Source organism: Nomascus leucogenys, chromosome 10, assembly GCF_006542625.1.
Source record: "Nomascus leucogenys isolate Asia chromosome 10, Asia_NLE_v1, whole genome shotgun sequence".
Taxonomy (NCBI): domain Eukaryota; kingdom Metazoa; phylum Chordata; class Mammalia; order Primates; family Hylobatidae; genus Nomascus; species Nomascus leucogenys.
Window position 1 is genome coordinate 69,138,359 of NC_044390.1, and position 288,358 is coordinate 69,426,716.

General features: G+C 36.6%; 4 protein-coding genes across 5 annotated transcripts; 1 reads left to right on the plus strand and 3 right to left on the minus strand.

The window, feature by feature from the left end:
- Positions 1-27,478: 27,478 nt before the first annotated feature.
- On the minus strand, positions 27,479-77,215 carry WASHC3 (WASH complex subunit 3). Of its 2 annotated transcripts, none has more exons than XM_012509828.2 (7): positions 77,003-77,215; positions 76,348-76,446; positions 60,473-60,538; positions 58,530-58,637; positions 54,276-54,383; positions 40,539-40,603; positions 27,479-27,730 (listed from the first exon to the last, which is right to left on the minus strand). In XM_012509828.2, exons 1-7 carry the CDS (start codon positions 77,051-77,053, stop codon positions 27,646-27,648), a joined length of 582 nt encoding a protein of 193 aa, XP_012365282.1. In that variant the 5' UTR covers positions 77,054-77,215; the 3' UTR covers positions 27,479-27,645. The 2 variants fall into 2 exon arrangements, with proteins under 2 accessions (XP_012365282.1, XP_003269974.1); XM_003269926.4 differs by having other exon boundaries at positions 54,276-54,386.
- A 12,016-nt stretch (positions 77,216-89,231) lies between these two features.
- NUP37 (nucleoporin 37) lies at positions 89,232-135,028 on the minus strand. The gene is made up of 10 exons (XM_030821278.1): positions 134,947-135,028; positions 133,238-133,453; positions 126,984-127,108; positions 115,642-115,714; positions 113,417-113,511; positions 100,771-100,861; positions 92,381-92,562; positions 91,858-91,908; positions 90,049-90,142; positions 89,232-89,510 (listed from the first exon to the last, which is right to left on the minus strand). Exons 2-10 carry the CDS (start codon positions 133,391-133,393, stop codon positions 89,397-89,399), a joined length of 981 nt encoding a protein of 326 aa, XP_030677138.1. The 5' UTR covers positions 133,394-133,453; positions 134,947-135,028; the 3' UTR covers positions 89,232-89,396.
- Positions 135,029-135,073: 45 nt separating this feature from the next.
- On the plus strand, positions 135,074-213,441 carry PARPBP (PARP1 binding protein). The gene is made up of 11 exons (XM_003269927.4): positions 135,074-135,174; positions 138,788-138,943; positions 161,337-161,570; positions 167,029-167,136; positions 177,573-177,743; positions 178,866-179,020; positions 188,642-188,825; positions 191,744-191,922; positions 195,725-195,803; positions 211,229-211,364; positions 211,874-213,441. The coding sequence occupies exons 2-11, from the start codon at positions 138,791-138,793 to the stop codon at positions 212,212-212,214; spliced, it is 1,740 nt and encodes a 579-aa protein (XP_003269975.1). The 5' UTR covers positions 135,074-135,174; positions 138,788-138,790; the 3' UTR covers positions 212,215-213,441.
- On the minus strand, positions 212,875-213,691 carry PMCH (pro-melanin concentrating hormone). The gene is made up of 2 exons (XM_030821279.1): positions 213,443-213,691; positions 212,875-213,092 (listed from the first exon to the last, which is right to left on the minus strand). The coding sequence occupies exons 1-2, from the start codon at positions 213,689-213,691 to the stop codon at positions 212,886-212,888; spliced, it is 456 nt and encodes a 151-aa protein (XP_030677139.1). The 3' UTR covers positions 212,875-212,885.
- Positions 213,692-288,358: the final 74,667 nt, after the last annotated feature.

A 288,358-nucleotide genomic window follows, 5' to 3' on the forward strand; every position in this document is an offset into this window, starting at 1 on the left:
TGTTTAAAGTGTATGAGGAAAGCATGAGCATGACAAGAAGAGAAATGGAAGCTATGAAAAAAGACCCAAGTCAAACCTCTAGAGTTGAAAAGTGCACTGAATGTAGCTGAAATTAACAGCAGATCAGACATCACAAGAAGAAAAGAGCAACGGACTAGAAGTTCATAATAGAAACTACCTAAAATGAAGGCTGGGTGTGGTGGCTCATGCCTGTAATCCCGGTACTTTGGGAGGCTGAGGCAGGCAGATCATCTGAGGTCAGGAGTTCAAGACTAGCCTGGCCAACATGGTGAAACCCTGTCTCTACTAAAAATACAAAAATTAGCCAGATGTGGTGGTGCATGCCTATAATCCCTGGCAGGCTGAGGCAAGAGAATCGCTTGACCCTGGGAGGCAGAGGAAACAGCAAGCCAAGATCACAGCCACTGCACTCCAGCCTGGGGGACAGAGCGAGACTCTGTCTCAAAAAAAAAAAAGAGACTATCTAAAGAAAAAAAAAAAAGAAACTACCTAAAATGAAACACAGAGACTAAAACATTGGGGAAAAGCCTGTGCAACATTGACAAACCCTGTCGGTACAAAAAATAAAAATGTTGGCTGGGCATGGTGGTGTATACCTGTAGTCCCAGCTACTTGGGAGGCTGATGTGGGAGGACTGCTTAAGCCCTGGAGCTGAGGCTCCGGTGAGCTATGATCATGCCACTATACTCCAGCCTGGGTGACACAGTGAGATCCTATCTTAAAAACAAACAAAGAAACAAAACCAACCAAACAATAAAACAGTTGGGGAAAAAAATGAATGGAACATCAGTGAGCAAGCTATGGGCAACATCAGACAGCGTAACAAGTATAATTGGAGTCCCAAAGGGTGAGGAGAGGAAGATGGGGACAGAAAAAAATATTTAGAGAAACAATGGCTGAAATTTTCCACATTTGATAAATTTGAAGCATGGCTTAAAAGATCCAGGGCCTTTTTCTCATCATAAACCACTACTTCTGTTGTCCTTTCACCTCGAATGCTCTCGCTCTGTTTCTTCACCTTCTCCACCTAACACACTTTAAGAGTCATCCTCTAAAAGAACATTCCTAGACCCATCCAAATGATTTAGTCTTTTCCTGAACACCGGACCTTTTTGACCAGATGCAATGAATACTTGTTTCAATGAATACTTGAATTCTTGTTTGCAACAAATACCTGTTTCTATAGTTGACTTTTTAATTTGTATGCATTTTTAAATTTGCCATATTTGTATCTTTCCTCCACTCAAGATTTGGATTCTGTCTCCTTCTCACTTCAGAAGATACTTTCTCCCTCAATTCTCTTCTTTTCCTGTTCAGATCTCTACGAGCTTTTGAAATATAAAAGGTTTAATGGCCAAAAAGCCTACCATGACCCTTCTACCCCACTTGACTTCTGGCTGTTTTATCTTTTCCCCTTCACACCAAGCCACTGAAAAGATTTCTCTTTTTTTGCATACTCCATTTATACCACAACACGCTACCATATGGCTTCCATCTTCATCATTCCCCCCAAATTTTTCTCATCAAGGTTACCAGTGACCTATTTGCTACCAAATCCAGTGTATTCTTTTAGCTTAATCTTTGTGTTTTTTCTCCTCTTTTTTAATTTTTGTCGGTACAAAGTAGGTGTACATATTTATAGATTACATGAGATATTTTGATACAGGCATGTAATGCATAATAATCACATCAGCGTGAATGGGGTCTCCATCCCCTCAAGCATTTATCCTCTGTGTTACAAACCATCCAAGTATACTTTTAGTTAGTTTAAAATGTACAATTAAATTACTTCAGACTTACCCTGTGGTGCTATCAAATACTAGGTCTTATTCTTTCTAACTATTTTTGGTACCCTTTAACCATCCCCACTCCCGTCCCCTGACCTCTACTACCCTTCCCATCCTTTGGTAATCATCATTCTACTCTCTACCTCCATGAGTTCAATTATTTTAATTTTTAGCTTCTACAAATAAGTGAGAACAGGTGAAGTTTGTCTTTTTTTGCTTGGCTTGTTTCACTTAACATAGTGACCGCCAGTTCCACCCATATTGTTGCAAATGACAGGATCTTATTCTTTTTTTCAATGAGAGTGCAAGTACCCCATTTTCTTTGTCCATTCACCTATTAATTGACACTGAGGTTGCTTCCAAATCTTGGCTATTGCGAATAGTGCTGCAACGAACATGAGAGTGCAGATATTTCTTTGATATACTGATTTCCTTTCTTTTGGGTATATATTATGCATAGCAATGGGATTCCTGGATCACATGATACCTCTATTTTTCTTTTTTCAGGAGCTTCCAAACTGTTCTCCATAGTGGTTGTACTAATTTACATTCCCACCAACAGTGTATGAGGGTTTCTTTTTCTCCACATCCTCACCAGCATTTATTATTGCCTGCCTTTGGACAAAAGCCAATTTAATTGGGGTGAGATGATATCTCATTATAGTTTTGATTTGCATTTCTCTGATCATCAATGATGTTGAGCACTTTTCCACATACCTGTTTGCCATTTGTTTGTCTTCTTCTGAGAAATATCTACTCAGGTCGTTTGTCCATTTGAAAATCAGATTATTAGATGTTTTTCCTCTGGAGTTGTTTGAGCTCCTTATATATTCTGGCTATTAATCCATTTTCAGATGGGTAGTTTGCAAATACTTTTTCCCATTCTTTCCATTCTGTGAGTTGTCTCTTCACTTTGTTGATTGTTTCCTTTGCTGTGCAAAAGCTTTTTTGTTTGTTTGTTTTATTTTTTGAGACAGGGTCTCACTCTGTCGCCCAGCCTGGGGTGCAAAAGCTTTTTAACTTGATGTTATCACATTTGTCCATTTTTACTTTGGTTGCCTATGCTCGTAGGGTATTATTCAAGAAATCTTTGCCCATTCCAATGTCCTGGAGTTTCCCCAATGTTTTCTTATAGTAGTTTCATAGTTTCAGATATCAGATTCTGAGTCTTTAATGTACTTATATTTGACTTTTGTATGTGGTAAGAAATAAGGGTTTAGTTTCATTTTTTTTTTTTGGCATATATATCCAGTTTCCCATGTATTGAAAAGGTTATCCTTCCCTAATGTGTGTTCTTGGCACTTTTGTCAAAAATAAATTCACTGTAGATTTATGGATTTATTTCTGGGTTCTCTATTGTGTTCCATTATTTTTGTGTTTCTTTTTATGCCAGTACCATGCCATTTCGGTTACTATAGGTAGCTCTGTAGTGTAATTTAAAATCAGGTAATGGTGATTCCTCCAGTTTTGTTCTTTTTGCTTGGAATAGCTTTGGATATTCTGAGTCTTTTGTGTTTCCATGTAAATTTTAGGATTGTTATTTCTATTTTTGTAGAATGTCATTGGTATTTTGACAGGAATTGATTGCATTAAATCTGTAGATTGGTTTGGGTAATACAGACATTTTAACAATACTAATTTCTTCTAATCCATGAATGTGGAGTATTGTTCTATTTTTTGTGTCTTCTTCAATTTCTTGCATCAATTATAGTTTTCATTGTAAAGGTTTTTCACTTCTTTGGCTAAGTTAATACCCCGGTATTTTATTTTATTTTATTTTAGCTATTGCAAATGGGATTACAATGCTTTTTCAGATTGTTCATTGTTGGAATATAGAAATGCTACTCTTTTTTGTATGTTGATTTGTATCCTGAAACTTCACTGTATTTGTTTATCAGTTCTAATAGAGATTTGGTGGAGTCTTTAGGTTTTTCTAAATATAAGATCATATTATCTGCAAACATTAATAATTTCACTTCTTTCTTTCAAATTTGTATGCCCTTTATTTCTATTCTTTCTTTTGTCTAATAGCTTCTGCTAGGACTTCTAGTACTAAGTTGAATAACTGGTAAAAGTGGGCATCCTTGTCTTGTTCCAGATCTTAGAGGAAAGGTTTTCAGGTTTACCCCATTCAGTATGATACTAGCTGTGGGTTTGTTGCTTATGTCTTTTATCATGTTGAGATATGTTCTTTCTATTTCTTTGAGAGTTTTTATCATGAAGAGATGTTGAATTTTATCAAATGCCTTTTCAGCATCAATTGAAATGATCGTATGGTTTTTGTTCTTTATTCTGTTGCTTGATGTATCTTATCAACATCTTTGTATCCCTGGGATATATTACACTTGGTCATGATTACTGATATTTTTAATATATTGTTGAATTTGATTTGCTAGTATTTGTTGAGGGTTTTGCATTAATATTCATCAGTGATATTGGCCTATATTTTTCTTTTTTTTTGATATGTCTTTGTCTGATTTTGGTATCAGAGTGATACTGGCCTCATAGAAGGAGTTTGGAAGTATTGCCTCCTCTATTTTTCAGATTAGTTTTAAGTAGGATTGGTATCCTTTCTTCACATGTTTGGCAGATAGCAGTGAAACCATCAAGTCTTGAGCTTTTCTTTGCTGGGAGACTTTTTATTATGGCTTTGATCTCATTACTTGTTATTGGTATGTTCAGGTTTTGGATTTCTTCATGGTTCAATCTTGGTAGGTTGCATGTATCTAGGAATTTATCCATTTCTTCTAGGTGTTCTAATTTATTGACATATAGTTGCTCATAATAGCCACTAATGATCCTTTGAATTTCTGTGGTATCAGTTGTAATGTCTCCTTTTTCATCTCTGATTTTATTTGTTTGAGTCTTCTTTCTTTTTTTCTTAGTTTGGCTAAAGTCTTGTCAATTTTGTTTATCTTTTAAAAAAACCCAACTTTCATTGATCTTTTGTATTGTTTTCTTCACTTCAAATACATTTATTTCTGTTCTTATCTTTATTATTTCTTTTCTTCTACTAATTTTGGGTTTGGTTTGCTTTTGTCTAGTTTAATTATGTTTAAGATGCATCATTAAGTTGTTTATTTAAAGTTTTTCTTCTTTTTTGATGTAAGCACTTATAGCTATAAAATTCCCACTTAGTACTGCTTTCACTGTGTCCTATAGGTTTTGTTCTACTGTATTTCCATTATCATTTGTTTAAAGAAGTTTTTGATTTCCTTTTTAATTTCTTCATTGATTCATTGGGCATTCAGGATTATATTGTTTAATTTCCATGTGTATAGTTTCCAAAATTCCTCTTGATGTTGATTTCTAGTTTTATTCCATTGTGGTCAGAGAAAATGCTTGATATTATTTCAATTTTATGAATGTTTTAAGACTTGTTTTGTGGTAACATATGGCCTGTCCTTAAGACCGATTCATGGACTGAAGAAAGGAATGTATATTCTGCAGCAGTTGGATGGAATGTTCTGTAAATATCTATGAGATCCACTTGGTTTATGGTACAGATGAAGTCTGATGTTTCTTTGTTGATTTTCTGTCTCAAAGATCTGTCCAGTGCTAAAAGTGGGATGTTGAAATCTCCGGCTATTATTGTATTGGGATTTGTCTCTTTCTTTAGCTCTAGTAATATTTGCTTTATATATCTGGGTGCTCCAGTATTGGGTGCATATATATTTAAAATTGTTATATCTTCCTACCGAATTGACCCCTTTATCATTATACAGTGACCTTTTTTTGTCCGTTCTTATAGTTTTTGTCTTGAAATCTATTTTGTCTGATATAAGTGTAGTGACTCTGGCTCTTTTTTGGTTTGCATTGGCATGGGATATCTTTTTCCATCACTTAATTGTCAGTCTCTATGTGTCTTTACAGGTGAAGTATGTTTTCTATAGGCAACAGATCACTGGGTTTTGTTTTTTTAATCCATTCAGCCACTCTATGTCTTTTGATTGGAGAGTTAGTCCATTTACATTCAATGTGATTATTGATAATTAGGGACTTACTCTTGCCATTTTGTGATTTGTTTTTGAGTTCTTTTGTGGTCTTGTCTTTTTTCCTGTCTTCCTTTTAGTAAAGTGATTTTCTCTGGTGGTATTATTTAATTTCTTGCTGTTTACTTTTTTGTGTATCTGTTCTATGTTTTTTGACTTGAGATTACCATGAGGCTTGCAAATACTATCTTATAACTCATCACTTTAAGCTGATAACATTGTATGTTATTTGCTTCTTTTCTCTTGCTGCTTTTAGGAGCCTTTCCTTATCCTCGACCTATGGGAGTTTGATTATTAAATGCCTTGAGGTAGTCTTATTTGGTTTAAATCTGATTGGTGTTGATAAAAGAAAAATTTCAGCCGAGTTAAATTTAAAGGAGTTTAATTGAGCAATAAACGATTCACGAATCGGGTAGCCTTCCCAGCCAGAGTTGGCTTGGAGATTCCAGAACAGCCACATGTTGGATGAAAAAGGAAAGTGATGTACAGAAAATGTAAGTGAGGCAGAGAAACAGCTGGATTGGTTACAGCTTGGCTTTTGCCTTATTTGAACACAGTTCAAACAGTTGGTTACATTTGATTGGCCAAAACTCAGTGATTGGCACAAGTGTAGGCTACTGTCTGGTTACACCTCCACTTATAGTTCGTGATGTACAGAAAAACCTTCAGGTCCAACTTAAAAAATGTTGGACCTAATTCTGTAACCTTCTTGTACTTGGATATTAATATCTTTCTCAAGGTTTGTGAAGATCTCTGATATTACCTCTTTGAATAAACTTTCTACCCCTATCTCTTTCTCTACCTCCTCTTTAGAGCCAATAACTCTTAGATTTGCCCTTCTGAGGCTACTTTCTAATCTTGTAGGCATGCTTCATTCTTTTTTCTTTTGTCTTGACTGTGTATTTTCAAATAGCCTGTCTTGAAGCTCACTAATCCTTTCTTCTGTTTGATCAATTCTACTATTAAAAGACTCTGATGCATTCTTCAGTATGTCAATTGCATTTTTCAACTGCAGAATTTCTGCTTGATTCTTTTAAATTATTTCAATCTCTTTATTAAATTTATCTGATAGAATTCTGAATTCCTTCTCTGTGTTATCTTGGATTTGTTTGAGTTTCCTCAAAACAGCTATTTGAATTATCTGTCTGAAAGGTCACATATCTCTGTTTCTCCAGGATTGGTTCCTGGTGGCTTGTTTAGTTCACTTGGTAAGGTCATGTTTCCCTCGGTGGTCTTGATGCTTGTAGATGTTTGTCTGTGTCTGGGCATTAAAGAGTTAGGTATTGGCCGGGCGCGGTGGCTCACGCCTGTAATCTCAGCACTTTGGGAGGCCGAGGTGGGAAGATCACGAGGTCAGGAAATTGAGACCATCCTGGCTAACACGGTGAAACCCCATCTCCACTAAAAACACAAAAAAATTAGCTAGGCATGGTGGCGGGCACCTGTAGTCCCAGCTACTCGGGAGCCTGAGGCAGGAGAATGGCATGAACCTGGGAGGCGGAGCTCGCAGTGAGCCGAGATCGCGCCACTGCACTCCAGCCTGGGTGACAGAGCGAGACTCCATCTCAAAAAAAAAAAAAAAAAAAAAAACAAAACATTAGGTATTTATTATAGTCTTCACAGTCTGGGCTTGTACCCATCCTTCTTGGGTACAGCTATTTTCAAGTATTCGAAAGGACTTGGGAATGTTTTTTATCTAAGCCTTATCTGCATTAGGGGACACCCCCAGCCGAGTAATGCTGTGGTTCTTGCAGACTCGTGAAGGGACCATTAGTGGTCTTGGATAAGATCTGGAAGAATTATCTGGATTACCAGACAGATATTCTTGTTCTCTTCTTTTACTTTCTCCCAAACAGAGTCTCTCTTTCTTTCTCTCTCTCTCTCTCTGTTCTAAGGTTCCTGGAGCTGGGTGTAGGGCAACAAAAGCACTCCTGTGGGCACCACCACTGGCATTGTGCTTGGTCAGGCCTGAAGCCAGCACATCACTGAGACTTGCCCAAGGCCTGCTGTAACCACTACCTGGCTACTACCTTTGTTGGCTCAAGGCCCTGGGGCTCTACAGTCAGCAGGTGGTGAAGCCAGACAGGTTTGTGTCCTTCCCTTCAGGGTAGCAAGCTCCCCCGGGCCCTGGGCAGGTCCAGAGGTACTGTCTGCAAGCCGGGGACTGGAGTCAAAAACCTTAGAAGTGTACCTGGTGTTCTATTGTCCTGCAGCTGAACTGGCACTCAAACAACAAGACACAGTCCTTCCCTTTTTCCCCTCCCATTTCTACAGGCAGAGGAGCCTCACTCCATGACCACCACCACCATAGGCCCACAGGATATACTGCCAGGCTACCACTGATGTTCCCTTAAGACCCAAGCGTTCTTCAGTCAGCTTGTGTAAAGTGCAGCCTGGCCTGGAACTCACCCTTCAGAACAGTGAGCTCCCTCTGGCCCACAGCAGGTCCAGAAATGCCATCCAAGAGCCAAGTCTTAGAAGTGGGGACCTCAAAAACCTGCTTGGTGCTCTACCCCTAAATGGCTGAGCTGATATTTAAGGGTAAAACAAATCTCCTTTACTTTTCTCTCCACTTTTCTCAAGCAGAAGGAGTCTATCCCCATAACCACAACAGATGGGAACGTACTGAGTCTCACCTGAAGCCATCAGTCTTAGAGTCTCACCCAAGGCTCATGGTTCACTACTTGGGTATCTCTGCTGGTTATTCCTGGCAGGTCCATCCTTTCTCCTCTTCCCACTTTATATCTTACGTTTTCCTTCATGATTTCATCCATGTCCATGGTTTTATCTGTCCATCTTAGGCTGATACTTCCAAATATATAGGCCAGGTTGAGATTTTTCTCCTAAGTTCCAGAATTGCTATATCTCCTGGACAGCTTCACTGGGATATCTGCAAGTGCTCCAAAGTAAACAAGTCTCAAATGCAATTATTCTTTCCCTTAAATTTGTTCACCTCAGAGCTCTTTAATCTAGTAAATGGGACCTACTCACCATAGCCTTAAGTCTTGGCATTATCCTTGATTTCTCTCTCCTTCAAACCCCACATACCATTGGCCACCAAATCTTGTTTATTTGCTTTTAAGCATTTCTCAAATGGGTCTCCTTTCTACCTCTACAGCCAGTGACTTACTTCAGACCTTATCATTTCTTTTGGACTTATTAGTCTTATCTCCCTGCTTCTGACCTTGGTTTCTTTCAATTAGTCCCATAGAGCAAAAAAAAAAAAAAAAAATGACCTTTCTGAAATATTAGGTCGGTGCAAAAGTAATTGTGATTTTTTGTGTGTGCCATTTTTAAGGCAAAAAACACAATTACTTTTGTACCACCAACCTAATACAATCTAATTATTATTGTTTCCACACAATTAAAAAAAATAATTCTCTGTAGGCTTCCAGATAAAACTTATGTTCGCCACCATGGCCCATAGTACCCTAACCTGCCACCTTCATCTCTTACCACATACTGAATTACTCAGTTCCCTAGATGCCCTATGCTATCTCATAGATCCCAGTATTTCCACATGCTGTTCCTTCTGCTGGGTCTTGCTCCCTGCTACTAATACTTCTTCATGGCATTCTTTAAGACTCAGGTCAGGCACTTCCACATCTGAAGTTTCCCTGACATTCCCCTTTTCTAAGCTGAGATTGGGCGCCCCTCCTGGTATATGTAGAAAATAGTCCATATATATTATCTGTGAAGCATTGACTTTGATTTTTAAAAAGTATCTGTTCATGGTTTTCCCATCACTAGATTGTGAGTCCCTCCCTGCCCTCTCTACTGTCTATCCTTTGCCCTGGCTTAGTTTTTCTTCAAGTACTTATCACCATCTGGCATACTAGGTTTGTCTCTATGCCTCGAAAAGAATATGAGATACATGAAGGTGGAGATGTTTTACCAGTTATGTTCACTGCAATATCCTTGATATCTAGACTAGAACAGTGTCTGGCACGTAGTAAGCACTCAGCAGTCATTTGTGATGTAAACAAATAAATCTTCGCCCTGAGCACTTACAGCAGTATCTAACACATAATGTGGGTTGTTACACTCTACTGCAACCTTGTTTACTCATCTGTCCCCACTACAAGACTGTAACTCCTCAAGGTGACTGTTATTTTGTTTATCTCAGTATCTCCAGTGCTTAGCGTATTTTTTTGGCATATACTATACTGAATAAATAAATCTCTTCAATACTGCAAATTCATCAGGGCAGGTGTAAGGTCCCACAACACCTAGAATACTGCCTTCCACATAAAAGATATTTGACGAATGTGTGTTTATTGCAAGCTGAGCATAAGCCACAAGCAAAATGCTTTATAAAAATGAAGCATAATACCAGAGTGTGTGAATAACATTATACATACTCAAAATCATTTTTTGAAACTCAACCTTGGGGGTCTTATCATTTCAAGTTAAGAATTATATGTTTACACTGTTAAAAAATAAAATTTATGAGAGGAGTGTAATAAATTGGGATTATTTCATAAATTGTTTATCTGAACAATGCAAAGATTTACTAATTTATTAGAGGTAACAAAATGGTGATATTTCATTTCGATTATTTTTTCTAAGCTGGAATGTTTCTAAAAAGACAAATTTTCGCTCACTGACTATTTGATTACCCCAAAGAACAATTTGTATAGCAAATGTAAGATTAATTCTTTTTTTGTTTGTTTCAAAGTAATGAGTTAGTTCACTTGCATTCTTCAAAGAAAAATAGTATATTTTTATTTTTAACTTTTTGTACCTTTGCGATCTAATGGATTTAAACATATTTAAAGTGTTTTCAAGTCATTGCAGTTATTATCTTTATTGATCCTCAATTATCTTATTTGGCCAGTGGAAATCTATGCAAGCCAGTTCTTGGATAGTTTTTTTTTTTTTTTTGAGACAGGGTCTCCCTCTGTCGCCAAGGCTGGAGTGCATGGTGCAATCTTGGCTCACTGCAACCTCTGCCTCCTGAGTTCAAATGATTCTCATCTTCAGCCTCCCAAGTAGCCTTCCAAGTATTCTCTTGCTTCAGCCTCCCAAGTAGCTGGGATTACAGGCATGCACCACCATGTCTGGCTAATTTTTATATTTTTTTGAGATGGAGTTTCACTCTTGTTGCCCAGGCTGGAGTGCAATGGCACGATCTCGGCTCACCGTAATCTCCACCTCCTGGGTTCAAGCAATTCTCCTGCCTCAGCCTCCCAAGTAGCTGGGATTACAGGCATGTGCCACCATGCCTGGCTTATTTTGTATTTTTAGTAGAGACAGGATTTCTCCATGTTGGTCAGGCTGTTCTCAAACTCCTCACCTCAGGTGATCCACACGCCTCGGCTTCCCAAAGTGCTGGGATTACAGGCATGAGCCACTGCGCCTGACCAATTTTTGTATTTTTAGTAGAGACAGGGTTTCACCATGTTGGCCTGACTGGTCTCGAACTCCTGACCTCAACTGATCCATCCACCTCAGCCTCCCAAAGTGCTAGGATTACATGCATGAGCCACAACACCCAGCCAAGCCTGTCTTCTAATAGCTTTCACGCTTGCTGATATGACAACATCTTGTCCAGGTTCATATTGTGTATTTTCTACCCTGGGCTTAGAATCAACTATTTTTCCCAGGAGACTTGATTCCTCTTATGAGAAACGGTAAAAAGTCAAAAGTCATAACCTAAGGATGCTCACTGATATTAAATTGATCATGATTTTTAGGTCTTTCAGCACAAAGGGCAACAGTTCTTTCTTTTTTAAACTTTTAAAAAGTTTATATGGAGACAGTCTCGCCATGTTGTCCAGGCTTGTCTTAAACTCCTGGCAGGGCACAAGTGATACTACGTTTTGGCTTCATAAAGTATTGGGATTACAGGCGTGAGCCACCATACCCGGCCAGGGCAACAGTTCTTCGTGTCATGTTTCTCCAGTTATTTTGGTGGCCTGCAGCTCATTCTCTATTGGATTCCTAAGAAAAATCTTATGGGAAAAATATTCTGTAGTTAGGTTCTTGCATGCTCTTATAAGTATTTTATTGTGGTAAAATATACATAAAATAAAAGTTAACATCTTAATTTCTTTTTGTTGTTGTTGTGGTTGTTTTGTTTTGGTTTTGGTCTTTTTTTTTTTTTTTTTTTTGAGATAAGCCTGTTGCCCAGGCTGGTCTCAAACTCCTGAGCTCAAGCAGTCCTCCTGCTTCAGCCTCCCAAGTAGCTAGGATCACAGGTGCACACCACCATACCTAGATCATTAATCATTATTAAGTCTGCTTTTCAGTGGCATTAGCTACATTCACATTGTTGTGCAACCATTGCCACCATCCATCTCTAGAACTTTTTCATCTTCTTTAACTGAAATGCTGTACCCATTAAACTCTAAGCCCTACTCTTCTCTTTCCTCAGTCCCTGGCAGCCACCATTCTACTTTCTGTCTGCATGAATTTGGCTACTCTAGGTACCCAGACAAGTCGAGTAATAAAACATTTGTCTTTGACTGGGTGTGGTGGCTCATGTCTGTAATCCTAGCACTTTGGGAGGCTGAGGCAGGTGGATCACTTGAGGTCAAGAGTTCAAGATCAGCCTAACCAACATAGTGAAACCCCATCTCTACTAAAAACACAAAAAATTAGTCAGGCATGGTGGTGCACACCTGCGATCCCAGCTACTCGGGAGGCTGAGGCATGAGAATCACTTGAACCCGGGAGGTGGAGGTTGCAGTAAGCTGAGATCGTGCCACTGCACTTCAGCCTAGGCAATAGAGCAAGACTCTGTGTCAAAAAAAAAAAAATTGTCCTCTTTGTGTCTGGCTGACTCTATTTTTCATAATGTCTTAGGGTTCACTCATGTTGTAGCATATACCAGAAAGCCTTCCTTTTGAAGACTGAACAATATTCCAATGTGTGTATATACCAAATTTTGTTTATCCACTCATCCATCAATGGGCATTTAGGATGGTTCCAATTAGAGCTATTGTGAATATTGCTGCTATGAACATGGGTAGACAAATATTTGTTTAGGCCTTTGCTTTCACTCCTTTTGGGTATATACCCAGAAGTGAAATTGCTGAATCATATAGTAACTCTACATTTATTTTTTTGAGGCACTGATCTACTGCTTTCCACAGTGGCAGCACAATTTTACATTCCCACCTACAATGCACAAAGGTTCTAATTTATCTGCATCCTTGCCAACTTTTGCTGTCTTTTGTTTTATTTTTTGATAATAGTCATCCTAATGGGTGGGTGGTGGTATCTCATTGTGGTTTTGATTTGCATTTTCATAATGGTTAATGATATTGAGCATCCTTTCATGTGCTTCTTGGCCATTTGTATACATATATACATCTTTGATTTTTTTTTTTGAGAAATGACTATCCAAGTGCTTTGTCCGTTTTTAAATTGGGTTGTTTGTTTGTTTTTGCTGAGTTGGAGTGTTGTTTGTATGTTTATATTTGAAGTTCAATTTGGTTGGATATGAAATATTTAGCTCATATTTTTTTCCTTGGGGTATCTTAAATATGTTACTCCATTATCTTTCAGCATAAACTATTACTACCAAAGAGTTTGATGATGATCTAATGTTACTTCGATTAGAAATGACTTGGTCTTTTTGCCTGGATGCCTGTAAGATTTTTTTTTTCTTACTGTCTAATAGGTTTAGTAAAATATGTCTTGATGTTAGCTGTTCTGAGTCTACTTTCCCAGATACATAGTGTGCCTTCTCAATATGTAATCATTTTTGTTTTAGAAAAGTTTTCTTGAATTGTACTTTTTAACATTGTGTTACATTGTATGGCTTTCTTTTTCTTTTTCATGAACTCCTATAACATGTATGTAGAATCTTCTTTGATATATGCATATATAATAAATATATATCTAAAGTTTGTATATATATAAACTTTATCTCAAATTCTCCACATTCTTGCCAAGAGTTGGTATGTTCAGTCATTTAAATTTTAGCCATTCCAATAGGTGTACATTAACATCTCAGTATAGTTTTAATCTGCATTTTCTTAATGACTAATGATGTTGAGCATCTTTTCATATGTTTGTTTGTCATCTGTATATCTTCTTTGGTAAAGTATCCGTTGAAATCTTTTGTCCTTTTGTTTGAGACAGAGTCTTGCTCTATCACCCAGGCCATAGTGCAGTGGCACAAGCTTGGCTGAATGCGGCCCAAACCTCCTGGGCTCAAGTGATCTTCCCACTTCAGCCTCCTGAGTAGCTAGGACCACAGGCGCAGGCCACCATGCCCAGCTAATTTTTGTATTTTTTGTAGATACGGGGTCCCACTATGTTGCCCAAGCTGGTCTCAAACTCCTGGGCTCAAGTGATCCACTCACATTGGCCTCCCAAAGTGCTGGGATTACAGGTGTAACCCACCACACCTGGCCCTTTGCTCATTTTTTAAATGGTGTCTTCCAAAGAGAAGTTTTTCATTTTTGTGTTCTAATTTACCAACTTGGTTCATAATGATCATGTTTCTGGTCAAGATCAAGATATAAAAATATATCTAAACTTACCTATTAGTTCTAGTAGATTTTTAATAGATTACAATAGATTTTAGATATAGATGACAATGTCATCTATGAGTAAAGATAGTTTTATTTCCTCCTCACTATCTGTATGCTGTTTATTTCTCTTCTTGCTTATTTTACTGGCTAGAATCTCCAATATAGTGTCGAATAGAAGTAGTAGGAGCAGACATTATTGTCTTGTTCCTGATCTTAGGGGAAAAACATTTGACCTTTCACTATTAAGTATGATGTTAAGTCTATGATTTTTGTAGACACTCTTTATCAGGTTGAGAAAGTTCATTTCTGTTTTCAGTTTGTTGCGAATTAAAAAAAAATCAGCAGTGGATGTTGGATTTTTTCAGATGCATTTTCTGTGCCTATTGAGACTGCCATATGGTCTTTCTTTTTTGTTAGTTTGTTAATATAACAAATTACATTGATTGATTTTCAAGTGCCAATCCATTCTTGCATTGCTGGGATAAACCCCACTTGGACTTTTTTTTTTTTTTTTTTTTTGGGACGGAGTCTTGCTCTGTCGCCCAGGCTGGAGTGCAGTGGTGCGATCTCGTCTCACGGCAAGCTCTGCCTCCCGGCTTCACGCCATTCTCCTGCCTCAGCCTCCCGAGTAGCTGGGACTACAGGCGCCCGCCACCACGCCCGGCTAATTTTTTGTATTTTTAATAGAGACGGGGTTTCACCGTGTTCGCCAGGATGGTCTCAATCTCCTGACCTTGTGATCCGCCCGCCTTGGCCTCCCAAAGTGCTGGGATTACAGGTGTGAGCCACTGCGCCTGGCCGACATGATGTATTATTTTTTAAAAATTATAGATTCTCTTTTTAGTACAGTTGTAAATTTACAGAATAATTAAGCAGATAGTATATGTGGTTTCATAAATCCACCTCAGGCTATTCCTCCCTAGTTTCTCCTACTATTAAAATCTTGCTTTCATGATACATTTGTTATAAATAATAAACAACTGATACATTATTATGAATTAGTCTGTAGTTTACATTAAGAGTCATTCTTTGTGTTTTACAGTTTACTGGTTTCGACAACTGTATAATGGGGTGTGTCCATAAGTATAATTTCATACAGGATAGTTTCACTTTCCTAAGAGTCTTCTATGCTTCACCTTTTCTTTTTTTTTTTTTTTTTTTTTTTTTGAGACGGAGTCTTTCTCTGTCAACCAGGCTGGAGTGCAGTGGCGCGATCTCGGCTCACTGCAAGCTCCGCCTCCCGGGTTCAGGCCATTCTCCTGCCTCAGCCTCTCCGAGTAGCTGGGACTATAGGCGCCCGCCACCACGCCCGGCTAATTTTTTGTATTTTTAGTAGAGACGGGGTTTCACCGTGGTCTCGATCTCCTGGACTCGTGATCCGCCCACCTCGGCCTCCCAAAGTGCTGGGATTACAAGCGTGAGCCACCGCGCCCGGCCTATGCTTCACCTTTTCATTCCCCTTTTCCCTCCTTTCACATCCACTGATCTTTTACTGCCTCTATAGTTTTGTCTTTTCCAAAATGTCATATAGTTGGAATCACAAAATATGTGACTTTTTCAGACTGGCTTCTTTCAGTTAGCAATATTCATTTAAGGTTTTTCTGTGTCTACTGCTTGATAACTCATTTCTTCTTATTGCTGAATAATATTCCATTGTGTAAATCTATCAGAGTTTGTTTATCCATTTACCTATTAAAAGACATCTTGGACTGGGTGCAGTGGCTCATGCCTGTAATCCCAGCACTTTGGGAGGCCAAGGCGGGCGGATCACCTGAGCTCAGGAGTTCGAGACCACCCTGGGCAACATAGTGAAACCCTGTCTCTACTAAAATACAAAAAATTAGCCGGGCATGGTGGTGCGTGCCTGTAGTCCCAGCTACTCAGGAAGTTGAGGCACAAGAATTGCTTGAGCCCAGGAAGTAGAGGTTACAGTGAGCGGAGATCACACCACTGCACTCCAGCTTGGGCTACAGAGTGAGAATCCATCTCAAAATAAATCAATAAATAAAAAATAAAAAATAAAATAAAATGAAAGACATTTTTGTTGCCCCTAGCTTTGGCAAAACTATAAGCGAATAAAGTTTATAAAACTTATAAATAATGCTGCTGTAAACATTCATGTGCAGGTTCTTATGAAGACATAAGTTTTGGTCAAATATCTAGAATTGTGATTGCAACATGGCAAAATTATGCTTAGCTTTGTAAAAAAACTGCCAAAATATTTTTCCAAGTAGTTGTACTATTTTTCATTTCTACCACAATGATTGAGGGTTCCTGTTTCTCTGCATACTCATCAGCATTTGGTGTTGTCAGTGTTTTGGATTTTAACCTTTCTAGTAGCTATGTAATGGTATCTCACTGTTGTTTTACTTTATAATTCCCTAATGCTATATGACAATGAGCCTCTTTTCATATGTTTGTTGATATCTATATATTTTCTAGAATATTGGTAATTTAAAACATTACTAAAATGTTTTAAAGAATATTTACCCCACTTTCATGAGGAATATTAGTTAGTAATTTTCTTTTCTTGTAATGTCTTTGTCTGCTTTCATATGTTGGCCTCATAAAATGTCTTAGGAAGTAGTTTCCTTTTTTCAGTTTTCTGCAAGAGGTTATGTAGAAGTGGCTTTATTTATTTCTTAAATGTTTGGTAGGATTCACTCCTGAAACCATGTGCGTTTCTAGTTTTCTTTATGGGAATGTTTTAAACTCTGCATTCCATTTCTTTTGTAGACATAAGGCTGTTCAAATTATTTAATCTTGAGTGATTTCTGATAGTTTGTGTTCTTCAAGAAATTTTGTCATAGATTTTAGCCATGGAGTTTTTTTTTTATTTTTCTATCTAGGTATTCTGTGCTTATTCTGGCCATTTTAAGCATCCTCACTACACACATACACACAAAAGAAGGGTGATGATGGATGTGTTAATTAATTTGACTGTAGTAATCAGTACACAATGTATACTCATACCAAATCATCACACTGTTCACCTTGAATATACACAATTTTGTCAATGAAATATTTTAAAATACAAAATAAAAATTATTCTTCCAGCTTCTCAGAATTTTCTAAGGTTTTATTTCTAAAACTAGAATGACAGTATAGCAAAGTATAAACCAATATAATTAAGAGGTCTCTAAGAAAATGTAGAAGTAGCTTTACTTGATTGCCACAGGGTCACATCCTTTAATGCAGGTGAAAAATTGAGAGATCAATATTAAAATGTACTTAAGAGACACATAAAAAGCATTTCACAACTTCACTTTGCAGATTACAATGTGAAATTTTAATAAGATTACCAAAATTTTAAGTATTTGGTCTTGTATAGATAACTAAAATTATTAATATTTATTATAAGACTATGACTGGTATATTAAATATTTTTGTTTATATAACAAAACTCTTTTCTTTCTCTCATTTCTTGGGGGAATCATTCAACTTCTCTGGGCCTCAATTTATTCATTGGTAAAAATGGGTCAATTAGATTATATTTTTGCTAAGACTTCTTCTAGACCTCAACTTTAAAAAAAAAGTTTCCAATGTTAACTGTAAAACAAAGTGTTTACCTCTAAAGTGTTTTAAAATAATTATATCAATTGGAACATAAGCATATACAGATGCCTAGCAAATAATTTATAGATACTGTAAAATCAGTTTTTTCCACATTTATTTACTTGTAAGCTGCTAATCTAAAGTAATACTGTTTTGGGAAGAGAGGAAATGGAGTCACAAATGAAATCTTTATACTTCATGTTGCAAAGGAAGAGAGATGTCTCTTGTTTAAGTAATCTGCCCAAAATCCAAGTCAGAGTGAGACTTGCTTTGGTGTCAGTCCTCTCATTTATTAATCTTACCAACAAAAAAGGTAAAAGTGAGCGTTTTTGAAAAGACACCTTGGCACTGTTGCAGCAGCTATTAAAGTAGAGGATTAAATTGTGTGAATCTAAGCTCCTCATAAGCCCTGGAAATCAAGCTTGTTTTTGTGAGGAACTTGATCAGAAACAAGAGTTTTACTGAACATTATGCTGTCTGGACAGTCTTCAAGAGCACATGGACACAATTTATTCTTTAACAGGAGCCATGTTCTGGTTCAGATATAAAAGTTTCACAGAAAAACACTGTGGGGTATGTGTAAAAGGAAACATTTAAAAATTGTATTATGATTACAGCAGACTATAAAGATACAGATTTAGTCATTGTTTATCTTTTGCTCATTCTTGGAAGATTTTTAAAATTAAAATTTTTTAATAAAAAGTTCTGGAAATCTTGAATGTGGCTTACTATCCAACTTGTCTTTATATCCAACAAGAAAAGTGTGCATTTTAAATAAAGGTAATCTCAGGCCCATTTGGTGTTTTGGAAGCAGAACTGTCTGTAGCTGATACTTCTGGTGGTATTCTGAAATATATCCCCAGGCCCACCTTGGATTTCAGCCACAGCTGTAGTGGAGAGTTCCACTCAATTTTAGACTCACTTTTTGGTGACAGCAACCAACCTTAAATGATTGCCTCATTTCTCTACTTTCTGATCTTGTATCCTTTCCAAGGTCGTGGGAGCACCCTAGGCGTATGTAAACCAATAATAAAATTCCAAGGTCCCCCAGCCACCTGAATGGACACCTCCTCTCAGTCAAGGGCATTCCAACATTATCCTGAAAAACTAGTTTAGGGGATGATGGGAAGGGGAAGCCAGACATGCCCTTCTCCCTTTTGGAATTACTGATAGATCAGACTCTTTAAGTCTGATAAGAAACATTTACAATCTAGTCTCTCTGAAGTCTGCTACCTGGAGGCTTCATCTGCATGATAAAACTTCACAACCCCTTATTATAACCCAGACATTCCTTTCTGTTGATTCCAGGTCTTTAGATAATAACTCTTTCAACCAATTGCCAATCAGAAAAGCTTTGAATGCACCTGTAACTTGAAAGCACCTGCTTCCAGTTGTCCTGCCTTTCCAGCCTGCACCAATGTACATCTTACATTGGTTGATGTCTTCTGTCTCCGTAAAATGTATAAAACCAAGTTGTGGCCCAACTGCGATGGGTACATAGTCTCAGGATCTCCTGAAGTCTGTGTCACAGGCCACTGGTCACTTGTATTTGGTTCATAATAAATCTTTTCAAATATTTTATAGATTTTGACTCTTGATACCTGTGTGTGGGTAATCCCATGAGTATAGAGGAGTAATGCCCCCCACCAGTGGGTCCAGGTTAGTGGACAAATGCTCCAGGCACCAGGCCTTCCAGTGGACAATTCTAAAAGCACTACTCATTTCTAAGGAGCTGCTCATCCTGGAATCAAATCCCACATGCCCATAATGGCAATCACAGTAATATACATCTTATTAGGTTGTCTTCTCTCTCATTCTTCCTGCTCTCTCACTCTTGCTTCCTGGGATTACCAAACAAATTCCTTGCACCCAAGTGTTTGTCCCAGGTTCTGCTTTAAGAGAAATGTAAAACTTTGATAGGAAGCATGACCCTTGAGGGCAAATCTTAGGATGGGATTATGGAACTGGATCACTTACCTTTTTTGCTGGGATAAGTGAGATGGTGATAACCCCTGGTGTGCATCCTAATTCCTGTGAATCTTACCTGCGGTAGATTGGCGTGAGAAGAAGTGGGTTATCTGGTAGCTCTGTCACTACAATGGTGTGGAGACAAAGGATTGTGGAATTGGCTCACATTTGTCAACTGCCTTGGAAGCCTTGAAAAACAACTGGCAGGCCCAGATCAGCCAATTATCAACTTAGGGCACTCTGTGAAAGCCAAAAGTCCTCCTTGGCAGTGTTTAAAAAGGCTATTATCCCTTCAGCTATAGGGAAGCTGTGCTGGAAGTCAGATACACAATGTAACTGTAAGGATGGCAGAGTGGCAAAGAGATAAAAGATGCCGCCTCAACAAGTCTCCTTTGCTAAAGTCAGGGCCCTCATGTCACAGGAATGGGACTCTGAGACCTGGGATGAGACAATTTGAGTGCATGTGCTTGAGGACATTGAGTCCCTGATTTCCTCTGAACCCTCCATGCCAACCAAAGGAGCTATTTCTCCCACCCTAGAGAAGAGCAACCTCCCCTTACCTGGAGACCATGTGAAGTGTTTGTCTGAGGTGGATGGCTTGTAAAATGACTCCTGTCTCTTCAAGATCTAATTCTGCCTTCCCCGACTGCTTTTAGATTAACTAATCTCAGAATTCAGCTGAGAAGAAAAATACAGTCCTTGAACTGGGAAGAAATAGCTTATTTACTGAAAGAATTTTAGGTACTGGCTAATAAGTACTGGCAGTAAGTTGGAGAATATGAGTGAAGATAAGTCTTGTATGGGCTGGAACAGAGAGGCAGAATATAAGGCTGGATAGAGGAGAGTTTACTGACACAGGAGCACTCTCTTATGACTCAAGATATAGTATCTCATCTTTATGACACATAAGCTGGTCTTAACAGGCTGTTGGGGTGGCTTCTTGAGACTTGGTCATGATGGCCTACACTAAATGAGGCAGGAATGCTGGAAATGCCTTATCAAAGTGAAGAAAAGGTCAGAGGCAGAGAGAGGTGGGTATGTTGAATGCATTTATTTAATGACAAGAGAACAAATGTACCATTTTCCCAGGAAGGGCCCAGAGAATACTCTCTTGACTAAGATAATAAAGGATGTTACTGAGGGTGACATCAACATTGTTGATAAAATCATCAGAAGCTGTACCCTACAGGCCAGGATTCACAGTAGGATATGATGCCGTAGAACTGGGCTCTTTAGTACTAATTGAGATGATAGGATTCCTTAATGGCAGGAGGCAGGTAGTGGCATTCAACCACCAGCAGCAAAGTGACAGCAAGCCTGAAGTAAATGCTACCTATGTCACCAGGAGTATATATGGTAAACATTCACCCAATCTTTCTTCAAAGGACTTTAAACCACTTAGCAAAGTGAAACAAGTGGAGTACCCAATCCTCTCAAAGGTTATTGTATACAGGGCTCAGTTAACTTGACATCAAGTGATCTAAAATGTCCTCATTGTCCCTCAAATAGAGTGGAGGCTATGGATACCAGGTAATAGATGGAGTTTGGGCTCCAGTCCGTTTCACAGTATTTTCAATTGCTCCAGTGGGGTCCCTCTGATTGTTTCCCCGGTCTCTAGTGCATACCTGGGATATTCTTAAAAGCTTCTCGTTAGCTTCCTGACCTATGGGAAAAAAAATCCATTGTGGTAGGGAGGATCAAGTGAAAAATCCCTAAAATTGTACCTTCCTTATCCCAGCCAAGATAGCAAACCAGAAACAATATTGCATTCTGAGTGGAATTTTTGAGATTAGCACCACTTCGAAAGACTTACAGGATGGAGAGGTAGCATCCTCTGCATTTACCAGTATGGCATCTGCCATGGTGGAAGACAAGGGAATATGATCAGCTTAATAAAGTGATAGTGCCAATCACGTCTACCATGTCAAGTATGGTACCTTTCCTGGAACATATCAACACAGCCTCTGCATGATATGTGGCTATTGTTCTGACAAGCATTTTTTCAATCACTAGGAATATCAAAAGTGTTTATATGGAAATGATAGCAATACGTATTAACTTGATTGCTCCAGAACTATGTTAGCTCTCCTGCTCTCTCTCACAGTGTAGTCCTTTTTTTATTTATTATTATTTATTTATTTATTTATTTATTTATTTATTTTTTGAGACAGAGTCCTTGTTGCCCAGGCTGGAGTGCAGTGGTGCCATCTCGGCTCACTGCAACCTCCACCTCCCAGGTTCATGTGATTCTCCTGCCTCAGCCTCCTGAGTAGCTGGGACTACAGGCACGCACAACCATACCTGGCTAATTTTTGTATTTATAGTAGAGACAGGTTTTCACCATGTTGGCCAGGGTGGTCTCGAACTCCTAACCTCAAGTGATCCACTTGCCTTGGCCTCCCAAAGTGCTGGGATTACAGGTGTGAGTCACCGTGCCTGGCCCATGGCGTAGTCTTCAGGGATTTTGTTCATTCTCACATTACACAGAACCTTGTGTCGATCCTCTATATTGATAACATCAGCTGCATGTATCTGGTAAACAGAAAGCAGAAAGAACTCTTGGTGTTCTATAAGATGCACACAAGCCAGAGGATGGAAGATTCAGATCCCTACAGCTTTTAGAGGTCCAACAGTCTGGAAGGTGCTGGGACATCCCTTCCAAAGTAAAGGACAGATTAGTGAACTTTCAACCTTTACCAGTAAGAAAGAGACATAGCATGTTGGGGACTTCTGCTTTTGAAAGCATCATACACTTTCTCAGGAATACAGCTCTGAATTGGAAGACTACACTCTTTATGTGGGGCCCAGAACAAGAGAGGGCTCTGCTGCAGGATCAGGCTATGATATAAGCTGCCCTCCTCCCTGAATTATATGGCTCAGATTACCCATTGATGATAGAGATGTCTATGGTAGATATGAAGATTGTGTGGCATGTCTAGTCAGCCCTAATAGAAGATTAATAGCACAGACCCTTTGCTTCTGGAGCAAAGGTCTTGCCTTCTTGTTGTTTGAAAAGCAACACCTAGCATGTGCCCAGTAGAAGCTGAGAATCTGACTATATATCAACTGATTAACTGAGCTGCCCATCATAAGCTGGGTTTTATCAGATACACCAAATCATAAAGTCACGTAGTCACAGTAGCAATCCATTATTCAATGGAATTATACATTTGGGATGAAGCCTATAAAAGTCAATAAGGCACATGTAAGTTACATGGACAAGTGACCTATCATTTATTTCCCATATCATTTACATCTCCTACACTAATGCCTTTTCTTCAACCTACTTGTATGATCTCATGCAGAATCTTCAATGGTCAACTGTAGCAGTTATTTATTGCTACAATTATGTGGTAACAACCAAGAACAATAAAAAAACTGTAAGATAATCAACAGTGAGCATTTATTATTCACATCCACAGCCAGCTGAGAATTGGCTAGGTAGGTCTTCTGATCTTGGCTGGCCTTGCTCATGTCTTGGGTTGGCTGATATATGAATGGAACAACTCATCTCTGCTCCATGCATCTTTCATCCTCATTAGACTATCCAAGTCAAGTTCTTATGTCAATAACAGAGCCACAGGAGAAGGCAAGACCAACCAAGTATTTGTCAAGCCTCTGCTTGGATCACATTTGTTAATATTCCATTGGCTAAGTTCAGAATCTAAAGTTAAGGCCAAATGTTCTACTCAGAGGGGGAGGGCAATGCAAACATGGCAAAAGGCATGCAATAGGGAGAAAGTGAATAATTGAAGCTACTTTTGCAATATTATCTCACTAGCTGACAGGAAACAGTGGACCTTGTTGATGCATGGACAAGCTTGATATATTGGTGTAGGCAAAAATGGCTGGCTGCCACACTGCTGCCTCTGACAGAGGTGGCTCTAACAATTAGTGGTGGGGAAAATAATCTTCCTGATGGACACAGCTTCAAACAGTACACTTTGTCATGATGTTGCTGAAGAAGCACATGGCCTGAGTTAAATACTACAGACTTTTGATCTTGGTGACTGGCTTGGCTGGTCAGGGATAAGGAGGGAGCAATATTGGAAGATTAGAGAAAGTGAGATTTAAGGATGAAGAATGTGGACAAAACCATGGGAATGTGCCCAAAGTGTGGAGATTTTTGTAGGATGAAATGCCAGAAAAAGACTCACCTGAGGAGGCAAAAATTAGGTGGACAAGACGATTTCTCCAGTAGATGTCAGCCAGCCTTGTCCTTGATTGCCCCAGGTTACACAATGAGCCCACAAATGGAGTAATCGTGGCAGCAGAGATGCCGGCTATGCTTGGGCCCAACAGCTTGGGCTTCCACACTAATGCTCATCTAGTGATGGGCTAGATAAGCTAGGATTCAGCTACTGCTGAATACCCTATTTGTCGGCAGCAGAGACCAATGATTTGGTACTATTCCTTGAAGAGGTTAACCAGTCATTTGGGAGCAATTTATTTGCATTAAATTCCTTCCATTCTGGAAGAGGAGTAATTCTTTCTTATTGTAATTAGTTACTACTCTTAATAGGGGCTTTCCTTTCCTTCCAGCGGCACCTCTGCCAGCATTACTCTCTGATAGCCTACAGGATGTCTATTACCAACATGGTATCTTGCATTACACTGCCTCAGATCTTGGGATTATTTTGTAGTAAATGAGTAACAATAGGTGCATGAATTGTTGGATCCACTGGTCTTACCGCACACAGCACTATCCAGAAGAAACCAATCAAATAGAACAATGAAATGGTCTATTATAGGCTCATTGTAGGCACCAGCTCAGAGATGACATTCTACAAGGTAGAAGTGCTAATCTCTAGGATGTGGTAAATGCACTACAAAAATGGCTAGCATATGATGCCATGTCCTCAACTGCCAGGATTCACAGATCCAGCAACCAAGAGAAAAGAAATAGGAATGGTCCTTCTCCACCATTCTCAGTGACATTCTTTTGTAATTGTGCTTCCCATCCCTGCTGCCTCAGAATTTGCTGCAAGTCCCAGGTCCCAGATGGGGTAGGGGGAAGGAACTAGCACACTTCCATGGGGGAACACAGTAAGGATTTCACTAAGCTGAATCTACTGCTGCCAGTCGGTCCCTTGGGACTGCTCATGTCTGTGGGACAAAAATAGGAAGTAATATGTTAACATGAGGAGCTAGGGTTGTGATTAAAAAATGAAACAGGAAGAATGTGTCTAGAATGCAGGTGGTTCACTGGGGCATGTCGTGGTGCTTCAGTGCCTGGTATAAAACAGCAAACAGATGATTGTGATAACCATAGCCTAAACAGGGCAAAGCAATCAAAGCCCTAGAAAACTTACCGGATGAAGGTCTGGGTCACTATGCATGACAACCAGCCTAGACCAGTGGAATTTCTGATATAGAGCAGGAGAAATGTAAAACAGGTGGTGGAAGAAGATGATAAGTACTATTTTGGCCTCGCGTTCAGTTGTAGTGACATTGCGGCTTGTCTCACTAATCTTCCTGTGTAGATTTTAGAAAGACTGTGGCTGGCCATCATGTGTTATCCCACAGACAAAAGACAAAGGAGACTTAACATGTGACTCAAACAGTTCTGAATTGACTGCATTTGGGTAGACCGCAGCAAATATCTCTTTTGCACATTCCCTCGTCCACTTCCGGTATCAGTCACAGCTACATGGACAGTTCTAGGTGAGTAAGCTTGGACTTGTCCTTTCTGTTGGTGCAATCCCACTGCAGGCCGAAGCCATGTATCTTTCTGCTTCCTGTTCTAAGTCTTTCTTCAACACTGGGGTGCTGCTTTCCCACACAGAAGCACAGCCCAGAAGTGCAGGGATAATTAATGCCCCTGGAGGCAACTCAACTAACGGGGGATGGAAACTGGTTAATAAATGTTCCCAGTTCTATTAGGTGGAAAATTTTGGGAGGCATTCTGAAAGCTTCTCAGAAGGTCTTGGAGCACTCAAACCCCAACTGGCAATCTTGATAACACACTTTGTAAATTTTTTATTATTTTGGAGAGAGTCTCACTCTATCACCCAGGCTGGAGTGCAGTGGTGCCATCTGGGCTCACTGCAACCTCCACCTCCCGGGTTCAAGTGATTCTCCTGCCTCAGCCTCCCAGTAGCTGGGAGTACAGGTGCATGCCACCACACCCGGCTAAATTTTGTATTTTTAGTAGACACAGGGTTTCACCATGTTGGCCAGGCTGGTCTCAAACTCCTGACCTCAAGTGATCCGCCTACCTCAGCATCCCAAAGTGCTGGGATTACAGGCGTGAGCTACTGCACCCGGCCGATAATAAACTTTTAAGTGTTTTTCTCCCTTTTCCTCTCCCTGTTTTTTTACTTCTGTTTTCTGGGATCACCTTGTGAATGACCTATATACACCCAAGTCCTTTTCTCAGGCTCTACTTGAAGGTGAACTAAACTAAAATGGGCACCATTAGTTAAATGCATTTATATTTTTTTAACATAAGTACTTTAGGAATTTTCTAGACTGTGTGTAAATAACTATGAATAATAATTACTTATTTGCAAGGTGAGGTGAGAACATTTTAATCCTGCACACATTTTTTTTTGTTTAGCTAATACAGGAGTTGATGGCAATGATGGTTACTCATTCTGAACCACACTGAAACGACCTTCAATTCAATTTCCATCTGCTAATAAATATAGTCAAGCACTGCATAATGTTTTGGTCAACATCCCCTAAGATTATAAAACCATATTTGACTGCACCTTTTCTACATTTAGATACACAAATACCATTGTGTTACAACTGCCTACAGTATTCAGTACAGTGACATGCTGTGCGGGTTTGTAGCCTAGAAGCAATAGGTTTGTGTAAGTACACTTGTTACGAAATCCACAATGTTTGCACAACAAAACCGCCTAATGACGCATTTCCAGAACGCATCCCTGTTGTTAATCGATGCATGACTGCATAAGAATATCTGACTTAAAAAACATATGAACTAATGGCCAAGTGGTGAAAGGCTGCATATGCTAAAAAATACTACCAAAAAGTTACATACCCATAGGTAAGTTTTAAGTTGTCACAGAAAATTCCAACCCAGTATTACTTTCTACCAGAAATGTCTTTAACAACTCATGATATGAATCCATATCATGGATTCATGCTAAAATATTCACAAAAATTGAATAATTCACTTAGCCAAATTCACTGTTTTTTTTGCATTGGGTCTACTATTGATCACTAAACTCATACTGACTTCATTTAAAATTGCACATTGCATCTCTTTTTATTTTTAAGCCAGAGTTTCACTCTTGTCGCCATGGCTAGAGTGCAATGACGCAATCTCGGCTCACTGAAAGCTTTACCTTCTGGGTTCAAGTGATTCTCCTGCCTCAGCCTCCCGAGTAGCTGGGATTACAGGCACCCGCCACCACACCCAGCTAATTTTTGTCACCACGCCCAGCTACTTTTTATATTTTTAGTAGAGATGGGGTTTCACCATGTTGGCCAGGCTGGTCTTGAACTCCTGACCTCAGGTGATCCACTTGCCTCGGCCTCCCAAAGTGCTGGGATTACAGACATGAACCACCGTGCCTGACTGTAATTGCTCACTGCATCTCTAAAATATTCTATCTTAGTATTTGTAGCACTAATTGTACTTTATTTAGGTTATCCTATTTTTCATTTTGAGGCCCTTTATTTTAGCAACAAGATACACTGGCAGGTTAAAACTGCTTTATTATTATTATTTTTAACATAGAAGAAGCTTGGTAGTGGACATGTGGCCATTTGATGTTTTTATGACTAAGAGAGTTCAGGCTCAATCTCTTACAGAATGTAAACGTACCCCTATGCATGCATATGTAATTCTTATCAAAATTAAGCTTAGTCACTAAAAGAAGATTCGCTATCTGAACTTTCTTCTACAGTTTTTTCACTTTCACCATCAGGCACTGGAGCATCTGGCCTCCTAAAAGAAAAGAAAAAAAATTTTAAAGGTCTTTTCCAGTTGAAAAGAGCACTTACAAACTCTTAAATTTGGTTCATCTTAGAATATTGCTGCTGATAAATCTGCCAAGTCCATGTCCTCAGTCTCCCGCTCTACACCACAGCGTGCTTCTCTCGGGCTTCTTCGGCACCATGGGGATTCAATGCTATGCCTGTAGAGGCCGCGACAGTATGTTCTCTTGCCAGTCCTTACATAGTGCGCTACTTCAGCACTTTCTGCTTCTCATTACCATGGAGACCCAATTATAGACAGAGATGTGATCTGTAGAGGCTGGCATGACCAGTGCTAAATCCCTGAAGCTTCCAAGTGTACATGAGGTACAGAGAAAGGAAAGCTAGAAATGAAAAGAAAAGGAAATGTTTCATGTTCAGGAAAGCTGCAGGGAGAAACTTAGAAATGGAAGAGAGTTCAAAAATGGCTATTAAAAAAATAGGTAATGTGGAAATTTTGTAGCGAAGGAGAGTGCCTAGTCAAAGAAGGTTCTTAATGTTTGTTAAACATTTTCACTTACATGTTTTATCTTTACAGAATGAAAATAGAAAGTATGAGTTGGCAAAAATACTGTTTCAAAGATCCCCTAGGCATTATAAGGAGACATGAGAATGGTTAGATTCCAACTTTGCATGGATGTGCTCTAATAAACCAAAATGAAATTTTAATGATGTTATTAAAACAGTCAACTAGTTAAGCCTCAATAGTTTTGTGCCAGTAAGTCATCTAATCAGTGTAGTGGCACTATCACTTAGCCTCTATTCACTCTTACCAAGAAAGTAAATTAAGCAAGAAAAGTATTTTTTGGGGGGAAACCAAGAGGAAAAGGAGTAACAATATAACTGCTATATCTTTTTTTTTGAGATGGAGTCTCGCTCTGTCACCAGGCTGAAGTGCAGTGGTGTGATCTCGGCTCACTGCAACCTCTGTCTCCCAGGTTCAAGCCATTCTCTTGCCTTAGCCTCTTGAGTAGAGATGTGTGCCACCACGCCTAGCTAATTTTTGTATTTTCAGTAGAGACGGGGTTTCACCATGTTGGCCAGGATGGTCTTGATCTCCTGACCCTGTGATCCACCCGCTCTGGCCTCCCAAATGCTGGGATTATAGATGCGAGCCCTGTGCCTGGCCTATAACTGCTATATCTTAATAATTAAAAACTACCAGACTGATTTCTCCCTCAGGAACATTGCAAAAAAAAAAAAAAACATTTAGGACACTTAAAACTCATATTCACCACAAACAGAAATTACTATTACTAAAATAAGAAAATGCACAGTCTAACAGTTACTTTAGGTATTAAAATTATGGCTTATATTTTTAAATATATTTGGCATACTACAAAAGAGAAAATAATGCTGGAATTGCTCTCTAGTTGTCAAATATAAACCCATTTGCTCTGCTGAACAATTTTAGATTATATCTACAAGGAAGCGTTATGTACTCAATACAGTGAAACTTTAAAGCTGGGTACAGCAGTTCCAGGATTTGACTGATGCTCCATCTGCCTAAAATACTAACATGGGACCATCATCTTCCTCCCTTTTCATTAGAAGCAACAACTCTAGAATTAGTGGGTATGAATACTAGGCACATTTTACCCAGTAAATTTCTCTTTGCTATATATTTGATTTCTTACTGTCTACACTTTGTTAAGCAGGAAAACATTACAAGTGGGAATTATTTTAATACCACATCAAAATTGTATTAGTATCTATGACAACTTAAACAAATACAACAATGTACATAACTTCCTAAAATAAATGCTACTTTAGAAAAGGGTAGGCCAGGGATGTTGGTTCATGCCTGTAATCCCAGCACTTTGGGAGGCCGAAGAGGGCGGATTTCTTGAGCCCAGCAGGTCAAGACCAGCCTGGGCAACAGGGTAAAACCCCATCCTTTGCAAAAAAACAGAGAAATTAGCCAGTAGTGGCCTATTGTGCCAGCTACTTTGGAGGCTGAAGTGTATCACTTGAGCCTGGGGGCAGAGGCTGCAGTAAGCTGTGACCATGCCTGGGCACTCCAGTCTAGGCAACAGAGTGAAACCCTGTCTCAAACAAACAAACAAACAAACAAACAAACAAACAAACAAACAAAAAAACGGAAAAGGGTAAAAGCAGCTTAGGACTAGAAGAAACTGAAACTATAAAATTCATTAATTTATGTGTGTAACCATTTATTGATACATGTATACATGCGATGCTATATTACATAGTAACTAAGAATACAGGCTCTGGGTACAGACTGTGCTAAAATCCCATCCTTGTTTCTTACTTGTTGGCCAACTTTGGGGAAGCTATTTAACTACTTTGTGTCTGACTGATGGGATTTTGTGATGATTAAATTAAGAAATGTAAAGTGTGTTCGATAATATCTGGCACATAGTATCAAATAAATATTATCTGCTGTTATGATGATTATTTATTTTCATCATCATGCATCTACTATTTGCTAGAAAATGTGTTAGGTACTGGAGATACAGAGATGAATAACAAGTAGTTCCTTCCCTGAAGCAGCTAAAATTTTTGTGAGGGAGACAGAAATGCAAACAAATTGTTACAGAATGTGATACAGCCATGTGCCACATAATGATGTTTCAGTCAATGATGAACTGCATATGATGGTGGTCCCATTAGATTATAATGGAGCTGAGAAACCTCTATTGCCTAGTATTTACTATACTGTACTTTCTGTTATTTTATTTTATTTGACAAGGAGTCTCACTCTGTTGCCCAGACTGGAGAGTAGTGGTGTGATCTCGGCTCACTGAAACCTCTGCCTTCTGGGTTCAAGAGATTCTCCTGCCTCAGTCTCCTGAGTAGCTGAGACTACAGGCATGCGCCACCACACCTGGCAAATTTTTTTACTTTTGGTAGAGAGCAGGTTTCACCATGTTGGCCAGGGTGGTCTTGAACTCCTGACCTCAAGTGATCCATCTGCCTCAGCCTCCCAAAGTGCTGGGATTACAGGCGTGAGCCACAGCACCCAGCCTCTGTTGTCATTTCATTTTATTTCATATTTTTTTAGACAGAGTCTTGCTCTGTCAACCAGGCTAGGGTGCAGTGGTGCAATCTTGGCTCACTGCAATCTCCGCCTCCAGGGTTCAAGCCATCCTCCTGCCTCAGCCTCCTGAGTATCTGGGATTATAGGCATGCACCACCATGCCCAGGTAATGTTTGTATTTTTAGTAGTGATGGGGTTTCTCCATGTTGGCCAGGCTGGTCTCAAACTCCTGACCTCAGGTGATGCACCTGCCTCAGCCTCCTCAAGTGCTGGGGTTACAGGCGTGAGCCACTGCGCCCGGCCTCTGTTGTTATTTTAGAGTGTACTCCTTCTACTTACTTTTCGAAAAAAAAGTTAACATTAAACAGCCTCAGGGAGGTCCTTCAGGAGATATTCCAGAAGGCATTGTTACAATAGAAAATAGCAGATTCATGCCTGTTATTGCCCCTGAAGACCTTTTAGTCAGACAGGATATGGAGGAGAACAGTCATATTGATGATCCTGACATGTGTAGGCCTTGTGTGTGTTTTAGTTTTTGTCAAAAAAGTTTAAGAAGTCAAAATAAAAAGTTTATAGAATAAAGATATAAAGAAAGAAAATATTTTTGTATAGCTGTACAATATATGACTTGTCTTTTAAGCTAAGTAGTATTACAAAATAGTTAAAAAGGTAAAAAGTTGATAAAGTTATAGTAAGCTAAGGTTAATTTATTATTGAAAAAATTTTTTAAAATAAATTTAGTGTAGTCTAAGTGTACAGTGTTTATGAAACTTACAGTGGTGTATAATAACATCCTAGGCCTTCATATTCACTCCCTATTCACTCACTAGGTGACCAGAGCAACTCCAGTCCTGAAAGCTCCATTCATGGTAACTGCCCTATGCAGGTACCATTTTTTACTTTTTATACAGCATTTTTACTGTACCTTTTCTATGTTTAGATATGCTTAGATACACAAATACCTGTCATTGTGTTACAATTGCCTACAGTATTTGGTACAGTAATATGCCGTACAGGTTTATAGCCTAAGTGTGTAGTACGCTATACCATTTAGGCTTGTGTAAGTACACTCTATGATGTTTGCACAATGACAAAATCACCTACAATGCATTTCTTGTAACATATCCCTGTCCTTAAGCGATGCACGGCTGTATATATACAAATGAAGTTGAACTGTTTGTGTGAAAAGAAAAAACAATCTGCTTAAGTTGGTCAGAGAAGACTCCAAAGAGTTGGAAACACTTGTGAAGAGTTTTGTGATTCGAGTAAGACTTTGCCAGAAACAGAGAAGGTGGAAATAAGAGAGAATGACAGCATTCTGGGTAAAGAATAAAATGGGATAGTATAGCAGGCTGCATTCAGAAACTGTAAGTCATTTGGTAGTTACAGTGTAAGGTACACTGGGGTGCAACAGTAGATGAGATTAGAACCTCTAGCAGGAGCAATAGGTGGAAACTCTCTTTAACCTTCCGAGGAACTGCCAAACTTTTCCACAGCAGCTGTACCATTTTACATTTGTACCTGCAATGTATGAGGGTTCCAATTTCTCCACACCCTCAGCAACACTTGTTATTGTCTGTCTTCATTTTTTTTCTTTTTAAAATTTTTCTTATTGTAAAATACAGATAACATAAAATTTAACATTGTAACCATTTTTAAGTATATGGTAGTGTTTAGTACATTCACATTGTTGTACAACCATCATCACCATCCATCTCCTGAACTCTCTTCATCTTGCAAAACTGGAATCTCTGTACTCATTTAATAATATTCCCTTCTCCCTCCAGCGGCTGACAACCACTATTCTTTCTGTCTCTATGAATTTGACTACTCTAGATGCCTCATACAAGTGGAATCATACAATATTTGTCCTTCTGTGATAGGCTTATTTCACTTAGTATAATGTCCTAAAACTCCATCTATGTTGTAGCATACGTCAGAATTTCCTTCCTTTTTAAGGCTGAATAATATTCCACTGTATGTATATACCATAATTGTTCCTATTCATCCACTGATGGATACTTCCATTGCTTCCATCTTTTGGCTATTGTGAAAAATGCTGCTATGAACATGCGTGTACAAATATCTCTTTGAGACTCTGCTTTCAATTCTTTTGGGTACATGCCCAAAAGTGGAAGTGCTGAATAATTCTATTTTTAATTTTTTTAAGGGATCACAATACTCTTTTCTATAGCAGCTGCATCATTTTATATTCCCACCAACAATGCACAGGGGCTCCAATTTCTTCATACTTATTGTCTTTGTTTATTTATTGAAGACAAGGTCTTATTCTGTTGCCCAGGCTGGAGTGCAGTGGCACGGTCAGAGATCACTATAGCCTCAGCCTCCTGGGCTCAAGTGATCCTCCTGCCTTAGCCTCCCAAGTACTTGGGACTGCAGATACACACCATCACACCTGGCTAATTTAATTTTTTGTAAAGATGAGGTCTCACTTTGTTGCCCAATCTGGTTTAGAACTCCTGGCTTCAAGTGATCCTCCACCCTTGGCCTCCCAAAGTGTTGAGATTACAGGCATAAGCCACTGCACCTGGCTCCTCATTCATTTTATTATTTATTTATTTATTTAGAGATGAAGTCTCACTTATTTATTTATTTATTTAGAGAGGCTGGAGTGCAGTGGCACCATCTTGGCACACTCCAACCTCCACCTCCCAGGTTCAAGCAATTCTCCCTGCCTTAGCCTCCTGAGTAGCTGGTATTACAGGTGAGTGCCACCACACCCAGCTAATTTTTGTATTTTTTAGTAGAGACAGGGTTTCGCCATGTTGGCCAGGTTGGTCTCGAATTCCTGACCTCAGGTGATCCGCTCGCCTCAGCCTCCCAAAGTGCTGGGATTACAGGCATGAGCCATCGCGCCTGGCCCCCTAATTCATGTTAAAATAAATTTTATGCTACTTGAAATTGGAATTGCCAGGAGAACAAAAGAAAAAGTACATACTAGTTCTCTTTGGGTACAAAAAAGAAAAGCAAGCCACAAGAATCAAATGAAGTAATTTATAGGAAAGCATTTTATAAGTTGTAAAGCCTTATAAATATTACTAGTAATAATAAAACTCACAGCAATACCATCGTTTCCAGGCTGGATATTTGTATTTTCAAGGGGAACAGAAATTTGGCTCTGCATATTATGATCATAAATGTTCTTAATTCACCCTACAAATTGTTTTTCATGGAAAGAAATTTTAAGACATATTTGAAAAAGTTGCTACCTTAAACTACTAAATTTTAGCTTCTCCCAATTCAAAGAAAACACACTTTACTACTAAAATTTGGAAATTAGGACTTTATAATAGTCTCTTGTTATTTTAAATATATAAGTGAATTTCCAAAAAAGATTGTATCAACAAAATACAGAAAAATATATATCATGAATATCATGTATATTTTTAAAAAATTTCAATCTTTGGTGGTTACAATAAAAACACTAGCTTGGTGGCTACATTTTAATAAGCATATTTATATTTGTGACACCAAAATTATCAGTAAAATTCTTAACAAAAGCAAATTTTTTAAAAGTTTAAGTTTAAGCTAATTACTAAGTCTAAACCATCTTAAAAATATATATCTTTTCAAAGAAGTTACTAGGTTGACCTCAACTAAAAATAGCCAAAATATAGAAGGTGCAGCAGGAAGGACGAAGTATATACAAATCTGCCCTTTTTTGCATACCAGATGCTGTGCACATTCTAATTTTGACACCTATTCTTCTCCCATTGATGTGAATCAATGAAGGTTGTCAACTAGAATCCTTGCTGTCCTCATCTTTTCCCTATCCACTTCCTTGTTTCAGTCACACAATCTAGGCCTGGCCAATCACAGGAATCTATTCCCTTGGAGAGAGAGAGAGAGATAGATTCGAGGAAGGGCACACAATTCAAGCAGGGCTAGTCAGAATGTTTCCTTAGAAATGAACTAGAGGTTATGGAGAGGGAACTCTCTCTCTGTTCAACTGGAAAAACTAGCAATATTAAAGCCTTGCTGGGAGCTATGTTCCCAGGCTTCAGAGAGGAAACCCATCAGCACTAGGAGAGACACGGTTTATTACACCAAGGAAGTAAAGGTAGAATGAGGTGGGGAGATGAGAATGCCAGTCAGCCAGCCCTGATGACACTGAGTCCCTAGATCCTGTCCTTACCTAGATTTTTCAGCTATGAGAGTCCATAACTTCCCTTCCTATATAAGCTAGTTTGAGTTGGTTTCTGCCACCCTAAATATGAAGAGAGTCCTAAAATACCATTATTGTTGGTTTAATTTGTTTTCATTAAAGGAAGGTTTATATTTGTGTTTAAAACTAGCTACTTTAAGGACACAAAAACCAAACATTCTTTGGGAAAACATGTATGATAAAGAGTTTAAAAACATTTTTCATTTTCTAGACACTTAAAGACACCGAATTTAAAGCAGATTAAGTACCAAAAACGTTGTCAGTAAAAATATTGCTGAGTAGGAGATGATGAGGTAGTTATTATTCAAATCACTAATGGAAACTACACACACATAAAGTTATAACGTCACATGGTACTGTTGTCAATTAATGGTCTGTCAGAGCTATGCGATGGCAATAGGTGGTCTTAAGAAAAGAGAACCAGGCGTGGTGGCTCACATCTGTAATCCCAGCACTTTGGGAGGCCGAGGTGGGTGGATCACCTGAGGTCAGGAGTTCCCGACCAGTCTGGCCAACATGGTGAAACCCTGTCTCTACTAAAAATACAAAAATTAGCCAGGCATGGTGGTATGTGCCCGTAATCCCAGCTACTTGGGAGGCTGAGGCAGAAGAATCACTTGAACCCAGGAGGCAGAGGTTGCAGTGAGGTGAGATTGCACCACTGCACTCCAGCCTGGGCGACAAGAGCAAAATTCCATCTCAAGAAAAAACACACACACACACACACACACACAAAAAAAAACAAATAAACAACAAACCAAAACACCAAGGTTCTTGAACTGAGACTGTATTGACTTAATAAGGACCTCTGGGTAATTAAAAATGTAACAATTTTGATTTTGAATTATAGCAGCTAGTGAGATCAATTTGGTCTTTTCTCTTTTGAATTCTCATCAAGACAGATATATCCTGTTCTTTGTCTTAGTAGGTAGACTCCTGCAACCAGGAAAACAATTTAATGCCTAATATCATGAAGAAGAAGAAAAGCAGCTGTTCTAGGTAGGATGGACTTTTGCTATTGATCTTGGGATCCTTTATTTCCCAGCAGCAACTCTGTCACTTGCTTGCTAGCCACTCACAGACCACAACTTCTTTTTAACATCTCCTCTTTGATATATCTATTATCTCTCTCATTCTTATGATCAAGTTCTCTAAAAGCAGACCAATTACAATTTTTTTGATATGGTTTTTATTTGTCCTATACTTTCTAGCTAGTGTCTGCCAGCTAATGAATGAGGACTGGTAATTACATTAAATGGAGAACCTAGCTCAGCAAAAACTAACAAAATGGAAACAGTAAAAACCCTATTTTTGGATGTCCAGCTGTGCAACTGAGGTCTAATCTATCCTCAACCGGCCAAAACTCAATCTTTAATCCACTATGTTGTTGTATAGCAGGAGGTAAAGATCCTCCTGGCAGATAAGGAATGATCTTAGAGGGCAGGAAAATCTGCTGGGCATGCCATGTAAAAAAAAGTTTTCTTGCTTTCCAGTATCCTTTTGTTTAACAATAATAAATCCCCTCTTGTCTCAGTGATAAGTAGGCTAAGGTGGCTACTTTTATTTCTGGCAACTATAAGAGTGGTCATTCCACCGTCTGGGAGGATGGTATAAATGCCTTTTGGATAGATATATCCAGGAGAAATGCCAACTGAGCTGGTTCTGTTCAAAGTCTGCACAGTAACTTGAACTCAATTATATGCTTTCTTTAGCCAAATCAATAAGCTGCACACTGCACCCTCCCACTAAGGTTAGGAGTGTGTTCAATTGAATTTCAATTTCAGAAATCTGTTCTTTATAGCAAAGTTAACAATATAGGTTCTCAGTTTGAGAAAACAGAATATAATTTAAGAAGATAACTACTGTGTATATGTTAAATATGTCTGTTGAGAACATAATAGTATATAGGCAACTATAGGATTATAAACAAGTTATGATCCAAAAGCCTGATAAATCCATTGCCTAGAATTTGCTACATATTCCTCCATTAAAACATTCACAAATCACAACTAATATTTATTAAACATTTACTGCTTATCCAGAGCTGTGCTGAGTGCTTACAACATTATCTATCTTAGTCTGAACAACTCTGTAAGGGAGTGAACTCTTCTATTTCTCATTTTACTGATGAGGAAACTGAGGCACAGAGAGGTTAGGTAATCAAACCAGGGTTATACAACCAGAAAGTGGCAAGTAATACAAGTAAGTAGACCATCTGAATACAAGTAAGTAGACCATCTCTAAAGTCGGCCTGATCCTGAGCCTTAACCATCATGAATTTCATGGCTTGCTGATGGGCAAGTCCAGAAGCTAGTCTGTTTATCCTAGAATTGTAAAAGTAGCAATTACTAGGTAACAACAGTAATGTTAGTTCAGGGACATAAATGTAAGAGTACAGACCAGGATGGGGTGAAACTTTTTTCTAAGCAAGAAAATCTAGGCAATGATTGAAAGAATATTTAAGGCACGATTTACCCATTCTATATTTCTGAATATATTAACCTTTGGCCAAAGACCAATTAAAATTTTCCATTTTCCCCTTAACTCTTTTGAGTATTTTGGTGACAAATACTCTTTCACATATCTTTTTATCTCAGTGGTATTGAAATTAATTTTTAGAAGCTAAACAGGACTAATTCTTGGTTATATATAAATGATTGTTATTTTCAAAAACTTGAATTTTTAAAAACAATCACTTAGAAGAATCAAATCCAATATTTATTTAGTAATTATCAGGCATTTTCTACAGTTTTATAGAATTCCTAAAATTCTGTAATAGTCATTTTTCTAGGAAAATTGCCAGGATCTCTTCTCCCTTATGTAAATATTTGTGATTTAAAATTATGTACTCTTAACTTCCAATTTTATACACATAAGCCAATCAAATATCAATGTATTTCTGATCAGTATTTATTTCTATATTAACCTCAGTTTTGCCCTTTGCTCAGTGCAGATAGAGGTAGGCCATTTCTTCCAATAGTTATATGAGTTTGTCTAACTACCTAAAGCTAATAAAAAATAAAGTGTATGTTTATACTTTAAAAGAAAAAAGAACACAGAACAATCTTTACTGAAAGTTCTTGGCTGAGGCTTAAAATGTACCTAAGATTCTAAATAAAAGTGTACTCTTCCCTTGGATGGCACATTTTCTTCTCTTTCATCATCTCATACTTTTCTCCTGAAGTGAGGCTCCGTAACTTTTATGTAAACATGATTCCAAAAGCATCATAATTCCTCTGTTAACACGGTAGTTGATTGCACTTATCATATCTAGCTAAATGCAGTTGAAACTGGGTTGCTAGTAGTGGTGATAGGTTATAGTGAGTCACCCCCACTCCAACCAGTGCCCCTGGTGACCAATGGCATGTGCATATGAGGTAATGGGTCAGAATTCAGGCTCCAGGCTGTGGTTGAGGAGCAGCTTTTCTGTAAGACAATGTTAATTGTTACTGGAATTCTACCCTTAAACTTGGCACTACCTCACAACTGAATGTTTCTCAACATTTATAGACAACGAAATACCCTCAAACTGGCCAAGCGAGACACAAGGAAATGTTGAAGGGCCTGGGATCTTCCCCCGTGGTAGTTACCTATGGACTGTATCAGGTGGTGATACCTGATGGAGTCTTAAAGAATAATAGGTTAGCCAGGCCAGTAAGATGGGGGAAGGGAGTTCCAGAGAGAAAGGAAAACATTTAAAGACACCAAAAGGGAATAGGAAAATGTTACATTCAGGGAACTGCAAGTAGTTTGCTATGGCTACATGAAATAGGCATATGTCAAAGAATCACAAGAGAGGAAGCTAGTGAGAGAATCTGAGTCTTGATGATAAAAGCATGTCTATGCAATACTAAGGTGTTAGACTACACCTTGAAGGCAGTGGAGGGTCACAGGAAGATGTGAAGCAAGAATGAAGTATGAAGAGATCCACTCAGGCTTTAGTGGATGGCTTGAAAGAGAACAGGAAAACCAATCAGTAGCTACTATAGTAATTCAGATGACAAATGATGAGGGCACGAACTAAACAGCAATGGATGTGGAGGCATACGGTGAGATGTGAGAGATATTAAAAATGACAACATCATAGTGATTGACACTGTAGTGGGTAAGGAAGAAGACAGAATCAAGGATGATTATCAAGTTGCTAGTGCAGGTAGTTGGTTAAAGTAAAGGATTATGAAGTACGTTTAGGCTGGACAGGGGATGAAATGAAGCCAGTAGCAGGTAAAAGGCTTGGATATCCAGCATATGCTGATGCTTATAGGGTGCTAGTTTTCCATTTATTATATTTTCTCTAGAAAAAGATAATCATTTTAAAGGTAATTTTAGCTCTCTGTTATTATAGGAGGTCTAACTGTGTATTTCCAGAAGCAAAAGGAGGTCACAGTTAATGTTAAATATATTTACAACCTATATATTGCAATGAATACCAAAATGGATTGAACCTATATGTCTGATTCACATTAAAATATATATCACAATCCATCTGGCTTTTAAAGTGTGTGTCAGGAACAATTTCCAGAACAAATGCTAAATATCTCAGAGATGCTTCAGTTCAAGCTGCCAAGCTATGCCGTTGTACTTGAACTGTTTGCTACTTGGATGTATGCCAAATGTAGATATATGTTTGAAATTTGTTCTTGCAGATTTTAAAAGAATTCATAAATTTCACATTTTGGCAGATAGATAAAATATGAGAAAAAGACTACTTCATAATGTTTTACCTCCAAAGTGTACACCTTTTTTGGAGGACTGAGAGCCAAGAAAAATTCCAAAGTATACTGCTAGTACAGTAATGAATGCTTAGAGGGCATAGCGAAATACATTGGGGTGAACTACAGCCCCAAATTGGAAAGATTCTTTACAAGTACCTAGATACTTGCAAAACAGGATTCTTCTGAAGAATGCATTACAATGTATTTTATCCAAGATGAACTATACAGCCAGATTTGCTTGGATGAAATAAACTGTTGTCAAATTTCTGAGCCATAATTTTTTTATCATTTCTCAAAAATATAAAATTCACACAATAAGGGATTAAATACTTTAAGGTTAAAAAAAACTCACATAAATTAGTATCTAGTTTCTTAATAACCATTAACATAGACCCACAGCAACTTTAGCCTATTTATTTCTCAATCTGGCTTAACCTAGATTATAGCAGACTAAATTTCCTACAAACTAAGATCTTAAATGAAATCATCTACCCCCGGTACATAATAATCACACCCCCCACCAAAAAAGCACAAACCAACAAATAAACAAAAAAACAACCAAGCCAAGAAAGAGGTAGCACAAAAAGGAAAAAAAAAAAAAAGCAGAAAAACAATTCTCATTAAATTCCAGCTTCTTTGGATATCTAGAATAATTACTAATCTATTGAAACTGTTCCTAAAATGTGTAAAGGCTAGTTTTAGTAGAATATGATATTTTTCTGTTTGGTAACATAACAGAGACCCTATTTACAAAGATGATATCCTCAACCATAAAACACTGTAGGAATAAAAATATAGAGAATTTGAAATATTTTTATTATAACTGACAAATTCAATGTCCTGGCAATAATGTCATTATATTAGAAGAATTACTTACTCAAGAAGATCTGGGTCTAGTCCTTCTGATATCATTTTGTTTCTTATTGCCATCACTGGTACACCCTAAGCAAAGGATATAAGATAATTTCATCATTAAAAATGCCTCCTTTATATGTCTACACATACCATCTAAAACAAGACATTCAGATGCCTCATTATTTAAAAGTTCTTATTCTACTTTAAAATTAGCATGTGCCTAGCACTTGAATAATCTAGTAAAGTATCCATTTTACATTGACCTAACAGAATTAGTCTTATCTAATACCACATAAGCCCAAATTACATCATTTGAGCTTATTCATTACTAATTCTGCTGTATAGACAACAGAGATCATATTCTCACTCTTCTTATATCACCAAAAGAAAGAAAATATTACTCAAATGACTAAAATACCAGCTGAAGCCATACAACGAATAGTTAACAATATGAATAGGTATCTTTTCAAAGATTTCAGAGAGTTCTATTCTTAAGTATAGCTATATTAATGTTCTTTTAATAAGCAAAGAGTCCAATTCCATTTGAACACTTTAGACATAAAAATCAAAACTAATTCCAGAAGCTCCCTGGGACTATATTACACATCTTCCCAACACTGGTACAAACACTAACTAATGACAATTTTAGAAGCGTATACGTTGCAAAAATAGTAAAAACACGTGAATCTCAGTTCAGGTTAAGAATATGAAAACACTAAGAAAAGAATATGACAGAAATAAAGACACATTTACCTGAAAAGGAAAGAGACTTGATGTATAACTAAACATTTATTCCAAGTTCACTTGGTAAAGCTCTAAGGGGAGAAGATGTGATCAAATCTCTGTCAACTCCCCTCTCTTCACACCATCCCCAAGGATAAGAAACACTAAACTTATGTGTTCAATTTAAGGGCCTTGATTCTATCTCCTTAAAGGAGGCAGGGTCATGGCATGGGACCCTCCCTCTCACCCCGTGTGGCATAAGAAGGAAAGTACACCCAGATACATTCAGGAAAAAGCTCAATCACCTCTCTATTGCTGTTGCACACACTTCCTTTATCATTAGCCAGTTGTGATGTTCATTTTTTTACTTTTATTTTTAATTGACAAATAATTGCACTTGTTTATGTGTATAATGTGCTGTTTTGAAACATATACACATTGAGGAATAATCAAATTAGGCTATTTAGCATATCTGTCACCTCAAATATTTATTATTTGTGGTAAGAACTTTTAAAATCCTCTCCCATAGCTATTTTGAAATATACATCTTGAAGATGGGATAGGAGTTTGTCTAAAATGAAAAGTACAAATACTTAGAAATATACACAAATCTTTATATAACCTATCATATGTACACTTGTCTCAAACTTTTAAGTATATGCTTGTCCCGATATACTCCTCCCCCTCCAAAATGCTGATTTTATATTTCCCAGTAAAATCTGAGAGTTTAAGTCCAGGCATGCATATGTACAAACGTGACAGCTAAATTTATTATAAATTTAATATGAAAAGTCTTCAAAGTTAAGGACACTATATATAACAGAGTATCTTGTATCTCACAGATCTTGCCAAATTAAGTTAAATCATTAAATTTAATCCTCATTTTTTTAATCAGAAAATTTTATGTCAAAAAATTTAATTTTTATTTACTTCAAAAAAACTGTCCAGAAAAGATAGCTATAGAAAGAGTTATAATCACTTATTTTGGCTATGGAGGAGAAAATACCCACATCCCCTTTCACAGCCTCCTAGGTTAAATAAGGTTAGGAAAGCAAAGGCTTTCTTTTGAGTTTACAGGTTACTTAGAAGACTCTCATGAGAGGTAGCAAAGGCAAGGTGGTCATTTGCAGGCCCATTTATATACTTATCTTGGTAACTGTTGTGTTTTATCTTATAAATTAGTAAAATTTAGCTTATTAAGACTCAGGTAAAAATGAATACTTAAATGCATTCTAAATAATACATGAATCAATATAAATAGCACCATCTTTGAATTCTCTTCAAAACCATACCTCTGAAAGCAATATTGTTCCATGAGGCAATTTTAAAGATATTCTGAAAAGTGCATTATAATAGGTTTGGAAGTCAAAGAAGGTAGAAGATAAGTTTAATGACCAAAAAGAGAAAAACAAAAAGAAAAAAGCCCACTTGCTAGGGGCATCCGATGTGAACAGACTCAAGTTTGGAATAAAGAAAGCAAGAAATTAAAACTAACACCACTTTTGAAATATATATCTAAAACTAAGCCTTGAATGAAATATATTTAAAAACAAAACGGACTTAATAACACAATTAATTTTAATAGTAGGGGAGAAAGCTGATTACTTGAATGACACAGCTGGGAATTTAACTTGATAATTAAATGCCATTCAATTATTTAGGATAACGGGGTAAGTTAGGAGTTTGAAACATTCCACGAAAAAATATAAGCACCAGGAAAAAAGAGAAGAAGAGCAGAGTTAATGTCATAGTTCTTTAAAAAGACCTCTTGGCTTCTACTAACTATGGTTTGATGGTATAAGGTCTTTCTACAAACTCAAATAAATAAATGTGATTTATTTATTATACTTTAGCATAATCCACAGGACATCATTGGAAAGGTTACACAAATAAGTTACAAAGCTAAGAAAAGAGAAGGAGAATGAGGTTGAAAAAGAAAATTCCTAAAATACAGCAAAGAAAGTGTATATTGGGTGGAGGTGAGGGGAAGCAATGCGTGGGAAGGGAGGAATGGGGAACAAGGAAGTTGGTAGAATTAGATAAGCCCTCTATTTGAACATCAGCTTCATGGAATTGATTATAGTGTAAGAATAATAGAAACCTAAACCTGTAAGCTCCAAATTTGAACCTTAGTTTCTGGGGCCTGCTTACAGCAGAACAGCACAGATACACATACAATTTGGTATTTTTAGTCATTTCTGTATATGCATATGGGTAAAGAAAAATACATACAATTGCTAATATCTTAATTGATTCTGAGACTTACTATCACTACCTTAATACAAATCTCATAAAGCTTGATAAAAAAGAAAAATTTGGCCTGTGTTCCAAAGAATGCATTCCAAAGGGATTTGCTGTTGTTTCCAGTGATGTTGCTTAGAAAATTCGTTGTTTTGCTATATTCTTCCTTAGAAGTCAAATAACAGAGTCTGGTTTGTTAAACACCAAAAAGAAGTGTCCAATTTCTGATCGCCAACAGACAAAGCTACTGGTGGTCTAAGGAGGACAAGAAAGACCTCAAAACTGAAGTCTACTGAACTGTGGGATTTTTTTTGGCAAGTGAAAATGACAGTGTGTCCAACATAAGTAATGAAGAAGAGAGAAGGCAGCCATAAGTCTGATGTTCCAAAAAATCACGTCTGTATTTGCGTCACTGGAGAAAGTGTGTAAAGAAGCCACACTAATGAAATTATGATGGCAGCACTAATAGTTAAATACTAGTTTCTTATATCACAAAAAACTGTTCGGAGGTTTATAGGCCTGCCAATATTTACATTTATTTCTTATTGTGTTAAAGAAAGTCAAACTACAAAATCCTTTTATAAACCATGTTGAAATTTTCCTAAAGTTTTAGATTAGAAGGGAAAAAAAAACTTTGTTCTCAATTTAAGAGAGATAAATGACTTTCCTTGTTTAAAAATAACTAAAAATGCTCCCTATATTTTAGAGTTTTATCTCTTAGTTTAAGAGTGTGAATTGTAACAATTCAGTTACGAAAGATGAAAAACATGAAGTTTTCTTCCCTACCTAAGGCAACAATAAAAAATAGATCTATTGAATACGTTGGTGGAAAAAACTTTTTCTTTGCAGACAGCGGGAACTAGTAGAATTTGAAAAAATGCTACGGGTTGTTAAAAGGCAGCTAGTCCCCCAATCAGGCTCCTTTTACTTAAAATTTAACTTAATAAAATGGACTCAATGATATCTTTGCCTTCTGAATTTCAATAGTCCTATTAAAAAAACATTTCACTGAGGCTGGGCGCAGTGGCTCATGCCTGTAATCCCAGCACTTTGGGAGGCTGAGGTGGGCAGATCACCTGAGGTCGGGAGTTCGAGACCAGCCTGACCAACATGGAGAAACCGTCTCTACTAAAAATACAAAATTAGCCAGGCGTGGTGGCACATGCCTGTAATCTCAGCTACTCGGGAGGCTGAGGCAGGAGAATCACTTGAACCCAGGAGGCAGAGGTTGCGGTGAGCCAAGATTGCTCCATTGCACTCCAGCCTGGGCAACAAGAGTGAAACTCCATCTCAAAAAAAAAAAAAAATTACTGTATTTTATGAAATAAATCAGTAGGATGTACATTTAGGATGAAATTTTCAGATTAAATATTATATATAATGGATTATTGTTCATTGAACAAATCATAACACAAAAGAAAACAAATGCTCAATGACCATTTCTCTTCAAAGCTTTCAGTGAAGAAATATCAATTAATTTAAATAAATTTTTTAATCACTGTAAAATGAATATGGCTATCTAAAAAAAATGGAAACTTTATTTCTAATGACCTATACAGGTCTAGAAAATACTTGGTAAACAAACAACTAGTTCCTGGAAACAAATTATTCAAAAATGAACATTTTCACGGCAATTAAATGTCACTAAGGATGGCTATAATAAGAAATGTGATGTTAGTATTAAAATATTCTCAGCTATATGATTATGATAACAGTGGAATCAGTGAAGAATAAATAGATGAGAATTGAGGGAGGCATATATAGTATTACCAAGTAGGTACTGACATGACAACCATCTAACTATTTAGTATCTGCCTACTACATGGCCAGTACTTCCTTCAATCTTCTAACTTTATCACACATCAGAAAAAGCAAGAAATTTAAAACCTGAACTTCGCAGTATCATTGTTTACTGCCCTCTAACAAACATTTATAACAAGAAAATTTAAAAATATGCAAAAGGACAAATACATAATAAAAAGGCAGATTTAATGTCGCTTCAACATTAAATCTGTACACAGTATGACTGGTTCTAAGCTCCCTAACTTTCAAGGCAACATGGAGGGTTCAAAAGGCAGCTAAAATGATGGAAAAATCACAATCTGTAAAACTGGCATAATCATTCTTCACACATGATTTCTTTAGAGGCCAGTTCACTGACTTTAGCAGAGAGTAATTTTTGAAATTTCTTGCCAAAAGTATGACAAAAGTTATCTTTCTCTAGGTCCTCTGTATACTGGGGCCATGGCAAAGCATAGGTAATATGGCAGGGGCTTCCAGTTGGTGGCTGTCACAGTTTTCTGCTTAAGGGAAAACTCTATCCAAACCTTCTTGCATTTGATATAAGCTAGAAAGTAGAAGGAGGAGGACAAATGTCAGAGGTCACTTGAATTTCATTTATCCCAACTCAAAGTTACTACTCATATAGTCTACTATTTTGCTAAGCTTTGCTTCTTTCTTTTAGTTGTAGTCAGACTTGCCTAATTTATTTAGTTCATGGGAAGAATAAAATATTTTTACTTAAAATTTTCAAAGTTGGCTAAATTATACAATTAATTAAACAGACAAATGTTCATTTGTACCTTTTCTTTATATTCATAAGTGTGGCAAATCAAAGTCATTGGTCGTGGAGCTTTTATTTTTCAATGAACAGAATGAGGCTAAAACAACACAAAAGTTATTCCCCCATCCCAGAAACCTTCATGTACTCAATAAATATTGATCTTGATATTGATTAGTAAACCTTAGGTATTATAAAAGAAATGAAATACATATTAATATTATTATACCTATAGTTAAAAAACAATGAAAAAAGAAATCACATAGTTATTAAGCTAAATCTGTAACAGTGTTTTTCACAGCTATGATTACATATGAACCAGTAGCTCCTCCTTTTTGACTATACTTTGACTATACTGTTGATCACTGATGAGGAACCTACCTGGAGTTCTCTAAACCATGGAAAGCCACATTGTGGTCATATCCAAAAAATGTTTTAAAGACTTTAATTACTCTTACAATAACTGTATATTGTTTGTCATCTAAAGAACATGCTACTTCATGCTTGACTGGTTTCACAAGGTCCAAGGTGCATAACTTCTTGATGAACATCTTTAATAATCATTTAGAAGCTCCTCATCCTTAGGCAATGGAAGTCACATTTCCTCAGGCCAACATCCACCGCTGGCAATGGATGCATCAGAACCACCAGAACCAAAGAGATTATTCAATTCACATTTTAAGCCAGCCAAAGAAAATAGAGCTTTAAAAAAATCTAAGTGTCTAAGAGACTGTTTTGGCAAATATGGTTTCAAAAAATACAAGTCATTAGCTTCTTAATGTGGAAGTCGGACTTGCCCAATGCACAATTTATTACTGGCAAAGGATTCACCATGATCTGCCAGTAAAAAGGGGAGAATTGTTGGAAAAGTGATCTATGTACACAATTCCAGTTAAGTTATAAAAGCAATATGTAATTTAGTAGAGGCTTGTGCTGCACTATTATGACAACAAACATTAAATCAAAATCAATTATCTGCCACATTTGGAACACAACAGTATTATTCACTGAAAAATCTTGTATAAAACTTGCTTAAAAAGGAAAAAAAAGTCAGAAAATGCCAGCAGGTGTTCCAGGAACATTCATTAGTAATGAGATCCAAATTTGGGGATCAATTAATAGATCATAAATCTAAAAGGAACTTCAGATCTCATTTTATGTGTGAGGGAACTGAAGTCTTGAGAGGTGACATGACTTGATGTGATGGCAAAGCTAAGAAACTATACCATGTTGTATTCCAGAAGTACTGGGAAAAGATCTGGGTATATTCCTAGGCAACGAAATTTTCTCCCAGAGAAAGAACAACTTTTCTTTCATTGTTTTAATCTAATCATTGTTTTATCTTTCAGAGGGTAGTAATCCAGGAGTGACAGAAAAAGGTATGGAGACCAAAAAACAAGGTATTATTACTCTGTCAACTGGTACTTGTGATTAGTGAAGGAGTGTGTTGGTTTTTGTTCAAAGGAGTTTATAGTGATTAAATAGTTTTCATTATCTAGACTGTAAAATAGATTTACAGGTATGTGGCAAGTGAAGCAAGGCACATATAAAAGCAAGGCATTCCAGGAGATAGTTAGTACCGAGGAAGAGGGAGTTTTCATGGCAGTTTAGAGAGGAAGCCAAAGGGGTCTGTAGTTCATCCTGATATCCAGGAAGTCTTAAAATCAGGAAAAATCTGTTTTTGTAACCCGCAAGACTTTCATTCATATCTGAAGTGAATGATCACATCAGAAGTCTGCAAATTAAAGCTTTCTATGCTACAGAAGAAGCTGAAAGGGCTTGAAAAACACAATTCTGTCTTATTACAGAAGACAAAAATGGTTCTAAACAATAATTCAAATAGTAGGAGAAATGGTTAAAAGATTGTTGAGGAGCTATGTATCAAGATGATACTGAGTGAAAGTATATTACACTTTGGAAAAAGAAACTCAGTATAATTGGAATAGAGGTATTAAGACCCTTCTTATGGGGCAGTAACTCATATTTTTAAATGACAAGAATATAAAGGCAACTGAAAAGAGACAAATCCTATTATTTCCCTTTCACAAGGTGAAAGACCTTGAGGCACTGTTAATTCCCTTTTGAATATATAGAGATGGTTATTCTTAGGATCTCAGGATTATATATTGTTGGTATAAAGGATTAGATATTGTTGGTATAAATATAGTTATTTTTTTCAGAAAGGTTTTTTTTTTTTTTGAGACTATGCCATCTTCCTTTGTGTTAACATAAACAATTCCCTAAAAGCTGACATGTAGGCTTCTAAAACTGTTTCTATAAGCTGTAGTCATATGTACGATGGATGGTAAACTACTCAAGGTCATACTAATAGACAAATTAGAACTCATTTAAAGAATTATGTTGTTATCGGTCTTTCTCTGCATTAAGAACTAAAACAGAATTTTGAGTGGTGGGTAAGCAAATGTTAGTCACCCCTAAAGTTGAGCAAAATTGGGTATTTTAATATAAATCTAAAATCTTGTCGGGAAAGTGAAACACTTTTCAGTATGATAAGGTAGTCTGTAATGAAGTTACCCTCTAGAATTAGCTGGGGTTAGGCTCCTCCTTATAGCCAGTGGTCAAATTTGCTTTTCTATCTATATCCCTCTGAACCCTGTTTGTTCTCAGTTATACTCAAAGAATTGAACCACATTTTCAGAGTGAACAACTGATTAGAAGACAAACACAGAAAATAGGAACGCATATCACCATCCTGAGGTATAGAGATACAAAGCTATCTGTATTCTTTCTATGTCAATGACAGAAAACGAATGGTTCAATGGTACAAATTATAATAGGTCTCTAATGATTGTTCTTCACTCCACTTCTCTGAGGCATTTTCTAAAGCAAAGTGGTATTGTTATCTGCTCTCCCAGTTAAAAGTTATAGTTTGGTAATGGAATGGATATAGGAAACACAACTAGCTATGCAGATACTGCTGAAGAACAATATTTTAGGTGATAACTTATGACATTAGAATGACTGTACTCTTGGAAAAGTGCTAAGTGGTTTGGAAGAACCAAAAGATTATGTTCACGTAATACCCACAGGTATGTTCAAGAAGCTTTACACTGAAATCAAAAGATTAAAACATCCTCAATTAAAATTTTAAGACTAGACCTATGAATAACAAACAATATAATAGGGAAAAAACAGTGGAATAACTGCCAGGAAATCATTAGGAGGAAAATGTAAACAGCAAACAAATCCAATAGCCTAAAAAAAAGTGTGTGTGTGTGTGTGAGTATGTAAATAGAGCAAGTCTGAAATTTCAAAATAAGTAAATCTTGGGGACTGCTAACACTTAATGGGAAGAAACTTGTGTATAAGAACTGGCATTTCAAAGAAATGTCTTACAATGTTTCCCAGCAGAAAGAGGACAATAACCGTAAATCAAAATATATACACATATATGGAAATTCTTGAACATGAGATAAAGAAACCCCTAAGTGAGGCTAAAAGAAGGCAGAAATTTTATCAGATGGAGCATACTTTTTGGCTACCTAGCCGGATGGAAGATTTAGGTAAGGCTTTCTTAAAACACTGTAAACAAGCAGAAAGATACAGACACGATGGGGGATATTATCCATCTACAGGTACTAGCAGCTTAATTTTGCCTATATTAGAATATCTGATAAATTCCTAAGTTGCCCCACTGAAAATTTAATTCCTCAATAAAGGGAGCAATGAGGCAAACATGCAACTATCTGTGCCTAAGTTTGAACACAAAGGCCAAAATAAATGATAATGAAGAAGGGACAGGAATTCTGGTAGTGATCATGCCAAGGAAAGAAAATTCCTGGGCATTGTCAAATGTGTAGTCTACATCTGTTGTTGGAAATTTTGCCAGTCACTCATGATACGCTTAGAAAACAGAAGAAGAAGGAGTGAATTTATAGATGGTTCAATAATCATAATGCAAAAAATAATGATTGGCAGATTCATGTCAACCTTGAGGAAGACCTCTGCTGGGTCTATTCTTGTTTTAGTCCTGAAAAACATTTTAAATTGATAACTTGAAGAAATGAGAGCATATTTATACATATCCAGGTAGCACAAAGTGAGGAAGGAGAGATCATATGCAGGATTACATATAGAGTCCATTAACAAATATTGATTGAGCACCCTTATGGGTAAGGTGTTAAAATGAATACACGGATTAATCAAGACACTATTCTTCCTCTCACGGTTCCATTTTCAACTGGAGATATAAAAATATGTAGAGATAATCATAAAACAGAGTATTAAGTGACAAACTCCAGAAAGAATACCGGTAAAGTCATTGGATAGGTCAACAAAAGGAGCTATTACTTCTAGCTTTATGTGTGTTGGTGGGTTTAGAATCTGGAATGATTTAGTGGACACAATCATAGGAGCATGTTAGATAATAGAATTTGGACATGCAATAATAAAGAGAAAGAATCTAGATTCAGAGAAGGAAAAGCATGGAGCTTATATAGGGAATGGTTTGTGGTTTTGTCTGATTAAAGAATGGAATTCAGGGCTGGGCATGGTGGCTCACACCTGTAATCCCAGCACTTTGGGAGGCTGAGGCAGGTGGATCACCTGAGGTCAGGAGTTCAACACCAGCCTGGCCAACAGGGCGAAACCCCGTCTCTACTAAAAGTACACAAATTAGCTGGGCATGGTGGCAGGCACCACCTTAATCCCAGCTACTCAGGAGGCTGAGGCAGGAGAATCGCTTGAATCCAGGAGGCAGAGGTTGCAGTGAGCCGTGATCGTGCGCCTGTGCTCCAGCCTGGGTGACAAGAGAGAGACTCCGTCTCAAAAAAAAAAAAAAATGCAATTCAGGACAGGGAGCAATATGAAATAAAAGTTGGGTAATAAGGTTCTGGGATGCAGGTTGGCACAATAAACTAAAAACAATAAAATTAAATTTAACTTGGATGAACTTCTAGTTTTAGGATGGCAGTTTGATGTAGCTCCCCCCTTTCTTCTTGAAAATCACCCCTGAACAATTCGAAACAGAATATGACCTCCAACTTTCATGACTAAGAGGCATATATGAACCAATTACACAAAAATTAAGAGCAGATAGAAGAATGACTGATGACTTAGCAGAGCAAAAGAAGGTCAAGTCCATGTGCCTGAAGGAGGAGATGCCAGGAAGAAGCAGCACTTCCAGAGCACTGAAAATGCTTAGGAAATAGATATACCCTCACCAAAGGCAGAAAGGAGATAAAGGGCTAACAACAGAAAAATCTGTCTTAAATCAGAAACAGTTGAGGCAGAAGAAATTGAACCTCTAATCATACTCAGTGACATCAAGCAAAAAGGATGGGCTGGAGTTAAGTGCTAAGTACTGCTAGAAAAAAGTTACGGCTTTTAAAAAATAAAACAATTATTTATTTTCTTAAATGCTTTTAAATTTAAAAAATGTAAATGATATTAAGATATAGTTTAAAATATTTTTAAGCAGTTCTTAATCAGGAGTTTTTTTCCAAAATACATATGCTGTATGTACCAAGTACCAACTTTAGAGATTCTAATTTTGTAGGGTAGGGCCCAGGAACTTATATTTTGGAAGTTTCTCAAACCACTGAGTTAGTGTGAAAAAGGAGTCTATCACCTAAACCTATCAAAATGTGAAATAGTATAGACAAATTATAAGCATTTTCATTCATAGGACTATGTACAAGGTATTGTTGCAGGAATGAGGAATACTGCAGTACACGAAAAAATCCCCTGTCCTTGTGGAGTTTATAATTTTGTAGGGAAGAGAGAGAGTAAATACATAAAATATGTAGAATGCTGGAAGTTGATAAGAAGAAAAATACAGCAGAGAAGGGGTAAAGGGAATTGGGTAGGAGGACACTGCAATTTAAAATAGGGTGGCCAAGGAAGGCTGTACTTAGAAGGTAATATTTTTGAATACAGACTTGAAGGAAGTGAGGGAGCAAACCATGAAGATATCTGGGGAAAAGTGTTTCAGGCAGAGAGAATAGCTGAAGCAAAGGCCCTGAGACAGGAGGCTACCAATGTATTTATTCAAGGGACATAAAGGAGGCCAGTAGAGCTGGAGAAGAGTCAGTGAGGATATGAGATCATAAAGGTAACAGGGGAGCTAAACTGTATAGGATTTCTTGGGCCTGTGAAGGATCTTGGCTCTTATTCCTAGTGAGGTGATAAGACATATGAATAAAAAGTAAATATTTAAAGGGTCATTTATTTTGTTTTGTTTTCTTTTTTTGAGACAGAGTTTCATTCTTGTTGCCCAGGCTGGAGTACAATGCGTGAACCTCCACCTCCCGGGTTCAAGCTATTCTCCTGCCTCAGCCTCCCAAGAAGCTGGGAATACAGGCATGCGCCACCATGACCAGCTAATTTTGTATTTTTAGGAGAGACAAGGTTTCTCCATGTTGGTCAGGTTGGTCTCAAACTCCCGACCTCAGGTGATCCACCCACCTCGGCCTCCCAAAGTGCTGGGATTATAGGAGTGAGCCACCATGTCTGGCCTGGGTCATTTATTTTATATGTATATTTATGACTGAAAAGCAATTGAACTTGTTCACATAATTAATAACAAAAATAAAAATTGCAAGTGGTATCTGGAAACCTTAGTTGGATAAATAAATCTAGATAATACCTAATACAGTAGCTTAGCTTAAAGTAAGCGTTTGATAAATATTTGTGAAATAAACAGATGGTGGATTTATAATGAAAAAGAAAAAGATTTTTTGAAGTTCTTGTAAAATTGAAGACAATAGATCAAGAATTTAACAATTATCCTAAGATGCAGCCTTCATAAAGATTTCAGGTCATTTTTTTACAGAGTATCACCTAGTAGATTTTCCTGTTTCTTATTTTATATAGGTTTGGCAAGAAGGGGCTAACATAAAAAATCTTTCTGAGTCATTTAGAAGCGTCTCCCTTTTGTTTAAAAGAGTGAAACAGTTTTGTTGTTGTTTTTTAACAAGTCTATCTTTTAAGCTTAGGCTTTCCTGGGTTCTAGCTTTAAAAATGTGTTCATCATGATTCATACTTAAACTGGCTTTGTTTTATTCTTATTAAAAAAACTTCATCTATTTTCATCCCGAAGTCTGGTTTATTTTTTTCTAAATTGACCGCCAATATCCTGAGCTCTAGGCTTCAGAAAAAATGAACTGTGGAAGTAAAAAATCCACTTCTGATAGCTAGGAAAAGTGCAGCTTCCAAATGAGCCAATCTACTCTTTCTGGTTGTCAGAATTTGCTTTTAAATTACTAGGTGATAAACTATCCCATGGACAGCAAAACAAAACTGTCCTTTAGTATTAGTATTGTGCTTCTTTTGCTTGATAATAGAATTTCACAAAAGCATTATTATTATTATTGTTATTTTTTGAGACAGGGTCTTGCTCTGTCACCTACACTGAAGTACAGTGGCACAATCAGTGACGTGAGCCACTGCACCCTTGAACTCCTGGGCTCAAGCAATCCTCCCACCTCAGCCTCTTGAGTAGCTGGCACTACCAGGTGCACGCCATCATACAGAGTTAGTTTTTTTTTTTTTTTTTTTTTTTTTTTTTTAATGTAGAAGTAGGTGGTCTTGTTTTGTTGCCCAGGCTGGTCTCAAACTCCTGTCTTCAAGTCATCCTCCTACCTCAGCCTCCCAAAGTGCTAGGATTAGAGGTGTGTGTCACTGCACCAGGCTTTAACTGTTTGATTAACAGAAAAATGACGGACAACCACCTCCTTCAACTACTGAAATACTTTCTAAAGGAATAAAAAAATGTTAGCTTCTGCTATCACAGACAACTGCAGATATTTTTGGTACCATACCATGTTATGATTTCTCAGGAAAAATATGAATTCTGAAGTCATATAATATTAAAAGCATTACACATGGCCAAGAGATCATTGATAAACATAAAAATTTTTTTAAAAAATATTATTTGTGCTAATGGGGATTAAGCTAGAGTCAACTGATTTACCAAATGAATAGTCTACTTTCATTACTTTCTGTATCTAAGATTTGCATTGATAACTTTGTGTAATGCAAAAAAATGTACATAAATCTATACTAAACTATGTTAAAGTGTGGGATCAATTCTAAAGATTTGACTTCTTTTTTTTTTTAATCAGAGAATTAAAATAGAAAGGAAGTAAGAGAATAGAAAACTTGGTTACTTGGTTTAGCAGTTTTCTCAGATTGAAAAAAATAACAGTAAAACCTCCAGGGTTAAGAATTTCAAATGAGGCTGCTACAAAAAGAAGACAGACCAAATTAGCTTACCACTTGAACCATTTTGAGATATCTCGCATATCTTGGATCCTTGGCTACAGTTAAGATATTTTCTGCTGATACTTCACTTTCCTGTAGTCCAGAGTCTTGTGTACTGTTCTGCTGTAGAGAGTATTTTGTGTAAATCTTTAGACAATTTACAAAAGGGGTCCATCACATTACTTACAAGGAATGTTTCTTTCCATAATTCTAAGGCAGTAAATTGCAGAAAAAAATCATCTCCCCAAATTTAAATACCAGTAATTTAATTATGAGATATGTTTCCAAATATCTACAAATATTTAAATATCACTTCAGAGGAGGTTACATTTCAACACTATATTGGTTCCTTAAAATGCAAGTATATTCATGCATTAAAATAAAAATTCTGCTTTACTTGTCTTCAGAGTGCTGATACAAAGCATGAATTATATACAGGTGGTGATACTATTTTAACAAAACTTTTAAGAAAGCTAATAAAACTATCAACTGTTTACAAATTAATAAATTTATTGAGATAATGATGAATTGATTTCCTTGGTATCTAGAATCTACCTAATTGAGACCTTTATTTATTAAATCATTTTATTCTAAGTGGACATGGCTCTTCTAACTCTCAGAAAGCAATTTTTGGAGAAGTTGTAGAAGAGAAGCCAGTTTGTCAGACAAAATTATCTGGTTTTATACATTTCAGCTACTGATGGAACTATTAATGGTAACATTATCTACAGAGTGGTTAAAAGTCATAATGTCATACTAAATATGACTTACAATAAAGAATACTGGGCAATGGTCTTTTTAGATAAAAATGTTGTTGTTATATAGGCAGTCTTCACTTTGCATGGTACCATGTTACTGAAACTTGTGCATATGAGAACCATATCCTTGCTTAAATGCAAAACTAGATAGAACTGCCTGTATACAGTACTTGATTTTTCTACCAAACCAAACATTTAGGAAAAGCTTACTTTGGTGAATCTCTCTCATTATCTGTATATAAGCATTAAAAGAATTTCCTTAGAAGAAATCAATTTTATGTCTATTGTTCATTCTGAAATGTAGATAAATCAATATCTTTATATCTTCATAGTCTTTAGACTATGAATGTGAATTACATATTGAAGTTTTTCCTCAGATAATTCAAAGATAAATTAAATCTGTCAAAAAACTCCAAAGCAAATAAAACATCCAAAAATCCTTTAGGTTTCTTCTGTTATGTGATATTGCTAAGTTTTACCAAAGTGAGTATATATATATATATATATATACACATATTCATCTATAATATAAATACAAAAATTCCAAAACACTGTTAATTAAATAAAAAATTAAAACAATAACCAAGTATGTTTTTTAACAATTTATGGAAACTAAACTTATATAATAGCAAAATGGTGCAAATGAGAACTACATCCTGGCCAGATATCAACTCTCAGTTGTTCACTTTTGCCTAATGACCAAGACCTCAACAAGGTTTAATTATGAAAAGTATTACACCTTTGCTATTTGAATGACCCATTAAATCCTCTACATCATATCTCTCAACTGTCCTTCATTTATTCTCAAATCAATCTCACTCTGCACAATTGGATATTCTATTGTGAATAATGATGAAATCTGAACCATGAAATTAAAGTTGCAGAAAAATCAGTACACAAACCTTGGGTCTTTGACTCATGTATAGATTAGAGAGAGTGATAAATAGATGATTTTTTTAAAGAGTGCATTATTCTCCTTTATCTGATAATTGAGTTGACTATAATGTCAATGAAAACTCTGGATTAAGCAATACTTAAGCCCACTTCAAAATATTTTGTATAAAATATACCAATGAATAACAATGAAGAAATGAGAAGTTGATGTGAATATTAAGAACATGCTGAGCAGTTATTTTATTAAGCTAATCAACACACAATTTTATCACAGTATTTCAAACTTTGGAAGCCAACAGAACTTCATAAACCTTTTAAATAAATACATATACAATTTTTAAATAAAATTGCCAGAGATATACCAGGTTATTCTGAATTTGCAAAGCAAATTAAGAAATTCAGCTGTGATTACTGGTAATCAATTTTTGGGACATTAAATATGTGAGGACCAACACAACTGCATAAAAATTTTAAAGGGCATATTATAGATGGCATTCATAGATGGCATTCATAATATCACCTGGAAAAATTAATAATCAAAGTTAGACAGGTATACTTAAAAATCTTACAGAACTATATGACAGCTCTATCCACCACATAATAACTACTAGGTAGTGTGGAAATATTTTCTTAATATTCTTTATAGATGCTTTGTTTTAGAAAGAGTATAGTCATATTTAATTGAGAGAATGTAAAGCTAAACTCCTCTACAACATCTGGATATCCTCTTGCACATTTTATACATTTGAATGGCCATAATGAAATTTGCTATATTAAATAAATGGATGTTAAATTTTATAATATCTAATTAAGTAAATAATCATCTAATTTATTACCCAAATATATACTATATTCTAAATATATGGCTCTTTCTACAGGGCCTCATACCACACATCCTCAATATGTTTAATAAATTGAATACAGGTACTGAAAACAGTGTAGTGTAGTGTAGTACAGTGTAGTGAAGAAGGTAAGTGCTAGGGCTCTTGGCACCAGACTGTCTGGGTTAAAATTCTAGCTCTTACGTTACTTTTCGACCTTCAGCAAGTTGCTTAACCTCTATATACCTCATTTGACCCATCTATAAATTAAGATTGATAATATGGTGCTTATATTATAGGGCTGTTGTAAATATTAAATTATTTATGAAAGGCACTTAGAAACGTGCATGCCTTGGTACACAGAAAGCACTCTTGAAGTGTTAGCTGTTATCATCAGTGTCAACATCATCGTGTTCTAAAAAATATCCTGTGAAAAGTGCTTTCAGGTACAAAGGCAGAATTCCATTTATAAGTCTATTTGTTTTATTTGTTTATTATTATTACTTTGGTAGGCCACCATTTTGATGATTACTTTGTTTTAGATTTTAATACCTCGCTGAGATACACTAGAGATTGTTCTCAAACAACAAAGAATTTTTATTTTTTGAAATAAAAAGTAATAGAAAATTTAAATTCATACAGAAGCATCAGTAAATGTTAAGATCTAAGAGCCAAATGTAAAGTATAGCTTTTACTAGGATGCTGATTCAAACGAATCAACTTCAAAAACACACTTTTTAGACAACTGGTATTTCTAAGATCAGTAGCTCTCAAATTTTAAGAGCCTACAGATCACCTAGGGGTCTTGTTAAAATGTAGATTCTCATCAGCAGTTTTGGGGCGGAGCCTGAGATGCTTCATTCTAACCAGCTGCCAGGTGATGCCCATGTGGTTGGTCCATGGGGTGTACTTGAGTAACAACGGGTTAGACAATACCAGAGGATGTTTTATTTATTTATTTATTTATTTATTTTTTTTTTGAGGCAGGGTCTTACCTAGGCTGGGGTGCAGTAGTGTAATCTCGGTTCACTGCAACCTCTGCCTCGTGGGCTCAAGTGATCCTCTCACCTCAGCCTCCCGAGTAGCTGAGACCACAGGTGCGTGCAACCAAACCTGGCTAATTTTTGTATTTTTAGTGGAGATAGGGTTTTACCATGTTGCCCAGGCTGATCTCAAACTCCTGAGCTCAAGCAAGCCACCTGCCTCAGCCTCCCAAAGTGTTGGGATTACAGGCCTGAGTGACTGCACCTGGCCGATTATTGTTAATTACAGTGTATATGATAAAGGCATTTATTATATAAACAAATGCTACAAAACAAAATGTCAAAACTTTTCAGAGATGCTCAAAAATTTATGCAGGGGTGAGATGACAAGATGTCTGGAATTAATTTCAGCAAGTGACCAAAAAAATAGGTGAAGCAATTGTGACAACTGGTGAATCCAGGTCTATTTTTGTGTATGTTTAAAAATTTTACAATAAAACATTTTAAAAGTACATTTCTTCTAAGAACTTAGAAAAATTTCTAATTATTTTGAAGAAAATAATTATTTGAGGCTTTTTCCTAGTCCTATATAGATTTTCTTTTTTATAGGCAAAGAAAGTATTAAATTCAGGAAGCCCTTCAAAATAACACAGCTAATTTGTTTTTCCCAAACTTCATTTCCTATGTTAATAAGGTTTTAAAATTTTACTATTAGAAGTTTTACATGTTTATTTTTCTTCCTTCCAACCTGCTGCTTAAGACTATCAGTTTCAACCAAGAACATTTGCTCGTTTCTTAGAACTCACTTACCTGTGGTTGCTCTGAAGTGGCTTCAGGATGTGCTCCATTTGTGACACTGGTGACATTTAAAGGAGATACTTCAACTGTGACATCATCTAGGCCTGGGATAGATGACAACTGAGAAAAGAAAATTAGTATTGGAATATGAAGATAGTACTTGCATAAATAAACACTAAGTTTCTAGGTTTGTGTATTTTTAATAGCTGTCTTAAGTTTTAAGGCTATACAAATAGGTTCACAATATCTTTAATTTTCTATGTCATAAACTAAAAGTGAAAGACGGTCACAAATTCTTTTGAAGAACTTCTCAAAAATCTAATTTAGTTTATATAACCATTATTTTCAAAATATAGACAATCCTAGTGTAAGGACTGAGAGCCTGGTCTTTGAAGTCAGACTGTCAGGTTTAACTTTTACTACCACTCACAAGCTGTCTGATCTTGTGTAAATCTCCCTATGTCTCAATTATCTCACCTGTAAAGTGGAGATAAGAACATGTACTTAGAAAAGTTGTTGTAAAAATATTTCTATTGATAATACTTTGAAAAAAAGGGCTTTGTGCAAATTTTGAGTTTCAATTATCTAGGATATGACAAAACTCTTGTCTTTACACCTTAATGTGTGACACAGCTCATTCTTTTTTCTTCTTTGAACATTCACCACTGAATGTTATTAAAATATGTTTCTTGTATGCAAAAAAATGGGCATATTGTTGGTATTTCAACCTGAAATGGTTTAGCTTTCACTATGAAATAGTTAAGCATTTCAGGTTAGATCTGCGAGACCCATACAAACCTTCTTTTCTGAGTTCATCCTGATATCAATGACACGCATTTGTCAGATGTTTGGCTAACTTTGGGGATGACTCTATGGCCATGGAGATAACTAAGGTTAACTTGTCCATATGGTAATTTAATGTGCGACCTTGGACTCTAACTCCCTAAGAATTCCTTAAACATTAAAATAAGACACATATTCATAATAAAGAATAATAATTAAAAAAAAAACCCAATGGTAATAAGATCTCAAGCAGTAATACTCATTGAGAACTGTTGACTGATAACCATAGTTAGCACAGTGGCTATGGCCCAAATAGTTTCAAGTGGGTATGGCTGCTAGAGGAATATCTTGAACATGTTCAAGGCCGGGTTTCCAAACCAGAGAAATGTTCTAAGAGAAACACAGTTGCTGAAGTCCATAAAGAGACGTAGAAAGTACAAACTAGACATTCTGGTCATATTAAAAAGGGATATCATTTTTTTCTTCCTCATAAATATTTACAGAATATTTCTTAGTTTTATTTTGGTAAATGGACAAAGAAAATATTAATTTCAGGAAAGTGAGTCATGAAAATACACTAAGTGTCTCCATAACTTTATAAACAGAAAAAACACATGTAAAAAAATATTAAAAATGAAACCAAACTAAAGACATCACTGTTATCAAAATCTTTAAGCTTTCAATCTAAAACAGTCTTCTATTTTTCTTAGTTATTACTTGCAATTTCCGATATCAAAACTGGTATTCCTCATTAGCATTTAAGGTATCTGCAAATAGAAACAGCTGATATTGTCTCTAAAATTTGCTCTGAGACATCTAAAGATTTATATTATTATTGTATTATCAAATAATAACTAGTAAAATAAATTTGGAATTTTCTATCAAATGAAGTGAACTAGATAACGGCTCAATTTGTTAACATGTTACTTGCATTATGCGTTTGCCTAGCACAGTGAAAGAAATTGCAAACCATGTGTACATCTGAATTAATGGTTCATAATGAACACCATTTTCTTTGCAGCTGCAGTAAAATTAAAAACTCAACCAGTATCACTTCACAGATACAGAAGCTAAATGGAATCACTCCCACATGCAATGAAAATTAAGTATGATTAAGAAAGCTGGTATATGTACAACAAAGTTTATACTACAAATTATTGAGAAATACCAACCTTTGCATCTAAAATATTGAGAGTTGTTTCAATTTGTTGGATACGAAGTGAAAGGTCTGCCAGTTTCTGGAAAAGAAAAATTAGAGACATAAAAATAAAGACTTTAATTAAAATAAACTGTCAACAATAACTAAGGGCAGATATGAAAATATTAAAAACCATTAAATATTTGTCATATTCTAATATAGTACTGTCTTATTTACATGAGTAGGAATGAGAACTCTTCTATTACCTGTATTATAATGCTTCTCAGTTTTTTTTTTGTTTTTTTTTTAGGACGGAGTCTTGCTCTGTCACCAGGCTGGAGTGCAGTGGTGCGATTTCGGCTCCCTGCAACCCCTGCCCCCTCGGTTCAAGCGATTCTCCTGCCTCAGCCTCCCAAGTAGCTGGGACTACAGGCACGCGCCACCACGCCCAGCTAATTTTTGTATTTTTAGTAGAGATAGTGTTTCACCATGTTGGTCAGGATGGTCTTGATCTCTTGACCTCGTGATCTGCCCACCTTGGCCTCCCAAAGTGCTGTGATTATAGGCGTGAGCCACTGCACCCAGTCGCTTCTCAGTTATTTTATGAAATTACATTCACTTATAACAACGTGACATTTTCTGCAAACTCATTATCAGAGCAGTAAACAATTGTTGAGACCAGAATATAAACAAACCAGGACAGAGCCTTTTGTTTACTACTGTACCTTTAGCGCCCAGAATAGTACCCTGACACTTAATAGGAGCTTAATAATTATTTGTTGATGAATGAAGAAATTCTTTCATAGGAAATAAAAGAATAAAAATTATTCCAAGACATGCTGCAACAAGGTCTGCCTTTATAAATTACTTAAATGCATCAGCATATACAATTCGTCCCAGATTTAAACATCCGTAGTTTGAAAAATAAAGGGGAACAGAATTGGAAGATGAGTAATTCATTTGGGAAAGAGAAGAGAAAAAACTAGAGTATTAAAACAAAATCTACCATCAAAATGCAAGATAAACCAGAGAGAAGAGCTTATCATGCTTGTTACTCTGTATAATTGTCAATGTACCTCTGTGTAAATATACACCTACACAAAGAAAGGTAACATCATAAAATATGACTTGTAAGAACATTTACTTGAAACCTCCTAAACATTATATTCAGTCACATAATCCAAGAGCAGTTAGCCAGTTTACAAGTTGGCAGATGCACAGCATCCTGATTATATTCTGGGATATTATTAAGATCCTGACTATTAAGTAGAACTTTACCATCCTGTGAAATGGTCACTTTGTCCACAATTAGAGGGGGCAAAAAACTGAAAGTGGTCACAAAGCAGATAGTGCTTCTTTACAAATCACTTATTTTTAGTTTAGCATCTTGATATCCACAAAGATATAATCTACAAGTAAAGTATTAGGATCTAGTTTTCATGTTATCAAAGCTAAGTTTACCCTTGACTTCTAGAATTCATTGACATAAGGCTTTTAGGTAAACACCAATACAGGTTTATAACATGTATTATGAATGAATCCCTCTCCAAATTATAAGTGTATTCCTTAAAATCACAGAAATTTAATTTTGGCAAATCTAATCAGTCTCAATTCACTAGAGAAAAAATTCCACAGCAAATTAATATGTAAAGTGAATGATAATTTCCAACTTATTTAAAAATGGACGTATTGGTTTGATTGAAGGAAATACAAAAGGAGACAAAAAATTGAATTAAAACTTTTTCTGTTTTAATATACCTATGTATTTACTTTTAAGCAATCATCATCAATATTGTAAATATTTGAGTATTTACCTTGCTACAATACATATGGTACAGTGTATATGCAACATATCAATTGAAATCTTACACCAAATCTATAAAGTAGGATTATGCCAATTTTAAAGATGAGAAAATTGAGTCTCATACAAGTAAAATATCCCGAACTCAAACCCTCCAACTCCAGAGGCAATACACTTCATGAGATTTTTTGAGATAATTTTACATTGTTAAAACATAATGGTAAATTCTTGGGTATTGCATAGAACTTTTGTTATCCAAAGCTAACAAATGATCGATTCGTTTCTCACTAAGATGATTCTGTGCCAAAAGGGAAAGCCTTTTGCTCTTCTGATTCTGAGATGATCATTTACAAAGTGGTTCTGAACTACAGTACATGAACTAGGAAGAGAGAAAAAAATTCTACCTTTATGTTTATCTACTTCTAGCTTAAATTCGGCATTGTTTAAAAACATACTTAAAAAAAAAATCACCAAAGGCTGGGCACAATGGCTCATGCCTGTAATCCCAGCATTTTGGGAGGCCGAGGCAGGTGTATCATCTGAGGTCAGGAGTTCGAGACCAGCCTGGCCAACATGGTGAAACCCCAACTCTACTAAAAATACAAAAAAATTAGCCGGGTGTGGTGGTGTGCGTCTGCAGTCCCAGCTACTCAGGAGGCTGAGGCAGGAGAATCGCTTGAACCCGGAAAGCGGACGTTGCAGTAAGCTGAGATCACGCCACTGCACTCCAGCTTGGGTGATGAGTGAGACTCTGTCACAAAAGAAAAGAAAAAGAAAAAGAAAAAAAATCACAGTGGTTTTAGGATCTATGACTGTCACCAATAGAAATCATAGTTTTTTTTTTTATCACATCACAATTGCTGCAGATTTCTTTATACTTCAAAATTATGGTTATTAGATATACGAAAGGATTATATAATTTAATGCTTTAATAAAGAACCTACTAGTGTGTCATAGTTTAAAATTTTTTTAAGTATATAACTGGTTTCTTTTGTAATCCTATGCATTTTATTTTATCCACCTGAAAACATTAATTTGGTTTCACTAGACTGTCAAAGGGTCCATGGCATGATTAAGAAAGAACTACTTTTCAAAGATAATTCAGTATAATAAATGGTTTTGTATGTTCCAATGTAATTATTGCTATAACATACCTGAATATATACTTTTTAAAGAGCCATTGTCAGGTGAAAAGGTATACCTGGGTTCATTTATGGGCTGCTGAAGTTCATTTCTAAGATGTTTATGCTTGTGGCATTTTCCTTATACAATCCCCAGACCACTATAAAACAGGTTTTTCAATGCTGGCTATATTGACATTTGTGGATGAAATATTCTTTGCTGCAGGGGACTGTCCTGTGCACTACAAGATGGGTAGCAGAATCTCTGGTCTCTATCCACTAAATGCCAGTAGCACTCCCCAGTTATTACAATCAAAGACACCTCTAGACATAGCCATATGTCCCCTTGTTGAGAGCCACTGCTCTGAATTATGGATGACTATGGATATAACATAACTAACATAATCGGTGACAGCTGTTCTCACCTCTGAAAGTTTTAGCAAGAGGAAATGGAAAGGTAACAGTCTTTCCCATCCATTTAACCATCGTCTTTATGAAGACTGAAAACAAACTTGAAATGCTATGGTTTGGGATAACAGGGGAATTTATAAAGTCCCTGATATTTGTCAGATAAGCTGAAAGCTTGATTTACTACCCATCTATTTCCAAGGCAGTACATTTTACAAAGTTAAAAAAAAAGGACGAAAGAAGGAAATATGGAGTTACTAGTTGAATATGGAAACAAAATAAAATGCTGGTTTTTCATGGTTGTAAAGTATCTTGCTTATATATCCATTTCTCTAAAAGAGAAACAGTATTTTAAGATAATGGATCTCTTGGTATACCCCACTGTGTTGTATGTGCCCCAGAAGCCAGAAAAGGAAGCAATCAATGGTTTTATTAGGTTGTGTCTGATACTTAAGCCCAGCAGTGGTTAAAGATACAAGAGCAAATAAGGATTTAAGCAAAATATTATCTGATTAAAGGTTAAGTCCAATGGCAGGCTAAAAAAATGAATGTAGAAGATAAGCACTAAAGAAACTTTCAGGTTATGTGACAATTCTTAGCACTTTTGCTTGTACCTAAAGATTTTAGAAAAAAGAAAAATTTCAGAATATTAAAAAATTATTTAAAAATCCAATATCTTAGGCATGTAATAAGTCTGAGTTTGGCTGAGGGCGCTTGTAATCCTAGTACTTTGGGAGACCGAGGCAGGCAGATGAGCTCAGGAGATCAAGACCAGCCTGGGCAACGTAGGGAAACCCTGTCTCTACAAAAAATACAAAAAATTAGCCAGGTGTGGTGGCACGCACCTGTAGTTCCAGCTACTTGGGGCGCTGAGGCAGGAGGTCTAGGCTGCAGTGAGCTAAGATCACTCCACTCCACTCCAGCCTAGGTGACAAAGTGAGACCCTGTCTTACAAAAAAACAACAACAAAAGTTTGAATTAAAATAACATTCTGGCCAGGTGCAGTGGCTCACGCCTATAATTCTAGCACTTGGGAGGCCAAGGCCGAGGGATCACTTAAGCCCAAGAATTGGAGACCAGCCTAGATAATGTAGTGAGATGCCATCTCTAACACACACACACACACACACACACACAATTAGCCGGGTGTGGTGACAAATGCCTATAGTCCAAGCTTCTGGGGAGGCTGAGGTGGGAGGATCACTTGAGCCCAGGAAGTTGAGGTTGCCCTGAGCTGTGATCACGCCACTGCACTCCAGCCTCGGTGATAGGGCAAGACCCCGTCTCGGGGGGAAAAGAAAAAAAATTATAAAAAAACAAACAAACAAAAAACCAAAGTAACATATTTGACACTCCTGTATACAAAGTACCTTTGACTTTAAAATTCACTATAAGGTTAAATGCTCAGGTTTCACCTGCAATATGCATAGAGCTTATGTTGCTTCCCGCCAACCCCTCAAAATTTGCAGTCCCAATGGATGACCATAAGATTTTGCTGACTAAAGCAAGAATAAAAATGCTCACTGGGGATTTGTGACAGAAGAGGAGATGACCCTAAGTACCTCTGTAATGTGGGTCTGATTCTACTACTTTCTCTGTCATCTAATCTCTCTTCTACTCTGGTGCCAATCACTGGAAGAGTTACAAAAGTAGCCTAATATGCAGAAAGTTTTTGCAAAGTTGAATTCTTCACAGAATGCAGTTTTATACACTTCTCTTTAGTGAAGAACTCTAAAAACAGTGCCACTGATGAAGAAAGAAGCCTAGCAATTTGTTTCAAACTTAATTCTGGCTTGAGGGTTTATCTGTGACTGAAGTTGTTTAAGTTTGGGTTTGGTTCAAACCAGATCCTGTCGGGGGGTGGGAAAAGTTTTCTTTTTCCTTCCAGTTCACTCTCAGTTCAAAAACTAACAGTTGAGGTTCCTCTTTTTTTGAGAGAAACAGTCAGTTGGTTCTTGTTTGAGGCTTTAAATAAATAAGGACTAGAGGCCTATTAGGCACTATTAACAAAAACATTTCAAAACACCAAAGTGACTTTAACTTGGGAGAAAATGGCACCTTACATTTGAATACATATATCTTCGGAATTGACATAAAATATATTACATCAAATAGACATAGCATAGCAAAGAAGTGAATATGAGTCTAAAAATAGATTTTAATATAGCTATAAGAGGGTACTTGTACTGCACTCTCTCACTTGAAATTGACATAAGCATGCTTCTTAATCAGATAAAGCAGTGCAATGTAAGAAAGTAATGAGATATTGACTTTTCCAGTTAAAAAATCAGTGGGAATCCAGTTCTGCTACTTTCTATCTGTGTATGTGCAGCTAATGCAGCTACAACTACTAGGGGCATGCAAAGATATGTTGAATGAATGAATGACTAAGCAAATGATTTAAACTTCTCTACATCTTAGTTTCTGTATCTGTATGAGTGGGATAACTAAACCTCTCTCAAAGGGCTGACTGCGATAATTAAATACACATAAAGCACTTAGTATGATGCCCAGCACAGAGTAAGTACACAATAAATATTAGTTGTCATCTCATTGAGCAGTCTCCAGCTGACATGAATATCCAAATTGCTAAAATATATATTGTATAAAATCAGTTACAGTCAACCCTAGATTATCATACATAAAGGAGAAAAAGGTGGGACAACAGCAAGATGGGGGAATAGGACTTCCCAGCACTGATCCTCCCACAGAAACATCCATGTGAAAAACTATTGGCCGGGCGCAGTGGCTCACGCTTGTAATCCCAGCACTTTGGGAGGCCGAGGCGGGCGGATCACGAGGTCAGGAGATCAAAACCACGGTGAAACCCCGTCTCTACTAAAAATACAAAAAATTAGCCGGGCGTGGTGGTGGGCGCCTGTAGTCCCAGCTACTCGGAGAGGCTGAGACAGGAGAATGGCGTGAACCCGGGAGGCAGAGCTTGCAGTGAGCCGAGATTGCGCCACTGCACTCCAGCCTGGGCGACAGAGCGAGACTCCGTCTCAAAAAAAAGAAAAACTATTCACGCACGAAAATACATTCTCAAGAGCTAAGGAAACCAGGTGAGAAATTACAGCACTGAGTGTAGCACAAAAATAAGAAAAAATACATTGAAGAGGGTAAGAAGCACAGTTTTACAGAATTCATGTCACCCTTCCCCCAACTCCAGGCAGCACAGCATGGAGAGAGATACCCTCCAGATGGGTGAAGGAGAGGCAGGGAGCACAGGACTTTGCCTTGGACCACAACACCAGGCCCACCCCAGTAGAACTCAGTGCTGAGCAAGCCCCCTCAGCCCAGACTCCAGGCTGACACCTGCAGGCGAAGCCTTTAGGCCCATCCTGGCACTAGGCTGGATCACCCAGTCCTGAGTTCTAGGCTTGTCCCACTGGGACCCTAGGCTCCAGACCGGCTCAAGGCTCAGAACAGCCCCAGCACCAGGCAAGACTGCATAGATTGTCTCCAGGTCTGCTCTAGGGGCAGGCCAGCCCCAGTGGCCCTAGGTTCTAGACCACTCCCAGCACAAGGCTGGCCTCCATGGGCCCAAGGTTCAGGCCCACCCCAGCACCAGGTCAGCTCCTGCAGATATAGGTTCCAGGCCTGACCAGTGCCAAGTCAGTTCCTGTGGCCCCAGTCTGGCTCCTGCAGCCCATACCCTAGTGGAAGTAGGGTTTAGGCCCATCCCAGCAGGCCCTTCTGTTGGGCTGGCACCCATAGACACAGGCTCCAGGACCATCCCTGTGGACTCAAGTTCCAGGCTAGCCACTGTTGCCCTAGGACCCAGGCCAGGCCCATGTAGCCCAAGTTACCAGGCCAGCACCTATAATCCCAGGCTCCAGTCTGGCCCCTGTGACCCCAGGCTGCACACTTGCCGCAGCACCAAGCTGGCCCCAGACAAATCCCTGTGGTGAGTCAGGGTCTAGGTATGTTCCAGCAGACCCAGAGTCTGGGACCACCCCAGTAGATTGCATTGCCAGACTGGCCCCCATGGGCGGAGGCTTCAGGACCACTCCTGCAGACTCAGGCTCCAGGCTAGTCACAGCACAACCAGGACCCAGGCCCACCCCCACATACTCTGGCTCCAGGTCCATCCCGGGGGTTCCAAGCACCAGGCCTACCTTGGAACCTGGCCAGACACTGCAGACTCAGGCTCAAGGCTCACCCCAGTGCCAGACCAGCCCCTGCAGACTTAGGCTTCAAGTTGTAACCCTAAAGATCTAGGCCCACCCCTATAGAGCTAATCAGCAGGACCACCCCAGTGGATCAGGCTCCAGGAACAACCCTATGAACCCAGGCACCAGGCCAGCCTACCGAAGGACTCCAGCAGCAAGCCTGCCATGCACCACAACAGATGGCCTGTCTAGAACCTCTGCATGGGCTTACTGGTGAAGGGCTTTCCCAGACAAAGCCAGTCTGCAAAGACTGGAGTAAGTCCTTACTTCTTCAAACACACAAATACCAACACATGGCCACAAAGACCAAGGATAATCAGAGAAACACGTCACTACCAAACAAACAAAATAAATCACCAGTAACTGACCCTTCTTCACAACAAATCCAAAATTATTGTTTTAGGGAAACTCAGTGGGCTTCAGGAAAATTCAGAGAAACAATTCAATGAAATCAAGAAAATAATAAATGACCAAAATGAGAAATGTAACAGAAAGATTGGAATTATTTAAAAAAAAATCAAACAGAAATTTTAGAGCTGAAAAAAAATGTATACAGTCAAATTCAGAATATTCTAATACTGTCATGGTGATTACATCACTTATAGCTTTAGTATGAAAGTTAACAGACAAAACTATTAAAAATAATAATAGCTACAATAACTTGTTCAGGGATATGCAGTATAAAAAGATGTACATTGCAAAATCAGAAACAAAATGTGGAGAGGTGGAGTAAAAGTGCAGAGGTTTTTTTATGTTATCAATTATGTTATTATCAGTTTAAAATAGCCTGTTATAACATGTTTAATGTGAGCCTCATGGGAACAACAAAGCAAAAACCTAATAGTAAATACATAAAAGATAAAAAGTAAGGAATCAAAGTATATCACTAGAGACAATCATCTAATCACAAAAGAAGACAGCAAGAGTGGAAGAAAGGAACAAAAGATCTATAAAGCAACTAGAAAACAATGAACAGAATCGCAGCAGTAAATCCTTACCTATCAATAATTACCCTGAATGTAAATGGACTAAATTCTCTCATCAAGAGACACAGATTGACTGAATAGATACAAAAATAAGACCCAACTACATGCTGTGTACAAGAGACTCACTGCACCTTTAAAAAATGGACACACACAGATTGAAGTGAAAGAATGGAAAAGAGCTCAGCACAGTGGCTCACATTTGTAATCCCAGCACTTTGGGATGCCAAGGCGGGAGGATCCCCTGAACTCAGGAGTTTGAGACTAGCCTGGGCAACATGGTGAGATGCCGTCTCTACAAACACCATAGACGTATCAGCCAGGCAGAAAATCAGTAATGAAACACTGGCCCTAACAGACATATGTAGAAAATTCAATAAAACAGCAACAGAATACACATTCTTCTCAAGGGCACACAAAACATTCTCCAGGTTATATGATATGCCACAAAACAAGTTTTAATACATTTAAGGAGACTGAAATCATATCAAGTATCTTTTCTGACCATATTGGTTTGAAACTAGAAATCAATAATAGAAGGAATCTTGAAAAAAATCATAAATATCTGGAAATTAAATAACATGCTCCTAAACAACCAATAGGTCAAATAAATTAAAAGGGAAATTAAAAATATTTTGAGACAAATGAAAATGGACATACAACACATCAATACTTATGGGAGGTGGCAAAAGCAGTTTTAAGAGGAAAGGAAGCTTCAGCAATAAAGACCTGTAACAAAAAAGATGAAAGATCCAAAGTAAACATCCTAGTGTTACAACTCGAGGAATAGAAGAACAAATAAAACCCAAAGTTAGTAGAAGGAAAAAAATAATAATGATCGGAACAGAAAAAAATGAAAGAGACTAGAAAAACAATAGAAAAGATCAAGGAAACTAAGAGCTGGATTTTTGAAAAGATAAACAAAATCCACAAACTTTTAGCTAGATTAAGAAAAGGAGAAGATTCAAATGATATCAGAAATGAAAGAGAGGTTACAACCGATACCACGGAAATACAAAGAATTGCATTTTTCAGCTACAGAGTGCAACACAGCTCAGTGACCTTATAAATGCTAATGAACTTAAGGTCTGATGTGTGTTTGAAAGAATCAGCGAAGCTTTTCTTTTTTTCTTTTTTTTGTTTTGTTTTTTTGAGATGGAGTCTTGCTCTGTCACCCAGGCTGGAGTGCAATGGCGCAATCTTGGCTCACTGCAACCTCCACCTCCCAGGTTCAAGCGATTCTCCTGCCTCAGCCTCCCAAGTAGCTGGGAATACAGGTGTGCACCACCACGCCCAGTTAATTTTTGTATTTTTAGTAAAGATAGGGTTCCACCATGTTGGCCAGGCTGGTCTCGAACTCTTAGCTTCAGGTGATCTGCCCACCTGGGCCCAAAGTGCTGGGATTACAGGTGTGGGCCACCGTGCCCCACCCATCAAAGCTTTTCAAGTACATAAGAAGTATCTGAATATCCCAATTTTCTACAGGAATGAATGTTTAGATGCGAATTTTTTGTTTCTGTCCTGTGGTTGAGTTGGTGCCACAGAGAATTTCCATAAAATTCAATTTCATTATTTAAAATCGTTTTTTTTTAACTAGTTTTTCTATCAACCAGCCCCAGTCTGAAACTTGACACAGTGTTAACACAAAAGAGCAAGTACTTAATCTTCGTTCACATACTCTACCTACAAAGACATGACCTACAGTAGTTCTTCAAGCAGGTCAGTTTTAGGAGACATTAATTCTATCTAACTAGACTAGCTATTTCACAACTATGCAAGACAACTTTATAAACTTTGCTTTAACTTACAAAGGTCATTTAATAATCCCATTGTTTTGACGATTCTAAAGATTGTAAGTTTATTTTTACAGTCTACTCTTAAATATTACTGTTGAAGCATATATATGGCAATGGTGGACTTAATTCTAAGATATCTGAACATCTGTAGTAAAATATGAAGCTACCTTCATTTGGTTGATATGCTAAAGACATTTTAAAAAGTATCTTATTTTTTAAAAACTTGGTTTGTGTGTTTTGTATGCTCAGGAATTTTTCCACAGTACTGGAGATCATTGTAGTGATTAAATTTGGCCCTTTTGACAGAAAACAGAACAATGGATTCCTAGGGATAAAAAAGGGGTGACTGCAAAGGAGCATGATGGTATGATTATGGTATGACTATGCATTTGTCAAATCTCATACTTAACAGTAAATCCTACTGAATATAAGTTCACACTCCAATAAACATGACTTTACAATTAAAACAAAAGAAATATGAAAGTTCATAAGAGATTGCTATGACCAATTATATGCCAACAGATTGGATAACCTAGAATGGATAAGTTCCTAGACACATACAATCTATCAAGACTAAATCATAAAGAAATAGGTAATCTGAACAGACCAATAATAAGTAAAGAGATCGAATCAGTAGTTAAGTCTCCCACTAAACAAAACCCCCAGGACTTGATGGCTTCGCTACTGAATTCTACCAAACATTTAAAGAAGAACTAACACAAATCCTTCTCAAACTCTTCCAAAATACTGAAGAGGAGGGAAAACTTTCAAACTCGATTTAGGAGGCTAGCATTATCCTGATTCCAAAGCCAGACAAATACACTACAAGAAAAGAAAATCAAAGGTCAATATCCCCAACGAACATAGAAGCAAAAATCTTCTACAAAATACTGGCAAGCTGAATACAACAGCGCATTAAAAAGGTCATTCACCATGATCAAGTCAGATTTATCCCTGGGATGCAAGGATGGTTCAACATATGCAAATAAGTAAACGTGATACAACACAGTAACAGAATGAAAGACAAAAACCGTATGATCATCTCAATAGATAGAACAAAGGTATCTGACAAAATTCAACATCCTTTGATGATAAAAACTCTCGACAAATTAGGTATAGAAAGAATCAACCTCAACACAATGAAGGCCATTTATGACAAGCCCACAGCTAGCATCATATGCAGTGGTGAAAACTGAAAGTTTTTCCTCTAAGATGAGGGACAAGACAAGGATATTCACTCTTACCTCTTCTATTCAACATAGTACTAGAAGTCCTAGCTACAGCAATTAGGCAAGAGGGAAAAATAAAAGGCACTGAAACTGGAAAAAAGGAAATCAAATTGTTTCTGTTTGCAGATGGCATGCTCTTATATATTGAAAATCTTATAAAAAAATTCCACCAAAAAATTGTTAGAACAAACTACTTTGGTAAAGCTGCAGGATATAAAATCAACATACAAAAATCAGTAGCATTTCTATACACTAAAAGTAAACTATCTGAAAAAAAAAGAAAAAAAAATCTGATTTACAATAGCTACAAAAAAAATACATAGGGGTAAATTTAACCAGGGAGGTGAAAGATCTGTACACTGAAAACTATAACACATTGATGAAAAAAATTGAAGAAGACACAAATAAATGGAAAGATAACGTGTGTTCATGGATTGGAAACATGAATGTTGTTATAAGGTCTACACCACTCAAAGCAATCTACAGACTCAATGCAATCCCTATCAATTTTCCAATAATATTTTCACAGTAATAGAAAAAACAATCCTAAAATTCATACTGAACCACAAAAGACCCTGAACAGGCAATGCAATATTAAGCCAAAAAAACAAAGCCAGAGAGATCACACTCCCTGATGTGAAAATCTACTACAAAGCTACAGTAATCAAAACAGCCATAGACCAAGGAAACAGAATAAAGAGCCCAGAAATAAATCCATGCATTTAAAGTCAATTGATTTTTGAGAAAGATGTTAAGAACACAGAAAAGACAGTTACAGAAACATATTTTTCACAGATGTTAAGAACAACAGTCTCAATAAATCGTGTTGGGACAACTGGATATCCACATGCGGAATGAAATTAGACCCTCATCCTTTACCATATAAAAAAAAATTAACACGAAAAGGATTCAAGATTTAAATGTAAGACCTGAAACTGTAAAACTACTAGAAGAAAACATATGGGGAAAGTTCCACAACATTCGTCTGGGCAATGACTTTTTTGGATGTAAACTCCAAAGCACTGGTAACAAGACCAAAAATAAATAAATGGGATTACATCACACTAAGAAGTTTGTAGGATCTGGATTTTAAATTATTTTTTAAAAATTATTTTAAAAGACTATGAAGCTTTTGCACAGCCAATGAAACCATCAATAGAGTGAAGAGACAACCTATGGAATGGGAGACTATATTTGGAAACCATATATGTGATGAAGGGTTAATATCCAAAATATACAAATAACTCGATAGCAAAAAAAAAAATCACATTAAAAAATGGGCAATAGACTTTTTTTTGAGACACAGTCTCGCTCTGTTGCCCAAGCTGGACTGCAGCCCTGCAACCTCCGCCTCCCAGGTTCAAGTGAGCCTCCCGAGTAGCTGGGATTACAGGTGCCTGCCATCATGCCTGGCTAATTTTTGTATTTTTAGTAGAGACAGGGTTTCACCATGTTGGCCAGGCTAGTCTTGAACTCTTGATCTCAAGTAATCTGCCCGCCTTGGCATGCCAAAGTGCTGGAATTACAGGCATGAACTACTGCGCCACACAATAAACCTTAATAGATATTTCTGAAAAGAAGACATACATATGGCCAACAGGTATATGAAAAAATACTCAACATCACTAATTATTAGGGAAATGCAAATTAAAAGCACAATGAGGTATTACCTCATAACTGCTAGAAAGGCTATTATCAAAAACATAAAAGATCACAAGTGTTAATGAGGATGTGTAGAAAAGGGAACCTCTGTACACTGTTGGTGGGAATGTAAATTAGTACAGCTATTATAGAACATAGTACAGAGGTTCCACAAAAAATTAAAAATAGAACTACTATATGATCCAGCAATCCCACTTCTGGGTATATATCCAAAGGATGTAAAATTAGTACATTCAAGAGACATCTGTACTTGAAAGTTCACTGCAACATTATTCACAATAGCCAAGATACGGAATCAAAAGTGTCCATCAATGGATGAATGGATTAAAAAAAGTGGTATATATACACAATGGAATAATAGCCTTAAAAAAGAATGAAATCCTGTCATTTGTGACAACATGAACTTGGAAGACATTGTGTTAAGTGAAATAAGCCAGTCAAACAGAGACAGATACTGAATGATCTCACTTATATACGCAGGATAAAAAAGTACAACTCATAGAAATACTGAGTAGAATGGTGGTTAGCAGGGGCTTGGGGTTAAAAGGATTGGGGAGATGCGGTCAAAGGATACAAAATTTCAGTCAGGCAGGAGGAGTAAGTTCAAGAGATCTCCTATATGTCATGGTGACTGCTGTTAATAACAATATATTGTATTGAAAATTGCTAAGAGAAGCGATTTTAAGTGTGCTCACCACAAAAAAAAGTAAGTACGTGAGGCATTGCTTATGTTAAATAGCTTGGTTTGGCCATTCCACAATGCATTCATATATCAAAACATCATGTTGTACAGCATAAAAATACAATTTTTACCTGTCAATTTGAATAAAGAAGTAAGATTTCTGAAAAAGGAAAAAAGGCAATAGACTACCTTTAAACTTCATGAGGTTTTGATGAACAAACTTTTCCCTAGAGTTCAAAGAAGTACTAGAATACAGATACAGCCAGAACAGCTGCAGAGAAGTTGAGAGAGGAACAGGAGGAGGTTAAAGAGTGACTCATGAGGCTTTGATCATAATCTATCAATAAATGAGATGACTATTGTTTTCTTTGATCTAGTTGTCAGTAAACAGCTCTCATTCAAGAACCATTAGGCACTACAAAGGTGAAGGGCTATCCCTGCTTCAGGACAGCTCAAACAAGTTGCTTTCATAGGTGTGTTTACTCGTTGCTTTGTTCTTTATTTTTCAGCTTGATGATAAGGGCTATGGGGATAAGAGTATTTGCTCCCTTCTGCTAGTAATCCTGGGACAGTCCCTTTCCAGATACTTCTCCATCTTGCCCTGGTATAAAAATTGAAGGGTGAAAACGTTGGCTTACTGGTTTTTATTCAGTCAATTTTATATCCTAAATTATTTAGAGAGATAGCAGGACGAAATAAAACTGATTGGAAGCAAACACCTAGTTTCTGGCCATTAACATATAAAACTAAATTGAATTGAGCCCCTTACTCTACCAATTACTATATTTTACTTTGTCTTAGAAGGCAGAAGAAATGTTGATAATTAGACAAAACAATAACTGGAATTTCATACAAGTAAAAAATAGTTTTCCCATCTCCATGCAATTTTTATTAATAGTAACGCACTTAACAAAAACTCTAATTGCTAAGGCTATACCTTACATAAGACAGAATGTTCGACAGACTTACTTGTGAATTATCTAAGTCCCATAATTTACTTTTCTCTTTCCTTAAATGCAATTTCAACCCATGGTTCCCATTGTCTTCCCCATCCTCTTTTGGCTTTTTAAAAGACAGGGATTCCCTGGATCCTGGATCTAGTACCTAATCCTCTTTTTTAAAACAAAAACAAAAACAAAACACTGAGTTTCTCTATGTTGTCCAGTCTCGTCTCAAATTCCCAGGCACAAGTGATCCTTCTGCCTCTGCCTCTGCCTCTGCCTCCCAAGTAGCTGGGATTACATGTGCGCACTGCTGTGCCAGTTCTGGTACCTAATCCCTAGTTGGGTACTTAATCCTCACATCACAAGTCATTTGCAGAAAATATTTTTATTTCTATAATCATATTTGATGCCAAAGTTATGTTTCTAGGCTATCTCCTCTAGCCATCTTTTAGATCCAGAATGTAAAATAAATTTAAGCAATGTGGTTTTGGGATATGGGAACGAATAACAAATTGCAAAATAAAAAATATTTTCAACTGTGAAATTTTAGAAGCCGGGCACAGTGGCTCACGCCTGTAATCCCAGCACTTTGGGAGGCCAAGGCTGGTGGATCGCCCAAGGTCAGGAGTTCGAGACCAGCCTGACCAACATGGTGAAACCCCGTTTCTACTAAATATAAAAAATTAGCCAGGCATGGTGGCGCATGCCTGTAATCCCAGCTACTCAGGAGGCTGAGGCAGAAGAATCGCTTGAACCCGGGAGGCAGAGGTTGCAATGAGCCGAGATCGCGCCACTGCACTCTAGCTTGGGTGACAGAGACCCTGTCTCAAAAAAAAAAAAAAAAATTTAGATTTCCTATTGTTCCCTTTAATTGCAATAAGCCTGACTGAACTGTCTCACAAGGACCTCTAGAACACTAACTCAGTAGAGGAGGGGTGCAGGATTGATTGTAACAGAGTAAAAGAGAACTTAAGGTGTGTTAACACAATTGGGTGATGAGAGGTCATGGTACATGAATAAAGACTGTAATTCTTGTTTTACTCCATTTGTCAATCTCAGCAGTGAAAGGTGATTTCCAGGCGACTCTATAAACCAGTATCACCGGACCTACCTCCTCACAAACTGTAGAAAAGCGGTTGAGGAACTGTACAGTGTGCACCACAAATTGGTTTAGAAAAGCCACCGTTCTTTTCTGTTGAATAGCTGGCACCTGTGTTACGTAAAAACAAACATGGTTCATACAGGAGGAACGTACACAGTGCAAATCTTTTCATATTTGGACATAATCACGAGACACTTTGCTGTGTGATATGAATTTCTTGAAGGACTGGGAATAGTCATTAACTTGTTTTCCTAAACTGTGGGTGGGGTGTCCGAAGATGACAGAGGTGCATAAAAGTTTGAGAACAGGCTCTAGACTCATTGGTACGAATTTTGGCAGGCAAAAAGCAACACACATAAACACACACAAAATCTTGGGGGCTGAATAAGAGGTAGGGCTAGCTATCGCAACCGGCGTGTGTCGCCGGTGGCACAGAGACACGCGAGATGGGAAGCGAAAGTTGGGAGATGCACACCGTCTCCTTAATCAGCTCAGGAGGGACCCCATTTCAAGGTGGACTGTGGGGCTCTCCCTCCTAAGGCCGGCAGAAGGGCCCGGGGCCGTGACAGGGTGGGGACCCGGAAGGTGGGGGTCTCCCCGGAAAGCTGCGTCTTCCCCATCCTCCTCCCGGCTCGTCGGGAGTCTAGCACAGTCTTTTACAAACCTTGGTCAGGTCTATGCCTGACCCCATGAGAGGAAGCCCGTCCTCATCCATCTCCTCAGCGGGCGGGGGACCCCGAGTTCACCCACAAACCCCTCCCAGATGGGGCCCGCCCAACCCGGTAATCACGTCTCAACTTTCCCCCCAAGTCCCCGCCTCCCGGGCCCTTCGCGCCGGAAGAAAACGCCTCCACCCACTAATCACTCGGCGGCTTCCGGAGAGCCCGCCTCCTCGCTCGGCATTCTGGGATTGGTAGTTTCAGTCCAGATTGTGACGTCAATTTCGGGGTGGCGCGCGGTGGTGCAAGGATGCAGTTAGAGCAGTAAAATCTTAGAAAGGAGGCAAAAAAACAAAACAAAACAAAAAAACAAAGCCAGAAGTTGCGTCCTTTTGAGGGTATCCCTACTTAGTCCTGTCTGTTATATAATAACTCCGTCATTCCTTGAGCAACGATTTTTTTTTTTTTTAAATCCTAAGTGCCATATACTCTGCTAGGCTTTTACTGGGAAAACAAAGATTGAGTTTGATTGCTGCACTAGAGAGGTTTATGCCCTGAAGAATGAGAAGTAAGACCTACTTCCAAAGCATGTGTGCGTGTATACACACCAGTTCTCGCTGTTTCTCCAGGCTGGTCTCGAACTCCTGGCCTCAAGGGATCCTCCTGTCTCAGCCTCACAGAGTGCTGGGATTACAGGCGTGAGCCAACACGCCTGGTCTTCCAAAGGTTTTTAAAACATGAAATAAAATGTCAACTACTAGAGGTGAGGCACAAACCTACGGAAGTGACTGCCACTTACAGGCAGCATCAAAAAGATGAAGACCAAGACTGCAGTGGGCAGTTTTGTTTTAAAGATGGGGGTCTCGCTTTGTCACCCAGTCTGGCGTGCAGTGAGGATCATAGCTCACCGTAGCCTCAAACCCTTTGGCTCAAATGATCCTTGTGCCTTGGCCTCCCTAAGCACTGGGATTATAGGTGTGAGCCACTGGCACCTGGCCTGTTGGCTTGGTTGAAGCAAATAATCCCATAAATGGAGAATGGTAGGAAATGAGGTAAGAGTGTTACTGGTGGAGGGTGTCCAGGTTCTTGACGTTTTGAACAAAAAATTGGACAAAACGCACAAATCAAGGAAAGAATGAACCAACAAAAGCAAAGATTTATTGAAAACCAAAGTACGCTCCACAGTGTACTCGATACAGAATCTTCTCAGGTCCAAATACCCGCTAGAGATTTCCCATTGGACACTGGTGTTCTCCTCATGCAAATGAAGTGGTGGCCCACAATCAGTCTGATTGGTTGTGGAAAGCAACCAATCAGAGGCTGAAGTAAAGTTACAAAGGTCATACTCCTATACAAACATCTGATTGGTTGTGGAAAGCAACCAATCGGAGGCTAAAGTGATGTTACTAAGTTGCACTTCTATGCAAAGGAAGATTTGGCCCGCAATCAGTCTGATTGGTTGAGGTACTTTCAGTTTCCACCTGCGTGTCAGAAAACGTGGGGATTTGCAAAGGGAGTAGCCGCTGGTCCTTTTGTTACTTAGGTGTGGAAATTTGGGGTTTACCTTTTGATTTAGTTCTAGGAAGTCAGCGTGAATCGGCCTTAGGATCCCTGCCTCCAGACCCTCTTCTGCCTCAGGAGACGTAGCCAGAAAATTTTCATTTAAGGGCCTTTTATGCCAGATTTGATACTATAGTCCATGTTTATCTAACGTGATTCATAGGCCATCTGTAGCAATTATTTGGGTGTGGGTGGTGTTTCTTAAAGTTGCACATTGCCCATCTTAACCTTAGCGTGATCACCTTCTCCTAACTGAACTTTCTTAATTTTTCTTTCAGGAAGGCAAATCTTCTCTGGTTTTCTTTGTATCACTATGGTCATTTCCTTTCAGTTTCTTTTGCTGGTTGCTTCTCATGTCCCCAATCTCTAGAGTTTCTCACGTTTATATATCTAACCCAGATCTTACAGTGGAAGCCAGTATAGCTGAAGTAGAATGAGCAAGGTGGGGAACTGAAGGACATGATGGCTTAAAGTTATGTGGAGATCTGATCATGCAGAGCTTTATGGGACATCATAAGGACTTTGGCTTTCACTCTGGGTGTGATGGGAAGTCATGGAAAGATCTAGAGCAGAGAAATGATGGGAGCCACAGAAGAGCTTTTAAGCAGGGCGTGGCATGATCAGAATTGCATTTTGGGACATTCTGTTTGGTACAAGGTAATGAATGTGACTTGAGGGTAGGTGGCTGAGCCTGGAAAGGTTGCATAGGTCTAACAGTCACTCTTTACTCCATCCTCCTTTACATCTAGTCATTCATCAAATCTTACCTCTTCTATTTCCTAAGTAGTTCTTGAATCAGTCTGTAACTCTCCATCCTTACTGCCATCTCAAGTTCTGTACGACACACTTTCATGCCTGGGTTACTGCAAGAGCCTCTTCCTGCCTCCATCTTGTGTCTCTCCAATCTATTCCATAGATTGTAGCCATAGTGATTTTTAAAAAGACAAATCTGATTATATTACTCAAGATATAATTTTGTTCCCCATCTCCCTCAGTTTAATATGCTCACAGGTCCTCTCTGTGGCTCTTGGCCACTTCTTTAACCTTACCTCTCACTGTTATAACTTTCTCCTTAGCCCCAAATAATTTCTTTCAATTCCTAGAATTGCTTGCTGTGTGTGGGTCTTTCAAGATGTTGTCTTCCTTCTGCCTGGAACAATCTCGCCTGCTTTCCAACAACCCCTGCCTGGCTAACTCCTATTCATTCTTCACATCTCTTCTCTCCTTTATCCTTGGTTTTCAAGTTTGAATATAATGTGCGTGGGGTATGGGTATGGTTTTATTTGTATTTATCGTGCTTGTGGTTTGCTGAGCTGCTCAGATCTGTGGGTTGGTGTTCTAAATCAAATTTGGAAGAAAGATTTTTGGCTATTCTTCAAAAAACATTTTTGTCATTTTTCTCTTTTTCTGGGACTTCAAAAATACTTGTATGTTAGACTGCTTGATATTGACCATAGATCACAGTGCTCTGCTCATTTCCCCCCAGTCATTTTCTTTTCTCCCTGTGTTTCAGTGTGGATAATTCTTACCAATCTATCTTCAAGTATTTTCTAGTTTCCAATTTAACTATTTTCTAGTTTCCAATTTAGTTCCAAAACTCATCTAATAAATTGATTTCAGATATATTTTTGTTCTAAAAATCTGTTTTTTAGAGTTTTTGTCTTGAAATTTCCTTCATTCATCTTTTCCTCTATATTAAAAAAACCAAATTTATAAGTTTTTAAAAAGTCTTTATCTAATAATGCCAATTTCTGGTTCATCTACGTGCCTGCTTCTATTGACAACTTTTTCCTAATTATGGGTTGTGTTTACTGCTTTTTAGCATGTCCTGTAATTTTTAATTTATTATGGACATTGTGAAAAAAAGAACAGAAAGTTCAGTGAGAAATGGAACATTCAGATTCCTTCACAATTTGAATTAAGCTGATGCTGGGCTGCAGCTTTAGATTGTTTACCTGCAGTTAATTCAATTCAACCTCCTGCAAAGGACTGAGCTCTTGGATCTTGTCTGTGTTTGTGTTAGAGAGGGATGGGCCATAGTTTCTGGTCATTTGGTTCACCTTGGGATGCAGCTTCAGCAGGGCTCAGGAATCCAAGCACCGTAAGAATGTGCAAGATTTAGTGAATTCTCTCTACTTACTGAAAACATTTCCTCCATTGCTGCTTTCTTAGCAATCTTGGGGGTGGGGTGTAGGCCCAAGTGATTTATTTCTGTGACTGAGGTCCTTCCAGACCCAAGTCTGTCGCACCAGCTTATAGCAAAGTCTCAGCCACTTTCTCCTTAACTCTGCAAAGTCTCCTAGAGTGTTGCAGGCTTGTTCTTCCATCTGCTTATATCCAGACCACGCCCTTCTCCCTGGGCATGGCAATGCCACAGCTCTCTGCTCAACTATGTTCCTCCAAACATAGGCATGACTATAGAATTTATTTCATTAAGGTCTTACATACATGGCTTTTCAACAGCCCCATAAAAGGTATGATTTTTATCTGGTTATTTCTTATTACCACTATATAAAAGGCTTTCATACATCTTTCTGTATTCGAACTAGTAGCAGAAGTCTTAACATTCCATCCTTAAGAGCTTTCCCGAAGCCACAAAGATTAGATTAACTGTTCCTACATGCTTCCATAGCATTCTCTGCTTAACTCTATCTTAGCACATATAATTGCCTGTTTGCTTGAAAGCCTACTATATTACCAATTTAGGGCAGAGTCTCTGTTAGTTCAGCATTAAGGTCCTAGCCCAATGTTTGTCCTATAGTAAACGCTAACTATCTTCTGAGTGACATTTGGGCTTAATGAATCTTGTACTTCCACATCTTACTTGATATTTCATTAACCTTTGATTTAGGTGGGACTCACAACTCTGTGTACTCAATCAGTCTCCCTGAGCAGAATTCCCCACTGGTCAGCCTAGCCTTCTTCTCTAGAGCCAAGAGAGGCTCCCAGCCAGGAGAAAAAATTAAAACAAGACAAACCCACACAGCCGCTTCATGGTTATAGTTATGTATAAGTAGCAGGCATTTATATATGTGTATGTGTGTATATACACCACAAACCATTTCATCAGTGATGGACTACATATTAGAGGGTGGACCTATTATAGTAAAAGGTATAGTATTTTTAATACACCTTTTCCATGTTTAGATACACAAAGACCATGGTGTTACAATCGCCTATAGGATTTAGTACAGTAACATGCTGTACAGGTTTGTGGCGTAGGAGCAATAGACTATCAAAAAAAAATTTGTAAAATGGTTTGATTTTTAGAGTGGCAGTTTCTTTGCCTCCTAGGATCTTTGATGATTACTGTTCCATCCTTAGCTCCTGAGAGCAGGGCCATTCACATTTTAATAACGGATTCCCAGGACTATTAAAAAGAATCTATACTTAGAAGTCTTGGCCAACCCCCAGATGACCTTTGAAATATGTACTCTTTCCTTCAGCCTTTCTTGCACTGGTAAAAATGAAAAATATTACCAGATTTCATTTACTGTAGTGAATTTTGGGGGCAAAATAGATTGTAATGAATACTGACTTCAAAGACTATATGTGCCACCTCCATATTCATTTAGTAAAAAACTAAGAATTTTTCAATTTCTTGGAATGTTTTCACAAGATTACCAGAAAATTGCTGTTACTTTTATCACAGGTATGGTCTTGGGTGGGGAAACAATAAAAAATCGTCCCTTTTTTTTTTTTTTTTTTGTATTTCTCGTTGCTTTGCTTCAGGGTGTAACAGTTAGAGGCGTGGTGCTGATTCATAATAGTGGGAAAATAAAATTAAATGTTTCCCATCCTTATTCCCTCCTCAATCCCATCTCTCAGGAGTGATACCAATAATCTGTTGAGACTTGGTTAAGTGAAGGAATTCTAGCCTTGTTACTTCAATTGTGTTAAGAATTCATGTTTCCCGTTATTCCTTTTAATCGTTCAGGCTTTCTTAACTTCGTACAGAAAATTGAGTTGTAACCTTATATCCTCTAGGCAGAAGACTTGATTCCACTTTGGAAAGCTAACTACCTCAAGAGAAGAGACCTAAAGATGCTTATAGTCAGTTATTCCACAGTAAAAGAGCAAACAATCTAAATTATCCTGCCTTCTTTGAGGGGATTGGGAAAAGGTCTCAGTGTACTCATTTGTACTTATGGGACTTTTACTTATGGAGACAACTAAGTGATGACACAGGGCAATGCTATTGAAAGAATTTAGTACTTACAGTTCCCAAGAGGGCACAGCATGCCATGCAAGGCCACAGGGGAAACACGAGTTTGGTCAGGAGAAAGAGGCAGAAGCAAGGGGACTTGTTAGGAGCAACCATTACCATTTTTATAGAGCTATGGTACTTTATCTTGAATTCACTGAGTGATATTTTTCCCCCTTTGGTGCAGTAGTAATTAGGTAAACCTCAGTCCTGAGTCTGCTTAGTTTTGTACACTTTTGTTAGCACTCTGTCCTCTTCATAGAATCACCATCTCCGTTTTTTTTTAAAGCAGCAAATGATGCCACTATCAGCTGCTTCTAATTAACCTCCCCTGGCTGTGTCTGTAAATGACTCAGCACCTGGACTTCTTAAAGTGGTCAGGTTATTTTGAATCACAACCATATAAAATCACTTAAAACTACTCAGAAGTTCAACACCGACATTTCTTCCTGAAGCTTTGTTTCTAGAGTTCAAAAAGATCATGCTAGAGCCTTTGCTATCAACTTTAAATAACTGGGCCACAAGTTAGAAGCCAGTCAATCCAGGAAAATGGCTCATGGTGTTTTCCAGTATGAGAAGCCCTTTTAATAATGTTAAAGACATTTTGACGAACATCGATGATGATTGTGGTTGGACATCTAATGTTCACTAAACAAACACATATACATTGTTGTGGGAAATTTAAAATAGGAATATAGGTGAGCTCTATTGGGAAATTAATCTTAAAATCCCAAATTTTCATTCAAAGATAGTATTTCTCTCCATTTCATTTTCCAGGCTAGGTTCTATTAGTTTTCCTGTAATACATCCTGCCTTAGAAAGTCTTGCCTCCTGTATATCACATAGGAAGGAATGGTTAAAGTACACTGGCTTATTTCCAAACACCAGAGCTAAATCTGAAGATATGTAGTAGATTATCAAGTTGACAGACATACCTCCACATATCTGGGAATGCTTTTTTACCCTCTCAAGATTGCTGAGTGAGATCTACAAAAGCCACTATCTCTGAATGTGAATGGAGAGTTCCTTGGCTGGGTCATTCCCCTCCTTCCTGTTATGGTGTTTTGGGGAGGAAGTGGAAGATGGCAAGACACCTTAAGTCAGTCTTTTAGGAACATGTGAGTAAGTTTGATTTTGGGGCTGTCTATATTATCTCAGGACCCCAGGAGGTCATGGCTTCTAAGAAAAAAGAGAATTTTGCTAATGGTAGCATGAATATAATTTTGAGAAACCCCTGCAATAGTTCCATATTCTCCCAGGTACTTACCACCAAGGTTAGGGAGCAATGACCCAGGGTTACATGAAAATTATGTATTCATAAAATACATCTTAGTTATTGTGTTAGGTGGGTATAATGATGGGAAGAGAAAGAGGTCAAAAACAGTGACAGCGTTCCAGAATTGTTCCACTGTCTTGGGGTTTAACGTATTTGTGGGTTAAGTCTAGGATGAGGTGAGACCTCTGAAGCAGCTGTCTATATAACCACATCCTGTACTTGCTCAAAATCAAGTGCCAGGAAAATCTTATTAGACCAATCCAATATTAGAGCTCTACAGATTTCAGGTGAGGGGTACTCCCACAGATGTTCTCTTGGAATAGGCAATTCGGAGAGAAATGCATTATTAGCTGTTCACAACACAGCTTGAGGTGCTAGTGTCCAAATCTCAGGAGAATCAGCCCTACAGAACATTTGGCAAAGTATTTAAAATTCCAGAAAGTCTAATACTTTATGAAAAAAAATTTTTTTTTGTAGGCTGGAAACCAAAATGAGCTATTACACAATTACAATAAAATATATCAAGTTATTCTATTTGTAATAAACACCTAGTTTTAGTATTAGTGAAAGAAAGTACCAGCAATTAACCAAAGATACATTAAGATGGTAGAAAGAAGTTCATTAAAAAGTAACTTATATTGGTCTGATTTAAACTTAATGTCAATTAAGACTATTACAGTTAAGAAGTGACTTTCTAAGTAAAAATGAACCAAAATGAACTTATTTGGTTAGACAGTTTCCACCTTTCCATCTTCTTTATCACTATGGTATAATTTATCATTAGTTGCGTCTGGCTTACTTTAGAGGTCAGTTGTCTGGAACTTCCTTTTACGCTGTCTCAAAAACAAAGATTTCCTAAAACAGTATTAGAAAGCTCTTACTTGAGATGGTTGCAAAGATTAACCTTAGTTTTGGCCAGGGTTTAATCCTGTCTGAATTTGGCTCAATTATAGGACAACAGCTGTGTTTATAAGATCAAAGTTTTATGTTTAACCACCATTAGACGCACAGATACCAGCAGCATTTATTGTCTTGTACTACACAGAAACAGAAACCCAACTCATTACAGTATTATAAATGCAGTTGGTAGAAATCAATATTTCATAAATCTTTAAATCAAATTGTTTGTAAAGGCTGAGAAACCTGGTGGTCTCCCCATTACTTACTATTGTTCATGTGGATTTTATAGGCTTACATTAAGTGTTACAAGTCCCAAGGTAGAGTATCCTGTTAAAAATTAGTTAAAAAGGCATATAGCTGTATAACAAAGACATAAGTTACACAGAAATAAGCTGATCCAAGGAAATTTTCAGACAAACAAACATCACTTGACCCTATATTAAGGGCAACAATTTTTTTTTTTTATTAAGGTAGTTCAAAGAACAGATGAAAATGTCAGAAAGATTAAATGCTTTTGATTTTCCATGAAATCTGTGCCCAATGCATGCAAAAGGAAGGGCTTATGAGTTTGAGTAATGGATATATCATAATGTGTTTTTTTTAGCTTTTGTGAAATGAGATCTTCAAAGCTGATACACTGATTATTTTGTTGTGTTACTGTGATTAGGTAACAAATGGTTGCTATAAATTAAAATCATGTTAAAAAAAGTTCTACCTACATTTTAAAAGGCATTACTTTTTAAATGTATAATTAGAAACAGATGTTAATTGTTTTGAAATTCTTTTTAAATGCCTGTTAAATGTTTTTGAATCAGCAAGGTGTTAAAATTAAAGAAACAGAGTGTTCTCTCCTGTCCTTGTTGCTGAGCAGTTTGATAAAGATATATTGGAACACAATGCTGCTTCTGAGGACTTGACCAAGCTCTCATGAGGAGTATGTGGAAATGGATCATAATTATCATTTTTATTTGGCAAATTTTATTTAGGCTCAGAGCTAAGGCTATTTTTACTTGTATGGTATAAAGTTGGGTTAAACTGAGTTTAACTTTTTGAGGTATAGAAAAACATGGAAAATAGTCTACAGTGAGAACTTTTTCTCTCCTAAAAACTATTAAAATCAGTCTTGGGCACAATACTGCCTCATAACTTCCCAATCAGCGTTTCTGGGACAATGTCAGATTTTAGACAATTACAGAAAACCAGACACAAATGTGCAAACCAGATTTCAATTTCTTCTCCACTGACATGAGATTTAAAACAGCAACAGAAACATTTCTAGGTCAGTGTCAATATGTAGTCACAAATTACCAAAGTAAGAAACAAATTGGAGTGCATGGGTGTGTGATTTTGTGTTTTGGCATGGGAGAGATATTGAAATACTCACAACGTAGAAGCCAAATCATAAAAATGAAATGGGACTTATGATACCATCATTCTGAAAACGTAGGATTTAGCTCTGACATCTTGCAGATTTGTGATATCCTGACTTTGGCTTCAATAGTCCTAAATAATACAAGTTTTAGAACATAAGTACAACTTTTTTCTCTTTGATGTTTTAAGTGAAGCAATCCTGAGGAAAACTTAAATTTCAACAGAAGAAAAACCTTCTTAGACATATTTATAAACAAACATGGAAAAACTAAAACTGGGACATACACACAATGTGAAATATCTCATGTTATCATCAGGAATTAGAAGTGATGACCAATAACTAATTCCTCATAAATACTTCCTCCTGTCTTAGTGTAATTTAAATATATTTCGAAGAACAAAGTTTACTAAGAAAAAAACATTATATGATTTTAAAATAATTAAACACCATAAAGTTTAACAGCAAAGTATAAGTTGGAACATGGTCCTGTAGCCTACTTTTAAGATCTAAAGAAAGAAAAAGAGGTTAGAGTTCTCAATGCTTACATAGGATAAAGTACATTTCACTCCTGAAACTAACAGGTAAAGGCAACCCTCTCATTTCTTGAGAATGTCTTATCTTACAGTCACTATGTTAATTCACAAATGGAATCACCATTTTCTTCTCTTTGAGGATAACACTTCCTGCCTCTTTTTGGCATAACAGTATACAACCATCATGAGTTACCTTTTCCCAACACAGCTTCCCCTACTAAAAGATAGAAGTTCTATTGGGTATTTTTTTTTTTTTTTTTTTTTGAGATGGAGTCTTGCTCTGTCACCCAGGCTAAAGTGCAGTGGTGTGATCTTGGCTCATCACCACCTCTGCCTCCAGGGTTCAAGGGATTCTCATGCCTCAGCCTGCCAAGTAGCTGGGATCACAGACACACGCCACCATGTCTGGCTAATTTTGTTTTTGTATTTTTAGTACAGGTGGGGTTTCACCATGTTGGCCAGGCCGGTTTCGAACTCCTGACCTCAAGTGATCTGCCCGCCACGGCCTCCCGAAGTGTTGGGATTACAGGCATGAGCCACCGTGCCCAGCCCTACTGGGTAATTTCATCAGACAACTTTTATATTTTGGTTAAGCCCTTATTCCAGAGAATCCATTTCTTATATACCCAAGCCCAACATAATCATCTCCCTAATTTCTATCCCTAAATAAAACCCACCCACTTCATACATCAATTTTTCTAAGTATATGACAACAATTTTTGAATACACTGGCCTTAGAGATGACTTTTATATTTCTTGGACATATCCTGAAATGACAAATTCTTGTAAGAGTCACTATTGATAGCCCTTTGGCTATCCTGATGCTTTTAGGAATCCTTGCCCCATCACAGAGATTCTTAAAGAGAACCATGTCAAAATTCCTTGCTCTTTGCTTTTTCCTTTGTTACTTCAAAATCTTCTTATGAAGGGGTAAACAAAACAATTTATGTCATTTGGTTATAATATTTAACTGTATTAAAAATTGACTAGGAAATTGCTATGAAATTTTTCATCTGTACTTTAAAGCATGTAAAAGTTGAACCCAAACATCTACATGATTATAAAATTTCACTGAATTCTTTCTTTTAATAACCTGGAACATTCTCCTATCTCTTAAAAATATAATGTTCTTGATTGTATACTTATTTTAAGACACCTTACGAATAGAAAACTGGAGTAAAAAATATTTACTGGCATTAAACATAAATCTCTAAAACCTCAAAAATAATACCTACTCATCTCTGAAATAAATAATTTCTATACATCTCTGAACCATGTGACAGACACATACTAGGTATTTTCATTCACCTTTATTTAATCTTTACAGCAACTCCACAAAACAATGATTTCTATTTGTACTTTACGAGAGGAAATGAAGCTTCAAAGAGGGCATTAACTTAAAGGAATGGGCAGTTTGTCAAAATGTATTGAATTCTGTATGTGACTGACAAGCAGAACCATAATTTTATATGCTTCTGACTGTACCATGATGTATCCCAAAAATGTAATACAGCTGTCCTAGATAACATTGATTTTAATGATCTTTCAGAAGGTGAACACAGTTCCATTGCCAATAGGTCCCATCTCAAAAACACTTAAGTTTCTTGGTAAGAACAGTGAAGGATTCATAAAAAGGAGGCTGTTAAAGGTGTACACTAGAAGTCATTTTTCAAGGTAACTTTTTATCCCATATATCAGATGTTCTGAGACTGGTAAAACACCTAGGTCAAAGGAATCTGCATATAATAAACAGGGTTGAGCAATATAATCAATCACATATTTAAGAAACTGAAAACAAATTTTTACATTAAATTGAGTATACATACACATATATATATACTCAACAACCACTTCCAGAATACCCTAAGATATTTTTTTCTCCTTTGATTTTTTTTCTTTTGAGATAGTCTCGCTCTGTTGCCCAGGCTACAGTGAAGTGGCACGATCTTGGCTCACTGTAACCTCTGCCTTCCAGGTTCAAGTGATTCTCCTGCCTCAGTCTTCCAAACCATGCTTGGCTAATTTTTTTATTTTTAATTTTTTAGTAGAGATAGGGTTTCACCATGTTGGCCAGGTTGGTCTTGAACTCCTGACCTCAAGTGATCCACTCCCTTCAGCCTCCCAAAGTGTTGGGGTTACAAGTGTGAGCCATTGCACCTGGCCTTTTTTTCTCTTTTGATAAATGTGTCCCTGAGAATTAGAAAAACAGCATATACTCAAAGTATAGAAAACAGGATACACTTAAAATACTCCTTTTTTGATAAACTCAAAAGCATTATTTTTCCTTAGTCATCTCTTCTCTGGAGGTGAGCTGCTGAGTCAATATATGATTTTATAAGATTATTAAAAAATATATATATACACACACACACAGAACAGAGTAGAAAAATAATTTTTCAAACCATCAACATTTTATTTAATAAAAGCAACTGAGACATTTTCTAAAGTATACGGCATATTTGATATAAAAATTCTTCAAAATATGTACTATAGAAATTCTTCAAAATATGTACTAAAAATACAAAGTTTGTGAATCTAAGGTACAGAGAACACTTTATACTTCAGTCACCCAAAACAACAGCTTGTGGTCTCCTCCAATTACACACAGAGGGAGAGTTCGATGCCAGGACAGGCCAGATCCAACGGCTACAGAACCCATGAGGATAGGCTATAAAATATGTGAAGAATTAAAGAAGCACAGTAAGTCCCCAAAATTAATAAATAAAAATGACTTTCAAAAATATGAAATGAATTGATAATTTATCTTTGTAGCAGAAACAAAATTTTAAAATATGCTCCCTTACAGGTGAAATACACATTATTGACATGCAGCTGGAACATGGGATACAATCCATCTATGAATAACTGGTACAGTCCAGACTCCATTTTTGCAGTCTACGCCAACCAAACAAGCAAAATTAATGTATTTAAATAAAGAAGAAAATATAAAAGCGACAGAAGAAATACAAAGCTTCTTATATGAATACTGGCCAAAAAAACGTGTTGTCATTGGTAATGTAAACATCAAAAAAAAAAACCACACAAAAAACAAAAACAAATGAACCACCTTTTCTTGCAATTTAAGCAGATAACAAACGTAAATGTCTTTAGTCAACAAATTACAAATTTGGGGCTATGAGTGGAAAAGTCAAAAACACAAATTAAAAAAAAAAAAGCACATATTTTACAAAACATTTCCACATTACCTGAGGGTGTCCTAAATGATGAATTTGAAACTGGCTTGCCATTTTGCCAGGATAACCAGTGGTTGCAAACAGATTTTCACTAATTGTGGACCACCTAAGAAATAAGGAAGCTAAAATTAAGTATTGTATCTTATAGACAATGACAAGATTTTCTGAAGCAGGTTTTTTCTTTTTCTTTTAAGGGACAGGGTCTTGCTCTGTCACCCAGGCTGGAGTGCAGAAGTGCTAACAAAACTCACTGTAGCCTCAAATTCCTGGGCTCAAGTGATCTTCCCACCTCAGCCTCCCTAGTAGCTGGGACTACAGGTGTGTACCACGATGCCCAGGTAAGTTTTAATTTTTTTTTTTTTGTAGGAATGGGGTCTTGCTATCTTCCCCAGGCAGGTCTCAAACTCCTGGCCTCAAGTGATCCTCCTGCCTTGGTCTCCTGAAGTGCTGGGATTATAGGTGTGAGCCATAGCACCTAGCCTGAAACAGGTTTCTTTTTGTATAAAACCAGTGATTCTAATAATCGTAAATTTGTTAATATGTCTTTACAATTAGACCAGGAATTCCAGGAAAATATTCCATAAATATTTTCTCGTACTTTAAGTTTTATGAAGTGCTTATTTTGTGTCAGTTCATTAAGTTCCAAAGTTACATAAGGTTGATACAATCCTTTTTTTCACAACCAAAGGGGTAACAGTGTGGCAGAAGACACAAATAAGGCATCATATAGGACAGCCATTCTGCCCCTTTTCCATGCTAAGTGAACCGCAACTTTGTTCAGGGCACAGTGTGTCCTAACCTAGGGGATGAGACATAATTAGTTTAAGGCAGTCATAGCAATCTCCCATACAAGGAGAGGGTTCCTTCTTCTCCTCTTACTTTTTTTTTTGTTTAATTGTTCGGCAAATGGAGTACTTCTCTTATGCCTGGAACTCTCATAGCCATCTTGTAACTATGAAGCAACAAGTCCCAAATCCTTGACATTGAGAATAGCAGAGGGAAAGGAAGAAAAGGGTCTGAGCTCTTGCTGACATTGATGAGCTGCTAAACAAGCCCTGAGACTACCTCCTCTAGACTTTTAAGTACCATAGCTCATTGATTTTAAAATTGATGGATACTTGCTCATTGGTGTATATTTGTTCACACATCTCTGAAGTCAGGATGTATCTTACGATCCCTGGCATTCTTACATTCAGTCGAATGTATTTTATTCTCAATAATGGTATCGCTAAGTTCTACAACTTTATTGGGGATATTTTATATCCCCAATATATTGGAATATAGCATATAATAAAATTTCATTGGTTTTAGTCTCTTATTTGGTTTTGCTGTTACTTAAAAAGCAGAATAATAGCTTAATGACCACATTATACAATGGAGTATTATGAAAAAGAACAAGGTAGACATGTATGTTAATTTAAGTGAAAAGCAAAAACATGTCGCAGAGATATACTGTCTAGCATGGTTTCATTTAACACATAATAATAAAGTTTATATACATGAACATGGGCTCCCGTACATTTACATCCTTAACAGCATAGAACAATCAGGAAGCATAATATATTCCAAATGTTGGGGTGGTAGTGGTGGAGTGGTTACATGTTTTTCTGTGTAAAGAAAATATTTGGAAAACAAATCATCTCCTTGTCTAGACCAAAACACAAAAGCAATGACTTAGTTGGGAAAGTAAAATAACCACTTATAAAACAATCAGGGAAAAATAAATCCAGTGCAAAGAAGAGAACTACAAAAGTATCCCAGTGGTGGCACAGCACAACGTCAAAAGATCAAATCACAGCTCCAACAACAACGGTACATTACCTGAATAAGCAGGCTCGATCCATGTGAACAGGTCTCTTATTTTGAGGATAACTAAAAGATAATATTTTGCATTTTATGAATTATGTCTTAGACTCAAGTGGGTGAACTTAAGGTTTAAACGGTATTTTCTCTTTATAGGACAGAATGTCCAATGTGTTTAAACTACAATAAATCCTAAACAAGCAATCAGTTAAAACAGATGAAATACAATAAAGACATGACTTAGAACCACTGCAGGGAACCATCATGCAACAGGGTCGGTGTTTTTCTTATTTTCCAATATAAGTAAACATTGCACAGATCCCAGATTTCCTCTTTTGCACTGTCCTTTCTGGGTTACTCCCAGAGTAAATCTGCATAGCAAGTTTATGTTATATAAAAATCCGTAGCTCTGGCCTTCTATAGGAGAGACTTGCTTTCGCTTGACAGTGTAGTCTCAGGTATAACAGGATGGACGAGTGGATCATTTAGCAACAGTTACTGCCTTTTTTGTGTGTAACAGACAAACATATCAAGAAAGTACCTGGACCGAGTAATATCCCAAATTAACCAATCATTTCCTGCAACGGCTCCAACTTTGAAGGTGTTTTTTAAGCACCAGTGTGCTGACATTAATGGCACTTGTTCTGATTCAAGAGATAAAATAGCCTGTTGGGCCAAAAGATCATAAAACCGGATTGTTCCATTCTTCTCTGCAACCATTAGCTGTAAGACAGAAAAATAAAAAGAAACTCAATCACTTATCTCACTAACTATACCTGAAGTGTAAGCAGAGATTCACTGTTGTACGGTAAAATGTAAACATTTGCAATATACAGGTTAAGCATTCCTCATCTGAAAATCTGCAATGCTCCAAAAACTAAAACTTTTTGAGTGCTAACATGATACCACAAGTGAATAATTCCACGTATAAGCACTTAACACAAACTTTGTTTCATGCACAAAATTATTAAAAAAAGTTATATAAAATTTTCTTCAGGTCATGTGTATAAGGTATACATGAAACATAAATGAATTTCATGTTTAGACTTGGGTCCCATTCCCAAGATATCTCATGTATATGCAAATATTACAAAATGCAAAAAATTCCAAAATCTGAAACCCTTCTAGTTCCAAGAATGTCAGATAAGGATCCTCAACCTATACTACAAATGGAAGATCAAATGTAAAGGAAGTAAGAGGCTATGTAAAAATCGCCAGAGAATATAAAAAACCTTAGAGAAAACTGGCAAGATAAACGATTCAAGATTTGGCCGGGTGTGGGGGCTCTCGCTTGTAATCTCAGCATTTTGGGAGGCTGAGGCAGGCAGATCACTTGAGGTCAGGAGTTCGAGATCAGCCTGGCCAACATGGTGAAACCCCATCTCGACTAAAAAAAAAAAAAAAATTAGCCAGTTGTGGTGGCACATGCCTGTAATCCTAGCTACTCGGGAGGCTGAGGCAGGAGAACTGCTTGAACCCGAGAGACAGAGGTTGCAGTGAGCCGAGATCGTGCTACGGCACTCTAGCCAGGGCAACAAGAGTGAAATTCCGTCTTAAAAAAAAAAAAAAAAGATTTGAGATTTGGTAGAGTTTTAAGTGATGATGTATGGTCACTAAGAAGAAGAGATCAATTTAACAATTCCTTCTGGGAAAAGTTACTTTTAAGTTATGTTATATTGTCTAGAAAGAATAGCTAAGTATGTATCTCTCAAGAGAGACAGACATTTATGTGTTACACATACTTATGCAACTGAAGTTTGTTTCTAGAATGGAAGGCAGGGCAGCATAGTTAAAGAGCACAGACAGGCCGCTTCCTTCACTTATAAGCTGAGTGACTGCCATGTGCCTGGCAGCTTTCTCATTTCCAAAATGGAGATGGGAGGATAAGAATGGCTACAAGATTGTTGTGATGATTAAACAGTTAATGTGTGTAAAATACCTCAATGTAATGCTTGACAAATAGTAGCCACCCACTCAAAAAATAGTAGCTATTACTTCACTATTTCTTTTATTCTAAGATAACATTGACTTAAGATGTTTAATACATTGATAAGTTTTATGTGTGAAATACTTTATCAAATGCACAAATTAATTATAACATAAATTCCAATTTTACAAAATAATAAAATGTGAAAAAAATTTTCTTAATCTCAAGGAATCATGGCATTGGTATGCCCATTTGTGGGAGATAAGGTATGAGATTGCTGTGAGTATCTAAGTGCATGAGTAGTTGATGCCTGAATAAAATGCTTTTCCACTCTCTACATCTCTGTAAAGTTCTTACTTTTAAGCAGTGTTCTTTTAATTCTGGTTGTATTAAGTTGAAAAATCCTTGAGGGTGTAAAGTAGTAGTGGCAGATTGGCAAGAATGTGGGATTTGGCATCAAAACTCCTGAGCTGTACCATTTAAACCTGTTGAGTGACCTGGAGTTATCTTTCATATCTGTAAAATGGAGGATAATTATATCAGATTCAAAAAGTTACTGTATGGCTAAAATGTGATTGTTCTTTAAGAACGTACTTTTGTACTTTCCTAAACACATAAAACATCATTTATTTTATTATTCATCTAACAGGCTTTTACTGAGCATCTATGTTATACACACACACACGGATAGTCTATTTCATTATTCATGGTAGTTTGTTGTTATGAAGTTGCTGCAAACACTCAATTAGTGAATACTGAACCATTAGGGAAATACACAGTTAGGTTCCCTGCCAGCCTGTGTTCACAACCTTTTTGATGACTGATCAATATGTAGCTTTTAAAAATTGTGCTTCCTTTTAAAGATATCTTACTTAACATATACTGATTCATTAATATAGACCTCACCATGAACAGCGCTATAACTCATGCCTAAACAAAGCTTACCTAACACATTTATTTTCTTCATAAGGCACATCGCAGCCTTCTTGCACTTAGAACACTAGACAGCACTACATTACTGTGCTTGGGGATGATTTTACACAGTAAAATTACCCACAAAAAGTACAAAAATGTTAAAAATGTGGCAATAAACTGACGAGGAAAAGACACCTATTTACAGTATGAAAACTAAAATAAGAAGCTGGAGTTCACCTTGTTCAATCTTAGCTGAGCAAGTGCACATAAGCTGACTCAAACTTTTTGTTGTTCTGTGCTCCCTGCATATGTCTGTGACTAAAGAAGTGCTATGAATATTGATTTTGGGGTTACAAATAAAGTTTAATGAGGAGGGAAATTAAAAAATACAAAATCTGTGAATAATGAAGATCTACTGTATACATACATACATACACAAAACACTATATTAATTCCAACAGAAGTCAAAGATAAAAGATATAATCCTGATCTCAAGAAACTTTCTATCTAGAAAAGAGAATTATGAAAAAATCGGACAATAAGGCAAAATGCTCTACAGTACAAAAAGGAATTATTTCAGAATATAGACAATGTTTGGAATTACAGTATTCTTAATAGAAGAAGTGGAATTTGAAATTATTCTTATTAGCCAGGCGAGGTGGCAAGCACTTGTAGTCCCAGATACTCAGGATGGTGAGGCAGGAGGATCACTTGAGCCTGGGAAATAGAAACTGCAGTGAACTATGATCGTTCCACTGCATCCAGCCTGGGCCACAGAGTGAGACCCTGCCTCAAAAACAAAATAAACAGAAAACAAAAATGATTGTTCAAGAACAGGCAAATGTTAAGATAATACTAATGCTACTAACAATAAGTACAATGAGGTCAATGACAAACAACAAAAACAAGTACAACACCGGAGTAAGAGCTTTACACGTCTGCTTTATTTAATCCCCTAAACCACCGTATGAGTAAATCACTATCGTTAATCCCATTTTTCAGATGAGACTGAGGCTCAAAGTGATTCATGTAATTTGTACAAGGTATCAACCCTAGCCCATGATGGAGCCTGGATTTGAATCCAGGTCTGTTTAACTACAATGCACACATGTTCCTTGCTACAAGGCTAGGCTGAAGACTGATGAGTGGTCTAGTGTACTACAGTATGCAGTGGGGAAGGATCAGAAAAGGTAAGAGATCGAGGAAAATTTACCAGTACCTAGTAAAAATATTTGATATTTTAAGAGTGACTTGAAAGATCTTGAGAATTTCAGGTATAACTTAAGGACTATGGAAGGGCTAAGTCTACCTGAGCCTGGTCCGAAGGTAGTAGGGGCAGTGAAGCATGGTAAGCAGGTGTGCAGCCTCTATAGCCAGACTGCCTGGATGGGGCCCAGCTCTGCCTTCAGGACCTGTAAGATCTTGGGCAAACGGCTTACCTTTCTGTGTTTCAGGTTCTTATCACAAGAAGGGGCTAATAAGAGTATCTACTTGATAGGACTATTGGGAGAACGGTATGAGTTAGTAAATATAAAGCACTTAGAACTGTTTTGGCACAAAGCAGGCACTCAAGAAACATTGGCTATTATTATAGGTTAAAGTCAAATTAAAACTCAGTTCTATCAAAAGATTTTTGTTATTTACTGTCTGTGTAACTGTGCTCAATTATGACAATAAATCTTTTTTTGGGTGAAAGAACAGATAGGGTAGAAAAGTTAAGTAAGTTTGGGAGTAGCTGAATCTAAAAATGCTACAGGGGGAATTTTTCCTTTAGGAATTTTCAGAACTATAAACAATACTATGCACTGTGAATTTCCAAGGTGGAAATACTTTAAGTGGCACAGAACATTGTCGTATTTGAACCAGACTGAGTTCAAATCTGTCACTGTGTGACCTTGGGCAAAATGCTTTAACTTTTGGTGCTTTGGTTTTCTCATCTACAAAATACAATACTACTACTGTCCCTGCAGTGTTTTGTGGGGATTAAGTGAGAATACATGTCAAGTACTTAGTACAGTCCCTGGAAAATAGAAAGCATTCAACAAAGGTTGGCTGTTAAACCTATTTCATTTAGCTATTTTTTTTTTTGAGACAGAGTCTCATTCTGTTACCCAGGCTGAAGTGCTCACCGCACCCTTGACCTCCCTGGCATGAGCGATCCTCCCACCTGAGCCTCCAGAGTAGCTGGGACTATAGTCGAGCACCACCACACTCGGCTAATGTTTGCATTTTTAGTAGAGAAGAGGTTTCACCATGTTGCCCAGGCTGGTCTCCAACTACTGAGCTCAAGTGATCCACCTGTCTTGGCCTCCCAAAGTGCTGGGATTACAGGCATGAGCCACTGCTCCCCGCCACATTTTGCTACTCTTTAACCTCTTTTTTCTTAGGGTCCGAGACTGAGGTGTCCTCAGTCCCAATTCTTTGATCCCGTGACATCCTAAATCCTTGGTCCCGTTATTAGTATGTATTGAAATCCTAGCTCCTATTGAGGCTTATTGGATTTGGGAGCTTAGTTTTTGGAGGTCTCTTGACTTTTGTATATTTTACTAACTGTTAAATTCTAGCCATTTGTTTTGTGTTTTCCTGATCTTATGGCTTTTTTGTGGTTTATATCTCTTGGGATTTTCATAAGAATTCTATGAGATAGGTAATCATGAACTCATCTCTCTCTTCTCTAGCTGCCTTATTTTCATCAAGGCCAAGCATAAGAGGCTAACAATTCTGGGCTTGCAGAGCACTGAAACGACTGTAGAGCACTGTAAACGACTGAAAACGAATGGCAGAGCACTGAAAGCCATTAGGCTTGTTATCGCTGCAATAATAGTATCAACAATGACCAGCAGCTAAAATTGACTGAGTGCTTACTATGTGCTTTTTAAAGGATTTTACACGTTAGCACATTTAATCTTATGTATCCATTTTATAAGATGAAGTGAAGACAGAGAAAGTTTAAGTAACTTGTCAGAGATCACCCAGCTAGTAAAGTGGTGAAACTGAGATCTGACTCCAGGCAGTTAATTCAAGAATCCACACCTTAACCACTTCTCTGTATTCTAGGTTTCTGAGTTTAGCAGTGATAGGATGAAACTGATATTCTAAGACTCTTAGTCTAGTAGGCAAGAAGAATCAAAGAGTAAAGAGCCAAAGACTTTAGAAACAAGCTAAGGCTTGGCAAGTTAGGCGTGAGAAAAGAAAGGGGGAGAATGCACCTTAATGAAGAGAAGAATGCTAGAGTTAGTGAAAATGAAGGAAAAATTAAAAGACCTGGAATAGTTTGTGTATAGGGGAAGAAGAATTAAAGATGATTTTGGATTCTGAGTTTATGTGATTTACAACAGGGACTTTCAAACATTCTGAAGTCATGGAAACATCATAAAATAAAGGAGATGGGGTAAGGTGGAATTTTAATGATATGTAGGAGGAAAACAGAAATAAAGTATATGGAAGAAAGAGATAAAAAATAACAGCAAGAAATTAAGCATTAAGATGTAAGTTTTGGGATAGAAGTTGTAATAAATGTTCTCATTTGTCATGCAGGTCATAGTTTTTAAAAAGCAGTTTATTGTAGTTATATGTGGTGATATTAACATTTTGGTAGAAACTGTGACTGTGTTTTAAGTAGACTCACTGCTCTCAGGGAGAAATGTAGGCATAAAACAAAATTGAGGAACTGGACTCAGAAATAAACCTATCAATTTAATAAGTTAGAGTATTTCACTCATGCACATATGCAGAGTATAATTCTACTCATGAAAGACTCAATGGGCCTGAAACAAATTTCCATGAAATCCCAGGGTTCAGAGCACACACACACAGTCTGGGGATTATCTCCTCTGTGAAAGCTGTGAGAAGATTTGGTTAATCCTTCTTTATGTCATCATTTTACTTAATAGATTTTTTGATTCTAAACTTATTTGTGTTGCTGTATTTACATGTTTTTTCTCCCTTATACATCAGTATACTAGGGACTTTATTCATTCTTTTATTCCCTATTACAATAAAGGGTACAGTGTAGTGAGAATTAACCCTTGAAGCAATTCACAAATATATGGTGAAACAAAAGTTGGAAGAGTATAAAGAAAAAGGGAACATACACACAAAGTTGCTCAAGATGACTCAGATAATGCGGCTTTGAAAATCAAACTAGCAGTTTCCAGAAGGAGGTGATCAGCAGTGTAAAACACTGGCTGGAGAATAAGAATGAAGGAAAAGGCCATGGGATGTGTTGAAAATATCCCTGGTACCTTCTGAGACAGTAGTGGAGACTGACTGAGATTATGGTGTTAGACCAAAGGATGGCAAAAGAAGAAATGAAGTTAAAAGGTACAAGTGATGGATTCAAACGTTTAGAAATAAAAGGTGTGATGAAGATAGTTTAAAACTTAAAGGGGAGGTGGAAAAAGGGAATTTTTAAGAGCAAGACCTATGGAGCTGGGAGGCATGAGTTCAAATGCCTATTCTTCCACTTACTAGCTGTGTGACCCTGGATAATTTATTTAATTTCTCTGCGCCTTGGTTTCCTTATCTGTAAAATGGGGATAATCACAGTGCCTATCTCACGTTATCATGAGGAATAAATAAGCTAACATACATGAAATGCTGACTATAGGCCTGTCATATGTAAGCACTACGTGTCTGTTATGATTAACGAAACTTATCTTCTCATGCAAACTTGAGGACAGAACAGAATCAACAGAGAAAATGGAGATGGCCAGTATGGTGGCTCACAACTGTAGTCCCAGCAATTTGGGAGGCCAAGGTGGGCAGATTGCTTGAGACAAGGAGTTTGAAACCAGCTTGGGTAACATGGTGAAACTCTGTTTCTACAAAAAATACAAAAATTAGCTGAGTGTAGTGGTGTGTGCCTGTAGTCCCAGCTATTCGGGAGGCTGAGATGGGAGGATCACCTGAGCCTGGGATATGAAGGTTGCAGTGAATGACGAATGCTAGACTTACTGGAAATGAAACTTGGGGCCATGCTTGGTAACTACCAGATTAAAGGTTGGTTGATTGTGCCACTGCACTCCAGCCTGGGTGACAGCCAGGCTCTGTCTCAAAAAAAAAAAAACAAAAAAAAGATGAAGACATTAGAGGACTGTGGGAGCCTAAGGAACTGCCATGAACTTTCGAGAACAGATGAAGAGTTAACTTTAAGAAAGATGATTGTTGTAACTTCTCAGATTCTAGGGAAACATACAATAACTACAGTGATGACCAAGAGAAGATACTGGCAAATGAGAGAATTCTTGTTTAATGGCTCCTATCTTCCCAATGAATCAGCATTAAGGTAGTTGATAATAAGAACTTGTAGTGTATTATTAGTATTTTAGAAAGCTCTATCTTGAATAGGAATTGAACATTACTATAGCTAAGGCAAATTTGCCTTATGCCACTAATGTTTTTTGTTCACACAGTAAGGCTCACAAGCGTGGATGATGTAACTTAAACAAACAAAATTGCCTACTGGGCCAGGCATGGTGGCTCATGCCTGTAGTCCTAGCACTTTATGAGGCTGAGATGAGCGGATCATCTGAGCTCAGGAGTTTGAGAGCACCCTGGGTGACATGGCGAAACCTCAGCCCTACCAAAAATACGAAAAAATTAGCCAGGTGTGGTGGCATGTGCCTATAGTCCCAAGCTACTCGGGAGGCTGAGGTGAAAGGATCGCTTGAGCCTGGGAGGCGGAGGCTGTAATGAGCCAAGATCACACCACTGCACTCCAACCTGGGTGACAGAGTGAGACCCTGTCTAAAAAAAACAAAAACAAAAGAAAAACCAAAACAAAAAAAATCCCTGCCTACTGCTACTAGATTGTTGCAACAACAGTTTTTACACTGAAATCCACTAAAGGTCAGGAAAAGTGTAGTTTGAATAAATGCCATTTATGGATGATGGCTGCCAAATAAAAACCTTAACAATTATAGAGAAGCTTCTATAGTACAGGTTTCTAGACTAATCCAAATGCATTTGTGCTGATTAGTACCTCTGAGATGGGAAAAATCATTGATCTTTCTCCTCTATGTATGTGATGTCTTATATCTCTATATGACTTTTCAATTTTATAAGACAGTTAAATTATAAATAATAACCTTAAAAGTCTCCTCAGGATGCCAGCACACACTCATGCCAGGAGAATGAAGAACAAAATGAGCTGTTTGCACTCCTTCCAAGTTCCAAATCCTAATAAAAGAATAACAGTATAATGTTAATTGTTCTTGATATATCATTACTAAAAAATTAAATTTCCATGAATTTATTCAAAGCTATTAACTACAGATTATAAGGCAGACATTTGTACTTAATGTATATCTTTTAAAGAAAATTATAACACCACTTTTAAGTAATATGAAAGTAGTATGAAGAATTTAAATTTCACCATATTCAATCATGGACAAAAGAGTCACACACATTTTCCCTCTAATTAATCTATCACAGCAACACTTTTACATGGTAATCAAATTAAATTATTTATATACTCTTTATTTTGTGGGCAAAATCTTGTTTCTAGGTTACTAATCAGTTTTTCTGACTACTTCAGTAGTCATCTCAACTGACGATAATTACTACTGGGGTGCTTACAAACACACACACGCACACATGCCGAGTATTTTTATTTTCAAAACAACATACAAAGAAGCTAATATGAAGTTATGTAAATTTAGCAACATGGGCATCTTCCATATTGCTTATTCCTTCTACCTTTAGGATTCCAACCCAGTGGCTACTTCCTATTTGTACCTTTTGTAATTTGGCTTACTTTTCCAGTTTTCTCTCCCCAAGCTGGCCATGGTTGACGATTAAAGCTGGGTTGAAAGAAGAGGCATTTGGTTCTTCCTGTTCTCTCTTTCCTCAATAGTTACAAATCCACAGTAACAAGGACCAGGTTACTCACCAACATGGCTCTCCATTTCAATTGCTTTACCATTGCAGAAGGAGATCAAGACTCAGAAATCTCAGTTATGGCACTATGTTGTGAGAATGCTATCCCTCACCCATTGCTCATTCTCCATATTCAGCCACTGTTACACTGCACTGGCACAGAGTACAGCCGGTGACAGAAGTCGGTGGGAGGCTGGCAAAGTGCACATGTAATTCTGATCCTTAAGAACTGAACTTGACTGGGTGCCATGGCTCATGCCTGTAATCCCAGCACTTTGGGAGGCTGAGACAGAAGGATCGCTTGAGCTCAGGAGTTCAAGACCAGCTTGGCAAATACAGTGAAACTTTGTCTCTACAAAACATATAAAAATTGGCCAGGTGTAGTGATGCACACCTGTAGCCCCAGCTATTACTTGGGAAGCTGAAATGGCAGGCTGACGTGGGAGGATTGCTTGAGCACAGGAGGTGGAGGCTACAATGTGCCACGTTTGCACCTCTGCACTCCAGCCTGGGTGACAGAGACCCTGTCTCAAAACAACAACAACAAAAACCAACAATAAAAAAAGAACTGAACTCATTCATTGGAATTTTTCTTCTAGGTTTTATAGTTCATATCTCATTAGGGAACCAATGAGGTTAAACCAAACAGGTTTAACCAATTTCAGGAATTTATTTTCAATGTGTAGGCAAAAATTCATTTCAAAGAAAGCAGAATATGTATTGGACAATGCTACTATTCTGTGCCAAAACACGTTACTTCAAATATTCTTCTTCCTTGTAGAAATTATTGGGTCTCTAAATGTTGAAATATCATAGTTACATATAAATGAACACAGATGTTTTTCAAAATGATTATCTTAATGATTAAACAATTTAGAAGCATACTGTTCTCTTGCCAAATCAATACTTTTCATCTGTAGTTATTATACAAGGGAGACAATTACAATTTAATTGAAGAGAGAAATCACATTTAGCAAGGGTTTATGCAACTGTGTTTCACTCCCCACGATGAATTAGATTACTAATTATGGCAACTGATCAAGTATTTCTTCTCTATTGCCTTCTGCAAAATAAAGTGTTGGGCTAGCATATATTTTAACCACTACTGAAATAGTACAAATTTGTCTTGAAAATTCAGCAAGTCCCATGAGAGGATGGTTTAAAACCTCCATTCTTTTGATCTTATTCTAATTATGTATTTGTTTTGTTGGCTATTATATAAATTGAGTAAATACATTCCAAAATATTTTCATGATTTTTTCTTTCAAAGGAAGGAAACAAAAGAAGTAGAAAATATGGATAAAAATATTAAATAAAAACTGGTCAGTTAATGAAGTGCATTCCTGTCCAATGAACCAAAGTTTTACCTAATTTTTAACCAGTGTTTTATCCTGAACAGAACCTGACATTTAAGAAAACAAACAAACAAAAACCTGACTTAAAAATGAGGAGAGTGATCCAGATTAGTTTTCAAGGGATTGGGATAAAATGATTTATGGTTTATAATTATATGCTTATTCAATAATTCTTAGTGTTACACAATCAAAGTAGTATGTAAAATACAACAAATTGGGCTGAAACTAGTTATCCTAACTAAATTAGCTACAGATGGCACAATTTAAGTTGTTAAGTCTTATTTTCCTTTTTGATAGATTCCTTAATTAAGCCCTTCTCAAATCCTTTTATGGAGCCCAGCTCATTTTTCTATGTCTTTACTATATAGCTCATCTGGTTAATATTACTTACATGAGATAGTCACTTTTTTGGATAAAATTTTTGAAGTATACCATATATAATAGAAGTACACAAATCTTAAATGTACAATTCAAAGAGAATACACTTAAAAAGAATGGCACCTAAATCAAGAAACAGTATTTCCAAGACTCCAAAAGTTGTCTTGCGCTCCCTTCTACTCATACTTTCTTACTCTCTCACAAAAGGTACCCACTATTCTGACTTCAAATGTTACTGCTTACTTTAGCCTATTTTTGAACATCATAAAAATGATGTCCATTTTCATACGTTATGTATTTTCTTGGTCTGACTTCTTTTACTCATCATTAGGTTTTGTGAGATTTACCACCATTTGTTGCATGTTGTTGTAATTTGTTTTTTCTTAATGCCTTATACAGTCTTCAATTAATTCAGTACACAACAACATATATATTCATTCTACTCCTGACAGACATTTAGGTTGTTTCCAATTTTTGGTCATTACCAAGAATGCTGCTGTAAGCTGTCTTGCACATCTCTTTTAGTGAATATAGATACCCACATACGATCACATACACACACACACCTGCTGGGTACATACCTAGGCATGGAATTGCTGGATCACAGCTTACAAATACATTCAACTTTAGCAGGTAGTTATCATCAAATAGCTTTCCAAGTTGGCTGCACCTCATATTTCCTTTTCCCCTCCATATTTAATTACCAGTGAAAAAGCCAAAACTTTCTCTCATTTTCTGACAAAAACAGTCTTAAACAACCATTTATATGAATGGCAACAGGTACAGCTTTTCAGGTGGTCTTATTTTGTAAGGTAGATTTCCCACCCTTTTTTTTTTGCATTTTATTTGCAGTATCTATGTATGGACAAATGTGCCTAAGTTTTAAAATGCGGTAAACACAGAGTACAGTAGAATCTCTGTGAACTGACTCTGACAGATTTTTCTTTTTTCCCCCTATAGAAGTGACAAGAATGAGAAGGCTATTTTCTAATATGCCCACATGTGCATTTGTTGTATGTGTATGAAGAGGGAATATAGCTTCTTTGCTTAGCAAACCACTGGTTGTATGTGATGTAAACCCATGCTTATAATGTAATTACATAATATTACATAAACTGACAAAACATGAATGTGAAAGCTATTTCAATGAAACTAAGTCAATGCCAACTAACTAAAGGTAAGTTTCTAAAAGAAAAAAAAAACTCACTCAAATTGGGTATGTGTGACAGTTTTAAAACATTAAATAATAAAAATAAAAATCTAGATGTATTCTGAATTAAGAATGCTTTTCTAAGTGTTATTTTCATTGAAGACATTGTATTTTGGTTGTGGTTCATGCCAAAAAAGTGGTCCCAAGCCAATCGATGGACTTATAACCTAAGAAAAAAAAGCACTGGTCTAATATCAAAAGACTGGCAAATGGTTTTTAATATACATGGGTTGTATATTAAAATAAGGCAGGTAGGCATTCTTTTAAAATGATTTCCTGAGTTTACTGACTTTTTGTTATCTAAGAAACTTTTGGTCTAGACCATGTCAGACAACAGGATTTCTACTACAAAAGAAAAAAATTCAAAATTTGAAAATTCAGGTTTTAATATTTCCAAAATTATTACTATTACAAAGTCAGTTATAACCACAGAAGCACACTTTTCAGGATAGTGGTGCATCAGAGAGAGAGAAATGCTTTAAAAGCTCACAGCTGGCCAGGTGCTGTGGCTCACGGCTGTAATCTCAACACTTTGGGAGGCTGATGCAGGCAGATCACCTGAGGTCAGGAGTTCGAGACCAGCCTGACCAATATGGTGAAAACCTGTCTCTACTAAAAACACAAAAATTAGCTAGGCATGGTGGCAGGCGCCTGTAATCCAGCTACTTGGGAGGCTGAGGCAGGAGAACTGCTTGAATCTGGGAGGTGGAGGTTGCAGTGAGCTGAGATTTCGCCACTGTACTCCAGCCTGGGAAACAGAGTGAGAGACTCTGTCTCAAAAACAAAACAAAACAAAACAAAAACCCATGGCCTTCATAATACACATAATTAAGCATATGAAAAGATGACAGACTATTTCTCAAAGCATAAAAGTACAGAATAAATGTTATCAGGTTTAATTACCTTGGCCAAAACCTAGGATCTATATTAACATACATATGTACATATTTAAATGTTTGCAAGGGAAATTTAAAAGGAAAAGCTTTTATGGGAAAGTTATGTGCTGACATATTAAGGTGCCAATACAGACCAAATCAAAGGGCACTGGGTAAGTAAAGCATCATTCCTCAAGTGAAATAAAATGACAGTTTTCATCCAATTTGAACGATAGTTATAATAAACATCCCCATCCCTCCTAACATTGTGGTCCTAAACAGAACTCTTAGATTTAGCTGTGATGATGGGATAGAGAGCTATCCAGATCTAAGATTATGAATTATGCTTATTTTACTTTTAGTATTTTATTGCTATAATTATTGCTTCATTTCAGGCCGAGTGCTTTTCGGCAGAACATTAAGTATCCCTACCATATGGTATTTAAATGTTATTGTCCCATTTAATTCACAAAAACGTCCCATAAATTGGGTGTTGGCATACTGGGGATATCCTAGATATTCTCAAAGGTCTTTTAAATGGACAGTTAGTAAAGAAAGATGTTTTGTCTGAGGATTCAACAGGAAATTTCCTGGGTAATATTCTGTTTATTTGTTCATTCTCCATTTTTAACATTTTTGGCAGCTCATTGTTTGCTAGGAAATTCATCGCAGAAGGGAATTTCTACTACCAAATGTTTTTTGACAACACAAAAGAAGGAATGGATGACATTAAATGACACATCTGTATCCATTTGGCCCTAACTGGTAAAGCAAAAAATATGAACCACAATCTTTCTAAAAGACATGACTGGATCACATGAATCTGTGTATTGATTAATTAAATAAGAAAGAAAAGAACAAAGTAATACAGAGATGTAGTTATAAGGATTAGCAGGCACTTTACAATGTCACTGGTACAGGAAAGGGACCCTCAACATTCTTAGACAAGAAACATATTTTCCACTGAGCTTGTGAGAGCAAAACTAGGATTTTCTCTTAGTTCCAATCAATCAATTACTAAGTTAATCAGGTTACAGATGATTCAAAGAAGGGTAAGCCGTGGTGTATTTCCTTAGTAAATGAGCACACAATTAGAAAGAAAAGTGAAACATTTTGAAAAAGAATTCAGTGCTAAAATATCTGGTTTTAAGTGCAAAAGGAGTTCAGAGGTGGGGAACCATGTAACTGAAAGCCCCAATCTAGAGATTAGATGGACAAATCTTTACAGTGGGTATGGTAGGTTAGATTTGGTAAATAAACTTTTGTCAGTTTATGGTTGAGACTATGGAGAACTTTGAGAGCTAGGCAAAAGGCTTAAAGGTGGAGACAACAAAATAGCAGGATAGTTGGAAGAATTTTGTAAAGGGTACTTTCAGTATGTGTGTCCAAATATATTTAGAAAATAAGATTAGATTTTTTTTTAATACTTGAAACTACTGAGCAAGTAGTAGTTGTAGCAGTAGTAGTTTTAATGTACTAGCAGTACTAATGATAAAAGATTATTATTAGAAGTTTTACTGACTTCAGAGCAAGAATTAAAAGGGCAAAAATGAGATAATTGTACATGCTTATTATTTTACTCTTCAATAACTGAAAATAATATGTCAAAATCAGAGTTGATAATAAAGACTGCATGTACTTTGAGGGTGGAGAGAGAAGAAAGGAGGTACTTTGTTTCATACAGAACACTAATAAACTATACCACACACAATTTAATCTATTATACATCTTCATAAAGCTTTGGGGAGGGTAAAAATTTTATCAATTTGTATGCTGTTGCTTCATTTTGATTTCTTGTAATTGTAAACAAATTGAGCAGAAAATACAATTTATTATCACAGAGATGAGAAACTGAGGCTGTCTCAGAGGATAATTATTAACATCTCATTTAACTTATACAGACAGATAAATTTTTGAAGGATGGAAATTGTGAGAAATTTTGTCACATTTAAAAATAAACTTCAAAAATTAAACTCTCAACTGCAAAGAAATACCATATGGTAGTTTTCAAACAGACCATGCGTAATGATTTCATCTTTAAGGAATTCAGAGTAGAAGGGCTTTTTCTTTAACTAACATAAGCCTTAACACAAGCAACAGTAACACTACCCAGGAAATATTAGCATTTCATTTTTTCCAAGAAAATTTTTGATAAACTTTACAACTTAAAATGTGACTATATGTTGAATACTAAAGCTATAAATAAGGGAAAGTACTCCTTTATCATTCATATCAACGGTCTTTCAAAATCTAGAAACTGTTTATGGATATGATGCCCATTTTATAATCCACTTACTGTAACCACATGAGGGCCACATAAAGCAAGCTTAAATTATTGTAGTCACTGATTTGGTGATACATTTTATTAAGTACTTGTTTTGTATTTCATCTACAAGGGCATACAGAAAAGAACAAAATGTTGGCTACTAGAGAGTGATTTTACCAGTAAATGATCATGTCAAGTTTTGGAAAATGTTTTCATCACTTTACTGACTTCTACTCTATTACAGTCTTTCATTAACACACTATTTCATTGCATTGAATTTAAAAATGTCTGCAAAAGTGATAAACGGGTTTTAGTATAATTTTTGGAAGAGTTCTTTAAAAGACAAAGAATCTGTATGTTCCATCACTGGAGCTAAAGTATTACCACGCTCAACACAAAGTGTCCATTTTATCCCATTCTCAAGGCTCTTGTTAGAACTATGCAATTACTGATCTTGATTCAAAATGTTAGAAAAAATTAGAGTGAGTTTTAGAAGACAAGCAGGGAACTTTTCCTGAATTTTAACGATAACACTATAATAAATCACGTAAATTATTCTGATTATACTTTGTACCTGGGCATGGTTTATGCACTCCCAGACGTGGATTACTTCCCAAATAATGCTTCATTGGCCTACCTTCAGAAGGCTCTCGTTTTCCTTTTTGCTGTTTCCCACAAGGACTATTTTTAGGTACACTGCATATTTTGTGATCTCAATTGGGGTGCAGGTGGAGGAAGAACACTCCATCTTAATTATGGATCTTAAAGACTTGCAAATGTACATAAACAAAGGTAATATGAAAAACACACAGCTTGGATGTGGTACACAGAACAAATTTGATAAAAATCCTTCTTCCTCTTGTAACATTTTTTAAACAACTATATTACTGGCTTAGTGAATAGCTTAGGTAATTTAGTATTCCTTTATACAGTGATTTGGTTACATTCCAATATCTTATTCTTTATTTTTTATATGCCACCCTTCTCTCATTCTTTTAAAAAATGATCCCAGTTAGAACATGACAACTACAAATATTTCATGTTTTATAGAGAAAGTGAATGGCACATTATCAGCACACCTATATTTTATTAAACTAAAAATTCCCTGGTTTCTAGAGGTCAGTTTTCTTTCACCATAAACTTTTATCTAATATTTTAAAAGATTATTGAGGGATGAGGAGGAGGGATGGGATTTACTACTGATATCCTTTGTAGTTACAGTGAGTACTGGGTCTTGTGTTTTTGTATCCCCCAAAGTACTAAATATTGGGTATACTAAATGTGTTTAATAAATACTTGTTGATCTGACTTGTTCTTACAGAATGGTACTGCTTCTAATATACAAGAACATCTGTTATTTGGCAATGACTGGGAATGAGATGTTCTGTATTAGCGAGTTTTAAAAAATAATAAGCTTAACCCATTAAATACTTAAATGACACTTTTACCTTCTTTTGGAGGAGGAGACAATAATTTTTTCTAAATGAATATGTACTTCTTTACCTCTCAAATACTGTAATAATTTTAGCCTTCTTTCAATGACACTAGGTCCTAAATATGAAAATAAATATTTATATTTTTCTGTGCATATGCATATACAAACACACACATAAAGCATCAGTTTTTTTAATCAACCTGTGTATATATGTGTGCATATATATTTTTATATATACATGTGTATGCATGTGAATGCATTTGCATATGGTAGACATGATGAGGAATCATAAAGAAAATGGTGTAGAATATGAGGCTGAATGACTAGCCACCCCACGCTTTACTTGCGAATTTCTTTTATTAAACACATCTGTCAGACACTTGCTTTTTGTTTCAGTAATGGCACCTTTTTCATAAAGATACATATTTCTTCATCAAGATATATACTTTTCATACTTTTCATAAAGAAAAGTGTATATATATACTTTTCATACAGAAAATATTGCAAGAATATTATCTTTGCTTATTTTTTCAACTTGACATCCTATGATTTATCTTGCTATGTTATTCCTATTTTGATTACCTGTATTTCCCTATTTCTCTTACGAGATTTAATTTCATTCTATTACTACTAACATGAGCTTTTATCCTAAAACTGTAGATCTGCTCAGGGCTATGACACTGTAGAACTCCAGATGGCACTATTTACATTATACTCTACACAACTCATAAATCCCTACAACTGTGCAACTTGACTGCCTTGACTCTGCCTTACATTTTTGTGTTATCTTATTTTTCTGATATCCAGTCTTATTCATTGTAAAGAAGAACAAAGACTACTTGACTATGTCTTCATATGTAGTTGTATCTGAGCTTATACACAATGCATTATTATTCTATTTGTTTTCCTTTTATAGAAATATATCATAAAATTAAGGGACGATAATTTTCTGTACTTATATATTTGGAAGGCTACATTTTCTGTTTCATTTAAAAAGGTGTAGTCGGCATTATAAAATGTTTGTTAGAAAGGCAGTGTTGGAACTGATAAAGACCAACTTTAATGAGAACTCAATTTTCTTATAAACTTGCACAGATCACAGAATAGTAAAACTAGATGGAGTCTTACATAAAATGTAATCTATCATCTTCCATAATAACATTTTTTTAAAAAATTTTTTTATTATTATACTTTAGGTTTTAGGGTACATGTGCACAATGTGCAGGTTTGTTACATATGTATCCATGTGCCATGTTGTTTTGCTGCACCCATTAACTCGTCATTTAGCATTAGGTATATCTCTTAATGCTGTCCCTCCCCCCTCCCCCCACCCCACAACAGTCCTCGGAGTGTGATGTTCCCCTTCCTGTGTCCATGAGTTCTCATTGTTCAATTCCCACCTACGAGTGAGAACATGTGGTGTTTGGTTTTTTGTCCTTGCGATAGTTTACTGAGAATGATGATTTCCAGTTTCATCCATGTCCCTACAAAGGACATGAACTCATCATTTTTTATGGCTGCATAGTATTCCATGGTGTATACTATTGTGCCAAGAAAATGTGGCATAATAACATTTTGTATTATCAGAGGTACCTCTGTTCACAGTACGACTCTTTATTCTGTTTGATTCAGAATTTGGCAATTTTCAATACGACACATACATTTCATGAACCTTATCAGGTGACAAGATTGTTTTAAAATAGTGTTCTTAGGGCAAAATTCTGCTAGCTGATTATGATATAGTGTCTTTCTGGGAAATGTCAAAGTCAAACATCAGAAAATATGCATAGATCAAAATATTGAGGTTTTTAAATTTTTTTTTTAAGTAAGCACTGGGTCTGCTCTTTACAGTACAGAATACATATTGTAGAACTGCTCATATAATATAGTCTCTTTTGTCACATATGTGATAATTTAAGAATAGGTGATATTGTAAGAATCTTACATTATCACATGTCCTCTCAGAATTCCTTCTTTCCTTGCTATGAGAGTGTATGATACTATCTACTCTTTCTCATTTTAAACTTGTTTTTATATACGTTCTGTTTTTTAAAAAATCTTACCTATATTGCTTAGGTTTTGGCCTAAGAGGTTTGGCTTTAATAACCAATCAGAGTTGTTTATTTTTGGTTGGTGAACTAAGCTGTAAATTCTAAAAATACTCCTACTTCGATGTTGTGCATCAACCCAAAAATCTCAGTGGTTTACAAAATAAGCATAAATTTCTTGCGCATGGGTCTGCAGGAAGCTCTGTTTCCATAATGCCATATGGGTCCATATCTGCACCACGTGTTTCTCATTCTGGGATCAGTAGCTATCTAGGACATGCTCATCTTATAGCAAATGACAGGGCACAGGAGGTCAAGTCAAGCCAGGCAAAACACTTGAAGCTTCTGCTGTGTCACACCTGTTAATGCTACATTGGCTTAAACAATTCACAAATCTAGAGCCAATTAGATGGGAAAATCTCCTTTCATGGGAGGGTGAAAGGAAAGCAAGTATTTGTTGAACAATAATATCAACAACCAGTCTGGCAAAATGAGAAACTTACAGGCAATGTAATGAGGTTTTTAAAAAATTAAATTTATTTAAATTAAAAGAGTTAACTCTTTAGTTATGCCTTTCCTACTTTTTAGAGTAATAATGTCCTTTCTTTTATAAAATGATAGTGGTAGAAGGCAATAAACTTAAAAGTCTTATATTCGACAAAATAAAAAGTTAGCAACCCTATGTCAGTCCCCTAAATTTTTAGAGAATTTTGCTAGTTTACAAAAAAAATCTCAGAGTCATAAGAAAACAAACAAAAACATAGACTACTGAGTGTGATCCTAGGTCTCTCTGGCTTTCGTTCACTATTCAGAGACCATTCCTTGGCTTGCAAAGACACTCATTTTCCCCCTTTGCAGGTTTCATTATTCCAAATGCTTGTGATTTAGGACAATCTATGTTTTAAAGAGCTGAAATGCCATTATTTATTTCCAGTGATCGAATTTTTACCTTAGAACGATTCCATTTACTCTTCAGGTCACTATATAAACTTGGTTTTGTAGTACCTGGGGCCCTAGAATCTTAATGTCATGTAAATCTTTCATATCTCTGACATGAAAATTTTAACAGACAGTACATAAAGAATAATGGCCTATGACTCTATCACTTTAAAAAGATGAGCTATATTAAGAAGATTAAAAATTTAAAAAGTAGCTAGCAGCTTTACTTCTAATGTGAAGTCATACATATTTAATAGTTTTACATGTACATAAGTACTAGTAAATACTAAGGATTTTGGCATAGTTTTATGAAACATTATGCAAAACAGCAGAGCAGCAGTTTTTCTCTTCCTCACAGTATTGTTAAAGCAAATGAAGCAACTGACACCCTTCCAATGACTGATGCACTCATTTCACTCCTGACTCCTCAGCTTATTTCCACCTGCTATTCTTCCTTTTCATCTTGTTCTTTATTTGTGATATTCTCCAGCTTTAGGCACTATTAAAATGTTATAGCTACCTCATCTGTTCTAAATTAGGGGGTGAGGTAGAAAAACATAATAGTTAAATATATTGTATCTAAAGAAAACCTTATGTAGAAACCTCTGAATTTATCAGAACACTAAATTTTCCATCAATCTTATGTAGCAGATGAGAGTCATAGTTCATTATTACACACTAACTTACCATACAGCATCTGTGAAGTAACTTGACAACTTCATTTTACTCCTACTCATCTTGTCCAATATTGAAGAATTTGATCCAATATATGTTTGTGGTTTTTTTTTTTTTTGAGATGGAATATCGCTCTGTCACCTAGGCTGGAGTGCAGCGGCACAATCTTGGCTCACTGCAACCTCAGCCTCCCGGGTTCAAGCGATTCCCTTGCCTCAGCCCCCCGAGTGGCTGGAATTACAAGTGCGCACTACCGTGCCTGGCTAATTTTTGTATGTCTAGTAGAAATGGAGTTTCACCATGTTGGTCAGGCTGGTCATTAACACCTGACCTCAGGTGATCCGCCCACCTTGACCTCCCAAAGAGCTGGGATTATAGGCGTGTGGCACTGTGCCCAGCCCAATATAGATCTGGATTTCATAAATGTGAAAATCTGAAATAAGAGCTAAAAGACACCCATGGGAGGCAAGGGAAGTTTTCATTAATGGCGATGAGGACTCATCTCACTGGTTTTGAAACTCATGTTTGTGCCATACCTACAGTTCAAATAAGGTATGCTTCTTTTACAACACTCTGTAGAATTTATTTAAAAGTCACATGTTTTTTCTCATTTTAAAAATGTAATTCTCATTAAAATGACAATTTGAAAATGTGGTTATAACATAAGCAACATACCTGCAGGTGTGATCGTCACTCACACTTGCAATTTCTTGGCCTTCTTTGGGATCAAACACCAAACCATTAATGAAATCTGTATGGCCCTCTAAAACCTGACAGAAAGAGAAACAGAAAGCTTAGTAAGGAAACAGAAAAATAACCTACAATATTCCTACATAATATTTTTGCTTCACTGCCTTAAAAGCTTTCACTGCCTGTTTTTCTATAAATATTTCTTAAGCAATCTGCTATTTTTAAAGCATGATTTATACACCCACTTTTCTAGAAGGGTTATCTTGGAAAGAAATTGATCATTCAACACACTATTAGCTTAGTCTTTCTTTTCTAGTATGCATTTCTTACAAAAACACACACACACATTTTTATTGTACCTGTCCTCATATCACCCCCTTTCTCACTTATATAAAGCCTAAATAAAAATTAGAGCTAGAAAACTTTTTAGGGGTATGGAGGTATAGTACCTCTAGGCTTTTTACCTTATATCTGCTGTTCTGCATACTCACTACTACTTAACAAACACACACAGGACGGACTTCACCATCCAATGCCTTCATTTACATGCTCAATGTGACTGCCAGCAGTGAAGACAGCTAGTTGTTATAAGCCCATAGTCATCACCAACACAAAAATCTTCTCGACACAGAAGCAACAAATGAGAAGTTGCACAGTGGAGGACTGTGTGAGCAGATAAGGTTCAATCTGTCTAAATCTTGATAGTTGAAATCCTAAATAGGCCTGTCAGATAATTACTTAAATGGTTATCATTCTTTCTACCCTTCCTTCTTTCTAAAAACTCAAGTTTGACCTCAGTTCTGAGGTTATTAAAGCAGTTCTATATAGTACTGCTCACTATGTAGACATGTAATATTAAAAAAAAAATAGGATTTGGGTCAAACACTCCTGAGCAACTTTAACAAATCCAGGTCCTCCAAATCATTCTCCAAAGCTTCTGTCACAGTCTACAAGACAAACTAAATTAACAGGAAATGTTTAATGTGTATTATAACTAGCATATTAACTTTGGATAGGTCAAAATTTTATGTGCCATTTATATACTTGGTTATTTCTGGTACAGCCTTAAATTAACCAATCCATACAGTACATTAAGCCCATTGTAAATAGCTTACAGCATAATTTTTACTATTTTCTAAATGATTGGAAAGGTTTATAATTTATCTTTGTTTTATAACAATATTCATATTTTGGCTTATTAGAAAGCCAAGGCAATACCATTCTTAAAAGAAAACGTGATGCAATTTCGACCCAATCTGAGGGTTATTATTACAGTAACAGAAAACATACGTAGGTGTTTACTATGTACCAACATTATTCTAAGCGTTTTATATGATTTGCTCAGTCAATGCTCATAATCCTATAAGGCAGCTGCTTTGATTACCCACATTTTACAGGTAAGGATATTAGCACAAAGAGATTAGGTTACTTAACCAAGGTCACACCACTACTAAGTAATAATACTGGGGTTTAAATGCAAGGAATCTGGCTTCTGTGTCTGTGCTCTTAACCACTTTGGAATCCTGTCTGTGCTATGCTGTACTGATCATTTGTTCCCAGGAAGTTCAACTCTTACTCTATGAATGGTCATGTCTATTATACTCCTACTATATCCAACTGCAAATTTCTAATTCTTTCTTATTTGTTGTTCCTACCTAATATTTCAATTTAATAAGATATCAGATTTATAATCTGCAGTCATTATTAAGAACTTAGTTCTTAATAATATAGTAAGCTAGTTATTATAATCTAGAGTAAATGAGACCCTAAATTATATACTGTAATGATGACCATAAAAAGCCATTTTAACATTTTCTTTTTTTTTTTTTTGAGACGGAGTCTCGCTCTGTCGCCCAGGCTGGAGTGCAGTGGCACGATCTCAGCTCACTGCAAGCTCTGCCTCCGGGGTTCACACCATCCTCCTGCCTCAGCCTCCCGAGGAGCTGGGACTACAGGTGCCTGCCACCATGCCCGGCTAATTTTTTTTGTATTTTTAGTAGAGACGGGGTTTCACTGGGTGAGCCAGGATGGTGTCGATCTCCTGACCTCGTGATCCGCCCGCCTCGGCCTCCCAAAGTGCTGGGATTACTGGCGTGAGCCACCGCACCCAGCCAAAAAGCCATTTTAAATTGGAATAAATCCAATTAAAAAAGCAAAAAACAAACACGTTTTAAAATAAACTCTAAAGATTTATATGGTTGTCAACATACCTTATATTCATTTTTATCTTGAAGATCTGAAGTAAATAATCTAATTTTCATATCAGCAGCTGAAGTACAAAATCTGGAAGCAAAAAAAACCAAAAATATACCAATTTTCAGCCTTTGTAAGTGAAAGGTCTCCCCCTCCCCACCAATCCTTCCCTCCAGGTCATGGAAGCTTTTATCATTAACTCATAATCATGCTTTTTATGGAGGGGGAAAGAAGAATGTTGTGGCTCTACTGTAAAAAGTATTATACAGCCATCACAGGAAGTAGGAGTCATATTATTTTATTTTGAGAACATACAAAAGGTTAGTGTATTCTGGATGTGCTTCTTCAATAATAAAAGTGTAGAATTTTACACTAAATCAGCACTTGAATTTAATTTTAAATGTTTTCTTAAAGCACAAAAGGATGGATCTTAAAAAATACCTTTATTTTAGCCAGGTCAACAAGAGATGTTAAAAATATTGTTATACATCTACCTTAGTCTTTGCCCTCTTCTGTTATCCATAATCCTTAGTTTTTTCTATTCCTCCAAATAAATCAGATGAAGTAAGACACTATTTTTATAACTATAAAGGCTGATATATTTATACCTACTAAAGGCTGGAGTATTATTTATACTTTAAACATTTAAAACATGTTTTTCAGTAGTTAATCAATGGATTATTAAATTAAAAAACAAAACCTAAGCAGCAAACACTCCTTTTTTTTTTTCCTTTGAGACAGTCTTGCTCTGTCGCCCAGGCTGGAGTGCAGTGGTATGATTTCATACCACTGCAGCCTCCACCTCCCAGGTTCAAACAATTCTCCTACCTCAGCCTCCCAAGTAGCTGGGATTACAGATGCCCACCACCACACATGGCTAATTTTTGTATTTTTAGTAGAGACAGGGTTTCACCATGTTGGCCAGGCTGGTTTCGAACTCCTGACCTCAGATGATCTGCCCACCTTGGCCTCCCAAAGTGCTGGGATTACAGGCATGAGCCACTGTGCCTGGCCAACAACTACTTTTTACGCTAGTTTATCTTTAATCCTAAATTTTCTAGATTCTCAGGATGTGAGACAATGGCTGAGAAAAAATATAAATTATATTTATATATGGAAAAACAAAGTTTATTTTCAATTCTTTGGTAAAAAGAATATCATACACAGATCTAAATTTATTCTTTAGTTTGACTACAGTGAGCCATTTTTTCTCAACTAAAGGCTCTTAATCCACAGACCCTGATGTGTTGGTAGACCTTTGCTACTACACCCCTTTCCAGTAATTTGTCAAGAGTTGTTAGAGAAAACAGATCAAAGCCACCAGGGAATGATTCTTTGTCCAAGGTCTTCTCAGAGGTAAAATTAAAGTTGTAGTGGAATAAAGCATGTCTTCTTTCAAGAAATGTCTATTCAGGTTCTTTGCTCATTTTTAAATATAACTGTTTTCTTGTTATTGAGTAATTTGAGTTCCTTACATATTGTTATTAGCCCCTTATCAAGATGTATGATTTGCAAATATTTTCTCGCAATCTGTAGGTTGCACCTTCACTCTGTTGTTTCCTTTGCTGTGCACCTCTTTAGTTTAATACAATTCCACTTGTCTAGTTTTGCTCGTTTCCTGTGCTTTTAGGGTCAGATCCAAAAAATTCACTGTTGTGGAGATTAATGTTGTGAAGCTTTTTCTGTTTTCTTCTAGCCATTTTACAGTTTAAGGTCTTAGGTTTAAGTCTTTAATCCAGTTTCAGTTGATTCTGCATATGGGGTGAAATAACGGTTCAATTTCATTCTTCTGCATGTGTAAATACCGTTTTGCAACACCGTTCATTGAAGACACTGTCCTTTCTTCATTTTATGTTCTTGGCACCTTTGTAAAAAATTGATTGACCATAAATGCATGAATTTATTTCTGGGCTCTCTATCCTATCCTATTGGTCAAGGTATCTCTTTTTATGTTAGTACCATGCTGTCTTGAATACCATAGCTTTTATTTTGAAATCAGGTAGTGTGATGCCTCCGGGTTTGTTCTTTTTTGCTCAAAATTGCTTTGGCTATCTGGGATGTTTTATGATTTCATATAAATTTTTAAATTGATTTTTCTATTTCTCTGAAGAATGACATTGGAGTTTTGATAGATAGGCATTACATTGAATCTGTGGATTGCTTTGAGGAGTAAGAACATTTTAACAATATTAATTCATCCAATCCATGAACACAGGGTATCTTTCCAATTATTTGTGCCGAGTTCAGTGTCTTTCATCAATGTTTTATCGTTTCTGTGTACAGATCTTTTACCTCCTCAGTTAAATTTATTCCTAAGATATTTTGATGCTTTTGTAAATCATATTACCTTAATTTCTTTTTCAGATAGTTCATTGTTAGTATATTAGAAAGGTTACTGATTTTTGAATATTGGTTTGTATCATGCAACTTTACTGAATTCACTAATCAGGTCTAACAGTTTTTTGGTGGAGTCTTTAGTTTTTCTATATATATATATCAGGAAACAGACAATTTAACTTCTTCCTTTCCTATTTGGATGCATTTTAATTCTTTTTCATATCTAATTGCTCTGGCTAGGACTTCAAGTACTATGTTGACAAAACACTAGCAAACCGTATTCAAGAGTACATTAAAAAGATCATTCACCATGATCAAGTGGGACTTATCCCTGGGATGCAACAATGTTCAACATACACAAATAAATATATGTGGTTCACTTTATTAACAGAATGAAAGACAAAAACCACATCATCTCAACAGATGCAGAAAAAGAATTTGACTAAATACAACATTATTTCTTGATAAAAACTCAACAAATTAAGGTATAGACAAAATGTTCCGCATCACAATAACGGCCATCTATGACAAGCCCACAGGTAACATCATTCTTAATGGTGAGAAGATGGTGGTCTCTCTTTTAAGATTAGGAATAAGACAAGGATGCCCATTTTTGTCACTTATATTCAAAATAATACTGGAAGTTAGGTAATTCTATTTTTAATTTTCTGAGGAACCTTTGGAATGTTTTTCATAGCAGCTGCACCATTGCTACATACTGACCAACAGTACAGAAGAGTTGCAATTTCTCTACATCCTGGGTCAACATTTGTTATTTTCTGCTTTTATGGTAGTGGCAATCCTAACATGTGAGGTAACCTCTTATGTGGTTTTGATTTGTATTTCTTTAATGATTAGGGATGTTGAACATCTTTTCATATGCCTGTTGGCCATTCATATACCTTTTTTGGAGAAAAGTTTATTTAAGTCTTTTTGAATCATTTTTAAATTGGATCATTTATTTTGTTGTGGTTGAGTTGTAGAAGTTTTTTGTATACATTCTGGATATTAATCCCTTGTTAGGTATATGGCTTACAAATATTTTCCTCCATTCTGTGGGTTGCCTTTTGACTCTGTTGACTTCCCTTGCCATGTACCAGTTTTAAAGTTTGATTTAGTCTCATTTGTCTATTTTTGCTTTTGTTGCCTGTGCTTTTGTTATCAAAACTAAGAAATAACTGCCAAATCTAGTGTCATAAAGCTTCTCCCAGATCTTTTCTTTTAGGAGTTTTATAGTTTCAGGTCTTATGTTTAGGTCCCATTTTGAGCTCATTTGTGTAAGGTCCGATTTTATCATTCTGCATGATACTCAGTTTATTGAACACCATTTGTTGAACAGATTATCCTTTTCCCCATTGTGTAGCCGTGGAACCTTTGTCAAAGATCATTTGATGGCTACGTAAAGGTATTTTTCCTAAGTTTTCCACTCTGTTCCATTGGTCTACATATTTATCTTTATGCCAGTACCATACTGTTTTGATTACTGTATAGCGTTGCTATACGATTTGGAATAAAGAAATCTGAGACCTTCAGCTTTCTCTAGATTGTTTTGGTCATTTGGGGTCCTTTGAGATTCCATCTGAATTTTAGGATGGTTTTTCTGTTTCTGTAAAAAGTGCCACAGAGATTGATAAAGACATCATTGAATCTGTATAGCTTTGGGTAGCACAGACACTTTAACACTATGAAATCTTTCAATCCATGAACACAGGCTGTCTTTCTATTTATTTGTGTCTTTAATTTCTTTCTGCAATGTTTTGAAGTTTTTAGTCTTTGGCTTCCTTGGTTGTCTAGTGAGGGTTCATATGAAAGGGGATACTGTGCGCTACATTAGCATTTATTTTGCAACTCTATATATTTATACATTGCACAAGAATGCCATGGCTGGGTGCAGTGGCTCATGCCTCTAATCCCAGCACTTTGGGAGGCCAAAGTGGGCAGACTACTTGAGCCCAGGCATTCCAGACCAGGCTGGGTAACATGGCAAAACCCCATCTCTACAAAAAAAAAAAAAAAAAAAATACAAAAATTAGCCGGGTGCAGTGGCGTGTGCCTGTAGTCCCAGCCACCTGGCAGACTGAGGTAGGAAAATCTCTTGAGCCCGGGAGGCAGAGGTTGTAGTGAGCTGATATCACGCCATTGCACTCCAGTCTGGGTGATAGGAGCAAAACCCTGTCTCAACAACAACAAGAATTCCGTATCATCTTTAGCAGGTTGAAAAGTGCCCTCAGGCCGGGCGCAGTGGCTCCCGCCTATAATCCTAGCACTTCCGGTGGCCAAGGTGGGCGGATCACTTGAGGTCAGTTTGAGACCAGCCTGGTCAACACGGCAAAATCCCGTCTCTACTAAAAATACAAAAATTAGCTGGGTATGGTGATGTGCACCTATAATCCCAGCTACTCGGGAGGCTGAGGCAGGGAGAATCACTCGAACCTGGGAGGTGGAGGTTGCAGTGAGCCGAGATCACGCCAATGCACTCCAGCCTGGGTGACAGAGCAAGACTCCACCTCAAAAAAAAAAAAAAAAGTGTCCTCAAAAAGATAAGTCTATGTGCTAACCCCTGGTAACTACGAGTGCTGCCTTATTTGAAAATAGGGTTTTGCAAACATGATTAAATTAAAGGATACTGAGATGATCATCCTGGATCTAGGGTGGGCCCTAAATTTAACAATGAATGAAACACAAAAAAGGATTAACACAGAGGAGAAGGAGATATGAAGGGTAAGAGATTGAAGTGATGCATCAACAAGGCAAAGAAAGTCAAGGACTCCTGGCCACCATCAGAATCTAGAAAACAGGCATGGAATGGATTCTCCCTCAGAGCCTAATAAACCAACCCCACTGATAACTTGATTTTGAACATGTGTGTCCAGAACTGTGATAATAAATTTCTGTTGTTGTTTTAAGTCATCATGTTTGTGGTGATTTGTTATGGCAACAGTGGGAAATAAATACACCATCATAAACAGTATACAAATATATGACTGTTTCATTAAATTGCTTAACAGATGTTGAGTATCAAGCTATCCCCTAAAAATCTGCCATATTTTAACAAGATTTTCATTTGATTAACCCAAGTCAGCCTAGTAGTGCCTCTACTACTTCTTAGCTATGCAACTTGAAGATGGCATTTAACTACTCAGGGCTCAGTTTCCTCCTCAATAAAGTAAAGGAGACTGGATTAGTTTACTTCTAATGCCCTTTGTATTAATAAATGAAAGCACTCTATCCGTCTCATTTTAAAATGCAAATGTACACTCTTATCATTACTTTCACTTAACCTAACAAATACCTATATTTAATTAACAATAAATTATAAAAATAGGTGCTTTGATTTGGGACATTACAGGTCTGGCAAAAAGCAAAAAAACCAGGGAGAGCCAAAACCCAACCAGGTCCACTCTGTGGTCCTGACGGTGAAACTGGCCCAACTTCCCCACAGAACTAATGTTTATGGTTTGTAGATACTTAGAGATTGACTCTCCTGATCTTAAAGCCTGAAACTTATATTTGTCTCCTTTGAGTTCCTTTCTCAGGAAACTGACCTTCAGGTCTCCCAGATAGTATAAAGGAACTAAAACTTACCAGATCATTGCATCTGCACAATGAGACACCAGACCCCTCGTTTGTCATGATCAGTTCCTTGCACCCCACAATTCCTGTCTTTCCTCCACATGTAGTTACATTTTTTCCCTGATATATAAACCCCTAATTTTAGTGGGTTAGTGAGATGGATTTGAGACTTATCTCCCATCTCCTCAGCTGCTGCACCTGAATAAAGCCTTCTTCCCTTGCAATACTTGTTGTCTTAGTCACTGGCTTTCTGTGTGGTATGCAACAGGGCCTGGACCAACCCCTTGTGTTTCAGTAACAATGGCAACACGTAAAAAAAAAAAAAAAATCCCCTCCTATGCTGCATTTGGCACACACATGGTATGATAGGTTGCTAATGCCCAAGTTTTGATATCAGAACTTTACCCAATTTAGTTCAACGTCCCCTGTCTAGGCTAGTCAGCTTCCCTTTGGTTGTCTTGTCAGTCCATCTCCCCAACCATTCTTCACACCTCTTTCACAAGTGGACAAGACAAGGAAAAAAAAGGAGAAAAGGAGGAGAAAGAAAAGGCCTACAAAACACTGAAGAAATATGTGTTGGCTGTTAGGGGAAAATGTTTCAAGTATGTTAAGGGTAGACTCTGTCTCAAAAAAAAAAGTGTGCACATGGACATTATGATATATACACACAGTAATGTTCAAACAGCACATTCATAACCCCAAACTGCAAATATAGTAATAGAATGCATAAACTGTAATCGACTCACAATGAAATACTACATAATAATAAATAACTAGATCTACAAGTAGAAACATGGATGAACATGGATGAACCTCATATATATAATGTGAACTGAACAAAGCAGGACAAAAAAATACATATAGTATTATTCTATTCATAAGAAAGTTCATAAGCAGGCAAAATTAGGCTATACTGCTTAAGTTTGCATCAATAACTGATAAAACTACAAAAAAAAAGCAAGGGGATGATTATCCTAATAAACATGAAACTGACAGTCTTTAAGGGGAAAGAAGAAGGCTGATTGGAGAGGGGGACACTGGCAGCCTCAAGTGCTAGCAATGTCCTATCTCTTGACCTCTGTGATGATTACCTGAATGTTTACTTTATAATAAACATGTTAAAATGCACACATATACTCTGTGATGGTTAATATTAAGTGTCAACTTGATTGGATTGAAGGATATGAAGTACTGGTTCTGGGTCTATCTGGGTGTTCCCAGAAGAGATTAACATTTGAGTCAGTGGAGTGGGAGGGGAAGACCCACCCTCAGAGGGACACACCCATAATGTGGGTGGGCACGATCCAACTGGCTGCCAGCGCAACTAGAAAAAACAGACAGATGGAGGTGGAAGGAGCTGACTTGCTGAGTCTTCCAGTCTTCATCTTTCTCCTGTGTTGGATGCTTCCTGCCCTTGAACATGAGACTCAAGTTCTTCAGCTTCTGGACTCTTAGGCTTACACCAGTGGTTTGTCAGGGGCTCTTGGGCCTTAGGCCACAGATTGAAGGCTGCAATGTTGGCTTTCCTACTTGTGAGGTTTTGGGACTCAGACTGGCTGCCCTGCTCCTCAGCTTGCAGACGCCTTATTGTGGGACTTCATCTTGTGATTGTGTGAGTCAATACTCCTTAATAAACTCCCCTTCCTATATACATCTATCCTATTAGTTCTTTCCCTCTAGAGAACCCTAATACATACTCTATGTACGTTTAAACATGTATGTTATATTTTATACATGCAAATAAAGGGTAAGAAAAACTGTAAAACAAAGCTTATTCTACCTAATTCTTCTCCTTTGAATTTGTCCCATTATTATTTTGGGAATTCATTATTTCTTTGCTCATAGGAAACTCTAGACAAATTTGCCACAATAATATCACTCATCTTGAGGGTCTCCTACAGATTTCCTCAGTTATGGCATAATGAAATCACAAAACTTTGTTCAAAATGTCATCTCTAAAACAGATAAAAGCTATTTTGGAAGTTGTTAAAAGAAATATCCCAACTAAAAGGGTTTGTAAAGAGGTATTAATAGCAAAATGAAGCCAAGTTCAGTAAAAATGTCAGCAAACAGAGGAGTTACAGTAATCAAAGCTTACGTAAAAAGAAAATTAATAATCTTACTGGGATCTAAATAAAACCAAACAAACAAACCCAGAAAACTTTATGGCCAGCCTTGTGTTGCCCCACTTTTCTTTGAAACCTTGCTGTTTTAGGGATATTTAAGTCCTTCTTTAATTGAACCAGAAAACCTCAGAGAACTGAAGTAACATGAACAATGAATTCTCTAGCCGCTGTGCAAGAAAAGCAAGTAGGGATGGAAAGAGTACAAAGGCAGGGAGAAAGAGAATTTAAGGCAACTACATGCTAATGATAAGCCATCATGAAGGGTTTCTAAATGTAAGATAAAAATTAATGATGATAAGAGATGCTGAGTTATACCTTAGTCATGGTGATAAGACTACTATTTATTTTAGAATACTATAAAAAAGCAAAGTAAGAGTTACTATAGTATAATCACAATTATGTACAAAAATGAAAAGGGTATTGGGAGTATAGGTAGCATTCTTCTTTTTATTTTCTGTGTTTTCTAAATTTTATTAAGCATTTATTATTTTAGAATAAAAATAATTTATTTGAAAACAAGATTGTGCTGTCAGGTTGCTCTAAAAATAGTCTAAAATTAATGGCCTGCTAATGTCTTTTGAATTTGTTACTGATATTTGTATAGTTCCAAAAAGGACTTGAGACAGTTTACCAAAAAATAATAAAAATCCAACCAAACAAAAACACCAACCAGAAATGATGAAACACAGCAAATTCACTAAAAAGAGGAGAGGAAAACAAGTATGAAGCAACAAGGAAAGTATAGAATACAACGGCTGAATATGTAGATTAAAACTTAAAACCAAGAGAAGAAGACTGTTTCCACAGCTTTAAAAATTTAAAGAATCAAAGAGACTTGTTCTTGTTTAGGTCTAGATATTGTGACCACTTTCTTTTAATATAAAAGGAAATCAACAGCACACCAGCTGTTGGCAATGACTATGTATGCTGACAAAAGCTATTGTGTAGATTACTCAGTTAAGTTAGCTAAATATCGGCAAAGGCTTCCAGGAAAAAACATGCAACATCTTCACAACCTATAAGAAATCACACAAAGATTTCTTTTTTTTTTTTTTTTTTTTGAGACGGAGTCTCGTTCTGTCGCCCAGGCTGGAGTGCAGTGGCGCAATCTCGGCTCACTGCAAGCTCCGCCTCCCGGGTTCAAGCTATTCTCCTGCCTCAGCCTCTCCGAGTAGCTGGGACTACAGGCGCCCGCCACCACGCCCGGCTAATTTTTTTTTTGTATTTTTAGTAGAGATGGGGTTTCACCGTGGTCTCGATCTCCTGACCTTGTGATCCGCCCACCTCAGCCTCCCAAAGTGCTGGGATTACAAGCGTGAGCCACCGCGCCTGGCCAAAGATTTCTAATAGAAGAAATAAATACACCAAAAAAGCGTCAGCATTATCAGTCACCACGGAAATGTCATTGTGGCATCAACCAGAATGGCTAAAATTAAAAAGACAGGCTGGGCACAGTGGCTCATGCCTGTAATCCTAACACTTTGGGAGGTCAAGGTGGGTGAATTGCTCGAGCCTGGGTGCTCGAGACCAGCCTGGGCAACATGGCGAAACCCCATCACTGCAAAAAATACAAAAAATTAGCCGGGAGTGGTGATGCATGCCTGTAGTTCCAGCTACTTGAGAGGCTGAGTTGAGAGGGAGGGTTGAGGCTGAGCCAAGGGAGGTTGAAGCTGCAGTAAGCTGTGATTATGGGTCTGGCTGTCAGCCTGGGAGAGTGAGACCATGTACCAAAAAAAAAGATTGACAATAGTAAATATTGGAGAATAGGCCAGGTATGGTGGTTCATGCTGTCATCCCAGCACTTTGGGAAGCCAAGGCACATGGATTGTCTGAGGTCAGGAGTTTGAGGCCAGCCTGGGCAACAGTTTGTAGGGACAGGCAAATCCCTGTACCTACAAAAAATACCAAAATTAGCCAGGCATGATGATGGGTGCCTATAGTCCCAGCTACTCAGGAGGAGGCTGGGGTGGGAAGATGGCTTGAGCCTGGGAGGTAGAGATTGCAGTGAGTGGAGATGGTGCCACTGTACTCCAGCCTGGGCAACAGAGCCAGACCTTGTCTCAAAATGAATGAATGAGTGTTGGAGAGTAGGAAGACCACCCTTAGATTATTGGGGAAAAGACAAAATGGTAGAACCACTTTAGAAACTGGCATTTTCATAAAATGTTAAACATACATCTACCCTGTGACTCAGCAATTCTACTCCTAAGATAAATTAAATCATATAACCACCCAAAGCAGTATTCAGCAAAAAATAATAACTAAAGCCTGAAGCTGTATTGGTACCTATTTATAGAAGAATGAATAAACAGACTATGGTCTATTGATACGCTGCAATGGAGTACTACTTAAAAAGCACTGGTATACATAACAATGTGGAAAAATTGCAAAAACAAGCCAGACACAAAAGACATTCTGTATGATTCCACTTATATGAAGTTCTAGAATAGGCAAAACTGGTTTCTGGTAATAGAAATCAGATCAATGGTTGCTTCTGCAGGGAGTGGGGTACAATAACTGGGAAGAAATATGAAGAAACTTTCTTGGGTGACAGAAACAGTGCATGAATAGGGTGTGGGTTGTACAAATATATGTATTTGTCAAAACTGATCAAACTATACCCTTAAGGGCTGAGAATTTCAGATTATCTAAATTATCCCTTAATTTAAAAAAAACGAAGTTAGCTTAATAGTTGATAACTTTTAGTTCCTAAGTACTGTTTACTAAAGGAAGACACATCTTTTAGGTTTGACATTTGTAGGAGGCAAGGCTAGTGTTTTGTAACAAATCTTAAATAACCTAACATATTCTTGCCCCTGTAAAGAGGGCTTCAGCAGGCATTGCTAGGATTTTTTTCTCAGAAAACCATCATTCTTTTTAAACACTTTCACAAAAACTGAAGTCCAAGGACCAGAACTACAGATTTATATACTGTTAGACAAGAAAATGTGATCTTGGCCTATGTGTGGGGAAAGAAAGCTCATTAATGTCTCAACCAAATTTAGTTATTTTAAGAGTTATACTTTCAATAAAGTTGTAAATTCAGTGAACAATCCATAAAGACCTTGATTCAGACGAATCTCATATAAAAGGTTTTGTAGTTTGGCTCAAACACATGGTCAGGGCATCATAGTCATGGCTGTATATTTAAATCACAAATTCAGATGATAAGCCTAAATTATTAAGTAGTAGCAAATATCAAAATATCTAATATCTTGGGTTGTGGAAAATGGAAATGGAGAAAAAAGTATCTATGATCAGACTTCAGATCATGTAACGAAATCAAAGTACATTAGAAATTCATTTGGTACTGTTAAACTTACTTGATTACTGGAGGCAATGAATCAAGCCTAGTCTCTGGGCTCCAAGCTATGCCATCGACCCTGACTCCATGGTGAAATGTTCGAAGTGTTTTATACTGAATGCCTTCAACGTCTGCTTCTTCTTCCTAAGCATACACAGTAAATATTTTAATAAGTAATGAGAACGAACAATATAATATTCTGTATTTCATTATAACGAATTTATCAGGAGGTTATGTTTATGCTTTTGAAAAGTTCAAAAGCAAATTACATATTACGATTTAACTAGTTCATTGAATTAAAAAAAAAAAATCCAAAGTTGTCTAAGCCTCACAAAATAACTCTCTAAGGCAACTAGAAACAAATAGTAAACATGTTCTACTTTATCTTAGGAGGCATTTCATAATAAGTTCAATGAAAATGGACTGCTTGGTCAGGCATGTTGGCTCACGTCTATAATCCCAACACTTTGCGGGGCTGAGGTGGAAGGATTGCTTGAGCTCTGGAGTCTGAGACCAGACTGGGCAACATAGTGAGACCTGTGTCTACGTTATAAAAAAAGAAAACAAAGAAAATGGAATGCTCTAAAGAATCAAGATATTCTAGGTAAATGAATTACCAGAACTGGATCATCTACTGACAATATTTAAAAAATACACTGAACATTCTCACTACATGGAAAATACTTTGGGACCTTACAAAGACCTCAAAGTCTTTATAATCAGTGTCAATGATTTTCATGTAGTGTTACATGTGCCATTATATGTGTGTAGGATGCTACAAATAATTCATCTGAACTATTATTGTTTATGAATAGTGAATATGTAATAAATAATCTGGCTAATTTAGTTTTAGATATTTGATTCTGGGAATAAATGCTTAATAAAGTTGGCTTATTTATCCAGTTCAGCCCTACTAAAATGATTTCAGTTTATCCTCATGGGAAGGTGAGAAAAAAAATAACTTTAAAAGTCAAGCCATCTGTCGCTGGCAATGGAGACAATAACCTGAAAAGTTCTCCCATTACAACACTGCAAAAATTCAAATACAGACGAGCAAACGACTACCAAGGTATGCAGCTGTTATAAGGGCATCTGCTCATACGCAATGATTTAAAGCTTCAGTTTGCAAGAGAGAAGAGACAAATCCTAGTGCCTGCACAAGGAAGGATGCCAGATCAGAGATCTCTGCATAGATCCAGGGCCCTTAAGGGGGAAGCAGGAAAAAACAGACAAACAAAAAGAAACCCCTGCCATGCAAAACACCTACCATGAGTAAGGGAAGGATACTTAGGGGGCCTCAAAAGAATTGCTAATGTTCCTTTTCTTAAACTAGGCAGCAGGTATATAGGGATCCATCTTATTATTCTTTATGCCTTTATGGATAACACATTTTTTATAAGCATTAAAATACTGCTCAGCACCATAGGAAACGTAAAAAAGAAAAAAACGATAAAAAAATTTTGCAATTTTAAAAATAAGTAAATCATCGTTCTGTTATTTAAATCAATACCTGAACTGGGTCTAGAGACTAAAGAAGGCCAAATTTTCACGACAAACTTGTCCAAGGAATCTTCTATGCTAACTACAGTTATTTTTTTATAAAAGTGTATGGGATTATAAAGTATCAGGGAAAAAATCCAGCAGGTGAAACTTGATATTTAATGAAATACGTATGTCTATATTGATAGGAATTACTTGAAGGCCTGATCTAAGAATTCCACTCACCCAGAATCTAAATGCAAAGTTTTATAATGTATACTCGAATGAAATCCAAGTAGATATACTGATTTTTCTAGGATAGCCTGTGGGATCCCAGTAAAGTCATTTCACAAATATACTACCCATCTTTCTCTACATAATTCAGATACCCTTTGAAAATAACTTCAAATTTCAGGTGAACTTAAGAGTTAACAGCAAAAAGTTTTTCCATAAATGAAAGAAAAGAAATACACTTATCAAGGAAAGAAAAACACTGTCAAATTTTACTACTTCGTAATTTGTGTGTATAATAGTTGTATAGCTAACAGCCAGATATGCCAAGACAGCAGCCACTAAGCAATTTTAAAATAAGTTTAGGAGCTTAATCATAGCTGACTTCACAGTTTGGATTACATCTATTTTTCCAAACTTGACAAATCGGTCTCTTAAAAATGAAGTTTTTACATGTAAATACACATCATCTTGCTACTGTAACAATATTGTTGACAATCAGGTCCTTTAATTTGTTACCCAAATCACATATGGAATTACTGGGTGGTCATGGGGATAAAGAAATCTCAGGGACTGTATAGCCTGGGCTTTTTGTTTTACCAGTGAAACCTTTTTTCCTGGCAGCACTGTTTGCCACTGAGCCAACTAAAAGGCCAGGGTGTGTGTGTGGTATAGGCAGGGACAAATGCTATTTTGGATTTAGTTTGGGGTATAAGCAGAATTGTATAGGCAGGAAATTAAGATACTTTGGAAAACTTGCTATAATACAAATGATTATACAAGGTTTCGGCATATTTGAGGTTGGGGCAAAGCCAGGTTGATGGAAGGGTTATTACAAGGGTTTGAAACTAGCAGGTCTTCCCCCTACACCCATTTAAGGCCAAATACAGAATTTCAGTTAGTCAAGACTGTGAAGTTTCTCTAGTTCAATTCTTTCCCCCCAATGCTTGAATCCCTAGGAGAGCATCTGAAAAAAAGAGTTTACACAACCCCTCTGAACACTTCCAGTGACAGGGAACTAGCTATTTCTTTGGGAAGTTTATTCAATTGGGGGATCGCTCTAATTATTGGAAGAGTTCTTAACGTTAAGCCAAAATCTGTTTCCAGGTAAATTCTACTCATTATTCCACGTTCCATCTCTGGAACCACACCAAGTCAGTCTAACTTAATGATGGCAAATATCTGGCCATAGTTGATCTCCTCTAGGTGAACACACACTAAGCAGCAGATTCAGCCTCAGCCTGAAAGCATTATATGCAACAACTCTGTCCATTCAAATAGAGATGACAAATAACATAAAATCCATTTACCATTCTGAGTCTAATACCTCTTTCACAGTTTTAAACATTTAGATACTACCCTGAAATTTGTATTAAAATACATTATCTTCTCTGAATCATAATATACTGCTGAGAACTAAAGAGTATTATTATTATATTAAAGATTTTTGTCAATTTACAGAGGAAGGTGCAGAGAGAACTGTGCTGTCTGATATGGTAGCCACTAGCCACACAGGACCTTATGAAGCACGTGAAATGTGGCTAGTTCTATTTGATACGTGTACACTTTAAAAAGTGTAAAATACATAGCAGATTTCTAAGTCTATTCAAGGGGTCTTCATTAGTGAATTGAGGCCTCTAGTAGAACTAGAATGAGAACACTGATTTAGGCAAGCATATATGTTCATGCTCCTCTGCCCTTTAACAAAGGTTTTTACAGCAGTTTTCTTATTGCACTGCTTTATATTTAAATATTTCCTTAAGGATACGGTCCTTGCTTTTTTCATGTCTTGGCACCCAGTATGCATTTAATGAAAATTTGACAAATACATGACACCAGTTAACAGTACTATCATTCATAAGCTCATATGTCCATCATAATCAAAGGGACAGCATGAGATTCTGAAAAATGCTTTGTTGAAATTCAAATTCACTATATCTACAACATTTTCTAAACAGCCTTAAAATAAGGATTATTTTTCTGTCAGGAATGTGGAAATCTCTCCACTTAATTTACCTTTACTTAGTTGTCTCTCAAGAGACATGAAACTGGGTGCAATGGAACTTGAAGGTTCTAGGACAACAGAATAGTAATGATGTTTAACAGTGTTTAGCTAGATAAAAAATAACTTCAAAGAAAAGCAATAATTTATTTTGAAATGGACTTACTTAATTGTATTTCCAATGTCTGGTGCAGAATATAATTTCTGTTTACTATTGTCCAAATTAATAAAACTCTAATTTTTCCTTAGTAATTTGGGCATGAGACCTACATTGCTAATCTCACAGGTATGAGGGTAACTGAGACAATACATGGGACCATAAACTGTAACAGAACACAAATGTTTATACTAGTTCTTTTTTCTCATGTTGTCATTTTCCTTCTTTCTCCCATCTTCTCCCTCTCTTATCTTTGCCTTTCTCTTTTCCTAATTTGTTCTCCACTGACTTCCAACATTTCTTGATCATAAATGAGATAAACATTTTCCAGTGTTTGCGAATACAATTTTATGTTCAGTTATTAATTTTAAAAGTAATGAAGTAAAAATTAGTTTTACCTGTAGGAGGCTGCTTTACTCTTTTGTGCATTGGTGGCTTGCATTAGAGAAATGGTTTTTCCTCAGTCTTTTTCAAGTATGTAACATTGTCTTAATCATACGACTTTTTATGATCCTAAACCATGTCCATGTAAGTCAGGCTAAGGTCATATTTAGTCTAAAAGCTATTAATTTCTACTCCCACCCAAACAGACAGTACAAAATAGGCTACGAGCTGTCATATTCTACTCAGACAGCAACAAATTGAAACTTTTAATTCATACTTCCTCTTAAATATGACTATATTCCAATTTGTAAAGCTTTATATATTTATTGTGCTATAAAATGCCAAATTGCATTTTTGATGTCAGAATACTGTAAGATACAGAATTGCCGCTGGGCGTGGTGGCTCACACCTGTAATCCCAGCACTTTGGGAAGCTGAGGTGGGCGGATCACGAGGTCAGTTCAAGACCAGTCTGACCAACATGGTGAAACCCCATCTCTACTAAAAATACAAAAAAGTTAGCTGGGCATGGTGGCACGTGCCTGTAATCGCAGCTACTCAGGAGGCTGAGGCAGGATAATTGCTTGAACTCGGGAGGCAGAGGTTGCAGTGAGCAGAGATCGCACCAATGCACTCCAGCCTAGGTGACAGAGTGAGACTCCGTCTCAAAACAAAACAAAAGAAAAATTGAATTGCCTTCTCGGTAAAGGAGGAAATAACATTTATAATAACTATCACTTTAGTGATAGTTATTTTAAATCTTTGAAAATTGGACACTTCCAAATTACCGCATTCATTATAATTTGAGAAATACAGTTCTATTAATAATATTCTCCTAGGCCAGGCAGGGTAGCGCACACCTGTAATCCCAGCACTTTGGGAGGCCAAGGTAGGCAAATGACTTGAGGTCAGGCGTTCGAGACCAGTCTGGCCAACATCATGAAACTCCCTACTAAAAATACAAAAATTAGCTGGGTGTGGTGGTGCATGCCTGTAATCCCAGCTACTTGGGAAGCTGAGGCAGGAGAATCAATTGAACCCAGGAGATGAAGGTTGTAGTGAGCCGAGGTTGACCTCCAGCCTGGGCGACCAAGCAAAACTCTGTCTCAAAAAAAAATAATAAAAATCATAATAATATTCTGATAGACAAAAGGATTAACCAGATAGTCCTGAGGGTTGAACCTTCATTCTTCCAAGTCTCTCTTACATGTAAAACTAGCTTTCCTCTGAGAAAACATGGTTTATGTTCACCACAAAGCAATCTTACTTTGGTGATTAAATCTGAGAGTGTTACCACTGCCCGTATCAATGACAACTAAAACATACATAGGGATTACAATGTTGTCAGATGCCCTCTTGGAATTTTACATATACTAAAATTCAAGCATTATTTTCCTCATGTTTACAGGAGAGGCTAAATATCTTATTCAAGGTCTCACAGCTAGTAAGAAGTAAGTAAAGCAGGAGTAAACATGTAGGCATTCTAGTTCTAGAATTCATGCTCTTAATGGCTATGCTTAACTGCCTGCTCAATTAATATGACTCCATACTCTGCATACTTTAGATGCACAAAAAGTATGACAGCATACTAATAGGAAAACTGAATATTATAAAAGCTATAAAATCTCCTGGAAGATTGTTTTTCAGGCTCTCAATATTAGCTGGTTTCGTATGTCAAAGCAGGATGTGGAAAAACCGTAATTAATTGGATCTCATTTATACTGTTTTTTTCCTGTACATACCAATGTTCAGTTAATCATAGCCTTCAATTATCAGAATATCCCATTAATGATCATGAGGCAAAAGTGAAGCCTCATACTATTCTTTTTCACTATCTATATAATGTTTACATAAATCTCAGGCACATAACTGGGAACATCTTTCTTTATGGGTCTTCTTACCTTTTTTTTTTTTTTTAACATTCAAACTCAATATACTTTAAAAGTTTAGATTTGGTTTGTGTAAGTTCTCTTATTAGTGAAATATGTTCACTGTCATTCGGTGCAGTTTTGTAGACTAACCTGAAATGTACACGTGCCAATGACCACATAATTATTGCCACCATATGCAATTAGGTTTCCTGAATCCCCATTCTCAAAGGGATTAAATTCTACCACATGCACATAATCTTCACAATCCACAGTGTAGGCAGCATTTCTTGAGGCATCTTGCTTCATCTTGTATGTCAAAATTCAAGCAGTTGTGAAAATAGCCTTCTACTGGACAAGGTCACGAAACTGTGGATTACAGCACAGGTACAATTACAATGGCCAAAATATTAGTCATTCAGCAAATGCATCAAAATAAGGTTGTGGTGTTACAATGAGACAGAAAGCTCAAAAGAAACATTTAAAGTACTTATCAAGGGACAGAAACTACAGGAAAAATATTAAATCTAGTTATTAATGGTTCCACATTTGCTCCACAGCTCTTTCCCATATCTGTGATTCTAGCAGACAATAACACGGCAAAGTTCTGTTTAGATTATCTAAAACAAATAGTATTTCATCTGAAGATGGAATCATTTTAATAGCAAATATGTTAATAAAAATTAATAACTTTTATGAACCACTATTTGTAGGTGCCATATTAAGCATTTTACTGACATGATCACATCTGGTATCTGTACAAATCTAAAGGCAGGTACTACCTCTGTTCTCCATTTTGTAGATGGAGAAACTGAGGCTTCAGTAGGTTAATTAACTTGCCAAGCTCACAAGCAGGGCCAGGATTTGGAAGACTTCATTGTGTGTGGAGAGCCAGCGCTAATGAAGAAAAAAACAGCCTCTTGGCTTGAAGGAGACCACAGTTTAGGGATAGTTATGACTCAACGTGAAAAGGGCTATAATATAAACAGATACAAAAAACTGGATCTGTTGTAAGGAGTGCCAAAATGTGTGATATAAAAATAATGTTCAGGGGGCTGGGGGGAGGGAGAGCATCAGGATAAATAGCTAATGCATGTGGAGCTTAATACCTAGGTGATGGGTTGATAGGTGCAGCAAACCACCATAGCACACGTTTACCTTTGTAATAAACCTGCACTTCCTGCACATGTATCCCGGAACTTAAAATAAAATTTAAAATAATAATATTCTTAAAACTAGGCACAAGACCTTAACCTGTTAGGGACTAGTGTGCACTCTGGAAGTAGCGTTCCCACATGAGAATTATGGGTTTTAGAGTTTTTGGTTTTTTAAAAAATTCGACACAAGGGTTGTCCTGAAAACAGTTGGACTCAGTAACAAACATCTCAAGCACCTTAAGAGTATCTACTGAGAATAAGATGAGTCCCACCTCGAGACGCTTATAAACTAGTAACCTTAGGAATTGACATCCGGGACTGGAGACTTTTGAAGGGTGACCAGCAAGTGTTACGGACACGGGGACACGGAGGCAGAGAGGTATAGAAGTGCAAGAGATTCGAGGTCACGAAATTGTTCCGTCCCCACACCTACTGCTCATTAAAGCAGTGCCCAGGGCCTCACCGTACACGTTGGGCAGGACTTGCCCCTGTAAAACTACAAGGGCAGAGAAGAAGGGAGGGAACAAGGTAAGTCTCTGCAATGAGCCCCGACACCTCTCCCCGGGCCAGGCGAGTTCCTCAAGACCCCGCTCCCACCTCCCGGGGCCCGAGGTGGGAAGGAAGAACTCCCGGGGATAGAGTGGCAAGGCTGGGCGGCCGGCAGAAAAGCATCGCGGCCTCTCAGGCTCCCAGCTCGATACGCACCGCAGAGCGCCGGGAACCGACCAAAGGTAAGCTGGTCTTCCTTGGGGGCTGCCGCGACGCGCTCTGGCTCTGCTTCCGGGTCGGAGGGCGAGCGCAGCGATTGGCTCCCGGGGCCTCCCGCGAGGTTTGAAATGTATTCAGCGGCGACTGCGGCGGCCGCGGGAGGGACTTCCGTGGGGGATCCTTCTGCACACTCAAGAGTACGTCTTCGGGTCTACCCCTAACCAGGTAAGTCTCGCGTCTGCACTACCTGCCCTGTCGCATTTTTAAGTGGTGATTCAGGCTGTGGCTTTTGAGGGTGTTTTGCACTGTAATACCTCGGTCGTAGCAAAGTGCCGTGGGACCGAGGTATTATGGTGCAGTGACTTCACGCTCGAGCCTGGTTGGGCCTGGGGGCTGTAGGCGGAGTTCACAGTATCTAGCGAAGGAGCTGGAAGGTCCTGAGGGTTCGTCTGCAGCTTGGAAGACAGGCCCATAGAGGCCTGCTTAACTTCCATTAGTTAGGCAGGAAACCTGGGCTCTAGTCCCACTGTGTACACAGACTCCAATTCCTCAACTTTCTCCTACTCCTGATTAGTTACAGCCTCCCAAGGAACCTTTGGGACTTGCACTCTAACACTGATAATGATGTTGAGTGCAGTTTTTTAATTGAGCACCCACTAAATGCCTGGCACTATGTGGGTTATGTACTCGTTTCATTAACGTCTCATTCTGTGAGGTAGGAATTCCTTCCTGGTTTTGCAGGTGAAGAAACTTATGCTCATTAGAGATTTTAAATACCGAAGGACTACAGGTCATAAAGGGGGAGCCTGGAAGTGATATCTGACTCGAAAGGGTAGTTCTTTCAACCATTTCACACTGCCTGCCCAGTGACAATTTTCTGTCTTACAGTTTTTGCTCTAGAGCAGCTAGAGCTTTTTAAAAAATCCAATTTTTTAAAAACAAGTGTTATCGCTGCTGCCTTTGGCTACTGTTTTTTTGTATAGTGCAGCCTGCCATTCAGAGTGCTTGCATATTTACTGTCCCATTGACTTCTCACAAGGGACTGGAAGGCAAATATTTCTGTGTGATGATGCCTTCACCTAGGCAACCACGTGTAAGGCTTATGGCATAGGCTCCCACAGCCAGCTAGCTACAGGAAGAGCTGGGACTAGACCAGGGGTTGGCAAACTAGCTGTGCTGCCTGTTTTTGTGCAGCCAACTCCTGAGCTAAGAATAAGTCTTACATGTTTATATGGTTGGGGGAAAAATAAAAAGAATAATGTTTTGTGATGTGTAAAAATTATATGAAATTCAAATTTCAGTGTCCATAAAAAAAGTTTTATTGGAGCACAGCTATGCTCATTTGTTTGTTTATGTATGTCCGTGGCTATTTTCACACTAGAAGGTCAAAGTGAGTAGTTGCGCATGCCTCAAATATTTACTGTTTGTTCCTTTAGAAAAAGTTAGCTGATCCCTGAATGAGACTCTTGGTTTTCTGTCACCATAGTAATGCTCTTTTTTTTTTTTTTTTTTTTTTTTTTTTTTAAGACGGAATCTCACTCTGTCACCTAGGCTGGAGTGCAGTAGTGCTATCTTGGCTCACTGCAACCTCCGCCTCCCTGGTTCAAGCTATTCTCCTGTCTCAGCCTCCCGAGTAGCTGGGGTTACAGGCACACACCACCACACCCAGCTAATTTATAGTAGACAGGGTTTCACCATGTTGGCCAGGCTGGTCTTGAACTCCTAACCTTAGGTGAGCCTCAGCTTCCCAAAGTGCTGGGATTACAAGTGTGAACCACCATGCCCAGGCAATGCTCTTTTACTTTTAACTAAAAACAACTTAGAAACTCATAATGCATGATAATAGCTAATGTGCTTTTATACATGCCAGGCACTATTCTAAAAGCTTTACTTGTGTTTATGTTGTTTACTTATAAAACCCTATGGGATAGGGTTTTCATTTTCATTGTGAGGAAGCTGAGGCAGGGAAAGGTGATGTAACTTGGCCAAGATCTCGCAGCCAGTAAGTGGTGGAGCCACATTTCAGAATGGCCTAATTCCCAAGTGAGTCTTCATTCATAGCAATCAAATCTCATAATACTACCTTTAAATCATACCAGTAAGTAATTTACTCCTAAAAATGTATTTCAGGCAAAGTGACCGTGTCACTGAAGCTGACACTTCTTCACTTTTTTTTTCTTTCAAGAGATGAGGGTGATATTTTGAACAGAAATACAGCTCTTAGCTATTTACTAGGATTTGCATTTATGTAAATAATTAATCTCTGATCTTCTACCTGTATCTTTAAGTTGCATCATAGATTGTGTCTGTAATTTAATTATATTGCAAGTGGTATATATCTTTGTTTTTGATTATACAAACCAAAGTAAACATCTAGGATTCTGTTTATGCCACATAAAAATAGAAGAAATGGATAGCAGGAGTCAGGAAATGGAATAAGTACAGGAAAATAGCCAAAATAAGATGATGGGCATGTGAGTATGTTGAGACTTGAGTACTTAAAGTAGGAAAAAAACTTTTAGCAGGCATGTCTGTAAACTAAGAGAAAGGGATTGGATGCCTTATGTAGTCTTGGGTATATGAAACATTGGCACTACCTCAAGTTATTTTGAAAGGCTTTTGTGTGCATCAGGAGAAGTTATTTAACATGATGCTTTAAGAACACAGCTTATAGAGTTAGACGTCTTAAGTTTATGCTGTTTGTCCACTTACAAGCTGAGTGACATGGAGGGTATTAGGTAAAATGAGGATAATAACAGACCTGTCTTATTGGACACTTACGAGAATTGAGTGAGGTAATCAATATTAAGCTTTTGAAAAGTATCTCCACCAAGTAAGCTCCTAAATATTAGTTATTTTATTGGTTATGTAGTATGGTGTAACAAATCATTTCAAAAGATAAGGTTTTAAAATAAGCGTTTCCTTATGATTCTGTGGATCGGCAGTTTGGGTTGGACACTGCTAGGTGATACTCTAGTGGTCATACAGGACACAATTCCTCCAGTAAAAGGTTGTGACAACACATGTGAAATGTCTACCAGGGAAGCTTATTAGAGACTTAGTGCCCAGGGTTTTTATTGGGGTCTAAATGCAAAGGCATCCACTGTCTGACATGTACCAAAATTCCAGACTTGCAAGTGTTTAGCACAAACTATATTGTTTGTATGAACAGTTCAGCACAGTGAACCACTCTTACTGGAAATGCTCCTGAAATCTAAGTTCCCGAACTGGACTCCAGCTTCAAAGGACAGCATTCAGGCCTATTGTATTACTTCTGCACACACCACTTAAGGCCTAAGCTCAGAACTCCCACAGCGTCATTCTTGCCACATTCTGTTGGTTAAATCAAGTCACAAGGCTGGTCCAGATTCAAATGGGTAGAAAAATAGGCCACCTCTTTTGGGACAGTGTAGGATGGGAGGAAACTGGCTTTTTAGGTTTTTTCTTTTTTTTTTTTTTTTCTTCAATTTATCAGATATTACCTATCTCAAAACAAATATATATATATATATTTAAATACAGCTTTAATTAGGTATATTTGTAATTATAAGTTTGCAGTAAATTTGCATGTCTGTTTTTGTGTGAATTTTCAGAATTGAAGGCTGCATTTTGTTCTTTCAAAAGGTTTGGCTTAAGAAACCAAAGGGGAGGGAAATATGATTACACAGAAATTGTATTATTTTGTTTTCCTAAATTTAATTAAAAGCAATCTTGGTAAATATGAAATGACCTCTCATTCACTATATATGTTTCTCTATTTGTGCTTGCCTATACATGTTAAATGTTAATTTCCAGTTAACATAAGGTACTTTAACTTTGTATTCTGTCCTACTTTAAGATAATGGCTGTGTTTAATCAGAAGTCTGTCTTGGATATGATTAAAGAGTTTCGAAAGAATTGGCGTGCTCTTTGTAACTCTGAGAGAACTACTCTTTGTGGTGCAGACTCCATGCTCTTGGCATTGCAGCTTTCTATGGCAGAGAACAACAAACAGGTTGGTAAACTATATTTGGGTTAACTTGTTTTTTTAAAGCAAAATTTCATTGCTGCCCATTCGAATAAACTTAAGCTTAAGAATATTAATTTCTTTACATTGTGTGCCCTTCTATGATAATACACCATTTTCACAAATGCCTCTGTGTATCTGTGTCAGAATGTTACGATTGAATTTGAAATGAATTATTTCAAAATTAAGCTCTTCATATGTGTGATTATACACGGGACGTGCACATTTGATGTTTAATAGGAAGACTTAGGATAAACATGTAACTATCATTGTGGTCAAATTATTTTTATTTAATAAGACTTTCTTTGTTCCCTAAACTTTTAAAAACTACTGGCTCTTGTACCCCAATCCTGGAAATTCTCCTAATCTGCACTGAGATGCTGGAAAGTGCCTTTAAAAAATTTCCACAAAGTGATTCTTACTTAGGTAGCTTGAGCCAAACTAGTGTTTGGAATTAAGCCCTAGCTAGAGGGCTAGAGGTGTTCAGATGAGAGAAAGATGAATGTAGGATAGAGTGGTAAAGAAAGGCTTTGTGATATTAGATAGATTTTAGATAAAGGAAGAGAAGGCTATAGAGGACGGATGATAAGGAAAGTCACTTCAGAAGAAGGGTTCAGGGGAATCAAAGTCATGGTTTGAGTTTGGTAAAGATACTGGCTTGACTAGAGAAAAGAATTTTTGAAGGGTAGAATTAGCTTCAATGGGTTTATTGGGCTAGATATTGAAATGACATTCTGATGAGTTATTTTAATTTTATATGTCAGTAGTTTCCAGATGTTTAGATGCCATAGACCAGTAAAATTTCTAAAAAATTATTAGACACTGACAGATTTTAACCATTTCTCATTTTTGCAAATAAGGCCATTGAGAAAAAATAGTTACTATATATTATGATCATCATTTTGAAAAAGCAAGGATATTTTAACACTTAAAAATTAAAAAGTATAAAATCTTAAAACAGGGATAGTGTTTTCTACCCATGAATAGTTGGCAGTTTTGCATATTTTAAACAATGCATGTTAAGATAAATTTTGAATCTCTAAAACAATGACAAAATGTTATTTTACTTTATTTTATGTAGTCATTTTTTGAACAAATACTGAGTTTTTACTGTGTGTTAGACATCATTGTAAAAATTGGGAATACAGTAATGAAAGAAGTCTCTGTCCTTATAGAGTGAACCTTCTAGGGAGAGATAGCTAGTACTGTAAGATATTTAGTCTTTTAGGACATAATAAATGATATTAATAATAGTGTTATTAATATGTACATAATAAACATACAGAAAAGAATAAAACAGATGTAACTAAGGAATATGCAGAGTTTGGGGTAAAAGGGTTGTTGGAATTTAAAATAGGGTGGTCGGGGAAGGCCTCACCTGGAAACTACCATTTGAGCAAAGATTTGAAAGAGGGGAAGGCATTAGCCATGGGGATTTTTATGGGAAGGGATTACCTCAGGCAAAGAGAGGAGCAGGTGTAGCGGCCATGAGGTGGGACTATGCCTGGAATGTTAAAAGGAACATTAAAAAGGCCAATACAGCTGTTTGAATAATGTTAATCTCCTTCCCTCCCCTAATTACTTTTTTCTCTTTTTCAATTTTTGAGCTTCTCCTATATGCCAGGCATTGTGATATATGTTGGGGTTAAAACGGTGAGCAAAACCAGACTTGACTCCTGCCATCATGAAGCATATTACTTAGTAGATAAGGCAGACATTAAGTAGAGGATCATATAAACTAATAGCCATAGAAGAATATGATGCTCAGACACCAGACAGTTGACTTCGTCAAAGAGATCAAGCTGAGCCCCTCAGTTGTACTCTTTGGTCTAGAGACTCTTTTTTACCCTCTCCAGGGAATGAACCTTCAATTTTCTGCCAAGTTCGATGATTATTCTCCCCTGCCTCAACAGAAATTAATTATTAGGCAAAAATCAAAGCAAAGATTACCCAGAGAGATAAGCACAATACTGGAATAACTTCTAGAATCACTTCATTGGCAAATCTCTTCACGAACTCATTCCACTGGGCAGATTTTTTTTCTAGAAGACATATTAAGAGTGTTGCCTTTAGAAGGCTTTGGCTTTATATGGCGGGGTGAGCAGAAAGAGTCTCTGATTCAGCTTTCTACCTTTCTTGGACTCTGCTTTGTCTTTTAAACTTTGTGCTCAGGGTTTATAAAAACCAGGTTCTAGAGTGCCAGGGAGTAGTAGATGCCTTGAAACAAACACAAGCCCCACCTTTTGCTTACCCTTCTATATTGGCACTTTCTCTTTGTTTTTGACCTTTTGTAGTTTCTCTGTTATAGACTATTTAGTCATGCTTTAAAAAAGTTTTTCTATTTTCTCCTGTAGTTTTAGGTGTTCTGTACCAGGAAGTTTTTCTGCATATCAAGTTAGCCATGTTGCTCTGTTGGTGTGTCTGTTGTGCAATTGTAACAGATGGGGCCAGGTGCGGTGTCTCACGCCTGTAATCCCATCAGTTTGGGAGACCAAGGCCGGCAGATCACGTGAGGTCAGGAGTTCAAGTCCAGCCTGGCCAGCTTGGTGAAACCTTGTTTCTACTAAAAATACAAAAATTAGCGGGGCGTAGTGGCAGGCGCCTGTAATCCCAGCTACTCGGGAGGGTGAGGCAGGATTATCACTTGAACCCAAGAGGCAGAGGTTGCAGTGAACCACTGCACTCCAGTCTGGCCGACAGAGTGAGACTCCACCTCAAAACTTAATAAATACAATAAAATAAAATTATAACAGTATCAATTCTTTCTGTATCTTATTTTTTTTCAGCCAACATTATTTTCAAGATCTTTTCAGGTACTGATAGACAGAAAAGTTAATCTAATTTATTCATTTTATCACTCTCACATATTCCTTTAATATGACTGCCGCATTCTATTTATTGGTGGATCTTTAGATATAAATAGTTATTTATAAATAGTGTTATAAATAGTTTTGCCTTGAAATGAAATGAAATGTTTGCACTGAGCAAGAGGTTCTTCAGGCTCCTTATTTAAGTACTTACATGATAGACACATTTTTATCTTGCATGTGGCAGTTAGAATTTACATTTATGGGCTAGACACACTGACTCATACCTGTAATCGCAGCACTCTGAGAGTCCATGATGGGTGGATCGCTTCAGCCCAGAAGTTCAAGACCAGTCTGGGCAACATGGCGAAACCTCATCTCTACAAAAAAATACAAAAATTAGCCGGGTGTGGTGGAGTGCGCCTGTAGTCCCAGCTACTTTGGAGACTGAGGTGAGAAGATCACTTGAGCCTGGGAGGTTGAGGCTTGCCGTGAGCCAAGATCACGCCAGTGCACTCTAGCCTGGGCAACAGAGCGAGAACCTATCTCAAAAAAAGGAAAAGAAAAAAAGAATTTACATTTATGTCATCAATGGAAGAGAGTGCCATTTTTTTTTATCCCTCTTTCCATATTGGATGTCAGATTTTATTAGAAAAGAGAAAAAAATGGTATTTCATTTTTTTTTGGACAGCTACCATGTTTAAAAATTTGTTTAAATGCTTATTTGATCATTTAGGTATCCTTCTTTTTCATAGTAGATTCATTTTTAATAGTGAAATAAACTAGAAATATTCTACATGTATATCACCTGGAGGTTGATTCTATACAGCATTGTAAACCACCAGCAGAATAGAATGCAATATTAAATAGCTTGGGTACATGTACATTTATTGACATGGAAAAATATTCAAAATATATTGTTAATAAAACAGAGCAGTTTGTATTATGGCTAAGAGTAAATGCTAGGGAGTCAGTTGGCTTGGGTTCACAGCCTAACTCAGCCTTTGGGCTGAGTAGCCTTAGACAAATCACTTAATTTTTAAAAAAATTTAGTTTTTTAAGTTGACAAAAAATTGTATTTATTTATCATGTACAATATATTTTGAAATTTGTATACATTGTGAAATGGCTTAACTGAGCAAATTAATATGCATTACCTCACATTCTTAATATTTTTGTGGTAACAATTAAAATGTATTCTCTGAACAGTTTTCAAGGATACAACAGTGTTATTAACTAGCAACACCATGTTGTGCAATAGATCTCTTGAAATTATTCCTCCTAACAGAAATTGTGTATACTTCGGTGAGTATCTCCCCATCCACCCTACCCACAGTGCCCCCACATCTCCTAGTAACCATCATTGTCTTTCTACTTCTGTAAGTTCACCTTTTTTTTTTTTTTTTTTGTGATGGAGTCTCACTCTGTCTCACATGCTGGAGTACAGTGGCGCGATCTCGGCTCACTGCAAGCTCCCCCTCTTGGGTTCATGCCATTCTCTTGCCTCAGCCTCCCTAGTAGCTGGGACTACAGGCACCTGCCACCACACCCGGCTAATTTTTTGTATTTTTAGTAGAGACGGGGTTTCACTGTGTTAGCCAGGATGGTCTCGATTCCTGACCTCGTGATCTGCCCACCTCGGCCTCCCAAAGTGCTGGGATTACGGGCATGAGCCACCGTGCCTGGCCTGTAAGTTCAACTTTTTAACACACCACTTGTAAGTGAGATTATGTGGTGTTTGTCTTTCTATGCCTGCCTTATTTCCCTTAATATAATGTTTTCCAGGTACATCCATGTTGTTACAAACTACAGGATTTCCCTCTTTTATGGGACTGAATAGCATTCCATTGTGTATATATACCACATTTTCTATCCATTCATCCACTGATGGATACTTAGGTTGATTCCATATCTTGGCTATTGTGAACAATGCAGCAATGGCCATAGGAGTCCTGATCTCTCTTCACTATTGATTTCATTTCCTTTGGATATATACCCAGTATTGGGATTGCAGGACCATATGGTAGTTTTATTTTTTGAGAAACTTTCATACTGTAATGCTTATACTAATTACATTTCTACCAACAGTATACAAAGGATTCCCTTTTCTTCACATTTTTTTTTTAACACTTTTGTCTTTTCAATAATGGCCATTCTAACAGGTCATAACTTACTTTGGTTTTTATTTGCATTTTTCTGATGATTAGTGATGTTGAGCATTTTTTATATACCTCTAGGCAATTTGTGTGTCTTCTTTTTGGAAATATCTATTCAGATCCTTTGTCCAATTCTTAAAAAAAGATTATTTTTAAAATTCATTTTATTATTTGGAGACAGAGTCTCAATATGTTGCCCAGGCTGTACTTGGACTCCTAGGTTCAAGAATTCTTCTGCCTCAACCTCTGAAGTAATTGAGACTATAGGCATACGCCACTGCATCCTGCTCTTTTGCCCATTTTTTTTTTAACGGGGTTGTTTTCTTATTGAGTTTCTTATATATTTTGGATATTAACCTTTTATCTGATACATGATTTGGATATATTTTCTCCCATTCCATAGGTTGTCTCTTCACTCTGTTGATTGTTTCCTTGGCTGTGCAGAAGCTTTTTAGTTTGATATAATCCCATTCATCTATTTTTGCTTTTGTTGTCTGTGCTTTTGGGTTTATGTCCAAAAAACCATTCCCCAGACCAATGTCATGGAGTTTTTCCTCTGTTTTTTTCTAGGACTTTTACAGTTTCAAATGTTAAATTTAAGCCTTTAATCCATTTTGATATTCTTCCTAGCCAATGAGCCTGGAATGTTTTTCCATTTGTTTGTACCTTCTCTGATTTCTTTGAGCAGTGTTTTGTAGTTTTCGATGTAGAGGTCTTTCACCTCCCTGGTTGACTGTATTTCCAGGTATTTTATTCTTTTTATGGCAATTGTGAATGAGGTTGCATTCCTGATTTGCCTCTAGGCTTGACTACTGCCCAAAGCAATTTATATATTTAATGCTAGTCCTGTCAAACTTCCAGTGACATTCTTCATAGAACTAGAAAAAGCTATTTTAAAATTCATATGGAACCCAAAAAGAGCCCAAATAGCTAAGGCTATCCTAAGCAAAAAGAAGAAAGCTGGTGGTATCATGCTACCTGACTTCAAACTGTATTAAAGGGCTACAGTAACCAAAACAGCATGGTATTGGTACAAAAACAGACACATAGACCAATGGAACAGAATACAGAGCCCAGAAATAAGACCACACACCAACAACCATCTGATCTTCAACAAAGCTGATGAAAACAAGCAATGGGGAAAGGATTCCCTATTCAATAAATGGTGCTGGGATAACTGGCTAACCATGTGCAGAAGATTGAAACCAGACCCCTTCCTTACACCATATATAAAAATCAACTCAAGATGAGGGACTTACATATAAAACCCAAAGCTATAAAAACCTTGGAAGACAACCTAGGCAATACCATTCTGGACATAGGCATGGGCAACGATTTCATGATGAAGATGCCAAAAGCAATTGCAACAAAAGCAAAAATTGACAAATGAGATCTAATCAAAGAGCTTCTATACAGCAAACAAAACTATCAACAGAGTAAACAGACAACCTACAGCATGGGAGAAAATTTTTACAAACTATACATCTGACAAAGGTCTAATATCCAGTATCTATAAAGAACTTAAACAAATTTACAAGAAAGAATCCCATTAAGAAGTAGGCAAAGGGCTGGGCGTGGTGGCTTATGCATGTACTCTGAGTACTTTGGGAGGCTGAGGCAGGCGGATCACCTGAGGTCAGGAGTTCGAGACCAGCCTGGGCAACATGGTGCAACCCCATCTCTACTAAAAATACAAAACATTAGCTGGGCATGGGGGCAGACGCCTGTAATTCCAGCTACTCGGGAGACTGAGGCAGGAGAATCACTTGAAGCTGGGAGGCGGAGGCTGCAGTGAGCTGAGATCACGCCACTGCACTCCAGCCCAGGCAACGAGTGAAACTCCATCTCAGAAAAAAAAAAAAAAAAAAACCAAAAAAAAGAAGTGGGTAAAGGACATGAACAGACACTTTTCAAAAGAAGACATACATGTGGCCAACAAGCATATGAAAAAAAGCTCAACATCACTGATCGTTAAAAAAATGCAAGTTAAAACCACAATAAGATATTATCTCACACCAGCAGAATGGCTATAATTAAAAAATCAAAAAGTAACAGGTGACTGGGCACAGTGGCTCACACCTATAATCCCAGCACTTTGGGAGGCCAAGGTGGGTGGATCACTTGAGGTCAGGAGTTTGAGACCAATCTGGCCAACATGGTGAAACCCCATCTTTACTAAAATTACAAAAATTAGCCGGGCGTGGTGGCATGCACCTGTATTCCCAGCCACTTGGGAGGCTGAGGCATGAGAATCACCTGAACCTGAGAGGCAGCGATTGCAGTGAGCTGAGATTGCACCACTGCACTCCAGCCTGTGTGATGGAGCGAGACTGTCTCAAAAGAAAAAAAACAGGTACTGGCAAGGCTGTGGAGAAAAAGGAAGACTTATACACTGTTGGGGGAGTGTAAATTAGTTCAACCATTGTGTAAAGCAGTGTGGAGATTCCTTGAAGAACTAAAAACAGAACTACCATTTGACCCAGCAATCCCATTATTGGGTATATGCCCAAAGGAATATAAATCATTCTATCGTAAAGACACATGCATGTGTAGGTTTATTGCAGTGCTGTTGACAGAAGCAAAGATTTGGAATCAACCTCAATGGCCATTAATGATAGACTGGATAAAGAAAATGTGGTACATATATACCATGGAACATTATGCAGCTGTAAAAAAGAATGCAGGAAAAGGAACTAGAGACCATTATCCTTAGCAAACTAATGCAGGAACAGAAAACCAGATACCACATGTTCTCACTTACAAGTGGGAGCTAAATTATGAGAACAAATGGACACAGAGGGGAATAACAGGTACTGGGGCCTACTGAAGGGTGATGGGTGGGAGGAGGGAGAGGATCAGGAAAAATAACTAATGGGCACTTGGCTTAATAGCGGGGTGACAAAATAATCTGTACAGCTGGGCATGGTGGCTCACGCCTGTAATCTCAACACTTTGGGAGGCTGAGGCAGGCAGATCGCCTGAGGTCGGGAGTTTGAGACCAGCCTGGCCAACATGGTGAAACCCCATCTCTACTAAAAACACACAAATTAGCCAGGCCATGGTGGTATGTGCCTGTAATCCCAGCTACTTGAGAGGCTGAGGTGGGAGAATCACTTGAACCCAGGAGGTGGAGGTTGCAGTAAGCTGAAATCACGCCATTGCATTCCAGCCTGAGGGATAGCGACAGACCCTGTCTCAAAAAAAAAAAAAAAAAAATGTACAACAAACCCCTATGACATGAATTTACCTATGTAACAAACCTGCACATATACCCCTGAACTTAAAAGTTCAAAAGAAAAAATCCATTTTGAGTTGATTTTTGTAAAAGGCATAAGAGTCTAATTTCATTCTTCTGCAGGTAGATACCCAGTTGTCCAACATTTATTGATTAGACTGTTCATTCCCCATTAGGTGTTCTTGGTATCTTTTTTCAAAACCAATTGCCTGTAAATTTGTGGGTATATATCTTGGTTCTCAATTCTGTTCCATTGGTCTATCTGTATGTTTTTATGCTAGTACCATGCTATTTGGATTACCATAGTTGTGTAGTATAGTTTGAAGTTAGGTAGTGTGATGCCTCCAGCTTTGTTCATTTTGCTCAAGATTGTTTTTGCTGTTTGGGGTCCCTTGTAGTTCCATATAAATTTTAAAATTGTTTTTTCTATTTCTGTCAAAAATGGCACTGGAATTTTGATAGGAATTGCATTGAATCTGTATATTGCTTTGGATAATGTGGACATTTTAACAATATTAATTCTTCCAGTTCAAGAATATGGGATAACTTTCCATATATTTGTGTCTTCTTTAATTTCTTTTATCCATGTTTATAGTTTTCAGTGTGCAGATCTTTCATCTTCTTGGTTAAATTTATTTGTAAAAATTTTTTGTTTTTATAGCTATTGTAAATGGGATTGTTTTCTGGATTACTTTTTCAGATTGTTTTTAGTGCATTGAAATGATACTGATTTTTGTATTTTGATTTTCGTATCTTGTCACTTTACGCAATTTGTTTATTCTTAAAGTTTTTGGTGGAGTCTTTATGGTTTTCTATATATAAGAACATGTTATCTGTAAACAGGAACAGTTTCACTTTTTTCTTTCCAATTTGGATGCCTTTTATTTCTTTTTCTTACCTAACCACTCCGGCTACACCTTCTAGTACTATGTTGAATAGAAGTGGGAAGAGTAAGCATCCTTGTCTTGTTCCTGCTCTTAGAGGGAAAGCTTTCAACTTTTTCACTATTGAGGATGATGTCAGCTGTGAGTTTGTCATATATGGCCTTTCTCATGTTGAAGTATTTTTTTATATCTAATGTGTTGACAATTATTATAATGAGAGAATATTTAATTTTGTCAGATTTTTTTCTGTATCTTTTGAGATGATCATAGTGTTTTGTCCTTCATTCTGTTATGTGCCATGTTTTGTTTATAGATTTGCATATATTGAACCATCCCTGATATGAATCTGACTTTATCATCATGAGTGATCCTTTTAATGTGCTGTTTAATTCGGCTTCCTAGTATTTTGTTGAGGAATTTTGCATATGTGTTCATTATGGATATTGTCCTCTAATTTTTTTTTCTTGTAGTGTCCTAGTGTGGCTTTGGAGTCTGGTTCATGATTGTTTCATAAAATGAGTTTGGAAGTATTCCCTTTTCATTTTTTTGGAAGAGTTCCTAGTGCACACAGAACATTCTTCAAGACAGATGATATGTTAGCCCACAAAACAAGTCTTAACAAATTTAAGAAGATTGAAATCATACTGAGAATCTTTTCTGATTACAGTGGTATGAAACTAGAAATCTGTAACAGGAAGAATTTCGGAAAATTAACAAACGTGGAAATTAACCAATGGTTCGGAGAAGAAATTAAAAGGAAATTTTAAACAACCTTAAAAAATATAGAAGTACAACATACCACAACTTATAGGATAGAGCAAAAGCAATTCTAAGAGGAAAGCTTATAGCAATAAACACCTACATTTAAAAAAAAAGATCTTTAATAAACTTAACGTTATACCAAAAGAAACTAGGAAAAGAACACACTAAGCCTAAACTTAGCAGAAGGAAGAGAATAATAAAGATGAGAGCAGAAATAAATGAAACAGAGCCTAAAAAAAAATAGCAAAAATCAATGAAGCTAAGAGTTGGCTTTTTGAAAAGATAAACAAAATCAACAGACCTTTAGGTAAACTAAGAAAAAAGAGAAGACTCAAAAAAAAAATAAGAAATGAAAAAGGATACATTGTAACTGATACCACAGAAATAAAACAGGTCATAAAAGACTACTGTGAACAATTTATGTGCCAACAAATTGGATAACCTAGAAATGGACAAATTCCTTGACACGTACTATCTACCAAGACTAAATCATGAAGAAATAGGAAATCTGAATTGACTAATAAAAAGTAAGGACATTGAATCAGTAATAAAAAGTCTTTTATTAAAGAAAAGCCCAGGACCTGATGGCTTTACTGCTGAATTCTACCAAACATTTAAAGAACTAATACCAGTCCTTCTCAAACTCTTCCAAAAGCACGCAGAAGGGAGAACACTCTCCAGCTCATTTTATGAGGCCAGTAGGTAGGTATTCTCATAGACTTTCTGTTCATATCCTTTTCTTATTTTACTATTGAGTTGTTTTTGTCTCTTGTTTTTGTTGTGAGACAGGCTCTCACTGTGTCGCCCAGGCTGGAGTGCAGTGGCACAATCATAGTTCACTGCAACCTTGACCTCCCCAGGCCTAGGTGATTCTTTTACCTCAGCCTCCCAAGTAGCTGGGACTACAGGTACGTACCACCATGCCCAGCTAATTCTTTTATTTTTTATAGAGACAGGGTTTCTCCATGTTGCCCAGGCTGGTCTTGACCTCCTGGGCCCAAGGGATCCGCCTATCTCGGCCTCCCAAAGTGCTGGGATTATAGGCATGAGCCACTGTGTCTGACTTCTTTCTTATTTGGAATATTTCTATATGTATTTTAGATATTCTCTTTGTTATAAATTTTGTTGGTACTGTAAGGGAGGCAAAATTTTACCTCCACCTTTTTAGGGTTTTTTGGCTGGGCCTGAGAATTAAATTGACATAAGACAGATCAACAGGAGAAAACCATACAAATTTAATAGAATTATTACATGGCACAGGAATATGCATAAGGAAATGAAGACCAAAAGACAAGTTAGAGTTGAACACTTACATACTGAATTGGAGAAAGAGTAGTAAAATGAAAATGTGGGCCGGGCATGGTGGCTTATGCCTGTAATCCCAGCACTTTGGGAGGCCAAGGAGGGTGGATCACGAGGTCAGGAGATTGAGACCATTCTGGCTACACGGTGAAACCCCATCTCTACTAAAAATACAAGAAAATTAGCCGGGTGTGGTGGCAGGCGCCTGTAGTCCCAGCTACTTGGGAGGCTGAGGCAGGAGAATGGTGTGAACCCAGGAGGTGGAGCTTGCAGTGAGATGGCGCCACTGCACTCCAGCCTGGGAGACAAGAGTGAGACTCACTCTCAAAAAAAAAAAAAAAAAAAAAAGGACAAGGCAAAGGAACTTGGCCTAGGGTATTTAATTGGATGGAGTAGTGGCCAGGAAATAATGATTAGTTTAATAAGATTTGTATAGATTTCCCTGGACCTCAGCTTACACTCCTTGATGATAAGACTGTTACTTGTATAAAGAGGGTATCTTTCACCTGGGAATTTTGTCTTCTGCTTGGAAGAAACAGAAGGAAGTTCATAGTGATCATCTTGCACCTGCTGTTTTTCAAGTACTTTTAGCCTAGATTTTCATTTTACCAGGTGGCATAATTTGGGGGTAGAGTAATCTTAATTCTTTCAGTATCTTCTAGTTTTACCTACAAGTTTTACCTTTTCTCCATTTTACCTACTTTCACTGGATGCATTTCCCTTACATTGTTCTACCTGCATTTATGTGAGATACCACTCTCCTGAGTCTTAAATCCAGTTGATCACCTTTACCTTGATGTCCCTGTACTGTTTCCACATCTTTTTTTTTTTTTGAGATGGAATCTCTCCCACATCAATTTTTAAAATAGAGCACATTGCTTTTTCAACTGACCTTCCCATTCATATTCTTAGTTGTATTGGCATGTGCCATTGTTCACTCAGTAACTTAAGCTAGATACCCTATTTTTATTTTAATTTATTCTTCTTTGGTAGTGTGAAGAAATAGTACTAAGGTAAATGGTGGATTATGAGAATATTGAATAAATAGACTAGCTAAGGGTTAAACCTTGGTGACCATACACTGGAAAATAATGAGAGAGGAATTGAGGCAATTTTTCAGAATCAGTATTGTATAGTGATTGAAGGATGTTATTCTGGAATCAGACTATATTCAAATCACCTCCTTTCATTTATTTATGAATTACTTCTAAAGAAATAAATAGATTTTATCAACAAGCTAAGTGAAATATACCCTGAAAAACATTTAGCCCTCATTGTAACAATTTTCACATACTGAAATATTCAATCCAAGTCAGTTTTTCTTCAGGATTTGTCTATGTAGCACTCAGTCACTCAGTGTCTCTTTCTACATGCTAATTTTCTACTTGCTAATTCACTTAATTCAGTGTGAAAGTTCAGACTCTGGGTGGGAAATAAGAGGTGAGTTGCAACTGAGCTTTTCACAGTTCTTGTATGTGTGTGCACATGTGTAGTGGTGTGGTAGGTTGCAGTTCAGTTGTATTTCAACTTTCCACATACAGAGTTAGCTTAGGCATCCTCAACTGTGCTCAGACTTCCAGGCAATATGAAACAACATACATATATGTCTGCAGGTGCATTCGTGAGTAGCATATAGTAATTAAAAGTAGATAGAGTTGGTTGTATATATCCATTACTTACATTTTTTATCCTGTGTTTGAGCTCTATTTAGATTTCTCTTTTGGTTTTTTTTGAGACAATCTCACTCTGTCACCCAGGCTGGAGTGCAGTGGCACGATCTCCGCTCACTGCAAACTCTGCCTCCAGGGTTCATGACATTCTCTTGCCTCAGCCTCCCCAGTAGCTGGACTACAGGCACCCGCCACCACGCCTGGCTAATTTTTTGTATTTTTAGTAGAGATGGGGTTTCACCATGTTAGCCAAGATGGTCTTGATCTCCTGACCTTGTGATCCACCCACCTCAGCCTCCCAAAATGCTGGAATTACAGGTGTGAGCCACCATGTAGGTTTTTAATTCTCTGAAGTTTGAGAACATGAGTCTTAAAGTATAATTCTTACAACTGAATTTGACTGCAGTAAAACTTTTGAATACCTAGTAGAGTTGTTAGTCTGTCTAATGGCATATTTGTTTTTTCTTAACTGTTAAAGTGGGAGAAAAGAAAAGATACATTAAAATGCCCTTTAAGTTTTAGGTTTTTAGCATGTTTTTTGAGGGGGAAAATTTTTTAGCTTGAATTATATAATGCCTCTATAGCAGTTATATACTGCTAAAGATTTTTTTTTTTTAATTTAAGTTCTAGGGTACATGTGCACAATGTGCAGGTTTGTTACATATGTATACATATGCCATGTTGGTGTGCTGCACCCATTGGCTTGTCATTTACATTAGGTACATCTCCTAATGCTATCCCTCTCCGCTCCCCCAGCCCCACGACAGGCCCTGGTTTGTGATGTTCCCCATCCTGTGTCCATGTGTTCTCATTGTTCAATTCCCACCTATGAGTGAGAACATACAGCATTTGGTTTTCTGTCCTTGTGATAGTTTGCTCAGAATGATGGTTTCCAGCTTCATCCATGTCCCTACAAAGGACATGAACTCACCCTTTTTTATGACTGCATAGTATTCCATGGTGTATATATGCCACATTTTCTTAATCCAGTCTATCATTGATGGACATTTGGGTTGGTTCCAAGTCTTTGCTATTGTGAATAGTGCTGCAATAAACATATGTGTGCATGCGTCTTTATAGTAGCATGATTTATAATCCTTTGAGTATATACACAGTAATGGGATCACTGGGTCAAATGGTATTTCTAGTTTTAGATCCTTGGGGAATTGCCACACTGTCTTCCACAATGGTTGAACTAGTTTATGTTCCCACCAACAACGTGAAAGTGTTCCTGTTTCTCCACATCCTCTCCAGCACCTGTTGTTTCCTGACTTTTTAATGATCACCATTCTACCTGGTGTGAGATGGTATCTCACTGTGGTTTTGATTTGCATTTCTCTGATGACCAGTGATGATGAGCATTTTTTCATGTGTCTGTTGGCTGCATAAATGTCTTCTTTTGAGAAGTATCTGTTCATATCCTTCCCCCACTTTTTGATGGGGTTGATTTGTTCTTGTAAATTTGTTTAAGTTCTTTGTAGATTCTGGATATTAGCCCTTTGTCAGATGGGTAGATTGCAAAAATTTTCTCCCATTCTGTAGGTTGCCTATTTACTCTGATGGTAGTTTCTTTTGCTGTGCAGAAGCTCTTTAGTTTAATTAGATCCCATTTGTCAGTTTTGGCTGGTGTTTCAGTCATGAAGTCCTTGCCCATGCCTATGTCGTGAATGGTATTGCCTACATTTTCTTGTAGGGTTTTTATGGTTTTAGGTCTAACATTTAAGTCTTTAATGCATCTTGAATTAATTTTTGTATAAGGTGTAAGGAAGGGATCCAGTTTCAGCTTTCTACATGTGGCTAGCCAGTTTTCCCAGCACCATTTATTAAATAGAGCATCTTTTCCCGATTTCTTGTTTTTGTCAGGTTTGGCAAAGATCAGATGGTTGTAGATGTGTGATATTATTTCTGAGGGCTCTGTTCTGTTCCGTTGGTCTATATCTCTATTTTGGTACCAGTACCATGCTGTTTTGGTTAGTGTAGACTTTAGTATAGTTTGAAGTCAGGAAGCGTGATGCCTCCAGCTTTGTTCTTTTTGCTTAGGATTGTCTTGGCAGTGTGGGCTCTTTTTTGGTTCCATATGAACTTTAAAGTAGTTTTTTCCACTTCTTTGAAGAAAGTCATTGGTAGCTTGATGGGGATGGCATTGAATCTATAAATTACCTTGGGCAGTATGGCCATTTTCACGATATTGATTCCTCCTATCCATGGGCATGGAATGTTCTTCCATTTGTTTGTATCCTCTTTTATTTCATTGAGCAGTGGTTTGTAGTTCTCCTTGAAGAGGTCCTTCACCTCCCTTGTAAGTTGGATTCCTAGGTATTTTATTCTCTTTGTAGCAATTGTGAATGGGAGTTCACTCATGATTTGGCTCTCCGTCTGTTATTGGTGTATAAGAACGCTTGTGATTTTTGCACATTGATTTTGTATCCTGAGACTTTGCTGAAGTTGCTTATCAGCTTGAGATTTTGGGCTGAGACGATGGGGTTTTCTAAATATACACTCATGTCATCTGCAAACAGGGACAATTTGACTTCCTCTTTTCCTAATTGAATACCCTTTATTTCTTTCTCTTGCCTGATTGCCCTGGCTAGAACTTCCAACACTATGTTGAATAGGGGTGGTGAGAGAGGGCATCCCTGTCTTGTGCCAGTTTTCAGAGGGAATGCTTCCAGCTTTTGCCCATTCAGTATGATATTGGCTGTGGGTTTGTCATAAATAGCTCTTATTATTTTCAGATATGTCCCATCAATACCTAGTTTATTGAGAGTTTTTAGCATGAAGGGCTGTTGAATTTTGTCCAAGGCCTTTTCTGCATGTATTGAGATAATCATGTGGTTTTTGTCTTTGGTTCTGTTTATATGATGGACTACATTTATTTTACATTTATTAGGTATTTATTGATGGGCTTCATTTATGTGTGTTGAACCAGCTTTGCATCCCAGGGATGAAGCTCACTTGATCTTAGTGGATAAGCTTTTAGATGTGCTGCTGGATTTGGTTTGCCAGGATTTTATTGAGGATTTTCGCATGGATGTTCATCTGGGATATTGGTCTAAAATTCTCTTTTTTTGTTGTGTCTCTGCCAGGCTTTGGTATCAGGATGATGCTGGCCTCATAAAATGAGTTAGGGATGATTCCCTCTTTTTCTATTAATTGGAGTAGTTTCAGAAAGAATGGTACCAGCTTCACTTTGTACCTCTGGTAGAATTCAGCTGTGAATCCATCTGGTCCTGGACTTTTTTTGGTTGGTAGGCTATTAATTATTGCCTCAATTTCAGAGCCTGTTACTGGTCTATTCAGGGATTCAACTTCTTCCTGGTTTAGTCTTGGGAGGGTGTATGTGTCCAGGAATTTATCCATTTCTTCTAGATTTTCTAGTTTATTTGCTTAGAGGTGTTTATTTTATTCTCTGATGGTAGTTTGTATTTCTGTGGGATCGGTAGTGATATCCCCTTTATCCTTTTTTATTGTGTCTATTTGATTCTTTTTTATTCTTTATTAGTCTTGCTAGTGGTCCATCAATTTTGTTGATCTTTTAAAAAAACCAGCTCCTGGATTCATTGATTTTTTGAAGGATTTTTTGTGTCTCTATCTCCTTCAGTTCTGCTCTGATCTTAGTTATTTCTTGCCTTCTGCTAGCTTTTGAATGTGTTTGCTCTCGCTTCTGTAGTTCTTTTAATTGTGATGTTAGCGTGTCGATTTTAGATCTTTCCTGCTTTCTCTTGTGGCCACTTAGTGCTATAAATTTCCCTCTAAACACTGCTTTAAATGTGTCCCACAGATTCTGGTATGTTGTGTCTTTGTTCTCATTGGTTTTAAAGAGCATCTTTATTTCTGCCTTGATTTCATTATGTACCCAGTAGTCATTCAGGAGCAGGTTGTTCAGTTTCCATGTAGTTGAGTGGTTTTGAGTGAGTTTCTTAATCCTGAGTTCTAGTTTGATTGCACTGTGGTCTGAGAGACAGTTTGTTATAATTTGTGTTCTTTTACATTTGCTGAGGAATGCTTTACTTCCAACTATGTGGTCAATTTTGGAATAAGTGTGATGTGGTGCTGAAAAGAATGTATATTCTGTTGATTTGGGGTGGAGAGTTCTGTAGATGTCTATTAGGTCCACTTGGTGCAGAGCTGATTTCAATTCCTGGATATCCTTATTAACTTTCTGTCTCATTGATCTATCTAATGTTGACAGTGGGGTGTTAAACTCTCCCATTATTATTGTGTGAGAGTCTAAGTCTCTTGATAGGTCTCTAAGGACTTGTTTTATGAATCTGGGTGCTCCTGTATTGGGTGCATATATATTTAGGATAGTTAGCTCTTCTTGCTGAGTTGATCCCTTTACGATTATGTAATGACCTTCTTTGTCTGTTCTGATTTTTGTTGGTTTAAAGTCTGTTTTATCAGAGACTGGGATTGCAACCCCTTTTTTTTTTTTGTTTTCCGTTTGCTTGGTAGATCTTCCTCCATCCCTTTATTTTGAGCCTATGTGTGTCTCTGCATGTGAGATGGGTTTCCTGAATACAGCACACTGATGGGTCTTGACTCTTTATCCAGTTTGTCAGTCTGTGTCTTTTAATTGGAGCCTTTAGCCCATTTACATTTAAGGTTCATATTGTTATATGTGAATTTGATCTTGTCATTATGATGTTAGCTGGTTATTTTGCTCATTAGTTGATGCAGTTTCTTCCCAGCATCGATGGTCTTTACAATTTGGCATGTTTTTGCAGGGGCTGGTACCGGTTGTTCCTTTCCATGTTTAGTGCTTCCTTCAGGAGCTCTTGTAAGGCGGGTCTGGTGGCGACAAAATCTCTCAGCATTTGCTTGTCTGTAAAGGATTTCATTTCTCCTTCACTTATGAAGCTTAGTTTGGCTGGATATGAAATTCTGGGTTGAAAATTGTTTTCTTTAAGAATGTTGAATGTTGGCCCCCACTGTCTTCTGGCTTGTAGAGTTTCTGCCGAGAAATCTGCTGTTAGTCTGATGGGCTTCCCTTTGTGGGTAACCAAACCTTTCTCTCTGGCTGCCCTTAACATTTTTTCCTTCATTTCAACTTTGGTGAATCTGACAATTATGTGTCTTGGAGTTGCTCTTCTCGAGGAGTATGTTTGTGGAGTTCTCTGTATTTCCTGAATTTGAATGTTTGCCTGTCTTGCTAGGTTGGGGAAGTTCTCCTGGATACTATCCTGAAGGCTGTTTTCCAACTTGATTCCATTCTCCCTGTTACTTTCAGGTACACCAATCAGATGTAAATTTGGTCTTTTCATATAGTCCCATATTTCTTGGAGGCTTTGTTCATTTCTTTTTACTCTTTTTTCTCTAAATTTGTCTTCTCGCTTCATTTCATTAATTTGATCTTCAGTCACTGATATCCTTTCTTCCACTTGATGAATCAGCCACTGAAGCTTGTGCATGCATCACATAGTTCTTGTGCCATGGTTTTTAGCTCCATCAGGTCATTTAAGGTCTTCTCTACCCTGATTATTCTAGTTAGCCTTTCGTCTAATCTTTTTTCAAGGTTTTTACCTTCTTTGCGATGGGTTTGAACATCCTCCTTTAGCTCAGAGGAGTTTGTTATTACCGATCGTCTGAAGCCTTCTTCTCTCAACTCGTCAAAGTCATTCTCTGTCCAGCTTTGTTCTGTTGCTGGTGAAGAGCTGCGTTCCTTTGGAGGAGAAGAGGCGCTCTGCTTTTAGAATTTTTGGCTTTTCTGCTCTGGTTTCTCCCCATCTTTATGGTTTTATCTGCCTTTTGTCTTTGATGATGGTGACGTACAGATGGGGTTTGGAGTGGATGTCCTTTCTGTTTGTTAGTTTTCCTTCTAACGGTCAGGACCCTCAGCTGAAGGTCTGTTGGAGTTTGCTGGAGGTCCACTCCAGACCCTGTTTGCCTGGGTATCACCAGTGGAGGCTGCAGAACAGCAAATATTGCAGAATGGCAAATGTTGCTGCCTGATCCTTCCTCTGAAAGTTTCGTCTCAGAGGGGCACCCGGCCATATGAGGTGTCAGTCGGCTCCCACTGGGAGGTGCCTCCCAGTTAGGCTAGTTGGGGTTCAGGGACCCACTTGAGGAGGCAGTCTGTTCTCAGATCTCAAACTCTGTGCTGGGAGAACCACTACTCTCTTCAAAGCTCTCAGACAGGGACGTTTAAGTCTGCAGAAGTTTCTGCTGCCTTTTGTTCAGCTACGCCCTGCCCTCAGAGGTGGAGTGTACACAGGCAGGTGGGCTTCCTTGAGTTGTGGTGGGCTCCACCCAGTTTGAGCTTCCAGTCCACTTTGTTTACCTACTGAAGCCTCAGCAATGGTGGACGCCCCTCCTCCAGCTGCCTTGCAGTTCCATCTCAGACTAATGTGCTAGCAGTGAGCAAGGCTCTGTGGGCGTGGGACCCTCTTAGCCAGGTGTGGGATATAATCTCCTGGTGTGCTGTTTGCTAGGACCGTTGGAAAAGTGCAGTATTAGGGTGGGAGTGTCCCGATTTTCCAGGTGCCATCTTTCACGGCTTTCCTTGGCTAGGAAAGGGAGTTCCCCGACCCCTTGCGCTTTCCGGGTGAGGCAATGCCCCGCCCTGCTTCTGCTCATGCTCCATGCACTGCACCCACTCTCTGACAAGCCCCAGTGAGATGAACCCGGTACCTCAGTTGGAAATGCAGAAATCACCCGTCTTTGCGTCACTCATACTGGGAGCGACTGTAGCTGTTCCTGTTCGGCCATCTTGGAACCTCCTCCTAAAGATTTAACCTTTATAGATTCATTGAGGACTTTTGACTTCATTATATGGCGAATGTGTATGAGTTTATTAGGAGGCAAATAATACTTTGGCTTTCTTTCTTTGGAACTAGCTTCTTAGTGTGTATCTGACTGACAGTCTTGTTAATAGAGGCTATTTTTTTTGTTTTTTGCCTTAAATTGTCTTATTGAGAAACTTACAATATTCCATTGCATAAAACAGATGAAGGTATTAATTTTATACCTTTATGGAAAGCAATTACAGTACCTGTGATTGTCAGATTTGAAAATGATGTAACTGTGAACTAACAAGAATAAACAGGTTTTTAAAATTGTATTATGTTTTATCACCACTTTTTCCCCTCAAAACAATGATTTTACTTTAAATAGGAGAAGAGAAAGGAAATTGACATTTTTGATTACTATCATTTGTCAGGTGTTATTTAATCTGTGTAATCTCATTTTATAACCAAGGGAACTGACTCGGGGGTTTCAGTGTCTTACCCAAGGTCACATAGCCCATTAGTGCTCTTAAGTAGACCTATCTTTTCTGTAATGACAACAAAATGTCTAGTCAATTAAAAATGTAAAGTTTATTTAAAATTTTGAGTTATTACAACAATATGATATAATGTACAAACTACAAATGCTCTGGAAAATGTGTAACTCTTGATTTTCTCATTTTATTCTTGTGCAATACAATCCTTCTTATGTCCATCAGAGAATTAAAGTGGTGAACATTTTGAACTTTCTTCATATATTAGCCAGCTGGCATGTTTTCCTAGCAAAATATTTTCTGATTTGACCACAGACTCTCTCAATCAGTTGTTACTGGTTTGAATAATAGAATATGCTGTCATGGTGGGCACCTGATCATGAAAACTGATATCTGGAGTGCATTTTTATTTGGATTTAAAATGTTTTTACAATCCCAGTATAAACACTGTTAATCTAGTCAAAACTTTTTCTTGCAAGATCAAGAGCTTGCATAGTTTAACTAGTTATAGTCAAAAGGGTAAGAATAAGTTGTGCATTTACATTACACAAAATCTTAATTTATTTTAAGCATGAAGGATGTCAGACTAAAAATAGTGTTAGGAATTTTTGAGATAAAACAGTTTAGTTTTAGAACTCTAAATAACTGGATTTATTTAATATAAGTACCATTTGGAAATTTTCTGATGTGTAACCTTTGTGGGGTTGGGGAATAAGTGTACAGTTTTTAGTACAATGCTGGAAAATTACAAATATGTCCTACATTTGGAGAATAGATCCAATGTTTGAGAGTTACTGATTTTTTTTTTTTGGTTATTCATTGAACTAGTTGCATGAAATAGAATTAATTTCCATTTTCATGACACGACAGGCCCCTGCACTAAGGACAATGAGGATAATTTTTTTAGTTGTGTTTATATAGATGAGTAAAGAGCTGCTTATTTTAAGGCAGTTCAGACACTTAGTCTTAAATGTGGATAGTAAGTAGTAACAGTGGCTAATTATTATAGGAAGTATAAAAATGTAGATTTAAAAAGGTCAAATATATAGAAAATAATATTTAGGAGTACTTGATTTCTTTCTGTTTTTGTTGTGTAAAGTTTATATTGTAGTTTAGTTCTAGTGAACTATAGTTGTACTCGAATACCCACCCTTCTTCAAATGCAATGAATGGACAGATCTTGGTGTTTAGTGGAAACTACTAAAATATTAAAGGAGCTTAACTATGGAAGACAGCAATGTATTACATTTCATAAACCATGTATGGATACTTAAAAATATTTAGTACTCATGATGTATTAGAAAGGAGTAATTAAAATTTAATTTTTGCTGAATTAGGGCTGGCAGCTTTTGGAAGGCATCGTTATTAATTTCTAGAATATTAATGAGGGAGCAGAATGGAATCAATAAAAAACTTTCAGCTTGTTCACTGAGAGAATTTATTATGCAGATGTTGAAGACTTTAAAGAAAGCTTTATAGTTAGATAAAATATTAGCATGCAAACATGTTGGTAACATTAGTGGGTCTCTAAGCAACTATATGTCACCGTAGCCAGGTTATAATCTGTTTTATTTCTCATGGGAAAAATAGAAATTCTGTCAAAAAAGAGAAAGAAAAAGAATAATTTTGCATGATTACTAACATCTGACAACTTATAGAAAGAAACCTGTGTCTTTTTAGCACTTGTTTGTTACAGTTTCGTGTGTCCATGAGCTGAGAAGAATCAAAATTAATCTCTGGCTCAAGGTTTTACACTTGATCTTAGCCAAAAGGCCAAAAAGCAATGGCTCAAGGTTTTAGCACTGAAGTTTTGGTTTCCTAGTAATAGTAATGAAACATAATTTTAAAAAATTAATCTTTATGACCATATTTTAAGATTAAATCCTTGGAATATTATGTTATGTGGGAATTCACTATGGCAATGAGAATTTTAAATACGAGATTAAAAATAGATTAGCCAAAAGAACTAAAAGAACTAAAAAGAATCAAAATTTTCCCCCATCAATAGTACTTAAGTATAGTTTACTGCCCACCCATCCATCCATTTTAGGTAGAAGAAATTTAACGAATTTCAAGAAATGTAATAGTGGCTATGTATTTACCAGTTTTGTCATGTGCAAACTTGACTTAGTTGTTCATATTTTATAAAATCATGAAAACCTTTTTCTTTTATATCTGGTTTCCAAAATTGTCTCATAGTTCAACTTGGGTGTTCTCTTCAAACCCACAAAAATTGAATGTAGACTTTACCAAAATTTAATTTGTATTTCTTATCTCAGTTATAAATTATTGAATATTCTGGTACCCAACTTTGTCTTTTTTTTTTTTTGGCATTATCTTTTTCAGCACAGTGGAGAATTTACAGTCTCTCTCAGTGATGTTTTATTGACATGGAAATACTTGCTCCATGAGAAACTGAACTTACCAGTTGAAAATATGGACATGACTGACCATTATGAGGACATTAGGAAGATTTATGATGATTTCTTGAAGAATAGTAATATGTTAGATCTGATTGATGTTTATCAAAAATGTAGGGCTTTGACTTCTAATTGTGAAAATTATAACACAATATCCCCTGTAAGTATTTTTTAAACAATTCTATTTTAATCAAATTAAAATTTAGCTCTATTTATTTTGAATTATAGTATCACCAGTTATAGTAACTTGGTAATGTTTTTGCTTTGTGAATCGTGTTAAAAATGGGAAAATTTAGCTACCTGAAAGCTACTTATTACTTGAAAGAAATATTTTGGTGGTAAATTTTCGTGGACTTGTATTATTGTTATTTAATTGCTATAAGAATCGCTTCTTATTAGACCAAAAAGTTGTAACAAAGAAATTAGTCCCAAATGCCTGATTTCTTTTTGAATCATGTCAAAGATTGCTTTTGTATTTCACTTTCTTGATTTAACGTGCATCTGTTCATTTGGCATATGTTGGATAAATGATTGGTATGACTTTTTCTATGGATTAATAATGTTATTTTACTACATATGAATATCATTTATTTTATGAATATAGTATTATGCAATATAGATGAGATAATAGACTATTCCTTTTTTGCACAAGCATTTTTTTTGCACAAGAATTTTTTTAATGGAGTATAAATTTAAAAATTAAATGGAGTAGTATCCCTTGCAGTTTGGTTTTGTCTATGTTAGAATTTATAAACTGTTTTAGAATATATTTGGGCACATCTAGTTATTTTTAAAGTGTTGGAAATATTTTTAGTTATTTGAACATTTACTGAGTGCCAATAAAGTAGTAGTTAAATAGTGGCAATAAATAACTGTAGCTGGAATTAGAAGAAAATGTTTACTATATTTTGTAAGATATTCAATTATTTTGTAAATATTTCAATATAATACTTGGGAACAGTGTTTTAGCCGATTGTCATAGAAACCTCCACTACAATAGTTATTTAGAGAAAATAAAAGTATAACTCTTTTATATAAGATGTCTGAAGATATGCAACCAGTACTGATATGATAGCTCCATGGTTATCAGAGACCTGGACTTTTTCTGTCATTCTGCTTGCCCATTTTAGTCCTTGGTCCCTACCCTCAAGACCATTTTATGGTCCAAGATGACTGTTGGAGGTCCAGCCATTATATTCATTATACTGGTATTCCTTGTACCAAGAAGTAGTAAGGAAGAACAGCACTTTGCTTTTCTCTTAAGGGTACATAGCTTTTTCTTTCATCTTATTGCCAAAAGGTTAGTCACATGGTTGCAACAAGCTGCAAGGGAGGATGGCGAATATAGATCTTATTCTGGGTAATATCTTGCCAGAATAAAAACAAAAGCTCTATTACTAGAGAAGAAAGGGAGAATGGATATTGGCAGGCAGCTTGCTGTCTTTGCCTCATTGAACTATCACAAAAACCTTTGCCTTGTTACAGCTTCCTCAAAACATATCCACACACATGTACAACTACACTGTGGTAAGGATACTTGTAAAGATACCTTTTTAAATTCTTCCTTAGCTATATTTTATTTGCTTGCTTACAGAGATGATTTTTGTCTGTTTTTCACATAGTTGATTTAGAGAGGCTTAATCATATATCAGTATTGGATTGTAGGAACAACAAAGATCTTAAAAACCAGTGACAGTATAATCTACCTGAGGTCTTTGGGCACATTGTTTTCCTTCTATTCCTTGCCCTTGTCTAAGTCCTCTAATAAGTTTCCTCATTTGAGTGGGTTAAGTTATAGTATGATATATATCAGGGTACAAGTTTGAGGTTGTCTCTGTGGGAGACTCTCTCCAAATGTCATCATGTCACCAGGAGTAAAATTGAAGCTGCTAAGATGGTAGTACATGAAGTAGAAAATGTTCTGCATTTTAACCCTGGAAGATCAACAACTTAATCTCTGATACTGTTGTTTGTTCTAGGGAAATTTCCAGTGTGGAGAAAAAGTAGACAGGAAAATATATCCCTAGATTGATTTCTCAAAAATTCACTAAGTATAATCCCAATTTTTGCTAAAAGTCTCTTTAAAGATACATATTAGAATATTCCAAACAGTTTTGAATGTCATGATCCTGAATTTTCATAATCCTGATAAAGTTTCTTTGTTTCATATTTGTTGTAGCTGAAATAAGGTAGGGATTATGAGGAATTGAGATAAAGCTAAGTCAGGGCAATTTTGGGAATGTGATCACTTAAACAGTACCCCTTCCCTCTTCACTCCCTACTTACGATTCCTCTCCTAAGGAAAATGGATTCAGGGCCCATGTGTATCTCGGAGCATACAAGGCCTAGATTGTAACTGGAGTCTAAGTAGAGAGATATGATACAGGGCTTGTTTTCTCATGAACTGAGCAAGTATCTGGAAGACAAGATCAGACACCTGGGGTGAGGAGCAGAAATGGTTAATCCTGAGAAGAGCTTAGCCTCAGAGATCTGTGGATGTCTTTGGGGGAAGGTCAGCAAATGACCTCGGTGGGTACGCCTATATTCCTTGACCCTCAAGCCAAGAAGTAGCTGAATAGATGGGCTCACTTCTTGTTGGTGATGCTTGGGAGAACACAAGACTCTTCCTTAGCCTCAGCAGATGACTGGTAGCCTGTTTGTCTGCTGCTGCTCTGTAAGTATAGATACAATTTCTATTACTTGTAGAACTGTCATCACTTAAGCTACCTCAGCAGTCATATCTGAGTCCCAAAAAGCTAATGAAGAAAACAACACACCATTTAAGGGTTTCCAGCAGCCAGAGAAGGATGAGTTAGCTGACAACACACATGCCTAACAGAACAGAGCTACTAGAGGGGAATGACAGCAACTTGATTACATGTAAATGTTAGGTACTTGGGAAAATTCAAGAATAGCACCTCAACATAAAACTATGGATCTGACAAAAAAGAAGAAGGCAGTGCACCTGCGTGGGCCTGGGTCTGGGTGGGAGTGCCATGGGTGCTTCATGATGCTGGCCTCTCTGGGATGGGGGGATGGCAGAGGGTGCTGCAACTACCCACAGGAGAATGCAGCCGAAGGCGTAGGTTTTTGGCTTTAACTTCTTTGTGATGAGAAGGCCACCCTTGAGAAAGCTCATAAAATGTAGCACCTCTGCAGAAATGGTCCTTAGTTGGAGCCTGCGCCTGCTGGGAGGTGCATCAACATCAGTGAATGGGGTCGTGCAGGTGGGTCCCTGATGCCTGCACACTTTTTAGGACCTTCTGATCTACCTGGCAGGGGTCAACTATACAGCCACTTTCAGAAAGAGGAAGCTTGCTGCTGTCTAGGCCAGATCTCTTGGCTCCTGGGGAAGATCCACCAGTGTCAGCCTCATTGACTCAGGAGCAGCAGAAGGGAGAGTCCCTCTGAGCATGGAGCTGGTCTCTAAACTTGAAATTGCCTAGGATTCCTATCACAGTCCAGAAGAAGAGACGAGACCTGAAGAAGCTGGCAGCTGTCATGTGGCAAGTGAGACAATGGGAAAGCCACCTGCTGCAGAACATTGAAGAAGCCACCTGGCACCAACTCACCTGCTGCAAAACATTGAAGAAGCCACCTGGCACCAACTCACTGTCCAAGCTGAGAAGAAGGAACCAGGGACCCAAGGAGCTTCAGTTTAATATAAAACCAGCAGCAAACCTCCAAAGTCCAGGCATCTCAGAGAAATGCCTTTTTTTTGTGGACACATGGTTACCAAATACAGAGCTAGATTTTATTTTTGTAAATATTTGCATCTCCTACTTTATCAAAAAGTTTTCCTTTTTCTTCCTAAAAACCAAAGAATGCTTTTATTTCCAACTGCATCCCTTGCTCTGCTGCCTCCTTGCTCCTCTTCCCAGATGTTAGGCAGGTGGGCTGGGTCTTCTCAGGGATGCAGATGAAAGCTTGTTGCTAGAGTGGAAGAAAAAAGGGCAGCCCCTGTTCGAAATCTCAGACTGAATTGAAAAACACAGGACATAATATAGTCTAAGTCCATCTAGGATCTTCCGTTTTAAGAGACAGGCGTAAAGATTTACTCTCAAACTGCAGGATGGGTGGAAAGTATTCCAGATCAAGGTTCCAGTTATCCCTGGGAGCACCCACATTTCTTTTAAGGTTTCTAGCAGAGATGTAATGATGAAATTACTCACAAAAGGGATTTGATGCAGGCTGGTAGTTGCAGTTACTGGGTTACTGTAAATTTCATCTGTTGATGTTCTAAATATGTGGTAAGAATTTATTTACTGTGTAGTATGTTTAAACATTTGTAAGTTTTATGAGCTAGTTCCTCCTGTATAAGCTGACAATTCAAGTTGTTCACTGTTTTCCTGTGACAGTTATTATCTGGTTATAAAATTATCAGATAAAAATAAGAGAAATTTATCACTTTTTCAAATACAGCATGAAAGTATAAAACAGCAGACTTTCCTTTGTAATTGCATAACATTGAGATAAATACTTCAGAGTAATTTCATCTGATATTTATTAAAAATAAATCATTTTCTTGACAATTAAAAAAAAAAAAGAGTTCCCAACATGGTAGATCAATTCAGACCAAAATTAGTCTCTTGAAAATTAAGCACAATAAATATTTAAAGCACAAAGAAAAATATTAAGTAATCATGAAGTACTTAGTAATTTTCCAAGTAGGAGAACAGTAAAAAAAAAAAAAAGAAAAAAAAGGAGTTAAACAGAAACAGATGCATAAGAGGCTATAATTAAATATATAATAATTTGATATAAATATATTTGTTATAAGACATGTTTTCCTTAGCTGAAACAAAAGCAGATAATGCCATTATTGTAGATTGGCCTTTTGAGATATCTTTTCAGGTTCTTTGCATGTCTGACACCCATGGCTCCACCTGGACCTACCCAAAAACAATTCAGCATGCAAGACGACAGCTTTGATCCCCTACGATTTCATCTCTGCCCCCACCAATCAGCAGCAAGCCTAGCCATCCCCCACCCCTTCTTCCAAACTGCCTTTGAAAACCCCCTAACCTATGAGTTTTGGATGAGATTGGTTTGAATACTAACTCTGTCTTCCACGTGGCATGGCCAGCCTTGTGCCTATTAAACTCTTTTTTGAGACAGAGTCTCACTCTGGTGCCCTGGCTGGAGTGCAGTGGTATAGTCACAGCTCACTGCAGCCTTCCTGGGCTCAAGTGATCATCCCACCTGAGCCTCTTGAGCCGCTGGGACTACAGGCACACGCCACCATGCCAAGCTGATTGTTTGCATCTTTTGCAGAGACAGAGTTTCATTGTGTTGCCCAGGCTGGTCTGGAACTCCCGGGCTCCAGCAATCCACCTGCTTTGGCTGCACAAAGTGATAGGATTACAGGTGTGAGCCATGGTACCTGACCCTAAACTCTTTCTTTACTGCAGTTATGTGGTCTTTATTTGTGTGGCAGACAAGAAGAACCCATGGGCAGTTACATTATGAAGTTTAATTATATGTATTCTTAATGATTGCTAACAACTGTCAGGTAATACTCTCAACTGAAACATCAATCACACTGAGTAGAGCTTTGTGTGAAGTATTTTTTATAGTCAGCATAGCATTTTATTAGTAATACTCTATGTTTTCTACAGAGTCAACTACTGGATTTTCTGTCTGGCAAACAGTATGCAGTACGTGATGAAACTGATCTTTCTATACCAACATCACCAACAAGTAAATACAATCAGGATAATGAAAAGGTACGATAAACTGTGAGTAAATTAAAGCAGACTGTAATCTCTTTCAAATCACTGAATTTGGTGGTACCTTAAAGTTACTAATGCTTTGAACATTATTTAGAGAGACATACAAATCTTTAGTTTGTTTAAAACTGTATTCGCAAAGAATAATACATTGGAGGCTGGTGAGAATGTGATAAAAGAGTCTTTATGGTTTGGGGCCAAGGTAACAGGCATTGAACAAAAATAGTTATCATTCAAAGTATCAGGAAAGTAATTGAAGGTTCAGTTTGTCAGAGTTCTTTGACTCTCTTTGGTAAACTTCACATTTACTCTTTTAGATGGTTGATCCTTTGGAGAATATGCTCAACTGAAAGATCTGGTCTGTACCCCTTGCATTAGAACAACTCATATATCAGGAGTTTGGATAATAGAATTTGTCATATAAACCACTGAAAAGTAGTGCCACATACAAGTTTGGTTTAATATAATTTACATTCAGCTGAATACTATGCTAGGTACCTAAACATATATGGTAACCCCACTAACCATAGTAGTAGTACTTACGAAAACGGGGACTAAACTATGACCTTTTTTCCTCTCTTGCCCAATTCCTATTTAAGGGGCCTGGGGAGTCATACCTTCTAAACTGTAACATCTCCTCAGATGGGTTTTATTTAACCCTCTATAATGTGGTTTACTTTCCAACCTGTCTCTGGCATAACATCACATGACAGAGAAGGAAATAAAAATATTTCACCCCAAAATATGTTTCTTTGCCATATTTTGAAATGGTCCTACAAAGCTGTCTTTTGTGGAGGAGAATTTGCGTTTGTAAAGGATCTCTATTAATTAACTAAATCTTTCCCCTTCCAGGCCCTCCCAGTCCTGAAGAGATAACTGAGTCTAGCACCTTTTAATAGGAAGCATTTGCCATCTATTGTTTCTAAGGGTGGCCACCTATGAGACTTCATCTACATAATAAGAACTTTGGTCTTCACAATCCCATATCTTAAACCAGAGACTCCTTTCTACTGATTCCAGGTCTTTAGATAATAATTCATTCAACCAATTGCTTGCCAATCAGAAAATTTTTGAATCTACCCATGACCTGTAAGCCCCATTTCAAGGTGTCCCACCTTTCCAGGCTGAACCAATGTTTACCTCACATGTACTGATTGATGTCTTATGTCTCTCTAAAACATATATTACCCCAGCTACTTGGGAGGCTGAAGCAGGGGAATTGCTTGAACCAGAGAGGTGGAGGTTACAGTGAGCTGAGATCGCACCACTGCACTCCAGCCTGGGTGACAGAGCAAGACTCCATCTCAAAAAAAAAACAAAAACAAAACAAAAAAAACATACATAACCAAGCTGTAACCCAACCACCCTGGGCACATGTTCTCAGGATCTCTTGAGACTGCATCTCAGGCCATTGAGAGACAAGACTAGCTGGATTTCCTAGGCTGACTAAGAATTCCTAAGCCTAGCTGGGAAGGTGACTGCATCCACCTTTAAACAAGCAGCTTGCAACTTAGCTCACACTTGACCAATCAAGTAGTAAGAACAGCTCACTAAAATGCTAATTAGGCTAAAACAGGGGGTAAAGAAAAGCCAATCATCTATCGCCTGAGAGCACAGGGGAAGGGACAATGATTGGAATATAAACCCAGGCATTCGAGCACGGAGCGGCAACCCCCTTTGGGTCCCCTCCCATTTTATGGGAGCTCTGTTTTCACTCTATTAAATCTTGCAACTGCACACTCTTCTGGTCGGTGTTTGTTATGGCTTGAGCTGAGCTTTTGCTCACAGTCCACCACTGCTGTTTGCTGCTGTTGCAGACCCACCGCTGACTTCCACCCCTCCGGATCCGGCAGGGTGTCCGCTGTGCTCCTGATCTAGCGAGGCGCCCATTGCCACTCCGGAGCGGACTAAAGGCTTACCATTGTTCCTGCATGGCTAAATGCCCAGGTTCGTCCTAATCGAGCTGAACACTAGTCGCTGGGTTCCACGGTTCTCTTCCGTGACCCACGGCTTCTAATAGAGCTATAACACTGCATGGCCCAAGATTCCATTCCTTGGAATCTGTGAGGCCAAGAACCCCAGGTCAGAGAACAAGAGGCTTGCTACCATCTTGGAAGTGGCCTGCCACCATCTTGGGAGCTCTAAGAACAAGAACCCCCTGGTAACACCAGGATCACTCATATTTGGCTCAGAATTGACCTTTTTTTTGAGATGGAGTCTCGCTCTGTTGCCCAGGCTGGAGTGCAGTGGCATGATCTCGGCTTGCTGCAAGCTCTGCCTCCTGAGTTCACGCCATTCTCCTACCTCAGCCTCCCGAATAGCTGGGACTACAGGCGCCCATCACCACGCCCAGCTAATTTTTTTTTTTTTTTTTTTTGTATTTTTAGTAGAGATGGGGTTTCACCCTGTTAGCCAGGTTGGTCTCGATCTCCTGACCTCGTGATCCGCCCACCTCGGCCTCCCAAAGTGCTGGGATTACAGGCATGAGCCACTGCGCCCGGCCCAGAATTAACCTTAAATATTTTACAGGGCTTAACTCTTGGCAAACTTTCTGTGATTAATAAAATCACCATTGACAAGATGAGAATTTAAGAGTATTGAAAAAAGTAAAATTATATTCAACATATTTTAATTATTTTTGTTTTATTTATTTTGCTTATTATTTTTTTGAGGCAGAGGCTCACTGTGTTGCCCAGGCTGAAGTGCAGTGGCACGATCTCCGCTCACTGCAACCACTGCCTCCCAGGTTCAAGCGATCCTCCCACCTCAGCCTCCCAAGTAGCTGGGATTACAAGCGTGTGCCACCACACCTGGCTAATTTTTGTATTTTTAGTAGAGACCAGGTTTTGCCATGATGGTCAGTCTGGCTTCGAACTCCTGACCTCAAGTGATCTGCATGCCTTGGTCTCCCAAAGTGCTGGGATTACAGGCATGAGCCACTGTGCCCAGCCAACATGTTTTAGAAATACAATATATAAATGGTCTAGAATGCATTTACTTCCAAAATCACCTGTTCCAGTAAGTTAACACATTTGGTGAATCACCTTCATTTTTGACAAACATTGCTGAGGTAGATTCTTCTATATGTCCCATGTTAAATAGATTGCACTTAAAATATATATTTTATCAGTGCCCTCAAATACTTGTATGTCTCCTTCCTAGATTTAATAGTTTTATATGTGCATCTGATATTTTTCTGTCCTATTTGAAAGTAAGTTGCTGACATGTGGATCCCTAAAATTCCTTAGCGTACATTTCCTAAAAATAATGACATAACTGCAATATAATAAATAAGAAAACTTAAATAAGTATTTTCAAATATCATTTACTAACTTCCGTATTTAAATTTCTCCATTTGTCCCCAGAATGGTTTTATATCTCCTTAGACTCTTTTACTCTAGAAGAATTCCCCTAATCTTTTTTCTTTTAATTTTTCTGATTAATTCCTTGTGGTATTATTTAGCTTGTTTCTCTATTTGCTGTATTTCCAATAAACTGGAAGTGGTATCTGAAATCTTGCTTAGATTTTGTTTTAATATTTCCCAAGAAATACTTCTTAACTGATGCAGAGTATTTCATTTTATATCTTATTGGGAAACAAACTCAGGTTATCCTAAATTGCCAGGTCTCTCCAGTAGAAAGATGTAGTTTTTCCTTTGCTGTCAGCAAAGATCTGTGAGGTGACACTTTGGCACTGTATAAATATCCTGTTTCTCAATAACCTTTTATCTAATGGTTTTAAGCATTGATGATCCCGACTTGAATCAGTTATTTCTGTAGTATCTATAGAATAGTGAGCTTCTGACCAGGCGCGGTGGCTCACATCTGCAATCCCAGCACGTTGGGAGGTTGAGGCGGGTGGATCACAAGGTCAGGAGATCAAGACCATCCTGGCTAACACGGTGAAACCTCGTCTCTACTAAAAATACAAAAAATTAGCCGGGCGTGGTGGCGGGCACCTGTAGTCCTAGCTACTCGGGAGGCTGAGGCAGGAGAATGGTGTGAACCTGGGAGGCGGAGCTTGCAGTAAGCCGAGATGGTGCCACTGCACTCCAGCCTGGGAGGGCGTGCAAGACTCCATCTCAAAAAAAAAAAAAAAAAAAAAGAATAGTGAGCTTCTGATTCTGTTATGTCTTTACCTTAATTACTTGCCATTTCTCAGTAAAGCTTTATCTTATCAAATGAGATGAGGTACCCTTCTCTAAAAATCTAAGGTTAACTCCTTAATTCTCTACCAATTTAGGGGTTAGTGTAATAGTTATATATAATATAAGCAAATTAGATATTTATTCTTTTATTCTCCTTTTTGTGTGTCTATTATATGGATTCATGAATTTATATTTATTCAGTGTTTTAAAATGAGTTACACTCATTAACCTTTGATGCTAAAATAGAGGAAGCTGCTTCAAGCAGGTTTTTGGGTCTTTTTTACATGCTCTAGTAGACTTTTTAAGCATTTTCCTCTTTTCTGGTACAAGAAAATATCCCAAGCCCACCTTGAATGTTTTCTGCCCAGACCTGGTTCCTTTTAGAGATTTGTAACTATTTTCTCTTGCTTGAAATTTTCACTTATATTTCCTTTCTTTTCCCTTGATGCCCCAAAACTTGACAAAGTGATTGCCAAATTGCCTGATCTTTTCTTGGTGGCGCTTAAGCAGTGTATTTGTGTATCAAAAGGGTAGATTACTTAAAGATCTCTTTTATCTATCCTGTATGTGCTATAGGGAGGAAATTATAATTGTTATATTTGTATTTTTAAAGAGGAATGAACCAATTTGTATATGTGAAAATAATTAAGCTTTTAGAACTTCAGTTTATAAAGTTTAAAGGGGTATCTGTGAGTAAAGATTATAAGCATGTAGTTTCCTGATTTAAACAACACTGATAGTTTCATTGTGTTAATTCTCTAATTTCTAACTTTCGCTTTCTTGGATTGTATTTTCTAATAGAATTTTATCTGCTAGTTCAACTAATGGATTTGATTTTCTGAGGAGTATTAAATTGGCAGCCATCTTCCTAGCCATGCTTCTGTTACTTGCAGTTTCTAATTTTTCTTTTTACAAGATCTTTTTGGAAGTCAATATATTTCTTTTTTCCCCTCTGAGACGGAGTTTCACTCTGTCGCCCAGGCTGGAGTGCAGTGGCGCGATCTCAGCTCACTGCAACCTCCACCTCCTGGGTTCAAGCAATTCTCCTGCCTTAGCCTCCTGAGTAGCTGGGATTACAGGCATGTGCTACCACGCCTGGCTAATTTTGTATTTTTAGTAGAGACAGGGTTTCACCACGTTGGCCAGGCTGGTCTTGAACTCCTGACCTCGTGATCCACCTACCTTGGCTTCCCATAGTGCTGGGATTACAGGCGTGAGCCACCGCACCCGGCTGGAAGTCAATGTAGCTCTAATTAAAATCCTAATGTGAATTTTTGGGCTGCAGTCTTGCAAAGAAATATTTTGACCATCAAATGTGTTTACTAATATGACACCAGAGTCTTCAAGTAGGTGAATGGATTGAATTTGAGAAACAATATTTTTGTTTCCTTATTTTATTTTACTTCATTTTATTTTTCCTAAGGTACTAAACCATTGCTTTTAAAATTCTGAAGTAATGAAGGGAATAATAGAATAAAGGCCAGAAAAAGAAAATCATCAGTTAAAAAATCTAAGTATCTTAGTTTTTGTCCAACTTTTTTTTTGTCAGTATATATAAGCATTTATGCATTGGCAAACAAAAGTTAAAAAAAGACCCTGTATAAATTGTTAATCTTCTCAGCTTAGAAAAACTGACTTTCTTCAAACTGAGGTTGAATATCTGCCTGTCAGTAAGAAGAGATAGGAAAATAAACTTGGAATTGTCAGAAAGCTTAAATAAAATTGTCCAGCTTCTAAACAAACATTGCAAATACTTTGTGGTATGGATAGAATCAGTTTATTAAACAAATAAACAGAACAGTATCCTTATTTTTGGTGTCTTGGTAAAGGCTTTAATCTTGTGGATTTTTTCAATTTAGGCCCTTGCTCTTGGACATCATAACTATACTTATGTGGACTGCTTTTCCAGGGAGCCTCTTTACAACTCACTTGTAAATACAAGAGCAAGGAAACCATAACAGCCATGTTATCTGACCATAATGATAGGGATAGATTTCCAATTGCAGCCATGAGTTAAAAGAAACACTCTAACTGTGAGGACTCCAAGATTTTTTTCCCTGAAGTTTGCCCAACATCACAGATCAGAAGGACAAAATTTGCTAATCTTAAAGAGCAAGTTGTAGATGTGAGAGCTTAAGCCCGGTTTTTGTACCCAGTTAGGATCAGGTATATTCATATTTGTTAAGTTCTTGCTTGTTATTTTTGAACAGCGGAGGCACAGTGACATAGAGATTGCATTAAGTTAAATGTAGGAAAAGTTTCTGATTACAATGTGAATGTCACGTTTTCTCTGCTTTGATTTTTGGTAAATTGTGTTATTCTTCCCAAATGTCAAAGGAATACAAAGAACTGTGTTTTAGACAGACTATCGCACTGTGAAGTTAAAATGGAAACTCATATTATAGACTTGTGTAATAGAAGTATTGTGATTTACTGTGAAAATGAAGATAAAAGGACATTTGAAATATGAGCAGAGGCTGGGCATGGTGGCTCACGCCTGTAATCCCAGTACTTTGGGAGGCTGAGGCAGGCAGATCACCTGAGGTCAGGAGTTCGAGACCAGCCTGACCAACATGGAGAAATCCCGTCTCTGCTAAAAACACAAAATTAGCCAGGCGTGGTGGCACATGCCTGTAATCTCAGCTACTTGGGAGGCTGAGGCAGGAGAATCACTTGAACTTGGGAGGCTGAGGTTGTGGTGAGCCGAGATCGTGTCATTGCACTCCAGCCTGGGCAACAAGAGGGAAACATCATCTCAAAAAAAAAAAAAAAAAAAAAGAAATATCATCAGAAAACTACATTATACGTTATTTTATAAAATTTTAGGAGAAACCTTAAAGCTTATTTTTATTTGGTTGTGCCTTAGAATACCTTTCTTTGTAAGGCACCATAATAAAAAATATGAGCATTTATTTTATCCCAGGTTAAGTTTTTTTTTCTTTGGAGACAGTCTCATTCTGTTGCTCAGGCTGGAGTGCAGTAGCACCATCTTGGCTCACTGCAACCTCCACCTCCCAGGTTCAAGTGATTCTTGTGCCACAGCCTCCCAAGTAGCTGGGATTACAGGTGTGTGCCACCACATCCAGCTAATTTTTTTTGTATTTTTAGTTGAGACAGGGTTACACTGTGTTGGCCAGGCTGGTCTTGAACTGTTGGCCTCAAGTGACCCACCTGCCTTGGCCTCCCAGTGGTGGGATTACAGGTGTGAGCCACCACACCCAGCCTCAGGTAAGTTTTTCTTAATAGATTTTTAATTTTGAAATTTTTAAAAGGCCAAATTTATGTATTAATTTTTCTTTCATTCATCATTGAATGAAAACTCATTGAGAACCTATTGACAAAAACAGATTGATTACCTACTATAATGCAAGTCATTCTGTTAGGATCTGAGGACACATGATTTTCTGTCATGGAACTCACAAAGTAATAGGAGGATTAAGAAACGTTATCAGAAAGTGGCTAGGCATGGTGGCTCATGCCTGTAATCCCAGCACTTTGGGAGGTCAAGGCAGGAGGATCACTTGACCCCAGGAGTTCAAGATTAGCCTGGGCAACATAGTGAAATATTGTATCCTTAAAAAAATATTAAAAAGAAAAGTATCAGGAAGTGTTAACACCTATGCAGAGAATTATAATAGGGTGATATGCAGAATTATCACAGGATGGCAGGAAAGAGAATACATGAATGTCTACTTTAGATTGGGGAATCAGGGAGCATCTCTGAAAAGGTAACATTTAGTTAATATGCAAGAAAAAATCTTTCTCATGGTTAATCTTTAAACTTTGTTTTCTTGTAATTAAATTTGCTTAAATTTTATCTCAAGTCCATATTTAAGGCAATGCTTTCCTGTCCAGTGAAGTTTTTCTTTTAAATTGACCTGACTGTCTCCTACTTTTTAATAATTGTTTTTTACATGGAAATTTAAACAGTCAAAATATATTATCTTTTGAATTTATTTTAAGGTGTATGTGCTTAATAATTATCTAAGAGGCTTGCTAAGGATTTGTAATTTTTTATTGCTGCCTTTTTAAGTTTCTTTTATGCTTCAAAAATTTAACATGTGATTAGATTGAATATGATGAAATTTTAGTTTTAATAAGGGAAATATTTTCTTAGCATTTACAGATGATAAATTCCTAGGACATTAGTTGTGACTGAAATTACTGAAGGATTTTTGAATTTCATGTGTTTTGAGTGGGAATCGAGTTTAGAATTTGTGAGTCTGTTATCTGAGGGAATAGGCAAGAATATTATTTCAAGTGGACAGTTTGGGAACAATAAGAATTAGAAGCAGGATTCTAGAGCAGAAGGTGGGATGGAAGTAGTTGAGAAGGCAAAAAAAGGAAGAAAATTCCATGCAAGGAATTTAAGTTTGCGCTGCTCATGGTGGCTCATGCCTGTATTCCCAGCACTTTGGGAGGTCGAGGCAGAAGGATCACTGGAGCCCAGGAGTTCAACACCAACCTGGGCAACATAGTGGGACCTTGTCTCTACAAAAAATAAAAAAGTTTTGCTGCTTGTGGTGGCACATGCCTGTAATCCTAGCTACTAGGGAGGCTGAGGCAGGAGGATCACTTAAGCCTGGGAGGTTGAGGTTGCAGTGTGCCCTGATTGTGCCACTGCACTCCAGCCTAATAGCAAGACCCTGTTTCTCAAAAAAAAAAAAAAAAACAAACAAAAAAAAGGAATTTGATTTTGATGAAATCCAATTTATCTTTTTAGTTTTCCTTTTCTCATTGTGCTTCTGGTGTCTTATGTAAGAACTCTTTGCCTTATTCCAGGTCATGAAGATTTTCTGTTATGTTTTCTTTTAAAAGTTTAATAGTTTATATTGTACATTTATAGACTTATGATCCACTTTGAGTTTACTTTTATAAAAGGTGTGAAGTTTAAGTTGAAGTTCATGTGTTTTGCATATGGATGACCAATTGCTCCAACACCAATTATTGAAAAGACTGTCTTTTCTTCATTGTTCCTTTTGCACATTTCTGAAAAATCAGATTGCTATATTTGTGTTGGTCTGTTTCTGCATACTATTCTGTTCCATTGAGCTGAGTGTTCTTTCGTAAATACTACTCTATCTTAATTATTGTAATCGTATAGTAATTTAGATTGTTTCTCAGCATGTTTAATATACTGTTCCAATATCATCTGGCCTACATACTTCTGGATGATTTGTTAACCTTATTATTGTTCCTCTGTAGGTAATGTGTCATTTTGTTCTGGCTACACTCAAGATTTTCTTTTACCTTTAGCTGTCAGAGTTTGTATACATTTTGTTTGGTTTTCCTACTTAAATGGCTTATTGGATCTATAAATTAATGTTTTCTACTAAATTTGGGATGCTTTGGGGCAAAATTTATTCATATATTTTTTCTACTCTTTTCACTTCTGTTCAGGGATTCCAATTACGTGTGTGTTTGACCTCTTAAATTGTCTCATTAATCCCTTTGGTTCTTTCATCTTTTTTGTTGTTGTTGTTGTTGTTCTCCTTTGTTTTTCAGATTTGGTAATATCCATTGGTTTGTCTGTAAGTTCAACAATGGTTTCTTCTACTGTCTCCAAGTTGCTATTGAACCCATCAAGCAAATTTTGTTTTACTTATTGTACTTTTCATTTCCAGAATTTGTCCACTTTTCTGTTGACATTCCCTCTGTTAATTTGTTGATAACAGATATTCTTTTAATTCATTGAACATATTTCCTTTTAATATCTTGAACATAATTCATAATAACTGCCTTGATGTTTTTCTCCTAAACTCGGCATCTAGGTCTACTTGGTGACAATTTCTATTGACTACTTTTTACCCTGAGTAGGGGGGGTCACACCTTCTTTTTTCTTTGTTTATTGATTTTTGGATGAAAACTGGATATTATAGGTAATATTTTATAACAACTCTGGATTTGTCTATGTTCTTCTGAGAAATTTTGTGTTTTTGTGCTAGTGGGCAACTGACTTGCCTGAATTCCAACTTAATACTCTGTCTCCATTCTATGTTGGTATACAACTGCTGATATCTGTTCTTGGGTCTTCCTTTGCTGCTTTTTTTAGCTGGATTTTTGTAGGTCTCCCCTCTGCCTGCCAAATTTGGTAGTCAGTCAAGAATTTGGGGAGAGATGGAGTTTATTGATTGTCCAACCTGTTTTTATATGGCAGTTCTCTTTTTCTAGAGTTAAGTGAGGTATTGTGATTGAATGATTATATACATTTTTACTGCATATGAAAAAGATTATGGATTTAGAAGAATTGCAATGAAGAAATTAACTGAATATTTTATTGCACAGGTGCAGCTGCTAGCAAGGAAAATTATCTTTTCATATTTAAATCTGCTAGTGAATTCAAAGAATGACCTGGCTGTGGCTTATATTCTCAATATTCCTGATAGAGGACTAGGAAGAGAAGCCTTCACTGATTTGAAACATGCTGCTCGAGAGAAACAAATGTCTATCTTTTTGGTATGAATGTGTGACATGTTCAAAATTAAGACCCCTTGCACAGTGGATCCATGTATCCTAATATGCTTGTAACTAGGATGAAACAACTTTTAAGTGGTTAATTTATGTTCTACCTCTGTATTTGAAAATCCATGGTATTTTAATTTTTTACCATATCCTTCAAGTTTGGTAAAGGAGACTTTCTCTAAGGCAGTGTTTCCTTACATATATTCCATATAGTGCTAGCCCTGATAAATTCTCTGTGAATACATGTTTCCAGTGTCAAAACGTTTCTGTTAAATGTTCTTCGAATAAATGTTCCCAAGGGCAAAATGTTTAGAAGTAGTATATACCCTTATTGGTTATACATAATCCATTATTGAATATAAGAGCTCTGAGAAGTCCTGCCATAAAGAAATCTGCTTGTAGCAAATTAAGCTTGTTATTTAATCTGTTGTTTCCTAATTTATTTGACCATGGAACTTTCCCCTAAATTATTGACATTTCACAGGATTTGTCTTTCTTAGAATGTACCTTGGAACATTTCATCTTTGATTGAAACACTTACGTACAGCTATCACATACGTATTTTTATCATTGTAAGGACAAGCCTTTTGAACTATACATGATCCCAGGATGAGAAAGCTGGATGGAACTTAGTGATTATCTAGTCTGTATTTTTATTTTACAAATAGAGAGGCTGAGGTTTGGAAGTGTTAAATTGCCCAACCAATTCACCTGTTTAACACAACAGATCAGCTGACGCTAAAAATTCCCTTGTTCCATATAATAATTTCAATAGCTAGTAGTCAACTATATTAGAATATATTCATAAATGAGTTCTTTAGAGTCAATAATACATTCTAAAATTAATATACTTTAGCTCTTAATTTGTCCCCTAACTCAGCTCCTCAGCCTCAATCTGCAGCTGGGTGTCATTGGCACCATACTTGCTAGCATGAATTCTGCATGGCATTTGTTTCTTTGGTTATTTGCTTCTGACTCAAAGTGTGTCACGAGCCATAAAATGTGCTTCACTTTTAACTGTATACGCAGAATTATATAGATTTACTTAGCTTTATGAAGTAAATTACACTTTAATAAATCACTGGACATAACTTATCCATTTGTTTTAATTCATAGGTGGCCACGTCATTTATTAGAACAATAGAGCTTGGAGGGAAAGGATATGCACCACCACCATCGGATCCTTTAAGGACACATGTAAAGGGATTGTCTAATTTTATTAATTTCATTGACAAATTAGATGAGATTCTTGGAGAAATACCAAACCCAAGGTAATGACTTTTCATATATTACAAATATGTTATTAATCTATCTTTAAAACTTTACAGAATCGGGTAGAAATAAGAGATATTGAAATGACCAAGCATCAGACCAAACGGTGAGGTGAAGAAACAAAATCTAGATGAATAAATTAAAATCACATGACCTTACCTCCTAAATTTCTGCCTGTGATTCTGAGTTTTGGCCAAAGTCAAAAGTCACGTCCATACTAAATTTGATTAGAGAAGAGAGTTACCATTTATTTTTATCTGGATGAAATAGATTTTTGAGGACTGGCAATGAGCAAACAGATAATTTCTGTGTATTTTTTATTTAGCAATAAAGGAAACTGATATCAAGAATGAGTAAGAAAATTGACAAAGATGAAATCCCTATTCTATTTTCTGTTGTTTTTCATTTTCTTATGTGCAAATCTTTGGTTCATCTGGGATTTGTTTTTATGTGATATTGGAGGTAAGATTTTTAAAAAATCTGATAGACCCCCATTTATAATATTGGTGTATTGAGTGGTAAGTAAGTTTTGGGGGCAGAAGTGGATTGTGTATGCTAGCAATCATGGCGGATCATTATCAATTTGGTATCCTATAACATAAATAAACATAATAAAAATAGCTGATATTTATTGAACACTTGTTATATGTCAGACATTGTGCTAAGTTCTTTACTCAGATTATCATTTGATCATTACAACAACCTGACTTGATAGATACTATTACTATCCCTAATTTAGAGGTGAAAAAACTAAAGAGGGATCAAGTAACTTGCCCTAGGTTATATTAAGTAGCAGAGTAGGGATCTGAACACAGTCAGTTCTGTACATCCATTCTCTTAATGACTATATCTTGTTCCGTGAAACTTCATTCCATTCTAAGATTCTAAGAAGGTTTTTTTTCAGGATTTTATTCTGAATTGCAGTCTATCTTCTCATATGGATATCCATTACAAAGAAGTAAATTTGGAAGAGGGTTTTGAAAATAACTTAGAGACAAAATAAGTGACATCTTCTGAACTTCTAGATAATATATTGGGGAGCCATTTCTATTGAAATATCAGATATTAAATTTTTAAAAAATTTTTTGTAAGGCAATATAGATATATTTTGTTAAAGTCAAGTGGTACTACAGTCATCTGTCAGTTTTTTTGCCCTTGAAGATATTCCTTCTGGAGAGTCCCCTGTCATCTTTATTCAATCTTTGCTTTTGCTTGTTAGGCCTGTGTCAGAGTGGCAACCATGAACCTTCATCCTCACCTTGTGAAACAGTCTCTGCCTGTTTCCTGGCTCTTATGACTTTATTTTAATTGGTAAACCCCTTAATTTGCTCAAGTAGCTTTCTCAGAAAAAGTAAATGGTAAGCAAATATTTTTATGTTAGTCTCATATTTGATTGCATATGATTTTATGTCATGTTTCATTTATTTCTCTAAGATTATTTATTATATTTAATGTAAAAATATTTTTATCTGCTTCCTGAATGGTCTTTGTTTTATCTAGATTGGATGCTTTTCTGTTTTTTACTTTCTTTTTTTTGCCCTCTTTCATGGTAGAGGTGTTCCTACAATGTGTGGTGATTCTGAACTGTCCTTTCATATTTAAGAGTGAGGCCCTATAGAGCTGATTAGTAGCTCTGTACAGTGGGCTTATTTATAGCATGATGCCCAGTTGGCTCTTTTGTTGGAGACTTACTCTCCAAATGTCAGTAACTTTAGATCTTTTCTTTGGGACTTTCCCAAAAATTTCCACAGAGGAATCTTTTAATCTCTGAAAGCTGTAAATCTGGCTAGCAATATTCTGGGATTTGAGATAGGTCCAGGTTGATGCTGAGTCTCACAGTTCCGTATGTAGACTTACTCAATTCCTTTGTTTTTAGTCCTGCTGCCCCTAGGTCTGGAGCCTCTCATAGTTTCTTTAGAACAGTTTTGCTTCCCATGCTGAGGTGGGAGAGAAGCACTAGCCTGACTGCTCAGAATAGAGGGAGAATGGGGGTATAAGTGTTCCTTATGGAGACCGTCAACTAGCTTTTCTGTTTTCAACCCCGCCTTTGCATAGCCATCAGTATTGCCTTCAATTTCTGATTAATTTCTGAGTTTGCTTCTTACCAATGTTCCTGTTAGCAGTTACTTAGGTTTTAGCTTTTGTATTCTGGGTAGTTAGTTATGACTCAATCATCTGTTTTCATTTTTTTGTACTTTCATGAAATGCCTCTACTCTCATCAGCTGTTGTTTCTTCTCTCATTCTGTTTTTCTTCATAGATGGAAACTTTTTTGTTTTTTGCTTTTTTGTCATTTTAGTGAAGTTTTGGAAAAGAGCAGAGATAAATGTGTATGTTCAATCCAATATGGTTTGTTATAATTACATTCCTTTTGGAGGAATTTCTGGTTGTGGTCAACAGGGTAGAAATACATTTGTTTTAGAGGCATCTAGGGTGAGGGAATAGACTTCTTCAACTTAGCAGCCATTTATTTTGGATATCCCATGTGGTTATAACAAGCAAGTATCTTCTAGAGAAGGTCTTGAGGAAGTGAGTATCTAAATAGTGAATGTCTTCAATTGGGTGTCTGAATAGTCCACTTGAGCAATTTTTGTTATCTTTTTTGTGGTGATTTGTTTTTTTATTTTTGTTCTGCAGTAGGTATAGTTTTGTTTTATAAATAAAGTAAAATTATTAAAAACTAAAAACATATACCCTATACATATCATAATAGATATTAATAGAAGGTATACAGAGGAAAGGGCAATTGATCCCTGGTTTGTGGGAGCCGGGGATAAGGGTGTCAAGAATCCTTATCTGGATGGGTGTTACAGTTAAGCCTAATTTTGAAGGATGAACTAGAAGGAGTTAACTAGACATGGTGGGTGGGAAAGTGGATAACCCATTTGGACATTGCTTCACTGGTTATTCATTTTATCTTATAATTTCAACCTCTCCCTTTACTAGTACTTCAGCCACATTCTATAAGCTTATAAGAAATAAACAACAAACTGTCTTCTCTGTTTCTTCCCGTTCCTTCTTCCATTTACAGCTCAAATTCTTAAAGAAAATAGTTTCCTTTTTTCTGCTTCCCTCTTTGTAAGTATTTAATGTATATTTTTCAATAGACAGTAAACTCAATGAGAGTTTATTGGTTTTCTTCACTAATATTCCCTAGCCCTAGCACAATTTTTACCAGGATAGACAGTCAGTATTTATTTGATTGTCTGTACTTGACTGATTTATACTCCTTCACTTTTTCCCTCTACTGAAGCTATTCTGCCAGTGGTCACTTGTGGTCTTCTAACTATAGTCTTTGGTCTCTTTTGAGTCTTCAAATTTAGTCATTTCCTATTGGAACTCTTTTTTCCTATAACTTCAGATACGTCATTCTCTTATTTTCCACCTACCTCTTCTACTACATATATGCAAATTCTTCTAAATCTATATTTCAGTGAAATTCGAACCTCTTTCCTGAGTTTCAGAAACATATCCTCAACTATCTTTACGATGGTGCCTCACAGGCAACTCATATGTCCTAAACTAAATTTTTGTCTTTCTCTGCAAAACTGCTTCTCCTCCTGAAGCGATGAAGCCTGTCTCTCTCCAGCTCCCAAACAAGAATCTGGGGCATATCCTAAATGCATTCACTCATTAAGATCTGTCACTTTTTCTTACTTCACATTTTTTATGTTCTTTCTCCTCATCTCTTCCTATAGCTACTATTTTATTTCCAGTGTTTACTGTTTCAGACTTTCATCCTTTCTTTTCTGGACCGTTTCACATGTCACTGAGTTGTCTATTCTGCCTCCAGTCTTAAGTTGCCCTATCCTGTCATCCTCATTGCTGCCAGAGTGATTTTTCTGAAACAACAAATGTTACTCCCATAATTAAAACTTTTCAGTGATTCCATATTTGGTACAGGATAAAACTTCAGGAACCTCAATATTATACACAAAACTGTCTATGCTCTAACTCCTGCCCATCTCTCACTCTGGCCTGTTTATCCTCCTCGTCTCTGTCAACCTTAAAACTTAGAAATAAAAATGTATTTAGCTCTTGTATCTGAGGAAAAGTTTATACTACTTATTTTTAAATAGAAAAATTACAGTAATGTTTGAGTCCAAGGAAGGGTGGAATAGACAGACTGGGAAGAAATAAAGAAAAAGAATTGATTCTTACACTCATCGCCCCACTGCCCACTTTTCATGAGGCCATCTTAGCTATAGGTGACTGCATTTCTACACTTTGCCAGTAGGTGACACCATAAAATGCATAGTGTACTTTCACCTGAAAGATGTCTTAGATGTTTCAAGTTATATCAATTAATAGTTCCTTGTTGTTTAGAAGTTGAAAATTCTGTATTTCACATTTATCACACAACTTTTTAATGCACATTTACATTATACTGTCATGCGCCACTTGACGAGAGTATGCTCTCAGAAATGCATTATTAGGCAATTTCATCATTGTACAAACATCATAGACTGTACATACACAAACCTGGATGGTGTAGCCTGCCACACACATAGGCTATATGGCATAGCCTATTGCTGCTAGGCTACAAACCTGTATGGCCTGTTACTGTATCAAATACTGTAGGCAATTGTAACACAATGGTATTTGTGTGGCTAAGCATATCTAAACATTGAAAAGGTCCTGTTCAGAATGTAGTATAAAACATAAACATAGATAAACATACATAAGCATAGGGTACTTGCCATGACTGGAGTTTGCAGCACTTGAAGTTGCTCTGGATGAGTGGTGAGTGAATACGAAGGCCTGGAACATTATTGTAAGCTCTTGTAGACTTTATACACATTGTAAACCTAGGCCACACTAAATTTGTAGAGCAAATTTTTCTTTCTTCAAGAATAAATTACACTTAGCTTGCTCTAACTTTATGAACTTTAAAATTTTTTGACTATGAATTTTTTAAAATTTTGAAACTTTTTGACTCTTGTAATAACACTTAGCTTAAAACACAAATACATTGTACAGCTGTACAAAATTTTTTTCTCTGTATCCTTATTCTATATGCTTTTCTCTATTTAATTTTTTTTTTTTTTTTTTTTTTTTTTTTGCTTTTTAAACTTTTTGGCTTAAAATTAAGACACAAACATACACATTAGCCTAGGTCTACACAGGGTCAAGATTATCAGTATGACTGTCTTCCACCTCCACATCTTGTCCCACTGGAAAATCTTCAGGAGCAATAACACCCCTGGAGGTGTCCTCTCCTACAGTCACAACACCTTCTTCAGGAATACCTCCTGAAGGACCTGCCTGAGGCTATTTCACAGTTAGTGTTTTTTTTTTTTTTTAAATAAGTAGAAGGAGTACACTCTAAAGTAATGATAAAAGGTATAGCAAATACATAAACCATTAAGAGTCATTTATTATAATGACCAAGTATTATGTATTAAACATAATTATATGCACTATACTATTATATGCCTGGCAGCACAGTAGGTTTGTTTACACAAGCATCACCACAAACATGTGAGTGATGTGTTGAGCTGTGATGCTATGATGTTACATCATTAGGCAATAGGAATTTTTCAGTTCCATTGTAATATTATGGGACTACCATCGTATATGTGGTCTGTTGCTGACTGTAATGTTACTAAACAGCACATAACTATTTATATTGGGCTAAATATACATGTATGGAGTGTTAAATCTCACTGAAATTTTTCAGTCTAATCTCCTAATGTTAAAATTTTTCTTGTTTAAAAATATTTCAGGGCCGGGCTTGGTGGTTCACGCCTGTAATCCCAGCACTTTGGGAGGCCGAGGTGGGCAGATCACGAGGTCAGGAGATCGAGACCATTGTGGCTAACACGGTGAAACCCTATCTCTACTAAAACTACAAGAAATTAGCTGGGCGTGGTGGTAGCGGGCGCCTGTAGTCCCAGCTACTCGGGAGGCTGAGGCAGGAGAATGGCGTGAAACCGGGAGGCGGAGCTTGCAGTGAGCCGAGATTGTGCCACTGCACTCCAGCCTGGGCGACAGAGCAAGACTCCGTCTCAAAAAAAAAAAAAAAATTTTTTTCAGAAATACTTTTCATATATTTTTTGTGGCACCTTTAATTACATTTAATTTTTAAAGGTAAAATTTACTTCAACAAATAGTTATCAAATTCTTGAGTATGGTATGGAAAAGCAGTCACTTTATTTAGGAAAGTGAAGATACTCAGTAATTACATTAAAGTATTACCAATCATTTGTCTGTATTATTGCTTAGTGTTCTCTTCCAGTTACTTTATTTTGGTACAAGCTTGGGGATTCAATTGTGCTTTTCATCAGCAGCCTCGTGTTTCTTTTTCTGCCCCAGGGCACTGGTGTGATGCAGCTAGGAGTCAGGAGCTCAGTTTGCCTCTTTCTCATCTAAATTCTCCTGTTAATGTTTATCCAGAATAGCCACAATATATCTTCTGGGAAGCACTCCTGAATACCTTCTCCTTCTCTCTACTTCCCCACTCAAACTTGTCTATACTGTCAGTAGTTCATTGTATCATTATCACTTGTGAGCTCTTAAAGAGAAAGATTTTATTCATTTTTGTATTGCCAGTGAACAACATAAATATCTTGATGTCATTTTAGTTAAAACTTCTGGAGTTTCTAGGCTCTAGAAGCAAGAATTTGAGTTAAGCCACTGTGTTGCTGAGCAGATATTAGAAGCCAACCTAATGGTGGCTCTAGAAGTGAGTATATATTAATGGAGTAGTCAGAGCACTACTGTTTGGGGTATTTTGCCATGGCTTCAAAATGTTGACCTTGGCAAGTCTCTGAAATACAAGTCTTATTTTTTCCTAAATACAATTCAGCCAGTGAGTTACATCATCTTTAAAATTTAGCATTTTTGTCATGTAGAAGGAATGAGAAAAGGAGGTCAAAGGTGACTTTTCCTAATACCATTTGAAGCATTTTTTTTGTTCTTATAATTGGCACTAAGACACTCCCAGATTTTATTAACCATTTGAATCTTTTCCAAAACTCTTTTCTATTAGAGATTAATTCCCAGGAAAAGCATATAATGTTAATTATGTTTTCATTTTGGCTACACTTCATCCAGTTCACAGCTGAAAAAGAAAGTCCTCATATATGTGAAAGAATTCCTAGGGTCTACTCAGACTTCTGATTACAGAAGTATGGCAGACTAGGCCCCCAGCCTATTTTCTTCCATTGAAAATAATTAATAATGTTGGATAGCGTGTTTCAAAAATGCTTCTTAAATGCACTGGTAAGTAGGCAAATGTAATGAAAATACAGGTCAAAAATAGGTGAAGGAGGAAAGCCAGAGAGGCAAGTGAAGAAGGGAAGCCAGCTTTTAGCCCAGGAACTGGCCAGCATGGGGAGATAAATAGGAAACACATACCCATCCTACAGGGCTAAGCCCTCAGTGTAAAAATAAACTAAGAATAAGGGCTTTAATTTGACAAAAGGGTTTCTATAAAAACCTAGTTAATGGTAAAATTTTAGCGTTCTGCTTAAGAATAAGACAAGAGTTCCTGCTGTCATCAGTTCTTTTCAACATAGCATGAGATGTCCAATTCATTGTAATAAGACAAAAAGAAATAGGAGATATAACAATTGAAAAAATAAAATTCTATTTGATGATAATGTGACTAATTATATAGAAAACTCCAAGAATGTAAAGGCAAATTATTACAATTGGCAGTACAGTTTAAGAGTGTTGCTGGACACAAGGCCAATAAACATGCAATTGGATTTCTGTATCATTACTAAATAGAAGGATTTTTTTTTTTAAAAAAAGCTTCAAAAATGTAAAATACCTAGAATAAATCTAGTAAAAACCATACTAGCTTATTTTCCCTTGAAAGGTTCAGACTGAACGTGAAAGTCCCTGCTTGTCCTCTTCCACCTTGCTGCTAGCCCTGAGCTTTGTATCCTGATCACAGTGTTACTAGAGATGTTTGTCCTCAGGATGATATCCTGCTTGCTTACTATGCACAGCTTTCGACTTACCATGCCAGCTCTGGTTGGTTCCTTTTTGAGGGAGAGATTGGGTGGTACTGGGAGATTTTTTTCTCTTCAGTGATACGTTCTTCAGGGTATCTAGTATGCCATTGTGTAAGTAGACACCACCTAAATACTTTTGTATTGCAAATAATAATATGAATAGTAAAATATATATCATTTGTTTTACTATAAAAAATTTAGATTGTTGCACGTGATAGTATTCATTTATTCAACAAATGTACATCAATCATCTCTTCTGTGTACCAAATGTAAACTGACGGTATGAAGATCAGTAAAATATGATTGCTTTCTCAAGGAGCTGATTTTTTCATGACTTTTTTCTCACCCTTGCCTAATCATAGGAATCCCCTGTGGTACTTTTAACACAATGCAAACATTTAGTGCTCTTCTCTGGAGATTGTAATTCCATAGGATGGGATCTGGAGTTGATGTTTTAAACAAATGCTGGATATGAGTCTGATGGTTAGGAAAATACATTGTCATCATACACTAAGTCTCTCTGCAATCTTCTTCTAACTTTCCTCTTCTATCTGGACCAGCTATTTAAATGTGGACATTCATCTTTCTAGCTTGTTAGGGAACCTGGCATTTCTGTAAAACATACAACTTGGCAATAAGGCGAGAGTGAAAACTTCATTTCATCATTTCCTTTATGCCACCACAAAAGAGAAATTTAATAGCATACCCAAAGTTGAAAGTGGCAGAGCTGTGATATGTGCTCAGGCAGCCTGACTTCGTGGTCTGTAGTCAGACCACACCAGTTTCTCATTTGGCACTGTGCTGCCTTTCCAGTGATACCTCTAGGGATGGGATCTCCTGGCTTTAAAAGAGAATCCTCTTCTATTGGACACACCTCATTTCTTCCTTAAAATGGACCAAAATCCTTCCTCTTATATGTTTCTCACATTTGTCCTTTAGAGCAGAAGTTGCAACTCAAACTCTGAGATTTAGGTGTGGTATAAAGAAATATCAATTTCGGGTTTTTAAAAACACTTGTCTGTTGGCCATAGTTGGTCCACTTTCTTGTTTGCTTTAGGTCAGTACTAACTTGGTTAGTTTCCTTTTCCATATAATAACCTTTCACTTATTAGAATGCAATATCATGTTTTTCACGTCAGTTTCCTTCCTCCCTGTCTCTTCCCTCACACAGAACACCATGTGTGCTTGGACAAACTATTTAACCTTTATGGGACTCAATTTTCTCATTTGTGATTTAGGGATAATAATATCAACTTACTGAATTGGTTTTAAGATTAAATGAATGTAAGAGTCTAGATATTCAATGAGAGGTAACTGTTTTTGTTATTTTAGTTGTATCTAAAGGTATATATTTTAAATATATTGTATGTGTACAACCACTTCTGAACCTGTTGTATTTCACATATAACTAAATTATTTCCCATCAGCTTTCAAATCAAGGAAGAAGAAACTTATTGAAATTACTTGCTTTTAGACAAACTTTTAAATTTTGTTTCTAATGATCCTCATCTTTTTCTTAAATGCTTTAACTGTTTGATGTATAAGATCAAAGCAATAGTCTTTGAAAAGTGTTAACTCTGAAAATTACATTTTCAAGTCTATAAGCATATTGTAATTTGCAATACTGTTATAGAGGCAATCTTATTTCTATTTTCAGCGTTGCAGGGGGTCAAATACTATCGGTGATAAAGATGCAGCTGATTAAAGGCCAGAACAGCAGGGATCCTTTTTACAAAGCAATAGAGGAAGTGGCTCAGGATTTGGATTTGAGGATTAATAATATTATCAATTCTCAAGAAGGTGTTGTAGCTGTTAGCACCACTGACATCAGTCCTGCTCGGGTAATGAGCTTTTTATTTTTCATTATCCTTTTATACAAATCATTATCTCTTCTATTTATTGTAGAAATGGTTTATTATTGCTACTTAAGTCAGAAGAGTGTGTTTCCTGTGTTCTAAAATGATATTGAAAATGTAAGTTTCTCAATAGGATTTTGTAGGATTATATGTTCAACTTGGGTAAATTATCACATATTTGGGCCAAATTTCTGAATTTGTTAAAGTAAGGCATAGGGTAATCTCTGGTATCCCTTTTAGTACTAAAAACTTATAATTCTTGATGGATATTAAGGTGTTTTATGCTATTTTTCTATAAATATTCTTTTTTTTTTTTTTTTTGAGACGGAGTTTCACTCTTGCAGCCCAGGCTGTAGTGCAATGGCACGATCTTGGCTCACTGCAACCTCTGCCTCCCGAGTTCAAGCGATTCTCCTGCCTCAGCCTCCCGAGTAGCTGGAATTACAGGCGCCTGCCACCATGCCCGGCTAATTTTTTATATTTTTAGTAGAGATGGGGTTTCACTATGTTGGCCAGGCTAGTCTCAAACTCCTGACCTCGTGATTTGCCCGCCTCGGCCTCCCAAAGTGCTGGGATTACAGGCATGAGCCACCACGCCTGGCCTAAATATTCTCATAAACAATTACTTTCCCATTTACTCAGATATAAAATAAAAGCCTGTTTTTTCTGTTTCTGACTTTAATAATAAGCATTGTATTAGGACAACAACAGTCCTCTTAGAAATTGCTTCCATTCAGCAGTTTACTTTTCTTTTATAAATCTCTGTCTCTTATTTTCTGCCTCCATTCTCAGCCTACTGAAACCTGTACCTGGCAATTTTTAAACTGTATATTCCCAGAACATTTACTTATTCTTAATTTTTTTTTACAGAGATAATTAAATAGAGTAGATTCTAACCCACAGAATTATAAGAGAAATTGACTACTGTGTTTTTAGAACAGAATTTTATAGTAGTGTAGTTCATTTATTGCAGTTTATTCAATTTTTCTAACAGCCCCTTTTTATTAGGTGTGATTATGGTAGCCAGTGTATGAAGAAAGACTTTTGCTTAGTTTTTATTATTTATCATTCATTCATTCATTCATTCACTCACAGCCCTGTGGACCACTTTTAGCTATTTTTCTATAACAATGCTTGTTTTTAGATTTACTTTGAAGGTGGGGAAGATTCAGGGTTGTTGCCCTGTGTATTTCACTTCCTGGTGAATAGTTTGGCTCAAATGACAACCAGGTTATTACTATAAGTATCAATCAGAATCTGTCAACTTCAAATAATTAACAACATCAATTGCTTCCATTTCTTGGCAGAAGAAATAAAGATACCAACAATCTGGTTCTTAATTTCATGTTTTCAACCAAATCAGAGATCTTTGAAAAATATAATCAAATAGTACTCATGAAGTTACTATTAAGGAATATGGAATTCTCTGGTACTAATGAAAAATATGTGTGAAGCACCAGATTGTGATAGGCAATTTGTTATAATTTCAGTAGAGCTATATACATTATAGTTCACCTGGTAGCCTGAGTCTGCCAACAGAGAAAGAAGGCCAAGATGATACTGATGAAAGCTGAAGAAACTGGCACAGCTTATAACAGATGTCCCAGAAGATGTAGCTTTGATATCTAGGTATAATGTCCAGCAACCCTCTGGGTTAGGCATTATCATTGCCTCTATTTTGTCAGGGAGTTTAAGAAGAGAGTTCAAGCACCTTCTCCAGAGTTATACAGGATATACAACTAAGCAGTTGGTATCAAATCCAGTCAGAAATGCCTTCAGAGTTTGTGCTTACATGTATCTATACATAATATTTTATTATTATATATTTTATTTTATTCCATCTAGTCATGAAGTTTTTTTCAGCTTTCCCTTTTTAATCTGCTTTATCTCTATGACTACTGTCTTAGTTCAGAACTCTCCATTTCTAAACTGTTCTATTATAGTCTTTAATTTGTGACCTGTCTCCAGATTTGATAACATTTGTATCTCACAATATATTTTACACATTGCCATCATTGATTCTTTAAAATCTAAACAGGATCATTTTACTTCCTTGCTTACTAAAGCAAGAGATTTTTCCTCTGTAACAGACTGGCTTATAACTTCTTGGCATGATATACAAAGTTGCCCAGGCTCATCTCGTATCACTTCCTCCCTTTTACCTTATTCTTCAGCCATGCCATGCTACCTGGTCCCTGAAAGCACCATGCTCTCTTCTTCCTCTGGGTGCCTCCTCCTCTGTGGAATCATCTTTGATGCCAGGGTACATTGGTCACTTCTTTTGTACTCCCACTGCACTGTGCATACACTTATTAGAAACAGCACTTAGCATTCTGTAATGCACTTGTCAGTTACTTATTTATCAAGGAAACTATGGGTTCTTTGAAGGCAATAGTTGTCACCTTTGGAGCCTTAGCTTTAAGTACAGTGCTTGGGACATAATATATAGTTATCAATGATTATTGAATCAATGAATGTCAACTAGCTTTTCATTTTGGCATTTGATCTTTACAGTCATCCATGGCGCCTGTATTCAGATAGCCAGAACCTCATCCTTCTTTGGCATAAGAGAGAAAAAATAAATAGAGATGCTGAGCCATGGGGCTGATGTCACATAGCTAGATAGTGGCTAAGTTTTTCTGACTCGAAGCCTCATGTTATTTTGACCAGAGCCTAATGTCTTCTTTTGATGAGATTATTTTTGTGCTTTTGAAATTGGTCAAGTTGATTATAGCATGGCTTAAGGAAAAATGGTCACATGCCTTACAGCCACTTCTTATAGCTGATGTTTTATTACTTTAACAATAGATGAAAGAGGCCAGTGCCACAGGGAATTTAAAAGTATGGCCATTCACCCAGCTGGGATGATTATTACATTTACTTAAAATTGTTTTTTGTCTCAGCCAAAATCTCATGCCATAAACCATGGTACTGCATACTGTGGCAGAGATACTGTGAAAGCCTTATTAGTTCTTTTGGACGAAGAAGCAGCTAATGCTCCTACCAAAAACAAAGCAGAGCTTTTATATGACGAGGAAAACACAATCCATCATCATGGAACTTCTATTCTTACACTTTTTAGGTAAGTAATGTGGAAGTTATGTGTATTACAGATGTTAACTCTAGAGAATTACAAAAGAAATGTATGCTTATGGTGGGAAACTTAGAAACTACAGAAATTGTGAAGAAAGAAAATAAAAGTTAATTAAAGGGAGATTGAACATTTGAATTCAAAGCGGTTATATATAAAAGAAGTAATATTTTATGAGAGTACAGCCTGAGAGATGTCTTTGGTTTCAGTGTTGTTTTTAGTTCTTGTTGTTTTGCTTTGAAAATATTTCTTTCCTTTGCTGTGGATCAAGAATTTTGCTAAATATTTTGTTAAATTATTTCAGCCTTCCCAACCACCATGTTCTTAAGTGAAGAATTAGAGGCTCCACTTTATAAGTGAAGAATTAGAGACTTGAGAGATATTAAGTAATTTGCCCAAGTGAGGTATGTTAGCAATTAGCAAGGGTGTCTTTCCTAAAGCCTGAGGTCTATGCTCCCGGGACTACTATTCTGTCTAGAATAAGAGAGAGCACATACACCAAACTTACACTGGAATTGACAGCTCCTGGTTCTCCCTCAAATTATGAAGAAAAGTATTTACCAAATTAATGCTGGTATTATGTGTAAGACATTGATGCTGTCTTTGTCTACTCAGGCTGGCATAACAAAATACTCTAAACTGGGTAGCTTAAACAACAGAAACCTATTTTCTCTTTGGGCTGGAAGCTGGAGATCAGGGTGCCAGCATGGTCAGGGCTGGTGAGGGGTTTCCCCTTGGGTTGCAGATAACTGCCTTTTTGCTGTGTGCCCACATGTCCTTTCCTTGGAGAAGCACATGGAGAGAGATCTCTTTGTCTTCTTCTTGTAAGGCCACCAGTCCTATTAGATTTGGATCCCACCCATGTGACCTCATTTAATCTTAATTACCTCCTAAAAGCCCTATCTCCAAATACAGTCACATTTGGGAGTTAAGGCATATATATATATATGGGTGATGGAGTTTCATCTATAGTAGATGCTCTCCAGTTTTAATGATTAGGTCAGTCGTTGAGTAGGCTGTTGACATTTTTAATTAATTGGACATTCACTTTGAGAAACATTAAAATTTTTAGAACAACCATTTTAAATTGTATTTAGTACACTGTAGAGAATTTTCACAAAATTATCCTACTGCTTGATCTCTTCTATTTTCTACTGGAGCTATTTTATTGAAATCTGCCTTCATGATTGCTTCATATACTCTCTCCTATGCCTCAGTATCCTTTCTCTTCTCTTTAAACAGAAACTTTACAGTGGTCTATCATTCAGTATTGTCATCTAATTCCTTAAAATCCCATCTTCTTTACCAACTTCCATGACTATTCTTTTATATCTGGACATGAAATAATTCTTCCACATTCTACCTCAGAATGCCCAAATATTTTATTAACGATAAATATTTTTATCAGTGATTTACTTATACCTGCTGCTGGAATCCCAGAAAACAGTAAAAAGAAATAAATGAATTTTTATTTTTTCTCTTTTCATCTTACTTCTGTTTAACAAGTTTGCTTTTAGGTAGAAATATAAATAATTTCAATTTTCTCTGACTGAATTCATTTTCTTAGAGAAAGTTATTTTCCTTTCATGAAATTTTTATTCTAACAAATTTAATCCCAGAGTCCATTTTAAAAAGGAATCTTTCTAGGCCAGGCATGGTGTCTTATGCTAATAATCCCGGAGCTTTAGGAGGCCAAGACAGGAGCGTTGCCTGAGACCAGGAGTTTGAGGCCAATCTGTGCAACATAGTAAGACTCTATCTCTGCAAAAATAAAAAGGAATTACCCAGTGTGGTGGTGCATGCTTGTAGTCCCAGCTACTTGGGAGCCTGAGGTGGTGCATGCTTGTAGTCCCAGCTACTTGGGAGCCCAGGATTGCTTGAGGCCACAGTGAGCTATGATTGCACCACTGCACTCTCTCCTGGGCGACAGAGCAAGACCCTGTTCTCTTAAAAAAAAAAAGAAAAGAAAAGGTTTTTCTATACTTAATCATGTCACTGTTCACATTGCTATTGTTTACGGCTTGGATTCTGCATTCGCATTTCTAATTGTCATTGTGCAGACAAGCACTGGTCAGTGGTAAAGTAAATTTTCAGTGGTCTACACTGAAATGATAAAATTAAGACAATGAGGTATATCAATTTAAGGTTGTCAACTATTCTTTCTTAGGGTAGGCAATGTTTTATTCTTGCTTAGTAGTCATTTGAGTCAAGGGGGTTCTAACTCTGGCTCTATTAAGCCAAAAGGTATTCATTTATTAAGGTATTCAAGTTGGTCTGAATCCAAAACTATAGGGTGGGTCTTCTCCATTTCACCTTCTCTGACCCTCCTATTGGTATGTTTTTCTCTTTTGAATTCTCATACTATTTTGAATTTCAGTTATGTGTTTCTTATGTTCTTTACTTAGACTTCAGGATGCCTGAATATAGGATCAATAAATGAGTCAACTTTCTATTCTTCACAATATCTTGTATAGTGCCTTACAAATAGTAGAAGCTCATGAAACATTTAGTTACTGGATTAATTAACTAAGCAAACTATTAATATTTAGGATTCTCAGAATAGAAATAATGACACTTTTATAAAGTACAGTTATGCGTTGTTTAATGATGCAGATACATTCTGATAAAGGCATCGTTAGGCAATTTTGTCATGTGAACATTATAGAGTGTACTTACACAAACCTAGATGGTATAGCCTATTACACACCTAGGCTACAAACCTGTACAGTATGTTATTGTACTAAATAGTATAAAGAAATAGTAACATAAAGGTAAGTATTTATGTGATAGGAATTTTTCAGCTTCATTATAATCTTATGGCATCACTATCAAATATGTGGTATGTTGTTGACCAAACTGTTGTTACGCAGCACATGACTCATGACTGTATTATAAACAAGTAGATTTAGTTGTCCTTTATCCTATAACTGTGCTTTTGGGTAGGGGAGGGGCAGATACTAGTTTAAAAGCCATTTTGGTTTGTAAGTGTCTTCATCTCTTCAGGCTGTTAGAACAAAACACCCCAGACTAGGTAATTTGTAAATAACAGAAATTTGTTTCTCGTAGTTCTGGAGTCTGGAAGTCTAAGATCAAGGTGCCAGCAGATTTGGTGTCTGATGAGGGCCTCTTCCCCATAGATTATATTTTCTTGCTGGGTTTTCACATGGCTGGGAAGACTGAAGGGCAAAAAGTGCTCCCACAAACCCTTTCATAACGGCACTAATCCTGTTCATGAAGGCAGCGTCCTCATGATTTAATCATCCTGAGGCCCCACCTCTTAATACCACAGGTGGTTGACTTGTGATTTACCTTCACACGACTTTACAATTGTGTGAAAGCTATACACATTCAGTAGAAACTGTGCCTCGAATTTTGAATTTGGATCTTTTCCTGAGCTAACAATATGTAGAATAATATTCTCTCATGATTCTGGGAAGCAGCAGTGAACCACAGTATTCAGATAGCCACATGATCATGGCGATAAACAACTGATACTCTACTGTGTTGCCTGATGATTTTGTCCAACAGATATTGGAATGTACTAATTCCAGCTAATTCCATGTTTAAGATAGGCTAGGCTAAACTATGATGTTCGGTGGATTGGATGTATTAAATGCATTTTTGACTTAATGGTATTTTTAATTTATGATGAGTTTATCTGGGAGGTAACCGCATCATAAGTTGAGGAAAAACTATATTGTATTGGGAATTAAGTTTCAACGTGAATGTGGAGGGAAACAAACATTCCAACCATAGCAATAAATTTTTGCCTTTTTTTTTTTTTTTGACACAGGTCTCCCACACAGGTGAATAATTCGATAAAACCCCTAAGAGAACGCATCTGTAAGTCAATGCAAGAGAAAAAAATTAAGGTACAATTTAATGCATGCCATGAAAATAGCAAACACTGTTTTATTTTTAGAAAAAATAAATACATAAAGCTGAGCTGGGTATTGTAAATATTGTAAACATTGTACATGACACAGTAGGAATTACATGGAAAATGAGTTATGACAGTTGACATACAGAGACTTTCCTTTTACACAGTCTTGACTAATCTGTTTCTGGTTTCCTTAATCCGCTGGACCTAAAAAAGGGAAAGGAATAAGCAGTTGCTATTGTAAGTGTTGAATAAATATCCGTTGAATGAGTGATGTGGAAAATAAAAGAAGATAAGGCTTTCTCATTTACATTTCTATATCTTAAACTGAATCTCAAGATATGTGATTTTAAATTTGCTCCTGTCTGAAGATATAATGGCAGAATATAATTATTTGTAGGTTGAGCTGAGACATTTTACGTTGCTCTTGACTAGAACTGTTCCTGTTCTTTGTTCATTTAGTTTGAACTAAGTTTTGCTGTCCTCATATGAAACATCTGTGCCTATAAGTAATCAATAGTGTGTTTTCAAGCAATTTTTATTGGCCTTATTTTTCAAAAAGGAATTTGGCTTTAACTCATTTATCATACTTTTATTGGGTATCTATTATGATCTAGACACTGTTGTATGGTTGGGAATTCATTAATTCATTAAATAAGATTTTTATATAAAATTTATAATCATCCTTAAATTGTCAAATATTCATCTTGATACAACAAAAAAGAGAACAGTAATTTGTATGCCCTTTATTTTTTCATTTGGAAATTTAGTTCAAATTAGCAAAGCTTTTAGTTAATACCTGTTTCATCTACATACCCTACACCCATTTAGTTTATTTATTAATACTTTCTCTTTCTATTGGTTATTAGTAGTTGTTAGCAATTAATGCTTGTGGAATACATCGAGCTTCATAAAATTTTTCTGTGAATAAAATTTGTCAATTCTTTGTCATATTAATATAAGTATTTGCAATCAAGGGATAAGATTTTAAAAATCTATTCATTGGACTTGGGTAGAAACAGAAATGTAACATATCAAAAAAATTTTTTTCTTGCTATGGATACTGACAAACTTTAATATTTTGATTTAAAAATAAGTCATATTTTGGGGGGCTCAATTTCTCTGTCTCCATTTCAAATAGAATATGAAAGTGGGTCAGGCATGGTGGCTTACTCCTGTAATCCCAGCACTTTGGGAAGCCAAGGCAGGCAGATCACTTAAGGTCAGAAGTTCGAGACCAGCCTGGCCAACATGGTGAAACCCCGTCTCTACTAAAAATACAGAAATTAGCCGGGCACCTGTAATCTCAGCTACTCGGGAGGCTGAGGCAGGAGAATCGCTTGAGCCTGGGAGGTGGAGATCACACCACTTCACTCCAGCCCGGGTGACAAAATGAGACTCTATCTGAAAAAAAAAAAAGAATGTAAGACATCACATAAGGAAAAATCACTGACAGTGAAGCACGTTAAATATTACCAGGAAAGGGCTTAGAGTTTTCTTTTATTTTATTTACTTTTATTATTTTAAATTTTGTTGTTTGTAACTTTTATGGGTACATAGTAGGTGTATATGTTTATGGGATACATGAGATGTTTTGATATAAGCATGTATTGCATAATAATCACATCACAGAGAATGGGGTATCCATTCTCTCAAGCATTTTATCCTTGGTGTTATAAACAATCCAATTGGATTTTCTTAAAATTAAGTAAATCAAAATGAAAAATATCTATCTGAAAAATGAGAGTGCTTTTAAAGAAAATGTTAAGGCTCAACTAATTACTACGAAACGTATAGACAAATTTAGAAAGTTTTGGGAAATAGAACAGAGATCATCTAATGCAGTCTCATTTACAGATGTGGAAACCAAAATTCTAAGAAGCCACCTTATCCAAGATCTCATAATTACCATGAAACATTTTACAACAGTTTGCAAAACCATGGTTAAATACTAATGAGATTATAATTACATTGCTTCCATTACTTAACAGTAGAGCTGACTTATTCTATACAGCTCTGAATCTATTAATAAATGGCAATCAAGAAAGGAAAGCATTACTTATGTTTTGCGATACTCTTTTTAAAAGTGAAGTATGAAAATGATTAGTTTAACCAGGTATACAACTGAACCATAGCTATGTAGAGTATTTGTTGGAATAACAAAAAATGCTGCCAATATTTACTACCAAAGTTCCTATGGAAAAGTAGTTTAGCAGCTGATTATCTTATTACTCTGTTACTTTTGCTCTTTTGGCATATAGTAGTTTTTAGTCACAGAAAGAATATATGATCTACACAGAAAATATCTTGAAATGAGCATTTCAAAGGTAGAAAATATTAGAGAACTTAGAATTTTGATGTACTTGCTTATGAAATATCCATGTCATTATTATATGGAGTAAATTAACTCAGATTTTAGTTTCCTCATTCTTAAATAGAAATAGATGCTCCTATGATCACAAAAGTCTATGAAACCCTTTGGAAATAGTTCATGAATACACTCATTTTAGGTCCTCAACTTTTATTTCCTACTGTAGTGTATCAGGAATCTTGTTTATGATGGTCAAAGAAATTTCCCTGCAAAGGAAACCAGAAGGTTCTCCCTGAACCTTCATGATTTTGTTGGTTTTGTTAGGACCCTTTAGTGAATGTTTTCTGCCACTTTCTTACCCCCAATTTCCAAGCACTTTACTTGTTTTTAAAAATTCTTATGGGTACATAATAGGTGTGTATATTATGGGTACATGAGATATTTTGATAACAGGCATAGAATGTGTAATAATCACATCAGGGTATATGGAATATCCATGACTTCAAGTATTTATCATTTCTTTATGTTATGAACATTCCAATTATACTCTATAAAAATGTACAATAAATTATTGTTGAATGTAGTCACCCTGTTGTTCTATGAAATACTAGATTTTATTCATTCTATCTAACTATATTTTTGTACTCATTAGCTATCCTCACTCTTCCCAACCCTATGCCTTTTCCTAGCCTGTGGTAACCATCATTCTACTCTCTATCTCCATGATTTCAGGTTTTTAATTTTTAGCTCCCACAAATAAGTGAGAACAAGGGAAGTTTATCTTTTTGTGCCTGGCTTATTTCACTTAACATAATGTCCTCCAGTTCAATGCATGTTGTTGCAAATGACAGGATCTCATTTTTTATTTTTTATTCTTTTTTTACTCCATTTTTTATATGTACCACTTTTTTTTTTTTGAGACAGGTTCTCACTCTGTTGCCCAGGCTGGCATAGTGGCACAGTCATGGCTCTCTGAAGCCTTGAACTCTCAAGCTCAAGTGGTCCCACCTCAGCCTCCCAAGTAGCTGAGACCACAGGTGTGTGCCACCATGCTCGACTAATTTTTTGTATTTTTTTCTAGAGATGGAGTTTCACCGTGTTGCCCAGCCTGTTCTTGAATTTCTGGGCTCAAGGGATCCATCCACCTCAGCTTCCCAAAGTATTGGGATTGCAGGTGGCCCACATTTTTTTTATCCATTCTTCTGTTGATGGACACTTAAGTTGTTTCCAAATCTTGGCTATTGTGAATAGTGCTGCAGTAAACATGGCAGTGCAGATATCTCTTTGATGTATTATTTCCTTTCTTTTGGGTATATACCCAGCAGTGGAATTGCTGGATTGTATAGTAGCTCTATTTTTAGGTTTTTGAGGAACCCCCAAACTTTCCTCCATAGTGGTTTTATTGACTTACATTCCTACCAACAGTGTACGAGGGTTCCCTTTTCTCCACATTTTTGACAGCATTTGTTATTGCCTGTCTTTTGGAGATAAGCCAGTTTAACTGGGGTGAGACGATATATCACTGTAGTTTTTTAATTTGGGTTCCTCTGATGATCAGTGATGTTGAACACCTTTTCATATACCTGTCTGCCATTTATATGTCTTTTGAGAATGCCTATTCAAATCTTTTGCCCATTTTTAAATTGGATCATTAGATTTTTTCCTCTTGAGTTGTTTGAGTTCCTTATATATTCTGGCTGTTAGTCCCTTGTCAGATGGATAGTTTACAAATATTTTCTTTCCTTCTGTAGGTTGTCTCTTCACCTTGTTCACTGTTTCTTTTGCTGTGCAGAAGATTTTTAACTTGATGTGATCCCATTTGTCCATTTTTGCTCTGGTTGGTACTGCCTGTGGGGTATTGCTCAATAAATCTTCGCCCAGACCAGTGTCCTATATAATTTCTTCAATGTTTTCTTTTAGTAGTTTCATAGCTTGAGGTCTTAGATTTAAGTCTTAAAGAGTCTATAAGTCTATAGAGTAATCCATTTTGATTTGATTTTTGTATATGGAGAGTGATAGAGGTCTAGTTTCATTCTTCTGCACATGGATATCCAGTTTTCCCAGCACCATTTATTAAAACTGTCCTGTCCTCACTGTATATTCTTGGAATCTTTGTTGAAAGTGAGTTCACTGTACATATGTGGATTTAGTTTTTTGGTTCTAGTTCTCTTTTCTGTTTCATTGCTCTCTATGTGTCTGTTTTTATGCCAATACCATGCTGTTTTGGTTACAGTAGCTCTGTAGTACAATTGAAATGTGATTTCTCCAGTTTTGTTCTTTCTGATCAAGATGACTTTGGCTGTTCTGGCTCTTTCGTGGTTCCATGTAAATTTTAGGATTTTTTTTCTATATCTGTGAAGAATGTTATTAGTATTTTGATAGGGATTGTGTTGAGTCTGTAGATTGCTTTGGGTAGTCTGGATATTTTAATGATATTGGTTCTTCCAATCAGTAAACATGGAATCTTTCCATTTTTTGTGTCCACTTCAATTTCTTGCATCAGTGTTTTATAGTTTTCATTGTAGAGATCTTTCACTTCTTTAAGTTTCTTTCTAGGTATTTTATTTTATTTGTTGTTATTTGAAAGTAAATGGGATTACTTTCTTGATATCTTTTTCAGAGTGTTTGCGGTTGGCATATAGAAATGCTACTGATTTTCATATGTTGATTTTGTATTCTGCAACTTCAGTGAATTTGTTTATCAGTTCTAATAGTTCTTTTGGTGGAGTCTTTAGGTTTCTCCATATAAAGGTCATACCATCTGCAAACCAGGATAATTTGACTTTTTCCTTTTTAATCTGGATGGCTTTTATTTCTTTCTCTTGTCTGATTACTCTAGCTAACACTTCCAGTACCATGTTGAGTAACTTGTGAAAGTAGACATCCTTGTCTTGTTCCCAATTTTAAGGGAAAGGCTTTCTGTTTTTTTTTTTTTCCCATTCAGAATGATAGTAACTGTGGGTCCGTCACATTTGGCCTTTATTGTGTTGAGATATGTTTCTTCTAAACCTAGTCTTAAACCCCTTTCATGAAGGGGTGTTGAATTTTATCAAATGCTTTTTAAGCACCAGTTGAAATGATCATATGATTTTTGTCCATTATTCTTTTGATATAATGTATCACATTGATTGATCTGTATATGTCGAACTATTCTTGTATCCTTGGGATAAATCCTACTTTGTCATGATGAATGATCTTTTTAATATGTTGTAGGATTTGGTTTGCTGGTATTTTGTAGCGGATGTGTGCATCAATTTTCATTAGAGATATTGGCCTACAGTTTTCTCTGTTTGGTTTTGGTATTGGTAATACTGTCCTTGTAGAATGAATTTGAAAGTGTCTCCTCATCTATTTTTGGAATAGTTTGAGTAGGATTGGTATTAGTTCTCTTTAAATGTTTGCTAAAATTCAGTAGTGAAGCCATTGGGCCCTGGGCTTTTCTTTGCTGGGATACTTTTTTTTTTTTTGAGATGGAGTCTCACTTTCTCATCCAGGCTGGAGTACAGTGGCGTGATCTCGGCTCACTGCAACCTTCTGTGTTTAAGTGATCCTACTGTCTCATCCTCCCAAGTAGTTGGGATTACAGGCACCCACCACCATGCCCAGCTAGTTTTTGTATTTTTAGAAGAGATGGGGTTTCACCGTGTTGGCCAGACTAGTCTCCAACTCTTGACCTCAAATGATCCACCCGCCTCGGCCTCCCAAAGTGCTGGGATTACAGGCATGAGCCACCCAGCCCAGCTGCTGGGAGACTTTTTATTACAGCTTCAGTCTTATTACTTGTGATTGATCTATTCAGGTTTTTTATTTCTTCATGGTTCAATCTTGGTAGATTGTATATATGCATCTAGGAGTTTATCCATTTTTTCTAGGTTTTCCAATTTATTGGCATTTGTTGGTCATAGTGGTCTCTAATGACCCTTTGAATTTCTGCAATATTAGTTGTAATGTCTCCTTTTTTTAAAAACTTCTGATTTTATTTATTTGGGTCATCTCTCTTTTTTTCTTAGTCTAGCTAAAGGTTTGTTGATTTTATCTTATCAAAAAATTAACTTTTCATTTCCTTGATATTTTGTATTGTTTTCTTGGTTTCAATTTCATTTATTTCTGCTCTAATCTTTATTAATCCTTTTCTTCTACTAATTTTGATTTTGGTTTACTCTTGCTTTTCTAGTCCCATAAGATGCATATTTATGTTGCTTATTTGAAGTTTTTATAGTTTTTGGATGTAGGTGCTCATTACTATAAAATTTCCTCTTAGTACTGTTTTTGCTGTATCTTATAGGTTTTGGTATGTTTCCATTTTCATTTATTTCAAGAAATTTTTTAATTTCCTTTTTAATATATTAAGCACTTTAAGTAAGTTATTATAAGTACCCTTATACCTTTTTATTAAGTGATTTTTCAAGGAGCTACCTCCTTAAATCCCTGTAAATTAATTGGTTTTATTCTTTCCAACTTGGTTTAGCAGTAGTTTGCACATCAGGCACAACTGAAAAGTCATATATACAGGTCTTTTCCTTATTCTGAGTCTAATGTTTATAGCATATTATATGAATGTCTGAGTAATCATCATTTAGCCAGTCAATAACTTAAGTGTGCTAATCAGGAAAATACTGGACCTTTAACATGGAGCTGTTGGGACAGTGAAAGTCAGGACTTGGTATAAAAAACTGGGCTGACTAGAACTCTTTATTTTCATAAACACCCAGGTAGTAGTCCAATGCCTATGGTATTAACAAATTCTTTTATTTAACTCCATGGTTATTAGAAAATTCAAATTTAACCTCTATGATATTTGAAAACTCTTGAGTACATCTAAATTAAAATGGTGGATTGAGTTTAACTAATAGAATTTTCTTCCCCTGCCTGATACTTGAAATGAGTACAAAGTAATAAAAACTAATAAAAATAATCAGCATCAACTAAAAAAGAATAATGTAATCAGATGCAATAAGCTTAAAAGATGATGGTCAGGGAAAGAAACTGAAGATTTCAGAGTGAAGAGGCATAGAATGATTTAGCAACTTTATTTAGTCCTAGTTCCCGGATACAGAGCTAGTGAATTAGCAAAATTCTGAGGATTACCACTAATACTTCCAAAACTGAGAACTAAGGTGTGCATTCCTTTTTTTTCTTTTTTCTTATTCGTTAGAGAAATAGTAGAAGTGGCAATGGAAGAGGAATATAGACAAAATGTGGAAAATGAACCCTGGGATTTATACACTGAGAGAAATAAAGGCTCTAGTTCTACCTACTGAATTGGGGAAATTATCCAAATGCTTTCCTTCCACTTGATTGAAATACACTCCCTAATGAGATGAAGTGAATCTTCCTCTGGTATATGCAATGTGTAATAAACTCCTAGGGTGCAGAACCCAGAAATTTTCATAGACTACGTGTCTCCTCAGATGAGTTGAGCTTCTACCTGTACTGTTCCTCAAGCTATGGAAAAATGAGGGATAACAGAAAAAATGCAGCTTTCAAAATGTAACTCAGAGGAGAAAATAAAATGCTGTCAGATAAGGAAGGAACAGAATCAAGTTGTGACGTAGAGACTTCTTTTTTTCATGAGGATATAGTACGTCATGGTAGAACACCATTCCCGCTACAATAGCAAAACAATAAGAGGCAGATAAGTTGGGAAAAATATATTTTAAAGACATAGGAGAGCTATATAATCAAAGAATTTTTAAAAAGTTAAAAATCTGGACAGGATAACATCCTTCTGATGTGAGAAGTCTATTGTCAGCTGCTTTCTTCCCTGGGATTTGTTGCCACTTTTGAATATGAGCTGAGGATTGGTGTTGGCCCATGTAAAGGAACTCTATTGAGGAACAGAGAAACCACCAAAGTGTTTGGGTGTCTTGAGGGGCTGTCAACAAATTGGAAACTTTAGGAGTCCTAAATGCAGTTATTTTTACCTAGGACACATACTCTGAATTTTGTAGTTGTGTGGGGAGGTAGGAAGCCTTAATACAATAGACTAAAACCACCTTGATTCCAATTGAAAAGTGGGACCTGCCTCAACCACGTGGCTAGTCTTTTTTTTTTTTTTTTCAAGATATTTGCCATATTTGGAAATAAAGTGGGGTGGGATATCACAGAACATAGTGTGAAAACCCCTGAAAAACAGACTGATTCTCCCAGATTTTAGGCCAGAGGTGACAGAGATCCCTACAAGGCTCACAGTTGAAAGCTTAGAAGGAGCACACCCGAGGAAGAGATAAGAACCAGAAGTCAAATGTGAGTTAATGAAAAGTGCAACCCAGCTCTGACGCAGCTCATTCCTTGATTGTATTGAGGTAATCAGTCTTTCACTGTGTCTGCCTAACAGTGAAAAGGAGACCTTTTCTTGCTGGAAGAGGTCATCTGTAGCTTCTAGAGTTCCTTTATGTGCAATATCCAGCATGAAATAAACTATACTGGACATGAGAAAAGGCAAGATGATTTGTCCTTTAATAAAGGGAAAACATTTAACAATAGAGGGAGACCCACAAATGATCCAGATATTGAAATTTACTGGCAAGGAATCAGAAAGAAATTAACTTATAAAAGTAATTGGAGGAAAAGATGGTCAAAATATATGAAAAAAATGGAGAATTCCAACAGAGATTTAGAATCGATGACATAGAACAAAAAGATAATGTTTTTCCAGAATTGTGTAAACATTATCTAAAATTAAGACCTTGTTAGATGTGGTTAGTAGAAGACCAGACATAGCATTAGGTAGGATAAGTGGACTTGAAGATGGAACATTAAAAAAACCTCCAAACTGGAGAGAAAAGAGAGAAAAACAAATGAAAAAGCAAAATAGAAGAGCAGGACACAGAGAAAATGTCTAATGTATGCCTAATTGGAGTCCCAGAATGAGAGGAGAAAATAGGGTAGAAACAATATTTGAAGATACATTGATCATAATTCTTTCCAAAGGTCAATTCACATCAGATTACTACCTAGCATTTAGAAGAGAGGGTGAACAAATGCAGGATTTCCTTTACAAATATAAAGTTGCATATGGGTTCCAAATGGGGGACCCAGCATACTACAAAATGTCCCAGAGTCCTTTGAGAATCCATCTGCAGACATGAATGTGCCACAGGGTATAGACTGTAAAGCTTTGTTCTAGAGCAGTGCTCTCCAGTAGAACTTTCAGTGATGGAAATGATCTGTGTTTGTACTGTTCATTACTGAAGGTCCTAGTCACATGTGGCTATTGAGCACTTGAGATATGGCCACTGCATTTGAAGAACTGGGTTTTAAATTTTATTTAATTGTAATTAATTAACCACACATGGCTAGCACATTAAACAATGCAGTTCTAATGGATTAAAGATACACTTAAATGCAATAACTACAGACCAATATTAAATGCAGGAAATAATAAGAGATTAGAATAAATAGGATTTGAATAGGCAGAGAGAATGAAATAGAGCATTTCAAACAACCGATGATGAAAGTATTAAATTGCCTTGCTGTTGTGAAGAGAATGTGTGTAGGGTAGTTGTGGAAAAAAAAAAAACAAAACAGTGAATAAATAATGTTGGGGAAGATTAAGGACAGTATGTCTTCTATGGTATTAAGGAATAGAGTAATTTTCTAAGGGGTTTATTGTAAGGACGAGAGAGAAAGGCAGAATATTTAAGAACTCAAAAGTAAACGATGGATATTAAGCAGCTTAAGGAATTCAGATGCATGGTTCTTTGTACTTAAATGTGATTTAGGTTTTCTCTGCATATATATTTCTCTCTTGTTTCTGTACCAACTGGTTTCTTTACCCTATTGAACAGAGTAGAGTTTACTCTGAATGTATTTTTCTACCTCAAAGCTTGTGTTCCTAGGGTGATGTAGCTGTTCTTTTCAAGTCTACTTACTATTTAAAAAAATATTGTGGATACATACTAGTTGTATATTTTTATGGGGTACATGTGGTATTTTGATACAAGCATACAATTATCATGTGGTTACCTTATAGAGTCTGTTCTCTTTTTCCACCTCCAAACTTTTGCTTGCTCATGGCTTCTGTTCCCTCACAGCTCTGCTTGCATATACTTGTTATAGTCTGTTGTAATTTTACTTCATTAATTAATTCATTCAAAAAACAGTAAGTACCTCCTGGATACCAAGTTCAGTCCTAGGCACTGGAGATACATCAATGAAAAAAACAGACAAAGCTTCCTGCCCTAAAGGACAAGGCTTCTCTAAATATTTGTACAGCTGAGGTGCAATAATATAAATGGAAGCCACTGGCCTACCCTGAAACCCCTTCAACCTTGATTTTGTTTTATACTCTGAAGGATACTCTGCCAGTAGGTATATCTACCCCACAGCCCATCACCCTTGCCATAAACAGTCAGCTCTTGAGGCTAAAGGAAGAGGCCAGTGCCAGCCCAGTGCCCAGGGGCCCCTGAAACAGGATCTATAAAGGAGGTCATGGTTTGCTGGTGAGTATGTCTGAAGCTCTGGGGACTCCTCACCCTGTAAGGAGGGGATGGCAACAGGAGGACCACAGCTGGCCATCAGTTGTCAAACTAAGGGTTTTACTGCTGATGGAGTTTATATTTTAGTTGGGAGAAGCAGACAATAAACAAACAAGTGGATTATATGGTATATTTGAAGGTTATCAGTGCTGTGGAGTGAAATAAAACTGGGGCAGGGGCTAAGGAAAGTGGGGTTTCTTTGTGTGTGTTTGGGTTTTAAATAGCCATAAGTAGGAGTCTCTTTGAGAAGGCTGACATTCAGCAAAGTCTATAAGGGACTGAGCAACATTTTCCGTTAGAATGAAAAAGGAATGTTTGTATTAGACTGAATTAAAATTGAATTTGTTTTAGCTGAAATAATGGGATCAGGATTTATTGAGTACCTACTAAGTGTTCAGTGTTTATACTGGATATTTTATATCCCTCATCCCAATTAATCCTTGCTTAACTCTGGAAGGCATCATTTTGCAGACCATACAGATAGTAAGTAACAGAGCAAGGGTTTATAGTCAGGTGTCAGACTTCAATGTTTATGCTATCTTCAAAGAATAAATAAAGGCATGACAATTATGATGAAGGGTCATAAAACAATAATGCTACTACTTAGGTCAAAAAGATTTTTTTCTTCTATTAAGCAGAGTAAATGGAATTTCACTGATGAAGAAATGGATTATTTCATTTATAGACAGTTAATATGTCATTAAGGATATAAAATCTCTGTTCTTTCAAAAATGTGATAATGTAAAAATAAGATAAATTTAGAATATTTTTAGTTACGTATTTACTAGGTATGTTGAATAATTTCCTTTTTCAAACTTGCTAATATATTTATTGGTATAATGGGGGTTTAGAACTTTCATTTTCTTGTTAATACAGCTAACTCTGAGTGTCTATGACTTTTCAGTGTTTTGACTCATTTATTTTAATTTAACTGGAGTCAGGCTTTCCTATGTGAAGTACTATTTTCCTCAAACTGGGAACTTACTAATAATTTCAAATTAAAAAGAGCTTGTGGCAAAAGGACTTTTCCAGTTCTTGGCAAGTGTGAAGTTCATTGCAATTATGCTGTGGATAGAAATATTTCCAAAGGGGGGAAATCACTCCACAAAGGAATACTTTCAATCCATTTCTCTCATGTGGCTTGAACATGAAATGATTTTAACAGCCATATATGGATCTGGACATTATTCTTAGTTGTTTAGTATTTTAAAAGCACTTTCAAGGGGGAATTGTTCTGCTTATTTGTGATTCCAAATCAAATACACAGAGAGATTTGGAAGATTTGCAACAGGAAGTAATCTCAGTTCTATGTAGCCACTAATCTTGTGTAGAAAAATTCAACTTTTATGAACAAAGGAAAAGCAATCTCTTTTAAGTTATAAATATAAGCCAAGGTAGGTTGCATTATTTAAATAATTAAAATGAAGAAGCTGTTTGTAAGTTCATTTTTTTGAGCTGCATTCCTAGAATCATTGTAGAATTGGCCTGGTTCTGAGACATCTAGTTGAACAGATCTTTTTCTTACAGGAATACCCTCTTCCTACATGTTATTACAATAATAATGATATAGTGTCTACATAGATTTCTGCAGTTTATATAACCTTGACATATGTTAACTACATCCAATTCTGATAATTCTGTGAGGTAAATATTCCCATTATGTGTGGATAAGTGAGAGGTATAATGGTTTACCCAAAGTTATCTAGTTAATAAGTAATACGGCCAGCATTAGAAGCCAGGTCTTCTGACTGCAAATCTTATGCTTTTCCCATCACATCATCTTATCTTTTTGTGCTGCTTTCTTGGTTGGACAGTTGTTGGCTCAGTCAAGTTCATATCAATTTAAATCTCTAGGTCTTTTACATATGTTGTCTTTAAGTCAGGTTCTCCTCGTCCTGTACCTCTGTAATTGATATTTTTAAACTTAGATACTGGACTTTGTTTATCCCCATCCATTTTCATCTTATTATTTTCTGCTTACGGTTCTAGCCTTCTGAAATCTTTTCAATCTTGATTCTGTTATCCAATTTATTTGTTATTCCTTCCAGCTGTTTGTCAATAGCAAATTTTATAAGTAGGATGTTTTTGAAGTTGTAGAAGCCATCCTAGTAATCTCTAGTATACGCTGTGCTTATCACATAGTTGGAACTTAGTAAGTAGTAATTGATTAAAAAAAAAGATTTTTGTACAGGGCAGGGGAAAGAAAATCTGCATATAATCCTTTATGAAAAGAAAAAAGTCTCAATATACAAAGGGGGGAATTCTGTTGTGTTTATTTCTCATATTTTAATATGTTTATAAATAAAATTTTTCATGGTAGAGAAAGTCATTAGTTATTTTTCTTTTACATCTGAACTTGTTTTCAGTACTTCAGGAATCCATTGCCTTGTGATGGTAGTTTTCTGAAATTGTACTATGGTCACTGAGGAGTCTAGAATTTGTCTATGGGGGAGCCTGAATTGAGGAAATCTAGTTGTAAGGAGAGCTACCGCACTTATTTTGTGACTATTTGCATAGCAAGCAAAGATTTTTTTTACCTAGACTATATGTTAAAAATTAATAAAAGTAACAAAACATTCCAAAGAAATTTTTGTTCATGCTAAACATGAGATTGAAGAAACATTAGTTTTCTGTACTAAATAATATAATTATTATTTAGTATTATATTTTTATTTAGAATATTTTATGGGTGGTGCTCATGAAAGTTTTGCAGTGAGAAGCTAACGTCTCCCAAGCTATCTCTAGGTGCCATCACTATTGGGTTACAAAGAGTGATCCAAGCCAGCCACTCGTCATCTATTTGCCTGCGTGGTCTTACTATACTCTTTATAACTCTTTATAAGCAATAAGTTTATAATTCTCTATAAGCCATAACTTTTGTGAAGTGAAAATTATGTGTGATAAGATAATGTCAACAGTTAGTACTGGTTTTGCAGATGGAAATAAAAGTTCATGGATAATGCTACTATTATGTAGTGTAATATAGTGTCAATTTTATTAATAAAACTTATTTAAATAGGTTTATCAACTGCTTTAAATCTGTAGTTATAGGATTAATAAAGTCCAGAAAGAGCTACTTAAAATCTTCAGTTATATATTGGGCATCTTGTGGTAGAAGCTATATAATAAGTGTTGCATTCATAGGGATTCATGAAGGTAGTGGGTTGTGAGTTCATTCTGTTCAACTTTTAAAAAAATAGTTTTTGATCTTGTATATTTTCACGTTTATTTTCAATGTTGTGCATTTTATGCTTAAATGGAAGATAAAACTCCAATTGTCTAATGCTTCATGTAAGCACACGAAACATAATTTTTAGTGATCTGGGAGATGGAGACTGTCACAGACCTCATTAGTCAGAAAGATAGAAAATTTGTCATCCTAGGAAAACTTGCTTTTATGAAGCAGCTGGACAGGCGAATCTTCTAACTTTTTCTAAGCCATAGTCAGTAGATTTCACTGCCATTGTCTTTACAAACATCTGAGTGAATTAATGCATCGATCTTTGAACATATAACATAATATGTAACTACTGAATATATAATGTAAAGTCATGCTGTTTTAGATTTCATGACTGTATCAACAAATACTCTGTAAGTAATCAGGATAATGTAGTTACACTCGAAGTGTTAAATTTTTGAATTACTGAAGTCATCTTTATTGAATTATGTATTTGAAACTTTGTCTATGTCAGAAAACCATTTCAGGTGACTTCTAATTATTTGGAGACATCTCTCCATTAAACCTGAATGGTATTACACATCATTTGTAATTGTTGAAATTGGCATTATTTGTATAGGCTACTTTGTTCTAAAATTAATTTCTATCCCCCAGTAGCTCACTGGTTTATGTTTGTGGAATACATTTCCAAAACTACTTTTTTTGGCATCCTTTTCAGTGGTCAAGAATTGAGTTTATCTTTGTAATTTTCTCCTATTTATGTAGAAAGTTAGGCCCTCCTATTTGATGTTTGAAGATAAACGCAAGAGTATATTTTGAATTTCTGACCATTAAGTAACTTGGTCAAATCTTTCTAGAATGATACATTGAATCATCTTTCTTGTTTTCCTAAATACTTGAGAAATAATGTCTTTCCTATATCATTTTGTTTTATCTTGCAGTTTCTTTCTTTGCTAGTTTCCTGTTTTTGATTGACCTCACTTAGTTCTTTTTTTCATCTTAGCATTTCTTCCCTCCCTAATTTCTTGAATTCCATATGCTATTTTTTTCCAAGACTTCTGTTCTTCTTAGGATGAAGAACTTGTATTTTTCTTTGATTATGTATTTCACCTGTATTGTTATTTTACTTACAATAAGATGCTCCAAAGCAGCGCTGACACAGGAACGTGTAACAAAGCCCTGTGAAGAGTCTAAAATTGATTGTTTTGTAACTGTTACCAAAAAAAAAAAAAAATACATAAAGCTAGTATTTTGGAAAAGAACAAAAATGCTAGCCATAGCAATGAATGAGTTTGCAAACTATGAAATATAAAAGGTTAGATGTTCTCAATGAGTAATAGGATTTCTAAGGGAAATGTTTATACCTTGATTACTGTAGAGTGTGTGTCTATCTAGATGAAGAAATTAATGAATAAATTGCATATTTTCTTCTTTCTTTCTGTTACCAGATGAAGCAAACTTTAATTAGATCCCAATTTGCTTGTACTTATAAAGATGACTACATGATAAGCAAGGATAATTGGAATAATGTTAATTTAGCATCAAAGCCTTTGTGTGTTCTTCACATGGAAAATGACCTTTCTGGTAATTGACCTTATTTGTGCAATTAAATAACAATTTAATTTTAGTCTACTAATTAGTTTTAACTTAAGTAAAATTAGATTATTTTTGCAAAGTACTGTGAAATGTAAAGGGTTATATTTTTAAAGACCTCAGTTTATTTAAAAAGTTAAATCTAAGTACAAATTTATGGATAGGAATAGGACACAGTTTGATTTAACTAAGTGTATTTAAGAAGTAATTTGTAGCATATATTTAAGGATTAAATGTCATGCATTCAAACAAATATTTCTTAATAGGGCTGACAAGTTGATTACTGGCCAAAGTTAACTTAGAGGTGCTATGGTAAAATGAAAAGTAATAGGATAGTAATGTAGCTATATTTGTCAATCATATTATTTATAGCATTATTTTACTTTAAAAATAAAAATTTGAATATTCGTTAGCCATTTTTAAAGTTTATTATAAAGTTCTCATGAATATTAATACTCAATATTATATAATTCCTTTCCCCTTTTTATCTTGCATAACAGAGGGTATAAATTCATCTGTTGGAAGATCAACAGTTGGAACAAGTTTTGGAAATGTTCGTCTGGACAGAAGTAAAAATGAAAAAGTATCAAGAAAATCAACTAGTCAGACAGGAAATAAAAGCTCAAAAAGGAAACAGGTGGATTTGGATGGTGAAAATATTCTCTGTGATAATGGAAATGAACCACCTCAACATAAAAATGCTAAAATACATAAGAAATCAAATGATTCACAGAGTAAATTGTACGGCAAACTAGCTAAAGTAGCAAAAAGTAATAAATGTACTGCCAAGGACAAGTTGATTCCTGGCCAGGCAAAGTTAACTCAGTTTTTTAGACTATAAATTTGTGTCTTATAGGCTTTAGGTTTATGTATCTATAAGCCATTCACCAAAGACATGCTTAATTTTTAAGAGACCAAGGTGTAAAGTATGATGATTTATTATTTTGGTCTACAGTGTATGTAAGGTTAGTATGTTAAGCATTGTTTAAAAATACTAGTAAGTCATAATTATGCAGAATTTTCACAAAGTTTAATGCACAGAGAAAGCATATCATTTCAGTTACTGATACATCTTAACACTACTTTCTTTTAAAACAGACATTTAACATACACAAATTATAGTAGCAGTATGGGCTTCTCCTCCCATTGGCAATTAAATGCTTTTATTTTCTTCTGAAAAGATGATGTGGACCAACAGGTATCAGATTTGCCAACAAGGTCGGTAGACTCTTCCCAGCATACATCTGAGCACTGAAGGAAGAAGAAAGTTTAAATTGTTTAAAGGACTATAATTATCACACAAAATTTATTAAGAAAAAGAATGGATCTAGTATAACTAATTCTGAGTAAACCAAAATGATAATAATTAATTGTTGCTATTTAATCCCACATTTTTGGCAGGTGTAACTGAGCCATGGTCTTATTTGATTTTGTTATGATTGCATCCAAATTCGCTTTAACTCAGAGTTCTGTTTAATGGTGGTAGGATGTAAGAATTGAATTTTGAAAAGACTACTCACTGTCAAAATCTCTCCTTCCTATAGGAAATTTAGCTGAGTTTTCTTCATCCCCAATTTCTCTCTTTTCTTGTGTTGATTCAGTATTCTGAACTCCATTCTCAGCTGGAAAAGCTACAGATCCTTTTAGTGCAAGATAAGGTTTTATAGCCAGATTCAGTGGCAGACCATGATTTAAGAAATTATGTTTGGAGCCTGTGTTCTGTAAAGAGAAGGTTGATTTGGTTTTTAGCTCTCGTATTCGGAGTGGAACTATAATACAATTGTATAATATTCTTATTGATCAATTCAAAGATGCTCTGCACTGTTTTTGACTTTTTAAAAATACCTTAGATGCAAATTTATAGGAGAAAAAAAACTTTCAGGTAAGAGGTGTTTTCCAGGATGGAAGAACTACTTGGCATGTAAGAAATATCGTCAGTCGTCCTAATGCATATTGTGACTGTTTGCATATACTTCTGTTTATAAAAGTATCAGTTTTACTTTTCAGAGGATTTGTAAGAATCACTTAAATTTTCATTGAAATAAATGACAAGTCACATTGCTACTTACCTTTGAAATTTTATTTTCCTCTTCGTTCATGAAACTGCTCTCATCACTTTTGTATTGTTCCAGGGAAGGAGCAATAACTGATTTTTCTGCAGTGTCTTCCTTCTGAAAGGCTTTCCCCAACCTGAATGTATTAAATACCATGTCATCGTCTAAATTTCTTATGGACTTGGATGCTGAAAGTAAAATACCTTGAGAAAACAAAGAAAAAGTTAGTATTAATATATAGGAAGAGAGATTCATTTTTGCCATTCTTAGTTTGATGTTCGCATACAGTCAAACAAGAAAGAAAATGAAAAATTTCTCTGTCAGCCTGCTTGGTAAACGATTCTGTATCTTTATATATTTTCCAGCTTGAATAGAAAGCACTTCAAAGAATTATACTTTTCATCATTTTAGAAATGACTCATCAGATTGAGGCTAACCTTTATGCAGCTGCTAATACCTACATTGTTTTGGTTTTAGTGGCACATTGTTTATTTTGAGTGTGAATTTTCTCAGAATCTGATTAAGATCCTTGGTAGAATGCTTTCTGTTGAGTAGATTATAGTCTCTTGAAAATGGGTTGTTATTAAGGAAGACCACAGGACATCAGGCTCTCTCTATATTATTGTTTCTTTCTGTGTATTTTCTGATTAAGTAAAGATATTAAAACTCAAGTTATTTCACTCAAGGATGATAAGGATAAAGTTTTATTTACTTTTAATCCTGATTAAACTGAAATAATCCTCAAAAGGGATTTTCTTTTATAAATACTTGATATAGTTTTTGGTGATTAAAGTACATATGCCTGTCAGTGTGAACAAAAAGCCATTCATGCTATATCAAAAATTGACCTGTCAGGTGTATTTTATCTCTGCATTTACAAAAGGATAATATGTACAAATATTTATTAATGAATTTAGCAATTAATGAGTAAATCCATGAAAAGAATATTTATGTGCCCATAAACATTGCTTTTGGATGATGAGTTTATGTTGTATGACTTTTAATTAAACATTTCAGAGTTAATTTCTAATTTTGACCCCAATGAGTAAGATAATTTTTATCTTTTATATGTCTTCTGGTACATATATGTAAGAATTTTTCTAGAGTATATTTCTCAGTATGGAATTACTGGGTCATGGAGTATGTGTTTGTTCAGCTTTACTAATGCCAAAATGTTTTCCAACATAGTTGTAAGCGATTTGTGCCCCCGATAAGCAGGGTATGAGAATTTCCATTGTTCCATGTCCTAGCTGACCCTTAGGTATCTCATTGTCCTTTTAATTTGTATTTTCCTAATTACCAAAGAGGTTAAGTGTCTTCCCATATGTTTATGAGCCATTTATGTTTCCTCTTATGTTAAATGCTTTTTTTTTTTTTTTTTTTGGCTTTGTCCATTTTTCTATTGGGTTGTCTTTTTCTAATTTATTTATGGGAGTTCTTTATATATTCTGGATATTAATTGTTAGTTATATATGTTTCAATTATTTTCTCTCAGTTTGTGACATATTTTCAACCCCTCTGTGGTGTCTTTTGGTGAACCAAACTGATTAATTTTAATGTTTAAATTTTTTTCTTTTTTCTTTATGGCAACTACTTTTAATGTGTTGGTTTTTTTTTAGAAATCCTTCTCAATCCTTAGATTAATGTGTTTTCATATATTTTCTCTTAAAAGTTTAAATATTTTGACTTTCATGTTTAGGTTTGTAATTCATCTGTAATTTTGTGTATGATATAAGATAGAGATGTAATTTTACTTTTTCCAATGTCTTTATATATTTCTCGAAGAATTCATCCTGTCCCCACTAATCTGCAGTGCCATCTCTACAGTATATCAGATTTCTATATATGTGTGGGCTCCTTTCAGAACGTTCTATTCCACAGCCAAATCTACAGTATTAATATAACTTTAAAATAATTTTTAATATCTGGTCAAATTTCCCAGCCCTCTACTCACCCACGTTTTTCTTTCACAGCAGTTCCTTAGCTATTCTTAGTCATTTCTTTTCCATATAAATCTTAAAATCAGCTTTTCAAGTTCTGTAAGAACACTTGACAGGATATTAAGGTATCTAGTTAGGTATCCCTTATCTGAAACGCTTAGGACCAGAAGTATTTTTGGATTTGGGATATTTTTTTCAGAATTTGGAACATTTGCATTATATCAGTTAATTATCCCAAAATCTGAAATCTGAAATGCTTCAGTGAATATATATTTTTTTAGCATATTGTTAATGCTCAACAAGTTTCAGATTTTGGAGCATTTTTGGATTTTGGGTTTTCAGATTTGGGATGCTCAACTTATAATCACATTGGTTTTATAGATTTATAGATTAATTTTGGAGAAGAATTGATATCCTGAAGGTAATTTATTATCTATAAGCATGGCATTTTTCTGTATTTGCTTAGATTTTCTTTAATCTTTTTTTCTTCTTCAATCTTTTAATGACATTTTCTTTTCTTCATAAAGGTCTTGCATACCTTTGTTGAGAGAATTATAATTCTTTATAATTTAATTGAATTTCTTATTTTTGGTTATTATAAATTATATTTTTAAAATTATCTTTCTAACATTATTGCTGGTATGTGCATGTGCATTTGGCTTGTGCATAGTAATTTGATAACAGAAAAAACTTTCTAAACTCTTATTTTTTTTCTTTTTAATAGTTTACAAATATATAGATTCTTTGGGATTTTGTATGAAGACAAATGCTATAAATGATAAAATAATGGCATTTTATCTGTTTCTCCTAAGTTCATCTATATTGTGTATACATGTCTGTGTGTCTCTTCATGTGTTCATGTACACTGGCCAAAGCCTCCAGTAAATCCTGAAAATGGAGATAAGAGATATCTTTACAGTGTTACTGATTTTACAGATAATGATTTTAGTGCTTCACCATTGAGCATAATGTTTGCTGTAGGTTTCTTATAGATACTTGATATAAAGTACAGGATATTTTCTTCTATTTCTGGCTTACTAATAGTTTTTATCATGAATTGTTGTTGAATATTATTGAATGCTTTTTTTGCATATATTGAGAAGACCAGATCATTTTCTCCTTCAGTCTTTGGAAATATTAACAGATTTTTCTAATGTTAAACTAACCACGTGTTCATGAAAAAAACGTTTAAATTACCGGATTCAATTTGGCAATATTTGATGTAGTACATTTTACATTTATTATGAATAAGATTGATTTGTAATTTTCCTTTTTTATATTGACTTTGATTTGATATTAAGGTTGTACTAATTTCATACATTTGGGGCAAGATTTATCCTTCTTTCTTTTCTGTCTTGTTAGACTTTGGGTTTGGTGTTTTCTTGGTAGGATTTTTGTTGTTGAGAATTGATTTACTTTCTTCAGTGGCTGTAGGAACATTTAGCTTCTCTGTTTCTTTTTTAGTTTGTTTTAGGAATTTACATTATTGTATAATTTGTCCATTTCACTTAAGTACATTTTATCTGAGGTAGACTTAACTGCTGATTTTCTCGGGGACTATTAAGATCTTTCTCAGTAAATGTTTTGTGAGTGTAATTATAAACAAAGGACTCTGACATCCCTTGACTTCTTTGATCTTAGAGCTTCCTTATCTTTTTAATGTTGTTAGTTGTGCCCTACTTTGTTTCCCTTGGTTTGAACCTGGTTTGGATGTGCCTGTTTAATCTATAAAAGTCCTTGTTAGGCTGGGCGTGGTGGCTCATGCCTGTAGCCCCAGCACTTTGGGAGGCCGAGGTGGGTGGATCACCTGAGGTCAGGAGTTTGTGACCAGCCTGGCCAACATGGTGAAACCCCATCTCTACTAAAAATATAAAAATTAGCCAGGCATGGTGGTGGGTGCCTATAATTCCAGCTACTGGAGAGGCTGAGGCAGGAGAATTGCTTGAACCCAGGCGACGGAGGTTGCAGTGAGCCAAACACAGTGCCATTGCACTCCAGCCCAGGAGACAGAGCGAGACTCTGTCAAAAAAAAAAAAAAAAAAGTCCTTGTTAATGGAAATCTTTTTTCTTAGATGCTGTTGTGGGAGGGTAATAAATATTAATAATTATGTACTTTGTTTTAAATTTCCACTGGATGAATTGGCTTGGCTGATCTTCACTCAAAATTGGGGCCAAATCCAAATGATTTTGACGGTTTAGAGAAGTTGATGTTTTATTTTGTTTAAACTGTCATAGGCTCTGAGCATTATGAGGTTTTGCCATAACCATTTAATTATGGAGATAGTTTCCTATTTTTTAAATGATAACTTTTTTTAAAAAAAACATTGGTTACTGTGATGTGCAGTGGAGCATAGTAGACTTCTTTTTCATTGATGCTGAAAATGGAATGTCCCCAAGTAGTAGAAGGGAACTTCGGAGAAGTAAAACTATTGCCAGATGGGCTTGGGTGGTTCAGTAAACCTTGCAAAGGCAAAAGGTTTATATAAAATATGATCTTCATTTTCTGTAGAACTACTGCTAACACTACATATTTGCAAGTCACTTTATTAAAGTTCTCTTTGTTCCAATTAACACATCTTTGCTATGTGTCACCAGTAAATTAAATGGCAATTGGCCATTGGCTTACTGAGAATCATCAATTTCTTAGTGGCTAATTGTATGAGTGTAAAAACCAAGATTGCTCACTTATATAAATCATCAAAAGATATAAGAAAACTTAAAATTCCTTCTCAGATTTCTATAGTAAACAACCCATACACTTTCACCTAGAGTTTACCATTAACGTTTTACTTCTATCCCTCCATCCCTTTATTAATCATCTTATTCTTTTAATGCATTTCAATGGATATTGCATATATCAGTATGCTTTTCACGAAATACTTCAACATACATATCATTAACTGGAATTTAATAGTTGTTTACAGCTTTTTTTTTGAAGTAAAATTTATGGAAAGTGAAATGCATAAACGATAAGTGCATATTTGCTAATTTTTGACAAATGCGTATGCTTCTGAAACCCAAAGTCCTTTCAAGATACAGGACATTGCCATCACCCCAGAAAGTTATGTCTTACCTTGTTAGAGTTCACATGTACCACCATTTTCCCCACTCCCACCCCTCATTCCAACTCTGCTCTTAGACAATCACTGTTCTAATTTTTTCCGCTGTGAATTAGTTTTGCCTATTTTGGAAATATAGAGTATGACGTCTTTTATGGAAGGCCTCTTTCACTCAGCATGTTTGACATTCATCTTTAATGTTGTAAGAAGCAGTAGGTCCTTCCTTTTTTATTACCGTTGTATAAATATACTACAATTGACTTGTCTCTTTTCCTGTTGATGGACTCTTGAATTGTATCCAGTTTTTGGCTATTATGAATAACACCATCTACATTCTCGCATAAGTCTTTTTGTGGACATGTGTTTTTATTTCTCTTGGGTAAATATATAGGAATGGAATTGCTAGGATATAAGATAGATGTATCTTTAATTTTGTAAGAAATTGTTAGATTATTTTCCAAAGTGATTGTACCATTTTATACTTCAACAAAGACTGTATTAGAGCTTTGGTTGCTTCACATCCTCACCAGCATTTGATGTTGTCAGTCTTAATTTTAGCCATTCTGGTAGATAAGTAGTGATATCATGTTTTAATTACATTTTCCTAATAACTAATGATGTTGAGCACTTTTTCATGTGCTTGTTAGCTATTCATATATTTTCTTTTGTGAAGTGTCTGTTTAAATCTTTTGTTCATTTTGTTGTGTGAGGGATGTTTCTTTTTATTACTGAGTTATGAGTTATATATATTACATATATATTCCTCCCGCCCCAGAAATTCCCCCCAGCCCAGAATTTTCTTCTCTTTATCTATGTTTCCAATTGGAGTGGGCCACACGAGACATTCTTGTATAAGATTGGAGAGCAGAAGTGAAGCAGATGTCACGTACGGTTCACACATGATGTCGCTCATCTGCTGGCTCATGTCGTTGGCTCGGCAGCAGTCAGGCCTGCGACTGCTCCACTTTTGCTGGATCCACTTTCAGTTTCTCTGACTCCTGGGACACATGTGTGCAGTTCTGTGACAAAGGAGACTAGCTGTCCTGAGGACATCCATACCATTAAGGTCAGATGCAGCAAGATCTGATATGACTTTCAGTCTATCCTCATGGGTTTCAGCTCATGCTGGTGAATTCCAGTATGTTCTTCTTCTTCCCTACTTTACATCCATCTTTCCTTCCCAGCAGCCTTCCCTGTGGACTCCAGCATTAGATGGAATGATCTGCTTAATATTGCTTAATTGCTTTCACAATTGCATGAGACAAATTTATGTAACAAATTGTGTATATATTTCTGTATATGTGAATATGTATGTGTGTTGTTCTGCTTCTGTGATTGACTTCTGACTGACACTTCCCAACCCTTTTTATGAGTCTAGCATAAATGTGGTACCAAAACCTGATAATGATATTACAAGAAGGGAAAATTATAGGCCAATATTTCTAATGAACATAGATGTAAAAATCCTAAACAGAATATTATCAAATAGAATCCAGTTATGAAAAAGATAAAATTTCTTGACTAGGTGGGGTTTATTTCAGGAATGTAAAATTGAACTTTCAGAAAAAAATCAGTAGAATTCACCACTGTAAATGAATACAGGAGAAAAAAACATGATCATCTCAAATATAGAAAAGCACAATGATTGGCTGTGCTGAATGCTTTTGGTTGAGTAAGATGAGAACTGAGAATTTATCTTTGATTTGGCTATGTGATAGTCATTGCTGACCTTAATGAAGCAGTTTCAATGACACTGGTAGAGATTCAACCTTGATAGGAGAGGATTTAAAAAGAATGGAAAGAGAACAAATGGAAACAGTGAATATAAATAGTATGTCACCGGTTTACACTGAAGAATGCAGAGAAATTAGATTGTAGATAGAAGAGAGTGTGGCTATTACTATTTAAAGATGGAAGATATTGTAGCATGATAATGAAAAGAAGTGGCTATGCTGAATCTGTGGGACTCAAGTAACAAAAGGATTTACATGCTATTAACAGTATGGAATAAAATAGACATTCATCCTCCTTCCCAACTCTTAAGTATGTGTGGTGGTAAAAGGATCAGTGAAGTGGAGAACGCTATAAGGTTATTTGTTATTCAGAAGGCATAGTACAAAGATTGGAGAGAGAAGAGAGAAGAAACAGTGCTGTTTAGAGATGAAAGTGTGGGAGGATAGATATCTAGAGGGGCTCATATCTGGATGGAGAGCAAGGGTAAGAGAGAACAAGGTGTGGTACATATGGCAAGCAAGGGAATTAGTCCTGACACTCCCTTAGAAGGGGTGTGTGTGTGTGTGTGTGGTGTTGATGTAGTTGGCAGGGAAGGGTAGCTCCTGGCAAGCACTTAGGCCACTCAGAATTCAGCAATAAAATTAGGAGTTTATCCTTCTGAGACAGTTTGAATTTGGTTGGTAAGTTGACCTCCAGTTTTTTTTTTTCTTTCTTTGAGAAGAGTCAACTTGAGTTTTTTTGTTTGTTTGTTTTTAATTTGAAGGCTCAGAAGAGAGCTCCAAGACTTCCAGCATGTGGGCTTGTAGGGAGTACTTAGAGACTTGAGATATGGGGGCCAGCTGAGAGTGGTGAAGATGGTTAAGCTCTCGTTTTGCTCCAAGAATTGGAGTGGGTAAGGTATCTTCTCACCGTGCTTAATGCAGTTGGTTTGTGAGATAGTGGGGTGGGAGACACGGGGAGAATTGATGATGCTGCACTGTAATTAGTCCAGTAACTGTGAGACCAGTTGAGTAGGAACGTGGATATCCTCAAGCTTTGTTTCACTCTTACAGCTGGTAAACATGGATGAATTGATTTAAATATTTATTTTGCAACAATGTGGATTTGAATTATGGGTATAGTTTCCTCTTTTTGGTTAATTATATGCACATTTGAATTCATCTCTGTCTATGAATACTAGTGGACTAGCTGCTTCCCTGGATCTCGTTACTGGATGGTATGTTGCTCTTAGTGTCATCCAAACAGAATTATTTTAAAAGCGAAATGAAGAAACCAGTTGTAGTGAATTATACATCACCAATTTTTAGAGCTGTAGACTTATATCTTGAAAATTGCCTTAACATCTTTTTGCCACAAATCAAGATATAAGTAACATTAAGAGTTATGTGAGGTCAGGCGTGGTGGCTCACACCTGTAATCCCAGCACTTTGGGAGGCCGAAGAGGGTGGATCATCTGAGGTCAGGAGTTAAAGACCAGCCTGGCCAATATAGTGAAACCCCATCTCCACTAAAAGTAAAAAAAAAAAAAAAAAATTAGCCGGGTGTGGTGGCATGTGCCTGTAGTCCCAGCTACTCGGGAGGCCGAGGCACAAGAATCTCTTGAATGCAGACAGTGGAGGTTGCAGTGAGCCGAGAATGCACTATTGCACTCCAGCCTGGGCGACAGAGCAGGATTCCATGTCAATTAAAAAAAAAAAAGTTATGTGAACATGCGTGAAATGATGTTCATGTCTAAATTTTTCAGTTACCTTGTAAAGATGATTCTTGGATATTGTTTTGATTCTGAGTAATTTTGGAGTCATTTGATAGTATGCTTCAAGAACAACAATCTGATGATAGCTTTCAACATTGGGTTACCAACAAAGCTTGTTATTTTGTATACATTGATTCATAATTTCAGGTTTCTTCACCATTATGGTAAGTAGTGTATTGAGGCTTCATTGTAACACATGTTAGGAATTTATGTTTGTACTCATGGATGTCTTTAGCCCTCAGACATTTCTATTTATATTGAGAACTCTAGACTCAAAGCATTTTGAAATGTAGTTTTTATTATGTAGGAGGAACATGTGATTGATTTGTTCTGCTTCATTTTCTTCTGTTTGTGGTAGAGATTGGATCAGATGAAAGCATCTTGATACTGATATACATGCCATTCTTTTCATTCTATGTATTTATAGTCCTTTTTTGCCATAATAACTTTGTTTATGATATTCCCTGCTCTTAAAATACCCTCATCTTGTCCCTCCACCTATCTATATCTAAAATATCCTTCAAGACCTTCCTTTTGCAGCTTTCTCTGAGTACTACAGCCAAATACTCTTGTCTGGACTCCAACATGTGTAATACATTATCATCCTATTTAAATATAATTATTTCTTATATTTATTAATTTAGTAAGGCCCTAAATATCTGCATAAGCTTGCCTTCATGGTTTCACTTTTTCATTGTTCTCTATATTCATGCCATGTAACTTTGGCATGCTTTCCCACTGTGGGCGGGGTAACCGGCCCACTGTTTGACTCTGGTTTCAGGCATGTGATTTGCTTTAACTAATGAGATATCATCAGATATCATGCAAGCAGAGGCTTGAAATGGTCTTGCACATTGGGAATTCCCTCTTGAGCCTCTGCCACCACCATGAAAACATTCCCATGCTAGCCTGCTGGAGAGAGCCACATGGAGGAGAGCCATGCTACCCTAATTGCCATAGCTGAGGATATCCTCGATCAGCACACATCCACTGAAGCACCAGACACTGGAGAAAGTCCACTTGAGGTCAGTAGAGCTGCCTAGCAGACACCCAACTGACCCAAACAGCATAAGACATAAACATTTATTGTTGTATACCCTCTGAAGTTTTGCATGTGTTTGTTACGCCGTATTACTATAGCAATAGATAATTGATACAAATGTCCTACATGGCCTGGGCCATGCATTCCTTGCTAAATTTATTTCTTGCTACTCTGTCCCTCTTTCATCACTCTCTAGCGATATTGGCCTTCTGTTTTTATGATATGCCAAGATCATTTCTGACTCAAGACTTTTTCCCTGCTATTCTCTTTGTCAGGAGCATCTTTCTCCTGTTATTTATCTGAGCATTTATCACTCATTATCGTGAGGCTTAGCTCAAAAATCATGGTTTCTGAGAGTGCTTCGTTGACCCCATGAGCTAAAGGAGCCCCCTTCCCGCTCATTCTTTCCCTATTCCTTTCACTCCTTTATTTTCTTCACTGTGCTTCTGTCTAAAATTATCTTATTTGTTGACATGCTTATTGTCCATCTCCTCTAATGCCAGTGAGGGAGATGGTATCAAGAGCAGAGTATTAAGAACAGAGTCTGGCATATAGTAGCCTTTCAGTAAACATGTAATAAATGTATGAATTATTTTTTCATTAAGAGAACAGATGGTAGAAAGTATGATAGGTTCTGGAATATGATAGAGTATTTACTTATTACCTAGGTCTGCTGTGACAAATTACCACAAACTCGATGGCTTAAGGCAACAAAAGCCCAAAATCAATGTGTGGACAAGACTGTGCTTCCTCCAGAGACTCTAGGGGAGAGCCCTTCCTTGCCTTTTCCAGCTTCTGGTGGCTGTTGGTATTCACTGCCTTGTGGTAGCATCCTCTGCTCTGTCTTCAATGACCTTCTTCTCTTTGTGTCTGTTCCTAATATTCCTCTGCCTCTGTCTTATAAGGATTCATGGGATGGCATTTAGGGCCCACCAGGATTATCTCCTCCTCTCAAGATTCTTAGTCACATCTGCCAAGACTCTTTTAGGGGTAACATTCAAAATGAATAAAGAAAACTACAGGACAATATTCCTGATGAACACAGATGCAAAACTCCTCAACATAATACTAGCAAACCAAATCCAGCAGCACATCAAAAAGTTGCTTCACTATGATCAAGTAAGTTTCATTTCTGAGATACAGGTTGGTTCAACATATGAAAATCAATAAATACGATTCACCACATACACAGAATTAAGAACAAAAACCATATGATCATCTCAATAGACACAGGAAAAGCTTTCAGTAAAATTCAACATCCCTTCATGATAAAAACCCTCAAAAAACTAGGCATCGAAGATACATACCTCAAAAAATAAGAGCCATCTCTGACAAACCTACAGACAACATCACACTGAATGGACAATAACTGGAATAATTCCCCTTAAGATTGGAATAAGACAAGGATGCCCACTCTCACCACTCCTGTTCAGAATAGTACTGGAAGTCCTTGCCAGAGCAATCAGGCAAAAGAAAGAAATGAAAGGCATGCGAATAGGAGAAAAAGTCAAACTATCTTCACTGATGATATAACTCGATACTTAGGAAACTAAAGACTCTGCCAAAAGGCTCCTGAAACTCATAAGCAGCTTCAGTAATGTATGAGGATACAAAATTAACATACAGAAGTTCGTAGCATTTCTATACACCAATAACATTCAAGCTGAAAGCTAAGTCAAGAATGCAATTCCATTTACAATACACACGGACACACACACACACACCTAGGATACATATAACCAAAGAGGTAAAAGATCTCCTCAAGAAGAACTACAAAACACTGCTGAAAGAAATCCCAGACGACACAAATGGGAAACTATTCTATGCTCATAGATTGGAAGAATCAATATCATTAAAATAGTCATACTGTCCAAAGCGATCTACAAGTCCAATGCTATTCCTATCAAGCTATCAATATCATTTTCCACAAAACTAGAAAAGACTATTCTAAAATTTATATGGAACAACAACAACAGAAAGCCCAAATAGCCAAAGCAATCCTAAACAAAAGAACAAAGCTGGAAGCATCAAATTACCTGACTTCAAACTATACTATAAGGCTACAGTAACGAAAACAGCATGGCACTGGTGCAAAAACAGAAACACATAGACCAATGGAACATAACAGAGAATCCAGAAATAAAGCTGCACACCTACAGCTACCTGACCTTCATCAAAGTTGACAAAAATAGGCAATGGGGAAATGACTCCCTATTCTATAAATGGTTCTAGGATAGCTGGCTAGTCACATTGCAAAAGAATGAAACCAGACCCCTATGTTTCACCATATACAAAAATTAACCCAAGAGGGATTAAAGTGTAAGACCACAAATTATAAGAATTCTAGAAGAAAACCAAGGAAACATCATTCTGGAGATTGGTCTTAGGAGAGAACGTATTATTAAGTCCTCAGAAGCAATTGCAACAAAACCAAAAATTGGTAAGTGGGAGCTGCATAAACTAAAGAGCTTCTGCACAGCAAAATAAACTATCAACAGAAAAAAAAGACAACGTACAGAATGAGAGAAAATATTCACAAACTATGCATCCAACAAAGGTCTAACATCCAGAATATATAAGAAACAAACAGTTGAACAAGCAAAAAACAAATAGCCCCATTAAAAAATGGACAAAATACATGAACAGACACTTCTCAAAAGAAGACATACAAGCAGCCAACAAACATTTAAAAATGCTCAACATCACTAGAGAAATGCAAATCAAAACCACAATGAGATGCCATCTTACACCAGTTAAAATGGGTATTATTAAAAAGTCAAAAACCAACAGATGCCAGCAAGGCTGTAGAGAAAATGGAATGCTTATACACTGTTGGTGGGAATGTAAATTGGTTTAGCCCCTGTGGAAAGCAGTTTGCAGATTTCTCAAAGAACTTGAAATAGAACTACCATTTGACCTAGCAATCCTATTACTGGGTATGCATCCAAAAGAAAGTAAGTTGCTTTGCTAAAAAGACATATGTACTCACATGTTCATCACAATGCTATTCACAATAGTAAAGACATGGAATCATCTAGGTGTCCATCAATAGCAGATTGGAAAAAGAAAATGTGATATTATACACCATGGAATACTATGCACCCATAGAAAAAAACAAAATTATGTCCTTTTTAGCAACATGTTTACAGCTGTAAGCCATTATCCTAAGCAAATTAACACAGGAACAAAACCAAATACCACATGTTCTCACTTATAAGTGGGAGCAAAACAGGTACTTGTGGACATAAAGGTGCTAACAGTAGACTCTGGGGACTACTAGAGGAGGGAGCAAGGGAGGCAGGGGGTAGGGGCTGAAAAATTGTTGGGTACTATGCTCAGTACTTGGGTGACTCAAGTAATCTGCACATGTACGCCCTGAATCTAAAAAGTTGAAATTATAAAAATAATAAAATATTTTTAAAAAGGTAGCATTTACAGCTTCCAGGGATTCAGTGTGAATACTTTGGGGGGGCCATATTTTGGCCTGCCAGAAGTATAAACATTATCAACTCTAGTATATGAGAGGCAAAACAGTATTATATGCACATGACCATGCTGTTTTAGCTCTCTGTGCCTACTTCCTCTCCTGCAAAGCACAGATACCAATAGTACCTATTTCCAAAGGTGGTCGTGAGGATTGATATGTAAGTACCCAGTAGTTTCTATGACATAAGTATTCAATAAATATTATTACACTGTTAAGGAATGCCTACTGAGCATTTCCTATGTGCCAAGCTTTGTCCCAAGTACAGGTCATGCCTTAGCCAATTTAATCCTCACAACAATCCTATGAGTAGAGACTGTCCCTTGCCGAAGGTAATATACCTAGTAAGTGGTGGTGAGATTGAAACCCAGACACTCTGCTCCAGAAGTCTGTGCTCTTAACCACTCCAGATGTGGCCTTTCTGAATGATGCTACTGTTGTTTTAAAATAATTGCTCTAGGCTTGGTGTGGTGGCTCACACCTGTAATCCCAAGACTTTGGGAGGCTGAGGCAGGAGAATTGCTTGAGCCCAGGAGTTTGAGACCAGCTTCAGCAACGTGGTGAGACCCTGTCTCTACCAAAAAAGAAAGCCAGATATGGTGGCACGTGCCTGTGGTCCCAGCTACTTAGGAAGCTGAGGCAGAAGGATCACTTGAGCTCAGGAGGTCAAGACTGCGGTAAGGCATGATTGTGTCACTGCACTCCAGCCTGGGCAACAGAGCAAGACCCTGTCTCAATTAGTAATAATAACAGTAATTGCTTCAGGGCCAGGTGCAGGGGCTCATGTCTGTAGTCCCAGCACTTTGGGAGGCTGAGGCTGGAGGATCACTTCAGTCCAGGAGTTCAAGACCAGCTTGGGCAATAAAGTGAGACCCCATCTTTACAAAAAATTGAAAAAAAAATGGCAGGCCTATTGGTGTGCACCTGTGGTCCCAGCTACTTGGGAGGCTGATCTGGGAGGATCACTTGAGCCCAGGAGGTTGAGGCTGTAGTGAGCCATGATTACACTAATGCATTCCAGCCTTGGCAGCAGATCAAGACCCTGTCTCAAAAAAATAAATAAAAATAAAATAATTGCTGTGAAATTTCTATTAACGTTTTTGGGAAAACCAGAGGCTTCTGTGTGACATGTGAATCACAGAGGAGAAATCATGAATCTTTATAGCCTTGTGTTAACATGACTTCCTTTTGTTGATAGAGTGGTTTATTAGTCTCAAGACCTTTGAAATGGCACATGAATTGCTTGGACAGATTATGGAGGCATCCACCCTTCTTTAGAGATTTAAGTAAGTAGAACCAGTTAATGTGCCTCTTCCTGTTTCTCACCTTGCTCAATGCAGAATGAACTTGATGTATATCCCCCAGAAGCACCTGCTTATCTACTGTTTGCTGTCATTGCAGGTATCTGTTGAGATTAGCTGTTAACAAGTTGTATGTAATTTTATAACTAACTGAATTAAGAAAAGCCTTTGTAAGATTCAGTATCTGCTTCAGGTCATTGAAATGTAAAATTAGAATGTAAGCTGAGGGCAGGGGATTTTTTTCTGTTTTATTCCATTTATTCCCTCACCACCTTTGCCATCCACCACCAAGAGTTTCTTTTTAAATTTAGCATCCAGAGTAGACCTTTGACAATGTAAATCAGATCACTTCATTTGTTCATTAAAAACCTTCAACAGGTTTCACAGTATTCTTAGGATTATATTTAACATCCTTATACAGTAATCTCCAAGCCTCTCCTTGATCTGGTACCCTCTTTCCATCTCTAGTCTCTTCTTTAACACTTCTATACTTGATTACTCAGCCCCAGGCACATTGGCATATTTGCTGTTGCCTGAACATGCAAATTCCTTGAACTTGCTGTTTCCTTGCCTGAAACTCTCTTTCCTCAGATATCTGCCTGGCCTTCCTCTTAACCTCCCAAGTCTTGTCTCAAATGTCATTTTTTCAGTGAGGCCTTGCTTGCTACATCCTGCTGCCCACCAATTGATTTTTACTTATCCATATAACTTTTATCCCTCTGTGTGCTATATATTTTACTTATTTCTTGGTTCGTTGGCTGTCTCCATCCACCAAAATGTAAGCTCCATAAGGAAAGGAATTTTATTAATATCAGTTTGTTCATTGCTATACCTTTAGTGCTTTAAACAGTATTTAGCACACAGTAAGCATTCAATAAATATGTATTAGGCTGGGCACAGTGGCTCATGCCTATAATCCCAGCACTTTGGGAAGCTGAGGCAGGTGGATTACCTGAGGTCAGGAGTTCAAGACCAGTCTGGCCAGCAGGGCGAAACCCCATCTCTACTAAAAAGACCAAAATCAGCCAGTCATGGTGGCATGTGCCTGTAGTCCCAGCTACTCGGTAGGCTGAGGCAGGAAGATCACTAGAATCCAGGAGGCGGAGGTTGCAGTGAATCGAGATCAGGCCATTGCACTCCAGCCTGGGTGACAGAGCAAGACTCTGTCTTCAAAAAAAAAAGTATTGAATAATTGAATGAATGTTCTGCAGTATAACAGTCCAGTTAGCTATATAGCACTGCTTGGGATGCAGTGTGGCCTGTTTGTCTAACACTATTATGGAGATATTTCTATGGATTTATTTGTATTATTAATGATTGAGTTTATAATCCTAACTTTTAATGTTGTGTACTTCAAATGCTATTAGTTTTCTAGATAGCCAAAGATGGCTAAACTCTTCTGCCCTTCTTTAACTACAATTTAGAGAAGTGGAATTTCCATGCAAGCAACCTATTGACCATCTTTACTGAATATCTTTTATTTGTGTATATTTTGGGGGTAGTGGGGAAAAGGGACATTTTAATGGCAAAACCTAAGTTAGGGCCCCATTCTCTACTTGAAACTCTAGACATTTTTAACTGAATTTTTAATAAAAAATTACTGAGGCTTTGTAGAAAAAGATGAGAATGGGGTAGCATAGAGTAGTTGCACTAACCGCATTTCAAGTGCTCCAGTGCTGCATGTGGCTGGTAGCTACCATATTGGACAGTGTAGATATAGAACATTTTCATCATTACAGAAAGTTCTATTATACAGCACTGCTCCAAACAGTAGGAACTCTGAATATTGAGCTAGATAATAAGATACAATCGTTTTATGTTTTGTATCCACAGTGGGGAAATGTAAGGAATTGTGTCTTGTAATTCTCTTATACTGTACCTTTATTTGCTCAACAGATGTTTGTTTTGCCTCTAATAATATATACCAGGCACTTCACTAGGCACTGAGAATTCACGGATAGACACGATAGCCTCAGGCCTTTCTATATGGAGCCTGTATTCTAATGAAAGAGCAGTCATTAAGTAGATAATCATACAAATAACTATAGTCTAGTGCTGGTTGTATAGTAGATGTTTAAATGACTGTTGATTAATTGACTAATGTGTACAGTCCCATCATCTTCTTAGATACTGCCAAATCATAGGAACAAAAAGCTAGGTAGTAATTTATAGTTAAGGTCTGCAGGCAACATTAAAATTTCAGTGCAGTCAATAAATTTAGTTCTGTTCAGACTGTTTTTGTTATTTTTCTTATTTTTGACATAGAGCAAAGATTATGTCAGTTGCCCTGTGGTTTAAAGCCACAGTTATTCTAGAAGCACAGTTGCCATCATTGAGTAGTAGCTGATCCAAAAGAATTCCAGCCAAGGTCTTGCCAATGATGGAAAGAAATGATGTGTCCTGGAAGTTGCCAAAAATTATGTTTTTCTTGTTGATGACAATCTTTGTGTCTTTAAGCCCTTCATATGTTGTGACATGAGCACATATGAATGTTCCCTAAAAGGCAAAAATTATGCTGTCAAATTCATTCAAGCAGTAGTTATCCCTGTATAATTTGAAGTTATACAGATGCCTAATAAGTGTTTTGATGCTGTTGCTACTGATGTTGCTGATGACATTCCATAGAAAGTTGCAGAAGATAAACCATGAAGATTGGCACTTTACCATTATTATTTTGATTTTGTTTCTCTCTTCACATCATTAAGTCTTGCTTATGCTGTTAAGCCCTAGCAGTTCTTCTTTAATATGGAAGGGGGTATGACATATAATTTCTACCTCTGAGAATTATTTTCTTTCTGTTGATTTTTGCAACTTCATCCAGACTTCTCTAAAATGGTGTATCTATGTGCTTTTTATTGTTGGACACTGACACCGTTGATGTAATAATCAGGGGCTTATTGTACCAGTTAATAATTAGCCAAACTCAGGAGGCTGAGGTGGGAGGATCACTTGAGCCCAGGAGATCAAGGCTGCAGTGAGTCAAGATCAGATCACTGCACTCCAGCCTGGGCAGCAGCAAGACCCTGCCTCAAAAACAATAATAACAATAATTATAATAATTAGCTTAGTAATAGAAATTCACAGTATAGGTATTTAAATAAATCAGAATTTAGTTTTTCTATGCAAAGAGAAGTGTGGAAATAAATTTTTTAATTTCCCAAATTTTTAAACACAAGATTTTTTAAAAACTTGATCATCTGATAAAATAGCCTATACATTTTTAGAGAAATAATTCTGCATAGGGTCTTACCTCCAGATAGCAAAATATTTTTTTAAAGCTATAGTAATTAAAATAATATGGTACATATGGAACCAGGAATAGGTAGATAAATGAATTGAGTGGAAAGCTCAGAAATATACCCAACTGTTTGTTATAATTTATTATAAGCTAAAAATTACACTCAAATCAATGAAGAAAAGTTATTTTGTTCAATGACTAGTTTAACATAATGGTCTAATCACTTGGGAAAAAGTAAAGTTAGAACTCTATAAGTCCTTATCAGAAAATGCAGTCCAAACATAATTACAGTCATATGCCACTTAATAGGGACATGCTCTGAGAAATGCTTTGTTAGGTGATTTTGTTCTGAGGACTTTATAGATTGTACTTACTCAGATCTAGATAGTATAGCCTACTACCCACCTAGACTATATGGTATAGCCTATTTCACCTAGGCTACAAACCCGTACAGCATGTTACTGTACTGAATACTGTAGGCAATTGCAACATGATGGTATTGTGATTGTGTATCTAGACATATCTAAACATAGACAAGGTACAGTAAAAATACAGTTTATATATAAACAATATATATAAACAATACATAAACTATATATATATATATTTAAATGGTATGCCTGTATAGGACACTTCCCATGAATGGAGCTTGCAGGACTGGACGTTGCTCTCAGTGTCAGTGAGTGAGTGAGTGGTAAATATGAAGGCCTTGGACATTATACTACTGTAGACTTAAGAAGTGGTATATTTAGGTTATACTAAATTTATTTTTAAAAATTTTCTTTCTTCAATAACAAATTAACCCTGGCTTACTTTTTTTATTTTATGAATTAAATTTTTTAACATTTTATTTTTTTGTAATAACAGCTTAAAACACAAACACATTGTTCAGCTATACAAAAAATACTTTCTTTATAACCTTATTCTGTAAGTTTTTTTCTATTTTTAAATTTTTTTTTTTTTTTACTTTTTATAATTTTTTGTTCAAAAACTGTGACACAAACGTACACATTAGCCTAGGCCTACACAGGGTCAGGATCATTAATATCACTGTCTTCTACCTCCACATCTTGTCTCACTGCAGGATTGTCAGGGGCAATAATACTCGTGGAGCTGTCATTTCCTGTAATATCAATGCCTTCTGTAATACCTCTTGATGGACCTGCCTGAGACTATTTACAGTTAACTTTTTTTTGGAGGTAGAAGGAGTATACTCTAAAATAATGATTAAAAGTATAGTAAACACATACATCAGTAAGATAATCACTTATTATCATGATCAAATATGTAGTGTACATAATCATATGCACTGTACTTTTATATGACTGGACTGCAGTGGATTTGTTTACACCAGCATCACCACAAACATGTGAGTCATGCATTGCATGATGACATCACTAGGCAATAGGAATTTTCCAGCTTCATTATCTTATGGGACAACCGCCATATCTGCAGTTTGTCATTGACTGAAATGTCATTATGCAACACATGACTATATATTTGTACATGGAAAAAAGCTTTTAACATATTATTTAAATAATTATTTACTATATTATTTAAAGAAAAATACAAAACCATTTTAAGATACATTTAAAAAACACCAAGCATATATTTCTTTCTGGTCGTGTATAAGTTTGTGTGTCTCAAAGACTATACAATCATTCCTACCTATCACAGGACATTGGTTCCAGGACACCAAACCAAAATCCAGGGATGCTTATGTCCCTTATATAAAATGGTGTAATATTTGCATATAACCTATGCACATTCTCTGAGATACTTTAAATCAATTCTAGATGACTTACAACATCCAATACAATATAAATGCTATGTCAGTAGTTGTTATATGTAATTTTTAAAATGTTGTTTTTTATTATTGTGTTTTTTAATTGTTTTATTTTAGAGTATTTTCCATTCACAGTTGGTTGAATCTGTGGATGCAGACACACAGATAGGGAGAACCAAGTGTATGGTAAAATATCAGTAGTGTTATTTCTGGGTAGTAGGATTATAGGTAGTTAAAATATATGTATTTACTTTTCTTTGTGCCTATCTGTATTCTGAGTTTTCTAAATTAAGCCTTGTTATAAAAAAAAAAACTAAAAATAAGTGATCTCTATCATTGATTATATCAGAATTCATATAGGAAATATGCTTTGATGCAGGAATACTTGTTAAAAGTTGATTTATAACTCATTTTGTTTTCTTATTTAATTATTTTTAAGAGATGGGGTCTCACTGTGTTGCCCAGGCTAGAGTTGCCTATTCACAGGCATGATCCCACTACCGATCACAATGGGAGTTTTGATCCGCTACATTTCCAATCTGAGTGGTTCACTCCTCCTTAGGCAACCTGGTGGTCTCCCACTCCTGGGAGATCACCATGTTGATGCCTAACCTAGTGTGGACACCCCATTTGTATATAGCACATTACAGCCCAGAACTCCTGGGCTCAAGTGATCCTCCTGCCTCGGTCTTCCTAGTAGGTGAAACTACAGGTGTGTGCCAATGTGCCTGGCTTACATAACTTATTTTATCCCTGGCCATCCAGTACTGACTCCCGGTGATTCCACAGCTCCAGATTGACACTTCTTCCCTCTGTACCAATGCGTAATTTGATCAGTTTTCTTGATTTTCAGTATTCCTGTTGTGTGTGACTAGCAGTTTCCCTTTTGCCATGACTTTAAAACTCCCCACACCTGGCCAGGTGCGGTGGCTCACGCCTGTAATCCCAGCACTTTGGGAGGCGGATGCGGGCGGATCACGAGGTCAGAGACTGAGACCATCCTGGCTAACACGGTGAAACCCCGTCTCTACCAAAAATACAAAAAATTAGCTGGGCGTGGTGGCGGCGCCTGTAGTCCCAGCTTCTCGGGAGGGCTGAGGCAGGAAAATGGCGTGAACCCGGGAGGCGGAGCTTGCAGTGAGTCGAGATCGCGACACTGCACTCCAGCCTGGGTGGCAGAGTGAGACTCCGTCTCAAAAAAAAAAAAAAAAAAAAAAAAAAGTCCCCACACCTGATGATCACCCTATGGTCAGTTTTGTTTGAATATGTTCCAACTTACAGAGTAGCTGTGGGTAGTTTTGACTGTTCACGATAATATTTACAAAGAATTGAATAAATATTTTTTATTTCCAAGTATTGGTGGTGCTCGTGGTGATTAAGCATCTGAATCGGATGAACCAGCCTTGCCTTTAGAGAAATGTCCAAGTTACGTTTGGTTTATGGGGGCTCTATATTGGGAGAAGTGAAGAGGCCTAGGACCCAGGATTTCCAAGATAAGGTTGCTCAGCAGGGCTCATAGAGAACATCCTTTAGAATTTGGCTTGCTCCCAAATGATTCCCTTTATATTTCTTAACAGAGTGGCTCTGACTGTATCAGTATCGTGTTTCTTTATTAAGCAAAAGCTCATGCCAAGCGACTTCAGGTGCATTTGACTTCATATTTAGCCACAGTGTGAATTTCTGTATGATTAACTTATCCATCACCGTGATGAAGAATGAGACGGTGGTAGTGATGCTGTGATTATATTACCTCTTTCATCCTTGATTTTTGGTGATTAGTCTTTCTTGAAACTTTCTCCTGACATGGACCATCAATATGGAAATCTGAAGCTTCCATTGATGGAGGTGGTCTCTGAACTAGCATCCAGCCAAGCCAGGAATAGACTGCAATAAACTTATTGAGAATAACACAGTCCTTAATTGTATGTCTAATCCATGGCTTTCACTGTCTTTACCACACCAAATGGCATTGCCAAGTCTTATTTTTCCTACTTCCTCTGCTTCTCACGCAACCTCTTTTCTTCATGCAATTCCATTTTCCGTTCCATTTCCATTCAATGAATCTTCCAAACCTAAAGGTTTAAATCTGGTCGTCCCCCTCTCTTCCATGCAGTTTCATTTCTAAGATGGCATTGAGGATATTGCCATGGTTGTTTCATACTTAGTTGTTATTGTTATGATAGGTAATATATAATTCTGAACTAAAATTGCTGGCTATTTTTTGTCATTGTGACAACAGGTTTTAGAAACATAGCACTCCAGTTTTGCTACTGAATGTTTTGATTAAATAGGAGGAACTAGAAGACTACAATTTAAGAGCAGGCTTCAGCAATAATTTTTAAAAATAGATTCAGAGTCGATCATCTTACTATATTTCTATCTAGGCTTATCTCCCTTCATGCAGTTAGTTACAACACTTGGAGGGCTGTTTCCAAGACTGGCACTAAAGAGGTCAGTTTTTCCACTTTCTGTCCCAGAAAATATCAGGAAGTGCAGTAAGGTTCATGAAAATTTAAGCTTGAAGTTTAGAAAACTCAAAACAACCCAAACCCTCAAACATTCAGTTTGGTTTGAATCTTGGACAAAGGTTTTCTATGCAGCTATTGGAGTTATTTCAGTTTAACGGCTGTAGTAACTTCATTTCAGGGCTAGTGATGGGGAAATTATGAAACCATAACTTGGATCTTATTTTAACAAAACCAAGAAATAAAAACACTTACTGGGGAATCTGCATGGGAAAGGGGACCTACCTAACCCCAATTGCTGCTATTTTACTGTGGCAGCTCCTCTTACTATAGGAATTATGAAACCATTCTTTCCAATTCCTTCAGAGAGAGCTGACTTTTGAAACCGATTGAGTGGCCTGCATCCAATTTATAAGCCTCCTGATGTGCACAACAGGGAAGATCTTTCATAGGTGATTAAATCCAGTAGAGTTAAGGCCTGTCAATGTGATTTCCCTCCTGGTCAGCTTTCATTTCAAAAGTCATCCCAGGAGAACCACTGTAGTTCTTTACCTAGTTGACTTCTGAAACAAAATTTTCCACTTCAAAGAGAGCCCAATAATTTAGACCCTATCCTCCTTGGATACAATTTATTTTTTCCAGGAATAAGAATTTAATTTAATGACTGTTTATTGAGTGGCTTCATTATATCTGGCATAGGATAATATATTCCAGGCAGAGGTATACAACATAGGGGGAAAAATGTCCTCAAAGATCTTTTGGACCAGTTCAATAATTAACAATGAAAACATCTTAGAACAAAAACAAATTCAAAAAGGATTTATTTTGAAATAATCTAGAAAACCTCAGTTGATTTTTAAACATACCCAACAGAGCATGTCACCTCATTTACAGTTGATCACTTATCAAATACTGCAGAGCAAAATGAGGTCGAGCCTCAGGCTCTGCAGATGTGGAGCACAGCCTCAAGGGGCAAAGCATCAGCAGCCTGCTGAATTTCTGAAGCACACAATCTCAGAGGATTTCCGAACTATGTGGGGCCTCAGAGCATCCAGAAATACTGAAAATTTAATAAAGTTCATGTTTTCTTATTTAGGTAGAGACAGATTTGCCAGATAATAGAAGTGACTTAACTAACAAGGTTCCGGTTAATAAGTGCCATAAATATTCCCCCAAAGTATCTATATTCTTATCAAACTAGCTTGTTCTCTTAATTGAGGATATACTTAGTGATTTTATTTGGATTCTATTAAGCATTCACCACCCTTTTAAGTGATTATTTCTGCTATTATATGGAATCATGTTACTATGAAATTTGAATTAACTCACATGAAATCTGAATCACAAGCCAGTGAATTGTGGTTAATGGTATTTGTTGTAACTTGAAATTTTCCTTTTTTTGCATTTCTTTTAAAATATTGTTTTAATATTATGCTTTGATGATGTCAGTATCTAATTTCTTTCCTTCTTTATGTACTTTAGAACTACAGGGAGCAAATCTGTTTCTTAGACTATAAATCCATCTAGTGAACTTTTCAAAATTTGGAGATCTCCTAGATCTATTTTCTGAACTAATAATGATGCAATAATGATTACAGTTAATAGTGGAACTATAGGAATATCATATTCTTTAATAACTTGAAATTTTAAAATTTGATTCTGAATATTTATCAAAACTATTATTGGGCAACCAATACATACTGTGTAAAGTTCTATACTTAGGGATTGAACCAATCATTGAGGAAATGAAACAAATCTGAATGTTAAATGCCTATTAAGTGGCAGGGACAGTCAATTCCAAACAAGGAAGTAATCATTTCCAGATGGGGATGGTCTGAGTCCTCATGGAGGTGGTGAAATTAGTGTTCTCCTTTGAAAGGTATATGCATTTAGAGACTAGCGAGCACGTGTGTCAGAGGTGAGAAATTGATGCATCAGAGGCTGGAAAATGCATGCTGTGTGTGTGAAGGACAATGAGAAGTCCTCTTTGCTGGGCTTAAACACAGAGTTGATGTAGGAGAGTAGTGGGTGTTAGAGCTTAAAAGGTAGGATAAAGCCAGATTTTGGAAGGCTGTGGGCTTTTTACCATAGATGCAAGGAGCTGTTTTAAGTTTTTGAGATGAGGATTGAAATGGTGAAGTAGTGTTTTAGGAAGATAATGCAGGTAGTAACAGGATAAGTGGGAAAGAAAATGGTTGAAGATACAGCAGTTGATTAGAAAATTTGCACTTGCCTAAGAAAAGATGATAAAAAACCTAATGCGTAGTAGCGGCTACAGTGCTGGAAAGGAAAAACATTAGGAAGAGAACAAGGAATCAATATAATTTTGAGATTGCTAGACATGGGAAGTGAGGGATAACTTAAAAATGACATCTTTTGGCTTAATATATGATTTTGAACCTGTGTATCAGGGATAATGATTATCATAAATGAGAAATCTGGAAAATAGGTCAGGTTGGGGTTAAGGGTAGAAAATAGGCTTTGTTTTAAGTGAATTGCTCTTGAGATAGTGGCATGTCTTCTAATAAGCAGGTGGAAATGCAGGACTCAATTTTATGAGAGAGATCAGGACTAGTAACAAAAAATGGTGGCCGTTTATATATAAGTAACAACCGAAGTTGGAGAGGTAAATAAGATCACCTAAAGGCTTAGAAATGCTAAAAATGGAAAAGCAAATATCTGAGCTGTGAGATGTAGGATACACAAGATTTAGGTGATGAAAGGTGGAAAAGAGACAGTAAAAGAGACAGAAAACAAAGCAATTAAAAGGTAAAGAAAAGAACCAGAATACGATAGAGTCATAGAAGTCAAACAAGTTATGAGTTTTCAAAATAATAGTAGTGATTGGCAGTGTCTCATACTTTAGACAGGCTATGCAGAATGGAAAACACCATTGATTATGTCAACTAGGAGTCTTTGGAGCCAATTAAGTATAATTTTCATAGATTAGGAAGAGCAGAGCCAAGTTGTGTGAGAAATAAGGAGGCAGTGGTGGTAAGGAAGTATAAGAAGCAGGTATAATCAACCCTTTGGGAAGAAACGAGAAAAAAGAACAGTGGCAAGATGAGTCCCAGGCCCTCTCCTTTTCTCCCTCCCCAGGCAGATTCAATCTCTTTCATGTAGAATCACCATTTATATGCCAATACCTTCCAGAATTATATCGCAAATATAGAACATAGTCCCTAACACCCTAGCTCCCATATATCAACAGCTCTTACTTTGGTATCAATAGATGCCACTTCAACTTCAACATCCAAAACTAAATTTATAATTTCCCCCTGCTCCTACTAAAAAACAAAACAAAATACAAATAAGCATAAATAAACAACAACCAGGTCCTCTTTTAGTGTTTTCCATTTCAGTAAGTAACATGACACTCTCCCCACTTGCTCACACTAGAAAGCTCAGGGTCATTTTTGATACCCCCCTTTGCTCTTCATTTCTCTCATCTAATTCATCACCAAATCTTGTAAACACACTTCTCTCCACATCCACTGCCCCACTAGTTGAAGACTCGGTCATCTGAACAAACTCAGTAGTATTTCACGTGGTTCCTCTGCATCTCCTCTTGCTCCTTACAGAAGCCAGTGTAATCTTTAAATCCACAAACCTGATTACTATTACCGTCCTATTTAATACCTTCTAGTGGCCTCTTTTTTCCTTCAAGCCAAGTGATGTTATGAAAACAACTGTTTTAGAATGAAGCAACTAACTCTGTATGGAGGAATTAGTAAAACCTTCATTAAGATGTTGGCATATGGACTGGCCTTCAGTGTCTTCAGGTGGAGAATCCTATTAGTGTGAAGTATGGGATGAGAGTGACAGAAGATCATTCTGGCTTGGGGAACATCATGTGCCAAGGTAGGAAGTAGGTGTTCAGAAAAGTGTGACAAGTTCAGAGGGTGACGTCAAGGGATGGGGAGTAGCTGTAGAAGCCAGTTTTTGAAAGCCCTTTGATGCTGGATTTTATCGAGGTTTTAAAGCAAGGGATAATATAAAGATCCAAGCTTTTTGTGGCATAGGGGAAAGTTGACTACAATGTTTGAGAGTCTTAGAGAAGAGAGAGCAGTTCAGTGCCTGTTGCAGGGACCCAAGAAAGGTGATAGAGGCCAAGACAAAGGCTGTGGGGCTGAGGATAAGATTCAAGGCATATTTAGAGTAGGACCTACAGAAGTAATGCAACATTTGAGGCTAGATTTCCTTGAATAATATTATTGTGAGTGGGTTTATGTGCAAAGCCTATGATCTGACCCTAAATTGACATGCTATTCTGTGGTCTCATACTCTGCAGAATGTATTATTTTTGCCACATGTAAAATATACTGGAGATAAATTACAATTAGTTTGTGTCCTAGCCAAAGCTACACTAAAAATACAACCCAGTAAAAATATTTTTAAGAATCCAAATATCTGGATTTTTCACAGTTCTGTCTCTGATAAGTTTTATAAACTTGGTCAAGTCATATACTCAGCCTGAGGCTTAAATTTCTCATTTGCAAAAGGAAGGAGTTGACTAGACTCACTGAATGACCTCTAAGGTTCCTTCAAGTTCCTTGGAGCCACTGTCAACCTCTAGGGTGTTTTTCTGCTTTCGTTGATTGACTTGATTCTAACTAGCAGGAAGCAGACTGCTTCAGAGTTTCCTGAAAACATAGTTATCTCCTTGAAGAACTGTGGTCTAGGGAGTGTTCTGAGTAGCATTCCTAGGCCCACCTTGTCTTATAAAATGCATTACATTTATAATCCTTCTAGAGGACCTTTCTAATCTCCCATAGCTGGGTACCAAGAAAAAATTATTCCAGTTAATAAAAGCCATTTGTTAGTAATAGTTCTATTATACTTGGTGTGGCATATTTTCTTTTCTCCCCAAGCCTTCTCTTAACTAGGAGAAACTTAAAAATACATTCATTGTCAAGTCTTCCTAGGCTTTTGATTTCAAGAACTTGTGTAGAATTATGTGTTTTTTTCCTTCAAGTACAATTTGTAGAAGGGTAGAGACATATATAATTTAATTAAACAAATTTAAACTTCCACTGTGTATGAAGCATTGTGGAGAAAAAGTAGGATGGGTAAAGGAATGTGCCAAGAGGGATAAGGCACAATTTCTGTCTTCAAGTAAGTATATCATTTAATAGGAAAGCCTAGAATGTTAATACATACTTCAAGTAGGTATATGAAAATGGTAGTACAGTAGAAGAGAGTGCTACATGTAGGATGGGTATGGTTACTCCAGGCTTGGGCTTGCAAATTGGAATAACTGTCTTCTGGTAAGCGCTATTCCTAAATTCTGTCTGAGCAGGTGAATATTGGTATGAATAACCCAGGTATGGGTCTAAAATAATTGATCAACTTGTCTTTGGCAAGTGTGTATTAAGTTTTAAGCAATCTCTTAACCACTTCAGATTATAGAGTATTGTTCATGTGAGAGATATAAAAAGGACCAACTCCTTGAAAATGGTTGATTGGTTATAAATAGACAGTCTAAATTTTTGGCAAGAGCATGATAAAAGCTTTTACGAAGTTATGAAATTGTGGCAACATATTGTCAACTGTGGCACTTGAAGTCAAGTCATTAGAGAATCACATGAACAGATTTAGTATACTACTAAGCCGACAGACATGCTGGCATAAACAGTTATTAAGCTGCAGACTAAACTGAAGATCAATTTTTTAAAAATGATGCTTTACAGCATATTGTATGGGTATTACATTTTTTATGTACATCACATTCAACTCCTGGATGAGTGTTATCTTTAGATTTTCTGGGTTGAATTTAACATAAAGATAACAGGATTCCATTTCTAAAGATAGGGCATTTATCTCATTCAATGTGAGTGCTAAAATATTCTTGTTCTATAATTCATTCTTCTGAGAGATAACTATGATTTCTGGTGGTGTAAAGGTGTTCTTCCCTGTTTTATCTTTGTACACTGAGAATAAAGAATCATAGGTAAAATAAACTTAAATTGTAGGTGAAATAAACTTGCAGGTTTAAAAAGCATAAGAAAGCTAGTAAGCCAGGAAACTGGTATATATATATTTTATAAACCTGGTATTATATTTTATGTCTTCATCTGATTATGAAAGTGATTAAAAAGTTTAATATAGTGAAAAATGTGTCTAAATTGTGACAAAAGTTCTGATCCCAGATTTGTGTGTGTATTTGTTCTCACACTGCTAATAAAGACATACCCGAGACTGGGTAATTTATAAAGGAAAGAGGTTTAATGGACTCACAGTTCCACATGGCTGGGGAGGCCTCACAATCATGGCAGAAGACAAAGGAGGAGCAAAGTCACATCTTAGGTAGCGGTGGACAAGAGAGCTTGTGTAGGAAAACTCCCATTTATAAAACCATCAGGCCTCGTGAGACTTATTCACCATCATGAGAACAGCACCATCATGAGAAAAGCATCATTAAAACCCACCCCCATGTTTTAATTACCTCCCACCAGGTCCCTCCCATGACACATGGGAATTATGGGAGCTCCAATTTAAGAAAAGATTTGGTTGGGGACATAGCCAAGCCATATCAGTGTCACTAGGCCTATAAGTTGGAACAGTCCTATAAGAGGGCATGGAAAAGTCTAAGTCACCTTAAGGTATGTTTCCACCAGCTCTAAGCCTCTATTCTCCATCAGTATGTTAAGGCATACTGTTTAAAGAAATTTTTGTTAAAATGAAGTCTGTTATCTGGCAGGAGTAAGATATTAATATTAGCTAAAAATTAAGTACTTAATTTGTGCCTAACATTATGCTAAGGACTATATATTGGCTGTCTTAATGCTTATTAAATATGGTATGGCTATATAATATATATAATATATAATACTTATGAAATTGGTACTATTGTATTTAATCATTTTTAAGATACATTTTTTTCACATTTTAACACTCTAAAATTGGGATGTTTTACAATCAGTGACTTTTTTTATTGTTGTTGTTTTGAGTCTTGCTCTGTCGCCCAGACTCCAGGCTGGAGTGCAGTGGTGCAATCTTGGCTCACTGCAAGCTCTGCCTCCCGGATTCACGCCATTCTTCTGCCTCAGCCTCCCGAGTAGCTGGGACTACAGGTGCCCACCACCACGCCCGGCTAATTTTTTCCTATTTTTGGTAAAGATGGGTTTTCACCATGTTAGCCAGGATGGTCTGGATCTCCTGACCTTGTGATCCACCCACCTTGGCCTCCCAAAGTGCTGGGATTACAGGCATGAGCCACCGCGCCCGGCCTACAATCAGTGACATCTTACAAAGATAATTTAGAGTATTCTTGTTTTGTAAGTGGCACGTATAATCATGGTGAGAGTGACAATAAGAAAGCATAATAGATGAGATGAAATATGATATTAGCCACCATCCCCCTTTACCCAATCTGACCTAAAAGGAACCGAAACATGAAGAAGTTCAGTAATCTGTTCAGTATCACAGAACTGGTAAATGCTTGAGCCAGGATTCCACACAATTGTTTAACTCAACCCAGGAACAATGCTTCCACACAGCATACCATGCTGCCTGCTGGTAATCTACCAGCACTTCTTAAGCTTTGGTGAAATTGGTGTATCTCAGTAGCCATCTTCAGAGAGCTGCACACTGGAGTTGCAGTGGCACAGTGGAGTTGGGAGGAGAGAGAATTTGCAAGGTCCAGAATGGACTGCTGAGTGGAGAGGCATGGTGGAAGACCCTCGGCAGTCGGGGTAATCATGAGTGAAATAGACCCTGAAAGGACAGAAAAGTTACAGGAATGTAGGGAAGCCATAAAGGTGGAGGCCACCCATTTTACTATTTTATCCAGGTCCAGACCTGCGTGTGCAAATACATCTATATGCGACACAGAAAATTCTTATGTATCAGGGAGAGTTATTTATCAATAGCTATATATTATCTATTTCTATATATTTATCCATATACCTATATCTAAATCCATATATTTTGAGAGACAGAAAAAAAAAGAAAAAGAAAAGAAAGTTGTATTGTGCTTTTTTTTTTTTTAATGATGGAGTCTCACTCTTGTCAAGCTGGAGTGCAGTGGCATGATCTCTTGCTTACTGCAACCTCCACCTCCCAGCTTCAAGCAATTCTCCTGCCTCAGCCTCCCAAGTAGCTGGGACTACAGGTACATGCCACCACACTCAGCTAATTTTCGTATTTTTACTAGAGACGGGGTTTCACCATGTTGGCCAGGATGGTCTCAATCTCTTGACCTCGTGATCTGCCTGCCTCAGCCTCCCAAAGATTGTGCTTTTTTAAAAGGAATATTATATTATTAACAAATATTTTCTTATCCTACAATTAGAATTTAAAATTTGATGTGTTCTGCATGTTTCTTTTTTATTTGCTTCCCCCCCATAGTGCCTAGCACAATTTAGTGTAAATATTAGGAAGGGCAAGCATTTATTGAATACATAAATAATAAGAACTATCTTTACCTCAGATACCATACAGAATCTTGGAAGCTTATTTGAGTTTAACAAAAAGATGCTTTAAGTGAGGGTGGGGAACCTCTTAAAGAGTTGTATCAGTTACTGAAATAACAAAGACTAGTGTAATTTCTATTCCTGCTTGTCAAGAAACAAGGTAGGCAAATTAAAGTCATCAGGATCTAGCACTGCTGCTCTGCCTCCAACAGAAAAGATGAGCCAATGAAAAGACAAGCCAGTGAAAATACATGTTACTCCCTGTCAGCCCCAGTGGCCATACACAGAAACACTATGCAGACCAACACATACTCACACACACACACACACACACACACACACACACACACACACGTATATAAATTTATGTATTTTCTTTTGCCTATGTGTCTAGTCAGCTTAAATGGGTCGACTCGTGTTTTGGCTCCTATAACCAAACCAGACTCTTTGGCTCAGCTCTACCTGCAAACTTTCTGGCCTGCTTCAGTATAGTGAAGTGGTTTAAGTTTCTGAGAACAAATAATTAGGCTCTAGGAGAAGGCCAGGGTTATACAACACCCATTCGTTTTTGCTTCTGTGGGTTCTGTGTCTCCGTAAAAAAGGAAAACAAAGTTAGGTAAGAACAGTGTTCAGCTATGTGAGCTTCATGATATTTCTCCTATTATGTTATCAGAACACTTATTTAATTTTTGTTGTTCTGAACCTGAGATACCTAGGGATTAGTATTTTAAGTTACATCTCCTTTTAACCAACAATATAAATCTTAGACTCAGAATTAGTGTTGGCATGGACCAGAATCTGCCCTTATCTTTGTTACCTCACCTTATCTTTGTTACTTATCTTCACTCTTTGGACTTAAAAGGTAATGAAGTTTCAAACTAGGTTTAGGAGCATCTTCAGCTACAGAAGGTGAGATATAAGGTATTTATTTATTTATTTATTTATTTTATTAAAGTTACTCCACTATCTTTCTATGGTACTTTCTCCATATCATAAAAACTTTGGAGACCTGTATTGTTGGGAAGATTGCTCAGCTACAACACAGACTAAGTGAGGCACTGACTTCATCAAGTGATTTTTGGTGACCAAGCAGCAATAAATGTGCCTAATATAAACCTTCTCTTCCTCCAGTTCACAGGCACAGCATTTAAATAAATTTTAAGTGGTTTTAAAATGTAGCAGAGGTTTCACTTTTTAGGTATTGTTTCTTTATCAGAGATATAACTTCCAAGAAATTTTTCTTTATTACTCATATTTAGGTGTTTTTCCAAATTATGAATCATCTACTATACTTATTTATTAATTGATACTTTAGTGAGTTAGAGTGAACTGCTTGCATCTTCATTTACCCAGAGGTGACCACTAGTATTATTTTTATAGAAGTACAGATATTTAATTTCCTAAGAAAACCACAGCCTTGTCTGTTGAGCTTGGAGTGAGGTAGACGGGAGAGGGCAGGAAGCACTTTTCTCACACTCAAGCTCAACATCATGTCCAGAGGAAATAGGACAGAAACCTTCATTCCCAGTGGTAGGGCTATTTCCTAAGGGAAAAAGGGAAGTGAATGTTCCTTTCCTAAGGGAAAGCAGAGAAGGGAGTGTTCCCCTCAATGGCTTTATTTTCTGTTTTTAATCTCATTCGTCGGATGGAATTTTATGATTCAGGAATTATCAGTGTCACCTATGAGTTATTAATAGAATAGCAAGTTATTTTGACCAGTGAGGTGGAGGAAAAGGAAACGATAATAAGAGTAACCGCTCACTTTATGGGACAAGGAGATGAGGTCAGAGGAGAGTAAAAATAATCCATGTGAAAGATTATGTAAAAGTTAACTAGATAGGAATTATTCTACTCCTATCCCCAAATAACTTTTGTAGGGTAATCCTAATTCCTTAACTTTAAGGACAAAATTATGGTAGAAAACTAGTTTAAGCCTTAGAGAACCAGAGAAGTGTGTTTTATCTTTCATTTCCATATTTATCTTCACCTTTTGCTTTTTCAAGCTGTGGACGAAAACTCCACCATCTTTAAAGGTTCTGGCTTATCCTAATAATTTGAATCTTTCCTTATTTTGGTTTCTAAGCTATCAATTCATTTTCAGCTTAACCTATTCTGGAGCTTGGTACTGAGACTGCAGAGAAGGGAGGTAAGAAAACATCAACATTTCTAAAGTTTGGAAGTGAACATTGGACGTATTCCTTTATGGTTCAAGTGCAATGTTATAACTCTTCAATGGTGATTTAGTAACTGTCATATCTGTGATTTTCATGTGTTTATTCTGCTTTTTTATTTGGAGTGCCAGAGAGTTTTGCTTGGGTCCTTCAACAATTCTCTTGGTATGATACCTGGCAACACAACATAATAATCAATCTGGGCTTGTACTTTTCATTGGAATGCTGAAAATGTACAGTTTGGCAAAGATTGGAAGGGCAATTCTATTGGAACTACACCAACGAGGTCATTGGCCACATGAAGATGGCCAGATCTTCCACCAGAAACAGACAAATGATGAATTTTGAGGTCCAATGAAGTGGTTCTCATAATTATGGCAAATTTATGAACTCTGAAAACAGTTCAATTGCATGGCCTTCTTGGATTTTTGTAGAGCTTGAATGACAGACTTGTAGACTCTGAAGCTGATGGTGACAGAGAAGAGAGCCATGGTGAAATAAGAAGCCACAGTGATAATGCTGAAATCTCCAGGGAAAGTAGCATGATCCATGTGGGGTAAAGACAAACTCAGATTTCTTCACTTTTTGCCAGAAAACCAGATGGTGTATTACACAGAAAGCTGAAGAACAGGCAGCTCCCAGGCAGCCCCTTTATCACACCTCTTTCTCCTGTTGCTGGGCGTGGAGTGTTTGTCCCTGAAGGACAAAGAGGTATTAGATGGAATTGAGTGGCCTCCAATAGCTTTACCATGGGCTTTTTCAGCAAGGACAATAGGAAAAGAAACAAATAATTATGCCATTGGTTCCCCCAAGTCCCTTCACTCTTTCCCTCCATGCTTAGACTCCAACTACTAGTAATGCCTTGATATCTGACCTTCTAGATTTTATTATTTTATATACCATTTTGAACCTTTCTTGCTTAATATTTCATTTAAAAATATCTTCTACCATTGTAGTTTTCCTCATCAAAAATGTTCTCCAAATGTTTTATTTCCAGTTGTCTCTCTACCCTTGCTTCAATCCCATTCCACAAAGGTAGCTGCTAGTAATGTTTTGACTTCAATTATTTTATATGCTAACTGGAATTATAGACTGTGATAGCTGGAAGAGACCTTGGAGATCATCTTTCCATCTTTCCCTACCTTCTTTCATTGTCCCACCACTGCAGGCTTCCAGAAGATATATAGACAGGCTAAATGCCCCACCCTAAGTCCTGCCTCAGCTAGGAATTGACATGGGACTAGAACCCAGGTCTTTTCATTGCTAGTTAAGGGACCTCACCAACCTCATCCCACAATTTTATATTTTTAGTTTGCTGCATGTCCTAAAGAAGTACTTTCTGTAAGATGGATTTGAGTGGTTTATGGCCAGATTGAATTTACAAGGTGACCATCCATTTTTGAAGGAAAAACAAACACACTTCTAATCAAATAGAAATGACTGCAGTTCATCTATTCTGTCCCTCCTTTGGCCTCCATGACTCGCCCCACAGGCCCAGCGTTCTTCTTTCCTGGAGCAGCTTTGTTGTACTAATATTGTCCTTAGATCCATCTATCACATGGTAACATTGGCCTTTTTTCTCTTTTTTTGGTCACTTGCTTTGGGCATAGGCACAGCTCTCCATGCTTTTGCTTCAAATGTTTCTAGAAAGATGGAACTTAAACCAGCTGGCTATTGGAGTTGCTGATCTTCTGGGTATCTTCTAGATATTCCACATAAAACCAGGATTTTCTCCTGATAGAGACATTGTGTTTTTTTATTCATGTGCCCTCAACTGAGATTGATAGTTTGATCAGTAAATTCTTACTTACCTTAAACTCTAGGCTGGCCTTTTTCTTTATATTTATATATCTATATCAATCTATCTATCTATATATTTTCTTTATATTTTTAAGCAGACCCCCCCCCCCCGGCTTTCACTCTAAGTTCAATTTGAACACCTCTCACACCTTCTTTTATAGACATAAAATGTACACTTTCACAAAATAACACTAATAAAAACCTTCAGATCTCATTCTAACTCCACCCCCTAACCATTCTCAGAACTTCTCACTTACCTGGCCCACCTAGAAGTCCTAGGATCACTCTTTTCCACACTGGCCCAGATCTTTGGTCTTTGTTCACGGTCCCTAATGTCTTTTGAGTTATATTAAGCATGCTTACTTTAACTATAGTCAGTTATCTGACACAGACAGAATTCATAGTGAGTTTTGGATAAAGTCTTTTGTTTTGTTTTTTTGTCAAGGATCCAAATTGACCCAACTTGAATTTTTAAAGAAGAACATGTCAGGGGTGGATGCCAAAGAGGCCCACTCTGCAAATATATTTTGCAATTAACAGAGTTCAAGTGAGCTCTTCTGAGTTTGGTGGTGGCTGTTGTTGCTTGGGGATCTCTTTCACATAAGTCTCTGTCTATTGTTTTCCTTTGTGTGTGCTTGTGTGTGTGCTGTGGGACATGATAAACAAGTATCATTTTGTTTCATGTAATTACAGAATCATGCTTTTATGTTTACCTTTCATATCCACTCTAAGGATAGAATCTGTTTTACAATTGGGACTGCTTCTATGACCAATTCTGTAGTGTTGCCTTCAGTTCAGGCACATGCCTCTGAAACCTTAATCGCAAACAGATGCTGTTCTGAATCAAGAGTTTCCCTCTTTGGCTACTCAGCCTGAGCAATGAGCTGCCTAACTTGGATCCTACAGGCTTCTTGAAAAACTCCACAGGCTGCCTTACTAGCACACTGGTAACATGCAGAAGATTGATATTTTCCAGGCCCAAGCAAGACTTTGAAATAATACCTAGCAATTGTAGAGAGCTATTTATTTTCCCCTCCTCCCAGAAGTGTTTTCACATACATGATCTCATTTTATCCTTCAAATAGTCCTTGGAGTTAAGTAGGAAAAGCAGTATTTTCCCCTAGGAACCTGAGGTCCAGAGATGTTAAGTAACTCGCTCAAGGTCACACAATTAGCCTTGACTCCTAGTCTGGTACTCTTTCCACCAAAATGACACTAGTATTTACTTTGTCTTGTTTCAAAGTTGTTCAAAGTCTTTTAGGTGCTGGTTGGATCCAAGCTGTCATTCTTATAGCTCAGATTTAAATTAAATTTGTAACATCTTTTAGTGTTTCATGTTTTTTTTTTTTTCCCTAGGCCTTAAGATATGTCTAAAGTGGTAATTTTGTGGGGCCTTAAAAATTATTTGGGAGAGAGAACCTTTTTAAAATAAAAGTTGAAGGAAAAAAAATATTTGGGGAGCTTGTTCAGCAGATCATGGTTCAACAGAGCAAAGATGCAGTCGTAAATTTGGCATTCTATAAACAAAAACCACCCATGTGATTCTGAATTATGAGGTGTGTGTAATCACTGTTCTCAGAGCTAAAGTAAGCAAGGCATGTAAGATGTCTGAGGCTCACTTTCCTCATTTAAAAACCAAAGGCAAGACTAGAGTCGATTAGTAAATTGTCTCCAGAAATTAACATAGATTCTAATCTCAGGTAAACTTAACAGCTCGCATCAGCATTCTTATGCATTCTTATGATGGAAGAAACAGTATTTGTCTGAAAAAATACCTTGGAGGTAGAAAGTCCCCCACAAGGGACTGGGTTTTCTGGAGAGGGAGTGAGGAAGAATAGAGGAGAATTATTGAATTTATTGAAGTTGGGAACTCTGTAGTTTAAGGACCAACACAGAAATCCCTAGGAGTGGATGGCCAGAAAGGACTCTGGAGAAAGAGGGATGATTGGTATAGAGTTTTTAAATGTTTGCTCTGTGATCTTCATATAGTCAGTAAAATCTATATTTTTGTGCAACTGGTAACTTTCCTATAGGAATTCATGAAGAGGCTGAGTTTTGCTTTCAGATTGACATAATGCAGAACTGAGCAGAAGAGATAATGAGAATGTAAGTCTTGGGAATTTGTGGAAGTCTTGGGGACAGCTTTGGATTTCTGCAAACTAGAACTGAAGGCTTAAATCGACTTCACTTAACTATCCATGGGATCAATGTGATCCAGGTGATCTATGGGGTAATATATGACAATGAGCATGAAGATCTAGAAAATATTATTTTAAAAATACTCTTATGGCTTTAGAACAGGGGTCTCTGGTACCCCACAGAGGTACCAGTCTGTGGTCTCTTTTTTTTTTTTTTTTTGAGACGGAGTCTCGCTCTGTCGCCCAGGCTGGAGTGCAGTGGCACAATCTCGGCTCACTGCAAGCTCCACCTCCCGGGTTCACGCCATTCTCCTGCCTCAGCCTCTCCTAGTAGCTGGGACTACAGGTGCCCGCCACCACGCCCGGCTAATTTTTTGTATTTTTAGTAGAGATGGTGTTTCACCGTGGTCTCGATCTCCTGACCTCGTGATCCGCCTGCCTCGACCTCCCAAAGTGCTGGGATTACAAGCGTGAGCCACCACGCCCGGCCAGTCTGTGGTCTCTTAAGAACCAGGCTGCACAGCAGAAGGTGAGCTATAGGCAAGTGAGTGAAGCTTCATCTCTGCTCCCCATCACTCACAGTACAGCCTGAGATCTGCCTCCTGTCAGATCAGCGGCAGCATTAGATTCTCATAGGAGTGTAAATCCTAGTGTGAACTGTGCATGCAAGGGATCTAGGTTGTGTGCTCCTTCTGATAATCTAATGCCTGATGATCTGTCACTGTCTCCAGTCACCCTCAGTTAAGACCGTCTAGTTGCAGGAAGACAAGCTCAGGGCTCCTACTGATTCTACATTATGGTGAGTTGTATAATTATTTCATTATATATTACAATGTAATAATAGAAATAAAGTGCACAATAAATGCAATGCATTTGAGTCATCCTAAAACTGTCTTCCTCCCATTGGACCATGGAAAAATTGTCCTCCATGAAACCAGTCCCTGGTGCCCAAACGGTTGGAAACTGCTGCTTTAGAAAAACTAAGATTAGAGATCTCATAAAAAAGGTGCACATCAAGAAAGTGAATGTGAACAAAGATGTTTGCAAACAGAGTACATGAAGATAAAGAACCTTGAGATGCAGTTCCAGCTTTGGCCTAGTTTGCAGAATGATTTTAACTCAGTTTTAATGTGTTTGTTCCCTTTCCCATGTAATTTATAATGGTAGTTCACATGGACTGTTGATGCTTTTACTCTAGCAGCCAGAACCAGAAAATTGGGAATTTTCTACATCTGGAGATACTTACCTCGGGATCTTAAGAAAGAGTTATTGGTCTGAAGAAGCAGAGAATGGGGAGGAGCAAGGCAGAGAACAATAGAACCAAAGTGTTAATTTCCAGTTTAGTAAAGAACAGACATTTTACATGAATGCAAGGAACAGAAATGTCCTCTTTACAGAGAAATAGGCGTCCAGATATGTTGTCTTGAAGATACTAGGATACTAGACTAGGATACTAGAGAGTTGCAAATTTAGAGGACAACAAGATTCTACTGGAACGCTTATGTTGGATGGTTTCAATCCTCTCAGTAAAAAAAGGGAATTAGCATTATCTGCTGAGAAGTAAGGGTTGGGATTGTAGAAGTTTGTGGCCTTCAAAAGAGGTCTGAACTAGTTTTGGGAGAATGAAGCTAGGGAGGCAGTGATAAATTAATGACAGGACCTGCCCATGAGTGGCTAGGGCCAAAGAGTTCCTGTACAATCTTATATAAACTGCTAAAATAAAAACTCCTTCTACCTTCTTACTGTCAATGAAATTCAATTCCCTTTGAGAATACTGCTTACATGGTTTCTTATTCTCACCCCCACCCCCCGCCCTGCCCCACTCCACCAGAGTGAAGGAACCAGGAGAGAAAAGCAGAGAAAATACCAATATTCCTCTGGTGTTCTCTTTCGATTATTCTTGCAATTAGCAAATATTTGTTGAGTAGCTATTAGTCTAGGTGTTCTGGTCTAGGTGCTGGAAGAAGCTTATTTTAACTCTTTTGATAAGAATACCTCTTTTGAAGCCTATGCTGTATAAAAATACCACCTCTTCTTTTTGCCGTCCTTTACCAAATTGCACATTTGTTGAAAGTATTGATGCTTGTCTTTCAAGTCTGGATTATGGGTATGAGTTGAGTGGGGCATTCTTTGAGCTGTCCCTCTGCTCTTCAGATGATTGAGATCATACCCTAAATCTCTTTTCATTAAGCCATTGCATACAACTGAAAAGATTTATTGGATATGACAATCTTGCTCTGGGACACTTTAACCTATTCAGCAAATTTAACTATGAGTGTAATGGCCATACCCTTGTTTTGATCTTTGCCTCAAGGTTGAGTCTTGATCAGCGTTTGTTGCTCAGTTGTTTATTTTACCTTATGGGATTGAAAAGCAGTTGCTTTCTCTAACCCTGTTAAGTCCCCAAATTCCTGGACTTTTTCCCTTTTATTACTGATTGCATATTGGTTGATCCTTTTCTGAGTACATTTCTTCCTTCTAATACCTTGCTATATTCGTTTTTTGGAGCTGATGTTACAAAGTCACAGGAACTGGGTGGCCTAAACACTAGAAATTTATTGTCTCCCATTTCTGGAAACTAGAAGTCTGAGATTAAGGCATCAGCAGAGTGGGTTTCTTCTGAGGGCTATGAGGGATAATCTATCTGTTCTAAGCCTCTTTTCTAGCTTTTGGTGGTTTACTGACAATCTTTGCTGTCTCTTGACTGGTGGATGAATTTCCCTATTTCTGCCTTCAGCTTCACATGGCACTCTCCCTGTGTGCATGCCTCTGTGTCCAAATTTCCCCTTTGTATAATGATACCGATTATATTAGGACTTCCTTTAAACTAATTATCCGTATGTCCAGTTCTGGTATACTGGGGATTAAGGATGCCACTATCTTTTTTGAGGAGCTAGGAGGACACAGTTTAATCCGTGATACTTACCAAATACAGCCAACAGCAACTACGACGTGCTACTCACATTCTGTTTTCTAACCTTTCTTTCCCAGGGTTACAAGGTAGTTGAGTATATGATTTGCCTTCCAAGTTATCTCAAGCAAAAGTTTTAACAAATGTTACCAGTTTTAGCGCTTTCTAAATTTTATCACCACCGAAATATGGTCTCCTAAGCCAATGCCACATATTCTTTCACATTCCAATTTGTGGTTCTGGAGACACCAAAAAATTAACATAATATTCACAATAGTTGCCCATGGAGGCTGGAAAACATTTGCAATATTAAACTACTAATATTACTCTTAAATTTATAAATAGTCCATTTGTACTTTTGCTATCTCCCTGCAAATGTTAGAGGAGGTGTTTCTGACTCCAGATACTTTTTTGACTGCACCAGTTATTTTAGTTTCTTTCTTTCTTGCTTGCTTTCTTTCTCTTTTTTTGTTTTTGTAGTTTTGTACCTGTACTGTACTCGTAGGATTGTTTTGAAGAGAGAGGAAGTATTACAATTAGTCCTATGTTCAAAGAGGTAAAAGCAACTAGAAAAGAGAAGTGGCAGCACAGAAAAGCAGTAGAAATATAGAACCAATTTTCTGAGCATACAGAGAAAGAACAAATGACTTGTTTAAAAGGGTGCAGCACACCAACATGGCACATGGATACATATGTAACAAACTTGCACATTGTGCACATCTACCCTAAAACTTAAAGTATAATAATAATAAAAAAAATCAGTAAAATAAAATAAAAGGGTCCTTTTTTAAAATTATACTTTAAGTTCTGGGATATATGTACAGAATGTGCAAGTTTGTTACATAGGTATACATGTGCCATGGTGGTTTGCTGCACCCATCAACTCATTATCTACATTAGGTATTCCTCCTAATGTTATCCCTCCCCTAGCCCCCCACCCCCTGACAGGTCCTGGTGTGTGATGTTCCCCTTCCTGTGTCCATGTGTTCTCATTGTTCAATTCCCACTTATGAGTGAAAACATACAGTGTTTGGTTTTCTGTTCCTGTGTTAGTTTGCTGAGGATGATGGTTTCCAGCTTCATCCATGTCCCTGGAAAGGACATGAACTCATCCTTTTTTATGGCTGCATAGTATTCCATGGTGTTTATGTGCCACATTTTCTTTATCCAGTCTATCACTGATGGGCATTTGGGTGGTTCCAAGTCTTTGCTATTGTGAACAGTGCTGCAATAAACAGACGTGTGCCTCTGTCTCCTTCAGTTCTGCTCTGATCTTAGTTATTTCTTGCCTTCTGCTAGCTTTTGAATTTGTTTGCTCTTGCTTCTCTAGTTCTTTTGATTGTGATGTTAGGGTGTTGATTTTAGATCTTTCCTGCTTTCTTTTGTGGGCATTTAGTGCTATAATTTTACACACTGCTTTAAATGTATCCCAGAGATTCTGGCGTTGTGTTTTTGTTCTCATTGGTTTCAAAGAACATCTTTATTTCTGCCTTCATTTTGTTATTTACCCAGTAGTTATTCAGGAGCAGGTTGTTCAGTTTCCATGTAGTTGTGTGGTTTTGAGTGAGCTTCTTAATCCTGAGTTCTAATTTGATTGTACTGTGGTCTGAGAGACAGTTTGTTGTGATTTCTGTTATTTTACATTTGCTGAGGAGTGCTTTACTTCCAACTATGTGGTCAATTTTTGGAATAAGTGCGATGTGGTGCTAGGAAGAATATATATTCTGTTGATTTGGGGTTTAGAGTTCTGTAGATGTCAATTAAGTCTGCTTGGTGCAGAGCTGAGTTCAAGTCCTGGATATCCTTGTTAAACTTCTGTCTCATTGATCTGTCTAATATTGACAGTGGGGTGTTAAAGTCTCCCATTATTATTGTTTGGGAGTCTTAAGTCTCTTTGTAGGTCTCTAAGGACTTGCTTTATGAATCTGGGTGCTCCTGTATTGGGTGCATATATATTTAGGATAGTTAGCTCTTCATGTTGAATTGATCCTTTTACCGTTATGTAATGGCCTTCTTTGTCTCTTTTGATCTTTGTTGGTTTAAAGTCTGTTTTATCAGAGACTAGGATTGCAACCCCTGCTTTTTTTTGGCTTTCCATTTGCTTGGTAGATCTTCCTCCATCCCTTTATTTTGAGCTTAGCAAGACTAATAAAGAAAAAAAGAGAGAAGAATCAAATAGACGCAATAAAAAATGATAAAGGGGATATCACCACCGATCTCACAGAAATACAAACTACCATCAGAGAATACTATAAACACCTCTATGCAAATAAACTAGAAAATCTAGAAGAAATGGATAAATTCCTGGACACATACACCCTCTGAAGACTAAACCAGGAAGGAGTTGAATCTCTGAATAGACCAGTAACAGGCTCTGAAATTGAGGCAATAATTAGCCCACCAACCAAAAAAAGTCCAGGACCAGATGGATTCACAGTCAAATTCTACCAGAGGTACAGAGAGGAGCTGGTACCATACCTTCTGAAACCATTCCAATCAATAGAAAAAGAATCCTCCCTAACTCATTTTATGAGGCCAGCATCATCCTGACCAAAGCCTGGCAGAGACATAACAACAAAAAAGAGAATTTTAGACCAATATCCCTGATGAACATCAATGTGAAAATCCTCAATAAAATACTGGCAAACCGAATCCAGCAGCATATCAAAAAGCTTATCTACCAAGATCAAGTTGGCATCATCCCTGGGATGCAAGGTTGGTTCAACATACACAAATCAATAAATGCAATCCATCACATAAACAGAACCAGTGACAAAAACTACATGATTATCTCAATAGATGCAGAAAAGGCCTTTGACAAAATTCAACAGCCCTTCATGCTAAAAACTCTCAATAAACTAGGTATTGATGGAATGTATCTCAAAATAATAAGAGCTATTTATGACAGACCCACAGCCAATATCATACTGAATGGGCAAAAACTGGAAGCATTCCCTTTGAAAACTGGCACAAGACAGGGATGCCCTCTCTCACCACTCCTATTCAACATAGTGTTGGAAGTTCTGGCCAGGGCAATCAGGCAAGAGAAAGAAATAAAGGGTATTCAATTAGGAAAAGAGGAAGTCAAATTGTCCCTGTTTGCAGATGACATGATTGTATATCTAGAAAACCCCATCGTCTCAGCCCACAATCTCCTTAAGCTGATTAGCAATTTCAGCAAAGTCTCAGGATACAAAATCAATGTGCAAAAATCACAAGCATTCTTATATACCAATAACAGACAAATAGGCAAATCATGAGTGAACTCCCATTCACAATTGCTACAAAGAGAATAAAATACCTAGGAATCCAACTTACAAGGGATGTGAAGGACCTCTTCAAGGAGAACTACAAACCACTGCTCAATGAAATAAAAGAGGATACAAACAAATGGAAGAACATTCCATGCTCATGGATAGGAAGAATCAGTATCATGAAAATGGCCATGCTGCCCAAGGTAATTTATAATTCAGTGCCATCCCCATCAAGCTACCAATGACTTTCTTCACAGAATTAGAAAAAACTACTTTAAAGTTCATATGGAACCAAAAAAGAGCCTGCATTGCCAAGACAATCCTAAGCAAAAGGAACAAAGCTGGAGGCATCATGCTACCTGACTTCAAACTATACTACAAGGCTACAGTAACCAAAACAGCATGGTACTGGTACCAAAACAGAGATATAGACCAATGAAACAGAACAGAGGCCTCAGAAATAACACCACACATCTACAACTATCTGATCTTTGACAAACCTGACAAAAACAAGAAATGGGGAAAGGATTCCCTATTTAATAAATGGTGCTGGGAAAACTGGCCAGCTATATGTAGAAAGCTGAGACTGGATCCCTTCCTTACACCTTATACAAAAATTAATTCAAGATGGATTAAAGACTTAAATGTTAGATCTAAAGCCATAAAAACCCTACAAGAAAACCTAGGCAATACCATTCAGGACATAGGCATGGACAAGGACTTCATGACTGAAACACCAAAAGCAATGGCAAAAAAAGCCAAAATAGACAAATGGGATCTAATTAAACTAAAGAGCTTCTGCACAGCAAAAGTACTGCCATCAGAGTGAACAGGCAATGTACAGAATGGGAGAAAATTTTTGCAATCTACTCATCTGACAAAGGGCTAATATCCAGAATCTACAAAGAACTCAAACAAATTTACAAGAAAAATCAAACAACCCCATCAAAAAGTGGGCGAAGGATATGAACAGCTACTTTTCAAAAGAAGACATTTATGCAACCAACAGACACATGAAAAATGCTCATCATCACTGGTCATCAGAGAAATGCAAATCAAAAACCACGATGAGATACCATCTCACACCCGTTAGAATGGCGATCATTAAAAAGTCAGGAAACAACAGGTGCTGGAGAGGATGTGGAGAAATAGGAATACTTTTACATTGTTGGTGGGAACACAAACTAGTTCAACCATCATGGAAGACAGTGTGGCAATTCCTCAAGGATCTAAAACTAGAAATACCATTTGACCCAGTGATCCCATTACTGTGTATATACTCAAAGGATTATAAATCATGCTACTATAAAGACACATGTACACCTATGTTTATTGCGGCACTATTCACAATAGCAAAGATTTGGATCCAACCCACATGTCCATCAATGATAGACTGGATTAAGAAAATGTGGCACATATACACCATGGAATACTTTGCAGCCATAAAAAAGGATGAGTTCAGGTCCTTTGTAGGGACATAGATGAAGCTGGAAACCATCGTTCTGAGTAAACTATCGCAAGGACAGAAAACCAAACACCGCATGTTCTCACTGATAGGTGGGAATTGAACAATGAGAACACTTGGACATAGGGCAGGGAACATGACACACTGGGGCCTATCATGGGGTGGGGGGATGGTGGAGGGATAGCATTAGGAGAAATACCTAATGTAAATGATGAGTTAATGGGTGCAGCAAACCATGATGGCACGTGTATACATATGTAACAAACCTACACTTTGTGCACATGTACCCTAGAACTTAAAGTATAATAATAAAAAATAAAAATTTTAAAAATTTTAAAAAAAGAAAATAAAAATAAGAAACCATATGTTTGCATGTGTCATAGTAAAATGATTTTTATTTCAGTTACTTTCTAATGCATTGTGTCCCAATAGATTAGTTCACATTTGGCTCTTTTTTTCCGCTATTTATTCTGGCCCCCATAATCTATTACTTGAGCTTGTCCTTCTCCATCACCCTTAATACTTTCACTTTCTGTTTCTCTGCTCTGCTTGACCTGAAAAATGCCAGCAGCAAACCATATCTGATCATTGTCATCCTCCTCTGACATGCAACACTATTAAGGATTTATGAAGGAAATACACAGTAAGCTGCTACAACTTTTTGATGTTTAGTTCAACTGTGTTCTCAACACTGCTAGGGAGTCTTGCAAGAGTTACCTCACTCTCTTTTCTCTTTATGGATATGCCGTATAAGTATAAGACACTTCTTAAAGAATAACCTTGTTTTTGTTATTTATTTCACTGTGGGAAAACTGGTCTAGTCAGTAATTTTTCAGTGGTTACTTTTAGCTTCTGTAACATTCTTACTACTTGCATCCATTTGTTCCATTTTCCTTTCTGTTTCAATATCCCTCCTCTTGTTCAATTCAGTCCTTTGCCAAGGTGTTCTATCCTACCTTTTCCACCTCTTCAGGAGCCTTACTCCAGCAAATGCCTCCTCTTATCCTTCATTTTAAACTCTGACTCCTGATTGGCTCTTTCACCTGAGCATACTCATTGCTCAGTTTGTCTCTATCTAAAAAATCATTTTTAAACTTTATACTTTTATTTTCTTTGTAAATATCTTTATATATATTTTCTTATGACCTCCCCTCCCTCCTTCTTTCTTCCTCTCTCCCATTGAAAACCAACAGGATAGTATTTGGAGACTTTTGTTTCCCTGGGATTGATAAATCTCACAGCTAAGAATGAAAGTCATGGAATATCTAATATTCTAAGTTCAGAGAACCACCAGGTCACCTCCTGGACAATAAAATTTCAATGTATAAGCAACAAACAATCATGCTAGGATGTAAAATGATTAAAATGTCACTTTCTGAGTATTGGACAATTCATATGGTTTTTAACAAACAGTGGCTTTATATCCATTGTAATGCCTCTTTTAGGATCAACATTCAGAAATTCACATTCCATTTTTTCGGACATTTCATGAGATTTTGAAACTACTCTTTATTCTGAGAATCTGTTAACTGTATTTAGAATGGACCTTGATACTTTTCCTGCTCATGATTTTTGTAAAACTGTATTGCATTTTTAGGAAGTAAATATCAAATGTTCCTATATAAACTTTGACTAGAAAATAATGTATGGAGAGATTCACACATCTATAAGGTTTGGTTATTTAAATCCAAGAGATGTTTTGTCATGAATATCTTAACTACAGAGACATGGAGCTGCTTGGATAGAACAAACTCTGTGCTTTAATGGTTGTATAGTATTCTTTTCATATGTATATCTGTAATTTTACTTCTGTTTAGCCATTTTCTTCTTTTTATTATGTATACATTTTTTATTTCTGTAGCTTTTGGGGTACAAGATTTTATTTCATGGATGAATTGTATAGTGGTGAAGTCTGAGATTTTAGTGCATCTGTCACCCAAGTAGTGTACATTGTATCCAATATGTAGTTTTCTATCCCTCACTCTTGGCCCCTTCTGAGTTTCTAAAGTCCATTATACCACTTGGTATGCCATTACATACCCATAGCTTAGACCCTACTTATAAGTGAAAACATATGGTATTTAGTTTTCCAATCCTGAGTCACTTCACTTAGAATAATGGCCTTGAGCTCCATCCAAGTTGCTGCAAAAAAAAAAAAAAAAAAAAAAAAAATCATTATTTCATTCTTTTTTAATTGCTGAGTAGTATTCCATGGTATATATATACTGTATTTTCTTAATCCACACATCAGTTCATGGACACAGATTGGTTCTGTATCTTTGCAATTGTGAATTGTGTTGTGATAAACAGGCATGTGCGTATCTCTTTTTGATATAATGATTTATTTTACTTTCAGTAGATACCCAGTAGTGGGATTGCTGGATTGAATGGTAGATGTACTTTTAGTTCTCTAAGAAATCTCCATACTGTTTGCCATAGAGGTTGTACTAGTTTTCATTCCCAACAGCAGTTTAAACGTTCCCTTTTCACCACATTTATGCCAACATTTGTTGTTTTTTGACTTTTTAATAATGGTCACTCTGGCTGGGTTAGATGTTATCTCATTATGGTTTTAATTTGCATTTCTCTAATCATTAGTGATGTTGAGCATTTTTCATTTGTTTATTGGTCATTTGTATATCTTCTTTTGAGAAGTGTCTATTCATGTCATTTATCCACTTTTTGATGGGTTTATTTGTTTTTTTCTTGCTGATTTGCTTGAATTCCTTGTAGATTCTGGATATTAGTCCTTGGTCAGATGCATAGCTTGCAAATATTTTCTCCCATTATGTGGGTTGTCTATTTACTCTGATGATTACTTCTTTTGCTATTAGTTCAATTAGGTCCCAGTTTTATTTATTTATTTATTTATTTGCTTTTTTGTTCATTTACTTTTGGAGTCTTAGTCATAAATTCTTTGTCAAGGCCAATGTCCAGAAGAGTTTTTCCCTAGGCTTTCTTCTAGAATTTTTAAGGTTTCATGTTAGATTATGTCTTTAATCTTGATTTGATTATTGTATGTGGTGAGAGATAGGGATCCAGTTTCATCCTTCTACATATGGCTATCCAGTTTCCCAGCACCATTTACTGAATAGTGTGTTCTTTCTCCAATTTATGTTTTTGCATGCTTTGTCCAATATTAGTTGCTTGAAAGTATTTGGCTTTATTTCTGAGTTCTTTACATTGGTCTATTGGTTTGTATCTCTCCTTTTATACCAGTACCATGTTGTTTTGGTTACTATAGCATTGTAGTATAATTTGAAATTGGGTAATGTGATGCCTTCTAATTTGTTCTTTTTGTTTAGGATTGCTTTGGCTATCTGGGCTCTTTTATGGTTCCATATGAATTCTAGGATTGTTTCTTCTAATTCTGTGAAAAATGATGTCAGTATTTTGATAGGAATTGCATTGAAAATGTAGACTGCTTTGGGCAGTTTGGTCATTTTCATGATATTGATTCTTCTAATCCATGGGCATGGGGTGTAGTTCCATTCATTTGTGTCATCTATGATTTATTTCAGCAGCGTTTTCTAGTTCTCCTTGTAGAGGTCTTTCGCCTCCATGGTTAAGTATATTCCTATGTATTTTATTTATTTATTTTTGCAGTGATTGTAAAAGGGAGTGAGTTCTTGATTTGATTTTCAGCTTGGTCATAGGAAGCAACAGTATACTTCCAGTCATCTCTGCTCCTTTATGTTATTATTGTCACACATTTTAGTTCTACATATGTTAGAAATTCCACACTACATTATTATTATTTTTGCTTTACATAGACAACAATCTTTTAAAGAAATGTTTAAAAAAAGAAAAAGTTATGTATTTAACTATATCTTTATCATTTATGGTGCTCTTTGACATAGATACAATTTTCATCTGGTATTTTTTTCTGTCTGAAAAACTTTAATATTCTTTAATACTAATCTGTGATGAATCTCTCAACATTTATATGTCTTTAAATGAAATATGTTAATTTTTAATTGTTTTGAAGGATATTTTTACTATATATAAAATTTTAGATTGACCTTTTTTTTTCTTTTAGCAATTTAAAGATGTTATTTGATTGTCTTCTAGCGTGCATAGTTTACAATGAGAAGTCTTCAGGTACTCTTGTTTTTTATTTCTCTGTTCATTATGTGTCTTTTTCCCCTCTTTGGTTAAGATTTTCTTTTTATCATCAGTTTTTGGTAATTTATTTATGATATGCTCAGTTTGCTCCTGGATTTGACATTGCTTGCTTCTAGACCTCAGACAATTTCTTTTCTTGCTATGTGTGTGAGCCACCACACCCGACCGAGTGTCTTTATTTTATTGTCTTCCTTCAATAATTGTTGGGCTTTTTTTCAGCAGGTGGTTAATTCACTTGCAGATCCAGTTGACATTTTTGAGGACCATTTTAAAAACAGATATAGTGCATCTAGAATAGTAACTCTGGATCACTAGCATTTCTATTGTTTCTTTTCCTGTTGGTTTCAGTTGTTTCTATTTCTTTTACACTTTATAATTTTTAATTGAATGATAAACATCACATATGAGACAATTGTAGAGATAATTTGACTGCCTTATAGACACTGCTTTTTGCTAAATTTTCAGACTCTAGACCCTGTGACACTAACAAATCAGCAAATGTATTCAGAGAAAAAGTGGGACAGAATTTTGTGTTTTATCTCAGTTCACTTCCTGGTTTTTGAAGAGCTTTATCTTTCAGGTCCTGACTGCCTTGATAGCTTTCAAACAGATATTTTAATTTTATCCAACTTTTCTAGCTTTTCTTGTAGGGAGGTTTGATTCAATACAAGCTTTTCCATGGAAATAGAAATTTTTAATATTAATTTTGAACCTAGGCATTTTATTAAATTATCTTGTCTGTAATTACTTTTTGTGTGTTTTCCAACTGTACAAATTATTTGCAAATGCTTCTCATTTCAGAATTTTGTATTTCTTATTTCACCAGACTAGTCTAACTGAGTAGGTTAGTACCTTCAGAAAAATTTTAAATAATAGTTGTAAACAGGAAAAGCTATATCACATTTATGTCACAGGGTTGTTGTGATGACTAAATTAAAACATGTAAAGTACCTAGAAAAGAATGACGGTAATGATGGTGATGATGATGATGGTGATGATGATGATGATGGATATCCTTGTGTTGTTTCTGACTGTAATGGGGATGTTCCTAAGATTTCCCCACTAAGAATTATGTTAAAGATACAAGGATATATTTACCTATTCTTTTTTTAATTAAGAATTTTCATCTCAAATCAATATTGAATTTTATCAAATGTCCTTGTAGCACATATGGAGAAGACCATATGATTTTTCATTCTGATTCATTAATATGGTGATTATATTTATTTTCTCATATTGAATCAGAACTGGCATGGTAGAGCCCCATTTAATCATTTTCTGGTATTCTGTGAATATGCTACTAGATTTTAATAATTTATTTGAACTGTTTTGTGTTACTACTCATATGTGAAATTGATCTATAGTTTTTCTTTTGGGGCTGCTCATTTCAGGTTTTGGTGCTATTATGTTTTTATAACAAATATTTGATAAGTTGTTCTTTTTCAATGCTTTGACACTTAATTAGCACTCATGTCCCTGGTTTGTAAAAGCTTGGGAGAATTTAGTTAATTAAACCCACTGGGCCTGGTACTTTTCTTTCTCTCTCTGTTTTTTTTTTTTTGGTAGAGTGATCTTAATTTTTTTTTTTTTCTTATTACATAGTCTATCTCTTTTGGGTCAGTTTTGGCAGTCTGTTTTCCCAGAAAACAATCAATATCTTTCAAGATCCCAAGTTTATTTACATAGAATTGACCCAGTTGATTTTCTGTGTAGACATGACGTACAAAATGTTGAAAACTTAGTTGGCATGGGCATTAATAACTCATAGCAGATGCTACAACAAACCACAATATATACCAAACACAAATATCTGATATGGTCATAATAGTGTCTATTGGATAAGTATTAGTCATTGTATTTGTATTTATTCTCTGTATTATTTTCACGTTCTCACTTCTTATTTTATGATTTTATTCTGTCCTTTTTTTGATTAGGTAAGCTAATAATTTATCTATTTCATTATTTTAAACAATATGCTCATGGCTTTATTTGTTGTTCTATCTTTTTTTCTTGTTTTCTAATGAATAAATTTATGCCTTATTTAACTCATTTTGTTTTCATCAGGTTTACTTCATTTCTCTTTTTGTCTTGTGTGGTTTTATTTTGTTTTATAAATATGTTTTATGAATTTATATCAGATTGATATATATACATATACAAGTCATTTTATCCCATTAATGTAAGACAGATAAATTTTTGTCATCATATTTTATATATATCATGATTTCAGTTTATATTGGTTCTTTTTTTAATAATCTTTTTGTATAATTTGTTTTTTATTGCTTTTGTGTGTATGCATGTTTGTATTCACAGGCACATCTATGCATGCCCATGCTTCCTTGTAATTCATAGATTTATTTTAAATTCTCTTAGTGGTCATCTTAAAACCTCGCAATTTAATATGCTTTAGCATTTATTCCAGCCAGTGTCTGTTGAATCACCATTAGAGCAACGACATTTGGTAGTACTCTTCTACTTTAGTGGTTCTCAGCACTGGTCCACATTAGTATCATCTGGGAGCTTTTAAAAAATACCAGTGCCTCTGAGATTAAGAGATGATTATTTTCAAAAAGTCCCCCATATGACTTTAAAGAGCAGCTACAGTTGAGAGCCACTGTTTTACCCTCTCTCCCCTCCACCAACAATTTTAGTCAATTATATATTATTTAAAAAATTTTTTTCTAGTCTTTATGTTTTTGAAAGATTATTAGCCATATGTAGGAGAAAATATGCATACTTGCACAATCTTCTGTCTTCTCTCTTTTCCACCTTTGTCTAATATTATCATTCATTCTTATAATTTATAACCTATGCATTCTGTTTTGCTGCCATCTTTATCCATGATTAAATAGATTCCATAGTCACTGTGAGTAATTTTTCTCCATTCATTTTTTGACTGACTGAAGTTTATTGTCTAGTAGGTTCTTCAGAGGTGTTCATGGAAGTCACATCTGTCTGTTTCCTTTATATTTAAATGACATTTTGGCTGGATATAGAAATCATGGATCACATATTATTTTCCTGGGTTCTTTGTATCATATTTCTGTCTTCCAGCATCAAATGTTGTTGTGAACTCTAAGGTCAGTCTAATTTTTCTTCTTTGTATTAAGTATGGGAAAGAATGTAATACTGTACCAAAGTACAAAAATACAGTGAGTTAACTAAGATTGAACCTTGTATCACTCTCATGTATCAGTCTGGCTGGTCTAAGTTATCAGAGAAACTGCTGCATAAGGTCACCCAGAGAGCAGTTTCTTCCATGTTGTTGCTCAACCATCCCTTTTAGGGCATTTTGTCACCCTCAAAATCAAAAGTGGGATGTTGGCAAATCTGCCTTCCAGCTTGCAAAAGAGGAAAAGAGGCAAAATACAGAGAAAGCAGATCTTCTTTAAATTGCAAATGACTTTACATACTTTTGTACATATTCAATATTCAGAACTTGCTCATGGCCACCCTAGCTAACTGAAAAAAAAAAGCTAGAAAATGCAGTATCTAGCTGGGTGGCCTTAGAGTTAGAAATAGGAGAAAATTTAGGAAGAACAAATATGAGTCCACCTCAAACTTGTAGGTTATTTAATAATTTTAGCCTGAATGCCCAAAGTTTTTGTTGTTGTTGTTTTTATATTTGAAGACCTATACTATCACTAGGAAATGTTTCAGTGTTGATAAAATTGCATGAGGTTTTCTGCTTTTTTAATTTTGGTAAGGATTTTTGGTTTAAGCTATAGGTTCTTCAAAATTATGTCTTAAATTTTCTTTTATGTTTTATTTATTGTGTGTTCCCCCCACTACCCTACTTTTTTTTTTTTTTTTTTGGTCTGTTCTCCATGTCTATTATTTTGCTTGCTTTTCTCAATCCTGCTCTTTTGTGCCTTAGTGTGAATTCAATGATAGCTCTTTGTGCTGCTTAATGTAGCCTTGATTTCCTTGGATGGTTTTATTTATTTATTTTTCTATATATTTTTCAAGTCTGCCAGCTCGTGTTTCATCTCCTCCAGCTCTCTGCTTTGAGCTTTTTGATTCATTAGGTGCCTAGTATTCATGGCCATATTTATTTGATTATGATTTTTATCTGGGCAGTGACAATATTGTTCTGGTGTGTATTCATCACCTGCCACTTGTTTTTCCTACATTTTTCTTCCTTTTCCTGGAAGTAACTTTGCATAGACCCTTGGCTGGTTCTTTTTGTGTTATTACTTTTGTGAATGAGGTTAATTCCTCCAGTTATTTTCAAGAGGTTCCTTCAGGGGAGAGAATAGAGAAGTGTTCCAGGCAAGCAAACTCCTCCACAGTAAAGCTCCTTATGACTCAGGGGTGTATGTGTGTGTATGTACAGTATTTTAACCTTCGTTAAAAGAAATCAGCAACTGCTGGACCTCAGATCCATTTCCTTCACCCTTCCTTAAGGATACACTGCTTCTCACAAATGTGTGTTTCCTTGTTCAGCCTCACCTTTCCTGCCTGTTCTCTGGGCTCAAAGAAGGTCCAGATAACCTCCCTCTAAAGACCAGGCATCCTGTTCTCATTGTTCTAGACAAGGTTTGTGGTTTTGCCTCTCATATTGTGTCACATACTTTGAACTGTACTCTGCCTGGTTTAGTTGAGATTTTTTTTTTTTTTTTTTTGAGACGGAGTCTCGCCCTGTCGCCCAGGCTGGACTGCAGTGGCGGGATCTCTGCTCTCTGCAAGCTCCGCCTTCTGGGTTCACGCCATTCTTCTGCCTCAGCCTCCCAAGTAGCTGGGACTACAGGCGCCCGCCAACACTCCCGGCTAATTTTTTTGTAGTTTTAGTAAAGACGAGATTTCACCGTGTTAGCCAGGATGGTCTCGATCTCCTGACTCGTGATCTGCCCGCCTTGGCCTCCCAAAGTTATTTGAGATTCTCAGCCACAGATGCCTGTAGGTATTTCCCTGCACTCCTGTTTGAACTTTCCTGTTGGCAGCTCTTACTCAAATATTGTAGTTCGAGGTTACAGGTGTTTTCTAACTTTATCAAAAATTGTTATTTTTTTCTTTTTTAGTTTTCATCATTGGTTTGAGTTGGTTTTGTAAAGAAAACTATGTGGAGCCATCTTTAGTTTGGCATTTCCTAATCAGCTACCATGAGTATTTATTTAGAGAAATCCATTATTATTTTGCTAGGATTCATTCTTCTAAGTGGTAAATTTACAAAATTTCAAGAATTCCAATCTGCATTTCAAAAAGTTTATACAAATCTATACTCTTCTACTCACATATGAGAGTTACTATTTTCCTATACACTTACTAATATATAGAGAGAACTTTGCCTGTTCGATATTCTCATAAGATATACCTCTTAAGTTGTACTTTTAATTATTAGGGGACAAATAATTATATCTTCTTTTGGGAATTTTCCATTATTATCCTTTAGTGAATATTGTTTCCTTTTGATGCCTTTGTCAACTTCATATAGATTTATATGAGCTTTTTCTTAAAGATATGTTGCATATATTTTTCTGTTAGTAATTTGCAAGTTTATTTTAATGTAATCTTTTACCAAATGAAAATATATTTTTATAGCAAGTTTAATATTTTCCCATGTGGTTTCTACTTTAGGACTCATTTTCTTTAGCACAGCAAAATTATATATCCACATATATATTCCTTTAGTGTTTCAATGTTGTTTTATTTTTTGTACCTAAATCTTTAATAAGTCTAGAATTTGTTTTGAATATAGTATAAAGTACTAATCTAGCTTATTTTTCCCAAAATTGTTAGTTACGTGTTTCATTACCATTTATAAAGTAATTTCTTCTTCCCCACTTATTTAAGATGCCACTATTAACACATTAATATTACGTTTATACAGAAACAGTTCTAAACTTTAAATTTTATTTCATTGTTTGCTTGTTTTTATGGTAGCACTACAACATTTTAACTATTATTTTATATATTAATGCATTTTATTTTCTAGCAGGGCAAATCTCTACCATTACCAGAATTTTCAAAATCTCTTACTTAGTTTCACATATTATTCTTCCAGATGAACTGTGGAATCATTTGTTGAGTTTCCAGAAATAAATCCTCAAACCCACTGGGATTGTACTGAGTTTATTTATTTATTTGGGAAGAATTAACATCTTGACAATATTAAGTCTTCTTAGCTGGTAACATGATATAGTTCTCCATTTAGACAAGTTTTCTTTTATGTTCTTCAACAACAATATTGTGGTTTTCTTCACAGAGGTTCTGCACATTTCTCATGAGTTTAACTCTTAGGTGATATATATTGTTTTGCTATTATGAATGTAATTTATTTTCCAATCCATTATTGCCAAATATAAGAAAATATTGAGCTTTATTTATTTTGTAATTACTACTCTACAAATATTTCTTACAAATCTTAGTTGCTTTTCAGGTTATTCTTTTGAGTTTTATACCTAGACAATAATGCCATTTTCAAACTTAGTTTTTCCTCTTTTCCAATGTTCATGCTTTTTAACTTGCTTTCTTATTCAATTGCACTGGCCAACTTTCCCAGAACAATGTTAATTAACAATAGAGTTAGCAGACATACTTTACTTATTCTTGATTATAGTAGAATAAATTGATTGTTTTACTGTCGTTTTGATGTTTGATGTAAAAGTACATTGTGATGGTATTGCAGTGCTTGTGTAGACCACACGTAGTTGGGTCTAAAAAAATTTTAATTTTTTTTTTGCTCAGGATTGTCTTGGCTATATGGGCTCTGTTTTGGTTCTATATGAAATTTAAAGTAGTTTTTTCTAATTCTGTGAAGAAAGTCAATGGTAGCTTGGTGGGGATAGCATTGAATCTATAAATTACTTTGGGCAGTAAGGCCATTTTCACAATATTGATTCTTCCTATTCATGAGCATAGAATGTTTTTCCATTTGTTTGTGTCCTCTCTTATTTCACTGAGCAGTGGTTTGTAGTTCTCCTTGAAGAGGTCCTTCACATCCCTTGTAAGTTGGATTCCTAGGTATTTTATTCTCTTTGTAGCAATTGTGAATGGGAGTTCACTCATGATTTGCCTATTTGTCTGTTATTGGTATATAAGAATGCTTGTGATTTTTGCACATTGATTTTGTATCCTGAGACTTTGCTGAAATTGCTAATCAGCTTAAGGAGATTGTGGGCTAAGATGATGGGGTTTTCTAAATATACAATCATGTCATCTGCAAACAGAGACAATTTGACTTCCTCTCTTTCTATTTAAATACCCTTTATTTCTTTCTCTTGCCTGATTGCCCTGGCCAGAACTTCCAATACTATGTTGAATAGGAGTGGTGAGAGAGGGCATCCTTGTGCCAGTTTTCAAAGGGAATGCTTCCAGTTTTTGACCATTCAGTATGATATTGGCTGTGGGTTTGTCATGAACAGCTTTTACTATTTTGAAATACATTCCATCAATGAGATACATTCTAGTTTATTGAGAGTGTTTAGCATGAAGGGGTGTTGAATTTTACTGAAGGCCTTTTCTGCATCTATTGAGATAATTGTGTGGTTTTTGTCATTGGTTCTGTTTATGTGATGGATTATGTTTGTTTATTTGCGTATATTGAATCAGCCTTGCATCCCATGGATGAAGCCAACTTGATTGTAGTGGATAAGCTTTTTGATGTGCTGCTAGATTCGGTTTGCCAGTATTTTATTGAGGATTTTCGCATCAATGTTCATCAGGGCTATTGGCCTGAAATTTTCTTTTTTTGTTGTGTTTCTGCCAGGTTTTGGTATCAGGATGATGTTGGCCTTGTAAAATGAGTTAGGGAGGATTCCCTCTTTTTCTGTTGTTTGGAATAGTTTCAGAAGGAATGGTACGAGCTCCTCTTTGTTCCTCTGGTAGAATTTGGCTGTGAATCCGTCTGGTCCTGGGCTTTTTTCTGGTTGGTAGGCTATTAATTAGTGCCTCAGTTTCAGAACTTGTTATTGGTCTATTCAGGGATTCGACTTCTTCCTGGTTTAGTCTTGGGAGAGTGTACGTGTCCAGGAATTTATCCATTTCTTCTAGATATTCTAGTTTATTTGCATAGAGGTTTTTATAGTATTCTCTAATGGTAGTTTGTATTTCTGTGGAGTAAGTGGTGATATCTCATTTATCATTTTTTATTGTGTCTATTTGATTCTTTCTTCTTTATTAGTCTGGCTAGCAGTCTATCTATTTTGTTAATTTTTTCAAAAAACCAGCTCCTGGATTCATTAATTTTTTGAAGGGTTTTTCTTGCCTCCCTCTCCTTCAGTTCTGCTATGATATTAGTTATTTCCTATCTTCTGATAGCTTTTGAATTTGTTTGCTCTTGCTTCTCTAGTTCTTTTAATTGTGAGGTTAGGGTGTGAATTTTAGATCTTTTCTGCTTTCTCCTGTGGGCACTTAGTGTTATAAATTTCCCTCTAAACACTGCTTTAGCTGTGTTCCAGAGATCCTGGTACATTGTGTCTTTGTTCTCATTGATTTCAAATAGCTTATTTATTTCTGCCTTAATTTTGTTATTTACCCAGTATTCATTCCAGAGCAGGTTGTTCAGTTTCCATGTAGTTGTGCAGGTTCGAGTGAGTTTCTTGGTCCTGAGTTCTAATATGATTGCAATGTGGTCTGAGAGACTGCTTTTTATGATTTCCACTCTTTTGCATTTGCTGAGGAGTGTTTTACTTCCAATTATGTGGTCAGTTTTAGAATAAATGTGATGTGGTGCTGAGAAGAATGTATATTCTGCTGATTTGTGGTGGAGAGTTCTGTAGATGTCTATTAGGTTCTCTTGGTCCAGAGCTGAGTTCAAGTCCCGAATATCCTTGTTAATTTTCTGTCTCATTGATCTCTCTAATATTGAGAGTGGGGTGTTAAAGTCTCCCACTATTACTGTGTGGGAGTCTAAGCTGGAGGCATCATGCTACCTGACTTCAAACTATACTACAAGGCTACAGTAACCAAAACAGCATGGTACTAGTACCAAAACAGATATATAGACAAATGGAACAGAACAGAGGCCTCAGAAATAACGCCACACATCTACAACTATCTGATCTTTGACAATCCTGACAAAAACAAGCAATGGGTAAAGGATTCCCTATTTAGTAAATGGTGTTGGGAAAACTGGCTAGCCATATGCAGAAAACTGAAACTGGACCCCTTCTTTACACCTTATATAAAAATTAATTCAAGATGGATTAAATACTTAAACATAAAACCTAAAGCCATAAAACCCTAGAAGAAAACCTAGGCAATACAATTCAGGACATAGATACAGGCAAAGACTTCATGACTAAAACACCAAAAGCAGTGGTAATAAAAGCTAAAATTGACAAATGGATCTAACTAAACTAAAGAGCTTCTTCTGCACATCAAAAGAAACTATCATCAGAGTGAACAGGCAACCTACAGAATGGGAGAAAATTTTTGTAATCTATCCATCTGACAAAGGGTAATATCCAAAATCTACAAGGAACTTAAACAAATTTACAAGAAAAAAAATCAAACAACCCTATCAAAAAGTGGGCAAAGGATATGAACAGACACTTCTCAAAAGAAGACATTTAGGCAGCCCACAAACTTGTGAAAAAAAGCTCATCATTACTGGTCATTAGAGAAACGCAAATCAAAACCACAATGACGTGCCATCATTAAAAAGTCAGGAAACAACAGATGCTGGAGAGGATGTGGAGAAGTAGGAATGCTTTTACACTGTTGGTGGGAGGGTAAATTAGTTCAACCATTACGGAAGACAGTGTGGCAATTCCTCAAGGATCTAGAACCAGAAATACCATTTGACCCAGCAATCCTATTACTGGGTATATACCCAAAGGATTATAAATCATTCTACTATAAAGACACATGCACACATATGTTTATTGCAGCACTGTTCACAATAGCAAAGACTTGGAACCAACTCAAATGCCCATCGATGATAGACTGTATAAAGAAAATGTGGCACATATACACCATGGAATACTATGCAGCCATAAAAAAGATGAGGTTATGTTTTTGCATAGACATGGATGAAGATGGAAACCATCATTCTCAGCAAACTAACACAGGAACAGAAAAGCAAACGCATGTTCTCACTCATAAGTGGGAGTTGAACAATGAGAACACATGGACACAGGGAGGGGAACATCACACACTGGGGCCTGTCAGGTGGTTGGGGGGCAAGGGGAGGAATAGGATTAGGAGAAATACCTAATGTAGATGATGCGCTGATGGGTGCAGCAAACCACCATGGCACATGTATACCCATGTATCAAACTTGCACGTTCTGCACATGTATCCCAGAACTTAACGCATAATACACACACACACACACACACACACACACACACACACACACAAATAAATTCATACAATTAAGTGTTTTTTTAAAAAAGTATTTTAATTTAAATTCCCATCTAATGATCATTTTTTTAAATTGGTGTGTCAATTATTTGCCTTTAATGTAACTATTGGTTTGGTTGCATTTAGATCTACCTTTATATTATTATTATTATTATTATTTTACTTATCCTCTCTGGTTTTGTCCTCTATTCTTTTTAACTGCTGTCCTTTTCTGATAGTCTATTTTTGATTTCGCTGTTGACTTGTGTTCTATATCTCTGTATTTTTTAGCACTTGCTCTAGAAATTATACACATAACTAAGTTATCTTTCCAATTAAAATGCAGAGCAAAATTTGGAGCCACATGATGTTTTGGGCCAAGGAATGAAATTAATCTGATTATGTCTTAAGATAACTTTGTTGTTCTTTTGAAAATAGATTTTACAGGTACAAAGGCTAAAGTTAGGAGATGAATGCAAATATACAGGAGTGTCTTTCTATTACTCTTTACTGAGAGTTTTTGTAAAAGCGGGAAACAGTGTTAATTTTATAAACTGCTTTCTCTGCTTCTATTGAGGTAATTCGTGAGGTGGCCATTTTATTCTGTTAATGTGGTGAATTATATTGATTTAATTTTGAATGCTAAATCAGCGTTGCATTTCTGAGATAAATCCCACTTGCTCATGAGGTACTATTCTTTGTATATATTTTCTGATTTGATATGTTAATTTTTTGTGAAGGTATTTTGAGACAATAAGCATGAGAGATGTGGGTCTGTAATTTTTCATGTTTTGCAAGGTTCTTATCTAGTTTTAGTATTACGGTGTGCTTGTCTCATACAATGAATTCCCTCCTCTCCTATGTTCTGAAAGATCTCACATTAGACTAGGATTAATTTTTCTTTTAAAGTTTAAAAGAATTCCCCATTGAAGCCATCTGGGCCTGGAATTTATTTTATGTAAAGAATTTTAATTACAAATTCAATATATCTTTTACAGATACAGTAGTCCTCCCTTACCCATGGTTTCACTTTCTGCAATTTCAGTGGAACATGAACATGGTCAACAGTGATCAGAAAATGTTAAATGGAAAATTTCAGATATAAACAATTCGTAAGTTTCAAATCACACACCATTTTGAGTATCATAATGAGATCTCTCGCCATCCCGCTGTGTCCCACCAGGATGTGAAACAGCCCGTTGTCCAGCTGTCAGTACTATATATGGCTACCTACCCATTAGCCACTTACTAGCCCTCTCTGATCAGATTGACTGTGATGGTATCACAGTGCTTGTGTTCAAATAACCCTTATTTTACTTAATAATAACCCCAAAGCATGAGCATAGTGATGCTGGCAATTAGGATATACCAAAGAGAAGTCAAATATATGTCAAAGAGAAGTTGTTAATCTCTTACTGTGGATAATTTATAATGTAAACTTAATCATAGGTATGCATGTATACAAAAAACCATAGTATGTGTAGGGTTTGGTATTGTCTATGGTTTCAGGCATTCACTGAGGGTGTTGCAATGTATGCCCAGTGGATAAAAGGGGACTACCTTAGAGGAGAATTCTGTTTTTTTTTTTTTTCTTAACTTATCTTCCTATGTCAGTTTTGTAATTTACATGTTTCAAGGAATTTGCCCATTTCTTGTGACTTGTCAAATTAATTGGCATTTAGCTGTTAATAACATTCTCTTATTATTATTTAACTATTTGCGTCATCTATAGTGATGTGCCTTCCTTCATTCCAGATGCTCTTTCTTTTTCTTTTTTTTTTCCCTTTTATTTTTTGGTCAGTCTTGGTAAGATATTACCAAGTTTATTAAACTTTTCAAAAAACTAGCTTTTGGTTTTATTAATTTTTCCCTTGTTTGTGTTCTATTTCATTGATTTCCATTATTTTATTTTTTAGTTGCCTACATTTTCATCCTTTAGGTTTAATTTTGTAGAGTTTTGAGGTAATTTAAGAGTTTTCAACCTTTCTCCTTTTTTCTGAAGTAAGCTAGTAAAGCTGCAAATTACCTTCTATGTGCTTCTTTAGATGTCTTTCATAATGTTTATTATGTTTTGTTCTCATTTTCATTTATTTTGAGGTATTTTAAAATGTCTTTCATGATTTCTTCTTTGATATTGGATCCTTTAGTACTGTGTTTCTTAATTTTCAGATATTTGGGGTATTTTTTTCAAGATATATTTTTGTTATTGATTTTTAACTTAGTTCATTTATTAATTTCTAATTTAGTATGGTATTAATCCTTCTAAATTTATGCCCAATATACGATCTATGTTGATGAATGTACCGTGAATACTTGAAGGATTATGTATTCTGTAGTTGTTTGGTTATAGTGTTCTATAAATGTCAATCAGATAGTATTGGTTGATAATGATTGTTTCAGTTATCTATTCCTATGTAACAAATGTCCCCCAAATAGTAGATTAAAACAACAGGATTTATTTGGCTCAAAATTCTGCTATTTTGGCAAGTCTTGGTGGTAACAGTTTAGTTATGCTACATTCAGCATCAGCTGGAGTATCTCAAAGGCAGACTCCACTCAGTGTCAGCTAATTTGTGCTGAATTAAAGGCTGTAAGCTGGGAATCTCTCTCTGTTTTAAAATGATCTCTTTATATGGCCTCTGCAATGGCTTTGGGGAAGCGATTGGCTTAGAGCTCCTAAGTTTCATGTCATGAGAGAGAGAGAGTCAAGTAGAAACTCTACAACTTTTTGACCTAGTCTTGGAAGTCATGCAGCCCTACTTCTGCTGTGTTCCATTTGTTTTGGTGGTCACAGAATATTGTCCATTTTGACAAAGAGAGGGGATATAGACTTCACCTCTTAATGAGGGTGTGACTAGGTCTGGAAGAGCTTGTGGGACAGTAAATCTTGCTGAGAACATTTTTGGAAAATACAATTGGTCATAATATTGATCAAATCTTTTTCTAATCTTTTTTACCCTTCCAATAATGGACTGAGATCTTTTTCTAATCATACCAACTTTTAGAAAATTGATTTCTGGGAGTAGTGTTAAAATATTATACTGGAAGTAGGAACTTACATATTTATTTCTTTAGTTTTGCCAGTTTCTGCATCATTTATCTTGGCTTGCTATTGATTGCATACACATTTTAGATTATGTCTTCCTGTTTATTATACATATGTTACAAACACAGTGAATCACCATTATATTTGCTTTAGTCAATTTTTAAATAAATTGGGAAATGAGAGTCATTTATATTTATGCTTTTTTTTCCCCATATTCTTCATTCCTCGTAGATACAAGTTTCTGCATGGTATCCTTTTTCTTTTTCTTTTTTTTTCTTCTTTTTTTGAGATGAGGTCTTGCTCTGTCGCCAGACTGGAGTGCAGTGGTGTGATCTCAGCTTACTACGACTTCCGCCTCCTGGGTTCAAGCGATTTTCCTGCCTCAGCCTCCCGAGTAGCTGGGACTACAGGCACGCACCACTATGCCCAGCTAATTTTTGTATTTGTAGTAGAGACGGAGTTTCACCATGTTGGCCAGAAGGATCTTGATATCTTGACCTCATGATCCGCCCACCTCCACCTCCCAAAGTGCTGGAATGAGAGGCATGAGCCACCGTGCCCGGCTGGTATCCTTTTTCTTAAGCCTAAGGTTCAGGTCTTGCCCTTATTTATGAATTCTCTCAGATTAAAAAAATCTAAATATATATTTATTTTGCCTTCAATATCAAAACTTTTTTTCTGAATATAGAATTCTTGTTGATTATGTTTTCAGTACTTTAAAGATGTCACATTTTATTGTCATCTGGCTTGTACTGTTTCTGATGAGAAGATAGCAATCATTCCTGTTGCTCACCTGTATGTAATATGTCTTTTTTCCCCCTCTCTGCCCTTTTAACATTTTCTCTCACTCCTTGGCTTTAAGCAGTTTTATTGTAGTGTGTCCATGTGTGGCTTTATTTGTGTTTATCTGATTAGTTAAACTTCTTGGAAAATACGAAACTATAGTATTTTTTAAATTTCCTTCTCTGATATCTTTTTCCTCCCTCTAGAACTCTAATTACATATTTGTTAGATTATGTAATATTGTTTCACAGGCCACTGAGGCTGTGTTCACTTTTCTAGTCTAAATTTCTTCTTTCTGTGCTTTAGATTGGATAGTTCTTTTGTCTAATCTCCAAAGCTAATCTTTCTCTGGCAATGTATAGTCTAGTATTAAGGCTATGAAGTGAAATTTTCATTTCAGATAAGTTTTTAGTTCTAGAATTTTCATTCCTTTCTCCACCCAACTTTTATTCTCTTTTCAGTGTCTGTATCTGTTTACTTACTACAGTCATCTTTGTCTTTAATACTTGAACATGTTTAAAGTCCTTGTCAGTTAATTCCAGCATTAGTGCCATCTCTGGGCTTCCACTGACCTTTTCCTCCTGTTTTTGGCTCTTGTTTTCCTGCTTCTTCATATGTCTAGTAATTTTTATTGTATGCTGGACATTTATGATGCTATGTTGTTACAAATTTGATAAAGTATGCCGAGAGCATGTATTCCATTAAACAAGGTTGAGTTTTGTTGTGGATGGCAGGAAATATATTCAATCAGCTTGATCCCACTTGATTTTAAGCTTTCTCTGAGTGGGTCTGTAATAGCCCTTAATCTAGTGATAGAGTAACCCTTCACTTAAGAAATACCCTTTCTGGGATCCAAACTAAATGCCCAAGGTATTCCCAAATCTCTTCATTCTGGCTTATCAAAAATTGAACATCTTCGGCATTGTAAGAGCTTTGATGTTTGCATTAATCTCACAGTCTTTTAGTAGTTGTTCCCTAACCGATCTCTTGGAGTCTTGCTCTGTTCATGCATAGCTTAATATTCATGCAGATACTAAAGTGGATCTCTATACAAACAAATAGGACTATAATTCTATGCAGCTCTCTCTTCTCTGGTAACTTGCCTCACACATTTCACTTTGCTTTCTCTATTAGGCAAGATATCTGCTCTCTGTTTGTGATCTACTTCTCTGTGCTACTATTCATAAGGTGCCCACAGGCAAAAAACCAGGGAGAATATGAAGTTTACCTTATGGATTTTTTTCTTCTCTCAAGAATTGCACATGTACTGGTTTCTTCCAATGTCTGAAGGCCATTTATTTATCTATTTTTGTTGAATTTTAGAGTTGTTTGTTGTAGGAGGATAAATATTATACGAATTATTTCATCATGGCATAAACTATATGTCTAGACATGTTAAATTTGAGATGTCTATTAGATAAACAGTGAGATGTGATAGACTGTTGAATACATGAATTTGGAGTTCAAGGGTGAGGTCTTTGCTGGAGTCATACATTTGAGATTCACCAGCATATATAATTTATGTAAAGTTTTGAAGTGAATGAGATCTTCTAGGGATTTGGTATAGATTGAGAGAAGAGATAAGGGCTGAGCCTTTGGGCAGCTTTAAAATATCAGAAAGATCAGGAAGAATCAGCAAACTCAGAAACAGCAAGTAGATAGGAGCAAAACTTAGTAGAGTGTAATGACCTAGAGAAGAATATGTTTTAGGGAAAAGGTAATATTCAACTGCGTAAAATAGTGGTAATTGGTCGAGTGAGATAAGAATGTGGACTCACCATTGGATTTGTCAAACACTGTGGTCAAAATGGTCTTGACACAAGCAGTTCCAGTAGAGTGGTGGGAATTAAGGCCTGATTGGAATGGATTCAAAATAAACGTGGGGATGGAGAGGATTGAAGACAGAGAGTCTGAAGAACTTGTTCAGAGAGTTTTGCTGTAAAATTAAGAATGTGAAGATTATGTGAAAAATAATGTAAATATAAATAGCAAGCATTGTAATACAGTAATCACTTGTTCTTGAATGTTTGCCAGAACTTTACTGGGAAACCACTGGACCTGAGCTACTTTGGGTGGAGGGGTAATTCCAGGAATATGCTGGTAAATGTTCAACAACTAGGTCTCTGAAAAGAAAAAACCTTGTTTTGTAGCTGTTGCCAATTTCTGTGATGTAAATACTCCCATCATGGTAGATTTCAAGCTATAAATGTGATGTCACTGAAAACAGAGTTGGGAAGACATGCATGCAATCCACTCTCAAGAGTTTAGTATATCACTGAGTAATTTCTGGTCATCTTTTCTAATTTACTGTATGATTATTGGTATGTTTAGATTTTTTTTGAGATAGGGTCTTGCTTTATTGCCTAGACTGGAGTGCAGTGGCATGATCACAGCTCACTGCAGCCTTGACATCCTGGGCTCAAGCAATCCTCCCACCTCAGCCTCCCAAGTAGCTGGGACTACAGGCATGCACCACCACTCTCAGCTATTTTTTTTTTTTAATTTTTGTAGAGACAGGTGTTTCTATGTTACCCAGGCTGGTCTCGAACTCCTGGGCCCAAACAATCCTCTTACCTTGGCCTTCCAAAGTGTTGGGATTACAGGTATGAGCCACCACATCTGGCCTAGATTTTTATTTTACTTATTTTTGATTTGGCTTTAAGAATTTATAATTTTCTGGAAAATCATTCATTTAAGTTATCTTATGTTGTTACTGACAGTAGAAGAAATATAATGAAGAATGTGAGTGATTTAGGAATCACATAAAGTTTTGTTTATACCCTTCATTTGTGTGAAAATTATTATAGTACAATAAAAAAGAAATTCTTGTTGAAAGCATAAATATGATGGTCCACTTTTATCACTCTTTTTATAGAAGGGAACTATATGATATACAAGAAGTATAAATATGGAACTCCTTTTAATATACAAGAAGTTTGAATATGGAACTTATATAAGATGGACAAATAAGATTGAATAGGACCTGTTACATTAAAAAGGTTGGCCGGGCTTTGTGGCTCATGCCTGTAATCCCAGCACTTTGGGAGGCCTAGGCAGGCAGATCACCTGAGGTCAGGAGTTCAGACCAGCCTGGCCAACATGGTGAAACCCTGTCTTTACTAAAAATACAAAAATTAGCTGGGCATGGTGGCATGCCCTTGTACAGAAGAAAGACTTAATTGAAATCTTTGAAAACCCTAAACCAGCATAACAGGACTAAATACTAACCTGTTCTATCTTGATAATGCACATATTTTTCACTTTATACTTGCTTTAAGGATCTTGTATAATTCTACTCCAGGTGTGGATGCTGAAACTGATGGGCATGCAATGAAAGCTGGTATGCAGAAAAAATTCAGAGGTGGTTTTACTATCTTGATATTCAGTTACATGGTTTTATTCCCACAGTCTTAATCTAAGATCAAGGACAAAGTTTTGTAGGCGATTGTGTGAAATAGCAGTATGTAGATGAAAATATTTGAAATTAAAGTATAAGGGAGGACAACAATCTTAAGTGTACTTTGGAAATATTTCAAAAGCATCTTAAAGCAGTATAGTTAACTTGTGAGACTATTTTAATAAAATTGGTTCATTTTTGACCAAATCTTCAAGTCCAGGAGTTTAAGTCAATATAATCTTTTCCTTAGCTACCATTAGAGAGAAAGGAGAACCTAATAACTTGGTGGCAACATTACCACAATAGTACTTTGTGTCAGCAGAGTTAGCTAAAATACAGCTTGGTTCTCCATTGACTTCACCTGAAAATGAGCCTCGGGCCTTTCATATGGGAACTGTAGTGGCTAGAGGAGCAATTTAGTAGCTAATTGCAAAATTATATTGAGAAATTCTTCATGCATGTTAAATTTTTTTTTGAAGATTACTAAAACCTTTAATAAAATTGTAATAGCTTTTACTTTTGAAAGATAAAATTTCAACTTAATCTTGTATCAGAAGTTTATTCTATGATAATGACATTTGATTTTGGCTGAATGTTGATTCTAATACTTTGCCCTTTGTTGTACAGCTAAAGTACATATTCAGTAATGGATATGAAGTAATATGTACTTCAATAATAGAATTTTTTTTTCACAATTTTGAAGACATACAATTTGTCTTCCAGGTGTTGCTACTGAGAAATTCAATACCACTGGGATCCCTCATCTTATTCATAAGAGCTATTACCTCTGGATAAATTTAGTAACTTCTGTGTGTCTCCGTCAGCATAAAATTTCATAACTATTTGCTTTGGTGTGGGTCCGGTTATATTCATTTTTTTTTAGAGACTCAGTAATTTCTTCCCACTGTGTACTAGTGCTCTTTAGCTTTGAGAATTTCTTTTGTATTTTTTCTTTGATAATCTTCTTTTTACCATTTTTTTTCTGTTCTTTATTCTGTAAACTATTATTTGGTTATCTCCTGGAGCTCCTGAGCTGATCCTCTAATTTTTCTCTTCTTTTTCACCTGTTTTACAGCTTTTTGTCTTCTTTAAAAATGATTTAATTATCTGTTGCTGCTGAACAGATTAAATGACTCTTCATCTTTTAGTTTGCTTCCTAGGGACTTCTTCAAGTTTATCTTCTAACCCTTCCACTGAGTTTTCATTTATTCTACCATATTTTTAATCCCTAAGAACTTTGTTTTAGGCCGGGCGCGGTGGCTCACGCTTGTAATCCCAGCACTTTGGGAGGCCGAGGCGGGCGGATCACGAGGTCAGGAGATCGAGACCACGGTGAAACCCCGTCTCTACTAAAAATACAAAAAAATTAGTCGGGCGTGGTGGCGGGCGCCTGTAGTCCCAGCTACTCGGAGAGGATGAGGCAGGAGAATGGCGTGAACCCGGGAGGCGGAGCTTGCAGTGAGCCGAGATTGCGCCACTGCACTCCAGCCTGGGCGACAGAGCGAGACTCCGTCTCAAAAAAAAAAAAAAAAAAAAAAAAAAAAACAAAAAAACAAAAAAAAAGAACTTTGTTTTTATATCTTGTTTTTGCTCATGGATGCAGTATCTTATGGAAGATATTAATTATATTTTTGAGATTTTATTCTGCTTTTAGGATTGATTCCTTTCCTCCAAGATTCTCCTTCTGCCTTTTGGTTTACTTTTGTTTTTTTCTGTTTAATGTTAGAGTCTTTCCTTACATGTCTGCTGCTCTTGGTAGTCCCAGCACACTTTAGAGCTAAGAGGTTTTGTGTTTGTGTGTAGGTTTTAAATGGTGTGCTTCATGTTTGGTTATAGAAATGGGCCATTTCTTTGGGAGACTTCCTACCTTTGGAAGTCTCCCAAAGAAATATATATATATATTTATATATACACACATAATCTTCAGTGGTTTAATTTTCTCAGAGCAATATTCTTCAGTCCCCTGCCTGAGAGTTAAAATCTTGGCTACCAGTATTCTGGGAATCAAGTTGGAAATGGAGGCTCCCAAGTATCACCATTCACTATATACTTTCCATGATATTCCCAGTTTTTTTTTTTCTTTGAGTAACATACCTTATCTCAATTCTCTATAAGCCTGGTGCTACTAAGTCCAGGATACACTTGGTTCAGTATGCAAGAGAAGAAAGCCTTCAACCTTCTGCCAAGGTCGGGGAAGAGTATTCACCCAGATGTGGAGTGAACTGGAGAGCTAGGAATCCTATTGTTTCTTATTCAGACTTGCCATCAGTTCACCCATTTTCAGATTCACCTTCATAGTCACTTTTTGGGATACCTGAGGTTTCCAATTCCTGAGGCCCTCTTGGAGTTTGCAGCCCAAATCAGCTTAGTTCTGCTCTTCCTTCATGGCCAGTTTGTTTTCAGCTTTCTCTGGATTGCTAGGGAGTTTTACTTATCCATCTGCTTTCTTGTTTCTAAATTTGAATTTATCTCTTCTGCTATTCTCTTTTTACCTGTGGGTTTATATCTTAAAATCCTTTAGTGCCATTTTGGTGAGGTTTCAGGAGGAATGAGTCAAGATTAAGTTCTATCTTTTATGTTTAACTGTAAGTCAACTAGCTTAAATTTTATTCTTATGTAGGCATACTTTTTGTTTCTCTCTCTCTCTGGATGATTTCAGAGGCACTTTAACCTTAAACATATGTCTTTTTCAGCACAGAAAATATTTCCCCCAATGTATCATTGAGTATATTATATGTTGTGTTTTCTTCAAGCCTCTTTCTTTAAGATCTAGCTCTGGGGATACCTTCCCTGTGAACCAAATCTAACCTCCCCTGGCAGAGCCAAACTCTCCATTCTGTATCTCCATAGCACTTTGTATGTGTGCTACCAAAGTGAGTACTTTCAAGTTTTACCTTGGTATCTGTGGGGGATTGGTTCCAGGAACCCTCTCAAAACCCAAATCCATAGATACCCAAGTACCTTGTATAAAATGGTGCAATGTTTGCATATAACCTAGGTACATCTTCCTGTACACTTTAAATCATCTCTAGATTACTTGTAATAGCTAATCCTATGCAAATACTATATAAATGGTTGTTATAAACTATTGCTTAGAGAATAATGACAGGAAAGAAGTCTGTACATATTCAACACAGATGTAACCATCCACTTAAAAATATATTTGTATTTATATTTTTTCTGACCAATGGATTCTTGTCACATCAACTATCCGCTTTTCCCCCAATTGTGGTTGGTTGAATCCATGGGTGCAGAACCCACAGATATGGAAGGCTGACTATAGCTAAGTTACAATTAATTTGATTTATTAAAGACTCACCACTTTCAATGATGGATCAATAATTATAGATAGGAGATACTGGAAAGCAGCATGGATCTGGGTCCCCCATGTGAGAGGTGGGAGATGTGGTGGCTGAGTGACTATGGAGTGCAGAGTTCCTCAATAGTTGGTTACCCATGTTACACTGAGCATCTATAGCAAGAAGACTATAATCACATGCAATTTTAGCAACAGATTAGCTACTACTGTAATTTTGAAATAGAGATAAATGTAAATGTTATTTTTAGATATATGTAGCAACTATAGGGTGGTATGAAAATATTTGTGATTTCTGTTGGTGACTAAGTCATAGATGCTGCTAATATTATGGTGGTTTATTAACTTTATTTAGAATTAAGAAAAATGTCAAGTTAGAGTTTGGTAAAAAATATATCTTTTCTCCCCTCCCATGACCATGAATCTCTCAAATTTTACTCTGGGACCCCAGATTAAGCCATTTGCCTTAGATTCTTTATTTTAGTTTCACTCATGATCTTCTGCCATGTTAGTCATGGAGTCTTAGACAGTAATATTGGAGAAAATCTCAATTCCAACATTGCCATAGTACTTTAGTTTAATTGTTATTGAATCTGGAAAAAGGTGTTTTTGATAAAGATGTTAAATTCTAGATGGTGAAATCTGAGAAGAGTGGACTATGCCAGAAACCATGGAGTCTGGTTGTTTTCAAATCCTAAAAAGTGACTAGCCCCGTGAACAAACTCCCCCTCTTTTTCCTCAGGACTTGAGAAAGATTGAGCCATCTTTCTTTCTACGTTGAACCTTTCCCTGGGTCATCCACAGGGAAGTATATGAATCAGAGACACATGCTGTGATGTCTGGCCCCCAGAGGTATGATTAGCCCAGCAGAACTATCCTGCAAGGCATACTCTGAATATATGGTTTTAATCAAAGCAACTTGCCTAGATTTATTTATTTATTTGTCTCTGTTAATGGAGATAGTGTGTGGGGGAAAAATCTATATCTACTGTAGGCTTAGATCCAGTCAGAAAGCTATAGTGAGTGCTAATCCTATAATCTGTGTTTTCCATACATATAAATTTAAAGTATGGATATTTGAGCTGTATACAGTAGCAACCAACTTAATGGTAAGTAGCTTTATGATATTATATCTAATGTTTCTTCCAAATATTATGGCTTCAAGGCCATTCTTATAAGATTGTAAAATTGAATCCATTTTTCAAAAGTTGAATGCATGGTACCTTATTATGCATACTGTTGTCTGAGGCTTGGAAAAATAATGAAGACTCTCATTTTGTGTGGGATTCTCAACTGAGAACAAGGAATAGAGCTTAACATTTGAGTTTGAAAGTCCTTGGATTCTACTTTTGTTATGCAGTAAGTCCCCATGATAAGCACAAAATGGGCACTAGAAAAAGCCCACTTTTAAAAGGCATCCATTTCAAATGGGGACAAAAATTTTAAGGTATATAGTTCATAAAATGTTTAATTAGCGCATTAGCAAATAAAGCAAAAATCATTAAAACGAGTTTATTTTATTTCACTTTATAAAATTTAGCTTGTAACTATGCATTGATTTAAAACAAGGAATAAATCAGATGTTGACTTTTTGGCATATATTCTCTGACAAGTGGTATGACAGAATATGACAGTCTTCTCTTTATGTTTTTGATTTTTCTTAATGTGATCATGTAGAGTCAGTTTTTGAAAAAAAAATTTCGTTGGCTTCATAGATTTTCCTAAGGGCCTCATTTCATACTTTTATATTCAAATTATCCTTTTTGAGGTGTCTATCTTGTCTTTTTCATATTGCAAGACTTAAATTTCGCTCTTCAGTCTGTGTGCTTTGTGTTGTTAAATGTTATAAAGATTGACTTTCCGTGAGGGTAGATGTCTGTGTATTACATGTGGGATATTGAGAGGAAACTAATTTCATAGGTGTTTAGTTCACCAGTGAACATTTTCAGGTTGTAACAATTGCTTCCATATACATTCTCCTAACTGGGAGGGTTGGGGAGGAATTCATCTCCCAATAATTATTCATGAAGTTTTTGTTATCTCCTCTTTATTTATGAAAACATGAGAAGAAATATGAAATTGTAGTAGCATTAAAACATAGGCATATTGAGGCAGGGTGCAGTGGCTCACGCCTGTAATCCCAACAGTTTGGAAGGCTAAGACGGGTGGATCACCTGAGGTCAGGAGTTCCAGACCAGCCTGGCCAACATAGTGAAACCCTGTCTCTATTAAAAATACAAAAAATTAGCCGGGCACTGTGGCTGGTGCCTGTAATCCCAGCTACTTGGGAGGCTGAGGCAGGAGAATTGCTTGAACCTGGGAGATGGAGGTTGCAGTGAGCCGAGATCATGCCATTGCACGCTAGCCTGGGCAACAAGAGTAAAATTCCATCTCAAAAAATAAAAAAATAAAAAGTAAAAAAAAAAAAAAGGCATATTAGACAAAAATCTAGAGGAGTTTCTAATAGTGAAATCTGGAAAGGGCCCTGAGGAGGAATGTGGGGTTGAGCTGGTCAGTGGTATGACATTTCTACCCATTCTTATTATGCCATCTACCTTAGACACAGGAAGCTTTCACTGAGTAGGAGTAAGAGACGACAGTCTCTTCTGTGTTCTGCAGTCTGTCTTCTACATCTGTTCTCTGAAACCACCCAGAGCATTAGCCTTTATCTCCAACTCTAACACCTCTCTCTCAAATAGTTCTTTGTAAGCCCATTTGGGGATGAAAATTTGCTATAATATACTACAGCAGGGGCAATGAATAACCAGTGATGTTTTAGAATAGAGATGTAAAAACTGTAACATAATGATTATACAAAATGGTACTGCTATTATGACTAAAAACAATAGTGGCTAACATTTATGGAGCCAATACTACCTAGTAGGCACTCACTTATTAACTCATCAAGTCTTTATGACAATGCTGTGAGAAAAGTACTGTTATTATTTCCATCTTATTAATGAGGAAACTGATACATAGAAACATTGAGCAACTTGCCCGAGATCACATAGCCAATAAATGGAAGGTCAGAATTTGGGAACCTAAGTATCTAACTCCAAGATCCTACCACTTTAAATGTCTTCTATTGTATTTGAGGCAGATCGGTATTTAATACCGAACACTAACTTATATTCTTATTTGCTTAGAATCTCTGCTTTCAAGAGGAGAGTTGGCCCTGAGATCCATTTCAAAGGCAAATGATATAATGTGGTAGAAAAAAGCAGGTGTTCAAAAAGTCTAAGCTTTAGCTGAAGTTAGAAGATTGAGAATATAGACAAAATGTTTCTGAGAAACATTGAGAAATAATATGGCTTTTACTTACTTTACCAGAAAAGAAAAAGATTCCCTGGGGCTGAGAGGAAAGAGGTTATATAGAGGAGAATTAATGAAAATGGGGAATCTAGGATGTCCCAGAGAGCGGGTCCTTGTCTCTTGCCTCCAGGCTGACAGACGAGGCATGGTGCTAGACTTTAGAGAAGCTTGGGATCTGGGTGGGTGATATGACTTGGGCATCCTGCCCCTGGGATGATAAGGCCGTGTCAGCCTCAAAGAAAGTCATATTCTTTTATTATTATTATTATTATTATTTTTGAGATGGAGTCTCGCTCTGACACCCAGGCAGGATTTCAGTGGCACGATCTCAACTCACTGCAACTTCTGCCTCCCAGATTCAAGCAATTCTCCTGCCTCAGCCTCCTGAGTAGCTGGGACTACAGGCACATGCCAGCACGCCCAGCTAATTTTGTATTTTTAGTGGAGATGGGGTTTCGCAATGTTGGCCAGGCTTGTCTGGGACTCCTGACCACAAGTGATCTGCCAGCCTCGACCTCCCAAAAGAGAGTCATATTCCTTAGTGTGACATGAAAACAGGAGGAAAAAGAATCCTGTTCCATTCTTAGAGTGGTATGGAAGAAGCAGAGGAACTGGAGATCCTAAAATGCCCATTCGGACAGGAATAAGAACAACTTCTTGCTAAGCTGTGTGGGCTGATGACTGAAGACCAATTGGGATTGTAGATTTCTCAGTGTATGTCTGTGTAGAGAAGTGATTCCAACACTACATCTGCTCTATTCCCTCCTCCCTGCCAATATCTCATTACTTTGTCAGCTCCTTGGAACTTAGACACAACTGCACACAAGAGAAAGGTAGCTGAGATTCAGATTTATAAAATTCTGTTGCTCTCTTGACATAGTTTATATATTCTTACTTACCCAGATGTGCACTCTGAGATCTATGGTTACTATGTTTAGTCTCAAGTTTTTCAGGCTATTCTTTAATCTTCCTAGAAAATTATGTTGTACCCAAATTGTGAAGTTGGTCAAGCATCTGCATGTATTTACAAATTCTCCCCCACCCAATTTTAGTTAATTTTCAAAATAGGTAATATATGCACTTGGTACAAAAAAAAATTCAAAAGGCGGCCGGGTGCGGTGGCTCACGCCTGTAATCCCAGCACTTTGGGAGGCCGAGGTGGGCAGATCACGAGGTCAGGAGATAGAGACCATACTGGCTAACATGGCGAAACCCCATCTCTACTAAAAATACAAAAAATTAGCCAGGTGTGGTGGTGGGCGCCTGTAGTCCCAGCTACTCGGGAGGCTGAGGCAGGAGAATGGTGTGAATCCGGAAGGCAGAGCTTGCAGTGAGCCAAGATTGTGCCACGGAGGACAGAGCGAGACCCTGTCTCGAAAAAAAAAAAAAAATTCAAAAGGCATCAACAAATAGGCAATGAAAAATAAATCTTGACCCTCAGTCCTAACACAGCTATCAGTTATTTGTGTTTCCTGAGATATTATGTGTACATATTATCATATGTATATACAGTCTAAAAACAGACCTGCAATGATAGCATATTTTACACACTGCTCTGTATCTTGCCTTTTCCTTGTAACAAGATGTCTTGGATACTATTCTATAGTTGTATTTAGCATCCCATTCTAGGGATGCACTATGATTTATTTAAGCAATCTCTATTGATGGGAATTTAGATTGTTTCCAGTTTTTTTGCTATTACAAGTTGTGCTATAGTGAATTGTTTTTAGCTCCCTCTTTGTGCACGTGTTTGAATATATGTGAATGATAACTTCAGAAGTAGAATACAGGGATGACACTTAAGTGTAGTGAAAATATTAACAGATATTGCCCAGTGACTCTCCATAGGGATTGTGCCAAGTGAAATTCTCACCTGAAAGTATGAGTGCCCATTTCCTCATATTATCAAACTCTTAAAATTTGTTCTCATCTGATAAATGAAAATCAGCATCTTCTTGTTTTTCCTTTCATTTTAAAAAACGAATTTGTATTTTTGTCTGTACTCCTTTTTTTGTTATCTGTCTATAACCTTTGCCCATTTTTCTATATTGACTTTTCTGAGCTTACACATTTTATGAAATTAGCCTTTTGTAATTCGTATTGCAGATACTTTCTTCCAATTTATTGGCTGTGCTTTGACTTTGCTTGCTTGTTTATTTAGGTACTTAGGCTTTTTATTTATATATAGTTGAATTCATCCATCTTTTAAAAAATGGTTTTAGTTAAACCATTCTCACTCAAGAGATTATTGTCTTATACCTCATGCTTTCTTTAGTATCTTTTCCTGATTTTATTTTTATGTTGAAATCTTTCTCAATGGGGAATTTGTTTAAAGGGAAAAGCAGACTATTAATTGCTACGTCCATGATGTTCCATTTATAACTTTTACTTTAATTTTTTGGTGAATCATGGGCAATGGAATAAGATTCCATTCTGTATCTTCAAAATAATGTGTTTGAGTCACTTATTTAATTTACTTGCAAAAATAAGTTCTGCAAGAAAAGAGTCTTCATTATATTTTTTCCCACTCCAAGAAAAGCCATATAGTCTGGTTGAGTTAATTGTAACAAGATTAGGGTGGGAAGAAGGTCAGAGAGTGTGTTTAGCTATTGTAAACTTTGTGAGCAAATGCAAACTATGGCAAATACAGTTTACAGTTTTATGGAAACAAAGACAATTCTCTAGGGCCAATGTTCTAAAAAATGTAGTT

Coding starts and splice junctions, on each gene's coding strand:
- WASHC3 (XM_003269926.4), bottom strand. CDS start 77,053: ATGGATGAGGACGGGCTTCCTCTCATGGGGTCAGGCATAGACCTGACC. Junction 76,447..77,002: donor CAGGCATAGACCTGACCAAG/GTTTGTAAAAGA, acceptor TACGTAACACAG/GTGCCAGCTATTCAACAGAA. Junction 40,604..54,275: donor ATCTCAAAATGGTTCAAGTG/GTAAGCTAATTT, acceptor TCCTTTGCTTAG/GGTGTACCAGTGATGGCAAT.
- PARPBP (XM_003269927.4), top strand. CDS start 138,791: ATGGCTGTGTTTAATCAGAAGTCTGTCTTGGATATGATTAAAGAGTTT. Junction 138,944..161,336: donor TGGCAGAGAACAACAAACAG/GTTGGTAAACTA, acceptor TATCTTTTTCAG/CACAGTGGAGAATTTACAGT. Junction 188,826..191,743: donor CTGACATCAGTCCTGCTCGG/GTAATGAGCTTT, acceptor TTTTTGTCTCAG/CCAAAATCTCATGCCATAAA.
- NUP37 (XM_030821278.1), bottom strand. CDS start 133,393: ATGAAGCAAGATGCCTCAAGAAATGCTGCCTACACTGTGGATTGTGAA. Junction 127,109..133,237: donor TTGGCACGTGTACATTTCAG/GTTAGTCTACAA, acceptor GTGTATGCTTAG/GAAGAAGAAGCAGACGTTGA. Junction 113,512..115,641: donor AAGATAAAAATGAATATAAG/GTATGTTGACAA, acceptor TCTTTCTGTCAG/GTTTTAGAGGGCCATACAGA.
- PMCH (XM_030821279.1), bottom strand. CDS start 213,691: ATGGCAAAAATGAATCTCTCTTCCTATATATTAATACTAACTTTTTCT. Junction 213,093..213,442: donor AGGAAAATAAAATTTCAAAG/GTAAGTAGCAAT, acceptor TTCTCTTTACAG/AACACAGGCTCCAAACATAA.